We start from the raw sequence: 285,476 nt of genomic DNA, 5'->3' as shown, positions 1-285,476 counted from the left end.
AGTGCGGTGCCCAGAATTGGACACAATACTGTTGAGGCCGAAACAGTGATTTATACAGATTCATCATAACTTCCTTGCTTTTGTACTCCACGGGCGAGAAATTCGGGAGCGTCCCGTTTGCAGCGCTGCTGCGATCCGAGGCTCCTCCCCTCCCTTAAAGAGAAGGGCCATCGCTGCAGGCTCTGCACTGAGACCAGTGAGCTGGTCCAAGATGGCAACCACGATCCAGCCCGATCCGTCCCACGCACTCCCGCGATCCAGCCCCATCAGTCCCACACATTCCCGCGATCCAGCCCCATCAGCCCCACACATTCCCGCGATCCAGCCCCATCAGCCCCATATGCAACAGCAGACACCGGGCTGATCGATCGAGGCTGAAGAGGAATCTGAGAAAATAAGAAAGAGCGTCGTAGAAATCTTTTTATTTACCTCGGCTGTGGAAATGTATTTTTATCTAAGCTGATACCACACGGTATTTTTGTGCCCTTTGCAATATATAACAAAATGGAGTCCTGGTCCTTCCAGAAATTTCTGCATAAAGCAGTCAGCTTGCATAAACAGCTAAACCTGGCTTGAAATGGCTGATAGCCACCAGACAGCTCGGAGACAAGTCCTGCTGAGACAAGTACCTCCCCATGGTGCTCTCCTATTGTCTATATGACACCAGTTCCACTCCACCCCACCCTTTTCAAAGTACTCAAACCACCAGCCATTATCTCTTGTAGAGACCTCATCCATTTGATGCAAAAAGATAACTGACCAGGAAACTGGGCCATCCTGACACAATGCAAGGCAGGTAATAGCTCATTACCACACTCTCATCAAGTAATGGCCGGCTGGCCAACTAATAACCCTGACAAAAGGAAATATCTGGAAACCATGTCAGGACAAGGATGTAGTAATTAACTCTTTATCTGTATTCACTGACTGCGAGACAGAGCCAATACACAGGGAGAGGCCATAACTTGGGTTTTACTGTATAAATATCTCGTGAAATTGTACCATTGGGGAGGTGTTCACTTAGCCATTGACTGAGTGTGACCTTTCCCTTGCTAGCAAGTAAATTAAAGAAACTTCCGCCGGAGCTGAAGGCGTCTGAGTCGTTTATCGGAGGTCGCCTTTAACATTTGCCCCCGAAGCTCCTGGCCTCCCAATCAACGCCTCCTGCAGCTGTCGGTGTGGTTGCCCGGCCATGCTGCGGGGGGTGGGACTGAAGCTGGGGTCCGGGGCGTTATCGGGGCGATGTGCACAACCGTGGCATCACGATCTCTGGGCAAACCTCCCACCAAATCTAGCAGGAGCCGTTGATCTCACTGCGCCCGGTCGGTAAGTGGTTAGCGCCCTGTTCCCGCCCCCCATGAGGCGATAACGGGAGGCGCTAAGGAGACCAATTTCTAGTTTTGGAATTAAGTATTCCACTCTCAACCCCAATGTGAAAATCTAGCATATTATGATCACTCATAGAGGATCCTTTACTATGTGATTGCTAATTAGCCCTGTCTCATTACACAATGCAAGATCAAAAATAGCCTGTTCCCTGGTTGGTTCCATGAAATATTGTTCTGGGAAACTGTTTTGAATATATTCCATAAATTCATCTTCCAGACTACCCTTGCCACTTTGAATACCCCAATTTATATGCAGATTAAAGTCCCTGATGATTATCGTCACGTGCTCCTATTATTTTGTGATTAATACTCTGCCCAGTGGTATAGCTACTGTTCGGTGGCCTACGTACTCGTCCCACCAGGGCTTTCTGCCACTTGTTATTTCTTAACTCCACCCAGACTGAGCTTACATCCTGATCTTCCAAACCCGGATCCACTCTCACTACTGTCCTTATGTCCCTTTAGTATCAGTGCTACCTTCTCGCCCCCCACCCCCCCTTTCCGTGTTCCGTATCTTTTCGAAACATCAAGTGCCCCGGTATATTTAGTTCCCATCCTTGGTCTCAATAATGACTATTAGATGAAACCCATTTATCTCTATTTTTGCCACTAATTTGCCTGTCCTGTTATGAATGCTTCATAAGGGAAGCACTCTCAGGGTACAGGGTAAGGGGCACTGTCGGAGTATAGGGTAAGGGGGCACTATCGGGGTATAGGGTAAGGGGGCACTATCGGGGTACAGGGTAAGGGGGCACTATCGGGGTATAGGGTAAGGGGGCACTATCGGGGTACAGGGTAAGGGGGCACTATCAGGGTATAGGGTAAGGGGGAACTCAGGATACAGGGTGAGGGGGTACTCAGGGTACAGGGTGAGGGGCACACTCAGGGTACAGGGTAACAGGGCACTGTTGGGATACAGGGTGAGGGGGCACTCAGGGTACAGGGTGAGGGGGCACTCTCAGGGGGTACAGGGTAAGGGGTCACTCTCAGGGGGTACAGGGTAAGGGCACTGTCGGGGTACAGGGTAAGGGGCACTGTCAGAGTACAGGGTGAGGGGGCATTGTCGGGTACAGGGTAAGGGAGCACTCAGGGAGTACAGGGTAAGGTGGCACTGTCAGGATACAAGGTAAGGGGGCATGTCGGGGTACATGGTAAGGGGGCACTCTCAGGGTACAGGGTGAGGGAGCACTGTCGGGGTATAGGGTGAAGGGGCACTCTCAGGGTACAGGGTGAGGGGGCACTGTCGGCGTACAGGGTAAGGGGGCACTGTCAGGGTACAGGGTAAGGGGGTACTCTCAGGGTACAGGGTAAGGGGGCACTCTCAGGGTACAGGGTAAGGGGGCACTGTCATGATACAGGTTAAGGGGGCACTGTCGGGGTACAGGGTAAGGGGGCACTATCGGGGTGCAGGGTGAGGGGGCATTGTCGGGGTACAGGGTAAGGGGGCACTCTCAGGGTACAGGGTGAGGGGGCTCTCTTATGGTAAGGAAGCACTGTCGGTACGTTGGGATCACATTGGTGGCGTGTTTGAAATTTTCATATGCTGTAAATATTTGGGTCGTCGATTATCGATGCAAATGAATGTAAAGTTCAGGATGTTTGTGTCAGGCAGTGACCAGAGGGATTATCAAAAAGCCAAAGATTTAACTAAGAAATCAGCTGAAGAGGAAGCAGCTTTTCGTTGTCTTGGTAGACACGGGGTGCGAGCTGGGATGGCGTTGGTTGCCGTGGGAGACACAGAGTATGAGCTGGTCCACACCAGCACTTCCTCCTTTTCAGCAGCAGTCACTTTGCCATTGGTCAGGGGCTCGCTAAGTCTAGCAATCAGAACTAATTAAAGGGACAACCAGGGGCTACAACTCAAACCCACAGCCTAGCCCTTAGACTGGAGTACTCCCACCTCAGACACACATAGACTTTACCTCACAGTCTTTAGCAAGATTTGTGCTGTTCAAGCTGAGGGATATTAATGTTTCTCATTTTGGACATCATCTGTTTCCACATCAAACACTCCCAGGGCAGGTACAGCACAGGTTAAATACAAAGTAAAGCTTCCTCTACACTGTCCCATCAAACACTCCCAGGGCAGGTACAGCACGGGGTTAGATACAGAGTAAAGCTCCCTCGAACTGTCCCATCAAACACTCCCAGGGCAGGTACAGCACTGGTTAGATACAGTGTAAAGTTCCCTCTACACTGTCCCATCAAACACTCCCAGGGCGAGTACAGCACGGGTTAGATACAGAGTAAAGCTCCCTCTGAGGGCGTGCTGCACTGTCGAAGGTGAGTGTTCAGGTGTATGTAAAATTATCCCATGGCGGGGGTCGATGAAAGCGGGGAGCTCTGCCGGAGCCTGGGCCAACATTCCTCCATTAGCCAAATGAGATGAATGAGTTAATTATGTGACTGTGGGAGCTTCCTGTGCACTGAATCGCTGATTCCCTACACTTCAAAAGTAATTCCTAATTAAACCCTTTGGGATGTCCTGTGAAAAGTGCTGGCGGAATGCACGATCTTTCTTTCTCAGAAGTTAAAAAAATAAGACACTGTGCACCCCCGCTGTAGTACTGAGCCACTCAGTCCCAGGATTCACAGAGCCCGAGGTTAGAAATGCATCTCGGGCGGTGGAGCAAGCTGGGCGGTATCGGATCGGTTGCCCGTCATACGCAGTGCTTGAGTCAAATCTCCAGGCCCCCGAATTTTACAGCACAGGAGGCCATTCAGCCCTTCGTATCTTTTCAAAAGAGCTCCCATTCACAGTCCCATTCCGCACACTCGACTAAAACTCCCCAAGTCCCATAAAAGTAATAAAAGTGGAATTTCTCACACGCAAGCTCCAGTTCCTCCCCACATTATTTCAATAATAATCATCATCATCATAGGCAGTCCCTCGTATCGAGGATGACTTGCTTCCACGCCAAAAAGGGAGGAGTTCACAGGTGTTTCAATGTAGGACCGAATATTCCAGATCCCGAACTACATCCTGAAGGGTGGAAGATGCCTGTGCGTGGATATTTTTTAACGTGAGGTGGCCGTTGCACACCAGCCACCACACGGGCTTGACAGAGCTAGGTCTTGGTCCAGTGGCAAGGGTTAACCAGGACGACTGGAGACCAGCTCTGCTGCACGGGCCGAGTGCGCACGCAGTGTGGGCTGGCCCGTGCTGCCCCTGGGCCCTTGCCTCTTCTGGACCCGAACTCACGCCTCTCCTGGGGCCCAACTTTGCCCACCCTTTTTTTTGCCGCACTTACCTTAAGTGCGCTGACTTTGCGCTCTGGAAAGGGCGGCGGATAAAAGGGGCCCCATCCTGGCCGCTCTTTGGAGTCCCCGGAGTCCCGGCATGGCGTGCAGCCTGAAGGGGAGGGGCGGAGCAACAGGCCAGCGCAGAAAACACTGACGGCACCTGCGTGCATGCGCAGTGAAGGCTGCGCGCATGCTCCTGCCCTCCCAGCGCGTCCTAAGCAGGACCCGATGCTCGCAGCCCCTATCCCCAGCCGAGTGGCCTCCCTCACCAGCCGGCCGGCCCGCTGAGTTCCCGGGCAAGGCAAGACGTTGGTTTTATTTTTTATTTATTGGTTGTGCTTGAGAGTTTTTATTGGGGGGGGGTGGGTGGAGAAAGAGAGTGTATTGGGGGGAGGAGGAGAGTTTTGGGGGGGGATAGGGGAGAAAGAGTGTTTTGCATACCAGAATCTCTCTCTCTCTCTCTCTCTCTCTCTCTCCCTCTGGTTCCCTCCCCATCCCCCGCCCCACCCTCCGTGATATCGCGGCCAGCAGCTCGCATTTCTCCGGTAGGATTTACTTCATTTTTATTAGTATTTTAATTGTTTGAGCATTTCCTTGCAATGTTTGGTGCTTGGTTGTTGAGGTTCTCTCCAGTTCCCTTCCCTTCCCTATCCCTGCCCTAATGTCTGCCGAATGTGCGCTGCTTTATCTTCACTGCCCGCAAGGTTTTTCAGAGCTGGCCACATACGCTGACCTAAGTCGATTTGGAGTAAGTTTTAGCTGCCCAAAGTGGCATAAATGGCCAAAACTGGCGTAAGTATCTGGAATGCTCCCTTTTGAAAAAAAAGCTGAACTAAAAAAAGTTGTCCCTAACTGACTTACTCTGGAGCAAATATTTTGGGGAAAATGGCATTTTCTAACATACGCCAAAAAAAAACTTACTCCAAAAAAATTGATGCAAGTCATGGCCAATGTTGGGCCCCTAGGCCCCGATCACATCCCTCTACAATCTCTCGCCGCTCCTTCGCCCCAACCTCGCCGCTCCTGCTGTATCTGCCCACGCTCCAATCACCGACCTGGACCTTGATGACGTCACTCTTCACTGCTGTCGACCTCCTGCACCAGCTCATGCTGTATCTGAATGGTGCCAGATTAGGAAAAGGGGAGGTGCAACGAGAGGTGATGTACCATGGGTGTCATGGTACATCAGTCATTGAAGGTTGGCATGCAGGTACAGCAGGCGGTTAAGAAAGCAAATGGCATGTTGGCCTTCATAGCGAGGTGATTTCAGTACAGGGGCAGGAAGGTGTTACTACAGTTGTACAGGGCCTTGGTGAGGCCACACCTGGAGTATTGTGTACAGTTTTGGTCTCCTAACTTGAGGAAGGACATTCTTGCTATTGAGGGAGTGCAGCGAAGGTTCACCAGACTGATTCCCGGGATGGCGGGACTGACATATCAAGAAAGATTGGATCAACTGGGCTTGTATTCACTGAAGTTCAGAAGAATGAGAGGGGATCTCATAGAAACGTTTAAAATTCTGACGGGTTTAGACAGGTTAGATGCAGGAAGAATGTTCCCAATGTTGGGGAAGTCCAGAACCAGGGGTCACAGTCTAAGGATAAGGGGTAAGCCATTTAGGACTGAGATGAGGAGAAACTTCTTCACCCAGAGAGTGGTGAACCTGTGGAATTCTCTACCACAGAAAGTTGTTGAGGCCAATTCACTAAATATATTCAAAAAGGAGTTGGATGTAGTCTTTACTACTAGGGGGATCAAGGGGTATGGCGAGAAAGCAGGAATGGGGTACTGAAGTTGCATGTTCTGCCATGAACTCATTGAATGGCGGTGCAGGCTCGAAGGGCCGAATGGTCTACTCCTGCACCTATGTTTCTATGTTTCTATGTAGCTAGCAGTGGTACGCCGCCACTCTGCCTATGGCTGTCGCTCGCCGCTCCTTTTATGGCCCCAACATGCCGCTGATAATAATAAAACACTGATAGATATCTGAGTCAGTCACACCTCACTGGGTCCTGCCCTTGATGGTGGTAGATTGTTTGAAGGTGTGATCAATGATTAATCCTTAGACCTTTTATCTTATTGAATCTCACTCTGTGAAGCAAGCAGACCCAGATCAGAAACAAACTCCCCTAAATGTGCTATGGTTGCGGGTAACTGTCGTTTGAGTACAGGAAGCTCATTGTATGCAAACATAAACCACCTGTGACACAGCTTCCTTCTCTGGTGTACTGCTAGAGTGCCAAGGTCATTCAGTAACACATTCATTCAGCACACAGTTCGATCAAACATTTTCTGATTAGAGCACACTACACTCACTGATTGGCAGGAGTAAGAAAATGAAAAGGTGAGTTTGTAAAGTGGGACCATCCAGAGCATGCTGAGCTAAAGTAATTTGGGCCTAGTAGCCCAATAAGCCTACTCTTCAAAACCAACCCAGAGAGAGAGATGGAAGCCAGAACCTCAACAAAGCATCAATACACAGAATGCTGCAGTCGCACTCTGCAGTTTGAAAAAAATGCTGCTTTATCAGTGATTTTGTTACAACTGCACAATGATTTTGACTTTCTCACAGTGGTGTTGGGTCTACATAAGAACATAAGAAATAGGAGCAGGAGTAGGCTCCACTTTTCTGCCTGCTCTCCATAACCCCTTATTCCCTTATTGGTTATGTTGTGTATGCAATAAAGATTCAAACTGAGTACCGTTTAGCTAAGCAAGATACAACCTTGCTTCTGCTTTATTTGGGCCCAAAGTGTCTGACTCACAAAATGGCTGGCCTTTTATACCTGAGCAGCACCATGTGCGTGCTGCTCAGTGGCCTCCAACAATGACACCATCTGGTGGCTACATACATGACAATACCTTCCTCTGAGGTCTTATCACAGCCTTTCACAGGTTGAGATGGTCCGGAGCTTTACACACTCGGGTTGACTACCTCAGTTCGATTCCGGCCTTGGGTGAATGTGCAGAGTCTGTTGTGGCTGGTGGCTGGACAGCTGACTTGTTGGGGGTGGCGGTGGCCATGTCAGGAATTGCAAGTCCATTTTTATTGAACAAGTCCGTGATGGAAATTCCGGGTTCACTGATGACCCTTGAGTCCACTGACGGCTGCTGGTAGGTTGGTTGGTCGTCGACGGTTTCTTCGTCCGACTGCTCTGGCTCATCTGTGTGCCTCAGCTTTGTTGATCCATGTGTTTACTGCAAGTTTGCCCATTCTTGAGCTTAATAACAAATACTCTGTTGCCCTCCTTGGCCATGACCGTACCAGTAATCCATTTGGGACCTTGACCATAACTGAACACATATACAGGATCATTAACAGAGATCTCACGTGACACAGTTGCGCGATCGTGGTACCATTGTTGACTCTGTCTCCTGTATTCAACATGATTACTTAAATCCGGGTGAACAAGAGATAACTTGGTCTTAAGATCTCTTTTCATCATGAGTTCAGCAGGTGAGACCCCTGTGAGTGTGTAGGGTCTTGTCCTGTAACTCAGCAGTATGCAAGACAAGCCGGTCTGCAGTGACATAGAAACATAGAGACATAGAAAATAGATGCAGGAGTAGGCCATTCGGCCCTTCGAGCCTGCACCGCCATTCAATAAGATCATGGCTGATTATTCCCTCAGTACCCATTTCCTGCTTTCTCTCCATACCCTTTGATCCCCTTAGCCATAAGGGCCATATCTAACTCCCCCTTGAATATATCCAATGAACTGGCATCAACAACTCTTTGCGGCAGGGAATTCCATAGGTTAACAACTCTCTGAGTGAAGAAGTTTCTCCTCATCTCAGTCCTAAATGGCCTACCCCTTATCCAAAGACTATGTCCACTGGTTCTGGACTTCCCCAACATCGGGAACATTCTTCCCGCATCGAATCTGTCCAGTCCCATCAGAATCTTATACGTTTCTATGAGATCCCCTCTCATTCTTCTAAACTCCAGTGAATAAAGGCCCAGTTGATCCAGTCTCTCCTCATATGTCAGCCCTGCCATCCCGGGAATCAGTCTGGTGAACCTTCGCTGCACTCCCTCAATAGCAAGAACGTCCTTCCTTAGATTAGGAGACCAAAACTGAACACAATATTCCAGGTGAGGCCTCACTAAGGCCCTATACAACTGCAGTAAGACCTCCCTGCTCCTATATTCAACTCCCCTAGCTATGAAGGCCAACATACCATTTGCCTTCTTCACCACCTGCTGTACCTGCATGCCCATTTTCAGTGACTGATGAACCATGACACCCAGGTCTCATTGCACCTCCCCTTTTCCTAATCTGCCGCCATTCAGATAGTATTCTGCCTTCGTGTTTTTGGCCCAAAATGGATAAGCTCACATTTATCCACATTATACTGCATCTGCCATGCATTTGCCCACTCACCTAACCTGTCCAAGTCACCTTGCAGCCTCTTAGCATCCTCCTCACAGCTCACACTGCCACCCAGTTTAGTGTCATCCGCAAACTTGGAGATATTACACTGAATTTCTTCATCTAAATTGTTAATGACCCTTGGGTTACTCTCCTCATGCTTTGTTGATAATTTGTACTACACGTTCTGCTTGCCTGTTGGACGCAGGCTTGAATGGTCTGACCTTACATGGTTTATGCCGTTAAATTTTACAAACTCCTGAAACTCCTGACTGGTGAAGCATGACTCATTGTCGCTCACCACTATGTCAGTCAGACCATGTGTCTCGAACATGACATTGAGATTCTCTGTGGTTGCCGTGGACAAACTGGATGACATGATTATGCATTCTATCCACTTCAAATAAGCATCCACCACCACTAAAAATATCTTGCCCAGGAAGGGACCTGCAAAATCTACATGGATCCTGGACCAAGGTTTGGTGCACTGCCAATCACCTTTATCAGTTCTTTGGTGTACGTGTGCAGTTGGTGTTAACAGGGCTCAGCGTGGGCCTCACAGTCTTAGTATCCCACAGCTTATTAAATACCCTCTCGTTCATGATCGATTGACTCGCCCCTGTGTCCAGTTCCATCGATATCGCTATCCCATTAAACTTCACGTTAATCAAAATTGGTTTACTCTTGGTTATGAAAGAGTACAGTCAATACACTTCCTCCTCTGGCATCTGGGATTGTGTATCCAGATCCACAATAGTCTGATTCTCATCCTCCACGTGGTGTGTTGCAGCTTGCTTGCTCATCTGTGGACACTTGCGCTGGAGATGCCTCACTCTCAGACAGTCTTTGCAACAACGATATTGTTTAAAGCGGCACTGCTGGTGCCGATGATTTCTCCCACAACACCAACACGGAGAAATCGGATACATTCCCTCTGGCGGACTTTGGGCAGCCACAGGTTTCGCGAACGCAGCCGGATAAGCCCTGCCATGTGTTGCTCTGCCGAACGCCAAATCAATTGCATTTACAGTACTTGCCGAGGTTCGGTTCTTCACCGCTATTTGTTTTAAACTCCTGTCCGTCGTCATACATGATTGAGCGATCTGGATGGCCCTTTTTAAATCAAACTCCTCCACCGCCAGAAGTTTGCGCAGGATCACCCCGTGGTTGATACCGATAACAACGCAGTCCTGCAGCATGTCTGCCAACACCGTCCCAAACTTGCACAGTTGCACGAGACGTCTCAGGTCGGCAATGAATTCTGCCATGCTCTGGCCCTCCGATCGAACTTGTGTATAAACCTGTATCTCGAGATGATGATGCCGTCATCTGGCTTGAGGTGTTCCCGTACCAATGTACACAACTCCTCATACGTTTTCTCTGTTGGATCACTAGGCATGAGTAGATTCTTTATCAGACCGTAGATCTTTGAACCGCACACAGTGAGGAACACGGCCCGGCGCCGATCTGCATCATCGACCCCCTTCATTTTGTTGGCCACGAAGTACTGGTTCAAACAGCTCACAAAGTCTGCCCAATCTTCTCCCTCCATGAATCGCTATAAAAATCCAATCGTGCTCATTTTGTATTCTCGTCGCCAAATGTTATGTCTGCAATAAAGATTCAAACTGAGTACTGTTTAACTAAGCAAGGTACAACCTTGGCTCTGCTTTATTTGGGCCCAAAGTGTCTGACTCGCAAAATGGCTGGCCTTTTATACCAGAGTAGCACCATGTGCGTGCTGCTCAGTGGCTTCCAACAATATTGCCATCTGGTGGCTACAAACAGCATGTACATACATGACAGGTTAAGAAACTGTCTATTTCTGTCTTAAATTTATTCAATGTCCCAGCTTCCACAGCTCTCTGAGGCAGCGAATTCCACAGATTTACAACCCTCTGAGAGAAGAAATTTCTCCTCATCTCTGTTTTAAATGGGCGGCCCCTTATTCTAAGATCATGCCCTCTAGTTCTAATCTCCCCCATCAGTGGAAACATCCTCTCTGCATCCACCTTGTCAAGCCCCCTCATACTCTTATACGTTTCGATAAGATCACCTCTCATTCTTCTGATAAAGGGGAACAGCTAAAAGATTGGTTTGGAGGGCAGGCTTGGAATGTAACGACAAAAACCCACAATCCTGGACAGGCAGATGTGTCCATCCTTTTATTTCCACTATTGTCTTTATTTATTTATTTACTGATGGTGATAAGAAATCTAACAATTCAATCATCTAAATTTAAAAATAAAGCCCATGTGTGTGATGTGTGAGTAACATAAGAAATAGGAACAGGAGTAGGCCATTCGGCCCCTCGAGCCTGCTCCGCCATTCAATAAGATCATGGCTGATCTTCTACCTCAACTCCACTTTCCCGCCCTATCCCTTGATTCCCTTAGTGTTCAGAAATCTATCAATCTCTGTCTTGAGGGGGCTGCAGTGAGAGAATACATTATGGCCCTAATATTAACTGGGAGACACACTGGGGGTGGGGGTGGGGGGTCCGATACCATGTGGGAAACCCGGAAGTAACATCCGAAAATATGGTGTCAGTTCCCACGATTATGCTGATGACACCCAGCTCTACCTCACCACCACTTCTCTCGACCCCTCCACTGTCTCTAAATTGTCAGACTGCTTGTCCGACATCCAGTTCTGGATGAGCAGAAATTTTCTCCAATTGAATATTGGGAAGACCGAAGCCATTGTTTTCAGTCCCCGCCACAAACTCCATTCCTAGCCACCGACTCCATCTCTCTCCCCAACTTCTGTCTGAGGCTGACCCTGAAACGAGCTTTCGACCACATATCCGCAGCATAACTAAGACCGCCTTTTTCCACCTCTGTAACATCGACCATGTCCGCCCTTGCCTCAGTTGCTGAAGACCTCATCCATGCCTTTGTTACCTCCAGACTTGACTATTACAATGCACTCCTGGCTGGCATCCCACATTCTTCCCGACGTAAACTCGAGGCAATCCATAACTCAGCTGCCCATGTCCTAACTCGCACCAAGTCCCATTCACCCATCACCTCTGTGCTCGCTGACCAACATTGGCTCCCGGTTAAGCAACACCTCGATTTCAAAATTCTAATCCTTGTTTTCAAATCCCTCCATGGTCTTGCCCCTCCCTTTCTCTGTAATCTCCTCCAGCTCCACAACCACTCGAGATGTCTGCGCTCTTCTAATTCTGCCCTCTTGATCATCCCTGATTATAAATATGCATTGGAGGCAGTTCAGAGAAGGTTCACTAGGTTGATTCGGAGATGAAAGGGTTGACTTATGAAGATAGGTTGAGTAGGTTGGGCCTCTACTCATTGGAGTGCAAAAGAATGAGAGGTGATCTTATCGAAACATATAAGATAATGAGGGGGCTCGACAAGGTGGATGCAGAGAGGATATTTCACTCAGATGCCTTACATTTAATCAACAGTATTAATTATTATTATTTAAAGGAATGACTGGAAACACACAGACAGCAAACATTCGGCACTTCTCCCATGTTAGTTTAGAAGGAGAATTCTTGTGTGCTGTGAGCAAGACTTTAACTTGGGCACCGTCTCCTTTTGGGTTACATTGGTGGATGGGGCACGACTGAGCAATGAGGGATCTGGTCACCTTTACCCAGACTGTGTGAGTCTTTCCAGCTGCTGTCAGTCACACAGTGACCCAGCCTGGACTGGGGGAAAGCTGCCCTGGCTCACTGTCTGCCCGGGGACACTTTGGAACATTAGCTCCGGCCACACGGAGGTCTCCGAGCACAGCCCATGGACACGGTGCCCCCTCCCATTACGGTCCTGTCATTGCTGAGCTCACCGACGGTCCTGATTTCCTCCCCCCACCCCACCGGGGACCTCCATCGATTCCAATAAACCGCCTTCCTCCCCTCAGGTGCCGAATGGCACGGCCCGTGGATGGGGCCTTTCCTGGAGATTGTACACGAGATGTTTAGTTCATAAGCACGATCTTATTAAATATTTTCTCTTAACGTAGATGTTATAATCATGCATCCATTGTGCATACAAACCGTATTAGCATATAACGTTAAAGTTATAGATGAATAGAATGTGGGGTGACTAATTGTACATTACAATATCTGTTGTATTTCCGTAATAGTACCGTGTCAATTAGCTTATTAGCCGATCTGATGGGAGTGGCAATGTCCACATCAGGGATTGAAAGTCCAGATTCATTGATGACAGCGGAGTCCTCTGATGACTGAGGGTAGGTTGGTTGGTCACTGACTGTGTCTTCCTCAGACTGTTCCGGTTCATCCGTGTGCCACAGCTTTATCTGATCGACATGTTTCCTGCATGTTTGCCCATTCTTGAGCCTGACGATAAACACTCTGTTACCTTCCTTGGCTGTAACAGTACCGGCAATGCACTTGGGACCTTGACCATAATTTAGTACATACACAGGATCATTAACAGAAATGTCACGTGACACAGCAGCCCGATCCTGATACCACTGCTGATTTTGACATTTGTTTTCAACATGATCGTTCAAGTCAGGTTGGACAAGAGAGAGCTTTGTCTTGAGACCTCTCTTCATCAATAGTTCAGCAGGGGAGACCTCGGTAAGCGTGTGGGGTCTTGTCCTGTAACTAAGCAATATACGTGACAAGTGAGTCTGCAGTAAGCCTTGAGTTATACGTTTCATACTCTGCTTGATGGTTTGGACAGCACGCTCTGCTTGACAATTAGATGCGGGTTTGAATGGTGCTGACCTCACATGTTTGACACCATTGAGTTTCATGAACTCTTGAAATTCCAGACTTAGTGAAGCAAGATCCGTTGTTGCTTACAACAATGTCGGGCAGACCATGAGTGGCAAACATGACACGAAGGCTCTCAATGGTAGCTGTGGATGTACTGGATGACATAATTATACACTCTATCCACTTGGAATATGCATCCAACACAACTAAAAACATCTTTCCCAGGAAGGGACCTGCAAAGTCGATGTGGATCCTGGACCATGGTTTAGATGGCCACGATCACAGACTCAGCAGCGATTCCGCTGGTGCTTTACTTAGCTGCATGCAAGTGTTGCACTGATGCACACATGATTCCAGATCAGAGTCAATTCCAGGCCACCATACATCAGACCTGGCAATGGCTTTCATCATGACAATACGGGATGAGTGCTATGTAGATCATGTACAAATTTCTCTCTGCCTTTTTTAGGCATAACAACACGATTACCCCACAGTAAACAATCTGACTGAATGGATTGTTCATCTTTGCGACGGTTGTAAGGTTTGGTCTCATCACCCATTTGCTTGGGTATGGCAGACCAATCACCACTAAGGACACAACATTTCACAACCGATAATATCGGGTCCTGGCTGGTCCAGGTCTTAACTTGTTGAGCCGTGACAGGGGTTCCTTCATTTTCAAAAGCATCCATAACTAACAGTAGGTGTGCAGGTTGTGGCGTCTCCACCTCCGGTGTGGGCAACGGCTCAGTGCATCGGCACAATTCTCGGTGCCAGGTCTATGGCGAATGACATAATCATAGGCAGATAATATCAGTGCCCACCTCTGGATGTGGGACGATGCATTGGTATTGATACCTTTGTTTTCCGAAAACAATGAAATGAGTGGCTTGTGATCTGTTTCCAGTTAAAACCGAAGACCAAACAGGTACTGAAGCATCGTTTTACCCCATACACACAGGCTAATGCTTCTTTTTCTACCATGCTGTAGGCTCTTTCCGCCTTTGACAAACTTTTAGAAGCATACGCAGCAGATTGTAGTTTACCCGATTCATTAGCTTGTTGGAGCATGCAACCAACTCCATATGACGAAGCATCACAGGCCAATACTAGATGCTTGCACGGATCATAATGTACCAGCAGCTTGTTAGAGCAAAGCAGATTAGTAACTCTATCTTGAGACGCACCCCAAATCCAGATGTCGCCTTTTCTTAGCAGCATGTGCAGTAGCTCTAATAAAGTACTCAATCTAGGTTGGAAATTACTGAAGTAGTTGAGTAGAGCAAGGAATGAACGCAGCTCCGTCACATTCTGAGGCTTGGGTGCATTTTTGATGGCCTTGGTTTTCGAGTCTGTCAGCGTGATGCCACCAGCAGCAATTTTCCTCCCCAGGAATTCGACTTCCGGTGCCATGAAGATGCACTTCGAATGTTTCAGCCTGAGTCCCACTTTGTCCAGACGATGTAGAACCTCTTCAGATGTTCGGCGGAGTCACAACCTGTGACCAGGATGTCATTTTGGAACACGAAGGTTCTAGGGACGGACTTCAGTCGAGTCTCCATGTCCCTCTGAAATATGGCTGCAGCCGAGCGAATTCCGAAAGGACACCTGTTATAGATAAACAGTCCTTTGAGTGTTGATGCACGTGAGTTTCTTCAACGTCTTGACCAGCTCCTGTGTCATGTAGGCCGACGTCAGATCCAGTTTAGTGAACGACTCCCCCCCCGGCTAGCGTTACAAACAGGTCATCAGCCTTCGGTAATGGGTATTGATCCTGTTTCGAAACTCGGTTGATCGTAACCTTGCAGTCTCCACAAATCCTGACAGTGCCATCACTCTTCAACACAGGAACAATGGGGCTGGCCCATTCGTTAAATTCGACTGGTGATATGACCCCTTCATGCTGGAGTCTATCCAGTTCGATTTCGACCTTCTCCCTCATCATGTACGGAATCGCCCGAGCTTTATGATGGACGGATCTTGCATCTGAGTCCATGTGGATCTGCACCTTGGCTCCCGTGAAATTGCCGATGCCTGGTTCAAACAGCGAGGGGAACTTGCTCAGCACTTGAGCACACGGAGTATCATACTACGACGACAACGCTTTGATATCGTTCCACTTCCATTTGATTTTTTCTAGCCAATTCCTGCCGAATAGCATTGGACCATTGCCTGGAACAATCCATAACGGTAAATCATGAACCGCACCATCATACGACATTTGACTACTGCACTGCCAATCACCGTTATGAGTTCTTTAGTGTATGTACACAACTTGGCATTGACTGGACTCAGCTTAGGCCTCACAGCCTTAGTATCCCAGAGTTTGCCGAATGTCATCTGGTTCATTATTGATTGACTTGCACCCATGTCCAATTCCATCGGTTAATGATTAATGTGAAACTTATCGGTTGGCTCTTTGTTAGGAACGAATACAGTCCATACACTTCCTCTTCTGGTATCTCGGATTGCATATCAGGATCTGCGCTATACAGGTCATCATCCTCCATGTAGTGTGTCGCAGCACGCTTGTTCAGTTGCGGACATATGCGCTGGAGATGCCCCCGTCTCGAGCAGCCTTTACAAATGTACTGTTTAAACCGACACTGATGAGGCCGATGATTGCCCCCACAATGCCAACACGGTGAAATCGGATTCATTCCCGTTGGCGGACTTTGAGCAGCCACAGGTTTCGCATACGCAGTCGAGTAGGCCCTGCCATGTGCAGCTCTGCCAACGACGATACAATCTTTTTTACAGTACTTGCCGAGTTCCGATTTTTCGATGATATCTGCTTTAAAATGTTTGTCCGTCATCGTGCATGCCTGTGCAATCGTGATGGCCTTTCTCAAATCCGCCGGCAGTAGCTTATGCATGATCACCTCGTGGTTGATGCCGATTACAAAGAAGTCCTGCAGCATGTCTCCCAATGCGTTTTCAAACTTACACGGTGTAGCTAGATGTCTTAAGTTGGCAACGAATTCTGACACGTCCTGGCCCTCAGAACGAACGTGCGTGTAGAATCGATATCGTGAGATGATGATGCCTTCTTCTGGTTTGAGATGGTCACGTACCAGAGCACACAATTCCTCATAGTCCTTGTCCATTGGACTTGCAGGCAAGAGAAGATTCTTTATGAGTCCATAGATTTTCGGACCGCAAACCGTGAGGAAGACCGCCCTGCGCCTAGCTGAGTCAATGGGTTCCTCCATTTTGTTTGCCACGAAGTACTGGTCCAGGCAAACAACAAAATCTGTCCAGCCCTCTCCCTCCACAAATCTCTCCAGAATTCCAATTGTGCTCATTTTTGTATGCGAAGGTTCTTAAATTACCTCGTCGCCAAATGTTATGTATGTAATAACTCGATAGACTGAATATTGTACACTAACACAGGTACAAATCTGGCTCTGCTTTATTAGGGCCCAAAGTGATTACATTACACGATGGCTTGCCTTTTATACCTGGGTTGCACACATGTGCATACAGCCCAATGACCTCCGACAGTAGTGCCACCTGGTGGCGAGTAACCCCAAGCATACATACGTGACAGAATCGTGCAGAGCAGAGGCGGACTGGAGGAGGGCGCGCTGAGCTGCACCCTCTCATCGATCTGGAGGCAGGTGCCGCAGCATTAGTAGTCACCCACAATCGTTCTGCCACCCGTGGTGGTGCAGATCCTGTTGTTGCGCCACGTAAGTAATGTGGAAAGCAGTGATAAACCAGTGGTAATTTAAAGTCATTTAATGGCATTTCATTATAATATATGAATGATGTAATACTTACTATGCATGCAGCTTCTGTACTCTCATGTTAATCATATGCAACATTGTTGCTCCTCGTACATATGCCAGCGCAGCGCAAGCATTCTCATGTCTACCCTTCTCTACTAATAACCTCAATTATGTTTTGCAGCTACCCAGACTCCCGAGGCTCAACGGGAGGCCCTGCAGCAACCCCTTTATCGCTGCAGGTGGTCATCATCACGGGTGAGGAACAAGAATCTGAGGAGGAGGAAGATGACCCAGAGTTTTCATCTGTGGTAGCTGCGGCCACGTCATCGTCAACAGATGAAGTCGCGGGGCCAAGCGGCTTGTAGCAGATGATTTTAAAACAAAGTTTCGTAAACCTAGTCCCCGCAACATTAACCCCTGGTAAACGATATCAAGGGGCTGCTTTAAAAATGGCCACATGCACAGACAGAAGGCCAAGAAAACCTTTCCAAATAAAAGATTTTGCCAATGATTGGTCAAACAGAAACTTCAATATCATAGCACCCAGGAATTATAGGGTATGGCTCCTTTAAGAAGTTCAACACATTGTTAAATAGGTGCAAGACATCTTGGTCCCATTACTCGGGGAGTTAATGGAAACGGGGGGATTACTACAAGGTGGGGTCAAGGTGCAGGAGGGAAACATGGCCGCAGGTTGGGAGGGTGGGGTGGGGAGGGGGGGGGCTGTATATTAATGTTGTTAAAAAAACTGTTGCTGTATGTTGACTGTTGGGGATGGTGGGAGGATATTGTGTTACAAATATTGTTGACTGTTGGGGGTTTGGGGGAGTGGGGTGTTATGTATGTTTGTTAAAAAAAAATTTAAATTACGTCTTCAATTATTAAATATTTTTATTTAATTTTACAATTGTCCTGAAGTGCCTTCTAATAATGTAAGGTAAAGCATGAATACAAGGGTTGGAAACAATGGCCATGGCCAGGCCAGGCCAGGAAAGGATGAAACGTAACACAACTGTAACTGTCACCAATGTAAGTTCACACAAAGCGTTCATTTATGAGCTGCTGACGCAAGAGTTTTGCAGCTGCGTAACTACCACAGGGCTATTCCAGTCTAGCGGGGGCGGGGGAGGGTGGCGTGGGTTCATCGCCCGGCTGATTGTCCTCCCCGAGGTCCTCATCATCCCCCTCCTCCTCGTCTTCCTCTTCCGCCTCCCCTCTATCCTGAGGTGGACCAGCGATCCCATCTGGCAATTGTTGTCCTCTCCTTATAGCTAGATTATGCAACATGCAGCACACCACAATAAACTCAGCGACCTGCTCAGGGTGGTTGCCTCCTGAGTGGTCCAGGCATCTGAAGCGCTGCTTCAGCACTCCAATCGCCTTTTCCACGACATTGCATGTAGCTATATGGCTTTCATTGTAGCGCTTCTCAGCTTCCGTCTGGGGCTTACACAGGGAGGTCATGAGCCAGCTGGCAAGGCCATATCCTTTATCCCCCAGCATCCAACCGTGACCTTGTGGCTGACTCTTAAACGTGTCAGAGACAGTGCTCTCAAGCAAGATGTGCACATCATGGAAAATTTACATTTACTGCCATTATTATTTGCTTGTGGTCGACAACGAGCTGCACATTCAGGGAGTGGAATCCCTTTGTAAAGGTGCTCGCAGGGCGAAGTGCGTACAGTCTATTGCTCCCTGCAACTTGGGGAAAATTGATATTTGCGAGAAACCCAAAGCCCTCCCTGGTCATAGGGAAGCTTATAAAGTCCATCCTACAAGCGTTATGTCTTGAATAAAGAGTCAGACTAGATACAGCAAGCTCAAAGTAAGTGTGACTGTAGTCCTTTATTGCCGATCTCATAGTGCCTCTCCAGCCTGTGAGGCCTCCTTATATACAGGTGCTCCCAAGGGATTGTGAGATCCCTTAGGACTCCAGGGGATAAGCCCTCTGGTGGTTAGACATAGTATTTACAGGTTTACATACATAACAACACTCCCACGCCCTCCCCCCCCACCCCGCAAAGTCAATAGTGTAACTATTTACAATGTCAATCGATCTGGGGCCTTCCTTTCCCTGGTTAATCGTCTCGGTGCAAATGCTGGTGTTGGTGAGTCGTTTGTTGGGCCCTCGCTGGGCTGCTGCGCAGCTGGCCTTGCTGGACTGCTGGGAGTTGTGAGTCCTGCTGGGCCGCTGCAGCTGATGGGTTCTGCTTCGTGGTCAACCGCTGGGTCGGTTGCCACTTGTGTGTGTGTTGGAGGGTCGAAAAAGGTAGAATCTATTGTGGGTTGTTCTGGATAGTCCGTAAATCTGAGTTTTCTGCAGGTGAGTCCATTTGCGAGTTTGACCACAAACACCCTACTCCCCTCTTTGGCCACAACAGTGCCAGCAATCCACTTGGGACCTTGTCCATAGTTTAACACAAATACAGGAACATTTACTTCAATTTCAAATGACACATTTGCGCGATCATGATATGTATTCTGTTGAAGCCGCCTGCTCTCTACCTGTTCGTGTAGATCAGGGTGGACTAACGAGAGCCTTGTCTGAAGTACCCTTTTCATGAGCAGTTCAGCGGGAAGGACTCTAGTGAGCGAGTGGGGTCTTGTGCGGTAACTAAGTAGGACTCGGGATAAGCTAGTCTGCAGTGAGCCTTCAGTTACCCTTTTCAAGCTCTACTTGATTGCTTGAACTGCTCGTTCTGCCTGACCGTTGGACACTGGTTTAAACGGGAAGACGTGACATGTTTGACACCATTGCGGGTCATGAACTCCATGAATTTGGCACTGGTAAAGCACGGCCCATTGTCACTTACAAGGACATCAGGTGGCAAACACGGCCCGCAGGCTTTCAATGGTGGCAGCGGACATTATCACACATTCAATCCATTTGGAGTACGCATCTAAAACCACTAAAAACATTTTTCCCAAGAATGGGCCTGCATAGTCCACATGAACCCTAGACCACGGTTTGGAGGGCCAGGACCATAAACTTAGTGGCGCCTCCCTGGGTGCATTGCTTAACTGGGAACATATATTACATTTGTGCACACAGGATTCTATGTCTGCATCGATACCGGGCCACCACACATGGAATCTGGCTATCGCTTTCATCATTACAATGCCTAGGTGGGTACTGTGGAGATCACCAATGAAAGTGTCCCTGCCCTTTTTTGGCACAACTACCCAATTACCCCATAGGAGGCAGTCTGCCTGTATAGACATTTCATCTTTGCACTGCTGGTATGGCTTTATTTCTTCCTGCATCTCTAACGGGACACTAGACTAACTCCTGTGGAGCACAGTGTTTTTTACTAAGGACAGTAAGGGGTCCTGGCTTGTCCAGGTTCTAATCTGTCGGGCGGTAACAGGTGATTGCTCACTCTCGAATGCTAAGTTACCATAACTAAGTTTGCAGGCTGTGCCATCTCCACCCCAGTGGTGGGCAATGGCAGCTTGCTGAGAGCATTGGCACAGTTTTTTGTGCCTGGCCTGTGGCGGATGGCGTAGTTGTATGCAGACAACCTGAGTGCCCGTCGCCTTTTGGCTAAGATCATGCGTAACTGACCTGACAGGGGAGTAACCATGACCCCAACGTGGTTCTCCCTGGATCAGGAAGGTGGTTCTCCTATGCTTTTTGGAAATAGGAGGTGGGTGGGGTGGTTTGACCCATCCACCTCCACGGAGGTGTGTGGGGGGCCTGACCCATCCACCTCCAGGCACGAACCTGGTATTGCAGTACTTCCAGGAACGGTGCAGTGGCTCTAGGCCTTTTGGCTAAGAGCATTGGCGCAGAGTGATCCTTGATGTGTGCAAGGTGACCTCTGGCGTTTGTGATTTGACAAAGAATTGGAAAGATTGGCAACGGAAAAAAAAAAATCCTGAGTGCCCATCTCTGGATGCGGGCCATGCATCCGTATTTATCTCCTTATTTTCAGAAACGAGGGATATAAGCGGCTTATGGTCGGTTTCCAATTCAAATTTGAGCCCGAACAGATATTGATGAATAAACACACGCTAACGCTTCTTTTACGATCATACTGTAGGCCCTCTTGGCCTTAGACAGACTTCCGGATGCATAAGCAACCGGTTGCAATTTCCCAAATTCATTAGCTTGTTGCAATACATACCCGACCCCATACGACGACGCATCACATGCTAGTATCAAACGTTTACATGGATCGTACAATACAAGCAATTTGTTTGAACATAACAGCTTCCTAGCTTTCTCAAAGGATTTTCTTGGCTTTTACCCCATACCCATTCATCTCCTTTACGCAGTAAAGAGTGCAGGGGTTTTAACAATATGTGAAGACCTGGTAAGAAGTTACTAAAATAGTTCAGGAATCCTAGAAATGACCGCAGCTCTGTCACGTTCTGTGGTCTCGGTGCATTCTTGATTGTCTCCGTCTTCGCCTGATGCCGTCCGCCGCGTTTCTTCTCCCCAGGAACTCCTCTTCTGGCGCCAGGAAAACGCACTTCGAGCATTTTAGCCTGAGCCCCACACAATTAAGCCGACTAAGAACCTCCTCCAGGTTCTGCAGATGCTCGACGGTGTCCCGACCTATAACCAAGATGTCGTCCTGGAAGATCACGGTGTGCGGGACCGACTTCAGCAAGCTTCCCATGTTCCTCTGGAATATCGCCGCGGTCGATCGAATCCCAAACGGGCATCTGTTGTAAATGAAGGGACCTTTGTATGTGTTGATGCCGGTGAGGCCGGATGGATCTGATGGATCTGCACTTTTGCTCCTTGGAACTTCCCGATGCCTGGTTCGAACAATGAGGGGAACTTGCTTAGGACCTGGGCACATGAGGTGTCGTCGACGGACGAAAGTGCTCGGATGTTGCCCCAGTTCCAGCGTATCTTTCCCAGCCAGCTCTTGCCGAACAGCGTGGTGCCATCGCCTGGTAGCACCCAGAGTGGTAACTCGTGCACCACTCCATCGCAGGAGACCTTTACGGTAGCACTGCCAATTACGGGAATCAGTTCCTTTGTGTACGCTCTAAGTTTGGTACAAATGGGAGTCAGGACCAGCCTTGAAGCCTTGTTGCACCACAACTTATCGAAAGTCTTTTTGCTCATTATGGACTGGCTTGCGCCCGTGTCCAGCTCCATGGACACCGGGAGTCCATTTAATTCAACCTTTAGCATTATTGGGGAACACTTTGTGGTACATGTGTGTACACCATATACCTCTGCCTCCTCGGTCTGAGGCTCTGGTTCATCATGATCCACCGTGGATCTGTCCTCCTCTGCTACATGGTGGTTTGCAGGATTAGCAGGATTTGCAGCTCGCCTGCACATACATTGGAGGTGTCCCATTGTTCCACAGCCCTTGCAAATGTATCCTTTGAAGCGGCGTGAATAGAATCGATGATCACCCCCGCAGCGCCAACAAGGTGATAATGGCCTTGTATTCACCACCCTTGATGGCGGACTCTGAGTCATCTGCGGATGTGCAGCTACAGGCGTGTAAGTCCTGCCATGTACATTTCGATTTGAAAACAATGTTACTTTGTTCACAGTACTTGCAGCAGCATTAGTGTGCTGGGAAATTTGTTTGGTATTGTCACTGGTGGAGATAAACGCCTGGGCTATCGCTGTGGCTTTACTCAAGGTTGTGGTCTCTACAGTTAAATGTTTCCAAAGTATTATTTCATGGCCAATGCCAAGTACAAAGAAGTCCCTGAGCATATGCTCCAAGTGTCTTTCAAATTCGTAATGTCCTGCAAGGCGCCTTAGCTCGGCGACGTAGCTCGTCACTTCCTGGCCTTCAGACCTCTTGTACGTGTAGAATCGATACCTTGCCATTAGAACGCTTTCTTTCGGGTTTAGATGCTCCCGGACTGTGCACAACTTATCGTACGACTTGTCTGTGGGTTCCGCTGGAGCGAGCAGGTTTTTCATGAGGCCATATGTTGATGCCCCGCAAACGGTGAGGAGGATCACCCTTCGTTTGGTAGCATTTGCTTCTCCTTCCAGCTCGTTGGCCACGAAGTATTGGTCAAGTCGCTCCACTTTCCCAATCATCTCCCTCCAAAAATTTCTCCAGGATGCCCACAGTTCTCTGCATTGTTGCGTTGGGGTTTATCATCTGTATCTCATTGCCAGTTGTTGTGTCTTGAATAAAGAGTCAGACTAGATACTGCAAAGTAAGTGTGACCGTAGTCCTTTATTACAGATGTCAGAGTGCCTCTCCAGCCTGTGAGGCCTCCTTATGTACAGGTGCTCCCAAGGGATTGTAGGATCCCTTGGGACTCTAGGTCAATAAGACATGGTAATTACAGGTTTACATACATAACATGTCAACTGTCGAATGCAGCAATGTGTGGCGTGCTGAGAGATACCGCAAATGTCGTCAGCTGAGGCCTGAAAGGAGCCCGATGCGTAGAAGGAAAATGCTGCAATAACCTTAACCTCCACAAGCAGTGCAGTCCTGATGGTGCTGGTAGGCTGCAGATTTCTTTTAATTAGCTGCCATATCTCAGCGATGACCTCCTTTCGGAATAACGCATGAGTTATCGGACGTATCCAGATATGATCGCTTATCCCTGTAAATGCGTTGGGTGTAATGTCTCCTCCTCCTCAGCAGTCTGCCACCTCTTTGATTGGGCACATAATGCTCTTCAGTTAACCTTCTCCCATCTCTATTCTGCAGCATTTGATTAGTCATCAATACCGTTGAGGAATTACAGGCCCCATACTATAAATCGCAATAAATGCCCTTAATTTGTCCTCAACAAATACAAATGTGATTAGACGATGGCGAGTCAGAAAAGGCCCTTAAAATCACTCAAAAATTGCTTCTCCTGACAAGCACTTCAAGCAGCCTTTCATTAAAAATCCTCTGGGTTACAAAATGGAGTCGGTATTGCTGCTTTTCTTCAGTGTCTTTTTGGGCCAGCGATCATTTAGGAGAATTGTGGGCGAAATGCCGAAAGTAGCGCTCGGCGATAATCTGGGCCATAATTGGCAAATATAGGCGCTAGCCTGCATCTCAGCGCTTATATGAGCGCTAAATGGGTGCTAAATGGGTGAAGATGTGCTGAAAGTCTAGCCCTAAACCTCTCCACCTCTCTACCTCTCTTTGCTCCTTCAAGGCTGTCATGTATTCAACCAGCATTGTAACTCATGTATAATCTGACCTAAGTTGCACACTGTGAGAACACTGACCACTAGGTGGGAGACACTCCTAACCTGGGCCTTCAGGTACAAAAGGGGAAGCTCCACCCACCTTCATCACTTGGAGTGCTAAGGAATAAAGGACAGGTCACAGACTGACCTTCTCTCAAGCATGGGCCTCGTGTGCATTTATACTGTATAGTGAGGATCTATCAATGGCAACGAGAAACTGGGATTTAAACCACGCGAGCATGGCCACTAGCAGAACAGATGAGAGGTACTGTGTTAAGGAATGGTTGGGACAGAGATTCAACATTGTTAAAGCAGCACACAGTTCTCCAGGCAGACAGGGGCAATCGGGCATGCCCCAACATGTAGTCGAACCCAGAGGGGGAGTTCGACAGAGACAATGGCAAGCTGAATGGCGATTCACGCCATTGCAAGGGACAATGCGGCCAGTAATGGGGCCATCAACACCTGTTAATAGCGCACTCAAGGACAATAACAGGGGCAGTCAGGGACGATCGACTGGCAAGGGACCTTTTGTTTCCAACAACAGCTTATGTTGGAGGCGTGGAGGCACACACTCAGCCGGAGTTTGCAGTGATGAGCAAAATACCTGCAGAAATTGCAGAAATGAACGTTGGGGGAAATCGCTGGAAGCTAAGTTCAGCGAGTTCATGTGGAGCACGTATACAGTTCATACACCAGGACGCCACCGATAATGATGAAAGTGCTCCTCAATGGCATCCCAGTATCAATGGAGCTAGACATGGGGGCCAGCCAGTCTCTGATGGGTATCAAACAGTTCCAAAAGTTGTGGGCGTCCAAGGCCAGGAGGCCAAAATTATCGCCGATTGACGCACAGCTACGGACTTACACAAAGCAGATCATTCCAGTGCTAGGCAGCGCCACGGTAGGCATAACCCACAAAGATTCGGAGAACAGGTTGCCACTCTGGATTGTCCCAGGGGACGGTCCCGCACTACTGGGGAGGAGTTGGCTTGCTGTCATGAATTGGAAATGGGGCGATGTCAATGCAATTTCCTCTGTGGAGCGAGTATCGTGCTCACAGATCCTGTATAAATTTAACTCACTATTTCAACCCGGCATCGGCACTTTCATGGGGGCCAAGGTAGTGATTCACATAAACCCGGATGCCAGGCCAGTACACCACAAGGCCAGAGCGGTGCCGTATATGATACGGGAAAAGATAGAAGGCGAATTGGACCACCTGCTGAGGGAAGGCATCATCTCGCCAGTCGAATTCAGTGACTGGGCGAGCCCGATTGTGCTGGTGCTCAAGGCGGATGGGTCGGTCAGGATATGTGGTGATTACAAGGCCACCATCAATCGGGTGTCACTCCAAGACCAGTACCTGCTACCGAGAGTAGAGGACCTCTTTGTGACACTATCCGGTGGCAAACTTTATTCAAAATTGGACCTGACCTCAGCTTACATGTCCCAGGAGCTGGCGAGTGAGTCGAAGAAGCTGACCACCATCACGACACACAAGGGATTGTTTGAGTACAACAGATGTCCGTTCGGGATTCGCTCAGCCGCCGTGATCTTCCAACGAAATATGGAAAGCCTACTCAAGTCGATTCCAGGGACGGTGGTTTTTCAGGATGACATCCTCATCACGGGTTACGATACTGAAGAACACCTCCACAACCTGGCGGAGGTGCTACGCAGACTGGACCGGGTAGGTCTGCGACTGAAAAAGGCAAAGTGCGTCTTCCTAGCTCCAGAGGTAGAATTCCAGGGGATGAGGGTAGCAGCAGACGGGATCAGCCCTACTGCGTCCAAGACGGAAGCGATCCAGAGAGCACCCAGACTCCGTAGCACGACAGAGCTGCGTTCGTTCCTGGGGCTCCTGAACTATTTTGGTAACTTTCTTCCCAAATTGAGCATGCTGCTAGAGCCGCTACACGTGCTCCTACGCAAAGGTCGCGAATGGTCTGGGGGGACAGCCAGGAAAGGACTTTTAATAAAGCATGCAATTTGTTGTCTTCCAACACTCTGTTAACACTATATGACCCATGTAAGAAACTTGTGTTAACGTGCAATGCGTCATCCTATGGTATCGGGTGTGTGTTGCAGCATGTCAATGTCAAGGGTCAGTACAGCCGGTAGCTTATGCCTCCAGGAGTCTGTCCCAGGCAGAAAGGGGTTACGGGATGGTAGAAAAGGAGATGCTCACATATGTATATGCTGTAATGAAAATGCACCAGTACCTGTTTGGCAGGAAATTTGAGCTGGAGACAGATCACAAACCCCTAACGTCCCTTTTGGCTGACAACAAGGCCATAAATGCAAACACATCGGCCCACATACAGAGGTGGGCACTCACGTTAGCCGCCTATGACTATACAATTCGGCACAGACCGGGCACCGAAAACTGCGCCGATGCACTCAGCAGGCTCCCACTAGCCACCACTGAAGGGGCTACCGAGCATGGTGCTGAGATGGTCATGGCTGTTGAAGCTTTCAGAAATGAAGGCTCACCCGTGACAGCCCGTCAGATTAAAGTCTGGACAAATAGAGACCCGCTATTGTCTCTAGTCAAGAAATGTGTCCTGAATGGGGACTGGGCAGCCATGTACAGGGCATGCCCTGAGGAATTTAAACCATTTCGCAGGGATGAACTCTCGATTCAGGCCAATTGCCTACTGTGGGGAAACCGCGTAGTCATGCCCCAGATGGGTAGAGAGGTGTTCATCAGAGAACTCCACAATGAGCACCCGGGCATTGTCATGATGAAGGCAATTGGCAGGTCACACGTTTGGTGGCCAGGGATAGACGCAGATCTGGAACTTTGTGTTCGCAAGTGCAACACGTGTGCCCAGCTGGGCAATGTGCCCAGGGAAGCCCCCCTTAGCCCCTGGCCATGGCCCGCCAAGCCTTGGTCACACATCCATGTGGACTACGCAGGTCCTTTCATTGGAAAAATGTTTTTGGTTGTAGTAGACGCCTACTCCAAATGGATCGAGTGTGACATTTTAAATTCAAGCACATCCTCTGCCACGATAGAAAGTCTACGGGCAATGTTCGCTGCCCACGGTCTACCGGACGTCTTGGTCAGCGACAATGGCCCGTGCTTCACAAGCACTGAATTCCAGGACTTCATGTCAGGCAATGGAATTAACCATGTCAGAACGGCACCGTTCAAGCCGGCTTCAAACGGCCAGGCAGAACGAGCAGTGCAGATAATCAAACAGGGGATGCTCAGAATCCAAGGGGGTTCCCTACAAAGATGCTTATCATGCCTCCTGTTGGCCTATAGATCCCGACCACACTCGCTCACAGGGGTTCCACCCGCAGAGCTGCTAATGAAAAGGACGCTCAAAACCCGGTTATCCCTTATACACCCCACCATGAAAGAAATTGTCAAGAGCAGGCGCCAGCCACAATATGACTACCATGACAGGAATGCGAGGGCGCGATGTATTGATGTAAATGATCCTGTTTTTGTCCTCAACTACGCTGCAGGGCCCAAATGGCTCGCAGGCACTGTGGTTGCCAAAGAGGGAAATAGGATTCTGGTAGTTAAACTTACCAATGGACAAATCTGCCGCAAACACGTGGATCAAACAAAAAGGAGGTTCAGCAACCCCATAGAAGAAGCAGAGGAAGAACACGATGTAGAGTTCACTCCACCACAGGTGACCGAACACCGGGACCAAGTGGAGGAGAGCACAGTCACTGTGGGCAGTCCGGACAAGCCTGAGGCACCGCAAACAGCAGACACTCAGGCCAGCGCCCAACAACCGGAGCCCCTACTCAGGCGCTCTACAAGGGAGCGTAAACCACCAGAGAGACTCAACCTGTGATCCCAATAAGACTTTGGGGGAGGTGATGTCATGTATTCAACCAGCATTGTAACCCATGTATAATCTGACCTAAGTTGTACACTGTGAGAACAATGACCACTAGGTGGGAAACACTCCTAACCTGGGCCTTCAGGTACAAAAGGGGAAGCTCCACCCACCTTCATCACTTGGAGTGCTAAGGAATAAAGGACAGGTCACAGACTGACCTTCTCTCAAGCATGGACCTCGTGTGCATTTATACTGTAAAGTAAGGACCTATCAAAGGCGCTCCTTAAAACCTACCGCGTTGACCAAGCTTTTGGTCATATAGATAGAATCATAGAATCATAGAAATTTACATCACGGAATGAGGCCAATCGGCCCATCGTGTCCGTGCTGCCGACAAAGAGCTATCCAGCCTAATCCCATTTTTCAGCTCTTGGTCCGTAGCCCTGTAGTTTACGGCACTTCAGGTGCACATCCAAGTACTTTTTAAATGTGGTGAGGTTTTCTGCCTCTACCATCCTTTCAGGCAGTGAGTTCCAGACCTCTGGGTGACGTAATTTCCCCTTATATCTCCTCTAAACCTCCCCCCAATTACTTTAAATCTATGCACACTGATTGTTGACCCCCTCTGCCAAGGGAAATAGGTCCTTCCTATCTACTCTATCCAGACCCCTCATAATTTTATACACATCAATCAGGTCTCCTCTCAGCCTCCTCTGTTCCAAAGAAAACACACCCAGCATCTCCAATCTTTCCTCATAGCCAAAATTCTCCAGTCCAGGCAACGTTCTTGTAAATCTCCTCTGCACCCTTTCCAGTGCAATCACATCTTTCCTGTAATGTGGTGACCAGAACTGCACGCAGTACTCCAGCTGCAGCCTAACCAGTGTTTTATACAGTTCAAGCATAGCGTCCTTGCTCTTGTATTCCAAGCCTCGACCAATAAAGGCAAGTATTCAATATGCCTTCTTAGTCACCTTATCTACCTGGCCTGCTACCTTCAGGGATCTGTGGACCTGCACTCCAAGGTCCCTTTGTTCCTCTACACTTTCCAGTATAATGAGTATTCCCTTGCCTTGTTAGACCTCCCCAAATGCATGACTTCACACTTATCCGGATTAAATTCCATTTGCCACTGTTCTGCCCACCTGACCAGTACATTGATACCTTCCTGCAGTCGGCAGCCTTCTAGCACGAAATATAAAAACAGATAGCAAGATAGCTGTCATGTTTGTAACCTCACATAACTGTAACCTTTATGTAACAACACTGTACACTGTATACACCTGAGAAATGCACACCTTGACCACAGGGGGTGAACTTGTGGGAGACATAAAGGGAGGTCCCATGCAGGGTCATCACTTCTTGGTCCTGGGAATAAAGGTACAGGTCACAGAGTGACCTTGTCTCCAGTATGTGCCTTGTGTTGATTTGCTGAAGTGTGTAAGGACATAACAATAGCCATCCGTGTCTAACTAAAGAAATAAATGACGGTATCCAATTAAAAACAAGGGCATACAAAGTGGCCAAAACTAGTGGGAGGACAGAAGATTGGGAAGCTTTTAAAAGCCAACAAAGAATGACTAAACAAATGATTAAGAAAGGGAAGATAGACGATGAAAGTAAACTAGCACGAAATATAAAAAGAGATAGCAAGAGTTTCTATAGGTATATAAAAAGGAAAAGAATGGCTAAAGTAAAAGTTGGTTCCTTAGAGGACAAGACCGGGGAATTAGTAATGGGGAACATGGTGATGGCAGAAACTCCAAACAAATATTTTGTATCTGTCTTTACGGTAGAGGACATTAATAATATTCCAACAGTGGATAGTCAAGGGGCTATAGGGGGGGAGGAACTTAACATAATCACAACCACTAAGGAGGTGGTACTCAGTAAGATAATGGGACTAAAGGCGGATAAATCCCCTGGCCGTGAATAGCTTGCATCCTAGGGTCTTAAGAGAAGTAGCGGCAGGGATAGTGGATGCATTGGTTGTAATTTACCAAAATTCCCTGGATTCTGGTGAGGTCCCAGCAGATTGGAAAACTGCAAATGTAACGCCCCTATTTAAAAAAAGAGGCAGACAAAAAGCAGGAAACTATAGACCAGTTAGCCTAACATCTGTGGTTGGGAAGATGTTGGAGTTCATTATTACAGAAGCTGTAGCAGGACATTTGGAAAAGCAAAATTCAGTCAGGCAGAGTCAGCATGGATTTATGAAGGGGAAGTCATGTTTGACAAATTTGCTAGAATTCTTTGAGGATGTAACAAACAGGGTGGATAAAGGGGAACCAGTGGATGTGGTGTATTTGGACTTCAAGAAGGCACTCGACAAGGTGCCACATAAAAGGTTACTGCACAAGATAAAAGTGCACGGGGTTGGGGGTAATATAATTAGCATGGATAGAGGATTGCCTAACAAACAGAAAACAGAGAGTAGAGATAAATGGTTCAGTCTCGGGTTGGCAATCAGTAACCAGTGGGGTGCCACAGAGATCAGTGCTGGGACCCCAACTATCTATCATCTATATTAATGACTTGGAAGAAGGGACTGAGTGTAATGTAGCCAAGTTTGCTGATGATACAAAGATGGGAGGAAAAGCAATGTGTGAGGAGGACACAAAAAATCTGCAAAAGGACATAGACAGGCTATATGAGTGGGAAAAAATTTGGCAGATGGAGTAAAATGTTGGAAAGTGTGAGGTCATGCACTTTGGCAGGAAAAATCAAAGAACAAGTTATTATTTAAATGAAGAAAGATTGCAAAGTGCTGCAGTACAGCGGGACCTGGGGGTACTTGTGCATGAAACACAAAAGGTTAATATGCAGGTACAGCAAGTGATCAGGAAGGCCAATGGACTCTTGGCATTTATTGCAATGGGGATGGAGTATAAAAGCAGGGAAGTCTTGCTACAGTTGTACAGGTTATTGGTGAGGCCACACTTGGAATACTGCGTGCAGTTTTGGTTTCCATATTTACGAAAGGATATACTTGCTTTGGAGGGAGTTCAGAGAAGGTTCACAAGGTTGATTCCAGAGATGAGGGGGTTGACTTATGAGGAAAGGTTGAACTCATTGGAGTTCAGAAGAATGAGAGGTGATCTTATCGAAATGTGTAAGATTATGAGGGGGGCTTGACAAGGAGAATGCAGAGAGGATGTTTTCACTGATTGGGGATGTTATGTATGTAAATCTGTAAATACCATTTCTAACCACCAGAGGGCTTATCCCCTGGAGTCCCAAGGGATCCCACAATCCCTTGGGAGCACCTGTATATAAGAAGGCCTCAAAGGCTGGAGAGGCACTCTGAGATCTGTAACAAAGGACTACTGTCACACTTACTTTGCAGTATCTAGTCTGACTCTTTATTCAAGACATAACAACTGGCGACGAGATACAGATGACGAACCCCACCGCAACAATGCAGAGAACAGTGGGCATCCTGAAGAAATTTTCAGAGGCAGATGATTGAAAAACCTTCTTGGAGTGACTCAACCAATACTTCGTGGCCAACGAGCTAGAAGGAGAAGCGAACGCTGCCAAACGAAGGGCGATCCTCCTCACCGCTTGCGGGGCACCAACGTATGGCCTCATGAAAAACCTGCTTGCTCCAGCAAAACCCACAGACAAGTCATACGATGAGTTGTGCACACTGGTCCGGGAGCATCTAAACCCGAAGGAAAGTATTCTGATGGCGAGGTATCGGTTCTACACGTACAAGAGGTCTGAAGGCCAGGAAGTGGCGAGCTACGTCTCCGAGCTAAGGAGCCTTGCAGGACATTGCGAATTTGAAAGACACTTGGAGCATATGCTCAGGGACTTCTTTGTACTTGGCATTGGCCATGAAGTAATACTTCGCAAACTTTTGACTGTAGAGACCCCAATCTTGAGTAAAGCCATAGTGATAGCCCAGGCGTTTATCGCCACCAGTGACACTACCAATCAAATTTCTCAGCACACTAGTGCTGCTGCAAGTACTGTGAACAAAGTAACGTTGTTGTGATTCGAAATGTCCATGTCAGGACTTACACGCCTGCAGCTGCATGTCTGCAGGTGACTCAGAGTCCGCCATCAAGGGAGTGAATACAAGGCCATTAACACCTTGTTGGCGCTGCGGGGGTAATCATTGGTTCCATTCATGCTGCTTCAAAAGGATACGTTTGCAAGGGCTGTGTAACAATGGGACACCTCCAACGTATGTGCAGGCGAGCTGCAAACCCTGCTAATCCTGCAAACTACTATGTTGCAGAGGAGGACAGATCCATGGTGGATCACGACGAAGAGAGAGCCTCAGACTGAGGAGGCAAAGGTATATGGGGTGCACACATTTACCACAAAGTGTCCCCCGATAATGCTGAAGGTTGAATTAAATGGATTCCCGGTGTCCATGGAGCTGGACACGGGCACAAACCAGTCCAGAATGAGCAAAAAGACTTTCATAAATTGTGGTGCAGCAAGGCTTCAAGGCCGGTCCTGACTCCCATTCGTACTAAACTGAGAACGTACACAAAGGAACTGATTCCCGTAATTGGCAGTGCTACCATAAAGGTCTCCTACAATGGAGCGGTGCATGTGTTACCACTCTGGGTGGTACCGGGTGATGGCCTCATGCTGTTCGGCAGGAGCTGGCTGGGAAAGATACGCTGGAACTGGGGCAACGTCCGAGCGCTTTCATCCGTCGACGAAATCTCATGTGCCCAGGTCCTAAGCAAGTTCCCCTTACTGTTCGAACCAGGCATCGGGAAGTTCCAAGGAGCAAAAGTGCAGATCCATTTGATTCCGGGGGCGCGACCCATCCATCACAAGGTGAGAGCGGTACCTGACATGATGAGAGAGAGGGTGGAGATCGAGCTGGACAGGCTGCAATGAGAGGGCATCATTTCGCCGATCGAATTCAATGAGTGGGCCAGTCCGATTGTTCCAGTCCTCAAGGGAGACGGCACCATCAGAATCTGTGGTGATTACAAAGTAACTATCAATCGTTTCTCACTGCAGGATCAGTACCCGCTACCAAAGGCAGACGACGCTGGCGGGAGGGAAAACGTTCACGAGGCTGGACTTGACCTCGGCCTACGTGATGCAGGAGCTGGAGGAATCATCGAAAGGCCTCACCTGCATCAACACGCACAAAGGTCCCTTCATTTACAACAGATGCCCATTTGGGATTCGATCGGCCGCGGCGATATTCCAGAGGAACATGGAAAGCTTGCTAAAGTCGGTCCCGCGCACCGTGGACTTCCAGGACGACATCTTGATTATAGGTCGGGACACCGTCGAGCATCTGCAGAACATGGAGGAGGTTCATAGTCGGCTTAATCTTGTGTGGCTCAGGCTAAAATGCTAGAAGTGCATTTTCCTGGCACCTGAAGTGGAGTTCCTGGGGAGAAGAATCGTGGCGGACGGCATCAGGCAAAGATGGAGGCAATCAAAAACGCACCGAGACCACAGAACGTGACGGAGCTGCGGTCGTTTCTAGGACTCCTGAACTATTTTGGTAACTTCTTACCGGGTCTTAGCACATTGTTAGAACCCCTACACTCTTTACTGTGTAAAGGAGATGAATGGGTATGGGGTAAAAGCCAAGAAAATGCCTTTGAGAAAGCTAGGAAGCTGTTATGTTCAAACAAATTGCTTGTGTTGTACGATCCAGGTAAACGTTTGATAGTAGCATGTGATGCGTCGTCGTATGGGGTCGGTTGTGTATTGCAACAAACTAATGAATTTGGGAAATTGCAACCGGTTGCTTATGCATCTGGAAGTCTGTCTAAGGCCGAGAGGGTTGACAGTATGATCGAAAAAGAAATGTTAGCGTGTGTTTACGGGGTAAAGAAAATTCATCAATATCTATTCAGGCTCAAATTTGAATTGGAAACCGACCATAAGCCGCTTATATCCCTCTGTTCTGAAAGAAAGGGGATAAATACGAATGCATCGGCTCGCATCCAGAGATGGGCACTCACGTTGTCCGCATACAACTACGCCATCCGCCACAGACCAGGCACAGAAAACTGTGCCGATGCTCTCAGTAGGCTGCCATTGCCCACCACCGGGTTGGAGATAGCACAACCTGCAGATTTAGTTATGGTAATGGGAGTATTCGAGAGTGAGCAATCACCTGTTGCTGCCCAACAGATTAGAACCTGGATGAGCCAGGACCCCTTACTGTCCTTAGTAAAAAAACTGGGTGCTCCACGGGAGTTGGTCTAGTATCCCATTAGAGATGCAGGAAGAACTAAAGCCGTACCAGCGGCGCAAAGATGAAATGTCTATATAGGCAGACTACCTCCTGTGGGGTAATCGGGTACTGGTACCAAAAAAGGGCAAGGACACCTTCATTCGTGATCTCCACAGCATCCACCCAGGCATCGTGGTGGCCCGGTATGGATGCAGACATAGAGTACTGTGTACACAAATGTAATATATGTTCCCAGTTAAGCAATGCACCCAGGGAGGCACCACTAAGTTTATGGTCCTGGCCCTCCAAACCGTGGTCGAGGGTCCATGTGGACTATGCAGGCCCATTCTTGGGAAAAATGTTTTTAGTGGTTGTAGATGCGTACTCCAAATGGATTGAATGTGTGATAATGTCATCAAGCACGTCCGCTGCCAACACTGAAAGCCTGCGGGCCATGTTTGCCACGCACGGCCTGCCTGATGTCCTTGTAAGTGACAATGGGCCGGGTTTTACCAGTGCCGAATTCATGGAGCTCATGACCCACAATGGGATTAAACATGTCACGTCTGCCCCGTTTAAACCAGCGTCCAACGGTCAGGCAGAACAAGCAGTTCAAACAATCAAGCAGAGCTTGAAAAGGGTAACTGAAGGCTAACTGGAGACTTGCTTATCCCAAGTCCTACTTAGTTACCGCACAAGACCCCGCTCGCTCACTGGGGTTCCTCCCGCTGAACTGCTCATGAAAAGGGCACTTAAGACAAGGCTCTCGTTAGTCAACCCTGATCTACACGAACAGGTAGAGAGCAGACGGCTTCAACAGAATACATATCATGATCGCGCAAATGTGTCACGCAAAATTGAAATAAATGATCCTGTATTTGTGTTGAACTATGGACAAGGTCCCAACTGAATTGCTGGCACTGTTTGGCCAAAGAGGGGAGTAGGATGTTTGCGGTCAAACTCTCAAATGGACTCACCTGCAAGAAACACTTGGACCAAACCAAACTCAGATTTACAGATTATCCAGAGCAACCCTCAATAGACTCTACCTTTTTCGACTCTCCAACAGACACACAAGTGGCAACTGACCCAGCGGTTGACCACGAAGCAGAACCCATCACCCACAGCAGCCCAGCAAGGCTCACCACCCCCAGCAGCCCAGCAAGGCCAGCTTCACAGCAGCCCAGCGAAGGCCCAACAAACGACTCACCAACACCATCATTTGCACCGAGACGATTAACCAGAGAAAGGAAGGTCCCAGATCGACACATAGTAAATAGTTACACTATTGACTTTGGCGGTGGCTGGGGGAGAGGGAGGCGGGGAGTGTTGTTATGTATGTAAACCTGTAAATACCATGTCTAACCACCAGAGAGCTTATCCCCTGGAGTCCCAAGGGATCCCACAATCCCTTGAGAGCACCTGTATATAAGGAGGCCTCACAGGCTGGAGAGGCACTCTGAGATAATAAAGGACTACGGTCACATCTTACTTTGAGCTTGCAGTATCTAGTCTGACTCTTTATTCAAGACATAACAGGGGAGACTAGAACTGGGGCATAATCTTAGAATAAGGGGCCGCCCATTTAAAACTGAGATGAGGAAAAATTTCTTCTCTCAGAAGGTTGCGGATCTGTGGAATTCACTGCCTCAGAGAGCTGTGGAAGCTAGGACATTGAATAAATTTAAACAGAAATAGACAGTTTCTTAAACGACAAGGGAATAAGGGGTTATGGAGAGTGGGCAGGGAAGTGGACCTGAGTCCATGATCGGATCAGCCATGATCGTATTAAATGGCGGAGCAGGCTCGAGGGGCCGTATGGCCTTCTCCTGCTCATATTTCTTATGTTCTTATATTCTTCATTATCAACCACACAGTCTATTTTAGTGTCATCTGCAAACTTCTTAATCATACCCTGAACATTCAAGTCCAAGCCATTGATAAATACCACAAAAAGCAAGGGACCCAGCACTGAGCCCTGCGGAACCCCACTGGAAACAGCCATCCAGTCACAAAAACATTCATCAACCAATACCCTTTGCTTCCTGCCTCTGAACCAACTTTGGATCCAACTTGTCACTTTGCCCTGGATCCCATGAGCTTTACTTTCGTGATCAGTCTGCCATGTGGGATCTTATCAAAAATGTTGCTAAAATCCATATACACTACATCAAATGCACTACCCTCATCGACCCTCCTGGTTACCTCCTCGAAAAATTCAATCAAGTTAGACAGACACGACCTTCCCTTAACAAATCCATACTGACTGTCCTTGATTAATCTGTGTCTTTCTAAATGAAGATGTATCCTGTCCCTCAGGACCTGCCCTAATTTCTTCTTATGTGGCTCCGTGTCAAATTTTTATCGTATAATATTCCTGTAAAGTGCCTTGGGACGTTTCACTATGTTAAAGGCGCTATATAAACACATGCTGTTGTAAGTTCAGCATGTCTGTCTGTGGCTTTTTAACTCAGCCACCTCATTATAATTTTACTTCTGGGTTTGCTGTCCAATTTGTGGCAGATTTATAGCCTACTCAATCTTTCTTCATCAGACAATCCCCTCATCTCAGGAATCAACCTACTGAACCTTCTCTGAACAGCCTCCAATGCAAGTATATCCCTCCTGAAATACGGAGACCAAAACTGTACGCAGTACTCCAGGTGTGGCCTCACCAACACTCTGTACAGTTGTCATACAACACTCAGTCATGTTGACTTGATTAGGACAGTGAGCGAAATATGATCATCTTCATAATGATAACTTGAAACATTCTGACCTTGCCACAACTAATTCATGGGCCTGAATTTGATGAAGCCCCCACCCGCCCAAATGCTACCCAAAGGACCGCCGATGGCCGCCAAGGTCCCTGACGGTACTTTGAGCGGGGTTTTTATCAACAAGGTCCCTTGAAGGTCGGCGGGTGGCAAATGAGCGACGTACGCCACCAATCTGGGCATCAGCGGGCGTGAGGTCGCATTTTCGGTGGCAGAGGTGCTTGCCGCCCAAGTGACGTCAAGGATGGAGTCGGGCCCACGGAGGGTTGAAGAGCTGAAAAGGAAAATCATTAAAAAAAAAATCTGAAGGCCTTCCAGGTAAGTCTCTGTAAATTACAAAAAGTTCACTAACCTTTTTTTTCCATCTTCCGTTTTAAATGGGTGACCCCTTATTCTGAAACTATGCCCCTAGTTTCAGATTCCCTCACGAGGGGAAACATCATCTCTGCATCGACCCTGTCGAGCCCCCTCAGAATCTTATACATTTCAATCAGGTCAACTCTCATTCTTCTAAACTCCAATGATTGTAGGCCCAACCTGCTCAACCTTTCTTCTTATGTCGCAGGGCATTGCGATGTACTTCCACAGACAAAGTGGTCAACGCCGAGGAACATCAAATGCTCCCAACAAATGAGTCCATGCAGGCCATGTCCACGGCCATGCAGACTCTGGATGCCAACGTGTCTGCCACCTTAAATAGGATGACAGAGGCCTTGGCCTGACAGCGCCGCACTGATCTGCACCAAAGTGCTCCCAGCGCAGTGGTCGCAGTGAATTACGACCGAACCACGAGACGAATGGTGGCGAAAGAGGACATGGAAATGGGGACGCCACTCAAAGTGCCTCCACATCTCAACAGTTGCCCCCCCCTCCCCCGCTCTCAGTCAATTCCCGACTTCCCCCCCCGCCCTCAGTCACTATCCCCCCCACCCTCCGCCCTCAGTCACTATCCCCCCCCAACCCCGCCCTCAGTCACTACCACCCCGCCCTCAGTCACTATCCCCCCACCCCCCCGCCCTCAGTCACTATTCCCCCCACCCCCCCGCCCTCAGTCACTACCCCCCACCCCCCGTCCTCAGTCACTACCCCCCCGTCCTCAGTCACTACCCCCCCACCCCCCGCACTCAGTCACTATCCCCCACAACCCAGCCCTCAGTCACTATCCCCCCAAACCCCCGCCTTCAGTCACTATTCCCCCCGCCCTCAGTCACTATCCCCCCCACTCCCCGCACTCAGTCACTATCCCCCCCAACCCCGCCCTCAGTCATTATCCCCCCCCGCCCTCAGTCACTATCCCCCCCACCCCCCGCCCTCAGTCACTACCCCCCAACCCCCGCCCTCAGTCACTATCCCCCCCTCCCTCAGTCACTATCCCCCCCGCCCTCAGTCACTACTCCCCCAACCCCCGCCCTCAGTCACTATCCCCCTTACCCCCCTGCCCTCAGTCACTACCCCCCTACCCCCCCCCACTCAGTCACTACTCCCCTCACCCCCGCCCTCAATCACTATCCCCCCCGCCCTCAGTCACTACCCTCCCCACCCCCCGCCCTCAGTCACTACTGTCATGTATTCAACCAGCAATGTAACCCATGTATAAACTGACCTAAGTTGTACACCGTGAGAACACTGACCACTAGGTGGGAGACACTCCTAACCTGGACCTTCAGGTATAAAAGGGGAAGCTCCACCCACCTTCATCACTTGAGTGCTAAGGAATAAAGGACAGGTCACAGACTGACCTTCTCTCAAGCATGGGCCTCGTGTACATTTATACTGTGTAGTAAGGACGTATCAATGGCGACAAGAAACTGGGATTTAAATCACGTGAGCATGGCCACTAGCAGAACAGACGAGAGGTACTGTGTTAAGGAATGGTTGGGACAGAGATTCAACATTGTTAAAGCAGCACACAGTTTTCCAGGCAGACAAGGGCAGTCAGGCATGCCCCAACATGTAGTCGAACCCAGAGGGGGAGTCGACAGAGACAATGGCAAGCTGAACAGCGATTCACGCCATTGCAAGGGACAATGCGGCCAGTAATGGGGCCATCAACACCTGTTAATGGTGCACTCAAGGACAATAACAGGGTCAGTCAGGGACGATCGACTGGCAAGGGACCTTTTGTTTCAAACTGCAACTCATGCTGGAGGCGTGGAGGCATACATTCAGCCAGAGTTTGCAGAGATGAGCAAAATACCTGCAGAAATTGCAGAAATCGACACGGGGGGAAATCGCTGGAAGCTGAAGTTCAGCGAGTTCATGTGGAGCACGTATACAGTTCATACACCAGGACGCCACCGATAATGATGAAAGTGCTCCTCAATGGCATCCCAGTATCAATGGAGTAAGACTCGGGTGCCAGCCAGTCCCTGATGGGTATCAAACAGTTCAAAAGTTGTGGGCATCCAAGGCCAGGAGGCCAAAATTATCGCCGATTGACGCACAGCTACGGACTTACACAAAGCAGATCATTCCGGTGCTAGGCAGTGCCACGGTAGTCGTGACCCACAAAGATTCGGAGAACAGGTTGCCACTCTGGATTGTCCCAGGGGACGGTCCCGCACTACTGGGGAGGAGTTGGCTTGCTGTCATGAACTGGAAATGGGGCGATGTTAATGCAATTTCATCTGTGGAGCGAGTATCATGCTCACAGGTCCTGGACAAATTTGACTCATTATTTCAACCCGGCATTGGCACTTTCATGGGGGCCAAGGTAGTGATTCACATAAACCCGGACGCCAGACCAGTACACCACAAGGCCAGAGCGGTGCCGTACGTGATGCGGGAAAAGATAGAAGGCGAATTGGACCGCCTGTTAAGGGAAGGCATCATCTCGCCAGTCGAATTCAGTGACTGGGCGAGCCCGATTGTGCCGGTGCTCAAGGCAGATGGGTCGGTCAGGATATGTGGCGATTACAAGGCCACCATCAATCGGGTGTCACTCCAAGACCAGTACCCGCTACCGAGAGCGGAGGACCTCTTTGCGACGCTATCCGGTGGCAAACTTTTTTCAAAATTGGACCTGACCTCAGCTTACCTGACCCAGGAGCTGGTGAGTGAGTCGAAGAAGCTGACCACCATCATGACACACAAGGGGTTGTTCGATGTCCGTTCGGGATTCGCTCGGCCGCCGCGATCTTCCAACAAAATATGGAGAGCCTCCTCAAGTCGATTCCAGGGACGGTGGTTTTTCAGGACGACATCCTCATTACGGGTTACGATACTGAAGAACACCTCCACAACCTGGCGGAGGTGCTACGCAGACTGGACCGGGTAGGTCTGCGACTGAAAAAGGCGAAGTGCGTCTTCCTAGCTCCAGAGGTAGAATTCCTGGGGATAAGGGAAGCAGCAGACGGGATCAGCCCTACTGCATCCAAGACGGAAGCGATCCAGAGAGCACCCAGACCCCGTAACATGACGGAGCTGCGTTCGTTCCTGGGGCTCCTGAACTATTTTGGTAACTTTCTTCCCAAATTGAGCACGCTGCTAGAGCCGCTACACGTGCTCCTATGCAAAGGTCGCGAATGGGTCTGGGGGGACAGCCAGGAAAGGGCTTTTAATAGAGCACGCAATTTGTTATGTTCCAACAATCTGTTAACGCTATATGACCCATGTAAGAAACTTGTGTTAACATGCGATGCGTCGTCCTATGGTGTCGGGTGTGTGTTGCAGCATGTCAATGCCAAGGATCAGTTACAGCCGGTAGCTTATGCCTCCAGGAGTCTGTCCCAGGCAGAAAGGGGCTACGGGATGGTAGAAAAGGAGGCGCTCGCATGTGTATATGCGGTAAAGAAAATGCACCAGTACCTGTTTGGCAGGAAATTTGAGCTGGAGACAGATCACAAACCCCTAACGTCCCTTTTGGCCGACAACAAGGCCATAAATGCAAACGCATCGGCCCGCATACAGAGGTGGGCACTCACGTTAGCTGCCTATGACTACACAATTCGGCACAGACCGGGCACCGAAAACTGCGCCGATGCACTCAGCAGGCTCCCACTAGCCACCACTGAGGGGGCTACCGAGCATGGTGCTGAGATGGTCATGGCTGTTGAAGCTTTCAGAAGCGAAGGCTCACCCGTGACAGCCCGTCAGATTAAAGTCTGGACAAACAGAGACCCGCTATTGTCTCTAGTCAAGAAATGTGTCCTGAATGGGGACTGGGCAGCCACGTACAGGGCATGCCCTGAGAAATTTAAACCATTTCACAGGCGCAAGGATGAACTCTCGATTCAGGCCGATTGCCTACTGTGGGGAAACCGCGTAGTCATGCCCCAGATGGGCAGAGAGGTGTTCATCAGAGAACTCCACAATGGGCACCCGGGCATTGTCACGATGAAGGCAATTGGCAGGTCACACGTTTGGTGGCCAGGGATAGACGCAGATCTGGAACTTTGTGTTCGCAGGTGCAACACGTGTGCCCAGCTGGGCCATGCGCCCAGGGAAGCCCCCCCTTAGCCCCTGGCCATGGCCCGCCAAGCCTTGGTCACACATCCATGTGGACTACGCAGGTCCTTTCATGGGAAAAATGTTTTTGGTTGTAGTAGACGCCTACTCCAAATGGATCGAGTGTGACATTTTAAATTCAAGCACATCCTCTGCCACGGTAGAAAGTCTACGGGCAATGTTCGCCACCCACGGTCTACCGGACTTCTTGGTCAGCGACAATGGCCCGTGATGGCAGGCAATGGAATTAACCATTTTAGAACGGCACCGTTCAAGCAGGCCTCAAATGGTCAGGCAGAATGAGCAGTGCAGATAATCAAACAGGGGATGCTCAGATTCCAAGGGGATTCCCTACAAACCCGCTTATCACGCCTCCTGTTGGCCTATAGATCCCGACCACACTCGCTCACAGGGGTTCCACCCGCAGAGCTACTAATGAAAAGGACGCTCAAAACCCGATTATGCCTTATACACTCCACCATGAAAGAAATTGTCGAGAGCAGGCGCCAGTCACAATATCACTACGATGGCAGGAATGCGAGGGCGCGATGTATTGATGTAAATGTTCCTATTTTTGTCCTCAACTACGCTGCAGGGCCCAATTGGCTCGCAGGCACTGTGGTTGCCAAAGAGGGAAATAGGATTCTGGTAGTTAAACTTACCAATGGGCAAATCTGCCGCAAACATGTGGATCAAACAAAAAGGAGGTTCAGCAACCCCATAGAAGAAGCAGAGGAAGAACACAATATAGAGTTCACTCCACCACAGGTGACTGAACACCGGAACCAAAGGGAGGAGAGCCCAGTCACTGTGGGCAGTCCGGACAGGCCTGAGGCACTGCAAACAGCAGACACTCAGGCCAGCGCCCAACTCAGGCGCTCTACAAGGGAGCGTAAACCACCAGAGAGACTTAACCTGTGATCCCAATAAAACTTTGGCGGGGGAGGTGATGTCATGTATTCAACCAGCATTGTAACCCATGTATAAACTGACCTAAGTTGTACACCGTGAGAACACTGACCACTAGGTGGGAGACACTCCTTACCTGGACCTTCAGGTATAAAAGGGGAAGCTCCACCCACCTTCATCACTTGAGTGCTAAGGAATAAAGGACAAGTCACAGACTGACCTTCTTTCAAGCATGGGCCTCGTGTGCATTTATACTGTGTCGTAAGGACGTATCAACTACCCCCCCACCCCCAGTCACTACACCCCCCTGCCCTCAGTCACTTCCCCCCCTGCCCTCAGTCACTACCCCCCCACCCTCAGCACTACCCACCTGCCCCCCACCCCCTGCCCTCAGTCACTACCCCCCCTGCCCCCCACCCCCCCCTCAGTCACTTCCCACCCCGCCCTCAGTCACTTCCCCCCCGCCCTCAGTCACTACCCCCCATGCTGCCCCCCACCCTCAGTCACTAACTCCCATGCTGCCCCACCTGCCAATGGCTGAGTCTGCCCCTTCACAGGTGCAGGAGGAGCAGTCTGCAGGCCCCAAACCCCAGGGGACGTTGGCCAAGAGCATCTCTCCAGGCGGATCCGGGATCAGAGCAGCCGGCCTCTACCTCTGCCACAGGGGTTGCACCACATAGAAGGAAAAGGCAGAGCAAGGTCTTGTAGTTGTGCGGTACGGTAGCGAGTGGTTATGTTACTGGACGAGTAATCCAGAGGCTAATGGTCCAGAGACGCGAGTTCAAAATCCACCACGGCAGCTGGGGAATTTAAATTCAATTAATTTATTAAATCTGAAATAGAAGGCTAGCATCAATAATAACTGTGACCACGAAACCACTGGATTGTCATAAAAATATATCTGGTTCACTAATGCCTCTTTAGGGAAGGAACCTGCTGCCCTTACCTGGCCTGGTGTATATGTGACTCCAACGTGGCTGACTATTAATTGCCCCCTAGCAAGCCACTAAGTTATATCAAACGAATACAAAAAACAACAATAATAAAACCGGATGGACCACTCGGCATCGACCTAGGCATTAGCTTCGGACACGACTATGGCACACCCAGCCCAATCGACCCGGCAAAGTCCTCCTCACTTGTGCCAAAATTGAGAGAACTGGCCCATGGACTAGTCATTCTCAGATAATCCTACCTTTCAGCCAACGTTCCAGGCACCTCCATCACCATCCCTGGGTATGTCCTGTCCCACCAGTAGGGCACCATCCTCACAGACGCATCTGTCCATGTTGGTGGGAATAACTGCGCAGTCATTGTGGAGGCAAAGTCCTGTTTTCACGCTGAAGACACACTCCATCATGTTGTGTGGCACTACCACTGTGCTAAATGAGATAGATTCAGAACAGATCTAGCAGCTCAAAGCTGGGCATCCATGAGGCACTGTGGGCCATCAGCAGCAGAAGAATTGTATTCCACCACAATCTGTAACCTCATGGTCCGGCATATCCCGCACTCTACCATTACCACCAAGCCAAGGGGCTAACCCTGGTTCAATCAGGATTGTAGAAGAGCATGCCAGGAGCAGCACCAGGTGTACCTAAAATTGAGATGCCAACCTGAGGAAGCTGCAACACAGGACTACATGCATGCTAAACAGCGGAAGCCGCATGCTATAGACAGACACCTCCTAAGCGATCTCACAACCAACGAATCAGATCAAGGCTCTGCAGTCCTGCCACATCCAGTCGTGAACGATGGTGAATTAAACAACTAACGGGAGGAAGAAGCTCCATGAATATTTCCATCTCCTATGAAGGCAGAGCCAAGAACGCGAGCGCAAAAGACAAAGCTAAAGCGTAGACAACTATTGTCATCCAGAAATACCCAGTGCATGATCCATATCGGCCTCCTCCTGAGGTCTCCACCATTGCAGAAGTCCACTAGGGGGAAAGGTAGGGCAACTTAAAGTCAGAGCTCCCTGGATGGTGAAAGAGATAGAGAGTAAGATGAAGCAGAAAAAGAGCGCGTATGACCGATGTCAGGTCGAGAAAACATCTGAGAATCAGGCTGAATATAGAAAGTTGAGAGAAGTGAAAAAGAAAATAAGAGGGACAGAGAGAGGGTCTGAGAATAGTTTGGCAACTAACATAAAATACAAAAGTCTTCCACAGGCATATAAATTGTAAACGGGTAGTCAGAGGAGGGGTGGGACCGATTAGGGACCAAAAAGGAGACCTAGACATGGAGGCAGAGGACATGCCTGAGGTACCAAATGAGTACTTTGCATCTGTCTTCACCAAGGACATAGTAACGGAGGAGGTAGAGGAGATACTGGATGGGAGAAGAATTAATGAAGACGAGGTACTGGAAAGGCTGGCCATACTTAAAGTAGCTAAATCACCAGGACCGGATAGGATGCATCCTAGGACGCTGAGGGAAGTGAAGGAAGAAATCGCGGAGGTACTGCCCATAATCTTCCAATCCTGCTTAGAAACAGGTGGTGCCAGAGGACTGGAGAATTGCAAATGTTACATCCTTGTTCAAAAAAGGTGTAAGGATAAACCCAGCAACTACAGGCCAGTCAGTTTAACCTCGGTAGTGGGGAAGCTTTTAGAAATAATAATTGTCATTTCAACAAGTGTGGATTCATTATGGATTTATTAAAGGCAAATTGTTTTTCACCAACTTGATTGAGCATTTTAAGAGCTAACAGAGAGGGTTGATGAGGGCAATGTGGATGACATGGTTTACGTGGATTTCCAAAAGGTGTTGGACAAAGTGCCACATAATATGCTTGCCAGAAAAGTTGCCATGGATATGAAATTGGCTAAGTGACAGGAAAGAGAAAGAACTGGAGGGAGGTATAAAGTTGTATTCCCCCGGGGTCGGTACTAGGACCACTGCTTTTCTTGATATATATTAATGACTTGGACGTGGGTGTACAGGGCACTATTTCAAAATGTGGAAGTATAGTGAACAGTGAGGAGAGTGATAGACCTCAAGAGGATATAGACAGGCTGGTGGAATGGGCGGACACGTGGCAGATGAAATTTAATGCAGAAAAGTTCGAAGTGATACAGTTTGGTAGGAAGGCGAGGAGAGGCAATATAAACGAGAGGATACAACCCTAAAGGGGGTGCAGGAACAGAGACCTTCATGGGCTCTACAGGCTAAGTGGCCTACTTCTGGCTGTAACCATTGTATGATAAGCCAGTCTTCAGCCAATTTGATTCACTCCACATGATATCAAGAAACGGCTGAGCGCACTGGATACAACAAAGTCTACGGGCTCTGACAACCTCTTGGCTTCTGCTCCAGAACTAGCCGTGCCTCTAGCCAAGCTGTTCCAGTACAGCTACAACTACCCGTCAAAGTGGAAAACTGCCCAGGTATGTCCTGTCCATAAAAAGCATGACAAATCCAATCCGACCAGTTACTGCCCCATCAGTCTACTCTCAATCATCACAAAGTTATGGAAGGTGCTGTCGATTGGGTTATCAAGCGGCACTTATTCACCAATAACCTGCTCACTGATGCAGTTTGGGTTCCTCCAGGATAACTTGGCTCCAGACCTCATTCCAGTCTTGGCCCAAACATGGACAAAAGAGCTGAATTCCAGAGGTGAGGTGAGAGTGACTGCCCTTGACATCAAGGCAGCATTTGACCGAGTGTGGCATGAAGGAGCCCCAGTAAAACTGACGTCAATGGGAATCGGGGGAAAACTCTCCACTGGCTGGAGTTATACCTAGCACAAAGGAAGATGCTTGCGGTTGTTGGAGGCCCATATTCTCAGCCCAGGACATCACGACAGAGTTCCTCAGGGCAGTGTCCTTGGCCAAACCATCTTCAGCTGCTTCATCAATGACCTTTATCTCCATCATAAGGTCAGGTGTGAGGCTGTTCGCTAATGATTGCACAGTGTTCAGTTCAATTGGCAACTCCTCAGGAAATGAAGCAATCCATACCCACATACAGCAAGACCTGGACAACATTCAGGCTTGGGCTGATAAGTGGCAAGTAACATTCGCACCACACAAGTGCCAGGCAATGATCATCTCCAACAAGAGAAAGTCTAACCACTGCTCCTTGACATTCAACAGCATTACCGTCGCCAAATTCTCCACCATCAACATCCTGGGGGTCACCATTGACCACAAACTTAACTGGACCAGCCACATAAATATTGTGGCAACAAGAGCGGGTCAGAGGCTGGGTATTCTGCAGCGAGTGTCTCACCTCCTGACTCCCCAAAGTCTTTCCATCATCTACAGGGCACAAGTCAGGAATGTGATGGAATACCCCCCACTTGCCTGGATGAGTGCAGCTCCACCAACACTCAAGAAGCTCGACACCATCCAGGACAAAGCAGCCCACTTGATTGGCACCCCATCCACCACCTTAAACATTCACTCCCTCCACCACCGGTGCATCGTGGTTGCAGTGTGTACCATCTACACGATGCACTGAAGCAACTTGCCAAGGCTTCTTCGGCAGCACCTCCCAAACTCGGACCGCTACCATCTAGAAGGACAAGGGCAGCAGGCGCATGGGAACACCATCACCTGCAAGTTCCCCTCCATGTCACACACCACCTTGACTTGGAAATATATTGGCTGTTCCTTCATCATCGCTGGGTCAAAATCCTGGAACCCCAAATCTAACAGCACTGTGGGAGTACCTTCACCACACGGACTGCAGCGATTCAAGAAGGCGGCTCACTACCACCTTCTCAAGGGCAATAAATGTTGGCCATTCCTGGTGTCACATATTTCTGTCAACTTTTCCCATTATCATTTCCTATGCCCTCATTTATAATGGAAACTGTCTATGTAAACGTCACAGTGTAATTACAGCCTCCTACCTGTGGTGGCACTGTAGTGTTACATCTCCCACTGCTCAGCCTGTATGGGAAAGAAACTCCCTCGCTCCAACCAAATCTACCTCCCGGTTTCCCATATCACTGCCAATTTTGCTTTTTAATGATGAATGAAATAAAAATAAAGACGGAATGTATGACTTTAAAATAGTAATGGAGTTATACTCTGGTCTAATTATTCGCCACCCTCTAACTCTCCGTCAGCTGGAAACTACACTTGGTCTTCACTTGCCAAGTGCATTTCGCCGGACACTGATGAGTATTGTATTAAATATTAAAGTCCACATTTCATGTCAATATTTGTAATGGGAATTCACTCCCTCTCTCTGCCAACAATGGCCACTCTTATATATTTTGCCCACCCCCAGACACAATGGTTTCACCTGCCCTTTATTCACAGACCTTACGATGCGTCGGCAAGATCCTACAAATCCCCTGGGAGGACAGACGCACCAAAATTAGTGTCCTCATCCAGGCCAACATCCCCTGCATTGAAGCACTGACCACACTTGATCAGCTCTACTGGGCAGGCCACATTGTCCACACGGACCGCTAAACATCCGTAAGACAAAGGTCCTCCACCAGCCTGTCCTTCACGCACAGCACTGCCCCCCTGTCATCAAGATCCATGGCGCGGCCCTGGACTACGTGGACCATTTCCCATACCTCAGGAGACTTTTATCAACAAAAGCAGACATTGATGAGGAGATTCAACATCACCTCCAGTGCACCAGTGCAGCCTTCGGCCACCTGAGGAAAAAAGTGTTTGAAGACCAGGCCCTCAAATCTACCACAAAGCTCATGGTCTACAGTGCTGTAGTAATACCCACCCTCCTGTATGGCTCAGAGACATGGACCATGTACAGTAGACACCTCAAGTCGCTTGAAAAATACCACCAACGATGTCTCCGCAAGATCCTACAAATCCACTGGGAGGACAGATGTACCAACATCAGCGTCCTCGTCCAGGCCAACATCCCCAGCATTGAAGCACTGACCACACTTGATCAGCTCTGCTGGGCAGGCCACATTGTCCACATGCCAGACACGAGACTCCCAAAGCAAGCGCTCTACTCAAACTTCTTCATGGCAAATGAGCCAAAGGTGGACAGAGGAAACGTTTCAAGGACACCCTCAAAGCCTCCCTGATAAAGTGCAACATCCCCACTGACACCTGGGAGTCCCTGGCCAAAGATCGCCCTAAGTGGAGGAAGTGCATCCGTGAGGACGCTGAGCACCTTGAGTCTCATCGGCGAGAGCATGTGGAAATCAAGCGCAGGCAGCGGAAAAAATGTGCGGCAAACCTGTCCCACCCTCCCTTACCCTCAACAAATGTATGTCCCACCTGTGGCAGAGACTGTGTCTCTCGTATTGGACTGTTCATCCACCTAAGAACTCATTCTAAGAGTGGAAAAAAGTCTTCCTCGATTCCGAGGGACTGCCTATGATGATGATTCACGGACTCTCTGTGTTGTGTATGCAATAACTGTTAGACTGAGTACTGTTTAACTCCAAGAGGTATGATCTTGGCTCCGCTTTATTAAGACCCAAAGTGGCTAATATACAAAATGGCTGGCCTTTTATACTTGGGCTGTACACACATCCCTCGGATTCGAGGAAGATTTGCTTCCACTCTTAAAATGAGTTCTTAGATGGCTGTACAGTCCAATACGAGAGCCACAGTCTCTGTCACAGATAGTCGGCAGGTAGTCGTTGAGGGAAAGGGTGGGTGGGATTGGTTTGCTGCACGCTATTTGCCATGAAGGAGTTCCGAGTCGAGCGATTGCTTTAAGAATCTTGTGACTGGTCGAGTGTGGTCAGTGCTTCAATGCTGGGGATGTTGGCCTGGTCGAGGATGCTAATGTTTTGTTTCAACACACTCCCGGGACCTAAGCATCCAATGTGCATTTCACTTTGAAGCATTTTACACTCCATGTATAAGGGCTGGTGCTGTTCCCTGCATTTTTCCTGCAGTTGTCGCGCTGCAAAGATCATGTCCGTTGTACCCCGTAGGGGACGAAATCTGCACTGTGACTCTGGGAGGAGCTGCTCGGCCACAGGGAGAAGACGGCTGAGGAGGACTCTAGCGACTACTTTCCCAGTGGCTGATAGCAGGGAGATTCCTCTGTAGTTGCCGCAGTTGCTCTTGTCCCCTTTTTGAAAGATGGACACGATCACTGCATCTCTGAGATCTCCGGGCATGCTCTCCTCCTTCCAGATGAGGGATGAGGTCATGTATTCGCGCCAACATTGCCTCTCCGCTATACCTTAGTGCCTCAGCAGGGATACCATCCGCTCCCGTAGCCTTGTTGTTCTTAAGCTGTCTTATGGCTTTTTCTACCTCAACATAGCCCCAAAGCGGAGGGGGCAGGAGAAGCAGTGCCGCAAAAAAGTCAATGCCGGGGCACTTAAAGACCCAGCTAAGAGAGCCCTATACAGCCAGCGCCTCACAGCTAACCTGGCATGCCTTGATGACCCTGAGCCACAGAATGCCTACAGTGCCTGGTCTGCCCTCCAGACCTCCATAACCAGTGCCTGCAAAGAGATGCTCGGTCACTCAACCAGGAAACACCAGGACTGGTTTGATGAGAACGATCAGGAGATCCAAGAGCTAATAGATTGCAAGCGTAGGGCATTTCTGAGCCTTAAGCAACAACCCAACTTGGGAGCAGCAAAGCAGCATTACAGGTGGCTCAAGGCTGAGGTCCAACAAAAAACCCGGGACCTAAAGAATAGGTGGTGGATGGAGAAGGCACAAGAGATACAGCAATTGGCCGATAGCCATGATATGCGAGGATTCTTCATCGCAGTCAAGGCCAAGCTCCCAAGGCCCCACCCCACTGCTGGCCAAGAACGGGGAAACACTCATCAAGGACACCGAGGCAGTCAGGGCCCACTGGAAGGAGCACTTCAAAGATCTCCTCAATCGAGACTCTGCCTTTGACTTGAGTGTTCTCGACTCCATCCCGCAGCATGCTACCCGCCACCACCTCAGTGAGACCCCAACACTGCACGAGGTAGAAAAAGCCATAAGATAGTGTACACCACGCGGTCTGTGGCCGAGGCTGATGCGGTGATGTTCCAAACTGTGCTTTCCCCTCTGGGTCCTGGGTTCTTATCCAGCCTAGATCGTCAATGGAAGCCTTCTCTTTGTCAGCTCTCAGACTCTTGTTTGAAATCAGTCAAAGAAATGCTTGCATTTCTATCACAGCTTTCACAACCTTGGAAGTCAATGGTGGTTGACTCTTAACTGCCCTCTGAAATGGCCCATCAAGCCACTCAGTTGTATTTTGAGGTTGTGCCCCCTAGTTCTAGTCTCCCCGACCAGTGGAAACAACCTCTCTGCCTCTATCTTGTCTATCCCTTTCCTTATAGAAACATTTAAAATAATGAAAGGGATAGACAAGATAGAGGCAGAGAGGTTGTTTCCACTGGTCGGGGAGACTAGAACTAGGGGGCACAACCTCAAAATACGGGGGAGCCAATTTAAAACCGAGTTGAGAAGGAATTTCTTCTTCCAGAGGGTTGTGAATCTGTGGAATTATCTGCCCAAGAAAGCAGTTGAGGCTAGCTCATTGAATGTATTCAAGTCACAGATAGATAGATTTTTAACCAATAAGGGAATTAAGGGTTACGGGGAGCGGGTGGGTAAGTGGAGCTGAGTCCACGGCCAGATCAGCCATGATCTTGTTGAATGGCGGAGCAGGCTCGAGGGGCTAGATGGCCTACTCCTGTTCCTAATTCTTATGTTCTTATGTTCTTATAAGGCAGCTCACCACCACCACCATTTCAAGGGCAATTAGGATTGGGCAATAAATGTTGGCCTTGCCGGTGTAAAGTCCTTACTCTACAGCATGAAACCACACGAGGCACGTTCCAGGGACAAGGCCACTCAGTGACGTTAACTTTTTATTCAGCACTCCAGAAGTGATGACCCTGCGTTGGACCTCTCTTTATATACCTGAGTGATCAGGTAAGGAGTGTCTCCCACAAGTTCACTCCCTGTGGTCAAGGTGTGCATCTGTGTTGAGTGTATACAGTAATACAGTGGTGTTACATTGTAGTTACAAACATGACAACCTGTGATGCCCACATCCCGTGAACACGTAAAAAATGTTCCAAAGGACCCAATAAGGAAGTACTTCTGAAGTGTAAGCAGCCAATCAGTGCACAGCAAGCTCCCACAAACAGCAATGTGATAATGACCAGATAATCTGTTTTCGTGTTTATAATGTATTTGCTTCATGGGTTCTTTGCTTAAGAATTCATAGCAACACATTGCCATTAAGTACTAGTTGGTTTATTAGCAAAAGGTTTAACAATCACACTACACATTATCAGTTCATCCACCAGGCTCACAATCACCTGCCTAATCGTGGATCCCCCGAACCCAACTGGCTGGGGTTTTATTGAGTCTTGTAGACATCACGTGACTGGCTAAGCCACTCACAATGCAACAACGCTACAAAAGTGTGAGCATACCCACAGGTAGGTACATTACAGTGTTGTTGGTTGAGGGATAAATATTGGCCAGGACACGCCAGTCTGCAACAATGTCTAACCAGATCCTCGTTGGTGTGAACCAGTAGCAAAAAGAACTGTTGAAAGTTTGACCTAAATTGGCCTTCCCACAGAGGGTACAGAACTGGTGCGGGAAATGGAGCAATGAGACACATCTTCGCTCCTGTGAAGCTCTGGCGGAGATACACAGTGGGGCAGTTGTACTGTCTAATACCCCACTATCTGACCCACACATCGGTGTGCAATGTGACAGATCGTGTGCTGATAGGACACAGCAATCGGAAATAGTGCATCGTTTTCCAGCATTCACACTACACGCACCAGCAGAACTAGACGTAGCTTTTATTGAAGCATTAAAAGTTTTATGAGCTTGCAATATATTATATAAAATTACTATTGAAAATGCTGCACTATGATACAGCTGGGTGAGAAGCAACAATTTTCAAGTTTATGAAAAAAGCATCACTCCAAAAGCTGCATGGTTGAAGCTTACACTTCCCGGCGAGATGGTTCCTGGAGATTATCTGCCTTCTTGTTGCATCGGAAGATGTTGGGGCGATTTTTGTCTCACTAACTTCTCCCCTTGTGGGTCAATACCGTGGCAGTCAGACCGGAATGAAGCGGGAGATCACCGTGCCAACTTACCGCTGTATTACCCACCATCAGGTTATCGGATGAACTGCCATCCTCATCACTGAGGCTCCCGCTGTAAATGGACAGGTGTCTCTGCCATACATTCTCAAACCCTCCCTGATAAAGTGCAACATCCTCACCGGCACCTGGGAGTCCCTGGCCCAAGACCGCCTTAAGTGGAGGACGAGCATCCGCTGAGCACCTCGAGTCTCGTCGCCGAGAGCATGCAGAGACCAAGCGCAGGCAGCAGGAAGAGCGTGTGGCAAACCAGTCCCACCCACCCTTTCCTGCAACCACCTGCGACAGAGACTGTAATTCCCATATTGGACTGTACAGTCACCTGAGAACTCACTTTTAGAGTGGAAGCAAGTCTTCCTCAACTCCGAGGGACTGCCTATGATGATGATGAGCTGCTCTGGTCATGATCTTCCAAAGATCTCAATGCAGGAAATATCCCCTTAGATTGAAAAATTGCCAAAGTCACTCCACTATTCAAGAAGGGTAGGAGAAATAAACTAGGAAATTATAAGCCTATTAGTCCAACATCTTTTGTATGGAAATTACTGGAATCTGTTATTCGGGACAGAGAGACTAGGCACTTGGACAAAGATGAGCTGATCAGAGAGCCAGCGTGGCTATGTAATGGGCAAGTCATGACTAACGAACCTAGTTACATTTGTTGAGCAGGTAACTAACATGGTAGATAAGGGAGTGTCTATGGATGTTATTTATATGGATTTCCAGAAGACATTTGCCAAGGTTCCACATAAGAGACTGTTTGCAAAAATGAGAGTGCATGGAAATTGGAGGCAACCTATTGGCTGGGGTAGGGAATTGGCTAGGGGGTAGGAGGCGGAGAGTCGGGGTAACGGGTATTTACTCCAATTGGCAGGATGTGACTAGTGGTCCCCCAAGGATCTGTACTGGGGCCTCGGCTTTTGCGGCTGGGCAAAACTGTGGCAGATGGAGTTCAATTTGCGGAAGTGTGAGGTCATCCACTTGGAATTGAGAAAGATGGATCAGAGTATTTTCCAGACGGTGAGAAGCGAGGGACTGTGGAGGGGCTGAGAGATTTAGGGGCCCATGTACAGAAATCAGTAGAAGCTAGTGGGCAGGTCCAACAAACCATTAAAGAGGCTAACGGAATGTGGGCCTTTATCTCGGGGGCTGGAATACAAAGTGTGGAAGTTATGTTACAGCTGGACAGAGCTCGGGTCAGACCCCCGGACACTGCATCCAGTCCTGGGCCCCGCCCCTCAGGGAGGATATATCGGCCTCGGAGGGGGAGCAGTGCAGATTCGCCAGAATTATACCGGGGCTGAGAGGGTTAAATTATGGGGACAGGTTGCACAGACTGGGCCTGTATTCCCCGAGTACCGAGGGTTAAGGGGTGAACTGATTGAGGTCTTCAAGAAGATTAAAGAATTTGATAGGGGAGATCGAGAGAAACTATTCCCTCTGTTAGGGGAGTCCAGAACAAGGGGGCAGAACATTAACATTAGAGCCAGGCCGTTCAGGAGTGATGTCAGGAAGGACTTCTTCACACACAGGGTGACGGGAATCTGGAACTCTCTCCCCCAAATAGCTGTTGAGTCCAGGGGTCAATTGTAAATTTCAAAACTGAGCTCGATAGGTATTTGTTAGGTAAGGGCATTAAGGGTTACGGAACCAAAGCGGGTAGATAGAGTTAAGATACAGATCAGCTGCGGTCTACCTGAACACTAACAGCATGCGTGTCAGGAGGTGGGGGTTCCCAAAGCTGAGTAAGGGGATTGCCAGCTGCTCCAGAGGTTGACCCTTTGGGAAAGTCACGTGGATTCCGATGTAACGTACGTGCTGCTGTAAACTCTGCCGCTTGTCCAACTCTCCCGCTAATCCTTTCCATTCCTGACACTCCTGCCCCTTCATCGTCGCTGGGTCACAATCCTGGAACTCCCTCCCTAACAGCACTGTGGGAGCACCTTCACCACACGGTCTGCAGCGGTTCAGGAAGGCGGCTGACCGCAACCTTCTCCAGGGGCAATTAGGGGATGGGCAATAAATGCTGGCCTTGCTAGCGATGCCCACATCCCAAAACTAAAACAAATTTTAAAAAGTTATAAAACACCTGGCAAATTGGAACAAGGGGCCCAGATTTTCCTCATCAGTGCCCAGGCAAAAGTGCTCCATTAAAGAGGGTGAGCCACTCCCAGGAGCAGAGATGCTCGTGTCGGGAGTTGAGGAGCAACATCTAGACCCAATGGATCAAAGCCTGACAGCACTGAAGCTTCTCATGGTCACCTATGTTCACTATTGCTTTAAGCTGAAGGCAGTTCAAAGATCTCTAATCAATTATTTTGCACAGTTTGCCGATTGCAAAAATGTAAAGCAGGCAGCGGTAACCCTACACCAGGCCCACTGCTGGTTCTATTGTACCGGGCTGGGTCCCTCTCTCGGAGCTGCTCCCGGCTCTTACACTGCCACACTGTTGGGGATTCTGTCTGGAGACATGTAGTAATACGGGAGCTTCTTGTTCTTATTGCGCTCGGTGATATGCTGGGTAATCTCTTGAAGGTGGGTCCGGAATCTCTCCATCGCTTCCTTGACCGGTTTCTCGATGAAGTGTTCATCTGTGTACATTCCCAGAAATTGCTGCAGAGATATCATTCATCCATCAATATTTAAATACCATTTATATAAATCATCCATCAATATTTAAATAGGAGAAAACATTTCAGGGCCACGGGGAAAGATCGGGGGAGGGGGACTTTCTGGACTGCTCGACCGATGGGCTGGTGCAGACCGATGGGCCGAATGGCCTCCTTCTGCGCTGTACTCTTCTGATTCTATATAAATCATCAATCAATATTCAAATAACATTTATATAAATTAATCAATATTTACAAATCATTTATAAAAATTACTGATCAATATTTAGGAGAATGGAGGGAGAGAGCGGGACTGGGGGAGAGAGAGAGAGCGGGACTGGGGGAGAGAGAGAGGGATTGGTGAGAGAGAGAGAGAGAGAGAGAGGGATTGGGAGAAAGAGGCGGGGAAAGAAAAAAGGAAGGGAGCAGAGGGAAAGTTGAGTGAGGGGAGGGGGAAGAATGTGGGCTGGACTGAGAGAGAAGAGGGGTTATTGGTTTGATTTTTATTCCTGTATTTATCTATACCTGGATTGTACGCAGATAAATATATATGAATGTGGACCTGAATATAGTTCCTGGCTGCAGTCGCCCAGGTGAGGAAGCAGGATGCTTGTTGCGATTGCTATCCGGTGGGCAGAGGGGAGCACAGGGTGCCAGTTCGAATACGGCCAGAGCTTTGGGGAGGGTGGAAGGTGGAAGGCCGGCCGGGAGAGCATGGGAATATTCGAGAGTGGGGATAACAAAGGCCTTGACGAGGGTTTCTGCAGCGGATGGACTGAGGCCGGGGCCTCAGGAGACTGAACGTTAAATTTCAGGGGTTTGTAGCTGGTCACCCAATATGCAGCGAGAACCCCTCAGGCCGTGCAGGACCATGACCTCTTGCCTGGGGTGTGCTGGGCGTGTCTGGTCACATGTCGCTGGTTATCAGCTCTCTGTCCTACCTCATTGTCCTGGAACTGACTGAGTGCCCACACCGCACCCAGGTGCCAGCACGAACGCCCTCTATCGGGTAAACTCTCGATGATGTACTCAATGGTCACAGTCCCTTTCTCCGAAGGTGGGGGCTGGCGCATTGTGGGAGGAGAGTTTGGGATCCACGAGCTCCAGTCATACTTTAATCAAAGAAAAAATACATTTACAATAAAGAACTCACTCAAACTCAAAATCGATAAATTCCAATTGGTTTCTGCTCTCCAGATGTCTCCTCTTCTCTTTAGTGATGGGAATGTGAGTCAGCCACTCCGGGCTCAGTTCTTCATCATAGGAGGCCTTTATTTTAGAATTGCAACTCCCCACCCTCCCTCACACTGCGTGACAACAACAACTTGTATTTATATTGCGCCTTTAACATAGTGAAACGTCCCAAGATGCTTCACAGGGGTATTATGCGATAAGTATTTGACACTGAGCCGCATAAGTAGAAATTAGCACAGGTGCTTGGTCAAAGAGGGAGGTTTTAAGGAGCATCTTGAAGGAAGAAAGAGAGGTCGAGAGGCGGAGAGGTTTAGGCAGGGAGTTCCAGAGCCTGGGGCCCAGGCAACAGAAGGTACAGCCACCAATGGTTGTGCGATTATAATCAGGGATGCTCAAGAGGGCAGAATTAGAGGAGCGTAGATATCTCGGGGTGGGGGGTGGGGGGTTGTGAGGCTGGAGGAGATTACAGAGATAGGGAGGTGCGAGGGCGAGGGATTTGAAAATAAGGATGAGAATTTTGAAATCGAGGCATTGCTTAACCAGGAGCCAATGTAGGTCAGTGAATACAGGGGTGATGGGTGAGCGGGACTTGGTGCGAGTTAGGACACGGGAAGCCGAGTTTTGGATCACCTCTAGTTTACGTAGGGTAGAATGTGGGAGGCCAGCCAGGAGTGTGTTGGAATAGTCAAGTCTAGAGGTAACAAAGGCACGGATGAGGGCTTCAGCAGCGGATGTGCTGAGGCAGGGGACGGAGACGGGCGATGTTACGGAGGTGGAAATAGCCGATCTTAGTTATGCTGCGGATATGTGGTCAAAAGCTCATTTCAGGATCAAATATGTCACCAGGGTTGCGAACAGTCTGGTTCAGCCTCAGACAGAAGTTGGGGAGAGGGATGGAGTCAGTTTCTAGGGAATGGAATTTGTGGCTGGGATCGAAAACAATGGCTTCGGTCTTCCTAATATTCAATTGGAGAACATTTCTGCTCATCCAGAACTGGATATCGGACAAGAAGTCTGACAATTTAAAGACCGTGGAGGGGTCGAGAGAAATGGTAGTGAGGTAGAGCTGGGTGTACATGTGGAAACTGACGCTGTGTTTTCAGATGATGTCGCCAAGGGGCAACTTGTAGATGAAAAATAGGAGGGGCCCAAGGATAGACCCTTGGGGGACACCTGAGGTAACGATGCGGGGGTGGAAAGAGAAGCCATTGCAGGTGATTCACTGGCTACGATTAGATAGATACTGACCCGTCCCTCACTGACTTGATGTGTTTTTCATTCTTTTGTCCAGACACTTTTCCTGGACTCACTTTAACGGCTTAGCTGAAATTCTCAGTGCCCTTGATCTGGATTTCCTTGTCAGAGGGAAGCGCCATCTCCCACCTACTCTGCCAGTCCCTTCATTATATTAAACACCCCCCACCCTCATCTCCCGGGAGCAGCAGCCTCAGTAACCCAGTCTCTCATCGTAACTCCGTCCCTTTGTCCAGGGCAATCGATGCTGGATTTTGCCCAAAATCCATGTACCTTTCCGAAGGTCAGGACCCAAACTCAACACAAAGGGTGAATTTGGGCTTTGGGGCTAGAACAAATCGGGCGACAGTGAATCGGCAGCTCATTTCACAGGCTGCCCAGTTATCTTTTCCACTGAAAGCGATCAGGTGGGTGGAACTCGAGCTATCGCCAAAGACCACTTTCACCCCTGACATTTCGGGTGGTCCCTGCCCAGCACCTGCCTGTTTTATACTCTAAGCCTAGTTCTTCAGCCTCATCTTTGGGCCTGTCTCCAACTCTGCTCGGTGCCAGTTTCTGTTCTGCATCAGAGGCACTGTCTAACACACGGTGTGGTGCTTTACTGTGTGATTCTCAGCCTTACTCGGGGGGTGCATTTACCCTCTGGATCAGGGACCCCAAACAGACTGTACAAAACTAAACACAGCACAACCACGGAATCTGTCAATCATGATTAGCTCCATACCTGGCCAAAGTTGACTCCAGCATGTTGGGCAGAGGTGGTGAACATTATTAGCGTCAGATACTCGATCAGCTTCTCAATTGTCTTGATTGTTTTGGGAAATCCTGTATTTAGGAGAGATAATAATTGTTTTTTTAAGTGCCAGAACTTTAAAGATACTGAGATCATGGCCATGTGGTATTTGTGCTGGAACTGCATTTTATAAAATTCCTCGATCTGTCGTAACTGAGGATACTCTCACAGGAATATCACACACACCGATTTACAGTCTGTATGTGTATCACCATTCCTTTAATCCTTATAGATGGCAAGGGTTGAATAAAACAGTTGCACATACCAAGACTGGTTGTACAGGGAGTGAAGGGGGAGGGTGTTAATAAATGCAAAGATTATCAAGCCTCGAACTTATCACAAGACCCAACAAGATTCCACAGATGTTCTTCCAGTTTTTCATACTATCTTTCTGTAAATTTTGTGCTCAAGGTGAAGGATTTTAGTGCTAGGGGAAAAAAGGCTAACGTCTAACCCAATGCACCACGCCATCACAGAGTGTGTGACCCGTTGTCCTTGTTATGTACAGAATAAATCCACAGGACTGTATCGCAAGCTCAAACTGTTGTGACCTTGGCCTCTTTATTCAGACTCCGGAGTGGGGAAGCAGCATGGTGAATCACCTTTTATACCTGCTAGACCCAGGGTGCAAGGTGGCAAATCTTACATTTTGGTAAGGTTTACATACACACATAACATCACTCCCACCCCCCAAAGTCTTATGTGCAAGTTATTTGCAAGTTGAGGCGATGTGGTGCCTCGCCTCCCCGGGTCAGTCGCCTGGGTTGAAGTCCTGACGTGGTGGGTTCATCCTCGTGGTTGACGACGAAGTTGATCGTGTTAGTGGGTTGCTGGGAGCCAGGTCCTTTCACAGTGATTCCTGGTTATCTGTAGTGCGCAGTTTGGTCTTGTTCAAATGCTTTACTCGTTAGCCCAGTACATGGTTTCACAATCAAACGCTCCGTTTTCATCACATACACTCCATTTCCCCGCCTTGGCTAATGCAGTGCTGGCGGCCCAACTGGGGCCCTGAGCATGGTCTACATCACTTATTCTGATGTCGCGTGGAGGGGGCGTGCAATTATGGTGCATTCTCTGCTGATGGCATACGGAAGGCTCGGTTCTGAGTGATTCTGTCTGGTGACTGCGTAGCACCGAGGATGGCCAGGTCTGTAAGGAGTCTACCCAGACATGCGTGGTGCGAGATTTAGTGATTTGGGCTGCCTGCTCCGGGCTATTGTCGCTGACCCTGAGGTCTGGCAAGGCCCGGATGGCCGCAATGGCCTTGAGACTTTCGGTAGTGGTGGGAGGCCTAGTAGTCCCCGTGGACCTTGGGCCGTAATATGGGGGCCCTGGACCACTGACTTTGTGTAGCCGCCCTGCCTTGCCTTGCAACGTTGGGATGGGTTTATCGTCTCTTTGGCGGATAGGTTGCCACATCCTGTCTAGCAGTTCACCTTTGGCAGGTGGTAACATGGGATCCTGGCTGGTCCAGGTCCTAAGCTGGGCAGCCGTTACGGTTGACCCTCGCTTTCTAGCACTTCCACGACCGCGAGTAAGTCTGCAGGCTGCGCCGTTTCCACCCCGGGGGTGGGCATTGGTGGCCAATTGAGAGCATTAGAGCTGCTCTCAGTGCCTGGCCCGTGGCGGATCATGTTACAGTGCACAGACAGTGTTGGACATTCTCGAAACAAAGCATCGATAATGGTGCCTCTGCTCTCCCAAATTTGTGGGATGAGCAGCTTGTCTGACTCGAGCACATATTGGGACCCTCTTTGGTACGTCTCTATAGTCCCGTGAGTACAGGCTGCTGCTTTGTTTAACTTATTGGATACATGTTCAATCGTTTGGGGTTCGCCCGCTACTTTTACTTGCTGCACAACACTCCCGACCATGTGCGGTAACATCTCACTTGCTACGAATACTTTGTTAGATACATATACAGCTGTTTGGGGTTCGCCTGCACTTTGGCTTGCTGGACAACACATCAGACCCCGTGTGATAACACATCACTTGTTACAAGTACTTTGTCAGATACATATACGACCGGTTGGTGTTCGCCCGCTACTTTGGCTTGTTATAAGGTCCCTCCGACCCCATACAATGGTACATCATTGGCCGCGAAGGATCGCTCACATGGGTTACATAATGCAAACAACTTGTTGGAATGTGGTCAGTTCCTGGCCTTCTCAGTGGCCGCCCCTTTACCTTTGTCCCAAACCCAGTCGTCTTCCGTGCTGGGCGACACATTGCTCCGTTCCGTTGTGGCAACCTCCCGTGGTCTGGACGCTTTCACGTCCCGTGGTCTGGACGCATCTTCGTCCCGTGGTCTGGACGCACTCTCGTCCCGTGGTCTGGACGCACTCTCGTCCCGTGGTCTGGACGCACTCTCGTCCCGTGGTCTGGACACACTCTCGTCCGTGTCCGTGATGCCGACTGTCGCGATCTTCCTCTCCAGAGATTTTGCTACTGGCGTCAGGAAGACGCATTCAGATTGTTTCAGCCGGAGTCCCACTCCGCATGGTCGAACTGGAGCTTCTTCCATTGTCGCGAAAGGGGTCGTCGGCTTCGGGCGGTGGGTACCGCGCCTGTACCACTGCTCGGTTGATCTTCACCTCCTCGTGGTCGTGATGAGCGGCCTGTGCCTCGGGGATCTGCAAATGGATCTGCACTTTGATGCCTGGTTCGGCTGAAGGTGGGAGCTTGCTCAGCCTTTGAGAAGGGGAGACATTGTTCGCCGGAGAAGGTATGCAGGGGTCTTCCCAGTTCCACCGAATCTTCCCCATCCCACTTTCTACCAAGCAGCGTTGGCCGATCACCTGAAGCAATCCACAGTGCTAAATCGTGCACCGCTCCCTCATGGGATACTCTTATGTCCGCACTGCCAATAACTGGTATCAGTTCCTTGATGTAGGTGTGCAGCTTTGCCTGAATCGGGATCAGTTTGGGTCATTGTGCTTCGTTGCCCCACAGCCTCTCGAATGCCTTCTGGCTCAGAACTGATTGACTCGCCCCCGTGTATAGTACCGTGGAGACAGGAGTGCCGTTCGTTTCAACTTTTAACATTATCGGAGGGCTTTTGGTGGTGAAGGTGTGTATCCCATATACTTCCTCTTCATCCTCAAGTTCAGTTGCCTCACCTGCTCGTGATCCTCGCTGGATCGGTCGTCCTCCCCTGACTCTGCCACGTGGTGAGTCACAGGTCGTTTGCACATTCGCTGGAGGTGCCCCATTGTTCCACAGCCCTTGCACACATGGGGCTTGAATCGACATTGATGAGCTCGATGGCTGCCCCCACAGTGCCAACATGATGCTAATGGTTACGCATTCACACCTCACGGTGGACTCTGAGTCACTCTAGGCCTAGGTCTGGCCACTGCAGTTGTGTGGGCCCTGCCCTGTGCCGTTCTGCCTGCTAAAACCATTATTTTATGCACAGTGCTTGCCGGTGAGCTTCGATTCTGTGACGATATCTGTTTTGTTTTATCGCTCGTGGATATGAAGACTTGGGCTATCGTGATGGCATTGTTCAGATCTAGGGATTCGGCAGGCAGCAGCATCGTGGCCAATTCCAAACTCGAAAAAGTCCCGCAACATTTCCCCCAAGGATCCTGCAAATTCGCACTGTCTTAGGTCGGCCCCGGAGCGACGGTGCGTGTAAAAGTGATACTGACCATCAGGATGCTCTCCTTTGGCTTGAGATGTTCCCTAGCCAGCGTACACAGCTCTCCGAAAGATTTGTCCGTTGGTTTGACCGTGCCAGCAGATTGTTTAGGAGGCAATATACCGATGACCCACATACGGTGAGGAGAATCGCAGTTGGCCACAAAGTACTGGTCGAGGAGCTCAACAAAGGCTTCCCAATCATTACCCTCAACAAATCTCTCAAGAATACCAACGGCAGCCATTACCACATGAAAGTTCGTAATCCGTTATTAGTCGCCAATTTGTTATGTACATAATAAATCCACAGGACTGTATCGCAACCTCAAACTGTTGTGACATTGGTCTCTTTATTCAGACTGAAGAGTGGGGAAGCAGCATGGTGAATCACTTTTTATACCTGCTTGCACCAGGGTGCACAGGTGACGCTTAGGTCTCCCACAGGTGAGTCCTCTAGTGGCAAGTTTTACATTTTGGTAAGATTTACATACACACATAACAGTCCAAGAGTATGAAAGGTCAGTGTGTGAGCCCGTGTCCCAGAGTGTGAAAGGTCAGTGTGTGACCCAGTGACCCCGAGTGTGAAAGGTCAGTGTGTGACCCACTGTCCCAGAGTGTGAAAGGTCAGTGCGTGACCCACTGTCCCAGAGTGTGAAAGTTCAGTGTGTGACCCCGTGACCCAGAGTGTGAAAGGTCAGTGTGTGTCCCACTGTCCCAGAGTGTGAAAGGTCAGTGTGTGACCCAGTGTCCCAGAGTGTGAAAGATCAGTGTGTGACCCAGTGTCCCAGAGTGTGAAAGGTCAGTGTGTGACCCACTGCCCCGAGTGTGAAAGGTCAGTGTGTGACCCACTGTCCCAGAGTGTGAAAGGTCAGTGTGTGTCCCACTGTCCCAGAGTGTGAAAGGTCAGTGTGTGACCCAGTGTCCCAGAGTGTGAAAGATCAGTGTGTGACCCAGTGTCCCAGAGTGTGAAAGGTCAGTGTGTGACCCACTGCCCAGAGTGTGAAAGGTCAGTGGGTGACCCAGTGTCCCAGAGTGTCAAATGTCAGTGTGTGACCCACTGCCCAGAGAGTGAAAGGTCAGTGTGTGACCCACTGTCCCAGAGTGTGAAAGGTCAGTGTGTGACCCAGTGTCCCAGAGTGTGAAAGGTCAGAGTGTGACCCAGTGTCCAAGAGTGTGAAAGATCTGTGTGTGACCCAGTGTCCCAGAGTATGAAAGGTCAGTGTGTGACCCACTGCCCAGAGTGAGAAAGGTCAGTGTGTGACCCAGTGTCCCAGAGTGTGAAAGGTCAGTGTGTGACCCAGTGTCCAAGAGTGTGAAAGATCTGTGTGTGACCCAGTGTCCCAGAGTATGAAAGGTCAGTGTGTGACCCAGTGTGTGAAAGGACAGTGTGTGACCCCATGGCCCAGAGTGTGAAAGTTCAGTGTGTGACCCCATGTCCCAGAGTGTGAAAGTTCAGTGTGTGACCCAGTGTCCCAGAGTGTGAAAGTTCAGTGTGTGACCCACTGTCCCAGAGTGTGAAAGGTCAGTGTGTGACCCAGTGTCCCAGAGTGTGAAAGATCAGTGTGTGACCCAGTGTCCCAGAGTGTAAAAGGTTAGTGGGTGACCCAGTGTCCCAGAGTGTGAAAGGTCAGTGTGTGACCCACTGCCCAGAGTGTGAAAGGTCAGTGTGTGACCCAGTGTCCCAGAGTGTGAAAGGTCAATGTGTGACCCAGTGACCCCGTGTGAAAGGTCAGTATGTGACCCACTGTCCCAGAGTGTGAAAGGTCAGTGTGTGACCCAGTGTCCCAGAGTGTGAAAGGTCAGAATGTGACACCGTGTCCCAAAGAGTGAAAGGTCAGTATGTGACCCCATGTCCCAGAGTGTGAAAGGTCAGTATGTGACTCACTGTCCCAGAGTGTGAAAGGTCAGTGTGTGACCCACTGCCCAGAGTGAGAAAGGTCAGTGTGTGACCCAGTGTCCCAGAGTGTGAAAGGTCAGTGTGTGACCCAGTGTCCAAGAGTGTGAAAGATCTGTGTGTGACCCAGTGTCCAAGAGTGTGAAAGGTCAGTGTGTGACCCAGTGTCCCAGAGTGTGAAAGGTCAGTGTGTGACCCACTGTCCCAGAGTGTGAAAGGTCAATGTGTGACCCAGTGACCCAGAGTGTTAAAGGTCAGTGTGTGACCCCGTGTCCCACAGTCTGAAAGGTCAGTGTGTTACCCCATGCCATAGAGTGTGAAAGGTTAATGTGTGATCCACTGTCCCAGAGTGTAACAGGTCAGTGTGTGACCCAGTGTCCCTGAGTGTGAACGGTCAGTGTGTGACCCCGTGTCCCAGAGTGTGAAAGGTCAGTGTGTGACCCAGTGTCCCAGAGTGTGAAAGGTCAGTGTGTGACCCAGTGTCCCAAAGTGTGAAAGGTCAGTGTGTGACCCAGTGTCCCAGAGTGTGAAAGTTCAGTGTGTGACCCAGTGTCCCAAAGTGTGAAAGGTCAGTGTGTGACCCACTGCCCAGAGTGTGAAAGGTCAGTGTGTGACCCAGTGTCCCAGAGTGTGAAAGGTCAGTGTGTGACCCAGTGTCCCAGAGTGTGAAAGGTCAATGTGTGACCCCATGGCCCAGAGTGTGAAAGGTCAGTGTGTGACCCAGTGTCCCAGAGTGTAAAAGGTCAGTGTGTGACCCAGTGTCCCAGTGTGAAAGGTCAGTGTGTGACCCCCATGGCCCAGAGTGTGAAAGGTCAGTGTGTGACCCAGTGTCCCAGAGATTGAATTGTCAGTGTGTGACCCAGTGTCCCAGAGTGTGAAAGGTCAGTGTGTGACCCCATGGCCCAGAGTGTGAAAGGTCAGTGTGTGACCCAGTGTCCCAGAGTGTGAAAGATCTGTGTGTGACCCAGTGTCCCAGAGTGTGAAAGGTCAGTGTGTGACCCCGTGACCCAGAGTGTGAAAGGTCAGTGTGTGTCCCACTGTCCCAGAGTGTGAAAGGTCAGTGTGTGACCCAGTGTCCCAGAGTGTGAAAGATCAGTGTGTGACCCAGTGTCCCAGAGTGTGAAAGGTCAGTGTGTGACCCACTGCCCAGAGTGTGAAAGGTCAGTGGGTGACCCAGTGTCCCAGAGTGTCAAATGTCAGTGTGTGACCCACTGCCCAGAGAGTGAAAGGTCAGTGTGTGACCCAGTGTCCCAGAGTGTGAAAGGTCAGTGTGTGACCCAGTGACCCCGTGTGAGAAAGGTCAGTATGTGACCCACTGTCCCAGAGTGTGAAAGGTCAGTGTGTGACCCAGTGTCCCAGAGTGTGAAAGGTCAGAGTGTGACCCAGTGTCCAAGAGTGTGAAAGATCTGTGTGTGACCCAGTGTCCCAGAGTATGAAAGGTCAGTGTGTGACCCACTGCCCAGAGTGAGAAAGGTCAGTGTGTGACCCAGTGTCCCAGAGTGTGAAAGGTCAGTGTGTGACCCAGTGTCCAAGAGTGTGAAAGATCTGTGTGTGACCCAGTGTCCCAGAGTATGAAAGGTCAGTGTGTGACCCAGTGTGTGAAAGGACAGTGTGTGACCCCATGGCCCAGAGTGTGAAAGTTCAGTGTGTGACCCCATGTCCCAGAGTGTGAAAGTTCAGTGTGTGACCCAGTGTCCCAGAGTGTGAAAGTTTAGTGTGTGACCCACTGTCCCAGAGTGTGAAAGGTCAGTGTGTGACCCAGTGTCCCAGAGTGTGAAAGATCAGTGTGTGACCCAGTGTCCCAGAGTGCAAAAGGTTAGTGGGTGACCCAGTGTCCCAGAGTGTGAAAGGTCAGTGTGTGACCCACTGCCCAGAGTCTAAAAGGTCAGTGTGTGACCCAGTGTCCCAGAGTGTGAAAGGTCAATGTGTGACCCAGTGACCCCGTGTGAAAGGTCAGTATGTGACCCACTGTCCCAGAGTGTGAAAGGTCAGTGTGTGACCCAGTGTCCCAGAGTGTGAAAGGTCAGAATGTGACACCGTGTCCCAAAGAGTGAAAGGTCAGTATGTGACCCCATGTCCCAGAGTGTGAAAGGTCAGTATGTGACTCACTGTCCCAGAGTGTGAAAGGTCAGTGTGTGACCCACTGCCCAGAGTGAGAAAGGTCAGTGTGTGACCCAGTGTCCCAGAGTGTGAAAGGTCAGTGTGTGACCCAGTGTCCAAGAGTGTGAAAGATCTGTGTGTGACCCAGTGTCCAAGAGTGTGAAAGGTCAGTGTGTGACCCAGTGTCCCAGAGTGTGAAAGGTCAGTGTGTGACCCACTGTCCCAGAGTGTGAAAGGTCAATGTGTGACCCAGTGACCCAGAGTGTTAAAGGTCAGTGTGTGACCCCGTGTCCCACAGTCTGAAAGGTCAGTGTGTTACCCCATGCCATAGAGTGTGAAAGGTTAATGTGTGATCCACTGTCCCAGTGTGTAACAGGTCAGTGTGTGACCCAGTGTCCCTGAGTGTGAACGGTCAGTGTGTGACCCCGTGTCCCAGAGTGTGAAAGGTCAGTGTGTGACCCAGTGTCCCAGAGTGAGTGTGAAAGGTCAGTGTGTGACCCAGTGTCCCAAAGTGTGAAAGGTCAGTGTGTGACCCAGTGTCCCAGAGTGTGAAAGTTCAGTGTGTGACCCAGTGTCCCAAAGTGTGAAAGGTCAGTGTGCGACCCACTGCCCAGAGTGTGAAAGGTCAGTGTGTGACCCAGTGTCCCAGAGTGTGAAAGGTCAGTGTGTGACCCAGTGTCCCAGAGTGTGAAAGGTCAATGTGTGACCCCATGGCCCAGAGTGTGAAGGTCAGTGTGTGACCCAGTGTCCCAGAGTGTAAAAGGTCAGTGTGTGACCCAGTGTGAAAGGTCAGTGTGTGACCCCCATGGCCCAGAGTGTGAAAGGTCAGTGTGTGACCCAGTGTCCCAGAGATTGAATTGTCAGTGTGTGACCCAGTGTCCCAGAGTGTGAAAGGTCAGTGTGTGACCCCATGGCCCAGAGTGTGAAAGGTCAGTGTGTGACCCAGTGTCCCAGAGTGTGAAAGATCTGTGTGTGACCCAGTGTCCCAGAGTGTGAAAGGTCAGTGTGTGACCCAGTGTGTGAAAGGACAGTGTGTGACCCCATGGCCCAGAGTGTGAAAGTTCAGTGTGTGACCCCATGTCCCAGAGTGTGAAAGTTCAGTGTGTGACCCAGTGTCCCAGAGTGTGAAAGTTCAGTGCGTGACCCACTGTCCCAGAGTGTGAAAGGTCAGTGTGTGACCCAGTGTCCCAGAGTGTGAAAGATCAGTGTGTGACCCAGTGTCCAAGAGTGTGAACGGTCAGTGTGTGACCCAGTGTCCCAGAGTGTAAAAGGTTAGTGGGTGACCCAGTGTCCCAGAGTGTGAAAGGTCAGTGTGTGACCCACTGCCCAGAGTGTGAAAGGTCAGTGTGTGACCCAGTGTCCCAGAGTGTGAAAGGTCAATGTGTGACCCAGTGACCCCGTGTGAAAGGTCAGTATGTGACCCACTGTCCCAGAGTGTGAAAGGTCAGTGTGTGACCCAGTGTCCCAGAGTGTGAAAGGTCAGAATGTGACACCGTGTCCCAAAGAGTGAAAGGTCAGTATGTGACCCCATGTCCCAGAGTGTGAAAGGTCAGTGTGTGACCAATCGTCCCAGAGTGTGAAAAGTCAGTGTGTGACCCAGTGCCCCAGAGTGTGAAAGATCAGTGTGTGACTCAGTGTCCCAGAGTGTGAAAGGTCAGTGTGTGACCTCGTGTCCCAGAGTGTGAAAGGTCAGTGTGTTACCGAGTGTCCCAGAGTGTGAAAGGTCAGTATGTGATCCAGTGTCCCAGAGTGTGAAAGGTCAGTGTGTGACCCACTGCCCAGAGTGGGAAAGGTCAGTGTGTGACCCACTGCCCAGAGTGTGAAAGGTCAGTGTGTGACCCAGTGTCCCAGAGTGTGAAAGGTCAGTGTGTAATCCCGTGTCCCTGAGTGTGAAAGGTCAGTGTGTGACCCACTGTCCCAGAGTGTGAAAGGTCAATGTGTGACCCACTGTCCCAGAGTGTGAAAGGTCAGTGTCTGACCCACTGTCCCAGAGTGTGAAAGGTCACCGTGTGACCCAGTGACCCAGAGTGTGAAAGGTCAGTGTGTGACCCAGTGTCCCAGAGTGTGAAAGATCAGTGTGTGACTCAGTGTCCCAGAGTGTGAAAGGATAGTGTGTGACCTCGTGTCCCAGAGTGTAAAAGGTCAGTGTGTTACCGAGTGTCCCAGAGTGTGAAAGGTCAGTATGTGACCCAGTGTCCCAGAGTGTGAAAGGTCAGTGTGTGACCCACTGCCCAGAGTGGGAAAGGTCAGTGTGTGACCCACTGCCCAGAGTGTGAAAGGTCAGTGTGTGACCCAGTGTCCCAGAGTGTGAAAGGTCAGTGTGTAATCCCGTGTCCCTGAGTGTGAAAGGTCAGTGTGTGACCCACTGTCCCAGAGTGTGAAAGGTCAATGTGTGACCCACTGTCCCAGAGTGTGAAAGGTCAGTGTCTGACCCACTGTCCCAGAGTGTGAAAGGTCACCGTGTGACCCAGTGACCCAGAGTGTGAAAGGTCAGTGTGTGACCCACAGACCCAGAGTGTGAAATGTCAATGTGTGACCCACTGTCCCAGAGTGTGAAAGGTCAGTGTGTGACCCCATGGCCCAGAGTGTGAAAGGTCAGTGTGTGACGCAGTGACCCAGAGTTTGAATGGTCAGTGTGTGACCCAGTGTCCCAGAGTGTGAAAGGTCAGTGTGTGACCCCATGGCCCAGAGTGTGAAAGGTCAGTGTGTGACCCAGTGTCCCAGAGTGTGAAAGGTCAGTGTGTGACCCAGTGTCCCAGAGTATGAAAGGTCAGTGTGTGACCCAGTGACCCCGAGTGTGAAAGGTCAGTATGTGACCCAGTGTCCCAGAGTGTGAAAGGTCAGTGTGTGACCCCGTGTCCTAGAGAGTGAAAGGTCAGTGTGTGCCCCCATGTCCCAGAGTGTGAAAGGTCGGTATGTGACCCACTGTCCCAGAGTGTGAAAGGTCAGTGTGTGACCCAGTGACCCCGTGTGAAAGGTCAGTATGTGACCCACTGTCCCAGAGTGTGAAAGGTCAGTGTGTGACCCAGTGTCCCAGAGTGTGAAAGGTCAGAATGTGACACCGTGTCCCAAAGAGTGAAAGGTCAGTATGTGACCCCATGTCCCAGAGTGTGAAAGGTCAGTGTGTGACTCACTGTCCCAGAGTGTGAAAGGTCAGTGTGTGAACCAGTGTCCCAAAGTGTGAAAGGTCAGTGTGTGACCCAGTGTCCCAGAGTGTGAAAGGTCAGTGTGTGACCCAGTGTCCCAGAGTGTAAAAGGTCAGTGTGTGACCCAGTGTCCCAGAGTGTGAAAGGTCAGTGTGTGACCCCCATGGCGCAGAGTGTGAAAGGTCAGTGTGTGACCCAGTGTCCCAGAGATTGAATGGTCAGTGTGTGACCCAGTGTCCCAGAGTGTGAAAGGTCAGTGTGTGACCCCATGGCCCAGAGTGTGAAAGGTCAGTGTGTGACCCAGTGTCCCAGAGTGTGAAAGGTCAGTGTGTGACCCACTGCCCAGAGTGTGAAAGGTCAGTGTGTGACCAATCGTCCCAGAGAGTGAAAGGTCAGTGTGTGACCCACTGCCCAGAGTGGGAAAGGTCAGTGTGTGACCCACTGTCCCAGAGTGTGAAAGGTCAATGTGTGACCCACTGTCCCAGAGTGTGAAAGGTCAGTGTGTGACCCACTGTCCCAGAGTGTGAAAGGTCACCGTGTGACCCAGTGACCCAGAGTGTGAAAGGTCAGTGTGTGACCCAGTGTCCCAGAGTGTGAAAGATCAGTGTGTGACTCAGTGTCCCAGAGTGTGAAAGGTCAGTGTGTGACCTCGTGTCCCAGAGTGTAAAAGGTCAGTGTGTTACCGAGTGTCCCAGAGTGTGAAAGGTCAGTATGTGACCCAGTGTCCCAGAGTGTGAAAGGTCAGTGTGTGACCCACTGCCCAGAGTGGGAAAGGTCAGTGTGTGACCCACTGCCCAGAGTGTGAAAGGTCAGTGTGTGACCCAGTGTCCCAGAGTGTGAAAGGTCAATGTGTGACCCACTGTCCCAGAGTGTGAAAGGTCAGTGTCTGACCCACTGTCCCAGAGTGTGAAAGGTCACCGTGTGACCCAGTGACCCAGAGTGTGAAAGGTCAGTGTGTGACCCACAGACCCAGAGTGTGAAAAGTCAATGTGTGACCCACTGTCCCAGAGTGTGAAAGGTCAGTGTGTGACCCCATGGCCCAGAGTGTGAAAGGTCAGTGTGTGACGCAGTGACCCAGAGTTTGAATGGTCAGTGTGTGACCCAGTGTCCCAGAGTGTGAAAGGTCAGTGTGTGACCCCATGGCCCCGAGTGTGCAAGGTCAGTGTGTGACCCACTGTCCCAGAGTGTGAAAGGTCAGTGTGTGACCCACTGTCCCAGAGTGTGAAAGGTCACCGTGTGACCCAGTGACCCAGTGTGAAAGGTCAGTGTGTGACCCTGTGTCCCAGAGTGTGAAAGGTCAGTGTGTGACCCAGTGTCCCAGAATGTGAAAGGTCAGTGTGTGACCCTGTGTCCCAGAGTGTGAAAGGTCAGTGTGTGATCCACTGCCCAGAGTGTGAAAGGTCAGTGTGTGACCCACTGCCCAGAGTGTGAAAGGTCAGTATGTGACCCAGTGTCCCAGAGTGTGAAAGGTCAGTGTGTGACCCAGAGTGTGAAAGGTCAGTGTCTGACCCACTGTCCCAGAGTGTGAAAGGTCACCGTGTGACACAGTGACCCAGAGTGTCAAAGGTCAGTGTGTGACCCACAGACCCAGAGTGTGAAAATTCAATGTGTGACCTACTGTCCCAGAGTGTCAAAGATCAGTGTGTGACCCTGTGTCCCAGAGTGTGAAAGGTCAGTGTGTGACCCCATGGCCCAGAGTGTGAAAGGTCAGTGTGTGACGCAGTGACCCAGAGTTTGAATGGTCAGTGTGTGACCCAGTGTCCCAGAGTGTGAAAGATCAGTGTGTGACCCCATGGCCCAGAGTGTGAAAGGTCAGTGTGTGACCCAGTGTCCCAGAGTGTGAAAGGTCAGTGTGTGACCCACTGTCTCAGAGGGTGAGAGGTCAGTGTCTGACCCACTGTCCCAGAGTGTGAAAGGTCAGTGTGTGACCCCGTGTCCCAGAGTGTGAAAGGTCAATGTGTGACCCACTGTCCCTGAGTGCGAAAGGTCAGTATGTGACCCTGTGTCCCAGAGTGTGAAAGGTCAGTGTGTGACCCCTTGTCCCAGAGTGTGAAAGGTCAGTGTGTGACCCACTGTCCCAGAGTGTGAAAGGTCAGTGTGTGACCCAGTGACCCAGAGTGTGAAAGGTCAGTGTGTAATCCCGTGTCCCTGAGTGTGAAAGGTCAGTGTGTGACTCACTGTCCCAGAGTGTGAAAGGTCAATGTGTGACCCACTGTCCCAGAGTGTGAAAGGTCACCGTGTGACCCAGTGACCCAGAGTGTGAAAGGTCAGTGTGTGACCCACAGACCCAGAGTGTGAAAATTCAATGTGTGACCCACTGTCCCAGAGTGTGAAAGGTCAGTGTGTGACCCTGTGTCCCAGAGTGTGAAAGGTCAATGTGTGACCCAGTGACCCAGAGTGTTAAAGGTCAGTGTGTGACCCAGTGTCCCAGAGTGTGAAAGGTCAGTGTGTGACCCCATGGCCCAGAGTGTGAAAGGTCAGTGTGTGACGCAGTGACCCAGAGTTTGAATGGTCAGTGTGTGACCCAGTGTCCCAGAGTGTGAAAGGTCAGTGTGTGACCCCATGGTCCAGAGTGTGAAAGGTCAGTGTGTGACCCACTGCCCAGAATGTGAAAGGTCAGTGTGTGACCAATCGCCCCAGAGTGTGAAAAGTCAGTGCGTGACCCAGTGCCCCAGAGTGTGAAAGATCAGTGTGTGACTCAGTGTCCCAGAGTGTGAAAGGTCAGTGTGTGACCTTGTGTCCCAGAGTGTGAAAGGTCAGTGTGTGACCCAGTGTCCCAGAATGTGAAAGGTCAGTGTGTGACCCAGTGTCCCAGAATGTGAAAGGTCAGTGTGTGACCCTGTGTCCCAGAGTGTGAAAGGTCAGTGTGTTACCGAGTGTCCCAGAGTGTGAAAGGTCAGTGTGTGACCCAGTGTCCCAAAGTGTGAAAGGTCAGTGTGTGACCCACTGCCCAGAGTGTGAAAGGTCAGTGTGTGACCCAGTGTCCCAGAGTGTGAAAGATCAGTGTGTGCCCCAGTGTCCCAGAGTATGAAAGGTCAGTGTGTGACCCAGTGTCCCAGAGTGTGAAAGGTCAGTGTGTGACCGAGTGTCCCAGAGTGTGAAACGTCAGTGTGTGACCCCGTGTCCCAGAGAGTGAAAGGTCAGTGTGTGCCCCCATGTCCCAGAGTGTGAAAGGTCGGTATGTGACCCACTGTCCCAGAGTGTAAAAGGTCAGTGTGTGACCCACAGTCCCTGAGTGTGAAAGGTCAGTGTGTGACCCAGTGTCCCACAGTGAGAAAGGTCAGTGTGTGACCCAGTGTCCCAGAGTGTGAAAGGTCAGTGTGTGACCCACTGTCCCAGAGTGTGAAAGGTCAGTGTGTGACCCAGTGTCCCAGAGTGTGAAAGGTCAGTGTGTGACCCAGTGTCCCAGAGAGTGAAATGTCAGTGTGTGACCAAGTGACCCAGAGTGTGAAAGATCAGTGTGTGACCCCGTGTCCCAGAGTGTGAAAGGTCAACGTGTGACCCACTGTCCCAGAGTGTGAAAGATCTGTGTGTGACCCACTGTCCCAGAGTGTGAAAGGTCAGTGTGTGACCCTGTGTCCCAGAGTGTGAAAGGTTAGTGTGTGACGCAGTGACCCAGAGTTTGAATGGTCAGTGTGTGACCCAGTGTCCCAAAGTGTGAAAGGTCAGTGTGTGACCCCATGGCCCAGAGTGTGAAAGGTCAGTGTGTGACCCAGTGACCCAGAGTGTGAAAGGTCAGTGTGTGACCCAGTGACCCCGAGTGTGCAAGGTCAGTGTGTGACCCACTGTCCCAGAGTGTGAAAGGTCAGTGTGTGACCCACTGCCCAGAGTGTGAAAGGTCAGTGTGTGACCCAGTGTCCCAGAGTGTGAAAGATCAGTGTGTGCCCCAGTGTCCCAGAGTATGAAAGGTCAGTGTGTGACCCACTGTCCCAGAGTGTAAAAGGTCAGTGTGTGACCCACAGTCCCTGAGTGTGAAAGGTCAGTGTGTGACCCAGTGTCCCACAGTGAGAAAGGTCAGTGTGTGACTCCGTGTCCCAGAGAGTGAAAGGTCAGTATGTGACCCCATGTCTCAGAGTGTGAAAGGTCAGTATGTGACCCACTGTCCCAGAGTGTGAAAGGTCAGTGTGTGACGCACTGTCCCAGAGTGTGAAATGTCAGTGTGTGACCAAGTGACCCAGAGTGTGAAAGGTCAGTGTGTGACCCCGTGTCCCAGAGTGTGAAAGTTCAATGTGTGACCCACTGTCCCAGAGTGCGAAAGGTCAGTGTCTGACCCACTGTCCCAGAGTGTGAAAGGTCAGTGTGTAATCCCGTGTCCCAGAGTGTGAAAGGTCAGTGTGTGACCCCGTGTCCCAGAGTGTGAAAGGTAAGTGTGTGACCCACTGTCCCAGAGTGTGAAAAGTCAATGTGTGACCCACTGTTCCAGAGTGTGAAAGGTCAGTGTGTGACCCACAGACCCAGAGTGTGAAAGTTCAGTGTGTGACCCACTGCCCAGAGTGTGAAAGGTCAGTGTGTGATCAATCGCCCCAGAGTGTGAAAAGTCAGTGTGTGACCCAGTGCCCCAGAGTGTGAAAGATCAGTGTGTGACTCAGTGTCCCAGAATGTGAAAGGTCAGTGTGTGACCTCGTGTCCCAGAGTGTGAAAGGTCAGTGTGTGACCCAGTGTCCCAGAATGTGAAAGGTCAGTGTGTGACCCAGTGTTCCAGAATGTGAAAGGTCAGTGTGTGACCCTGTGACCCAGAGTGTGAAAGGTCAGTGTGTTACCGAGTGTCCCAGAGTGTGAAAGGTCAGTATGTGACCCAGTGTCCCAGAGTGTGAAAGGTCAGTGTGTGACCCACTGCCCAGAGTGTGAAAGGTCAGTGTGTGACCCAGTGTCCCAGAGTGTGAAAGGTCAGTGTGTGACCGAGTGACCAGAGTGTGAAAGGTCAGTGTGTGACCCACTGTCCCAGAGTGTGAAAGGTCACCGTGTGACCCAGTGACCCAGAGTGTGAAAGGTCAGTGTGTGACCCACAGACCCAGAGTGTGAAAAGTCAATGTGTGACCCGCTGTCCCAGAGTGTGAAAGGTCAGTGTGTGACCCTGTGTCCCAGAGTGTGAAAGGTCAGTGTGTGACCCTGTGTCCCAGAGTGTGAAAGGTCAGTGTGTGACCAATCGCCCCAGAGTGTGAAAAGTCAGTGTGTGACCCAGTGCCCCAGAGTGTGAAAGATCAGTGTGTGACTCAGTGTCCCAGAGTGTGAAAGGTCAGTGTGTGACCTCGTGTCCCAGAGTGTGAAAGGTCAGTGTGTGACCCAGTGTCCCAGAATGAGAAAGGTCAGTGTGTGACCCAGTGTCCCAGAATGTGAAAGGTCAGTGTGTGACCCTGTGTCCCAGAGTGTGAAAGGTCAGTGTGTTACCGAGTGTCCCAGAGTGTGAAAGGTCAGTATGTGACCCAGTGTCCAAGAGTGTGAAAGGTCAGTGTGTGACCCACTGCCCAGAGTGTGAAAGGTCAGTGTGTGACCCACTGCCCAGAGTGTGAAAGGTCAGTATGTGACCCAGTGTCCCAGAGTGTGAAAGGTCAGTGTGTGACCCAGTGACCCCGAGTGTGAAAGGTCAGTGTGTGACCCACTGTCCCAGAGTGTGAAAGGTCAGTGTCTGACCCACTGTCCCAGAGTGTGAAAGGTCACCGTGTGACCCAGTGTCCCAGAGTGTGAAAGGTCAGTGTGTGACCTCGTGTCCCAGAGTGTGAAAGGTCAGTGTGTGACCCAGTGTCCCAGAATGTGAAAGGTCAGTGTGTGACCCAGTGTCCCAGAATGTGAAAGGTCAGTGTGTGACCCTGTGTCCCAGAGTGTGAAAGGTCAGTGTGTTACCGAGTGTCCCAGAGTGTGAAAGGTCAGTGTGTGACCCAGTGTCCCAGAGTGTGAAAGGTCAGTGTGTGACCCACTGCCCAGAGTGTGACAGGTCAGTGTGTGATCCACTGCCCAGAGTGTGAAAGGTCAGTGTGTGACCCAGTGTCCCAGAGTGTGAAAGGTCAGTGTGTGACCCAGTGTCCCAAAGTGTGAAAGGTCAGTGTGTGACCCACTGCCCAGAGTGTGAAAGGTCAGTGTGTGACCCAGTGTCCCAGAGTGTGAAAGATCTGTATGTGACCCACTGTCCCAGATGTGAAAGGTCAGTGTGTGACCCCGTGTCCCAGAGTGTGAAAGGTAAGTGTGTGACCCACTGTCCCAGATGTGAAAGGTCAGTGTGTGACCCCGTGTCCCAGAGTGTGAAAGGTAAGTGTGTGACCCACTGTCCCAGAGTGTGAAAGGTCAATGTGTGACCCACTGTCCCAGAGTGTGAAAGGTCACCGTGTGACCCAGAGTGTGAAAGGTCAGTGTGTGACCCACAGACCCAGAGTGTGAAAAGTCAATGTGTGACCCACTGTCCCAGAGTGTGAAAGGTCAGTGTGTGACCCTGTGTCCCAGAGTGTGAAAGGTCAGTGTGTGACCCACTGCCCAGAGTGTGAAAGGTCAGTGTGTGACCAATCGCCCTAGAGTGTGAAAAGTCAGTGTGTGACCCAGTGCCCCAGAGTGTGAAAGATCAGTGTGTGACTCAGTGTCCCAGAGTGTGAAAGGTCAGTGTGTGACCCAGTGTCCCAGAGTGTGAAAGGTCAGTGTGTGACCCAGTGTCCCAGAGTGTGAAAGGTCAGTGTGTGACCCCATGGCACAGAGTGTGAAAGGTTAGTGTGTGACGCAGTGACCCAGAGTTTGAATGGTCAGTTTGTGACCCAGTGTCCCAGAGTGTGAAAGGTCAGTGTGTGACCCCATGGCCCAGAGTGTGAAAGGTCAGTGTGTGACCTAGTGTCCCAGAGTGTGAAAGATCTGTGTGTGACCCACTGTCCCAGAGTGTGAAAGGTCAGTGTGTGACCCCGTGTCCCAGAGTGTGAAAGGTAAGTGTGTGACCCACTGTCCCAGAGTGTGAAAGGTCAATGTGTGACCCACTGTTCCAGAGTGTGAAAGGTCAGTGTGTGACCCAGTGTCCCAGAGTGTGAAAGTTCAGTGTGTGACCCACTGCCCAGAGTGTGAAAGGTCAGTGTGTGACCAATCGCCCCAGAGTGTGAAAGGTCAGTGTGTGACCCAGTGTCCCAGAATGTGAAAGGTCAGTGTGTGACCCAGTGTCCCAGAATGTGAAAGGTCAGTGTGTGACCCAGTGTCCCAGAGTGTGAAAGGTCAGTGTCTGACCCACTGTCCCAGAGTGTGAAAGGTCACCGTGTGACCCAGTGACCCAGAGTGTGAAAGGTCAGTGTGTGACCCACAGACCCAGAGTGTGAAAAGTCAATGTGTGACCCACTGTCCCAGAGTGTGAAAGGTCAGTGTGTGACCCAGTGTCCCAGAGTGTGAAAGGTCAGTGTGTGACCCACTGCCCAGAGTGTGAAAGGTCAGTGTGTGACCAATCGCACCAGAGTGTGAAAGATCAGTGTGTGACTCAGTGTCCCAGAGTGTGAAAGGTCAGTGTGTGACCTCGTGTCCCAGAGTGTGAAAGGTCAGTGTGTGACCCAGTGTCCCAGAATGTGAAAGGTCAGTGTGTGACCCAGTGTCCCAGAATGTGAAAGGTCAGTGTGTGACCCTGTGTCCCAGAGTGTGAAAGGTCAGTGTGTTACCGAGTGTCCCAGAGTGTGAAAGGTCAGTATGTGACCCAGTGTCCCAGAGTGTGAAAGGTCAGTGTGTGACCCACTGCCCAGAGTGTGACAGGTCAGTGTGTGACCCATTGCCCAGAGTGTGAAAGGTCAGTGTGTGACCCAGTGTCCCAGAGTGTGAAAGGTCAGTGTGTGACCCACTGTCCCAGAGTGTGAAAGGTCAGTGTGTGACCCACAGTCCCTGAGTGTGAAAGGTCAGTGTGTGACCCAGTGTCCCAGAGTGAGAAAGGTCAGTGTGTGACCCAGTGTCCCAGAGTGTGAAAGGTCAGTGTGTGACCCAGTGTCCCAAAGTGTGAAAGGTCAGTGTGTGACCCACTGCCCAGAGTGTGAAAGGTCAGTGTGTGACCCAGTGTCCCAGAGTGTGAAAGATCTGTGTGTGACCCACTGTCCCAGATGTGAAAGGTCAGTGTGTGACCTCGTGTCCCAGAGTGTGAAAGGTAAGTGTGTGACCCACTGTCCCAGATGTGAAAGGTCAGTGTGTGACCCCGTGTCCCAGAGTGTGAAAGGTAAGTGTGTGACCCACTGTCCCAGAGTGTGAAAGGTCAATGTGTGACCCACTGTCCCAGAGTGTGAAAGGTCACCGTGTGACCCAGAGTGTGAAAGGTCAGTGTGTGACCCACAGACCCAGAGTGTGAAAGGTCAGTGTGTGACCAATCGCCCTAGAGTGTGAAAAGTCAGTGTGTGACCCAGTGCCCCAGAGTGTGAAAGATCAGTGTGTGACTCAGTGTCCCAGAGTGTGAAAGGTCAGTGTGTGACCCAGTGTCCCAGAGTGTGAAAGGTCAGTGTGTGACCCAGTGTCCCAGAGTGTGAAAGGTCAGTGTGTGACCCCATGGCCCAGAGTGTGAAAGGTCAGTGTGTGACCCTGTGTCCCAGAGTGTGAAAGGTCAGTGTGTTACCGAGTGTCCCAGAGTGTGAAAGGTCAGTATGTGACCCAGTGTCCCAGAGTGTGAAAGGTCAGTGTGTGACCCACTGCCCAGAGTGTGAAAGGTCAGTGTGTGACCCACTGCCCAGAGTGTGAAAGGTCAGTGTGTGACCCAGTGTCCCAGAGTGTGAAAGGTCAGTGTGTGACCGAGTGACCCCGAGTGTGAAAGGTCAGTGTGTTACCGAGTGTCCCAGAGTGTGAAAGGTCAGTATGTGACCCAGTGTCCCAGAGTGTGAAAGGTCAGTGTGTGACCCACTGCCCAGAGTGTGAAAGGTCAGTGTGTGACCCACTGCCCAGAGTGTGAAAGGTCAGTGTGTGACCCAGTGTCCCAGAGTGTGAAAGGTCAGTGTGTGACCGAGTGACCCCGAGTGTGAAAGGTCAGTGTGTGACCCACTGTCCCAGAGTGTGAAAGGTCAGTGTGTGACCCACTGTCCCAGAGTGTGAAAGGTCACCGTGTGACCCAGTGACCCAGAGTGTGAAAGGTCAGTGTGTGACCCACAGACCCAGAGTGTGAAAAGTCAATGTGTGACCCGCTGTCCCAGAGTGTGAAAGGTCAGTGTGTGACCCTGTGTCCCAGAGTGTGAAAGGTCAGTGTGTGACCCACTGCCCAGAGTGTGAAAGGTCAGTGTGTGACCAATCGCCCCAGAGTGTGAAAAGTCAGTGTGTGACCCAGTGCCCCAGAGTGTGAAAGATCAGTGTGTGACTCAGTGTCCCAGAGTGTGAAAGGTCAGTGTGTGACCTCGTGTCCCAGAGTGTGAAAGGTCAGTGTGTGACCCAGTGTCCCAGAATGTGAAAGGTCAGTGTGTGACCCAGTGTCCCAGAATGTGAAAGGTCAGTGTGTGACCCTGTGTCCCAGAGTGTGAAAGGTCAGTGTGTTACCGAGTGTCCCAGAGTGTGAAAGGTCAGTATGTGACCCAGTGTCCCAGAGTGTGAAAGGTCAGTGTGTGACCCACTGCCCAGAGTGTGAAAGGTCAGTGTGTGACCCACTGCCCAGAGTGTGAAAGGTCAGTATGTGACCCAGTGTCCCAGAGTGTGAAAAGTCAATGTGTGACCCACTGACCCAGAGTGTGAAAGGTCAGTGTGTGACCCAGTGTGTGAAAGGTCAGTGTGTGACCCCGTGTCCCAGAGTGTGAAAGGTAAGTGTGTGACCCACTGTCCCAGATGTGAAAGGTCAGTGTGTGACCCCGTGTCCCAGAGTGTGAAAGGTAAGTGTGTGACCCACTGTCCCAGAGTGTGAAAGGTCAATGTGTGACCCACTGTCCCAGAGTGTGAAAGGTCACCGTGTGACCCAGAGTGTGAAAGGTCAGTGTGTGACCCACAGACCCAGAGTGTGAAAAGTCAATGTGTGACCCACTGTCCCAGAGTGTGAAAGGTCAGTGTGTGACCCTGTGTCCCAGAGTGTGAAAGGTCAGTGTGTGACCCACTGCCCAGAGTGTGAAAGGTCAGTGTGTGACCAATCGCCCTAGAGTGTGAAAAGTCAGTGTGTGACCCAGTGCCCCAGAGTGTGAAAGATCAGTGTGTGACTCAGTGTCCCAGAGTGTGAAAGGTCAGTGTGTGACCCAGTGTCCCAGAGTGTGAAAGGTCAGTGTGTGACCCAGTGTCCCAGAGTGTGAAAGGTCAGTGTGTGACCCCATGGCACAGAGTGTGAAAGGTTAGTGTGTGACGCAGTGACCCAGAGTTTGAATGGTCAGTTTGTGACCCAGTGTCCCAGAGTGTGAAAGGTCAGTGTGTGACCCCATGGCCCAGAGTGTGAAAGGTCAGTGTGTGACCTAGTGTCCCAGAGTGTGAAAGATCTGTGTGTGACCCACTGTCCCAGAGTGTGAAAGGTCAGTGTGTGACCCCGTGTCCCAGAGTGTGAAAGGTAAGTGTGTGACCCACTGTCCCAGAGTGTGAAAGGTCAATGTGTGACCCACTGTTCCAGAGTGTGAAAGGTCAGTGTGTGACCCAGTGTCCCAGAGTGTGAAAGTTCAGTGTGTGACCCACTGCCCAGAGTGTGAAAGGTCAGTGTGTGACCAATCGCCCCAGAGTGTGAAAGGTCAGTGTGTGACCCTGTGTCCCAGAGTGTGAAAGGTCAGTGTGTTACCGAGTGTCCCAGAGTGTGAAAGGTCAGTGTGTGACCCAGTGTCCCAGAGTGTGAAAGGTCAGTGTGTGACCCACTGCCCAGAGTGTGACAGGTCAGTGTGTGATCCACTGCCCAGAGTGTGAAAGGTCAGTGTGTGACCCAGTGTCCCAGAGTGTGAAAGGTCAGTGTGTGACCCAGTGTCCCAAAGTGTGAAAGGTCAGTGTGTGACCCACTGCCCAGAGTGTGAAAGGTCAGTGTGTGACCCAGTGTCCCAGAGTGTGAAAGATCTGTATGTGACCCACTGTCCCAGATGTGAAAGGTCAGTGTGTGACCCCGTGTCCCAGAGTGTGAAAGGTAAGTGTGTGACCCACTGTCCCAGATGTGAAAGGTCAGTGTGTGACCCCGTGTCCCAGAGTGTGAAAGGTAACTGTGTGACCCACTGTCCCAGAGTGTGAAAGGTCAATGTGTGACCCACTGTCCCAGAGTGTGAAAGGTCACCGTGTGACCCAGAGTGTGAAAGGTCAGTGTGTGACCCACAGACCCAGAGTGTGAAAAGTCAATGTGTGACCCACTGTCCCAGAGTGTGAAAGGTCAGTGTGTGACCCTGTGTCCCAGAGTGTGAAAGGTCAGTGTGTGACCCACTGCCCAGAGTGTGAAAGGTCAGTGTGTGACCAATCGCCCTAGAGTGTGAAAAGTCAGTGTGTGACCCAGTGCCCCAGAGTGTGAAAGATCAGTGTGTGACTCAGTGTCCCAGAGTGTGAAAGGTCAGTGTGTGACCCAGTGTCCCAGAGTGTGAAAGGTCAGTGTGTGACCCAGTGTCCCAGAGTGTGAAAGGTCAGTGTGTGACCCCATGGCACAGAGTGTGAAAGGTTAGTGTGTGACGCAGTGACCCAGAGTTTGAATGGTCAGTTTGTGACCCAGTGTCCCAGAGTGTGAAAGGTCAGTGTGTGACCCCATGGCCCAGAGTGTGAAAGGTCAGTGTGTGACCTAGTGTCCCAGAGTGTGAAAGATCTGTGTGTGACCCACTGTCCCAGAGTGTGAAAGGTCAGTGTGTGACCCCGTGTCCCAGAGTGTGAAAGGTAAGTGTGTGACCCACTGTCCCAGAGTGTGAAAGGTCAATGTGTGACCCACTGTTCCAGAGTGTGAAAGGTCAGTGTGTGACCCAGTGTCCCAGAGTGTGAAAGTTCAGTGTGTGACCCACTGCCCAGAGTGTGAAAGGTCAGTGTGTGACCAATCGCCCCAGAGTGTGAAAGGTCAGTGTGTGACCCAGTGTCCCAGAATGTGAAAGGTCAGTGTGTGACCCAGTGTCCCAGAATGTGAAAGGTCAGTGTGTGACCCAGTGTCCCAGAGTGTGAAAGGTCAGTGTCTGACCCACTGTCCCAGAGTGTGAAAGGTCACCGTGTGACCCAGTGACCCAGAGTGTGAAAGGTCAGTGTGTGACCCACAGACCCAGAGTGTGAAAAGTCAATGTGTGACCCACTGTCCCAGAGTGTGAAAGGTCAGTGTGTGACCCAGTGTCCCAGAGTGTGAAAGGTCAGTGTGTGACCCACTGCCCAGAGTGTGAAAGGTCAGTGTGTGACCAATCGCACCAGAGTGTGAAAGATCAGTGTGTGACTCAGTGTCCCAGAGTGTGAAAGGTCAGTGTGTGACCTCGTGTCCCAGAGTGTGAAAGGTCAGTGTGTGACCCAGTGTCCCAGAATGTGAAAGGTCAGTGTGTGACCCAGTGTCCCAGAATGTGAAAGGTCAGTGTGTGACCCTGTGTCCCAGAGTGTGAAAGGTCAGTGTGTTACCGAGTGTCCCAGAGTGTGAAAGGTCAGTATGTGACCCAGTGTCCCAGAGTGTGAAAGGTCAGTGTGTGACCCACTGCCCAGAGTGTGACAGGTCAGTGTGTGACCCATTGCCCAGAGTGTGAAAGGTCAGTGTGTGACCCAGTGTCCCAGAGTGTGAAAGGTCAGTGTGTGACCCACTGTCCCAGAGTGTGAAAGGTCAGTGTGTGACCCACAGTCCCTGAGTGTGAAAGGTCAGTGTGTGACCCAGTGTCCCAGAGTGAGAAAGGTCAGTGTGTGACCCAGTGTCCCAGAGTGTGAAAGGTCAGTGTGTGACCCAGTGTCCCAAAGTGTGAAAGGTCAGTGTGTGACCCACTGCCCAGAGTGTGAAAGGTCAGTGTGTGACCCAGTGTCCCAGAGTGTGAAAGATCTGTGTGTGACCCACTGTCCCAGATGTGAAAGGTCAGTGTGTGACCTCGTGTCCCAGAGTGTGAAAGGTAAGTGTGTGACCCACTGTCCCAGATGTGAAAGGTCAGTGTGTGACCCCGTGTCCCAGAGTGTGAAAGGTAAGTGTGTGACCCACTGTCCCAGAGTGTGAAAGGTCAATGTGTGACCCACTGTCCCAGAGTGTGAAAGGTCACCGTGTGACCCAGAGTGTGAAAGGTCAGTGTGTGACCCACAGACCCAGAGTGTGAAAGGTCAGTGTGTGACCAATCGCCCTAGAGTGTGAAAAGTCAGTGTGTGACCCAGTGCCCCAGAGTGTGAAAGATCAGTGTGTGACTCAGTGTCCCAGAGTGTGAAAGGTCAGTGTGTGACCCAGTGTCCCAGAGTGTGAAAGGTCAGTGTGTGACCCAGTGTCCCAGAGTGTGAAAGGTCAGTGTGTGACCCCATGGCCCAGAGTGTGAAAGGTCAGTGTGTGACCCTGTGTCCCAGAGTGTGAAAGGTCAGTGTGTTACCGAGTGTCCCAGAGTGTGAAAGGTCAGTATGTGACCCAGTGTCCCAGAGTGTGAAAGGTCAGTGTGTGACCCACTGCCCAGAGTGTGAAAGGTCAGTGTGTGACCCACTGCCCAGAGTGTGAAAGGTCAGTGTGTGACCCAGTGTCCCAGAGTGTGAAAGGTCAGTGTGTGACCGAGTGACCCCGAGTGTGAAAGGTCAGTGTGTGACCCACTGTCCCAGAGTGTGAAAGGTCAGTGTGTGACCCACTGTCCCAGAGTGTGAAAGGTCACCGTGTGACCCAGTGACCCAGAGTGTGAAAGGTCAGTGTGTGACCCACAGACCCAGAGTGTGAAAAGTCAATGTGTGACCCGCTGTCCCAGAGTGTGAAAGGTCAGTGTGTGACCCTGTGTCCCAGAGTGTGAAAGGTCAGTGTGTGACCCACTGCCCAGAGTGTGAAAGGTCAGTGTGTGACCAATCGCCCCAGAGTGTGAAAAGTCAGTGTGTGACCCAGTGCCCCAGAGTGTGAAAGATCAGTGTGTGACTCAGTGTCCCAGAGTGTGAAAGGTCAGTGTGTGACCTCGTGTCCCAGAGTGTGAAAGGTCAGTGTGTGACCCAGTGTCCCAGAATGTGAAAGGTCAGTGTGTGACCCAGTGTCCCAGAATGTGAAAGGTCAGTGTGTGACCCTGTGTCCCAGAGTGTGAAAGGTCAGTGTGTTACCGAGTGTCCCAGAGTGTGAAAGGTCAGTATGTGACCCAGTGTCCCAGAGTGTGAAAGGTCAGTGTGTGACCCACTGCCCAGAGTGTGAAAGGTCAGTGTGTGACCCACTGCCCAGAGTGTGAAAGGTCAGTATGTGACCCAGTGTCCCAGAGTGTGAAAGGTCAGTGTGTGACCCAGTGACCCAGAGTGTGAAAGGTCAGTGTGTGACCCACAGACCCAGAGTGTGAAAAGTCAATGTGTGACCCACTGTCCCAGAGTGTGAAAGGTCAGTGTGTGACCCAGTGTGTGAAAGGTCAGTGTGTGACCCCGTGTCCCAGAGTGTGAAAGGTAAGTGTGTGACCCACTGTCCCAGATGTGAAAGGTCAGTGTGTGACCCCGTGTCCCAGAGTGTGAAAGGTAAGTGTGTGACCCACTGTCCCAGAGTGTGAAAGGTCAATGTGTGACCCACTGTCCCAGAGTGTGAAAGGTCACCGTGTGACCCAGAGTGTGAAAGGTCAGTGTGTGACCCACAGACCCAGAGTGTGAAAAGTCAATGTGTGACCCACTGTCCCAGAGTGTGAAAGGTCAGTGTGTGACCCTGTGTCCCAGAGTGTGAAAGGTCAGTGTGTGACCCACTGCCCAGAGTGTGAAAGGTCAGTGTGTGACCAATCGCCCTAGAGTGTGAAAAGTCAGTGTGTGACCCAGTGCCCCAGAGTGTGAAAGATCAGTGTGTGACTCAGTGTCCCAGAGTGTGAAAGGTCAGTGTGTGACCCAGTGTCCCAGAGTGTGAAAGGTCAGTGTGTGACCCAGTGTCCCAGAGTGTGAAAGGTCAGTGTGTGACCCCATGGCACAGAGTGTGAAAGGTTAGTGTGTGACGCAGTGACCCAGAGTTTGAATGGTCAGTTTGTGACCCAGTGTCCCAGAGTGTGAAAGGTCAGTGTGTGACCCCATGGCCCAGAGTGTGAAAGGTCAGTGTGTGACCTAGTGTCCCAGAGTGTGAAAGATCTGTGTGTGACCCACTGTCCCAGAGTGTGAAAGGTCAGTGTGTGACCCCGTGTCCCAGAGTGTGAAAGGTAAGTGTGTGACCCACTGTCCCAGAGTGTGAAAGGTCAATGTGTGACCCACTGTTCCAGAGTGTGAAAGGTCAGTGTGTGACCCAGTGTCCCAGAGTGTGAAAGTTCAGTGTGTGACCCACTGCCCAGAGTGTGAAAGGTCAGTGTGTGACCAATCGCCCCAGAGTGTGAAAGGTCAGTATGTGACCCAGTGTCCCAGAATGTGAAAGGTCAGTGTGTGACCCAGTGTCCCAGAATGTGAAAGGTCAGTGTGTGACCCAGTGTCCCAGAGTGTGAAAGGTCAGTGTCTGACCCACTGTCCCAGAGTGTGAAAGGTCACCGTGTGACCCAGTGACCCAGAGTGTGAAAGGTCAGTGTGTGACCCACAGACCCAGAGTGTGAAAAGTCAATGTGTGACCCACTGTCCCAGAGTGTGAAAGGTCAGTGTGTGACCCAGTGTCCCAGAGTGTGAAAGGTCAGTGTGTGACCCACTGCCCAGAGTGTGAAAGGTCAGTGTGTGACCAATCGCACCAGAGTGTGAAAGATCAGTGTGTGACTCAGTGTCCCAGAGTGTGAAAGGTCAGTGTGTGACCTCGTGTCCCAGAGTGTGAAAGGTCAGTGTGTGACCCAGTGTCCCAGAATGTGAAAGGTCAGTGTGTGACCCAGTGTCCCAGAATGTGAAAGGTCAGTGTGTGACCCTGTGTCCCAGAGTGTGAAAGGTCAGTGTGTTACCGAGTGTCCCAGAGTGTGAAAGGTCAGTATGTGACCCAGTGTCCCAGAGTGTGAAAGGTCAGTGTGTGACCCACTGCCCAGAGTGTGACAGGTCAGTGTGTGACCCATTGCCCAGAGTGTGAAAGGTCAGTGTGTGACCCAGTGTCCCAGAGTGTGAAAGGTCAGTGTGTGACCCACTGTCCCAGAGTGTGAAAGGTCAGTGTGTGACCCACAGTCCCTGAGTGTGAAAGGTCAGTGTGTGACCCAGTGTCCCAGAGTGAGAAAGGTCAGTGTGTGACCCAGTGTCCCAGAGTGTGAAAGGTCAGTGTGTGACCCAGTGTCCCAAAGTGTGAAAGGTCAGTGTGTGACCCACTGCCCAGAGTGTGAAAGGTCAGTGTGTGACCCAGTGTCCCAGAGTGTGAAAGATCTGTGTGTGACCCACTGTCCCAGATGTGAAAGGTCAGTGTGTGACCTCGTGTCCCAGAGTGTGAAAGGTAAGTGTGTGACCCACTGTCCCAGATGTGAAAGGTCAGTGTGTGACCCAGTGTCCCAGAGTGTGAAAGGTCAGTGTCTGACCCACTGTCCCAGAGTGTGAAAGGTCACCGTGTGACCCAGTGACCCAGAGTGTGAAAGGTCAGTGTGTGACCCACAGACCCAGAGTGTGAAAAGTCAATGTGTGACCCACTGTCCCAGAGTGTGAAAGGTCAGTGTGTGACCCAGTGTCCCAGAGTGTGAAAGGTCAGTGTGTGACCCACTGCCCAGAGTGTGAAAGGTCAGTGTGTGACCAATCGCACCAGAGTGTGAAAGATCAGTGTGTGACTCAGTGTCCCAGAGTGTGAAAGGTCAGTGTGTGACCTCGTGTCCCAGAGTGTGAAAGGTCAGTGTGTGACCCAGTGTCCCAGAATGTGAAAGGTCAGTGTGTGACCCAGTGTCCCAGAATGTGAAAGGTCAGTGTGTGACCCTGTGTCCCAGAGTGTGAAAGGTCAGTGTGTTACCGAGTGTCCCAGAGTGTGAAAGGTCAGTATGTGACCCAGTGTCCCAGAGTGTGAAAGGTCAGTGTGTGACCCACTGCCCAGAGTGTGACAGGTCAGTGTGTGACCCATTGCCCAGAGTGTGAAAGGTCAGTGTGTGACCCAGTGTCCCAGAGTGTGAAAGGTCAGTGTGTGACCCACTGTCCCAGAGTGTGAAAGGTCAGTGTGTGACCCACAGTCCCTGAGTGTGAAAGGTCAGTGTGTGACCCAGTGTCCCAGAGTGAGAAAGGTCAGTGTGTGACCCAGTGTCCCAGAGTGTGAAAGGTCAGTGTGTGACCCAGTGTCCCAAAGTGTGAAAGGTCAGTGTGTGACCCACTGCCCAGAGTGTGAAAGGTCAGTGTGTGACCCAGTGTCCCAGAGTGTGAAAGATCTGTGTGTGACCCACTGTCCCAGATGTGAAAGGTCAGTGTGTGACCTCGTGTCCCAGAGTGTGAAAGGTAAGTGTGTGACCCACTGTCCCAGATGTGAAAGGTCAGTGTGTGACCCCGTGTCCCAGAGTGTGAAAGGTAAGTGTGTGACCCACTGTCCCAGAGTGTGAAAGGTCAATGTGTGACCCACTGTCCCAGAGTGTGAAAGGTCACCGTGTGACCCAGAGTGTGAAAGGTCAGTGTGTGACCCACAGACCCAGAGTGTGAAAGGTCAGTGTGTGACCAATCGCCCTAGAGTGTGAAAAGTCAGTGTGTGACCCAGTGCCCCAGAGTGTGAAAGATCAGTGTGTGACTCAGTGTCCCAGAGTGTGAAAGGTCAGTGTGTGACCCAGTGTCCCAGAGTGTGAAAGGTCAGTGTGTGACCCAGTGTCCCAGAGTGTGAAAGGTCAGTGTGTGACCCCATGGCCCAGAGTGTGAAAGGTCAGTGTGTGACCCTGTGTCCCAGAGTGTGAAAGGTCAGTGTGTTACCGAGTGTCCCAGAGTGTGAAAGGTCAGTATGTGACCCAGTGTCCCAGAGTGTGAAAGGTCAGTGTGTGACCCACTGCCCAGAGTGTGAAAGGTCAGTGTGTGACCCACTGCCCAGAGTGTGAAAGGTCAGTGTGTGACCCAGTGTCCCAGAGTGTGAAAGGTCAGTGTGTGACCGAGTGACCCCGAGTGTGAAAGGTCAGTGTGTGACCCACTGTCCCAGAGTGTGAAAGGTCAGTGTGTGACCCACTGTCCCAGAGTGTGAAAGGTCACCGTGTGACCCAGTGACCCAGAGTGTGAAAGGTCAGTGTGTGACCCACAGACCCAGAGTGTGAAAAGTCAATGTGTGACCCGCTGTCCCAGAGTGTGAAAGGTCAGTGTGTGACCCTGTGTCCCAGAGTGTGAAAGGTCAGTGTGTGACCCACTGCCCAGAGTGTGAAAGGTCAGTGTGTGACCAATCGCCCCAGAGTGTGAAAAGTCAGTGTGTGACCCAGTGCCCCAGAGTGTGAAAGATCAGTGTGTGACTCAGTGTCCCAGAGTGTGAAAGGTCAGTGTGTGACCTCGTGTCCCAGAGTGTGAAAGGTCAGTGTGTGACCCAGTGTCCCAGAATGTGAAAGGTCAGTGTGTGACCCAGTGTCCCAGAATGTGAAAGGTCAGTGTGTGACCCTGTGTCCCAGAGTGTGAAAGGTCAGTGTGTTACCGAGTGTCCCAGAGTGTGAAAGGTCAGTATGTGACCCAGTGTCCCAGAGTGTGAAAGGTCAGTGTGTGACCCACTGCCCAGAGTGTGAAAGGTCAGTGTGTGACCCACTGCCCAGAGTGTGAAAGGTCAGTATGTGACCCAGTGTCCCAGAGTGTGAAAGGTCAGTGTGTGACCCAGTGACCCAGAGTGTGAAAGGTCAGTGTGTGACCCACAGACCCAGAGTGTGAAAAGTCAATGTGTGACCCACTGTCCCAGAGTGTGAAAGGTCAGTGTGTGACCCAGTGTGTGAAAGGTCAGTGTGTGACCCACTGCCCAGAGTGTGAAAGGTCAGTGTGTGACCAATCGCACCAGAGTGTGAAAGATCAGTGTGCGACTCAGTGTCCCAGAGTGTGAAAGGTCAGTGTGTGACCTCGTGTCCCAGAGTGTGAAAGGTCAGTGTGTGACCCACTGTCCCAGAATGTGAAAGTTCAGTGTGTGACCCAGTGTCCCAGAATGTGAAAGGTCAGTGTGTGACCCACTGCCCAGAGTGTGAAAGGTCAGTGTGTGACCCAGTGTCCCAGAGTGTGAAAGGTCAGTGTGTTACCCAGTGACCCCGAGTGTGAAAGGTCAGTGTGTGACCCACTGTCCCAGAGTGTGAAAGGTCAGTGTGTGACCGAGAGTCCCAGAGTGTGAAACGTCAGTGTGTGACCCCGTGTCCGAGAGAGTGAAAGGTCAGTGTGTGCCCCCATGTCCCAGAGTGTGAAAGGTCGGTATGTGACCCACTGTCCCAGAGTGTGAAAGGTCAGTGTGTGACCCACAGTCCCTGAGTGTGAAAGGTCAGTGTGTGACCCAGTGTCCCAGAGTGAGAAAGGTCAGTGTGTGACCCAGTGTCCCAGAGTGTGAAAGGTCAGTGTGTGACCCAGTGTCCCAAAGTGTGAAAGGTCAGTGTGTGACCCACTGCCCAGAGTGTGAAAGGTCAGTGTGTGACCCAGTGTCCCAGAGTGTGAAACATCTGTGTGTGACCCACTGTCCCAGATGTGAAAGGTCAGTGTGTGACCCCGTGTCCCAGAGTGTGAAAGGTAAGTGTGTGACCCACTGTCCCAGATGTGAAAGGTCAGTGTGTGACCCCGTGTCCCAGAGTGTGAAAGGTAAGTCTGTGACCCACTGTCCCAGAGTGTGAAAGGTCAGTGTGTGACCCACAGTCCCTGAGTGTGAAAGGTCAGTATGTGACCCAGTGTCCCAGAGTGAGAAAGGTCAGTGTGTGACCCAGTGTCCCAGAGTGTGAAAGGTCAGTGTGTGACCCAGTGTCCCAAAGTGTGAAAGGTCAGTGTGTGACCCACTGCCCAGAGTGTGAAAGGTCAGTGTGTGACCCAGTGTCCCAGAGTGTGAAAGATCTGTGTGTGACCCACTGTCCCAGATGTGAAAGGTCAGTGTGTGACCCCGTGTCCCAGAGTGTGAATGGTAAGTGTGTGACCCACTGTCCCAGATGTGAAAGGTCAGTGTGTGACCCCGTGTCCCAGAGTGTGAAAGGTAAGTGTGTGACCCACTGTCCCAGAGTGTGAAAGGTCAATGTGTGACCCACTGTCCCAGAGTGTGAAAGGTCACCGTGTGACCCAGAGTGTGAAAGGTCAGTGTGTGACCCACTGTCCCAGATGTGAAAGGTAAGTGTGTGACCCACTGTCCCAGAGTGTGAAAGGTCAATGTGTGACCCACTGTTCCAGAGTGTGAAAGGTAAGTGTGTGACCCACTGCCCAGAGTGTGAAAGGTCAGTGTGTGACCAATCGCCCTAGAGTGTGAAAAGTCAGTGTGTGACCCAGTGCCCCAGAGTGTGAAAGATCAGTGTGTGACCTCGTGTCCCAGAGTGTGAAAGGTCAGTGTGTCACACCATGGCCCAGAGTGTGAAAGGTCAGTGTGTGACGCAGTGACCCAGAGTTTGAATGGTCAGTGTGTGACCCAGTGTCCAAGAGTGTGAAAGGTCAGTGTGTGACCCCATGGCCCAGAGTGTGAAAGGTCAGTGTGTGACTCAGTGTCCCAGAGTGTGAAAGGTCAGTGTGTGACCCAGTGTCCCAGAATGTGAAAGGTCAGTGTGTGACCCAGTGTCCCAGAATGTGAAAGGTCAGTGTGTGACCCTGTGTCCCAGAGTGTGAAAGGTCAGTGTGTTACCGAGTGTCCCAGAGTGTGAAAGGTCAGTATGTGACCCAGTGTCCCAGAGTGTGAAAGGTCAGTGTGTGACCCACTGCCCAGAGTGTGAAAAGTCAGTGTGTGACCCAGTGTCCCAGAGTGTGAAAGGTCAGTGTGTGACCGAGTGACCCCGAGTGTGAAAGGTCAGTGTGTGACCCACTGACCCAGAGTGTGAAAGGTCAGTGTGTGACCCACTGTCCCAGAGTGTGAAAGGTCACCGTGTGACCCAGTGACCCAGAGTGTGAAAGGTCAGTGTGTGACCCACAGACCCAGAGTGTGAAAAGTCAATGTGTGACCCGCAGTCCCAGAGTGTGAAAGGTCAGTGTGTGACCCAATGCCCAGAGTGTGAAAGGTCGGTATGTGACCCACTGTCCCTGAGTGTGAAAAGTCAGTGTGTGACCCAGTGTCCCAGAGTGAGAAAGGTCAGTGTGTGACCCAGTGTCCCAGAGTGTGAAAGGTCAGTGTGTGACCCAGTGTCCCAAAGTGTGAAAGGTCAGTATGTGACCCACTGCCCAGAGTGTGAAAGGTCAGTGTGTGACCCAGTGTCCCAGAATGTGAAAGATCTGTGTGTGACCCACTGTCCCAAATGTGAAAGGTCAGTGTGTGACCGCGTGTCCCAGAGTGTGAAAGGTAAGTGTGTGACCCACTGTCCCAGATGTGAAAGGTCAGTGTGTGACCCAGTGTCCCAGAGTGTGAAAGGTCAGTGTGTGACCCCATGTCCCAGAGTGTGAAAGGTCAGTGTGTGACGCAGTGACCCAGAGTTTGAATGGTCAGTGTGTGACCCAGTGTCCCAGAGTGTGAAAGGTCAGTGTGTGACCCCATGGCCCAGAGTGTGAAAGGTCAGTGTGTGACCCAGTGTCCCAGAGTGTGAAAGATCTGTGTGTGACCCACTGTCCCAGAGTGTGAAAGGTCAGTGTGTGACCCCGTGTCCCAGAGTGTGAAAGGTAAGTGTGTGACCCACTGTCCCAGAGTGTGAAAGGTCAATGTGTGACCCACTGTTCCAGAGTGTGAAAGGTCAGTGTGTGACCCAGTGTCCCAGATTGTGAAAGTTCAGTGTGTGACCCACTGCCCAGAGTGTGAAAAGTCAGTGTGTGACCCAGTGCCCCAGAGTGTGAAAGATCAGTGTGTGACTCAGTGTCCCAGAGTGTGAAAGGTCAGTGTGTGACCTCGTGTCCCAGAGTGTGAAAGGTCAGTGTGTGACCCAGTGTCCCAGAATGTGAAAGGTCAGTGTGTGACCCAGTGTTCCAGAATGTGAAAGGTCAGTGTGTGACCCAGTGTCCCAGAGTGTGAAAGGTCAGTGTGTTACCGAGTGTCCCAGAGTGTGAAAGGTCAGTATGTGACCCAGTGTCCCAGAGTGTGAAAGGTCAGTGTGTGACCCACAGACCCAGAGTGTGAAAAGTCAATGTGTGACCCACTGTCCCAGAGTGTGAAAGGTCAGTGTGTGACCCAGTGTCCCAGAGTGTGAAAGGTCAGTGTGTGACCCACTGCCCAGAGTGTGAAAGGTCAGTGTGTGACCAATCGCACCAGAGTGTGAAAGATCAGTGTGTGACTCAGTGTCCCAGAGTGTGAAAGGTCAGTGTGTGACCTCGTGTCCCAGAGTGTGAAAGTTCAGTGTGTGACCCAGTGTCCCAGAATGTGAAAGGTCAGTGTGTGACCCAGTGTCCCAGAATGTGAAAGGTCAGTGTGTGACCAATCGCCCCAGAGTGTGAAAGGTCAGTGTGTTACCGAGTGTCCCAGAGTGTGAAAGGTCAGTATGTGACCCAGTGTCCCAGAGTGTGAAAGGTCAGTGTGTGACCCACTGTCCCACAGTGTGAAAGGTCACCGTGTGACCCAGAGTGTGAAAGGTCAGTGTGTGACCCACAGACCCAGAGTGTGAAAAGTCAATGTGTGACCCACTGTCCCAGAGTGTGAAAGGTCAGTGTGTGACCCTGTGTCCCAGAGTGTGAAAGGTCAGTGTGTGACCCACAGACCCACAGTGTGAAAAGTCAATGTGTGACCCGCAGTCCCAGAGTGTGAAAGGTCAGTGTGTGACCAATCGCCCCAGAGTGTGAAAAGTCAGTGTGTGACCCAGTGCCCCAGAGTGTGAAAGATCAGTGTGTGACTCAGTGTCCCAGAGTGTGAAAGGTCAGTGTGTGACCTCGTGTCCCAGAGTGTGAAAGGTCAGTGTGTGACCCAGTGTCCCAGAATGTGAAAGGTCAGTGTGTGACCCAGTGTCCCAGAATGTGAAAGGTCAGTGTGTGACCCTGTGTCCCAGAGTGTGAAAGGTCAGTGTGTTACCGAGTGTCCCAGAGTGTGAAAGGTCAGTATGTGACCCAGTGTCCCAGAGTGTGAAAGGTCAGTGTGTGACCCACTGCCCAGAGTGTGAAAGGTCAGTGTGTGACCAATCGCACCAGAGTGTGAAAGATCAGTGTGCGACTCAGTGTCCCAGAGTGTGAAAGGTCAGTGTGTGACCTCGTGTCCCAGAGTGTGAAAGGTCAGTGTGTGACCCACTGCCCAGAGTGTGAAAGGTCAGTGTGTGACCCAGTGTCCCAGAGTGTGAAAGGTCAGTGTGTGACCCAGTGACCCCGAGTGTGAAAGGTCAGTGTGTGACCCACTGTCCCAGAGTGTGAAAGGTCAGTGTGTGACCGAGAGTCCCAGAGTGTGAAACGTCAGTGTGTGACCCCGTGTCCTAGAGAGTGAAAGGTCAGTGTGTGCCCCCATGTCCCAGAGTGTGAAAGGTCGGTATGTGACCCACTGTCCCAGAGTGTGAAAGGTCAGTCTGTGACCCACAGTCCCTGAGTGTGAAAGGTCAGTGTGTGACCCAGTGTCCCAGAGTGAGAAAGGTCAGTGTGTGACCCAGTGTCCCAGAGTGTGAAAGGTCAGTGTGTGACCCAGTGTCCCAAAGTGTGAAAGGTCAGTGTGTGACCCACTGCCCAGAGTGTGAAAGGTCAGTGTGTGACCCAGTGTCCCAGAGTGTGAAAGATCTGTGTGTGACCCACTGTCCCAGATGTGAAAGGTCAGTGTGTGACCCCGTGTCCCAGAGTGTGAAAGGTAAGTGTGTGACCCACTGTCCCAGATGTGAAAGGTCAGTGTGTGACCCCGTGTCCCAGAGTGTGAAAGGTAAGTCTGTGACCCACTGTCCCAGAGTGTGAAAGGTCAGTGTATGACCCACAGTCCCTGAGTGTGAAAGGTCAGTATGTGACCCAGTGTCCCAGAGTGAGAAAGGTCAGTGTGTGACCCAGTGTCCCAGAGTGTGAAAGGTCAGTGTGTGACCCAGTGTCCCAAAGTGTGAAAGGTCAGTGTGTGACCCACTGCCCAGAGTGTGAAAGGTCAGTGTGTGACCCAGTGTCCCAGAGTGTGAAAGATCTGTGTGTGACCCACTGTCCCAGATGTGAAAGGTCAGTGTGTGACCCCGTGTCCCAGAGTGTGAAAGGTAAGTGTGTGACCCACTGTCCCAGATGTGAAAGGTCAGTGTGTGACCCCGTGTCCCAGAGTGTGAAAGGTCAATGTGTGACCCACTGTCCCAGAGTGTGAAAGGTCACCGTGTGACCCAGAGTGTGAAAGGTCAGTGTGTGACCCACTGTCCCAGATGTGAAAGATAAGTGTGTGACCCACTGTCCCAGAGTGTGAAAGGTCAATGTGTGACCCACTGTTCCAGAGTGTGAAAGGTAAGTGTGTGACCCACTGCCCAGAGTGTGAAAGGTCAGTGTGTGACCAATCGCCCTAGAGTGTGAAAAGTCAGTGTGTGACCCAGTGCCCCAGAGTGTGAAAGATCAGTGTGTGACCTCGTGTCCCAGAGTGTGAAAGGTCAGTGTGTCACACCATGGCCCAGAGTGTGAAAGGTCAGTGTGTGACGCAGTGACCCAGAGTTTGAATGGTCAGTGTGTGACCCAGTGTCCCAGAGTGTGAAAGGTCAGTGTGTGACCCCATGGCCCAGAGTGTGAAAGGTCAGTGTGTGACTCAGTGTCCCAGAGTGTGAAAGGTCAGTGTGTGACCCAGTGTCCCAGAATGTGAAAGGTCAGTGTGTGACCCAGTGTCCCAGAATGTGAAAGGTCAGTGTGTGACCCTGTGTCCCAGAGTGTGAAAGGTCAGTGTGTTACCGAGTGTCCCAGAGTGTGAAAGGTCAGTATGTGACCCAGTGTCCCAGAGTGTGAAAGGTCAGTGTGTGACCCACTGCCCAGAGTGTGAAAAGTCAGTGTGTGACCCAGTGTCCCAGAGTGTGAAAGGTCAGTGTGTGACCGAGTGACCCCGAGTGTGAAAGGTCAGTGTGTGACCCACTGACCCAGAGTGTGAAAGGTCAGTGTGTGACCCACTGTCCCAGAGTGTGAAAAGTCAATGTGTGACCCGCAGTCCCAGAGTGTGAAAGGTCAGTGTGTGACCCACTGCCCAGAGTGTGAAAGGTCAGTGTGTGACCAATCGCCCCAGAGTGTGAAAAGTCAGTGTGTGACCCAGTGCCCCAGAGTGTGAAAGATCAGTGTGTGACTCAGTGTCCCAGAGTGTGAAAGGTCAGTGTGTGCCCCCATGTCCCAGAGTGTGAAAGGTCGATATGTGACCCACTGTCCCTGAGTGTGAAAAGTCAGTGTGTGACCCAGTGTCCCAGAGTGTGAAAGATCACCGTGTGACCCAGAGTGTGAAAGGTCAGTGTGTGACCCACTGTCCCAGATGTGAAAGGTCACCGTGTGACCCAGAGTGTGAAAGGTCAGTGTGTGACCCACTGTCCCAGATGTGAAAGGTAAGTGTGTGACCCACTGTCCCAGAGTGTGAAAGGTCAATGTGTGACCCACTGTCCCAGAGTGTGAAAGGTCACCGTGTGACCCAGAGTGTGAAAGGTCAGTGTGTGACCCACTGTCCCAGATGTGAAAGGTAAGTGTGTGACCCACTGTCCCAGAGTGTGAAAGGTCAATGTGTGACCCACTGTTCCAGAGTGTGAAAGGTAAGTGTGTGACCCACTGCCCAGAGTGTGAAAGGTCAGTGTGTGACCAATCGCCCTAGAGTGTGAAAAGTCAGTGTGTGACCCAGTGCCCCAGAGTGTGAAAGATCAGTGTGTGACTCAGTGTCCCAGAGTGTGAAAGGTCAGTGTGTGACCTCGTGTCCCAGAGTGTGAAAGGTCAGTGTGTGACCCAGTGTCCCAGAGTGTGAAAGGTCAGTGTGTGACCCCATGGCCCAGAGTGTGAAAGGTCAGTGTGTGACCAATCGCCCCAGAGTGTGAAAAGTCAGTGTGTGACCCAGTGCCCCAGAGTGTGAAAAGTCAGTGTGTGACCCAGTGCCCCAGAGTGTGAAAGATCAGTGTGTGACTCAGTGTCCCAGAGTGTGAAAGGTCAGTGTGTGCCCCCATGTCCCAGAGTGTGAAAGGTCGATATGTGACCCACTGTGTCTGAGTGTGAAAAGTCAGTGTGTGACCCAGTGTCCCAGAGTGAGAAAGGTCAGTGTGTGACCCAGTGTCCCAGAGTGTGAAAGGTCAGTGTGTGACCCAGTGTCCCAAAGTGTGAAAGGTCAGTGTGTGACCCACTGCCCAGAGTGTGAAAGGTCAGTGTGTGACCCAGTGTCCCAGAATGTGAAAGATCTGTGTGTGACCCACTGTCCCAAATGTGAAAGGTCAGTGTGTGACCGCGTGTCCCAGAGTGTGAAAGGTAAGTGTGTGACCCACTGTCCCAGATGTGAAAGGTCAGTGTGTGACCCAGTGTCCCAGAGTGTGAAAGGTCAGTGTGTGACCCAGTGTCCCAGAATGTGAAAGGTCAGTGTGTGACCCAGTGTTCCAGAATGTGAAAGGTCAGTGTGTGACCCAGTGTCCCAGAGTGTGAAAGGTCAGTGTGTTACCGAGTGTCCCAGAGTGTGAAAGGTCAGTATGTGACCCAGTGTCCCAGAGTGTGAAAGGTCAGTGTGTGACCCACAGACCCAGAGTGTGAAAAGTCAATGTGTGACCCACTGTCCCAGAGTGTGAAAGGTCAGTGTGTGACCCAGTGTCCCAGAGTGTGAAAGGTCAGTGTGTGACCCACTGCCCAGAGTGTGAAAGGTCAGTGTGTGACCAATCGCACCAGAGTGTGAAAGATCAGTGTGTGACTCAGTGTCCCAGAGTGTGAAAGGTCAGTGTGTGACCTCGTGTCCCAGAGTGTGAAAGTTCAGTGTGTGACCCAGTGTCCCAGAATGTGAAAGGTCAGTGTGTGACCCAGTGTCCCAGAATGTGAAAGGTCAGTGTGTGACCAATCGCCCCAGAGTGTGAAAGGTCAGTGTGTTACCGAGTGTCCCAGAGTGTGAAAGGTCAGTATGTGACCCAGTGTCCCAGAGTGTGAAAGGTCAGTGTGTGACCCACTGTCCCACAGTGTGAAAGGTCACCGTGTGACCCAGAGTGTGAAAGGTCAGTGTGTGACCCACAGACCCAGAGTGTGAAAAGTCAATGTGTGACCCACTGTCCCAGAGTGTGAAAGGTCAGTGTGTGACCCTATGTCCCAGAGTGTGAAAGGTCAGTGTGTGACCCACAGACCCACAGTGTGAAAAGTCAATGTGTGACCCGCAGTCCCAGAGTGTGAAAGGTCAGTGTGTGACCCACTGCCCAGAGTGTGAAAGGTCAGTGTGTGACCAATCGCCCCAGAGTGTGAAAAGTCAGTGTGTGACCCAGTGCCCCAGAGTGTGAAAGATCAGTGTGTGACTCAGTGTCCCAGAGTGTGAAAGGTCAGTGTGTGACCTCGTGTCCCAGAGTGTGAAAGGTCAGTGTGTGACCCAGTGTCCCAGAATGTGAAAGGTCAGTGTGTGACCCAGTGTCCCAGAATGTGAAAGGTCAGTGTGTGACCCTGTGTCCCAGAGTGTGAAAGGTCAGTGTGTTACCGAGTGTCCCAGAGTGTGAAAGGTCAGTATGTGACCCAGTGTCCCAGAGTGTGAAAGGTCAGTGTGTGACCCACTGCCCAGAGTGTGAAAGGTCAGTGTGTGACCCACTGCCCAGAGTGTGAAAGGTCAGTATGTGACCCAGTGTCCCAGAGTGTGAAAGGTCAGTGTGTGACCCAGTGACCCAGAGTGTGAAAGGTCAGTGTGTGACCCACAGACCCAGAGTGTGAAAAGTCAATGTGTGACCCACTGTCCCAGAGTGTGAAAGGTCAGTGTGTGACCCAGTGTGTGAAAGGTCAGTGTGTGACCCACTGCCCAGAGTGTGAAAGGTCAGTGTGTGACCAATCGCACCAGAGTGTGAAAGATCAGTGTGCGACTCAGTGTCCCAGAGTGTGAAAGGTCAGTGTGTGACCTCGTGTCCCAGAGTGTGAAAGGTCAGTGTGTGACCCACTGCCCAGAGTGTGAAAGGTCAGTGTGTGACCCAGTGTCCCAGAGTGTGAAAGGTCAGTGTGTGACCCAGTGACCCCGAGTGTGAAAGGTCAGTGTGTGACCCACTGTCCCAGAGTGTGAAAGGTCAGTGTGTGACCGAGAGTCCCAGAGTGTGAAACGTCAGTGTGTGACCCCGTGTCCTAGAGAGTGAAAGGTCAGTGTGTGCCCCCATGTCCCAGAGTGTGAAAGGTCGGTATGTGACCCACTGTCCCAGAGTGTGAAAGGTCAGTCTGTGACCCACAGTCCCTGAGTGTGAAAGGTCAGTGTGTGACCCAGTGTCCCAGAGTGAGAAAGGTCAGTGTGTGACCCAGTGTCCCAGAGTGTGAAAGGTCAGTGTGTGACCCAGTGTCCCAAAGTGTGAAAGGTCAGTGTGTGACCCACTGCCCAGAGTGTGAAAGGTCAGTGTGTGACCCAGTGTCCCAGAGTGTGAAAGATCTGTGTGTGACCCACTGTCCCAGATGTGAAAGGTCAGTGTGTGACCCCGTGTCCCAGAGTGTGAAAGGTAAGTGTGTGACCCACTGTCCCAGATGTGAAAGGTCAGTGTGTGACCCCGTGTCCCAGAGTGTGAAAGGTAAGTCTGTGACCCACTGTCCCAGAGTGTGAAAGGTCAGTGTGTGACCCACAGTCCCTGAGTGTGAAAGGTCAGTATGTGACCCAGTGTCCCAGAGTGAGAAAGGTCAGTGTGTGACCCAGTGTCCCAGAGTGTGAAAGGTCAGTGTGTGACCCAGTGTCCCAAAGTGTGAAAGGTCAGTGTGTGACCCACTGCCCAGAGTGTGAAAGGTCAGTGTGTGACCCAGTGTCCCAGAGTGTGAAAGATCTGTGTGTGACCCACTGTCCCAGATGTGAAAGGTCAGTGTGTGACCCCGTGTCCCAGAGTGTGAAAGGTAAGTGTGTGACCCACTGTCCCAGATGTGAAAGGTCAGTGTGTGACCCCGTGTCCCAGAGTGTGAAAGGTCAATGTGTGACCCACTGTCCCAGAGTGTGAAAGGTCACCGTGTGACCCAGAGTGTGAAAGGTCAGTGTGTGACCCACTGTCCCAGATGTGAAAGATAAGTGTGTGACCCACTGTCCCAGAGTGTGAAAGGTCAATGTGTGACCCACTGTTCCAGAGTGTGAAAGGTAAGTGTGTGACCCACTGCCCAGAGTGTGAAAGGTCAGTGTGTGACCAATCGCCCTAGAGTGTGAAAAGTCAGTGTGTGACCCAGTGCCCCAGAGTGTGAAAGATCAGTGTGTGACCTCGTGTCCCAGAGTGTGAAAGGTCAGTGTGTCACACCATGGCCCAGAGTGTGAAAGGTCAGTGTGTGACGCAGTGACCCAGAGTTTGAATGGTCAGTGTGTGACCCAGTGTCCCAGAGTGTGAAAGGTCAGTGTGTGACCCCATGGCCCAGAGTGTGAAAGGTCAGTGTGTGACTCAGTGTCCCAGAGTGTGAAAGGTCAGTGTGTGACCCAGTGTCCCAGAATGTGAAAGGTCAGTGTGTGACCCAGTGTCCCAGAATGTGAAAGGTCAGTGTGTGACCCTGTGTCCCAGAGTGTGAAAGGTCAGTGTGTTACCGAGTGTCCCAGAGTGTGAAAGGTCAGTATGTGACCCAGTGTCCCAGAGTGTGAAAGGTCAGTGTGTGACCCACTGCCCAGAGTGTGAAAAGTCAGTGTGTGACCCAGTGTCCCAGAGTGTGAAAGGTCAGTGTGTGACCGAGTGACCCCGAGTGTGAAAGGTCAGTGTGTGACCCACTGACCCAGAGTGTGAAAGGTCAGTGTGTGACCCACTGTCCCAGAGTGTGAAAAGTCAATGTGTGACCCGCAGTCCCAGAGTGTGAAAGGTCAGTGTGTGACCCACTGCCCAGAGTGTGAAAGGTCAGTGTGTGACCAATCGCCCCAGAGTGTGAAAAGTCAGTGTGTGACCCAGTGCCCCAGAGTGTGAAAGATCAGTGTGTGACTCAGTGTCCCAGAGTGTGAAAGGTCAGTGTGTGCCCCCATGTCCCAGAGTGTGAAAGGTCGATATGTGACCCACTGTCCCTGAGTGTGAAAAGTCAGTGTGTGACCCAGTGTCCCAGAGTGTGAAAGATCACCGTGTGACCAGAGTGTGAAAGGTCAGTGTGTGACCCACTGTCCCAGATGTGAAAGGTCACCGTGTGACCCAGAGTGTGAAAGGTCAGTGTGTGACCCACTGTCCCAGATGTGAAAGGTAAGTGTGTGACCCACTGTCCCAGAGTGTGAAAGGTCAATGTGTGACCCACTGTCCCAGAGTGTGAAAGGTCACCGTGTGACCCAGAGTGTGAAAGGTCAGTGTGTGACCCACTGTCCCAGATGTGAAAGGTAAGTGTGTGACCCACTGTCCCAGAGTGTGAAAGGTCAATGTGTGACCCACTGTTCCAGAGTGTGAAAGGTAAGTGTGTGACCCACTGCCCAGAGTGTGAAAGGTCAGTGTGTGACCAATCGCCCTAGAGTGTGAAAAGTCAGTGTGTGACCCAGTGCCCCAGAGTGTGAAAGATCAGTGTGTGACTCAGTGTCCCAGAGTGTGAAAGGTCAGTGTGTGACCTCGTGTCCCAGAGTGTGAAAGGTCAGTGTGTGACCCAGTGTCCCAGAGTGTGAAAGGTCAGTGTGTGACCCCATGGCCCAGAGTGTGAAAGGTCAGTGTGTGACCAATCGCCCCAGAGTGTGAAAAGTCAGTGTGTGACCCAGTGCCCCAGAGTGTGAAAAGTCAGTGTGTGACCCAGTGCCCCAGAGTGTGAAAGATCAGTGTGTGACTCAGTGTCCCAGAGTGTGAAAGGTCAGTGTGTGCCCCCATGTCCCAGAGTGTGAAAGGTCGATATGTGACCGACTGTCCCTGAGTGTGAAAAGTCAGTGTGTGACCCAGTGTCCCAGAGTGAGAAAGGTCAGTGTGTGACCCAGTGTCCCAGAGTGTGAAAGGTCAGTGTGTGACCCAGTGTCCCAAAGTGTGAAAGGTCAGTGTGTGACCCACTGCCCAGAGTGTGAAAGGTCAGTGTGTGACCCAGTGTCCCAGAATGTGAAAGATCTGTGTGTGACCCACTGTCCCAAATGTGAAAGGTCAGTGTGTGACCGCGTGTCCCAGAGTGTGAAAGGTAAGTGTGTGACCCACTGTCCCAGATGTGAAAGGTCAGTGTGTGACCCCGTGTCCCAGAGTATGAAAGGTAAGTGTGTGACCCACTGTCCCAGAGTGTGAAAGGTCACCGTGTGACCCAGAGTGTGAAAGGTCAGTGTGTGACCCACAGACCCAGAGTGTGAAAAGTCAATGTGTGACCCACTGTCCCAGAGTGTGAAAGGTCAGTGTGTGACCCTGTGTCCCAGAGTGTGAAAGGTCAGTGTGTGACCCACTGCCCAGAGTGTGAAAGGTCAGTGTGTGACCAATCGCCCTAGAGTGTGAAAAGTCAGTGTGTGACCCAGTGCCCCAGAGTGTGAAAGATCAGTGTGTGACTCAGTGTTCCAGAGTGTGAAAGGTCAGTGTGTGACCTCGTGTCCCAGAGTGTGAAAGGTCAGTGTGTGACCCAGTGTCCCAGAGTGTGAAAGGTCAGTGTGTGACCCCATGTCCCAGAGTGTGAAAGGTCAGTGTGTGACGCAGTGACCCAGAGTTTGAATGGTCAGTGTGTGACCCAGTGTCCCAGAGTGTGAAAGGTCAGTGTGTGACCCCATGGCCCAGAGTGTGAAAGGTCAGTGTGTGACCCAGTGTCCCAGAGTGTGAAAGATCTGTGTGTGACCCACTGTCCCAGAGTGTGAAAGGTCAGTGTGTGACCCCGTGTCCCAGAGTGTGAAAGGTAAGTGTGTGACCCACTGTCCCAGAGTGTGAAAGGTCAATGTGTGACCCACTGTTCCAGAGTGTGAAAGGTCAGTGTGTGACCCAGTGTCCCAGAGTGTGAAAGGTCAGTGTGTGACCCAGTGTCCCAAAGTGTGAAAGGTCAGTGTGTGACCCACTGCCCAGAGTGTGAAAGGTCAGTGTGTGACCCAGTGTCCCAGAGTGTGAAAGATCTGTGTGTGACCCACTGTCCCAGATGTGAAAGGTCAGTGTGTGACCCCGTGTCCCAGAGTGTGAAAGGTAAGTGTGTGACCCAGTGTCCCAGATGTGAAAGGTCAGTGTGTGACCCCGTGTCCCAGAGTGTGAAAGGTAAGTGTGTGACCCACTGTCCCAGAGTGTGAAAGGTCAATGTGTGACCCACTGTCCCAGAGTGTGAAAGGTCACCGTGTGACCCAGAGTGTGAAAGGTCAGTGTGTGACCCACTGTCCCAGATGTGAAAGGTAAGTGTGTGACCCACTGTCCCAGAGTGTGAAAGGTCAATGTGTGACCCACTGTTCCAGAGTGTGAAAGGTAAGTGTGTGACCCACTGCCCAGAGTGTGAAAGGTCAGTGTGTGACCAATCGCCCTAGAGTGTGAAAAGTCAGTGTGTGACCCAGTGCCCCAGAGTGTGAAAGATCAGTGTGTGACCTCGTGTCCCAGAGTGTGAAAGGTCAGTGTGTCACACCATGGCCCAGAGTGTGAAAGGTCAGTGTGTGACGCAGTGACCCAGAGTTTGAATGGTCAGTGTGTGACCCAGTGTCCCAGAGTGTGAAAGGTCAGTGTGTGACCCCATGGCCCAGAGTCTGAAAGGTCAGTGTGTGACTCAGTGTCCCAGAGTGTGAAAGGTCAGTGTGTGACCCAGTGTCCCAGAATGTGAAAGGTCAGTGTGTGACCCTGTGTCCCAGAGTGTGAAAGGTCAGTGTGTTACCGAGTGTCCCAGAGTGTGAAAGGTCAGTATGTGACCCAGTGTCCCAGAGTGTGAAAGGTCAGTGTGTGACCCACTGCCCAGAGTGTGAAAAGTCAGTGTGTGACCCAGTGTCCCAGAGTGTGAAAGGTCAGTGTGTGACCGAGTGACCCCGAGTGTGAAAGGTCAGTGTGTGACCCACTGACCCAGAGTGTGAAAGGTCAGTGTGTGACCCACAGACCCAGAGTGTGAAAAGTCAATGTGTGACCCGCAGTCCCAGAGTGTGAAAAGTCAATGTGTGACCCGCAGTCCCAGAGTGTGAAAGGTCAGTGTGTGACCCACTGCCCAGAGTGTGAAAGGTCAGTGTGTGACCAATCGCCCCAGAGTGTGAAAAGTCAGTGTGTGACCCAGTGCCCCAGAGTGTGAAAGATCAGTGTGTGACTCAGTGTCCCAGAGTGTGAAAGGTCAGTGTGTGCCCCCATGTCCCAGAGTGTGAAAGGTCGATATGTGACCCACTGTCCCTGAGTGTGAAAAGTCAGTGTGTGACCCAGTGTCCCAGAGTGAGAAAGTTCAGTGTGTGACCCAGTGTCCCAGAGTGTGAAAGGTCAGTGTGTGACCCAGTGTCCCAAAGTGTGAAAGGTCAGTGTGTGACCCACTGCCCAGAGTGTGAAAGGTCAGTGTGTGACCCAGTGTCCCAGAATGTGAAAGATCTGTGTGTGACCCACTGTCCCAAATGTGAAAGGTCAGTGTGTGACCGCGTGTCCCAGAGTGTGAAAGGTAAGTGTGTGACCCACTGTCCCAGATGTGAAAGGTCAGTGTGTGACCCCGTGTCCCAGAGTGTGAAAGGTAAGTGTGTGACCCACTGTCCCAGAGTGTGAAAGGTCACCGTGTGACCCAGAGTGTGAAAGGTCAATGTGTGACCCACAGACCCAGAGTGTGAAAAGTCAATGTGTGACCCACTGTCCCAGAGTGTGAAAGGTCAGTGTGTGACCCTGTGTCCCAGAGTGTGAAAGGTCAGTGTGTGACCCACTGCCCAGAGTGTGAAAGGTCAGTGTGTGACCAATCGCCCTAGAGTGTGAAAAGTCAGTGTGTGACCCAGTGCCCCAGAGTGTGAAAGATCAGTGTGTGACTCAGTGTTCCAGAGTGTGAAAGGTCAGTGTGTGACCTCGTGTCCCAGAGTGTGAAAGGTCAGTGTGTGACCCAGTGTCCCAGAGTGTGAAAGGTCAGTGTGTGACCTCGTGTCCCAGAGTGTGAAAGGTCAGTGTGTGACCCAGTGTCCCAGAATGTGAAAGGTCAGTGTGTGACCCAGTGTTCCAGAATGTGAAAGGTCAGTGTGTGACCCAGTGTCCCAGAGTGTGAAAGGTCAGTGTGTTACCGAGTGTCCCAGAGTGTGAAAGGTCAGTATGTGACCCAGTGTCCCAGAGTGTGAAAGGTCAGTGTGTGACCCACAGACCCAGAGTGTGAAAAGTCAATGTGTGACCCACTGTCCCAGAGTGTGAAAGGTCAGTGTGTGACCCAGTGTCCCAGAGTGTGAAAGGTCAGTGTGTGACCCACTGCCCAGAGTGTGAAAGGTCAGTGTGTGACCAATCGCACCAGAGTGTGAAAGATCAGTGTGTGACTCAGTGTCCCAGAGTGTGAAAGGTCAGTGTGTGACCTCGTGTCCCAGAGTGTGAAAGTTCAGTGTGTGACCCAGTGTCCCAGAATGTGAAAGGGCAGTGTGTGACCCAGTGTCCCAGAATGTGAAAGGTCAGTGTGTGACCCTGTGTCCCAGAGTGTGAAAGGTCAGTGTGTTACCGAGTGTCCCAGAGTGTGAAAGGTCAGTATGTGACCCAGTGTCCCAGAGTGTGAAAGGTCAGTGTGTGACCCACTGTCCCACAGTGTGAAAGGTCACCGTGTGACCCAGAGTGTGAAAGGTCAGTGTGTGACCCACAGACCCAGAGTGTGAAAAGTCAATGTGTGACCCACTGTCCCAGAGTGTGAAAGGTCAATGTGTGACCCACTGTCCCAGAGTGTGAAAGGTCAGTGTGTGACCAATCGCCCTAGAGTGTGAAAAGTCAGTGTGTGACCCAGTGCCCCAGAGTGTGAAAGATCAGTGTGTGACTCAGTGTCCCAGAGTGTGAAAGGTCAGTGTGTGACCTCGTGTCCCAGAGTGTGAAAGGTCAGTGTGTGACCCAGTGTCCCAGAGTGTGAAAGGTCAGTGTGTGACCCCATGGCCCAGAGTGTGAAAGGTCAGTGTGTGACCAATCGCCCCAGAGTGTGAAAAGTCAGTGTGACCCAGTGCCCCAGAGTGTGAAAGATCAGTGTGTTACCGAGTGTCCCAGAGTGTGAAAGGTCAGTATGTGACCCAGTGTCCCAGAGTGTGAAAGGTCAGTGTGTGACCCACTGCCCAGAGTGTGAAAGGTCAGTGTGTGACCCACTGCCCAGAGTGTGAAAGGTCAGTGTGTGACCCAGTGTCCCAGAGTGTGAAAGGTCAGTGTGTGACCGAGTGACCCCTAGTGTGAAAGGTCAGTGTGTGACCCACTGTCCCAGAGTGTGAAAGGTCACCGTGTGACCCAGTGACCCAGAGTGTGAAAGGTCAGTGTGTGACCCACAGACCCAGAGTGTGAAAAGTCAATGTGTGACCCACTGCCCAGAGTGTGAAAGGTCAGTGTGTGACCAATCGCCCCAGAGTGTGAAAAGTCAGTGTGTGACCCACTGCCCAGAGTGTGAAAGGTCAGTATGTGACCCAGTGTCCCAGAGTGTGAAAGGTCAGTGTGTGACCCACTGCCCAGAGTGTGAAAGGTCAGTGTGTGACCCAGTGTCCCAGAGTGTGAAAGGTCAGTGTGTGACCCACTGCCCAGAGTGTGAAAGGTCAGTGTGTGACCAATCGCACCAGAGTGTGAAAGGTCAGTGTGTGACCCAGTGTCCCAGAATGTGAAAGGTCAGTGTGTGACCCAGTGTCCCAGAATGTGAAAGGTCAGTGTGTGACCCTGTGTCCCAGAGTGTGAAAGGTCAGTGTGTTACCGAGTGTCCCAGAGTGTGAAAGGTCAGTATGTGACCCAGTGTCCCAGAGTGTGAAAGGTCAGTGTGTGACCCACTGCCCAGAGTGTGACAGGTCAGTGTGTGACCCACTGCCCAGAGTGTGAAAGGTCAGTGTGTGACCCAGTGTCCCAGAGTGTGAAAGGTCAGTGTGTGACCCAGTGACCCCGAGTGTGAAAGGTCAGTGTGTGACCCACTGTCCCAGAGTGTGAAAGGTCAGTGTGTGACCGAGAGTCCCAGAATGTGAAACGTCAGTGTGTGACCCCGTGTCCTAGAGAGTGAAAGGTCAGTGTGTGCCCCCATGTCCCAGAGTGTGAAAGGTCGGTATGTGACCCACTGTCCCAGAGTGTGAAAGGTCAGTGTGTGACCCACAGTCCCTGAGTGTGAAAGGTCAGTGTGTGACCCAGTGTCCCAGAGTGAGAAAGGTCAGTGTGTGACCCAGTGTCCCAGAGTGTGAAAGGTCAGTGTGTGACCCAGTGTCCCAAAGTGTGAAAGGTCAGTGTGTGACCCACTGCCCCAGATGTGAATGGTCAGTGTGTAACCCCGTGTCCCAGAGTGTGAAAGGTAAGTGTGTGACCCACTGTCCCAGATGTGAAAGGTCAGTGTGTGACCCCGTGTCCCAGAGTGTGAAAGGTAAGTCTGTGACCCACTGTCCCAGAGTGTGAAAGGTCAGTGTGTGACCCACAGTCCCTGAGTGTGAAAGGTCAGTATGTGACCCAGTGTCCCAGAGTGAGAAAGGTCAGTGTGTGACCCAGTGTCCCAGAGTGTGAAAGGTCAGTGTGTGACCCAGTGTCCCAAAGTGTGAAAGGTCAGTGTGTGACCCACTGCCCAGAGTGTGAAAGGTCAGTGTGTGACCCAGTGTCCCAGAGTGTGAAAGATCTGTGTGTGACCCACTGTCCCAGATGTGAAAGGTCAGTGTGTGACCCCGTGTCCCAGAGTGTGAAAGGTAAGTGTGTGACCCACTGTCCCAGAGTGTGAAAGGTCAGTGTGTGACCCAGTGACCCCGAGTGTGAAAGGTCAGTGTGTGACCCACTGTCCCAGAGTGTGAAAGGTCAGTGTCTGACCCACTGTCCCAGAGTGTGAAAGGTCACCGTGTGACCCAGAGTGTGAAAGGTCAGTGTGTGACCCACAGACCCAGAGTGTGAAAAGTCAATGTGTGACCCACTGTCCCAGAGTGTGAAAGGTCAGTGTGTGACCCAGTGTCCCAGAGTGTGAAAGGTCAGTGTGTGACCCACTGCCCAGAGTGTGAAAGGTCAGTGTGTGACCAATCGCACCAGAGTGTGAAAGATCAGTGTGTGACTCAGTGTCCCAGAGTGTGAAAGGTCAGTGTGTGACCTCGTGTCCCAGAGTGTGAAAGGTCAGTGTGTGACCCAGTGTCCCAGAATGTGAAAGGTCAGTGTGTGACCCAGTGTCCCAGAATGTGAAAGGTCAGTGTGTGACCCTGTGTCCCAGAGTGTGAAAGGTCAGTGTGTTACCGAGTGTCCCAGAGTGTGAAAGGTCAGTATGTGACCCAGTGTCCCAGAGTGTGAAAGGTCAGTGTGTGACCCAGTGTCCCAGAATGTGAAAGGTCAGTGTGTGACCCTGTGTCCCAGAGTGTGAAAGGTCAGTGTGTGACCCAGTGTCCCAGAATGTGAAAGGTCAGTGTGTGACCCAGTGTCCCAGAATGTGAAAGGTCAGTGTGTGACCCTGTGTCCCAGAGTGTGAAAGGTCAGTGTGTTACCGAGTGTCCCAGAGTGTGAAAGGTCAGTGTGTGACCCAGTGTCCCAGAATGTGAAAGGTCAGTGTGTGACCCTGTGTCCCAGAGTGTGAAAGGTCAGTGTGTGACCCAGTGTCCCAGAATGTGAAAGGTCAGTGTGTGACCCAGTGTCCCAGAATGTGAAAGGTCAGTGTGTGACCCTGTGTCCCAGAGTGTGAAAGGTCAGTGTGTTACCGAGTGTCCCAGAGTGTGAAAGGTCAGTATGTGACCCAGTGTCCCAGAGTGTGAAAGGTCAGTGTGTGACCCAGTGACCCCGAGTGTGAAAGGTCAGTGTGTGACCCACTGTCCCAGAGTGTGAAAGGTCAGTGTGTGACCGAGAGTCCCAGAGTGTGAAAGGTCAGTGTGTGACCCAGTGTCCCAGAGTGTGAAAGGTCAGTGTGTGACCCAGTGTCCCAAAGTGTGAAAGGTCAGTGTGTGACCCACTGCCCAGAGTGCGAAAGGTCAGTGTGTGACCCAGTGTCCCAGAGTGTGAAAGATCTGTGTGTGACCCACTGTCCCAGATGTGAAAGGTCAGTGTGTGACCCCGTGTCCCAGAGTGTGAAAGGTAAGTGTGTGACCCACTGTCCCAGATGTGAAAGGTCAGTGTGTGACCCAGTGTCCCAGAGTGTGAAAGGTCAGTGTGTGACCGAGTGACCCCGAGTGTGAAAGGTCAGTGTGTGACCCACTGACCCAGAGTGTGAAAGGTCAGTGTGTGACCCACTGTCCCAGAGTGTGAAAGGTCACCGTGTGACCCAGTGACCCAGAGTGTGAAAGGTTAGTGTGTGACCCACAGACCCAGAGTGTGAAAAGTCAATGTGTGACCCAGTGCCCCAGAGTGTGAAAGATCAGTGTGTGACTCAGTGTCCCAGAGTGTGAAAGGTCAGTGTGTGACCTCGTGTCCCAGAGTGTGAAAGGTCAGTGTGTGACATAGTGTCCCAGAATGTGAAAGGTCAGTGTGTGACCCAGTGTCCCAGAATGTGAAAGGTCAGTGTGTGACCCAGTGTCCCAGAATGTGAAAGGTCAGTGTGTGACCCTGTGTCCCAGAGTGTGAAAGGTCAGTGTGTTACCGAGTGTCCCAGAGTGTGAAAGGTCAGTATGTGACCCAGTGTCCCAGAGTGTGAAAGGTCAGTGTGTGACCCACTGCCCAGAGTGTGACAGGTCAGTGTGTGACCCACTGCCCAGAGTGTGAAAGGTCAGTGTGTGACCCAGTGTCCCAGAGTGTGAAAGGTCAGTGTGTGACCCACTGCCCAGAGTGTGAAAGGTCAGTGTGTGACCCAGTGACCCCGAGTGTGTGACCCAGTGACCCCGAGTGTGAAAGGTCAGTGTGTGACCCACTGTCCCAGAGTGTGAAAGGTCAGTGTGTGACCGAGAGTCCCAGAATGTGAAACGTCAGTGTGTGACCCCGTGTCCTAGAGAGTGAAAGGTCAGTGTGTGCCCCCATGTCCCAGAGTGTGAAAGGTCGGTATGTGACCCACTGTCCCAGAGTGTGAAAGGTCAGTGTGTGACCCACAGTCCCTGAGTGTGAAAGGTCAGTGTGTGACCCAGTGTCCCAGAGTGAGAAAGGTCAGTGTGTGACCCAGTGTCCCAGAGTGTGAAAGGTCAGTGTGTGACCCACTGCCCCAGATGTGAATGGTCAGTGTGTAACCCCGTGTCCCAGAGTGTGAAAGGTAAGTGTGTGACCCACTGTCCCAGATGTGAAAGGTCAGTGTGTGACCCCGTGTCCCAGAGTGTGAAAGGTAAGTCTGTGACCCACTGTCCCAGAGTGTGAAAGGTCAGTGTGTGACCCACAGTCCCTGAGTGTGAAAGGTCAGTATGTGACCCAGTGTCCCAGAGTGAGAAAGGTCAGTGTGTGACCCAGTGTCCCAGAGTGTGAAAGGTCAGTGTGTGACCCAGTGTCCCAAAGTGTGAAAGGTCAGTGTGTGACCCACTGCCCAGAGTGTGAAAGGTCAGTGTGTGACCCAGTGTCCCAGAGTGTGAAAGATCTGTGTGTGACCCACTGTCCCAGATGTGAAAGGTCAGTGTGTGACCCCGTGTCCCAGAGTGTGAAAGGTAAGTGTGTGACCCACTGTCCCAGAGTGTGAAAGGTCAGTGTGTGACCCAGTGACCCCGAGTGTGAAAGGTCAGTGTGTGACCCACTGTCCCAGAGTGTGAAAGGTCAGTGTCTGACCCACTGTCCCAGAGTGTGAAAGGTCACCGTGTGACCCAGAGTGTGAAAGGTCAGTGTGTGACCCACAGACCCAGAGTGTGAAACGTCAATGTGTGACCCACTGTCCCAGAGTGTGAAAGGTCAGTGTGTGACCCAGTGTCCCAGAGTGTGAAAGGTCAGTGTGTGACCCACTGCCCAGAGTGTGAAAGGTCAGTGTGTGACCAATCGCACCAGAGTGTGAAAGATCAGTGTGTGACTCAGTGTCCCAGAGTGTGAAAGGTCAGTGTGTGACCTCGTGTCCCAGAGTGTGAAAGGTCAGTGTGTGACCCAGTGTCCCAAAGTGTGAAAGGTCAGTGTGTGACCCACTGCCCAGAGTGCGAAAGGTCAGTGTGTGACCCAGTGTCCCAGAATGTGAAAGGTCAGTGTGTGACCCTGTGTCCCAGAGTGTGAAAGGTCAGTGTGTGACCCTGTGTCCCAGAGTGTGAAAGGTCAGTGTGTTACCGAGTGTCCCAGAGTGTGAAAGGTCAGTATGTGACCCAGTGTCCCAGAGTGTGAAAGGTCAGTGTGTGACCCACTGCCCAGAGTGTGACAGGTCAGTGTGTGACCCACTGCCCAGAGTGTGAAAGGTCAGTGTGTGACCCAGTGTCCCAGAGTGTGAAAGGTCAGTGTGTGACCCAGTGACCCCGAGTGTGAAAGGTCAGTGTGTGACCCACTGTCCCAGAGTGTGAAAGGTCAGTGTGTGACCGAGAGTCCCAGAGTGTGAAAGGTCAGTGTGTGACCCAGTGTCCCAGAGTGTGAAAGGTCAGTGTGTGACCCAGTGTCCCAAAGTGTGAAAGGTCAGTGTGTGACCCACTGCCCAGAGTGCGAAAGGTCAGTGTGTGACCCAGTGTCCCAGAGTGTGAAAGATCTGTGTGTGACCCACTGTCCCAGATGTGAAAGGTCAGTGTGTGACCCCGTGTCCCAGAGTGTGAAAGGTAAGTGTGTGACCCACTGTCCCAGATGTGAAAGGTCAGTGTGTGACCCAGTGTCCCAGAGTGTGAAAGGTCAGTGTGTGACCGAGTGACCCCGAGTGTGAAAGGTCAGTGTGTGACCCACTGACCCAGAGTGTGAAAGGTCAGTGTGTGACCCACTGTCCCAGAGTGTGAAAGGTCACCGTGTGACCCAGTGACCCAGAGTGTGAAAGGTCAGTGTGTGACCCACAGACCCAGAGTGTGAAAAGTCAATGTGTGACCCGCAGTCCCAGAGTGTGAAAGGTCAGTGTGTGACCCACTGCCCAGAGTGTGAAAGGTCAGTGTGTGACCAATCGCCCCAGAGTGTGAAAAGTCAGTGTGTGACCCAGTGCCCCAGAGTGTGAAAGATCAGTGTGTGACTCAGTGTCCCAGAGTGTGAAAGGTCAGTGTGTGACCTCGTGTCCCAGAGTGTGAAAGGTCAGTGTGTGACATAGTGTCCCAGAATGTGAAAGGTCAGTGTGTGACCCAGTGTCCCAGAATGTGAAAGGTCAGTGTGTGACCCTGTGTCCCAGAGTGTGAAAGGTCAGTGTGTTACCGAGTGTCCCAGAGTGTGAAAGGTCAGTATGTGACCCAGTGTCCCAGAGTGTGAGAGGTCAGTGTGTGACCCCGTGTCCTAGAGAGTGAAAGGTCAGTGTGTGCCCCCATGTCCCAGAGTGTGAAAGGTCGGTATGTGACCCACTGTCCCAGAGTGTGAAAGGTCAGTGTGTGACCCACAGTCCCTGAGTGTGAAAGGTCAGTGTGTGACCCAGTGTCCCAGAGTGAGAAAGGTCAGTGTGTGACCCAGTGTCCCAGAGTGTGAAAGGTCAGTGTGTGACCCAGTGTCCCAAAGTGTGAAAGGTCAGTGTGTGACCCACTGCCCAGTGTGTGAAAGGTCAGTGTGTGACCCAGTGTCCCAGAGTGTGAAAGATGTGTGTGTGACCCACTGTCCCAGATGTGAAAGGTCAGTGTGTGACCCCGTGTCCCAGAGTGTGAAAGGTAAGTGTGTGACCCACTGTCCCAGATGTGAAAGGTCAGTGTTTGACCCCGTGTCCCAGAGTGTGAAAGGTAAGTGTGTGACCCACTGTCCCAGAGTGTGAAAGGTCACCGTGTGACCCAGAGTGTGAAAGGTCAGTGTGTGACCCACAGACCCAGAGTGTGAAAAGTCAATGTGTGACCCACTGTCCCAGAGTGTGAAAGGTCAGTGTGTGATCCTGTGTCCCAGTGTGTGAAAGGTCAGTGTGTGACCCAGTGTCCCAGAGTGTGAAAGATCTGTGTGTGACCCACTGTCCCAGAGTGTGAAAGGTCAGTGTGTGACCCCGTGTCCCAGAGTGTGAAAGGTAAGTGTGTGACCCACTGTCCCAGAGTGTGAAAGGTCAATGTGTGACCCACTGTTCCAGAGTGTGAAAGGTCAGTGTGTGACCCAGTGTCCCAGAGTGTGAAAGTTCAGTGTGTGAGCCACTGCCCAGAGTGTGAAAGGTCAGTGTGTGACCCAGTGTCCCAAAGTGTGAAAGGTCAGTGTGTGACCCACTGCCCAGAGTGCGAAAGGTCAGTGTGTGACCCACTGTCCCAGAGTGTGAAAGGTCACCGTGTGACCCAGTGATCCAGAGTGTGAAAGGTCAGTGTGTGACCCACAGACCCAGAGTGTGAAAAGTCAATGTGTGACCCGCTGTCCCAGAGTGTGAAAGGTCAGTGTGTGACCCTGTGTCCCAGAGTGTGAAAGGTCAGTGTGTGACCAATCGCCCCAGAGTGTGAAAAGTCAGTGTGTGACCCAGTGCCCCAGAGTGTGAAAGATCAGTGTGTGACTCAGTGTCCCAGAGTGTGAAAGGTCAGTGTGTGACCTCGTGTCCCAGAGTGTGAAAGGTCAGTGTGTGACCCAGTGTCCCAGAATGTGAAAGGTCAGTGTGTGACCCAGTGTCCCAGAATGTGAAAGGTCAGTGTGTGACCCTGTGTCCCAGAGTGTGAAAGGTCAGTGTGTTACCGAGTGTCCCAGAGTGTGAAAGGTCAGTATGTGACCCAGTGTCCCAGAGTGTGAAAGGTCAGTTTGTGACCCACTGCCCAGAGTGTGAAAGGTCAGTGTGTGACCTACTGCCCAGAGTGTGAAAGGTCAGTATGTGACCCAGTGTCCCAGAGTGTGAAAGGTCAGTGTGTGACCCAGTGACCCCGAGTGTGAAAGGTGAGTGTGTGACCCACTGTCCCAGAGTGTGAAAGGTCAGTGTCTGACCCACTGTCCCAGAGTGTGAAAGGTCACCGTGTGACCCAGTGACCCAGAGTGTGAAAGGTCAGTGTGTGACCCACAGACCCAGAGTGTGAAAAGTCAATGTGTGACCCACTGTCCCAGAGTGTGAAAGGTCAGTGTGTGACCCAGTGTCCCAGAGTGTGAAAGGTCAGTGTGTGACCCGCTGCCCAGAGTGTGAAAGGTCAGTGTGTGACCAATCGCACCAGAGTGTGAAAGATCAGTGTATGACTCAGTGTCCCAGAGTGTGAAAGGTCAGTGTGTGACCTCGTGTCCCAGAGTGTGAAAGTTCAGTGTGTGACCCAGTGTCCCAGAATGTGAAAGGTCAGTGTGTGACCCAGTGTCCCAGAATGTGAAAGGTCAGTGTGTGACCCTGTGTCCCAGAGTGTGAAAGGTCAGTGTGTTACCGAGTGTCCCAGAGTGTGAAAGGTCAGTATGTGACCCAGTGTCACAGAGTGTGAAAGGTCAGTGTGTGACCCACTGCCCAGAGTGTGAAAGGTCAATGTGTGACCCACTGTCCCAGAGTGTGAAAGGTCACCGTGTGACCAAGAGTGTGAAAGGTCAGTGTGTGACCCACAGACCCAGAGTGTGAAAAGTCAATGTGTGACCCACTGTCCCAGAGTGTGAAAGGTCAGTGTGTGACCCTGTGTCCCAGAGTGTGAAAGGTCAGTGTGTGACCCACTGCCCAGAGTGTGAAAGGTCAGTGTGTGACTCAGTGTCCCAGAGTGTGAAAGGTCAGTGTGTGACCTCGTGTCCCAGAGTGTGAAAGGTCAGTGTGTGACCCAGTGTCCCAGAGTGTGAAAGGTCAGTGTGTGACCCCATGGCCCAGAGTGTGAAAGGTCAGTGTGTGACCCAGTGTCCCAGAGTGTGAAAGTTCAGCGTGTGACCCTGTGTCCCAGAGTGTGAAAGGTCAGTGTGTGACCAATCGCCCCAGAGTGTGAAAAGTCAGTGTGTGACCCAGTGCCCCAGAGTGTGAAAGATCAGTGTGTGACCCAGTGTTCCAGATTGTGAAAGGTCAGTGTGTGACCCTGTGTCCCAGAGTGTGAAAGATCAGTGTGTTACCGAGTGTCCCAGAGTGTGAAAGGTCAGTATGTGACCCAGTGTCCCAGAGTGTGAAAGGTCAGTGTGTGACCCACTGCCCAGAGTGTGAAAGGTCAGTGTGTGACCCACTGCCCAGAGTGTGAAAGGTCAGTGTGTGACCCAGTGTCCCAGAGTGTGAAAGGTCAGTGTGTGACCCACAGACCCAGAGTGTGAAAAGTCAATGTGTGACCCTGAGTCCCAGAGTGTGAAAGGTCAGTGTGTGACCCACTGCCCAGAGTGTGAAAGGTCAGTGTGTGACCCAGTGCCCCAGAGTGTGAAAGATCAGTGTGTGACTCAGTGTCCCAGAGTGTGAAAGGTCAGTGTGTGACCTCGTGTCCCAGAGTGTGAAAGGTCAGTGTGTGACCCAGTGTCCCAGAATGTGAAAGGTCAGTGTGTGACCCAGTGTCCCAGAATGTGAAAGGTCAGTGTGTGACCCTGTGTCCCAGAGTGTGAAAGGTCAGTGTGTTACCGAGTGTCCCAGAGTGTGAAAGGTCAGTATGTGACCCAGTGTCCCAGAGTGTGAAAGGTCAGTGTGTGACCCACTGCCCAGAGTGTGAAAGGTCAGTGTGTGACCCACTGCCCAGAGTGTGAAAGGTCAGTATGTGACCCAGTGTCCCAGAGTGTGAAAGGTCAGTGTGTGACCCAGTGACCCCGAGTGTGAAAGGTCAGTGTGTGACCCACTGTCCCAGAGTGTGAAACGTCAGTGTCTGACCCACTGTCCCAGAGTGTGAAAGGTCACCGTGTGACCCAGTGACCCAGACTGTGAAAGGTCAGTGTGTGACCCACAGAGCCAGAGTGTGAAAAGTCAATGTGTGACCCACTGTCCCAGAGTGTGAAAGGTCAGTGTGTGACCCAGTGTCCCAGAGTGTGAAAGGTCAGTGTGTGACCCACTGCCCAGAGTGTGAAAGGTCAGTGTGTGACCAATCGCACCAGAGTGTGAAAGATCAGTGTGTGACTCAGTGTCCCAGAGTGTGAAAGGTCAGTGTGTGACCTCGTGTCCCAGAGTGTGAAAGGTCAGTGTGTGACCCAGTGTCCCAGAATGTGAAAGGTCAGTGTGTGACCCAGTGTCCCAGAATGTGAAAGGTCAGTGTGTGACCCTGTGTCCCAGAGTGTGAAAGGTCAGTGTGTTACCGAGTGTCCCAGAGTGTGAAAGGTCAGTATGTGACCCAGTGTCCCAGAGTGTGAAAGGTCAGTGTGTGACCCACTGCCCAGAGTGTGACAGGTCAGTGTGTGACCCACTGCCCAGAGTGTGAAAGGTCAGTGTGTGACCCAGTGTCCCAGAGTGTGAAAGGTCAGTGTGTGACCCAGTGACCCCGAGTGTGAAAGGTCAGTGTGTGACCCACTGTCCCAGAGTGTGAAAGGTCAGTGTGTGACCGAGAGTCCCAGAGTGTGAAACGTCAGTGTGTGACCCCGTGTCCTAGAGAGTGAAAGGTCAGTGTGTGCCCCCATGTCCCAGAGTGTGAAAGGTCGGTATGTGACCCACTGTCCCAGAGTGTGAAAGGTCAGTGTGTGACCCACAGTCCCTGAGTGTGAAAGGTCAGTGTGTGACCCAGTGTCCCAGAGTGAGAAAGGTTAGTGTGTGACCCAGTGTCCCAGAGTGTGAAAGGTCAGTGTGTGACCCAGTGTCCCAAAGTGTGAAAGGTCAGTGTGTGACCCACTGCCCCAGATGTGAAAGGTCAGTGTGTGACCCCGTGTCCCAGAGTGTGAAAGGTAAGTGTGTGACCCACTGTCCCAGATGTGAAAGGTCAGTGTGTGACCCCGTGTCCCAGAGTGTGAAAGGTAAGTCTGTGACCCACTGTCCCAGAGTGTGAAAGGTCAGTGTGTGACCCACAGTCCCTGAGTGTGAAAGGTCAGTATGTGACCCAGTGTCCCAGAGTGAGAAAGGTCAGTGTGTGACCCAGTGTCCCAGAGTGTGAAAGGTCAGTGTGTGACCCAGTGTCCCAAAGTGTGAAAGGTCAGTGTGTGACCCACTGCCCAGAGTGTGAAAGGTCAGTGTGTGACCCAGTGTCCCAGAGTGTGAAAGATCTGTGTGTGACCCACTGTCCCAGATGTGAAAGGTCAGTGTGTGACCCCGTGTCCCAGAGTGTGAAAGGTAAGTGTATGACCCACTGTCCCAGATGTGAAAGGTCAGTGTGTGACCCCGTGTCCCAGAGTGTGAAAGGTAAGTGTGTGACCCACTGTCCCAGAGTGTGAAAGGTCAATGTGTGACCCACTGTCCCAGAGTGTGAAAGGTCAGTGTGTGACCCTGTGTCCCAGAGTGTGAAAGGTCAGTGTGTGACCCACTGCCCAGAGTGTGAAAGGTCAGTGTGTGACCAATCGCCCTAGAGTGTGAAAAGTCAGTGTGTGACTCAGTGCCCCAGAGTGTGAAAGATCAGTGTGTGACTCAGTGTCCCAGAGTGTGAAAGGTCAGTGTGTGACCTCGTGTCCCAGAGTGTGAAAGGTCAGTGTGTGACCCAGTGTCCCAGAGTGTGAAAGGTCAGTGTGTGACCCCATGGCCCAGAGTGTGAAAGGTCAGTGTGTGACGCAGTGACCCAGAGTTTGAATGGTCAGTGTGTGACCCAGTGTCCCAGAGTGTGAAAGGTCAGTGTGTGACCCCATGGCCCAGAGTGTGAAAGGTCAGTGTGTGACTCAGTGTCCCAGAGTGTGAAAGGTCAGTGTGTGACCCAGTGTCCCAGAATGTGAAAGGTCAGTGTGTGACCCTGTGTCCCAGAGTGTGAAAGGTCAGTGTGTTACCGAGTGTGCCAGAGTGTGAAAGGTCAGTATGTGACCCAGTGTCCCAGAGTGTGAAAGGTCAGTGTGTGACCCACTGACCCAGAGTGTGAAAGGTCAGTGTGTGACCCACTGTCCCAGAGTGTGAAAGGTCACCGTGTGACCCAGTGACCCAGAGTGTGAAAGGTCAGTGTGTGACCCACAGACCCAGAGTGTGAAAAGTCAATGTGTGACCCTGTGTCCCAGAGTGTGAAAGGTCAGTGTGTGACCCACTGCCCAGAGTGTGAAAGGTCAGTGTGTGACCAATCGCCCCAGAGTGTGAAAAGTCAGTGTGTGACCCAGTGCCCCAGAGTGTGAAAGATCAGTGTGTGACCCAGTGTCCCAGAGTGTGAAAGGTCAGTGTGTGACCTCGTGTCCCAGAGTGTGAAAGGTCAGTGTGTGACATAGTGTCCCAGAATGTGAAAGGTCAGTGTGTGACCCAGTGTCCCAGAATGTGAAAGGTCAGTGTGTGACCCTGTGTCCCAGAGTGTGAAAGGTCAGTGTGTGACCCAGTGTCCCCGAGTGTGAAAGGTCAGTGTGTCATCCACTGTCCCAGAGTGTGAAAGATCAGTGTCTGACCCACTGTCCCAGAGTGTGAAAGGTCACCGTGTGACCCAGTGACCCAGAGTGTGAAAGGTCAGTGTGTGACCCACATACCCAGAGTGTGAAAAGTCAATAAGTGACCCACTGTCCCAGAGTGTGAAAGGTCAGTGTGTGACCCTGTGTCCCAGAGTGTGAAAGGTCAGTGTGTGACCCAGTGTCCCCGAGTGTGAAAGGTCAGTGTGTGACCCACTGTCCCAGAGTGTGAAAGGTCAGTGTGTGACCCACTGTCCCAGAGTGTGAAAGGTCAATGTGTGACCCAGTGTCCCATAGTGTGAAAGGTCAGTGTGTGACCCACTGCCCAGAGTGTGAAAGGTCAGTGTGTGATCAATCGCCCCAGAGTGTGAAAAGTCAGTGTGTGACCCAGAGTGTTAAAGGTCAGTGTGTGACCCAGTGTCCCAGAGTGTGAAAGGTCAGTGTGTGACCCACTGTCCAGAGTGTGAAAGGTCAGTGTGTGACCAATCGCCACAGAGTGTGAAAAGTCAATGTGTGACCCAGTGACCCAGAGTGTGAAAGGTCAGTGTGTGACCCCATGGCCCAGAGTGTGAAAGGTCAGTGTGTGACGCAGTGACCCAGAGTTTGAATGGTCAGTGCGTGACCCAGTGTCCCAGAGTGTGAAAGGTCAGTGTGTGACCCACTGCCCAGAGTGTGAAAGGTCAGTGTGTGACCAATCGCCCCAGAGTGTGAAAGATCAGTGTGTGACCCAGTGTCCCAGAGTGTGAAAGGTCAGTGTGTGACCCACTGCCCAGAGTGTGAAAGGTCAGTGTGTGACCAATCGCACCAGAGTGTGAAAGATCAGTGTGTGACTCAGTGTCCCAGAGTGTGAAAGGTCAGTGTGTGACCTCGTGTCCCAGAGTGTGAAAGGTCAGTGTGTGACCCAGTGTCCCAGAATGTGAAAGGTCAGTGTGTGACCCAGTGTCCCAGAATGTGAAAGGTCAGTGTGTGACCCTGTGTCCCAGAGTGTGAAAGGTCAGTGTGTTACCGAGTGTCCCAGAGTGTGAAAGGTCAGTATGTGACCCAGTGTCCCAGAGTGTGAAAGGTCAGTGTGTGACCCACTGCCCAGAGTGTGACAGGTCAGTGTGTGACCCACTGCCCAGAGTGTGAAAGGTCAGTGTGTGACCCAGTGTCCCAGAGTGTGAAAGGTCAGTGTGTGACCCAGTGACCCCGAGTGTGAAAGGTCAGTGTGTGACCCACTGTCCCAGAGTGTGAAAGGTCAGTGTGTGACCGAGAGTCCCAGAGTGTGAAACGTCAGTGTGTGACCCCGTGTCCTAGAGAGTGAAAGGTCAGTGTGTGCCCCCATGTCCCAGAGTGTGAAAGGTTGGTATGTGACCCACTGTCCCAGAGTGTGAATGGTCAGTGTGTGACGCAGTGACCCAGAGTTTGAATGGTCAGTGCGTGACCCAGTGTCCCAGAGTGTGAAAGGTCAGTGTGTGACCCACTGCCCAGAGTGTGAAAGGTCAGTGTGTGACCAATCGCCCCAGAGTGTGAAAGATCAGTGTGTGACCCAGTGTCCCAGAGTGTGAAAGGTCAGTGTGTGACCCACTGCCCAGAGTGTGAAAGGTCAGTGTGTGACCAATCGCACCAGAGTGTGAAAGATCAGTGTGTGACTCAGTGTCCCAGAGTGTGAAAGGTCAGTGTGTGACCTCGTGTCCCAGAGTGTGAAAGGTCAGTGTGTGACCCAGTGTCCCAGAATGTGAAAGGTCAGTGTGTGACCCAGTGTCCCAGAATGTGAAAGGTCAGTGTGTGACCCTGTGTCCCAGAGTGTGAAAGGTCAGTGTGTTACCGAGTGTCCCAGAGTGTGAAAGGTCAGTATGTGACCCAGTGTCCCAGAGTGTGAAAGGTCAGTGTGTGACCCACTGCCCAGAGTGTGACAGGTCAGTGTGTGACCCACTGCCCAGAGTGTGAAAGGTCAGTGTGTGACCCAGTGTCCCAGAGTGTGAAAGGTCAGTGTGTGACCCAGTGACCCCGAGTGTGAAAGGTCAGTGTGTGACCCACTGTCCCAGAGTGTGAAAGGTCAGTGTGTGACCGAGAGTCCCAGAGTGTGAAACGTCAGTGTGTGACCCCGTGTCCTAGAGAGTGAAAGGTCAGTGTGTGCCCCCATGTCCCAGAGTGTGAAAGGTTGGTATGTGACCCACTGTCCCAGAGTGTGAATGGTCAGTGTGTGACCCACAGTCCCTGAGTGTGAAAGGTCAGTGTGTGACCCAGTGTCCCAGAGTGAGAAAGGTTAGTGTGTGACCCAGTGTCCCAGAGTGTGAAAGGTCAGTGTGTGACCCAGTGTCCCAAAGTGTGAAAGGTCAGTGTGTGACCCACTGCCCCAGATGTGAAAGATCAGTGTGTGACCCCGTGTCCCAGAGTGTGAAAGGTAAGTGTGTGACCCACTGTCCCAGATGTGAAAGGTCAGTGTGTGACCCCGTGTCCCAGAGTGTGAAAGGTCAGTGTGTGACCCACTGTCCCAGAGTGTGAAAGGTCAGTGTGTGACCCACAGTCCCTGAGTGTGAAAGGTCAGTATGTGACCCAGTGTCCCAGAGTGAGAAAGGTCAGTGTGTGACCCAGTGTCCCAGAGTGTGAAAGGTCAGTGTGTGACCCAGTGTCCCAAAGTGTGAAAGGTCAGTGTGTGACCCACTGCCCAGAGTGTGAAAGGTCAGTGTGTGACCCAGTGTCCCAGAGTGTGAAAGATCTGTGTGTGACCCACTGTCCCAGATGTGAAAGGTCAGTGTGTGACCCCGTGTCCCAGAGTGTGAAAGGTAAGTGTGTGACCCACTGTCCCAGATGTGAAAGGTCAGTGTGTGACCCCGTGTCCCAGAGTGTGAAAGGTAAGTGTGTGACCCACTGTCCCAGAGTGTGAAAGGTCAATGTGTGACCCACTGTCCCAGAGTGTGAAAGGTCAGTGTGTGACCCTGTGTCCCAGAGTGTGAAAGGTCAGTGTGTGACCCACTGCCCAGAGTGTGAAAGGTCAGTGTGTGACCAATCGCCCTAGAGTGTGAAAAGTCAGTGTGTGACTCAGTGCCCCAGAGTGTGAAAGATCAGTGTGTGACTCAGTGTCCCAGAGTGTGAAAGGTCAGTGTGTGACCTCGTGTCCCAGAGTGTGAAAGGTCAGTGTGTGACCCAGTGTCCCAGAGTGTGAAAGGTCAGTGTGTGACCCCATGGCCCAGAGTGTGAAAGGTCAGTGTGTGACGCAGTGACCCAGAGTTTGAATGGTCAGTGTGTGACCCAGTGTCCCAGAGTGTGAAAGGTCAGTGTGTGACCCCATGGCCCAGAGTGTGAAAGGTCAGTGTGTGACTCAGTGTCCCAGAGTGTGAAAGGTCAGTGTGTGACCCAGTGTCCCAGAATGTGAAAGGTCAGTGTGTGACCCTGTGTCCCAGAGTGTGAAAGGTCAGTGTGTTACCGAGTGTGCCAGAGTGTGAAAGGTCAGTATGTGACCCAGTGTCCCAGAGTGTGAAAGGTCAGTGTGTGACCCACTGACCCAGAGTGTGAAAGGTCAGTGTGTGACCCACTGTCCCAGAGTGTGAAAGGTCACCGTGTGACCCAGTGACCCAGAGTGTGAAAGGTCAGTGTGTGACCCACAGACCCAGAGTGTGAAAAGTCAATGTGTGACCCTGTGTCCCAGAGTGTGAAAGGTCAGTGTGTGACCCACTGCCCAGAGTGTGAAAGGTCAGTGTGTGACCAATCGCCCTAGAGTGTGAAAAGTCAGTGTGTGACTCAGTGCCCCAGAGTGTGAAAGATCAGTGTGTGACTCAGTGTCCCAGAGTGTGAAAGGTCAGTGTGTGACCTCGTGTCCCAGAGTGTGAAAGGTCAGTGTGTGACCCAGTGTCCCAGAGTGTGAAAGGTCAGTGTGTGACCCCATGGCCCAGAGTGTGAAAGGTCAGTGTGTGACGCAGTGACCCAGAGTTTGAATGGTCAGTGTGTGACCCAGTGTCCCAGAGTGTGAAAGGTCAGTGTGTGACCCCATGGCCCAGAGTGTGAAAGGTCAGTGTGTGACTCAGTGTCCCAGAGTGTGAAAGGTCAGTGTGTGACCCAGTGTCCCAGAATGTGAAAGGTCAGTGTGTGACCCTGTGTCCCAGAGTGTGAAAGGTCAGTGTGTTACCGAGTGTGCCAGAGTGTGAAAGGTCAGTATGTGACCCAGTGTCCCAGAGTGTGAAAGGTCAGTGTGTGACCCACTGACCCAGAGTGTGAAAGGTCAGTGTGTGACCCACTGTCCCAGAGTGTGAAAGGTCACCGTGTGACCCAGTGACCCAGAGTGTGAAAGGTCAGTGTGTGACCCACAGACCCAGAGTGTGAAAAGTCAATGTGTGACCCTGTGTCCCAGAGTGTGAAAGGTCAGTGTGTGACCCACTGCCCAGAGTGTGAAAGGTCAGTGTGTGACCAATCGCCCCAGAGTGTGAAAAGTCAGTGTGTGACCCAGTGCCCCAGAGTGTGAAAGATCAGTGTGTGACTCAGTGTCCCAGAGTGTGAAAGGTCAGTGTGTGACCTCGTGTCCCAGAGTGTGAAAGGTCAGTGTGTGACATAGTGTCCCAGAATGTGAAAGGTCAGTGTGTGACCCAGTGTCCCAGAATGTGAAAGGTCAGTGTGTGACCCTGTGTCCCAGAGTGTGAAAGGTCAGTGTGTGACCCAGTGACCCCGAGTGTGAAAGGTCAGTGTGTCATCCACTGTCCCAGAGTGTGAAAGATCAGTGTCTGACCCACTGTCCCAGAGTGTGAAAGGTCACCGTGTGACCCAGTGACCCAGAGTGTGAAAGGTCAGTGTGTGACCCACAGACCCAGAGTGTGAAAAGTCAATAAGTGACCCACTGTCCCAGAGTGTGAAAGGTCAGTGTGTGACCCTGTGTCCCAGAGTGTGAAAGGTCAGTGTGTGACCCAGTGTCCCCGAGTGTGAAAGGTCAGTGTGTGACCCACTGTCCCAGAGTGTGAAAGGTCAGTGTGTGACCCACTGTCCCAGAGTGTGAAAGGTCAATGTGTGACCCAGTGTCCCATAGTGTGAAAGGTCAGTGTGTGACCCACTGCCCAGAGTGTGAAAGGTCAGTGTGTGATCAATCGCCCCAGAGTGTGAAAAGTCAGTGTGTGACCCAGAGTGTTAAAGGTCAGTGTGTGACCCAGTGTCCCAGAGTGTGAAAGGTCAGTGTGTGACCCACTGTCCAGAGTGTGAAAGGTCAGTGTGTGACCAATCGCCACAGAGTGTGAAAAGTCAATGTGTGACCCAGTGACCCAGAGTGTGAAAGGTCAGTGTGTGACCCCATGGCCCAGAGTGTGAAAGGTCAGTGTGTGACGCAGTGACCCAGAGTTTGAATGGTCAGTGCGTGACCCAGTGTCCCAGAGTGTGAAAGGTCAGTGTGTGACCCACTGCCCAGAGTGTGAAAGGTCAGTGTGTGACCAATCGCCCCAGAGTGTGAAAGATCAGTGTGTGACCCAGTGTCCCAGAGTGTGAAAGGTCAGTGTGTGACCCAGTGACCCCGAGTGTTAAAGGTCAGTGTGTGACCCACTGTCCCAGAGTGTGAAAGGTCAGTGTGTGACCGAGAGTCCCAGAGTGTGAAACGTCAGTGTGTAACCCCGTGTCCTAGAGAGTGAAAGGTCAGTGTGTGCCCCCATGTCCCAGAGTGTGAAAGGTCGGCATGTGACCCACTGTCCCAGAGTGTGAACGGTCAATGTGTGACCCACTGTCCCACAGTGTGAAAGGTCAGTGTCTGACCCACGGTCCCAGAGTGTGAAAGGTCACCGTGTGACCGAGTGACCAAGAGTGTAAAAGTTCAGTGTGTGACCCACTGCCCAGAGTGTGAAATGTCAGTGTGTGACCCAGTGTCCCAGAGTGTGAAAGTTCTGTGTGTGACCCACTGTCCCAGAGGTGAAAGGTCAGTGTGTGACCCCGTGTCCCAGAGTGTGAAAGGTAAGTGTGTGACCCACTGTCCCAGAGTGTGAAAGGTCAATGTGTGACCCACTGTCCAAGAGTGTGAAAGGTCAGTGTGTGACCCACTGTCCCAGAGTGTGAAAGGTCACCGTGTGACCCAGTGTGTGAAAGGTCAGTGTGTGACCCACAGACCCAGAGTGTGAAAAGTCAATGTGTGACCCACTGTCCCAGAGTGTGAAAGGTCAGTGTGTGACCCTGTGTCCCAGAGTGTGAAAGGTCAGTGTGTGACCCAGTGCCCCAGAGTGTGAAAGATCAGTGTGTGACCCACTGTCCCAGAGTGTGAAAGGTCAATGTGTGAACCAGTGACCCAGAGTGTTAAAGGTCAGTGTGTGACCCAGTCTCCCAGAGTGTGAAAGGTCAGTGTGTGACCCACTACACAGAGTGTGAAAGGTCAGTGTGTGACCAATCGCCCCAGAGTGTGAAAAGTCAATGTGTGACCCAGTGACCCAGAGTGTTAAAGGTCAGTGTGTGACCCACTGCCGAGAGTGTGAAAGGTCAGTGTGTGACCCCATGGCCCAGAGTGTGAAAGGTCAGTGTGTGACGCAGTGACCCAGAGTTTGAATGGTCAGTGTGTGACCCATTGTCCCAGAGTGTGAAAGGTCAGTGTGTGACCCACTGCCCAGAGTGTAAAAGGTCAGTGTGTGACCAATCGCCCCAGAGTGTGAAAGATCAGTGTGTGACCCAGTGTCCCAGAGTGTGAAAGGTCAGTGTGTGACCCAGTGACCCCGAGTGTGAAAGGTCAGTGTGTGACCCACTGTCCCAGAGTGTGAAAGGTCAGTGTGTGACCGAGAGTCCCAGAGTGTGAAACGTCAATGTGTGACCCCGTGTCCTAGTGAGTGAAAGGTCAGTGTGTGCCCCAATGTCCCAGAGTGTGAAAGGTCGGTATGTGACCCACTGTCCCAGAGTGTGAAAGGTCAGTGTGTGACCCAGTGTCCCAGAGTGAGAAAGGTCAGTGTGTGACCCAGTGTCCCAGAGTGTGAAAGGTCAGTGTGTGACTCCGTGTCCCAGAGTGTGAAAGGTAAGTGTGTGACCCACTGTCCCAGAGTGTGAAAGGTCAATGTGTGACCCACTGTCCCAGAGTGTGAAAGGTCAGTGTCTGACCCACGGTCCCAGAGTGTGAAAGGTCACCGTGTGACCGAGTGACCCAGAGTGTGAAAGGTCAGTGTGTGACCCACTGTCCCAGAGTGTGAAAGGTCACCGTGTGACCCAGAGTGTGAAAGGTCAGTGTGTGACCCCATGGCCCAGAGTGTGAAAGGTCAGTGTGTGACGCAGTGACCCAGAGTTTGAATGGTCAGTGTGTGACCCAGTGTCCCAGAGTGTGAAAGGTCAGTGTGTGACCCCATGGCCCAGAGTGTGAAAGGTCAGTGTGTGACCCAGTGTGTGAAAGGTCAGTGTGTGGCCCACTGCCCAGAGTGTGAAAGGTCAGTATGTGACCCAGTGTCCCAGAGTGTGAAAGGTCAGTGTGTGATCCAGTGACCCAGAGTGTGAAAAGTCAATGTGTGACCCACTGTCCCAGATGGTGAAAGGTCAGTGTCTGACCCACTGTCCCAGAGTGTGAAAGGTCAGTGTGTGACCCAGTGTGTGAAAGGTCAGTGTGTGACCCACTGTCCAGAGTGTGAAAGGTCAGTGTGTGACCCAGTGTCCCAGAGTGTGAAAGGTCAGTGTGTGACCCAGTGACCCCGAGTGTGAGACCCAGTGACCCCGAGTGTGAAAGGTCAGTGTGTGACCCACTGTCCCAGAGTGTGAAAGGTCAGTGTGTGACCGAGAGTCCCAGAGTGTGAAACGTCAGTGTGTGACCCCGTGTCCCAGAGTGTGAAAGGTCGGTATGTGACCCACTGTCCCAGAGTGTGAAAGGTCAGTGTGTGACCCACAGTCCCTGAGTGTGAAAGGTCAGTGTGTGACCCAGTGTCCCAGAGTGAGAAAGGTCAGTGTGTGACCCACTGTCCCAGAGTGTGAAAGGTCAATGTGTGACCCAGAGTGTTAAAGGTCAGTGTGTGACCCCGTGTCCCACAGTCTGAAAGGTCAGTGTGTTACCCCATGTCATAGAGTGTGACAGGTCAGTGTGTGACCCAGTGTCCCTGAGTGTGAACGGTCAGTGTGTGACCAGGTGTCCCAGAGTGTGAAAGGTCAGTGTGTGACCCAGTGTCCCAGAGTGTGAAAGGTCAGTGTGTGACCCAGTGTCCCAAAGTGTGAAAGGTCAGTGTGTGACCCACTGCCCAGAGTGTGAAAGGTCAGTGTGTGACCCAGTGTCCCAGAATGTGAAAGGTCAGTGTGTGACCCAGTGTCCCAGAATGTGAAAGGTCAGTGTGTGACCCTGTGTCCCAGAGTGTGAAAGGTCAGTGTGTTACCGAGTGTCCCAGAGTGTGAAAGGTCAGTATGTGACCCAGTGTCGCAGAGTGTGAAAGGTCAGTGTGTGACCCACTGCCCAGAGTGTGAAAGGTCAGTGTGTGACCCACTGCCCAGAGTGTGAAAGGTCAGTATGTGACCCAGTGTCCCAGAGTGTGAAAGGTCAGTGTGTGACCCAGTGACCCCGAGTGTGAAAGCTCAGTGTGTGACCCACTGTCCCAGAGTGTGAAAGGTCAGTGTCTGACCCACTGTCCCAGAGTGTGAAAGGTCACCGTGTGACCCAGTGACCCAGAGTGTGAAAGGTCAGTGTGTGACCCACAGACCCAGAGTGTGAAAAGTCAATGTGTGACCCACTGTCCCAGAGTGTGAAAGGTCAATGTGTGATCCTGTGTCCCAGAGTGTGAAAGGTCAGTGTGTGACCCAGTGTCCCAGAGTGTGAAAGGTCAGTGTGTGACCCACTGTCCCAGAGTGTGAAAGGTCAATGTGTGACGCCGTGACCCAGAGTTTGAATGGTCAGTGTGTGACCCAGTGTCCCAGAGTGTGAAAGGTCAGTGTGACACCCCATGGCCCAGAGTGTGAAAGGTCAGTGTGTGACCCATGTCCCAGAGTGTTAAAGGTCAGTGTGTGACCCAGTGTCCCAGAGTGTGAAAGGTCAGTGTGTGACCCCATGGCCCAGAGTGTGAAAGGTCAGTGTGTGATGCAGTGACCCAGAGTTTGAATGGTCAGTGTGTGACCCAGTGTCCCAGAGTGTGAAAGGTCAGTGTGACTCCCCATGGCACAGAGTGTGAAAGGTCAGTGTGTGACCCAGTGTCCCAGAGTGTGAAAGGTCAGTGTGTGACCCACTGCCCAGAGTGTGAAAGGTCAGTGTGTGACCAATCGCCCCAGAGTGTGAAAGATCAGTGTGTGACTCAGTGTCCCAGAGTGTGAAAGGTCAGTGTGTGACCTCGTGTCCCAGAGTGTGAAAGGTCAGTGTGTGACCCAGTGTCCCAGAATGTGAAAGGTCAGTGTGTGACCCAGTGTCCCAGAATGTGAAAGGTCAGTGTGTGACCCTGTGTCCCAGAGTGTGAAAGGTCAGTGTGTTACCGAGTGTCCCAAAGTGTGAAAGGTCAGTATGTGACCCAGTGTCCCAGAGTGTGAAAGGTCAGTGTGTGACCCACTGCCCAGAGTGTGAAAGGTCAGTGTGTGACCCACTGCCCAGAGTGTGAAAGGTCAGTGTGTGACCCAGTGTCCCAGAGTGTGAAAGGTCAGTGTGTGACCCAGTGACCCCGAGTGTGAAAGGTCAGTGTGTGACCCACAGTCCCTGAGTGTGAAAGGTCAGTGTGTGACCCAGTGTCCCAGAGTGAGAAAGGTCAGTGTGTGACCCAGTGTCCCAGAGTGTGAAAGGTCAGTGTGTGACCCAGTGTCCCAGAGTGTGAAAGGTCAGTGTGTGACCCAGTGTCCCAGAGTGTGAAAGATCAATGTGTGACCCAGTGTCCCAGAGTGTGAAAGGTCAGTGTGTGACCCACTGCCCAGAGTGTGAAAGGTCAGTGTGTGATCCAGTGTCCCAGAGTGTGAAAGGTCAGTTTGTGACCCACTGTCCCAGAGTGTGAAAGGTCAATGTGTGACCCAGTGACCCAGAGTGTTAAAGGTCAGTGTGTGACCCCGTGTCCCAGAGTGTGAAAGGTCAGTGTGTGACCCACTGTACCCAGAGTGTGAAAGGTCAGTGTGTGACCCAGTGTCCCGGAGAGTGAAAGGTCAGTGTGTGACCCCGTGTCCCAGAGAGTGAAAGGTCAGTGTGGGACCCCGTGTCCCAGAGAGTGAAAGGTCAGTGTGGGACCCAGTGTCCCAGAGTGTGAAAGGTCAGTGTGTGACCCAGTGTCCCAGAGTGTGAAAGGTCAGTGTGTGACCCAGTGTCCCAGAGTGTGAAAGGTCAGTGTGTGACCCACTGCCCAGAGTGTGAAAGGTCAGTGTGTGATCCAGTGTCCCAGAGTGTGAAAGGTCAGTTTGTGACCCACTGTCCCAGAGTGTGAAAGGTCAATGTGTGACCCAGTGACCCAGAGTGTTAAAGGTCAGTGTGTGACCCCGTGTCCCAGAGTGTGAAAGGTCAGTATGTGACCCACTGTCCAGAGTGTGAAAGGTCAGTGTGTGACCCAGTGACCCAGAGTGTGAAAAGTCAGTGTGTGACCCAGTGTCCCAGAGTGTGAAAGATCAGTGTGTGACTCAGTGTCCCAGAGTGTGAAAGGTCAGTGTGGGACCGTGTCCCAGTGTGTGAAAGGTCAGTGTATGACCCAGTGTCCCTGAGTGTGAAAGGTCAGTGTGTGACCCCGTGTCCCAGAGTGTGAAAGGTCAGTGTGTTACCGAGTGTCCCAGAGTGTGAAAGGTCAGTGTGTGACCCAGTGTCCCAAAGTGTGAAAGGTCAGTGTGTGACCCACTGAACAGAGTGTGAAAGGTCAGTGTTTGACACAGTGTCCCACAGTGTGAAAGGTCAGTGTGTGACCCAGTGTCCCAGAGTGTGAAAAGTCAGTGTGTGACCCCGTGTCCCAGAGTGTGAAAGGTCAGTGTGTTACCGAGTGTCCCAGAGTGTGAAAGGTCAGTGTGTGACCCAGTGTTCCAAAGTGTGAAACGTCATTGTGTGACCCACTGCACAGATTGTGAAAGGTCAGTGTGTGACCCAGTGTCCCAGAGTGTGAAAGGTCAGTGTGTGACCCAGTGTCCCAGAGTGTGAAAGATCAGTGTGTGACCCAGTGTCCCAGAGTGTGAAAGGTCAATGTGTGACCCAGTGTCCCAGAGTGTGAAAGGTCAGTGTGTGACCCAGTGTCCCAGATTGTGAAAGGTCAGTGTGTAACCCACTGCCCAGAGTGTGAAAGGTCAGTGTGTGACCCAGTGTCCCAGAGTGTGAAAGGTCAGTGTGTGACCCAGTTTCCCAGAGTGTGAAAGGTCAGTGTGTGACCCAGTATCCCAAAGTGTGAACGGTCAGTGTGTGATCCCGTGTCCCAGAGTGTGAATGGTCAGTGTGTGACCCCGTGTCCCAGAGTGTTAAAGGTCAGTGTGTGACCCACAGTCCCACAGTGTGAAAGGTCAGTGTGTGACCCACTGTCCCAGAGTGTGAAAGGTCAGTGTGTGACCCAGTGTCCAAGAGTGTGAAAGATCAGTGTGCGACCCAGTGTCCCAGAGTGTGAATGGTCAGTGTGTGACCCCATGGCCCAGAGTGTGAAAGATCAGTGTGTGACCCAGTGTCCCAGAGTGTGAAAGGTCAGTGTGTGACCCACTGTCCAAGAGTGTGAAAGATCTGTGTGTGACCCAGTGTCCCAGAGTGTGAAAGGTCAGTGTGTGACCCACTGTCCCAGAGTGTGAAAAGGTCAGTGTGTGACCCACAGTCCCAGAGTGTGAAAGGTCAGTGTGTGACCCTATGGCCCAGAGTGTGAAAGGTCAGTGTGTGACCCAGTGTCCCAGAGTGTGAAAGGTCAGTGTGTGACCCACTGCCCCAGAGTGTGAAAAGGTCAGTGTGTGACCCACAGTCCCAGATTGTGAAAGGTCAGTGTGTGACCCCATGTCCCAGAGTGTGAAAGGTCAGTGTGTGACCCCGTGTCCCAGAGTGTGAAAGGTCAGTGTGTGACCCCGTGTCCCAGAGTGTGAAAGGTCAATGTGTGACCCACTGTCCCAGAGTGTGAAAGGTCAGTGTGTAACCCACTGTCCCAGATTGTGAAAGGTCAGTGTGTGAACCCGTGTCCCAGAGTGTGAAAGGTCAGTGTGTGACCCACTGTCCCAGAGTGTGAAAGATCAATGTGTGACCCACTGTCCCACAGTGTGAAAGGTCAGTGTGTGACCCAGTGTCCCAGAGTCTGAAAGGTCAGTGTGTGACCCAGTGTCCCAGAGTGTGAAAGGTCAGTGTGTGACCCAGTGACCCCGAGTGTGAGACCCAGTGACCCCGAGTGTGAAAGGTCAGTGTGTGACCCACTGTCCCAGAGTGTGAAAGGTCAGTGTGTGACCGAGAGTCCCAGAGTGTGAAACGTCAGTGTGTGACCCCGTGTCCTAGAGAGTGAAAGGTCAGTGTGTGCCCCCATGTCCCAGAGTGTGAAAGGTCGGTATGTGACCCACTGTCCCAGAGTGTGAAAGGTCAGTGTGTGACCCACAGTCCCTGAGTGTGAAAGGTCAGTGTGTGACCCAGTGTCCCAGAGTGAGAAAGGTCAGTGTGTGACCCAGTGTCCCAGAGTGTGAAAGGTCAGTGTGTGACCCAGTGTGTGAAAGGTCAGTGTGTGACCCAGTGTCCCAGAGTGTGAAAGGTCAGTGTGTGACCCAGTGTCCCAGAGTGTGAAAGGTCAGTGTGTGACCCTGTGTCCCAGAGTGTGAAAGGTCAGTGTGTGACCCAGTGTCCCAGAGTGTGAAAGGTCAGTGTGTGACCCACTGTCCCAGAGTGTGAAAGGTCAATGTGTGACCCAGAGTGTTAAAGGTCAGTGTGTGACCCCGTGTCCCACAGTCTGAAAGGTCAGTGTGTTACCCCATGTCATAGAGTGTGACAGGTCAGTGTGTGACCCAGTGTCCCTGAGTGTGAACGGTCAGTGTGTGACCAGGTGTCCCAGAGTGTGAAAGGTCAGTGTGTGACCCAGTGTGTGAAAGGTCAGTGTGTGACCCAGTGTCCCAAAGTGTGAAAGGTCAGTGTGTGACCCACTGCCCAGAGTGTGAAAGGTCAGTGTCTGACCCAGTGTCCCAGAATGTGAAAGGTCAGTGTGTGACCCAGTGTCCCAGAATGTGAAAGGTCAGTGTGTGACCCTGTGTCCCAGAGTGTGAAAGGTCAGTGTGTTACCGAGTGTCCCAGAGTGTGAAAGGTCAGTATGTGACCCAGTGTCGCAGAGTGTGAAAGGTCAGTGTGTGACCCACTGCCCAGAGTGTGAAAGGTCAGTGTGTGACCCACTGCCCAGAGTGTGAAAGGTCAGTATGTGACCCAGTGTCCCAGAGTGTGAAAGGTCAGTGTGTGACCCAGTGACCCCGAGTGTGAAAGCTCAGTGTGTGACCCACTGTCCCAGAGTGTGAAAGGTCAGTGTCTGACCCACTGTCCCAGAGTGTGAAAGGTCACCGTGTGACCCAGTGACCCAGAGTGTGAAAGGTCAGTGTGTGACCCACAGACCCAGAGTGTGAAAAGTCAATGTGTGACCCACTGTCCCAGAGTGTGAAAGGTCAATGTGTGATCCTGTGTCCCAGAGTGTGACAGGTCAGTGTGTGACCCAGTGTCCCAGAGTGTGAAAGGTCAGTGTGTGACCCACTGTCCCAGAGTGTGAAAGGTCAATGTGTGACGCCGTGACCCAGAGTTTGAATGGTCAGTGTGTGACCCAGTGTCCCAGAGTGTGAAAGGTCAGTGTGACACCCCATGGCCCAGAGTGTGAAAGGTCAGTGTGTGACCCATGTCCCAGAGTGTTAAAGGTCAGTGTGTGACCCAGTGTCCCAGAGTGTGAAAGGTCAGTGTGTGACCCCATGGCCCAGAGTGTGAAAGGTCAGTGTGTGATGCAGTGACCCAGAGTTTGAATGGTCAGTGTGTGACCCAGTGTCCCAGAGTGTGAAAGGTCAGTGTGACTCCCCATGGCACAGAGTGTGAAAGGTCAGTGTGTGACCCAGTGTCCCAGAGTGTGAAAGGTCAGTGTGTGACCCACTGCCCAGAGTGTGAAAGGTCAGTGTGTGACCAATCGCCCCAGAGTGTGAAAGATCAGTGTGTGACTCAGTGTCCCAGAGTGTGAAAGGTCAGTGTGTGACCTCGTGTCCCAGAGTGTGAAAGGTCAGTGTGTGACCCAGTGTCCCAGAATGTGAAAGGTCAGTGTGTGACCCAGTGTCCCAGAATGTGAAAGGTCAGTGTGTGACCCTGTGTCCCAGAGTGTGAAAGGTCAGTGTGTTACCGAGTGTCCCAAAGTGTGAAAGGTCAGTATGTGACCCAGTGTCCCAGAGTGTGAAAGGTCAGTGTGTGACCCACTGCCCAGAGTGTGAAAGGTCAGTGTGTGACCCACTGCCCAGAGTGTGAAAGGTCAGTGTGTGACCCAGTGTCCCAGAGTGTGAAAGGTCAATGTGTGACCCAGTGACCCCGAGTGTGAAAGGTCAGTGTGTGACCCACTGTCCCAGAGTGTGAAAGGTCAGTGTGTGACCGAGAGTCCCAGAGTGTGAAACGTCAGTGTGTGACCCCGTGTCCTAGAGAGTGAAAGGTCAGTGTGTGCCCCCATGTCCCAGAGTGTGAAAGGTCGGTATGTGACCCACTGTCCCAGAGTGTGAAAGGTCAGTGTGTGACCCACAGTCCCTGAGTGTGAAAGGTCAGTGTGTGACCCAGTGTCCCAGAGTGAGAAAGGTCAGTGTGTGACCCAGTGTCCCAGAGTGTGAAAGGTCAGTGTGTGACCCAGTGTCCCAGAGTGTGAAAGGTCAGTGTGTGACCCAGTGTCCCAGAGTGTGAAAGGTCAGTGTGTGACCCAGTGTCCCAGAGTGTGAAAGGTCAGTGTGTGACCCACTGCCCAGAGTGTGAAAGGTCAGTGTGTGATCCAGTGTCCCAGAGTGTGAAAGGTCAGTGTGTGACCCACTGTCCAAGAGTGTGAAAGATCTGTGTGTGACCCAGTGTCCCAGAGTGTGAAAGGTCAGTGTGTGACCCACTGTCCCAGAGTGTGAAAGGTCAGTGTGTGACCCTATGGCCCAGAGTGTGAAAGGTCAGTGTGTGACCCAGTGTCCCAGAGTGTGAAAGGTCAGTGTGTGACCCACTGCCCCAGTGTGAAAAGGTCAGTGTGTGACCCACAGTCCCAGATTGTGAAAGGTCAGTGTGTGACCCCATGTCCCAGAGTGTGAAAGGTCAGTGTGTGACCCCGTGTCCCAGAGTGTGCAAGGTCAGTGTGTGACCCCGTGTCCCAGAGTGTGAAAGGTCAATGTGTGACCCACTGTCCCAGAGTGTGAAAGGTCAGTGTGTAACCCACTGTCCCAGATTGTGAAAGGTCAGTGTGTGAACCCGTGTCCCAGAGTGTGAAAGGTCAGTGTGCGACCCACTGTCCCAGAGTGTGAAAGATCAATGTGTGACCCACTGTCCCACAGTGTGAAAGGTCAGTGTGTGACCCAGTGTCCCAGAGTCTGAAAGGTCAGTGTGTGACCCAGTGTCCCAGAGTGTGAAAGGTCAGTGTGTGACCCAGTGACCCCGAGTGTGAGACCCAGTGACCCCGAGTGTGAAAGGTCAGTGTGTGACCCACTGTCCCAGAGTGTGAAAGGTCAGTGTGTGACCGAGAGTCCCAGAGTGTGAAACGTCAGTGTGTGACCCCGTGTCCTAGAGAGTGAAAGGTCAGTGTGTGCCCCCATGTCCCAGAGTGTGAAAGGTCGGTATGTGACCCACAGTCCCTGAGTGTGAAAGGTCAGTGTGTGACCCAGTGTCCCAGAGTGAGAAAGGTCAGTGTGTGACCCAGTGTCCCAGAGTGTGAAAGGTCAGTGTGTGACCCAGTGTCCCAGAGTGTGAAAGGTCAGTGTGTGACCCAGTGTTCCAGAGTGTGAAAGGTCAGTGTGTGACCCAGTGTCCCAGAGTGTGAAAGGTCAGTGTGTGACCCACTGCCCAGAGTGTGAAAGGTCAGTGTGTGATCCAGTGTCCCAGAGTGTGAAAGGTCAGTTTGTGACCCACTGTCCCAGAGTGTGAAAGGTCAATGTGTGACCCAGTGACCCAGAGTGTTAAAGGTCAGTGTGTGACCCCGTGTCCCAGAGTGTGAAAGGTCAGTGTGTGACCCACTGTACCCAGAGTGTGAAAGGTCAGTGTGTGACCCAGTGTCCCGGAGAGTGAAAGGTCAGTGTGTGACCCCGTGTCCCAGAGAGTGAAAGGTCAGTGTGGAACCCCATGTCACAGAGTGTGAAAGGTCAGTATGTGACCCACTGTCCAGAGTGTGAAAGGTCAGTGTGTGACCCAGTGACCCAGAGTGTGAAAAGTCAGTGTGTGACCCAGTGTCCCAGAGTGTGAAAGATCAGTGTGTGACTCAGTGTCCCAGTGTGTGAAAGGTCAGTGTGGGACCGTGTCCCAGTGTGTGAAAGGTCAGTGTATGACCCAGTGTCCCTGAGTGTGAAAGGTCAGTGTGTGACCCCGTGTCCCAGAGTGTGAAAGGTCAGTGTGTTACCGAGTGTCCCAGAGTGTGAAAGGTCAGTGTGTGACCCAGTGTCCCAAAGTGTGAAAGGTCAGTGTGTGACCCACTGAACAGAGTGTGAAAGGTCAGTGTTTGACAGTGTCCCACAGTGTGAAAGGTCAGTGTGTGACCCAGTGTCCCAGAGTGTGAAAAGTCAGTGTGTGACCCCGTGTCCCAGAGTGTGAAAGGTCAGTGTGTTAGAGTGTCCCAGAGTGTGAAAGGTCAGTGTGTGACCCAGTGTTCCAAAGTGTGAAACGTCATTGTGTGACCCACTGCACAGATTGTGAAAGGTCAGTGTGTGACCCAGTGTCCCAGAGTGTGAAAGGTCAGTGTGTGACCCAGTGTCCCAGAGTGTGAAAGATCAGTGTGTGACCCAGTGTCCCAGAGTGTGAAAGGTCAATGTGTGACCCAGTGTCCCAGAGTGTGAAAGGTCAGTGTGTGACCCAGTGACCCTGAATGTGAAAGGTCAGTGTGTGACCCACTGTCCCAGAGTGTGAAAGGTCAGTGTGTGACCCAGTGTCCCAGAGAGTGAAAGGTAAATGTGTGACCCCATGTCCCAGAGTGTGAAAGGTCAGTATGTGACCCACTGTCCCAGAGTGTGAAAGGTCAGTGTGTGACCCAGTGTCCCAGAGTGATAAAGGTCAGTGTGTGACCCACTGTCCCAGAGTGTGAAAGGTCAGTGTGTGACCCAGTTTCCCAGAGTGTGAAAGGTCAGTGTGTGACCCAGTATCCCAAAGTGTGAACGGTCAGTGTGTGATCCCGTGTCCCAGAGTGTGAATGGTCAGTGTGTGACCCCGTGTCCCAGAGTGTTAAAGGTCAGTGTGTGACCCACAGTCCCACAGTGTGAAAGGTCAGTGTGTGACCCACTGTCCCAGAGTGTGAAAGGTCAGTGTGTGACCCAGTGTCCCAGAGTGTGAATGGTCAGTGTGTGACCCCATGGCCCAGAGTGTGAAAGATCAGTGTGTGACCCAGTGTCCCAGAGTGTGAAAGGTCAGTGTGTGACACACTGTCCAAGAGTGTGAAAGATCTGTGTGTGACCCAGTGTCCCAGAGTGTGAAAGGTCAGTGTGTGACCCACTGTCCCAGAGTGTGAAAAGGTCAGTGTGTGACCCACAGTCCCAGAGTGTGAAAGGTCAGTGTGTGACCCTATGGCCCAGAGTGTGAAAGGTCAGTGTGTGACCCAGTGTCCCAGAGTGTGAAAGGTCAGTGTGTGACCCACTGCCCCAGAGTGTGAAAAGGTCAGTGTGTGACCCACAGTCCCAGATTGTGAAAGGTCAGTGTGTGACCCCATGTCCCAGAGTGTGAAAGGTCAGTGTGTGACCCCGTGTCCCAGAGTGTGAAAGGTCAGTGTGTGACCCCGTGTCCCAGAGTGTGAAAGGTCAATGTGTGACCCACTGTCCCAGAGTGTGAAAGGTCAGTGTGTAACCCACTGTCCCAGATTGTGAAAGGTCAGTGTGTGAACCCGTGTCCCAGAGTGTGAAAGGTCAGTGTGTGACCCACTGTCCCAGAGTGTGAAAGATCAATGTGTGACCCACTGTCCCACAGTTTGAAAGGTCAGTGTGTGACCCAGTGTCCCAGAGTCTGAAAGGTCAGTGTGTGACCCAGTGTCCCAGAGTGTGAAAGGTCAGTGTGTGACCCAGTGACCCCGAGTGTGAGACCCAGTGACCCCGAGTGTGAAAGGTCAGTGTGTGACCCACTGTCCCAGAGTGTGAAAGGTCAGTGTGTGACCGAGAGTCCCAGAGTGTGAAACGTCAGTGTGTGACCCCGTGTCCTAGAGAGTGAAAGATCAGTGTGTGCCCCCATGTCCCAGAGTGTGAAAGGTCGGTATGTGACCCACTGTCCCAGAGTGTGAAAGGTCAGTGTGTGACCCACAGTCCCTGAGTGTGAAAGGTCAGTGTGTGACCCAGTGTCCCAGAGTGAGAAAGGTCAGTGTGTGACCCAGTGTCCCAGAGTGTGAAAGGTCAGTGTGTGACCCAGTGTCCCAGAGTGTGAAAGGTCAGTGTGTGACCCAGTGTCCCAGAGTGTGAAAGGTCAGTGTGTGGCCCAGTGTCCCAGAGTGTGAAAGGTCAGTGTGTGACCCTGTGTCCCAGAGTGTGAAAGGTCAGTGTGTGACCCAGTGTCCCAGAGTGTGAAAGGTCAGTGTGTGACCCAGTGTCCCAGAGTGTGAAAGGTCAGTGTGTGACCCACTGTCCCAGAGTGTGAAAGGTCAATGTGTGACCCAGAGTGTTAAAGGTCAGTGTGTGACCCCGTGTCCCACAGTCTGAAAGGTCAGTGTGTTACCCCATGTCATAGAGTGTGACAGGTCAGTGTGTGACCCAGTGTCCCTGAGTGTGAACGGTCAGTGTGTGACCAGGTGTCCCAGAGTGTGAAAGGTCAGTGTGTGACCCAGTGTCCCAGAGTGTGAAAGGTCAGTGTGTGACCCAGTGTCCCAAAGTGTGAAAGGTCAGTGTGTGACCCACTGCCCAGAGTGTGAAAGGTCAGTGTGTGACCCAGTGTCCCAGAATGTGAAAGGTCAGTGTGTGACCCAGTGTCCCAGAATGTGAAAGGTCAGTGTGTGACCCTGTGTCCCAGAGTGTGAAAGGTCAGTGTGTTACCGAGTGTCCCAGAGTGTGAAAGGTCAGTATGTGACCCAGTGTCGCAGAGTGTGAAAGGTCAGTGTGTGACCCACTGTCCAGAGTGTGAAAGGTCAGTGTGTGACCCACTGCCCAGAGTGTGAAAGGTCAGTATGTGACCCAGTGTCCCAGAGTGTGAAAGGTCAGTGTGTGACCCAGTGACCCCGAGTGTGAAAGCTCAGTGTGTGACCCACTGTCCCAGAGTGTGAAAGGTCAGTGTCTGACCCACTGTCCCAGAGTGTGAAAGGTCACCGTGTGACCCAGTGACCCAGAGTGTGAAAGGTCAGTGTGTGACCCACAGACCCAGAGTGTGAAAAGTCAATGTGTGACCCACTGTCCCAGAGTGTGAAAGGTCAATGTGTGATCCTGTGTCCCAGAGTGTGACAGGTCAGTGTGTGACCCAGTGTCCCAGAGTGTGAAAGGTCAGTGTGTGACCCACTGTCCCAGAGTGTGAAAGGTCAATGTGTGACGCCGTGACCCAGAGTTTGAATGGTCAGTGTGTGACCCAGTGTCCCAGAGTGTGAAAGGTCAGTGTGACACCCCATGGCCCAGAGTGTGAAAGGTCAGTGTGTGACCCATATCCCAGAGTGTTAAAGGTCAGTGTGTGACCCAGTGTCCCAGAGTGTGAAAGGTCAGTGTGTGACCCCATGGCCCAGAGTGTGAAAGGTCAGTGTGTGATGCAGTGACCCAGAGTTTGAATGGTCAGTGTGTGACCCAGTGTCCCAGAGTGTGAAAGGTCAGTGTGACTCCCCATGGCACAGAGTGTGAAAGGTCAGTGTGTGACCAATCGCCCCAGAGTGTGAAAGATCAGTGTGTGACTCAGTGTCCCAGAGTGTGAAAGGTCAGTGTGTGACCTCGTGTCCCAGAGTGTGAAAGGTCAGTGTGTGACCCAGTGTCCCAGAATGTGAAAGGTCAGTGTGTGACCCAGTGTCCCAGAATGTGAAAGGTCAGTGTGTGACCCTGTGTCCCAGAGTGTGAAAGGTCAGTGTGTTACCGAGTGTCCCAAAGTGTGAAAGGTCAGTATGTGACCCAGTGACCCCGAGTGTGAAAGGTCAGTGTGTGACCCACTGTCCCAGAGTGTGAAAGGTCAGTGTGTGACCGAGAGTCCCAGAGTGTGAAACGTCAGTGTGTGACCCCGTGTCCTAGAGAGTGAAAGGTCAGTGTGTGCCCCCATGTCCCAGAGTGTGAAAGGTCGGTATGTGACCCACTGTCCCAGAGTGTGAAAGGTCAGTGTGTGACCCACAGTCCCTGAGTGTGAAAGGTCAGTGTGTGACCCAGTGTCCCAGAGTGAGAAAGGTCAGTGTGTGACCCAGTGTCCCAGAGTGTGAAAGGTCAGTGTGTGACCCAGTGTCCCAGAGTGTGAAAGGTCAGTGTGTGACCCAGTGTCCCAGAGTGTGAAAGGTCAGTGTGTGACCCAGTGTCCCAGAGTGTGAAAGGTCAGTGTGTGACCCAGTGTCCCAGAGTGTGAAAGGTCAGTGTGTGATCCAGTGTCCCAGAGTGTGAAAGGTCAGTTTGTGACCCACTGTCCCAGAGTGTGAAAGGTCAATGTGTGACCCAGTGACCCAGAGTGTTAAAGGTCAGCGTGTGACCCCGTGTCCCAGAGTGTGAAAGGTCAGTGTGTGACCCACTGTACCCAGAGTGTGAAAGGTCAGTGTGTGACCCAGTGTCCCGGAGAGTGAAAGGTCAGTGTGTGACCCCGTGTCCCAGAGAGTGAAAGGTCAGTGTGGGACCCCATGTCACAGAGTGTGAAAGGTCAGTATGTGACCCACTGTCCAGAGTGTGAAAGGTCAGTGTGTGACCCAGTGACCCAGAGTGTGAAAAGTCAGTGTGTGACCCAGTGTCCCAGAGTGTGAAAGATCAGTGTGTGACTCAGTGTCCCAGAGTGTGAAAGGTCAGTGTGGGACCGTGTCCCAGTGTGTGAAAGGTCAGTGTATGACCCAGTGTCCCCGAGTGTGAAAGGTCAGTGTGTGACCCCGTGTCCCAGAGTGTGAAAGGTCAGTGTGTTACCGAGTGTCCCAGAGTGTGAAAGGTCAGTGTGTGACCCAGTGTCCCAAAGTGTGAAGGGTCAGTGTGTGACCCACTGAACAGAGTGTGAAAGGTCAGTGTTTGACACAGTGTCCCACAGTGTGAAAGGTCAGTGTGTGACCCAGTGTCCCAGAGTGTGAAAAGTCAGTGTGTGACCCCGTGTCCCAGAGTGTGAAAGGTCAGTGTGTTACCGAGTGTCCCAGAGTGTGAAAGGTCAGTGTGTGACCCAGTGTTCCAAAGTGTGAAACGTCATTGTGTGACCCACTGCACAGATTGTGAAAGGTCAGTGTGTGACCCAGTGTCCCAGAGTGTGAAAGGTCAGTGTGTGACCCAGTGTCCCAGAGTGTGAAAGATCAGTGTGTGACCCAGTGTCCCAGAGTGTGAAAGGTCAATGTGTGACCCAGTGTCCCAGAGTGTGAAAGGTCAGTGTGTGACCCAGTGTCCCAGATTGTGAAAGGTCAGTGTGTAACCCACTGCCCAGAGTGTGAAAGGTCAGTGTGTGACCGTGTCCCAGAGTGTGAACGGTCAGTGTGTGACCCAGTGACCCTGAATGTGAAAGGTCAGTGTGTGACCCACTGTCCCAGAGTGTGAAAGGTCAGTGTGTGACCCAGTGTCCCAGAGAGTGAAAGGTCAATGTGTGACCCCATGTCCCAGAGTGTGAAAGGTCAGTATGTGACCCACTGTCCCAGAGTGTGAAAGGTCAGTGTGTGACCCAGTGTCCCAGAGTGATAAAGGTCAGTGTGTGACCCACTGTCCCAGAGTGTGAAAGGTCAGTGTGTGACCCAGTTTCCCAGAGTGTGAAAGGTCAGTGTGTGACCCAGTATCCCAAAGTGTGAAGGGTCAGTGTGTGATCCCGTGTCCCAGAGTGTGAATGGTCAGTGTGTGACCCCGTGTCCCAGAGTGTTAAAGGTCAGTGTGTGACCCACAGTGTGAAAGGTCAGTGTGTGACCCACTGTCCCAGAGTGTGAAAGGTCAGTGTGTGACCCAGTGTCCAAGAGTGTGAAAGATCAGTGTGCGACCCAGTGTCCCAGAGTGTGAATGGTCAGTGTGTGACCCCATGGCCCAGAGTGTGAAAGATCAGTGTGTGACCCAGTGTCCCAGAGTGTGAAAGGTCAGTGTGTGACCCACTGTCCAAGAGTGTGAAAGATCTGTGTGTGACCCAGTGTCCCAGAGTGTGAAAGGTCAGTGTGTGACCCACTGTCCCAGAGTGTGAAAAGGTCAGTGTGTGACCCACAGTCCCAGAGTGTGAAAGGTCAGTGTGTGACCCTATGGCCCAGAGTGTGAAAGGTCAGTGTGTGACCCAGTGTCCCAGAGTGTGAAAGGTCAGTGTGTGACCCCGTGTCCCAGAGTGTGAAAGGTCAGTGTGTGACCCCGTGTCCCAGAGTGTGAAAGGTCAATGTGTGACCCACTGTCCCAGAGTGTGAAAGGTCAGTGTGTAACCCACTGTCCCAGATTGTGAAAGGTCAGTGTGTGAACCCGTGTCCCAGAGTGTGAAAGGTCAGTGTGTGACCCACTGTCCCAGAGTGTGAACGGTCAGTGTGTGACCCAGTGACCCTGAATGTGAAAGGTCAGTGTGTGACCCACTGTCCCAGAGTGTGAAAGGTCAGTGTGTGACCCAGTGTCCCAGAGAGTGAAAGGTCAATGTGTGACCCCATGTCCCAGAGTGTGAAAGGTCAGTATGTGACCCACTGTCCCAGAGTGTGAAAGGTCAGTGTGTGACCCAGTGTCCCAGAGTGATAAAGGTCAGTGTGTGACCCACTGTCCCAGAGTGTGAAAGGTCAGTGTGTGACCCAGTTTCCCAGAGTGTGAAAGGTCAGTGTGTGACCCAGTATCCCAAAGTGTGAAGGGTCAGTGTGTGATCCCGTGTCCCAGAGTGTGAATGGTCAGTGTGTGACCCCGTGTCCCAGAGTGTTAAAGGTCAGTGTGTGACCCACAGTGTGAAAGGTCAGTGTGTGACCCACTGTCCCAGAGTGTGAAAGGTCAGTGTGTGACCCAGTGTCCAAGAGTGTGAAAGATCAGTGTGCGACCCAGTGTCCCAGAGTGTGAATGGTCAGTGTGTGACCCAATGGCCCAGAGTGTGAAAGATCAGTGTGTGACCCAGTGTCCCAGAGTGTGAAAGGTCAGTGTGTGACCCACTGTCCAAGAGTGTGAAAGATCTGTGTGTGACCCAGTGTCCCAGAGTGTGAAAGGTCAGTGTGTGACCCACTGTCCCAGAGTGTGAAAAGGTCAGTGTGTGACCCACAGTCCCAGAGTGTGAAAGGTCAGTGTGTGACCCTATGGCCCAGAGTGTGAAAGGTCAGTGTGTGACCCAGTGTCCCAGAGTGTGAAAGGTCAGTGTGTGACCCCGTGTCCCAGAGTGTGAAAGGTCAGTGTGTGACCCCGTGTCCCAGAGTGTGAAAGGTCAATGTGTGACCCACTGTCCCAGAGTGTGAAAGGTCAGTGTGTAACCCACTGTCCCAGATTGTGAAAGGTCAGTGTGTGAACCCGTGTCCCAGAGTGTGAAAGGTCAGTGTGTGACCCACTGTCCCAGAGTGTGAAAGATCAATGTGTGACCCACTGTCCCACAGTGTGAAAGGTCAGTGTGTGACCCAGTGTCCCAGAGTCTGAAAGGTCAGTGTGTGACCCAGTGTCCCAGAGTGTGAAAGGTCAGTGTGTGACCCAGTGACCCCGAGTGTGAGACCCAGTGACCCCGAGTGTGAAAGGTCAGTGTGTGACCCACTGTCCCAGAGTGTGAAAGGTCAGTGTGTGACCGAGAGTCCCAGAGTGTGAAACGTCAGTGTGTGACCCCGTGTCCTAGAGAGTGAAAGGTCAGTGTGTGCCCCCATGTTCCAGAGTGTGAAAGGTCGGTATGTGACCCACTGTCCCAGAGTGTGAAAGGTCAGTGTGTGACCCACAGTCCCTGAGTGTGAAAGGTCAGTGTGTGACCCAGTGTCCCAGAGTGAGAAAGGTCAGTGTGTGACCCAGTGTCCCAGAGTGTGAAAGGTCAGTGTGTGACCCAGTGTGTGAAAGGTCAGTGTGTGACCCAGTGTCCCAGAGTGTGAAAGGTCAGTGTGTGACCCAGTGTCCCAGAGTGTGAAAGGTCAGTGTGTGACCCTGTGTCCCAGAGTGTGAAAGGTCAGTGTGTGACCCAGTGTCCCAGAGTGTGAAAGGTCAGTGTGTGACCCACTGTCCCAGAGTGTGAAAGGTCAATGTGTGACCCAGAGTGTTAAAGGTCAGTGTGTGACCCCGTGTCCCACAGTCTGAAAGGTCAGTGTGTTACCCCATGTCATAGAGTGTGACAGGTCAGTGTGTGACCCAGTGTCCCTGAGTGTGAACGGTCAGTGTGTGACCAGGTGTCCCAGAGTGTGAAAGGTCAGTGTGTGACCCAGTGTCCCAGAGTGTGAATGGTCAGTGTGTGACCCAGTGTCCCAAAGTGTGAAAGGTCAGTGTGTGACCCACTGCCCAGAGTGTGAAAGGTCAGTGTCTGACCCAGTGTCCCAGAATGTGAAAGGTCAGTGTGTGACCCAGTGTCCCAGAATGTGAAAGGTCAGTGTGTGACCCTGTGTCCCAGAGTGTGAAAGGTCAGTGTGTTACCGAGTGTCCCAGAGTGTGAAAGGTCAGTATGTGACCCAGTGTCGCAGAGTGTGAAAGGTCAGTGTGTGACCCACTGCCCAGAGTGTGAAAGGTCAGTGTGTGACCCACTGCCCAGAGTGTGAAAGGTCAGTATGTGACCCAGTGTCCCAGAGTGTGAAAGGTCAGTGTGTGACCCAGTGACCCCGAGTGTGAAAGCTCAGTGTGTGACCCACTGTCCCAGAGTGTGAAAGGTCAGTGTCTGACCCACTGTCCCAGAGTGTGAAAGGTCACCGTGTGACCCAGTGACCCAGAGTGTGAAAGGTCAGTGTGTGACCCACAGACCCAGAGTGTGAAAAGTCAATGTGTGACCCACTGTCCCAGAGTGTGAAAGGTCAATGTGTGATCCTGTGTCCCAGAGTGTGACAGGTCAGTGTGTGACCCAGTGTCCCAGAGTGTGAAAGGTCAGTGTGTGACCCACTGTCCCAGAGTGTGAAAGGTCAATGTGTGACGCCGTGACCCAGAGTTTGAATGGTCAGTGTGTGACCCAGTGTCCCAGAGTGTGAAAGGTCAGTGTGACACCCCATGGCCCAGAGTGTGAAAGGTCAGTGTGTGACCCATGTCCCAGAGTGTTAAAGGTCAGTGTGTGACCCAGTGTCCCAGAGTGTGAAAGGTCAGTGTGTGACCCCATGGCCCAGAGTGTGAAAGGTCAGTGTGTGATGCAGTGACCCAGAGTTTGAATGGTCAGTGTGTGACCCAGTGTCCCAGAGTGTGAAAGGTCAGTGTGACTCCCCATGGCACAGAGTGTGAAAGGTCAGTGTGTGACCCAGTGTCCCAGAGTGTGAAAGGTCAGTGTGTGACCCACTGCCCAGAGTGTGAAAGGTCAGTGTGTGACCAATCGCCCCAGAGTGTGAAAGATCAGTGTGTGACCTCGTGTCCCAGAGTGTGAAAGGTCAGTGTGTGACCCAGTGTCCCAGAATGTGAAAGGTCAGTGTGTGACCCAGTGTCCCAGAATGTGAAAGGTCAGTGTGTGACCCTGTGTCCCAGAGTGTGAAAGGTCAGTGTGTTACCGAGTGTCCCAAAGTGTGAAAGGTCAGTATGTGACCCAGTGTCCCAGAGTGTGAAAGGTCAGTGTGTGACCCACTGCCCAGAGTGTGAAAGGTCAGTGTGTGACCCACTGCCCAGAGTGTGAAAGGTCAGTGTGTGACCCAGTGTCCCAGAGTGTGAAAGGTCAGTGTGTGACCCAGTGACCCCGAGTGTGAAAGGTCAGTGTGTGACCCACTGTCCCAGAGTGTGAAAGGTCAGTGTGTGACCGAGAGTCCCAGAGTGTGAAACGTCAGTGTGTGACCCCGTGTCCTAGATAGTGAAAGGTCAGTGTGTGCCCCCATGTCCCAGAGTGTGAAAGGTCGGTATGTGACCCACTGTCCCAGAGTGTGAAAGGTCAGTGTGTGACCCACAGTCCCTGAGTGTGAAAGGTCAGTGTGTGACCCAGTGTCCCAGAGTGAGAAAGGTCAGTGTGTGACCCAGTGTCCCAGAGTGTGAAAGGTCAGTGTGTGACCCAGTGTCCCAGAGTGTGAAAGGTCAGTGTGTGACCCAGTGTCCCAGAGTGTGAAAGGTCAGTGTGTGACCCAGTGTCCCAGAGTGTGAAAGGTCAGTGTGTGACCCACTGCCCAGAGTGTGAAAGGTCAGTGTGTGATCCAGTGTCCCAGAGTGTGAAAGGTCAGTGTGTGACCCACTGTCCAAGAGTGTGAAAGATCTGTGTGTGACCCAGTGTCCCAGAGTGTGAAAGGTCAGTGTGTGACCCACTGTCCCAGAGTGTGAAAGGTCAGTGTGTGACCCTATGGCCCAGAGTGTGAAAGGTCAGTGTGTGACCCAGTGTCCCAGAGTGTGAAAGGTCAGTGTGTGACCCACTGCCCCAGTGTGAAAAGGTCAGTGTGTGACCCACAGTACCAGATTGTGAAAGGTCAGTGTGTGACCCCATGTCCCAGAGTGTGAAAGGTCAGTGTGTGACCCCGTGTCCCAGAGTGTGAAAGGTCAGTGTGTGACCCCGTGTCCCAGAGTGTGAAAGGTCAATGTGTGACCCACTGTCCCAGAGTGTGAAAGGTCAGTGTGTAACCCACTGTCCCAGATTGTGAAAGGTCAGTGTGTGAACCCGTGTCCCAGAGTGTGAAAGGTCAGTTTGTGACCCACTGTCCCAGAGTGTGAAAGGTCAATGTGTGACCCAGTGACCCAGAGTGTTAAAGGTCAGTGTGTGACCCCGTGTCCCAGAGTGTGAAAGGTCAGTGTGTGACCCACTGTACCCAGAGCGTGAAAGGTCAGTGTGTGACCCAGTGTCCCGGAGAGTGAAAGGTCAGTGTGTGACCCCGTGTCCCAGAGAGTGAAAGGTCAGTGTGGGACCCCATGTCACAGAGTGTGAAAGGTCAGTATGTGACCCACTGTCCAGAGTGTGAAAGGTCAGTGTGTGACCCAGTGACCCAGAGTGTGAAAAGTCAGTGTGTGACCCAGTGTCCCAGAGTGTGAAAGATCAGTGTGTGACTCAGTGTCCCAGTGTGTGAAAGGTCAGTGTGGGACCGTGTCCCAGTGTGTGAAAGGTCAGTGTATGACCCAGTGTCCCTGAGTGTGAAAGGTCAGTGTGTGACCCCGTGTCCCAGAGTGTGAAAGGTCAGTGTGTTACCGAGTGTCCCAGAGTGTGAAAGGTCAGTGTGTGACCCAGTGTCCCAAAGTGTGAAAGGTCAGTGTGTGACCCACTGAACAGAGTGTGAAAGGTCAGTGTTTGACACAGTGTCCCACAGTGTGAAAGGTCAGTGTGTGACCCAGTGTCCCAGAGTGTGAAAAGTCAGTGTGTGACCCCGTGTCCCAGAGTGTGAAAGGTCAGTGTGTTACCGAGTGTCCCAGAGTGTGAAAGGTCAGTGTGTGACCCAGTGTTCCAAAGTGTGAAACGTCATTGTGTGACCCACTGCACAGATTGTGAAAGGTCAGTGTGTGACCCAGTGTCCCAGAGTGTGAAAGGTCAGTGTGTGACCCAGTGTCCCAGAGTGTGAAAGATCAGTGTGTGACCCAGTGTCCCAGAGTGTGAAAGGTCAATGTGTGACCCAGTGTCCCAGAGTGTGAAAGGTCAGTGTGTGACCCAGTGACCCTGAATGTGAAAGGTCAGTGTGTGACCCACTGTCCCAGAGTGTGAAAGGTCAGTGTGTGACCCAGTGTCCCAGAGAGTGAAAGGTAAATGTGTGACCCCATGTCCCAGAGTGTGAAAGGTCAGTATGTGACCCACTGTCCCAGAGTGTGAAAGGTCAGTGTGTGACCCAGTGTCCCAGAGTGATAAAGGTCAGTGTGTGACCCACTGTCCCAGAGTGTGAAAGGTCAGTGTGTGACCCAGTTTCCCAGAGTGTGAAAGGTCAGTGTGTGACCCAGTATCCCAAAGTGTGAACGGTCAGTGTGTGATCCCGTGTCCCAGAGTGTGAATGGTCAGTGTGTGACCCCGTGTCCCAGAGTGTTAAAGGTCAGTGTGTGACCCACAGTCCCACAGTGTGAAAGGTCAGTGTGTGACCCACTGTCCCAGAGTGTGAAAGGTCAGTGTGTGACCCAGTGTCCAAGAGTGTGAAAGATCAGTGTGCGACCCAGTGTCCCAGAGTGTGAATGGTCAGTGTGTGACCCCATGGCCCAGAGTGTGAAAGATCAGTGTGTGACCCAGTGTCCCAGAGTGTGAAAGGTCAGTGTGTGACCCACTGTCCAAGAGTGTGAAAGATCTGTGTGTGACCCAGTGTCCCAGAGTGTGAAAGGTCAGTGTGTGACCCTATGGCCCAGAGTGTGAAAGGTCAGTGTGTGACCCAGTGTCCCAGAGTGTGAAAGGTCAGTGTGTGACCCACTGCCCCAGAGTGTGAAAAGGTCAGTGTGTGACCCACAGTCCCAGATTGTGAAAGGTCAGTGTGTGACCCCATGTCCCAGAGTGTGAAAGGTCAGTGTGTGACCCCGTGTCCCAGAGTGTGAAAGGTCAGTGTGTGACCCCGTGTCCCAGAGTGTGAAAGGTCAATGTGTGACCCACTGTCCCAGAGTGTGAAAGGTCAGTGTGTAACCCACTGTCCCAGATTGTGAAAGGTCAGTGTGTGAACCCGTGTCCCAGAGTGTGAAAGGTCAGTGTGTGACCCACTGTCCCAGAGTGTGAAAGATCAATGTGTGACCCACTGTCCCACAGTTTGAAAGGTCAGTGTGTGACCCAGTGTCCCAGAGTCTGAAAGGTCAGTGTGTGACCCAGTGTCCCAGAGTGTGAAAGGTCAGTGTGTGACCCAGTGACCCCGAGTGTAAGACCCAGTGACCCCGAGTGTGAAAGGTCAGTGTGTGACCCACTGTCCCAGAGTGTGAAAGGTCAGTGTGTGACCGAGAGTCCCAGAGTGTGAAACGTCAGTGTGTGACCCCGTGTCCTAGAGAGTGAAAGATCAGTGTGTGCCCCCATGTCCCAGAGTGTGAAAGGTCGGTATGTGACCCACTGTCCCAGAGTGTGAAAGGTCAGTGTGTGACCCAGTGTCCCAGAGTGAGAAAGGTCAGTGTGTGACCCAGTGTCCCAGAGTGTGAAAGGTCAGTGTGTGACCCACAGTCCCTGAGTGTGAAAGGTCAGTGTGTGACCCAGTGTCCCAGAGTGAGAAAGGTCAGTGTGTGACCCAGTGTCCCAGAGTGTGAAAGGTCAGTGTGTGACCCAGTGTCCCAGAGTGTGAAAGGTCAGTGTGTGACCCAGTGTCCCAGAGTGTGAAAGGTCAGTGTGTGACCCAGTGTCCCAGAGTGTGAAAGATCAGTGTGTGACCCTTTGTCCCAGAGTGTGAAAGGTCAGTGTGTGACCCAGTGTCCCAGAGTGTGAAAGGTTAGTGTGTGACCCAGTGTCCCAGAGTGTGAAAGGTCAGTGTGTGACCCACTGTCCCAGAGTGTGAAAGGTCAATGTGTGACCCAGAGTGTTAAAGGTCAGTGTGTGACCCCGTGTCCCACAGTCTGAAAGGTCAGTGTGTTACCCCATGTCATAGAGTGTGACAGGTCAGTGTGTGACCCAGTGTCCCTGAGTGTGAACGGTCAGTGTGTGACCAGGTGTCCCAGAGTGTGAAAGGTCAGTGTGTGACCCAGTGTCCCAGAGTGTGAAAGGTCAGTGTGTGACCCAGTGTCCCAAAGTGTGAAAGGTCAGTGTGTGACCCACTGCCCAGAGTGTGAAAGGTCAGTGTGTGACCCAGTGTCCCAGAATGTGAAAGGTCAGTGTGTGACGCAGTGTCCCAGAATGTGAAAGGTCAGTGTGTGACCCTGTGTCCCAGAGTGTGAAAGGTCAGTGTGTTACCGAGTGTCCCAGAGTGTGAAAGGTCAGTATGTGACCCAGTGTCGCAGAGTGTGAAAGGTCAGTGTGTGACCCACTGCCCAGAGTGTGAAAGGTCAGTGTGTGACCCACTGCCCAGAGTGTGAAAGGTCAGTATGTGACCCAGTGTCCCAGAGTGTGAAAGGTCAGTGTGTGACCCAGTGACCCCGTGTGAAAGCTCAGTGTGTGACCCACTGTCCCAGAGTGTGAAAGGTCAGTGTCTGACCCACTGTCCCAGAGTGTGAAAGGTCACCGTGTGACCCAGTGACCCAGAGTGTGAAAGGTCAGTGTGTGACCCACAGACCCAGAGTGTGAAAAGTCAATGTGTGACCCACTGTCCCAGAGTGTGAAAGGTCAATGTGTGATCCTGTGTCCCAGAGTGTGACAGGTCAGTGTGTGACCCAGTGTCCCAGAGTGTGAAAGGTCAGTGTGTGACCCACTGTCCCAGAGTGTGAAAGGTCAATGTGTGACGCCGTGACCCAGAGTTTGAATGGTCAGTGTGTGACCCAGTGTCCCAGAGTGTGAAAGGTCAGTGTGACACCCCATGGCCCAGAGTGTGAAAGGTCAGTGTGTGACCCATATCCCAGAGTGTTAAAGGTCAGTGTGTGACCCAGTGTCCCAGAGTGTGAAAGGTCAGTGTGTGACCCCATGGCCCAGAGTGTGAAAGGTCAGTGTGTGATGCAGTGACCCAGAGTTTGAATGGTCAGTGTGTGACCCAGTGTCCCAGAGTGTGAAAGGTCAGTGTGACTCCCCATGGCACAGAGTGTGAAAGGTCAGTGTGTGACCAATCGCCCCAGAGTGTGAAAGATCAGTGTGTGACTCAGTGTCCCAGAGTGTGAAAGGTCAGTGTGTGACCTCGTGTCCCAGAGTGTGAAAGGTCAGTGTGTGACCCAGTGTCCCAGAATGTGAAAGGTCAGTGTGTGACCCAGTGTCCCAGAATGTGAAAGGTCAGTGTGTGACCCTGTGTCCCAGAGTGTGAAAGGTCAGTGTGTTACCGAGTGTCCCAAAGTGTGAAGGGTCAGTATGTGACCCAGTGTCCCAGAGTGTGAAAGGTCAGTGTGTGACCCACTGCCCAGAGTGTGAAAGGTCAGTGTGTGACCCACTGCCCAGAGTGTGAAAGGTCAGTGTGTGACCCAGTGACCCCGAGTGTGAAAGGTCAGTGTGTGACCCACTGTCCCAGAGTGTGAAAGGTCAGTGTGTGACCGAGAGTCCCAGAGTGTGAAACGTCAGTGTGTGACCCCGTGTCCTAGAGAGTGAAAGGTCAGTGTGTGCCCCCATGTCCCAGAGTGTGAAAGGTCGGTATGTGACCCACTGTCCCAGAGTGTGAAAGGTCAGTGTGTGACCCACAGTCCCTGAGTGTGAAAGGTCAGTGTGTGACCCAGTGTCCCAGAGTGAGAAAGGTCAGTGTGTGACCCAGTGTCCCAGAGTGTGAAAGGTCAGTGTGTGACCCAGTGTCCCAGAGTGTGAAAGGTCAGTGTGTGACCCAGTGTCCCAGAGTGTGAAAGGTCAGTGTGTGACCCAGTGTCCCAGAGTGTGAAAGGTCAGTGTGTGACCCTTTGTCCCAGAGTGTGAAAGGTCAGTGTGTGACCCAGTGTCCCAGAGTGTGAAAGGTCAGTGTGTGACCCAGTGTCCCAGAGTGTGAAAGGTCAGTGTGTGACCCACTGTCCCAGAGTGTGAAAGGTCAATGTGTGACCCAGAGTGTTAAAGGTCAGTGTGTGACCCCGTGTCCCACAGTCTGAAAGGTCAGTGTGTTACCCCATGTCATAGAGTGTGAAAGGTCAGTGTGTGACCCAGTGTCCCTGAGTGTGAACGGTCAGTGTGTGACCAGGTGTCCCAGAGTGTGAAAGGTCAGTGTGTGACCCAGTGTCCCAGAATGTGAAAGGTCAGTGTGTGACCCAGTGTCCCAGAATGTGAAAGGTCAGTGTGTGACCCTGTGTCCCAGAGTGTGAAAGGTCAGTGTGTTACCGAGTGTCCCAGAGTGTGAAAGGTCAGTATGTGACCCAGTGTCGCAGAGTGTGAAAGGTCAGTGTGTGACCCACTGCCCAGAGTGTGAAAGGTCAGTGTGTGACCCACTGCCCAGAGTGTGAAAGGTCAGTATGTGACCCAGTGTCCCAGAGTGTGAAAGGTCAGTGTGTGACCCAGTGACCCCGAGTGTGAAAGCTCAGTGTGTGACCCACTGTCCCAGAGTGTGAAAGGTCAGTGTCTGACCCACTGTCCCAGAGTGTGAAAGGTCACCGTGTGACCCAGTGACCCAGAGTGTGAAAGGTCAGTGTGTGACCCACAGACCCAGAGTGTGAAAAGTCAATGTGTGACCCACTGTCCCAGAGTGTTAAAGGTCAGTGTGTGACCCAGTGTCCCAGAGTGTGAAAGGTCAGTGTGTGACCCCATGGCCCAGAGTGTGAAAGGTCAGTGTGTGATGCAGTGACCCAGAGTTTGAATGGTCAGTGTGTGACCCAGTGTCCCAGAGTGTGAAAGGTCAGTGTGACTCCCCATGGCACAGAGTGTGAAAGGTCAGTGTGTGACCAATCGCCCCAGAGTGTGAAAGATCAGTGTGTGACTCAGTGTCCCAGAGTGTGAAAGGTCAGTGTGTGACCTCGTGTCCCAGAGTGTGAAAGGTCAGTGTGTGACCCAGTGTCCCAGAATGTGAAAGGTCAGTGTGTGACCCAGTGTCCCAGAATGTGAAAGGTCAGTGTGTGACCCTGTGTCCCAGAGTGTGAAAGGTCAGTGTGTTACCGAGTGTCCCAAAGTGTGAAAGGTCAGTATGTGACCCAGTGTCCCAGAGTGTGAAAGGTCAGTGTGTGACCCACTGCCCAGAGTGTGAAAGGTCAGTGTGTGACCCAGTGTCCCAGAGTGTGAAAGGTCAGTGTGTGACCCAGTGTCCCAGAGTGTGAAAGGTCAGTGTGTGACCCAGTGTCCCAGAGTGTGAAAGGTCAGTGTGTGATCCAGTGTCCCAGAGTGTGAAAGGTCAGTTTGTGACCCACTGTCCCAGAGTGTGAAAGGTCAATGTGTGACCCAGTGACCCAGAGTGTTAAAGGTCAGTGTGTGGCCCCGTGTCCCAGAGTGTGAAAGGTCAGTGTGTGACCCACTGTACCCAGAGTGTGAAAGGTCAGTGTGTGACCCAGTGTCCCGGAGAGTGAAAGGTCAGTGTGTGACCCCGTGTCCCAGAGAGTGAAAGGTCAGTGTGGGACCCCATGTCACAGAGTGTGAAAGGTCAGTATGTGACCCACTGTCCAGAGTGTGAAAGGTCAGTGTGTGACCCAGTGACCCAGAGTGTGAAAAGTCAGTGTGTGACCCAGTGTCCCAGAGTGTGAAAGATCAGTGTGTGACTCAGTGTCCCAGAGTGTGAAAGGTCAGTGTGGGACCGTGTCCCAGTGTGTGAAAGGTCAGTGTATGACCCAGTGTCCCTGAGTGTGAAAGGTCAGTGTGTGACCCCGTGTCCCAGAGTGTGAAAGGTCAGTGTGTTACCGAGTGTCCCAGAGTGTGAAAGGTCAGTGTGTGACCCAGTGTCCCAAAGTGTGAAGGGTCAGTGTGTGACCCACTGAACAGAGTGTGAAAGGTCAGTGTTTGACACAGTGTCCCACAGTGTGAAAGGTCAGTGTGTGACCCAGTGTCCCAGAGTGTGAAAAGTCAGTGTGTGACCCCGTGTCCCAGAGTGTGAAAGGTCAGTGTGTTACCGATTGTCCCAGAGTGTGAAAGGTCAGTGTGTGACCCAGTGTTCCAAAGTGTGAAACGTCATTGTGTGACCCACTGCACAGATTGTGAAAGGTCAGTGTGTGACCCAGTGTCCCAGAGTGTGAAAGGTCAGTGTGTGACCCAGTGTCCCAGAGTGTGAAAGATCAGTGTGTGACCCAGTGTCCCAGAGTGTGAAAGGTCAATGTGTGACCCAGTGTCCCAGAGTGTGAAAGGTCAGTGTGTGACCCAGTGTCCCAGATTGTGAAAGGTCAGTGTGTAACCCACTGCCCAGAGTGTGAAAGGTCAGTGTGTGACCCAGTGTCCCAGAGTGTGAACGGTCAGTGTGTGACCCAGTGACCCTGAATGTGAAAGGTCAGTGTGTGACCCACTGTCCCAGAGTGTGAAAGGTCAGTGTGTGACCCAGTGTCCCAGAGAGTGAAAGGTCAATGTGTGACCCCATGTCCCAGAGTGTGAAAGGTCAGTATGTGACCCACTGTCCCAGAGTGTGAAAGGTCAGTGTGTGACCCAGTGTCCCAGAGTGATAAAGGTCAGTGTGTGACCCACTGTCCCAGAGTGTGAAAGGTCAGTGTGTGACCCAGTTTCCCAGAGTGTGAAAGGTCAGTGTGTGACCCAGTATCCCAAAGTGTGAAGGGTCAGTGTGTGATCCCGTGTCCCAGAGTGTGAATGGTCAGTGTGTGACCCCGTGTCCCAGAGTGTTAAAGGTCAGTGTGTGACCCACAGTGTGAAAGGTCAGTGTGTGACCCACTGTCCCAGAGTGTGAAAGGTCAGTGTGTGACCCAGTGTCCAAGAGTGTGAAAGATCAGTGTGCGACCCAGTGTCCCAGAGTGTGAATGGTCAGTGTGTGACCCCATGGCCCAGAGTGTGAAAGATCAGTGTGTGACCCAGTGTCCCAGAGTGTGAAAGGTCAGTGTGTGACCCACTGTCCAAGAGTGTGAAAGATCTGTGCGTGACCCAGTGTCCCAGAGTGTGAAAGGTCAGTGTGTGACCCACTGTCCCAGAGTGTGAAAAGGTCAGTGTGTGACCCACAGTCCCAGAGTGTGAAAGGTCAGTGTGTGACCCTATGGCCCAGAGTGTGAAAGGTCAGTGTGTGACCCAGTGTCCCAGAGTGTGAAAGGTCAGTGTGTGACCCACTGCCCCAGAGTGTGAAAAGGTCAGTGTGTGACCCACAGTCCCAGATTGTGAAAGGTCAGTGTGTGACCCCATGTCCCAGAGTGTGAAAGGTCAGTGTGTGACCCCGTGTCCCAGAGTGTGAAAGGTCAGTGTGTGACCCCGTGTCCCAGAGTGTGAAAGGTCAATGTGTGACCCACTGTCCCAGAGTGTGAAAGGTCAGTGTGTAACCCACTGTCCCAGAGTGTGAAAGGTCAGTGTGTGAACCCGTGTCCCAGAGTGTGAAAGGTCAGTGTGTGACCCACTGTCCCAGAGTGTGAAAGATCAATGTGTGACCCACTGTCCCACAGTGTGAAAGGTCAGTGTGTGACCCAGTGTCCCAGAGTCTGAAAGGTCAGTGTCTTACCCCATGTCCCAGAGTGTGAAAGGTCAGTGTGTGACCCAGTGTCCCAGAGTGTGAAAGATCAGTGTGTGACGCAGTGACCCCGAGTGTGAAAGGTCAGTATGTGACCCAGTGTCCCAGAATGTGAAAGGTCAGTGTGTGACCCACAGTCCCAGAGTGTGAAATATCAGTGTGTGACCCAGTGTCCCAGAGTGTGAAAAGGCATTGTGTGACCCATTGTCCCAGAGTGTGAAAGGTCAATGTGTGACCCCATGGCCCAGAGTGTGAAAGGTCAGTGCGTGAACCAGTGTCCCAGTGTGTGAAAGGTCAGTGTATTACCGAGTGTCCCAGAGTGTGAAAGGTCAGTGTGTGACCCAGTGTCCCAGAGTGTGAAAGGTCAGTGTGTGACCCAGTGTCCCAGAGTGTGAAAGGTCAGTGTGTGACCCAGTGTCCCAGAGTGTGAAAGGTCAGTGTGTGACCCAGTGACCCCGAATGTGAAAGGTCAGTGTGTGACCCACTGTCCCAGAGTGTGAAAGGTCAGTGTGGGACCGTGTCCCAGAGTGTGAAAGTTCAGTGTGTGACCCCGTGTCCCAGAGTGTGAAAGGTCAGTGTGTTACCGAGTGTCCCAGAGTGTGAAAGGTCAGTGTGTGACCCAGTGTCCCAGAGTGTGAAAGGTCAGTGTGTGACCCACTGCACAGAGTGTGAAAGGTCAGTGTGTGACCCAGTGTCCCCGAGTGTGAAAGGTCAGTGTGTGACCCAGTGTCCCAGAGTGTGAAAGGTCAGTGTGTGACCCACTGTCCCAGAGTGTGAAAGGCCAGTGTGTGACCCAGTTTCCCAGAGTGTGAAAGGTCAGTGTGTGACCCAGTATCCCAGAGTGTGAAAGGTCAGTGTGTGACCCCGTGTCCCAGAGTGTGAAAGGTCAGTGTGTGACCCCGTGTCCCAGAGTGTGAAAGGTCAGTGTGTGACCCACAGTCCCACAGTGTGAAAGGTCAGTGTGTGACCCACTGTCCCAGAGTGTGAAAGGTCAGTGTGTGACCCAGTGTCCAAGAGTGTGAAAGATCAGTGTGCGACCCAGTGTCCCAGAGTGTGAATGGTCAGTGTGTGACCCCATGGCCCAGAGTGTGAAAGGTCAGTGTGTGACCCAGTGTCCCAGAGTGTGATAGGTCAGTGTGTGACCCACTGTCCCAGAGTGTGAAAGATCTGTGTGTGACCCAGTGTCCCAGAGTGTGAAAGGTCAGTGTGTGACCCCATGGCCCAGAGTGTGAAAGGTCAGTGTGTGATGCAGTGACCCAGAGTTTGAATGGTCAGTGTGTGACCCAGTGTCCCAGAGTGTGAAAGGTCAGTGTGACTCCCCATGGCACAGAGTGTGAAAGGTCAGTGTGTGACCCAGTGTCCCAGAGTGTGAAAGGTCAGTGTGTGACCCACTGCCCAGAGTGTGAAAGGTCAGTGTGTGACCAATCGCCCCAGAGTGTGAAAGATCAGTGTGTGACTCAGTGTCCCAGAGTGTGAAAGGTCAGTGTGTGACCTCGTGTCCCAGAGTGTGAAAGGTCAGTGTGTGACCCAGTGTCCCAGAATGTGAAAGGTCAGTGTGTGACCCAGTGTCCCAGAATGTGAAAGGTCAGTGTGTGACCCTGTGTCCCAGAGTGTGAAAGGTCAGTGTGTTACCGAGTGTCCCAAAGTGTGAAAGGTCAGTATGTGACCCAGTGTCCCAGAGTGTGAAAGGTCAGTGTGTGACCCACTGCCCAGAGTGTGAAAGGTCAGTGTGTGACCCACTGCCCAGAGTGTGAAAGGTCAGTGTGTGACCCAGTGTCCCAGAGTGTGAAAGGTCAGTGTGTGACCCAGTGACCCCGAGTGTGAAAGGTCAGTGTGTGACCCACTGTCCCAGAGTGTGAAAGGTCAGTGTGTGACCGAGAGTCCCAGAGTGTGAAACGTCAGTGTGTGACCCCGTGTCCTAGAGAGTGAAAGGTCAGTGTGTGACCCACTGTCCCAGAGTGTGAAAGGTCAGTGTGTGACCCAGTGTCCCAGAGTGATAAAGGTCAGTGTGTGACCCAGTGTCCCAGAGTGTGAAAGGTCAGTGTGTGACCCACTGCCCAGAGTGTGAAAGGTCAGTGTGTGACCAATCGCCCCAGAGTGTGAAAGATCAGTGTGTGACTCAGTGTCCCAGAGTGTGAAAGGTCAGTGTGTGACCTCGTGTCCCAGAGTGTGAAAGGTCAGTGTGTGACCCAGTGTCCCAGAATGTGAAAGGTCAGTGTGTGACCCAGTGTCCCAGAATGTGAAAGGTCAGTGTGTGACCCTGTGTCCCAGAGTGTGAAAGGTCAGTGTGTTACCGAGTGTCCCAAAGTGTGAAAGGTCAGTATGTGACCCAGTGTCCCAGAGTGTGAAAGGTCAGTGTGTGACCCACTGCCCAGAGTGTGAAAGGTCAGTGTGTGACCCACTGCCCAGAGTGTGAAAGGTCAGTGTGTGACCCAGTGTCCCAGAGTGTGAAAGGTCAGTGTGTGACCCAGTGACCCCGAGTGTGAAAGGTCAGTGTGTGACCCACTGTCCCAGAGTGTGAAAGGTCAGTGTGTGACCGAGAGTCCCAGAGTGTGAAACGTCAGTGTGTGACCCCGTGTCCTAGAGAGTGAAAGGTCAGTGTGTGACCCACTGTCCCAGAGTGTGAAAGGTCAGTGTGTGACCCAGTGTCCCAGAGTGATAAAGGTCAGTGTGTGACCCACTGTCCCAGAGTGTGAAAGGTCAGTGTGTGACCCACTGCCCAGAGTGTGAAAGGTCAGTGTGTGACCCAGTGTCCCAGAGTGTGAAAGGTCAGTGTGTGACCCAGTGACCCCGAGTGTGAAAGGTCAGTGTGTGACCCACTGTCCCAGAGTGTGAAAGGTCAGTGTGTGACCCACTGTCCCAGAGTGTGAAAGGTCAGTGTGTGACCCAGTGTCCCAGAGAGTGAAAGGTCAATGTGTGACCCCATGTCCCAGAGTGTGAAAGGTCAGTGTGTGACCCACTGTCCCAGAGTGTGAAAGGTCAGTGTGTGACCCAGTGTCCCAGAGTGATAAAGGTCAGTGTGTGACCCACTGTCCCAGAGTGTGAAAGGTCAGTGTGTGACCCAGTTTCCCAGAGTGTGAAAGGTCAGTGTGTGACCCAGTATCCCAAAGTGTGAACGGTCAGTGTGTGATCCCGTGTCCCAGAGTGTGAATGGTCAGTGTGTGACCCCGTGTCCCAGAGTGTCAAAGGTCAGTGTGTGACCCACAGTCCCACAGTGTGAAAGGTCAGTGTGTGACCCACTGTCCCAGAGTGTGAAAGGTCAGTGTGTGACCCAGTGTCCAAGAGTGTGAAAGATCAGTGTGCGACCCAGTGTCCCAGAGTGTGAATGGTCAGTGTGTGACCCCATGGCCCAGAGTGTGAAAGATCAGTGTGTGACCCAGTGTCCCAGAGTGTGAAAGGTCAGTGTGTGACCCACTGTCCAAGAGTGTGAAAGATCTGTGTGTGACCCAGTGTCCCAGAGTGTGAAAGGTCAGTGTGTGACCCACTGTCCCAGAGTGTGAAAAGGTCAGTGTGTGACCCACAGTCCCAGAGTGTGAAAGGTCAGTGTGTGACCCTATGGCCCAGAGTGTGAAAGGTCAGTGTGTGACCCAGTGTCCCAGAGTGTGAAAGGTCAGTGTGTGACCCACTGCCCCAGAGTGTGAAAAGGTCAGTGTGTGACCCACAGTCCCAGATTGTGAAAGGTCAGTGTGTGACCCCATGTCCCAGAGTGTGAAAGGTCAGTGTGTGACCCCGTGTCCCAGAGTGTGAAAGGTCAGTGTGTGACCCCGTGTCCCAGAGTGTGAAAGGTCAATGTGTGACCCACTGTCCCAGAGTGTGAAAGGTCAGTGTGTAACCCACTGTCCCAGATTGTGAAAGGTCAGTGTGTGAACCCGTGTCCCAGAGTGTAAAAGGTCAGTGTGTGACCCACTGTCCCAGAGTGTGAAAGATCAATGTGTGACCCACTGTCCCACAGTGTGAAAGGTCAGTGTGTGACCCAGTGTCCCAGAGTCTGAAAGGTCAGTGTCTTACCCCATGTCCCAGAGTGTGAAAGGTCAGTGTGTGACCCAGTGTCCCAGAGTGTGAAAGATCAGTGTGTGACGCAGTGACCCCGAGTGTGAAAGGTCAGTATGTGACCCAGTGTCCCAGAATGTGAAAGGTCAGTGTGTGACCCACTGTCCCAGAGTGTGAAATATCAGTGTGTGACCCAGTGTCCCAGAGTGTGAACGGTCAATGTGTGACCCCATGGCCCAGAGTGTGAAAGGTCAGTGCGTGACCCAGTGTCCCAGTGTGTGAAAGGTCAGTGTATTACCGAGTGTCCCAGAGTGTGAAAGGTCAGTGTGTGACCCAGTGTCCCAGAGTGTGAAAGGTCAGTGTGTGACCCAGTGTCCCAGAGTGTGAAAGGTCAGTGTGTGACCCAGTGTCCCAGAGTGTGAAAGGGCAGTGTGTGACCCAGTGACCCCGAATGTGAAAGGTCAGTGTGTGACCCACTGTCCCAGAGTGTGAAAGGTCAGTGTGGGACCGTGTCCCAGAGTGTGAAAGTTCAGTGTGTGACCCCGTGTCCCAGAGTGTGAAAGGTCAGTGTGTTACCGAGTGTCCCAGAGTGTGAAAGGTCAGTGTGTGACCCAGTGTCCCAGAGTGTGAAAGGTCAGTGTGTGACCCACTGCACAGAGTGTGAAAGGTCAGTGTGTGACCCAGTGTCCCCGAGTGCGAAAGGTCAGTGTGTGACCCAGTGTCCCAGAGTGTGAAAGGTCAGTGTGTGACCCACTGTCCCAGAGTGTGAAAGGCCAGTGTGTGACCCAGTTTCCCAGAGTGTGAAAGGTCAGTGTGTGACCCAGTATCCCAGAGTGTGAAAGGTCAGTGTGTGACCCCGTGTCCCAGAGTGTGAAAGGTCAGTGTGTGACCCCGTGTCCCAGAGTGTGAAAGGTCAGTGTGTGACCCAGTGTCCCACAGTGTGAAAGGTCAGTGTGTGACCCACTGTCCCAGAGTGTGAAAGGTCAGTGTGTGACCCAGTGTCCAAGAGTGTGAAAGATCAGTGTGCGACCCAGTGTCCCAGAGTGTGAATGGTCAGTGTGTGACCCCATGGCCCAGAGTGTGAAAGGTCAGTGTGTGATCCAGTGTCCCAGAGTGTGAAAGGTCAGTGTGTGACCCCATGGCCCAGAGTGTGAAAGGTCAGTGTGTGATGCAGTGACCCAGAGTTTGAATGGTCAGTGTGTGACCCAGTGTCCCAGAGTGTGAAAGGTCAGTGTGACTCCCCATGGCACAGAGTGTGAAAGGTCAGTGTGTGACCCAGTGTCCCAGAGTGTGAAAGGTCAGTGTGTGACCCACTGCCCAGAGTGTGAAAGGTCAGTGTGTGACCAATCGCCCCAGAGTGTGAAAGATCAGTGTGTGACTCAGTGTCCCAGAGTGTGAAAGGTCAGTGTGTGACCTCGTGTCCCAGAGTGTGAAAGGTCAGTGTGTGACCCAGTGTCCCAGAGTGTGAAAGGTCAGTGTGTGACCCACTGCCCAGAGTGTGAAAGGTCAGTGTGTGACCAATCGCCCCAGAGTGTGAAAGATCAGTGTGTGACTCAGTGTCCCAGAGTGTGAAAGGTCAGTGTGTGACCTCGTGTCCCAGAGTGTGAAAGGTCAGTGTGTTACCGAGTGTCCCAAAGTGTGAAAGGTCAGTATGTGACCCAGTGTCCCAGAGTGTGAAAGGTCAGTGTGTGACCCACTGCCCAGAGTGTGAAAGGTCAGTGTGTGACCCACTGCCCAGAGTGTGAAAGGCCAGTGTGTGACCCAGTGTCCCAGAGTGTGAAAGGTCAGTGTGTGACCCACAGTCCCTGAGTGTGAAAGGTCAGTGTGTGACCCAGTGTCCCAGAGTGAGAAAGGTCAGTGTGTGACCCAGTGTCCCAGAGTGTGAAAGGTCAGTGTGTGACCCAGTGTCCCAGAGTGTGAAAGGTCAGTGTGTGACCCAGTGTCCCAGAGTGTGAAAGGTCAGTGTGTGACCCAGTGTCCCAGAGTGTGAAAGGTCAGTGTGTGACCCAGTGTCCCAGAGTGTGAAAGGTCAGTTTGTGACCCACTGTCCCAGAGTGTGAAAGGTCAATGTGTGACCCAGTGACCCAGAGTGTTAAAGGTCAGTGTGTGACCCCGTGTCCCAGAGTGTGAAAGGTCAGTGTGTGACCCACTGTACCCAGAGTGTGAAAGGTCAGTGTGTGACCCAGTGTCCCGGAGAGTGAAAGGTCAGTGTGTGACCCCGTGTCCCAGAGAGTGAAAGGTCAGTGTGGGACCCCATGTCACAGAGTGTGAAAGGTCAGTATGTGACCCACTGTCCAGAGTGTGAAAGGTCAGTGTGTGACCCAGTGACCCAGAGTGTGAAAAGTCAGTGTGTGACCCCGTGTCCCAGAGTGTGAAAGGTCAGTGTGTTACCGAGTGTCCCAGAGTGTGAAAGGTCAGTGTGTGACCCAGTGTCCCAAAGTGTGAAAGGTCAGTGTGTGACCCACTGAACAGAGTGTGAAAGGTCAGTGTTTGACACAGTGTCCCACAGTGTGAAAGGTCAGTGTGTGACCCAGTGTCCCAGAGTGTGAAAAGTCAGTGTGTGACCCCGTGTCCCAGAGTGTGAAAGGTCAGTGTGTTACCGAGTGTCCCAGAGTGTGAAAGGTCAGTGTGTGACCCAGTGTTCCAAAGTGTGAAACGTCATTGTGTGACCCACTGCACAGATTGTGAAAGGTCAGTGTGTGACCCAGTGTCCCAGAGTGTGAAAGGTCAGTATGACCCAGTGACCCTGAGTGTGAAAGATCAGTGTGCGCCCCAGTGTGTGAAAGGTCAGTGTGTGACCCAGTGTCCTAGAGTGTGAAAGGTCAGTGTCTGACCCAGTGTCCCAGTGTGTGAAATGTCAGTGCGTGACCCCATGTCCCAGAGTGTGAAAGGTCAGTGTGTGACCCACTATCCAAGAGTGTGAAAGGTCAGTGTCTGACCCACTGTCCCAGAGTGTGAAAGGTCTGTGTGTGACCAAGTGACCCAGAGTGTGAAAGGTCAGTGTGTGACCCCGTGTCCCAGAGTGTGAAAGGTCAATGTGTGACCCACTGTCCCAGAGTGTGAAAGGTCAGTGTGTGACCCAGTGACCCAGAGTGTGAAAGGTCAGTGTGTGACCCACTGTCCCAGAGTGTGAAAGGTCAGTATGACCCAGTGACCCAGAGTGTGAAAGATCAGTGTGCGCCCCAGTGTGTGAAAGGTCAGTGTGTGACCCAGTGTCCTAGAGTGTGAAAGGTCAGTGTGTGACCCAGTGACCCAGAGTGTGAAAGGTCAGTGTGTGACCCACTGTACCAGAGTGTGACAGGTCAGTGTGTGACCCAGTGTCCCAGAGTGTGAAATGTCAGTGTGTGACCCAGTGACCCAGAGTGTGAAAGGTCAGTGTGTGACCCCGTTTCCTTGAGTGTGAAAGGTCAATGTGTGACCCACTGTCCCAGAGTGTGAAAGGTCAGTGTCTGACCCACTGTCCCAGAGTGTGAAAGGTCAGTGTGTGACCCAGTGTGTGAAAGGTCAGTGTGTCCCCCCGTGTCCCAGAGTGTGAAAGGTCAGTGTGTGACTCAGTGTCGCAGAGTGTGAAAGGTCAGTGTGTGACCCCGTGTCCCAGACTGTGAAAGGTCAGTGTGTGACCCCATGGTCCTGAGTATGAAAGGTCACTGTGTGACCTAGTGTCCCAGAGTGTGAAAGGTCAGTGTGTGACCCAGTGTCCCAGAGTGTGAAATGTCAGTGTGTGACCCAGTGACCCAGACCGTGAAAGGTCAGTGTGTGACCCAGTGTCCCAGAGTGTGAAAGGTCAATGCGTGACCCAGTGACCCAGAGTGTGAAAGGTCAGTGTGTGACCCAGTGACCCCGAGTGTGAAAGGTCAGTGTGTGACCCCGTGTCCCAGAGTCTGAAAGGTCAGTGTGTGACCCAGTGTCCTAGAGTGTGAAAGGTCAGTGTCTGACCCCGTGTCCCAGTGTGTGAAATGTCAGTGTGTGACCCCATGTCACAGAGTGTGAAAGGTCAGTGTGTGACCCAGTGTCCCAGAGGGTGAAAGGTCAGTGTGTGACCCCGTGTCCCAGAGTGTGAAAGGTCAGTGTGTGACCGACTGTCCCAGAGTGTGAAAGGTCAGTGTGTGACCCACTGTCCCAGAGTGTGAAAGGTCAGTGTCTGGCCCACTATCCCAGGGTCTTGAAGGAGGAAAGAAAGGTAGAGAGACAGAGAGGTTTAGGGAGGGAGTTCCAGAGCTTGGGGCCCAGGCAGCTGAAGGCATGGCCACCAATGGTTGAGCGATTATAATCAGGGATGTTCAAGAAGGCAGAATTTGAGGAGTGCAGACATCTTGTAGGATTGTGGGGCTGAAAAAGATTACAGAGAAAGGGAGGGGCGAGGCCATGGAGAGATTTGTCAACAAGGATGAGAATTTTGAAATCGAGACGTTGTTTAACCGGGAGCCAATGTAGGTCAGAAAGCACATGGGTGATGGGTGAGTGGGACTTGTTGTCAGTTAGTACATGGGCTTCTGAGTTTTGGATGACTTCAAGTTTATGTAGTGTGGAATGTGGAAGGCTCAAACTGTTGAAAATAAGGAGAAACTGTTTCCACTTGTAGGCCGGTCGGTAACCAGAGAACTTTCGCTTACAGTGAGTTACAGAAGAATGGCCATGGGCCGAGGTACATACATGGAGAATGGCCGTGGGTCAAGGTTCATAAATGTAGAATGCCATGGGCCAAGGTACATACATGTAGAATGGCCGTGGGTGAAGGTTCATACATGTAGAATGCCATGGGCCAAGGTTCATACATGTAGAATGCCATGGCCCAAGGTACATACAGGTAGAATGGCCGTGGGTCAAGGTTCATACATGTAGAATGCTATGAGCCAAGGTTCATACATGTAGAATGGCCATGGATCAAGGTTCATACATGTAGAATGGCCATGGGTCAAGGTTCATACATGTAGAATGGCCATGGGTCAAGGTTCATACATTGATGAGGTACAGGAAGGGTACCGGTGCCTGGGCCTGTATCTCAGTGCAAGACAAAGTGGGCAGAAGAGGATGATTAACTTTTAAATAGCAGGAAGAACACATGGGTACTGGGGCTGAGCCATCATAATGGAGGGATCCTGTTATTTAACATTAATGTCACCTTCGTAAACAGACATTTACCTGAACTTTTTTTGTCCTTCAGCCCATAGACGAACACGTCCTTCGCAAAGGCCTGTAGTTCAGTGTCCGTCTGAACAGCCTTGTCGTCATCGTAATATATGTTGACTACCTCTGTGACAAAGCTGTCAGAAAGAAATTAACGTTCAGCAATAATCAGAACAAGAGATGTGACCACTTCAGAACCATTTCCTAACCTGAGGTTTACAGCCGCCTGATCCAATCTGGAATCTCTAGTGAACACTTCGCTGTCCCTCTGTATCCGCGCTGCCCCTCTGTGTATCCGTGCTGCCCCTCTGGGGTCCTGTGCTGGCCCGTCAGTGCTGGGCGGTAGAGACCAGAAAAGCACTGTGCTGTGCCAGGTCGGTGCTGTGCCGGGTCGGAGATATAATGGGTCGGTGTTCTGCCGGGTCGCTGCTGCGCCGGGTCGGTGTTGAGTCGGGTCGTTGCTGTGTCGGGCCGGTGTTGTGTGGGTCAGTGCTATGCCGGGCCGGGTCGTTATTGAGTCGGGTCGGTGCTGCGGCAGGTCGGGTCGGTGTTGAGTTGGGTCGGAATTGAGTCGGGCTGGTGTTGTGTGGGTCGGTGCTGTGCCGGGCCGGGTCAGTGTTGAGTCGGGTCGGTGTTGAGTTGGGTCGGTGCTGCGCCGGGCCGGGTCAGTGTTGAGTCGGGTCGGTGTTGAGTTGGGTCGGTGCTGCGCCGGGCCGGGTCGGTGTTGAGTCGGGTCGGTGTTGAGTGGGTCGGTGCTGCGCCGGGTCGGGTCGGTGTTGAGTTGGGTCGGTGCTGCGCCGAGCCGGGTTGGTGTTGAGTTGGGTCGGTGCTGCGCCGGGCCGGGTCGGTGCTATGTGGGTCGGTGCTGTGCCGGGTCGGGTCAGTGTTGAGTTGGATCGGTGCTGCGCCGGGCCGGGTCGGGTCGGTGTTGAGTTGGGTCGGTGCTGCGCCGGGTCGTTGTTGAGTCGGGTCGTTGCTGTGTCGGGCCGGTGTTGTGTGGGTCGGTGCTATGCCGGGCCGGGTCGGTGCTGCGGCAGGTCGGGTCGGTGTTGAGTTGGATCGGAATTGAGTCGGGCTGGTGTTGTGTGGGTCGGTGCTATGCCGGGCCGGGTCAGTGTTGAGTCGGGTCGGTGTTGAGTTGGGTCGGTGCTGCGCCGGGCCGGGTCGGTGTTGAGTTGGGTCGGTGTTGAGTCGGGTCGGTGCTGCGCCGGGCCGGGTCGGTGTTGAGTTGGGTCGGTGTTGAGTCGGGTCGGTGCTATGCTGGGTCGGTGTTGAGTCGGGTCGGTGCTGTGTGGGTCGGTGCTGTGCCGGGTCGGGTCGGTGCTGTGCCGGGTCGGGTCGGTGCTGTGCCGGGTCGGTGTTGAGTTGGGTCGGTGCTGTGCCGGGTCGGGTCGGTGCTGTGCCGGGTCGGTGTTGAGTTGGGTCGGTGCTGCGCCGGGTCGGGTCGGTGTTGAGTCGGGTCGGTGCTGCGCCGGGTCGGTAACAGAGAGATAACTGCCATAAAAATCTGGAGCAGCGACGGCTCCTCCGTATTTCTTCAGGTGGCCTATTATCCCCTCCCACAGGATGCCTCCGAATGTTTTACCCCCTACAGATGCAAGGCTCGCTGTATGCTTATGTTCCTTTTTATAAATTCTCCAATCCTCAGGCGCTATTCCCTAAAGATGCGGTCAGGGTGTGCCTGATTTCACACCTCACTTCCTTATCCAACCTATTATAGGAAATCCCGTTGGGTTTGGGAATCAGCCGGTGGTTTCCGCTGTGACCATTGATAGTGAGAAGTTCTGTAGCGTATCTGCCACTCATCCTCACTACAGACACAAGCAGGACATGCTGGGAGACCTCAGCAGGTCAGGCAGCATCTGTGGTGGGGACAAGAGTCGATGTATTGAATCATTCTCAGAAGTGGAAGATATTAAAGGGGAGCAGCATTTAAATAGGGAACAGAATGAGGAGGGAGGTGAAACACATTGAGCATATCAAGAGGAAAAGAGTTAGAATGAACTGGAAAATGTAGGTGGTTCAATAGCAGAAGTGATATTTACACCAAACAAACAGATACATAATTAAAAATAAAAGACAAATAAAGGACATGTTTCTGTCCCTTTCCCGTTTCTATGTTTATGAAATGCTGATCATCAGTAATGTCGCCCTGTTCTGAGGAAGCGGCACTTCCCAAAACATCTGTTTTGTTCTCTCCGATGACGCCCCGCCCGGCCTCCGCGCAGACGTCCCGTTCCCGGCCTCTCCGCTGACGCTCTTCCAGTGCTATTTGCGTTATACAGCTGCAGATTTGACATTGTGTTGTTAAAGATTGGCTATATAATTAATATTGATATAGGAAATGCAACCTTTTGTCGCAGCTTAACTTCATCGGGGCGTTGAAAGCATTTCTGCTGGAAGCCTGTTTTACTGGCGAGACAGGTCCAGGTGGGCAGCCTGCAATCCAGCCACCAGAAAAGCTGGGTTAGCTTTGAAGCTTTAATATGTTTCTCAGCATAAGAAGCAAGCTTCATTTGGAACTTCCCTGTGCATATGGAGAGCGAGTGGTGTCCTTATTATTGTATGCATCAACGATGATAAAATGTAAGAATCATGGATTTGTACGCTGTTCATTTAGCGGTTTTATATCTGAATGCGCAAAGCATCGCATCAAAATAGATGAACTAATAGCAGAGATAGAAATAAATGGGTTTGATCTAATAGCCATTATGGGACACTTTGCTGCAGAATGACCAAGGTTGGGAACTAAATATTCCAAGATACTTGACTTTTAGAAGAGATAGACAGAATGGAAAATACATGGGAGAAAGACAGTAAAGGGAAAGGATCTTAGCTCGTAAAATCAAGATGTAGAATCAGTTTTGGTGTACCTAAAAAACAAGGGACAGAAAACACTGTGGGAGTTGCAACAGCATAGTGTCGGACACAGTAAATACCAGAAAATTAGAGCTGCATGTAATAAAGATATACAGTAATCATGGGAGACATTAATCTTCATATGGACTGGACAAACCACATTTGCAGTAATAGTACGGAGGACGAGTTCATGGAATGCATTCAAGATAGTTGTCTAGATCTGTATGTCGAGGAACCAATTAGGAAACAGACTATTGTAGATCTAGTATTGTGCAATGAGAAGGGATTAATTAATAACCTTGCAGTAAAGGAGTCTCTGGGGAAGATTGATCACAATATGATCAAATTTTACATTGAGTTCGAGAATGATTTAGTTAAGACGGAAATTAAATCTGAACAAAGCAATCTATGTAGGGATGAGGGACGAGTTGGCTAAAGTATATTGTGAAACTAGATTAAATGATATGACAGCAAATAAGCAATGGCAAACATTTAAAGAAACAATTAAAATACATTCCCTTATGGAATAAAAAACCCATGGGTAAATTGGTCGAACCCTGGCAAAGAAGAGAAGTTAAAGATATTATTAGATTAAAGGAAGAGACTTATAATGTTGCCAAAATGAGTAGTAAGTCTGAGGATTGGAACAATTGTAGAATTTAGCAAAGGATGACCAAGAAATTGAGAGAGAGAGAAAAGAGGATGAGAATAAACTAGCAAGAGATATAAAACCAGCTTGTAAAAGCTTGTATGGGTGTGTAGAAAGGAAGAGATTAATGAAAGTAAACATGGTCCCTTACAGGCAGAGACAGGATAAATTATAATGTGGAATAAGGAAATGGCAGAGACATTAAACAAATACTCTGGATTTGTCTTCATGGCAGACACAAAAACATTCCAGAAACTGGAGAACCAAGGGTCAAGAGAGAATGAGCAACTGAAAGAGATTAGTATTAGTAAAGCAATAGTACTCGAGAAAGAAATGGAACTAACAGCCATAAAATCCCCTGGACCTGATGGCCTACATCCTAGGGTTTTAAAAGAGGTAGTTACAGAGATAGTGCAAGCATTGGTTACGATCTTCCAGAATTCCCTAGATTCTAATATAGCCTCTGTGAATTGGAAGGTGTCAAATGTAACCCCGCTGTTCAAGAAAAGAGGGAGAGAGAAAACCGGGAACTATAGAACCATTAGTCTGCCATCAGTAGTAGGGAAAATGCTATAAACTATTATTAGGGACGTGGTAACACAAAACTTAGAAAATCATAATATGATATTGGAGAACCAGTGGATGTGGTGTATTTGGACTTTCAAAAGGCTTTTGACAAGCTCCTACACAAGAGATTGGTGTGCAAAATTAAGGCACATGGTATTGGGGGTAATGTATTGACGTGGATAGAGAACTGGTTGGCAGACAGGAAGCAAAGAGTGGGAATAAACGGGTCCTTTTCAGAATGGCAGGCAGTGACTAGTGGGGTACCGCAAGGTTCAGTGCTGGGACTCCAGCTATTTACAATATACATGAATGAATTAGACGAAGGAATTTAATGTAATATCTCCAAGTTTGCAGATGACACTAAGCTGGGTGGCAGTGTGAGCTGTGAGGAGGATGCTAAGAGGCTGCAGGGCGACTTGGACAGTTTGGTGAGAGGGCAAATGCATGCAGATGCAGTATAATGTGGATAAATGTGAGGTTATCCACTTTGGTGGCAAAAACAGGAAGGCAGATTATTATCTGAATGGTGACTGATTAGTAAAAGGGGAGGTGCAACGAGACCTGGGTGTCATGGTACATCAGTCACTGAAGGTAGGCATGCAGGTACAGCAGGCAGTAAAGAAAGCCAATGACATGCTGGCCTTCATAGCGAGAGGATTTGAGTATAGGAGCAGGGAGGTCTTACTGTAGTTGTACAGGGCCTTGGTGAGACCACACCTTGAGTATTGTATGCAGTTTTGGTCTCCTAATCTGAGGAAGAACATGCTTGCTAATGAGGGATTTCAGCGAAGGTTCACCAGACTAATTCCCGGGATGGCAACTGACATATGAAGAAAGACTGGATCGGCTAGGCATATACTCACTGGAATTTAGAATAATGAATGAGAGAGAATCTCATAGAAACATATAAAATTATGATGGGACTGGACAGGTTAGATGCAGGAAGAATGTTCCCGATGTTGGGGAAGTCCGGAACCAGGGGTCACAGTCTAAGGATAGGGGGTAAGCCATATAGGACCGAGATGAGGAGAAACTTTTTCACCCAGAGAGTGGTGAACCTGTGGAATTCTCTACCACAGAAAGTTGTTGAGTCCAGTTCGTTGGATATATTCAAAAGGGAGTTAAAAAGTGGCCCTTACGGCTAAAGGGATCAGGGGGTATGGAGAGAAAGCAGGAATGGGGTACTGAAGTTGCATGATCAGCCATGATCATATTGAATGGCGGTGCAAGCTCGAAGGGCCGAATGGGTGCTCCTGCACCTATTTTCTATGTTTCTATGATTAAGCAGAGTCAACACGGATTTCATAGAATCACAGAATGGTTACAGCATGGAGAGAGGCCATTCAGCCTGTCGAGCCCGTGCCGGTTCTCTGCAAGGGCACTTAAGCCAGTCCCAGTACCCCACCCTGTTGAACAGGAGGGGAGGAAAAAGAGTGGGAGAGTGATAGTGATAGGGGATTCAATTGTAAGGGGAATAGATAGGCGTTTTTGCGGCCGCAACCGAGACTCCAGGATGGTATGTTGCCTCCCTGGTGCAAGGGTCAAGGATGTCTCTGAGCGGGTGCAGGACATTCTAAAAAAGAAGGGAGAACAGCCAGTTGTCGTGGTGCACATTGGTACCAACGACATAGGTAAAAAAAAAAAAAAGGGATGAGGTCCTACGAAACGAATTTAAGGAGCTAGGAGCTAAATTAAAAAGTAGGACCTCAAAAGTAGTAATCTCGGGATTGCTACCCATGCCACGTGCTAGTCAGAGTAGGAATCGCAGGATAGCACAGATGAATACGTGGCTTGAGCAGTGGTGCAGCAGGGAGGGATTCAAATTCCTGGGGCATTGGAACCGGTTCTGAAGGAGATGGGACCAGTACAAAGCGGATGGTCTGCACCTGGGCAGGACCGGAACCAATGTCCTAGGGGGAGTGTTTGCTAGTGCTGTTGGGGAGGAGTTAAACTAATATGGCAGGGGGATGGGAATCAATGCAGGGAGACAGAGGGAAACAAAAAGGAGACAAAAGCAAAAGACAGAAAGGAGATGAGGAAAAGTGGAGGGCAGAGAAACCCAAGACAAAAAACAAAAAGGGCCACTGTACAACAAAATTCTAAAAGGAAAAAGGGTTTTAAAAAAACAAGCCTGAAGGCTTTGTGTCTTAATGCAAGGAGTATCCGTAATAAGGTGGATGAATTAACTGTGCAAATAGATGTTAACAAATATGATGTGATTGGGATTACAGAGATGTGGCTCCAGGATGATCAGGGCTGGGAACTCAACATCCAGGGGTATTCAACATTCAGGAAGGATAGAATAAAAGGAAAAGGAGGTGGGGTAGCATTGCTGGTTAAAGAGGAGATTAATGCAATAATTAGAATGGACATTAGCTTGGATGATGTGGAATCTATATGGGTAGAACTGCAGAACACCAAAGGGCAAAAAACATTAGTGGGAGTTGTGTACAGACCTCCAAACAGTAGTAGTAATGTTGGGGAGGGCATCAAACAGGAAATTAGGGGTGCATGCAATAAGGGTGCAGCAGTTATAATGGGTGACTTTAATATACACATAGATTGGGCTAATCAAACTGGAAGCAATGCGGTGGAGGAGGATTTCCTGGAGTGCATAAGGGATGGTCTTCTAGACCAATATGACGAGGAACCAACTAGAGGGGAGGCCATCTTAGACTGGGTGTTGTGTAATGAGAGAGGATTAATTAGCAATACCATTGTGCGAGGCCCCTTGGGGAAGAGTTACCATAATATGGTGAAATCCTGCATTAGGATGGAGAATGAAACAGTTAATTCAGAACCATGGTCCAGAACTTAAAGAAGGGTAACTTTGAAGGTATGAGGCGTGAATTAGCTAGGATTGATTGGCGAATGATACTTAAGGGGTTGACTGTGGATGGGCAATGGCAGACATTTAGAGACCGCATGGATGAACTACAATTGTACATTCCTGTCTGTCGTAAAAATAAAAAAGGGAAGGTAGATCAACTGTGGCTATCAAAGGAAATCAGGGATAGTATTAAAGCCAAGGAAGTGGCATACAACTTGGCCAGAAATAGCAATGAACCCGGAGACGGGGAGAAATTTAGAACTCAGCAGAGGAGGACAAAGGGTTTGATTAGGGCAGGGAAAATGGAGTACGAGAAGAAGCTTGCAGGGAACATTAAGACGGATTGCAAAAGTTTCTATAGATATGTAAAGAGAAAAAGGTTAGTAAAGACAAATGTAGGTCCCCTGCAGTCAGAATCAGGGGAAGTCATAATGGGGAACAAAGAAATGGCGGACCAATTGAACAAGTACTTTGGTTCGGTATTCACGAAGGAGGACACTAACAACCTTCCGGATATAAAAGGGGTTAGAGGGTCTAATAAGGAGGAGGAACTGAGGGAAATCCTTATTAGTCGGGAAATTGTGTTGGGGAAATTAATGGGATTGAAGGCCGATAAATCCCCAGGGCCTGATGGACTGCATCCCAGAGTACTTAAGGAGATGGCCTTGGAAACAGCGGATGCATTGACAGTCATTTTCCAACATTCCATTGACTCTGGATCAGTTCCTATGGAGTGGAGGGTAGCCAATGTAACCCCACTTTTTAAAAAAGGAGGGAGAGAAAACAGGGAATTATAGACCGGTAAACCTGACATCGGTAGTGGGTAAGATGATGGAATCAATAATTAAGGATGTCATAGCAGCGCATTTGGAAAGAGGTGACATGATAGGTCCAAGTCAACATGGATTTATGAAAGGGAAATCATGCTTGATAAATCTTCTAGAATTTTTTGAGGATGTTTCCAGTAGAGTGGACAAGGGAGAACCAGTTGATGTGGTATACTTTCAGAAGGCTTTCGACAAAAGATTAATGTGCAAAGTTAAAGCACATGGGATTGGGGGTAGTGTGCTGACATGGATTGAGAACTGGTTGTCAGACAGGAAGCAAAGAGTAGGAGTAAATGGGTACTTTTCAGAATGGCTGGCGGTGACTAGTGGGGTACCGCAAGGTTCTGTGCTGGGGCCCCAGCTGTTTACACTGTACATTAATGATTTAGACGAGGGGATCAAATGTAGTATCTCCAAATTTGCGGATGACATGAAGTTAAGTGGCAGTGTGAGCTGTGAGGAGGATGCTATGAGGCTGCAGAGCGACTTGGATAGGTTAGGTAAGTGGGCAAATGCATGGCAGATGAAGTATAATGTGGATAAATGTGAGGTTATCCACTTTGGTGGTAAAAAGAGAGAGACAGAGTATTATCTGAATGGTGACAGATTAGGAAAAGGGGAGGTGCAACGAGACCTGGGTGTCATGGTACATCAGTCATTGAAGGTTGGCATGCAGGTACAGCAGGCGGTTAAGAAAGCAAATGGCATGTTGGCCTTCATAGCGAGGGGATTTGAGTACAGGGGCAGAGAGGTGTTGCTACAGTTGTACAGGGCATTGGTGAGGCCACACCTGGAGTATTGTGTACAGTTTTGGTCTCCTAACCTGAGGAAGGACATTCTTGCTATTGAGGGAGTGCAGCGAAGGTTCACCAGACTGATTCCCGGGATGGCGGGACTGACCTATCAAGGAAGACTGGATCAACTGGGCTTGTATTCACTGGAGTTCAGAAGAATGAGGGGAGACCTCATAGAAATGTTTAAAATTGTGACGGGTTTAGAAAGGTTAGATGCAGGAAGAATGTTCCCAATGTTGGGGAAGTCCAGAACCAGGGGTCACAGTCTAAGGATAAGGGGTAAGCCATTTAGGACCGAGATGAGGAGGAACTTCTTCACCCAGAGTGCTGAACCTGTGGAATTCTCTACCACAGAAAGTTGTTGAGGCCAATTCACTAAATATATTCAAAAAAGAGTTAGATATAGTCCTTACTACTAGGGGGATCAAGGGGTATGGTGAGAAAGCAGGAATGGGGTACTGAAGTTGCATGTTCAGCCATGAACTCATTGAATGGTGGTGCAGGCTTGAAGGGCCGAATGGCCTACTCCTGCACCTATTTTCTATGTTTCTATATTTTTTTTCTTTAGGGAGCTGGGAGCTAAATTTAAAAGTAGGACCTCAAAAGTAGTAATTTCAGGATTGCTACCAGTGCCACGTGCTCGTCAGAGTAGGAATCGCAGGATAGCTCAGATGAATACGTGGCTTTTGAAGTGATCCAGAAGGGAGGGATTCAAATTCCTGGGACATTGAAACCGGTTCTGGGGGAGGTGGGACCAGTACAAACTGGACAGTCTGCATCTGGGTAGGACCGGAACCAATGTCCTAGGGGGAGTGTTTGTTAGTGCTATTGGGGAGGAGTTAAACTCATATGGCAGGGGAATGGGAACCTATGCAGGGAGACAGAGGGAAGTAGAATGAGAGCAGAAGCAAAAGATAGAAAGAAGAAAAGTAAAAGTGGAGGGCAGAGAAACCCAAAGCAAAAAGGGCCACATTACAGCAACATTCTAAAGGGGCAAAGTGTGTTAAAAAGACAAACCTGAAGGCTCTGTGCCTCAATGCGAGGAGTATTTGGATGAATTAACTGCATAGATAGCAGTTAATGGATATGATGTAATTGGCATCACGGAGACATGGCTCCAGGGTGACCAAGGTTGGGAGACACCCAGGGGTATTCAACATTCAGGAAGGAAAGACAGAAAGGAAAAGGAGGTGGGATGGCGTTGCTGGTTAAAGAGGAAATGAATGCAATAGTAAGGAAGGACATTAGCTTGGATGATGCGGAATCTGTATGGGTGGAGCTACGGAATACCAAAGGGCAGAAAACGCTAGTGGGAGTTGTGTACAGACCACAAGAAATTAGGGATGCGTGCAATAAAGGTACAGCAGTTATCATGGGCGACTTTAATCTACATATTGACTGGGCTAACCAAACTAGTAGCAATGCGGTGGAGGAGGATTTCCTGGAGTGTATTAAGAATGGTTTTCTGGACCAATATATCGAGGAACCAACTAGAGGGCTGGCTATCCTAGACTGGGTGATGTGTAATGAGAAAGGACTAATTAACAATCTTGTTGTGCGAGGCCCCTTGGGGAAGAGTGACCATAATGTGGTAGAATTCTTTATTAAGATGGAGAGTGTGACAGTTAATTCAGAGACTAAGGTCCTGAACTTGGGGAAAGGTAACTTCGATGGTATGAGACGTGAATTGGCTAGAATAGACTGGCGAGTGATACTTAAAAGGTTGACGGTGGATAGGCAGTGGCAAACATTTAAAGATCACATGGATGAACTTCAACAATTGTACATCTCTGTCTGGAGTAAAAATAAAACGGGGAAGGTGGCTAACAAGGGAAATTAAGGATAGTGTTAAATCCAAGGAAGAGACATATAAATTGGCCAGAAAAAGCAACAAACCTGAGGACTGGGAGAATTTTGTAATACAGCAGAGGAGGACAAAGGGTTTAATTAAGAGGGGGGAAATAGAGTATGAGAGGAAACTTGCTGGGAACATAAAAACTGACTGCAAAAGCTTCTATAGATATGTGAAGAGAAAAAGATTAGTGAAAACAAACGTAGGTCCCTTGCAGTCAGATTCAGGTGAGTTTATAATGGGGAACAAAGAAATGGCGGACCAGTTAAACAAATACTTTGGTTCTGTTTTGACGAAGGAAGACACAAATAACCTTCCGGAAATACTAGGGGACCGAGGATCAAGTGAGAAGAAGGAACTGAAGGATATCCTTATTAGGTGGGAAATTGTGTTGGGGAGATTGATGGGATTGAAGGCCGATAAATCTCCAGGGCCTGATAGTCTGCATCCCAGAGTACTTAAGGAGGTGGCCCTAGAAATAGTTAATGCATTGGTGATCATTTTCCAACAGTCTGTCGACTCTGGATCAGTTCCTATGGACTGGAGGGTAGCTAATATAACATCACTGTTTAAAAAAGGAGGGAGAGAGAAAATGGGTAATTATAGACCGGTTAGCCTGACATCAGTAGTGGGAAAAATGTTGGAATCAATTATTAAAGATGAAATAGCAGCGCATTTGGAAAGCAGTGACAGGATCGGTCCAAGTCAGCATGGATTTATGAAAGGGAAATCATGCTTTACAAATCTTCTGGAATTGTTTGAGGATGTAACTAATAGAGTGGACAAGGGAGAACCAGTGGATGAGGTGCATTTGGATTTTCAAAGACTTTTGACAAGGTCCCACACAAGAGATTGGTGTGCAAAATCAAAGCACATGGTATTGTGGGTAATGTACTGACTTGGACAGAGAACTGGTTGGCAGACAGGAAGCAGAGTCAGGATAAATGGGTCCTTTTCAGAATGGCAGGCAGTGACTAGTGGAGCACCGCAGAGCTCAGTGCTGGGACCCCAGCTCTTTATAATATACATTAATGATTTAGTTGAAGGAATTGAGTGTAATATCTCCAAGTTTGCAGACGACACTAAGCTGGATGGTGGTGTGAGCTGTGAGGAGGATGCTAAAAGGCTGCAGCATGACTTGGACAGGTTAGGTGAGTGGGCAAATGCATGGCAGATGCAGTATAATGTGGATAAATGTGAGGTTATCCACTTTGGGGGCAAAACACGAAGGCAGAATATTATCTGAATGGCGGCAGATTAGGAAAGGGGGAGGTGCAGTGAGACCTGGTTCATCAGTCATTGAAAGTTGGCATGCAGGTACAGCAGGCAGTAAAGAAGGCAAATGGTATGTTGGCCTTCATAGCTAGGGGATTTGAGTATAGGAGCAGGGAGGTCTTACTGCAGTTGTACAGGGCCTTGGTGAGGCCTCACCTGGAATATTGTGTTCTGTTTTGGTCTCCTAATTTGAGGAAGGACGTTCTTGCTATTGAGGGAGTGCAGCGAAGGTTCGCCAGACTGATTCCTGGGATGGCGGGACTGACATATGAGGAGAGACTGGATCAACTGGGCCTTTATACACTGGAGTTTAAAAGGATGAGAAGAAATCTCATAGAAACTTACAAGATTCTGACGGGACTGGACAGGTTAGATTCACTGAAAGGGTTGTGAATCTTTGGAATTCTGTACCCCAGAGGGCTGTGGATGATCAGTCAATGAGTATATTCAAGGCCGAGATCGATAGATTTTGGACACTGAGGGAATTAGGGGATATGGGGATCAGACGAGAAGATATTGAGGTAGAAGATCAGCCATAATCTTGTTGAATGAAGGAGTAGGCTAGAAGGGCTGAATAGCTTACTCTTGCTCCGATTTTTTATGTTCTTATGTTTATTTAAACAAGATCATCTGTTGGTTTCGAGCCCGAGTCTCAGTCTGATAGAGTAGAGATTCAGCCCGCTTTCTGAAGCGAAGAGAGTCACGTGATCCATTCCAGTAACCAGTGCATTGAGTAAGGGCTCCCTGGTACGCTCCCTGCTCCTGCTGTCATATAGCCAGATATTGAGCCAATGCAGATATGCTGCGCACTGCGCAAGGTGTGCAGACAAGATTGGCCCACAACACTGAACCACCACAAAAAAAATCCAGTGTAGCAGAGTGCACAAAAACAGAGAGGGTGGTTAACACTGAGGGGGACAATTAGTAAGTCCAGGGCAGAGGACTGGCTAGCAGATAGGCAGAGAGATGTCAGATGAAATCTGAGGTCAGACGTTATTTTCTTTCAGCTTCCTTGGAGGTTCTGAGGCTTGCTGTGGGGCCCTTCCACAGCTAATGGCATCACTCGATCCTCTCCCTGCCACAGCCAGTGGTATCACTGGATCCTCTCCCTGCCACAACCAATGGCATCACTCGATCCTCTTCCTCCAGTGAGCCGAGAATTACTGACTATTCACCAGGTTGGGACAGCACGGCCCAGCTCCCTGTGTGTCTGAGGTTCGCCCCGACCCGAACCCCGGGGTCCGCCCAAAACCCTGGACCACCATCCAAGCCCCAGGGTCTGCACCCCCCCTCCCCCGCCCCCAAGCTCCGGGGTCAGTCGTACCCCCCCCCCCATACCCTGGGGTCAGCTCACCCCCCCCCAAGCCCCGGGGCCAGTCCCCAACACCCCCCAACCCCCCGAACCCCCAGGCAATGGGAAAGCGAGCAAGGTTTTCACTTACCCCTGCACAGCATCCCAGACCTTGAGCCCATCGTCCCTGAAGTAGTAATAAGGCAGCCCCTCGGTGCTGTCCACTCCCCGCATCTTGATGCCTTCGGGAAAGCAGAGCGATTTGTAGCTGAGCTCGGCCATGGCACGCTGGACCAGCCGGACATGGCCCCCTCCCCCCGTGCCGTTTGCCTGCACACAATGAGATGGGCATCAGATGCATGTTCCTCTATACGGGCCAATGGAAGGCAGCTTTTGTACTTTTGCTTACCTTGTCAAAGAGGCCACATTCACAGATGAGCTGCTCCCTGGCTTTGGTGTTGATTGCAATTGTAAATCGGACATGAGGCACCAACAGCTGCAGAGATACATGGGGGAAAGGAGGAGGCTTTCAACTGGGGTACAAGCAGCTGATTACATTTTACAATCTCGTTGGAAACAAAACTTTTAAAATATCCTCAACTTAATCCCATTGCCCCACTGTTTCCCCATAGCCCTGTATCTATCCAATACTAATCCTACTGCCCTGCACTCTCCCCATATCCCCTTCACACTGCCCCAAACACACCCAGGGCAGGTACAGCATGGGATTAGATACAGAGTAAAGCTCCCTCTACACTGTCCCATCAAACACTCCCAGGACAGGTACAGCACGGGGTTAGATAGAGAGTCAAGCTCCCTCTACACTGTCCCATCAAACACTCCCAGGGCAGGTACAACATGGGATTAGATACAGAGTAAAGCTCCCTCTACACTGTCCCATCAAACAATCCCAAGGCAGGTACAGCACAGGGTTAGATACAGAGTAAAGGTCCCTCTACATTGTACCATCAAACACTCCCAGGGCAGGTACAGCACAGGGTTAGATGCAGAGTAAAGCTCCCTCTACACTGTTCCATCAAACACTCCCAGGGCAGGTACAGCACGGGGTTAGATACAGAGTAAAGCTCCCTCTACACTGTCTCATCAAACACTCCCAGGGCAGGTACAGCACAGGGTTAGATACAGAGTAAAGCTCCCTCTACACTGTCCCATCGACCACTCTCCACTGCCCGCTTAGAAGAGCACCCCTATTGTACCAGGGTTACATTTTTCCATTTCCCAAAACAGCCGCTCCACGGTGTGTGAATGAGATTGGCAATTTAACAGACATTTTGCTGAATCAGGTGCAGTTTTGCTCTGAGAGCCCAAGAAAGGGATGGAGGTGACTTTTACTCCCTCAGTCGGGCTGGTTGGGAACCCCAGTGCCAGAAGGGCAATGTTAGACCCCGCAGAAAGGACACATTTCCGTCACTTTGCACTGGATTGCAGCCCAGAACCCAGAGGTGAGGCTTCAGTTGGTTCATGTTGAGCCGGTGCAGAGTGAGGGAGGAGCTTGTCAATGACATCCTGTGACGATGGCTCAGGGGAGCTGAAGGACACCTACCTTAAACAGAGGGTGCACAGCTGCGAACTGTCGATACAGAGCTATACCAAACACCTCGGCGAGAAGGTGAGTCCTCAGGAGGTGGGTGACAGTCTGATGGATTTGGAAGTCCGATGACCTCACCCATATTTTTGCCAGCAACCAATCATTTGAATTGTCAGTGGGGACGAATATGGGATTTTCTGGCCCAGGGCTCTGTTTCAGCTGAGGAAAAAAGTTCTTGCATTATTAGTGGTCCGAGACTTAGGGGGCCAAAATAGCCCCCCTCCTTAAGGTCCATTACTGCCTCTAAGAGCTTTCCGACCAGGGGCAGGCGAATGGGGCGACCCATCGGGAATTGCCCTGTTTTCCCGCCCCGTCGGGCTTGCGCTAAACACTTAGCGCCCGCTGGCGAACCCTTTCCACCCCACGAGGGAAATTGCCCCAGGGGAGTGCAGCGGTCACCGTTCGGTGCCCCCGACAGCTTTCCCCGGCGGGACGCTGCCCGTAGTTGGGCGACACATCCGCCTTTAGAGAGGAGGACGCTCCGCCGCGGCCGCCATTGTATTTTAATTTTCAGCCTGACAATAGCGGCCACGGATTCGGCTGGGCTGGCAACCTCTTGGTCATCCCCTCTTGGGTACCGGACCGCTGACCCGGCCGAAGCCCTCCCTGGTGGCCCAGTGGGCGCCAATAAAGTGGCTGCAGAGCTTGCAGCGGCACGCCCCTTTAACTGAAGCATAACATCCGCATCGCGCTGATGACACTGCCCGCCTTCCGCCCCACTCCCGAGCCGCAGGCGCCTGAAACACCGCCCCGATGAAATTGCAGACGAATCCCACTATTCTCCGCTACAAGGATTCGGGTGGAGAATAATCCGGTAATTCAAATTAACCGCCCCGTTCAGGGCGGAGGTCAACTTCGCTCCCTCAATCTATAACTTTCACTGGGATTTAATCAGAATCCGAATATTATAAAAAGTAAATCACAAATAAACCTCGTGGAACGGAAGGCAGAACTTGCAGAAACTGTGGCAACCATGACAGGTGAAAGTAAAGGCGAGTTGCTGCATTGAAGGTTGGGATGTAAAGAGTAGTGGCCTCGGGCAGGAATGGACTGGCTATCTCAACATGGGACTTGAGAAATGTTGTTAAATGGAGGGCCTTGGATTCCAGGGATGGTGGGATCAGTCATGGGCAAGGGAAAGCTCTTCCGATGGGGTATGCTTTACCTGAATCATCATTGCATTCACTGTAATTAGGACAGTGGGGGAGGTATGAATAGAACAACATGGAAGGACCCGCTCTCCGCACACTGACCGTTTTCTTCACCCCAACCCCGCCCTCCGCGCCCCGATCCCGCGTCCCGCCCTCCGCACCGCGCCCCGACCCCGCTCTCCGCACACTGACCGGTAGCTGCACACTGACTAGTCCACAGTTTACTTGACTTTCAGATGAGGCCCCATCTGCCCTCTCAGGTTGATGTAAAAGATCCCATGGCACTATTCAAAGAAGAGCAGGGGAGTTCTCCCCAGTGTCTTGACCAACATCATTAAAACAGATTATTTGGTCATTATGTTGTTGCTGTTTGTGGGATTTTGCTGAGCGCAAATTGACTGTCACATTTTTCTACATTACAAAAGTGATTACACTTCAAAAAGTACATTATTGACAATAAGGATTCTGGGGAGGTCTCAACAGATTGGAAAACTGCAAATGTAACGCCCCTATTTAAAAAAGGAGGCAGACAAAAAGCAGGAAACTATAGACCAGTTAGCCTAACATCTGTGGTTGGAAAGATGTTGGAGTCCATTATTAAAGAAGCAGTAGCAGGACATTTGGAAAAGCAAAATTCGGTCAGGCAGAGTCAGCATGGATTTATGAAGGGGAAGTCATGTTTGACAAATTTGCTGGAGTTCTTTGAGGAAATAACGAACAGGGTGAATAAAGGGCAACCAATGGATGTGGTGTATTTGGACTTCCAGAAGATATTTGACAAGATGCCACATAAAGGTTACTGCACAAGATAAAAGTTCACAGGGTTGGGGGTAATATATTAGCATGGATAGAGGATTGGCTAACGAACAGGGAACAGAGAGTCAGGATAAATGGTTCATTCTCTGGTTGGCAACCAGTAACTAGTGGGGTGCCGCAGGGATCAGTGCTGGGACCCCAACTATTTACAATCTATATTAACGACTTGGAAGAAGGGACTGAGTTAACATAACCAAGTTTGCTGATGATACAAAGCTGGGAGGAAAAGCAATGTGTGAGGACACAAAAAATCTGCAAAAGGACAAAGACAGGCTAAGTGAGTGGGGAAAAATTTGGCAGATGGAGTATAATGTTGGAAAGTGTAAGGTCATGCTTTGGCAAAAAAAAAATCAAAGAGCAAGTTATTATTTAAATGGAGAAAGATTGCAAAGTGCCACAGTACAGCGGGACCTGGGGGTACTTGTGCATGAAACATAAAAGGATAGTATGCAGGTACAGCAAGTTATCAGGAAGGCCAATGGTATCTTGGCCTTTATTGCAAAGGGGATGGAATATAAAAGCAGGGAAGTCTTGCTACAGCTATATAAAGTATTGGTGAGGCCTCACCTGGAATACTGCGTGCAGTTTTGGTTTCCATATTTACGAAAGGATATACTTGCTTTGGAGGCAGTTCAGAGAAGATTCACTAGGTTGATTCCGGGGATGAGGGGGTTGACTTATGAGGAAAGGTTAAGTAGGTTGGGCCTCTACTCATTGGAATTCAGAAGAATGAGAGGTGATCTTATCAAAACATATAAGATTATGAGGGGGCTGACAAGGTGAATGCAGAGAGGATGTTTCCACTGATGGGGGAGACTAGAACTAGAGGGCACGATCTAAAACTGAGATGAGGAGAAATTTCTTCTCTGAGGGTTGTAAATCTATGGAATTCTCTGCCCCAGAGAGCTGTGGAGGCTGGGTCATTGAATATATTTAAGGTGGAGATATAGACAGATTTTTGAGCGATAAGGGAGTAAAGGGTAATGGGGAGCGGGCAGGGAAGTGGAGCTGAGTCCATGATCAGATCAGCCATGATCTTATTGAATGGCAGAGCAGGCTCGGGGGGCTGTATGGCCTACTCCTGCTCCTATTTCTTATAACGCCCTTTGAGCCATCCTGAGGTTGTGAATAGTGCTATATAAATGCAAGCCTATCTTTCTGTCTCCCTCTCTCTCGCTCTGTTGTAATCTTAATGTTTATCTAATCTATTGAAACAACTCTAAACTATCTCATCTTTTTTCTCCTAAGCTGTAATTAAACCATTCTACACAGTATGGTAAACCTTATTCAATCACAGGTAAGGCCGCAGTTCTGGGCACAACACTTTTAGGAAAGATGTAGAGGAGATTGACCAGAATGGTTCCAGGAATGTGGGATTTCAGTTATGTGGAGAGACTGGAGAAGCTGGGGTTGTTCTCTCCTTCGAGCAGAGAAAGTTAAGAGGAGATTTAATAAAGGTGTTCAAAATTATGAGGGGTTTTGATGAGTAGATAGTTTCCAGTCTCCAATGACCAGAGGACACAGATTTAAAATAATTGGCAAAAGAACCAACAGAGGGGAGATAATTGTTTTACACAGCAAGTTGTTATGATGTGGAAGCAGATTCAATAGTAACTTGAAAAGGAGAAATGTGCAGGGCTATGGGGAAAGAGCAGGGGTGTGGGACTCATTGGATTGCTTTTTCAAAGAGCACGATGAGCCGAATGGCCTCCTTCTGTGCTATACAATTCTCTAATTCTATAACAGCACTCCTACAGTGCTGAAGGTCACTATGGTCACTGACTCCAGTTCCCTCTTTCACAGGAGCCTGAACTTTAAACGTGTTGACCCCTCCGTCTACCCTTACTCCTGCAATCAACAGACTCCTAAAACTTGCTGCTAATTAATGACTGCCTGACTCTGTGACTCCTGTCCGACTTGGTGTTGTCATGCTCTCAGGGTGAGCTTTGTCCATTAAAGAGCCTACCTACCTGGATTGCAATGGGAACCAGCTTGTTTTTTGAGTTATTGTACAGCAAGCACAGAGGGGCCGCCAGGTACTGGGTTGTGCAGGGGTCGGTGCAGTTGGCAGGAACTCCCTCCATCATCTCATAGTCCGCCAGGTAAATGTTGCCTTTCTGTCCAAAAAAATAAATAGACGCAATAGAATTAGAATTGTTTCTTTGCAAATTTCCTCCCTCCTGACCCATATTGGGAGTGGGGGGCGGTGGGGGTCAAGGTTCGGGGGCACTGACCCGTGCTGGGGTCGAGATTCGGGGGCACTGACCCGTGCTGAGGTCAAGGTTCGGGGGCACTGACCCATGCTGAGGTCAAGGTTCAGGGGCACTGACCCATGCTGGGGTCGAGATTCGGGGGCACCGACCCGTGCTGGGGTGGGTTTGGGGGCACTGACCCATGCTGGGGTCGAGGTTCGGGGGCACTGACCCATGCTGGGGTCGAGATTCGGGGGCACTGACCCATGCTGGGGTCGAGATTCGGGGGCACTGACCCGTGCTGAGGTCGAGGTTCGGGGGCACTGACCCGTGCTGGGGTCGAGGTTCAGGAGCACTGACCCATGCTGGGGTTGAGGTTCGGGGACACTGACCCGTGCTGGGGTCAGTTCGGGGGCACTGACCCGTGCTGGGGTGGGTATGGGTGTACTGACCCGTGCTGGAGTGGGTTCGGGTACACTGACCCATGATGGGGTGGGTTTGGGGGCACTGACCCGTGCTGGGGTCGAGGTTCGGGGACACTGACCCATGCTGGGGTTGAGGTTCGGGGACACTGACCCGTGCTGGGGTCAGTTCGGGGGCACTGACCCGTGCTGGGGTTGAGGTTCGGGGACACTGACCCATGCTGGGGTTGAGGTTCGGGGACACTGACCCGTGCTGGGGTCGAGGTTCGGGGACACTGACCCATGCTGGGGTTGAGGTTCGGGGACACTGACCCGTGCTGGGGTCGAGGTTCGGGGACATTGACCCATGCTGGGGTCAGTTCGGGGGCACTGACCCGTGCTGGAGTTGAGGTTCGGGGACACTGACCCATGCTGGGGTTGAGGTTCGGGGACACTGACCCGTGCTGGGGTCGAGGTTCGGGGACACTGACCCATGCTGGGGTTGAGGTTCGGGGACACTGACCCGTGCTGGGGTCGAGGTTCTGGGACATTGACCCGTGCTGGGGTCAGTTCGGGGGCACTGACCCGTGCTGGGGTGAGTATGAGGGCACTAACCCGTGCTGGGGTGGGTTCGGGGACACTGACCCGTGCTGGGGTGGGTTCGGGGGCACTGACCCGTGCTGGGGTGGGTATGGGGCACTGACCCGTGCTGGGGTCGAGGTTCGGGGGCACTGACCCGTGCTGGAGTGTGTTCGGTGGGCACTGACCCGTGCTGGAGTGGGTTCAGGGGCACTGACCTGTGCTGGGGTCGAGGTTCGGGGGCACTGACCCATGCTGGGGTGGGTATGGGGGCACTGACCCGTGCTGGAGTGGGTTCAGGGGCACTGACCCGTGCTGGGGTCGAGGTTCGGGGGCACTGACCTATGCTGGGGTGGGTATGGGGGCACTGACCCGTGCTGGAGTGGGTTCGGGGGCACTGACCCGTTCTGGGGTCGAGGTTCAGGGGCACTGACCCGTGCTGGGTTGGGTTTTGGGGCACTGACCCGTGCTGGGGTGGGTATGGGGGCACTAACTCGTGCTGGGGTCGAGGTTCGGGGGCACTGACCCGTGCTGGGGTCGAGGTTCGGGGGCACTGACCCGTGCTGGGGTCGAGGTTCGGGGGCACTGACCCGTGCTGGGGTCGAGGTTCGGGGGCACTGACCTGTGCTGGGTTGGGTTTTGGGGCACTGACCCGTGCTGGGGTGGGTTTTGGGGCACTGACCCGTGCTGTGGTGGGTTCGGGGGCACTGACCCGTGCTGGGGTGGGTTCGGGGGCACCGACCCGTGCTGGGGTGGGTTTGGGGGCACTGACCCATGCTGGGGTCGAGGTTCGGGGGCACTGACCCGTGCTGGGGTCGAGATTCGGGGGCACTGACCCGTGCTGGGGTCGAGATTCGGGGGCACTGACCCGTGCTGGGGTGGGTTCGGGGACACTGACCCGTGCTGGGGTTGAGGTTCGGGGACACTGACCCGTGCTGGGGTGGGTTCGGGGGCACTGACCCGTGCTGGGGTGGGTTCGGGGGCACTGACCCGTGCTGGGGTGGGTATGGGATCACTGACCCGTGCTGGGGTCGAGGTTCGGGGGCACTGACCCGTGCTGGGGTTGAGGTTCGGGGGCACTGACCCGTGCTGGGGTCGACGTTCTGGGGCACTAACCCGTGCTGGGCTGGGTTTGGGCGAATTGACCCGTGCTGGAGTGGACTTTGGGGAGATGCTGACCCGTGCTGGGCTGAGTTTGGGGACACTGACGTGTGCTGGGCTGGGTTTTGGGGCACTGACCCGTGCTGGGGTCGAAGTTCGGGGGCACTGACCCATGCTGGGGTGGGTTTAGGGGCACTGACCCATGCTGGTGTGGGTTGTCTTGTGCAGGAATTTCGCCCATATGGTCATCTTCAGAATGACTGTGGTCCTCAATAAAGCATGTTCCTTACAAACTGATGTGACGGCAGATTTTATCGTACTCACTGACTCGAGCTGCTGATTGACGATTTTAATCTCTTTACTCCATTTCCCCAGGCCCCACCCACCGCTGGATTCACATTCTTCACTCACTGGTAATGACGACATCATTGGCGTCAATGCAGTGCCACAGTCTGTGTTACCTGTGCATCAGTTACCCTCTGTACCTGTGTTAGTTATATTCCGCAGTGCCCGATGGTTAGGGCGTTACCTCCATCTCTTCTTCCAGCGTGAGTTGCCGTTCCAGGCAGATTTCTATCATTTCATGTGTGACCGGAAACTTCTCTGGCAATTTGGTGCATTTCTTGAAGATGACGGGATTGCATCCATTGAGGAACTGGTAGCCGAATATGAAATCCTCCTTCCAGTGACCCATCACGTACTCTGATAGAGGCACAGCAGTAATGCACGATGTGACCGCTACTAGTTTGTTCATTCATTTATTCATCACTCTCCTCCTCACCCCGACTTTCTCCCCTTCTCCCCCGATTGCCTTGTGGAGGAGGCCACCCCCCCCCTCATTGGGCCTGGCCTGTTCCGCCATTCAATGAAATCATGGCTGGACTCCATTTACCCGGCTTTGCTACGTATCTCTGAATATCCTTACCCCACAACAATCTATCAAATAGCTCCAATTGACCTCCAGTATCTAGACCCTTTTGGGGCAAGAAAGGCTGTAGATACTGGGGGTCAATTGCAGCTATTTGATAGATTTCCACTACCCTTTATGTCACTCTTGAATGTCGCTTCTAATATTAAATTCATGCCCCCTGTTTCTGGAGTCCCCCACCAGAGGAAACAGTTTCTCTCTATCTACTCGATTGAATCCTTTTTAACATTTTACACACCTTAATTAGATCACTCCTCAATCCACTATACTCGAGGGAATACAAGCCTAGTCTACACAACCTGTCGAGATAATTCAACCCTTTCAGCCCCAGTACCATTCTGGTAAATCTGCGCTGTAACCCCTCCAAGGCCAATATATTTTTCCAGGGCTGCGGTGCACAAGACTGATATTAGCACACTCCCGGGGACACCCCACAAACAACACACTCCCGGGGACCCTCATGAATATTAACACACTCCCTGAGACCCCACAAATATTAACAAGCTCCCGGGAACCCCACAAGTATTAACTCATTCCTAGTGACCCATTTCCCCCACAAATATTAACACATTCCCAGTGACCCCCCCCCGCCCCCCTCCCCCACAAATATTAACACATTCCCAATGACCCCCCCCCCCCACAAATATTAACACATTCCCAGGGACCACTCCAAAAATATTAACACATTCCCAGTGACCCCCCCCCCCACAAATATTAAGACACTCCCACAAATATTTGTTAAAGTGCTAATATTGGAGGGGGTCCATGGAGTGTGTTAATGTTGGTGGGGGTCCCAGGAGCATGTTTGTCACTGTGACCTGCCCTATGTGATTGGATGCAGAGGGAAATTATACCTGGGGCAATCTGTCCCTTGGACGTTAATATGGACCTGGTGAATGAGGCATTTATAAAAATACAGACACAGTGACCTACCTGAAATCGTGTTGCTAATTCTGACAAAGATCTTCTCAAAGTCTGCAAAATCATTCCACGAAGACTGAAACATGTGGATGAACTGATTCAAGTACAGATTCTCCATCCTGCACAAAGAAATCGTCCTTCCATTAGAAGGCTTTAAAATATAAAATTCTCCGTTTATCTGAGGTGTGTGAAATGAGCTGGCCCGGAGAGCAGGAGGGGGGGGAATTATGGTTCGGAGGTTCGGAGTTTGCTTTGGTGACAGGACGCCTTGTGCCGCTGGTCCGTTATCAGAAACCGGTGGGACACCGCGCTCAATGGATGCAAATTGCGAGAGGGTATCTGATTTCCCAGGATGTGGTGGAGAAGGGAAGGTGACTGACTGCCGAGGCGGTCTCAGAGAATTACCGCTGACATATGTTACATAGAATCATAGAAATTTACAGCACGGAAACATAGAAAATAGGAGCAGGAGTAGGCCATTTGGCCCTTCGAGTCTGCACCGCTATTCAATATGATCCTCTATCTCAACACCATATTCCCGCCTTTTCCCCATACCCCTTGATGCCTTTTGTTTCTAGAAATCTATATATCTCTCTCTTAAATATATTCAGTGACTTGGCCTCCACAGCCTCCAGGTTCACCACCCTCTGAGTGAAAACATTTCTCCTCATCTCGGTTCTAAGTTTCCCACCCCGTATCCTGAGACTGTGACCCCTTGTTCTAGACTTCCCAGCCAGGGGAAACATCCTCCCCGCATCCAGTCTATCCAAGCCAGTCAGAATTTTATACATTTCAATGAGATCCCCTCTCATTCTTCTAAACGCAAGTGAATACAGGTCCAGTCGACCCAATCTCTCCTCATACAACAGTCCTGCCATCCCAGGAATCAGTCTGGTGAACCTTCGCTGCACTCCCTCTATGGCAAATAGAGGGAGGAAGCCATTTCGGCCCATCGTGTCCAAGCTATCCCGCGTAATCCCAGTGATCTTCAGTGAATAACAGAGTACTTCAATAAGACCAAGGGACAGATTACCCCAGGTATAACTTCTCCCTGCACCCAACCACATAGGGCAGGTCACAGTGCCGACTACACTCCCGGAGATCCCCACCAATATGAACACGCTCCTGGGACCCACACAAACAAAACACCTTTCACAGATTGTACGATAACCCTGTAACACAAGGGCCTATAGATTTGGCTGTGCAGCACCTGTTTTCTGGGCATGAGGCAGCTTACTAAGCCCCAATATGACGGGAAGGCAGTATGCACCCATTTCTTGCTGGAATTGCGCAGCCCGCCATATTGGGAAAGAAAAAAATAAAAGAGGCGTCCAGGCCCCAGGCCTGAAACAGGCGTTAGGCCTTTTGCATATGCAAAGAGCATGCAGAAATCAAGCGCAGGCAGTGGAAGGAGCGTGCGGCAAACCAGTCCCAACCTCCCTTACCCTCAACGACTGTCTGTCCCACCTGTGACAGGGACTGTGATTCTCGTATTGGACTGTTCAGCCACCTAAGGACTCATTTTAAGAGTGGAAGCAAGTCTTCCTCGATGCCGAGGGACTGCCTATGATAATGCAAATAAGAGGCCCAAGGCTGCCGCTGTAAGATTGGTTTGCCCTGAAGCAGCCGCACTCAGTAAGACCGGACCCTGGCTTCACCTGCGACCTACAAGGCATGTCTCACAACCTTCAGGTTGGACGTCTAACCTGACCCTGACCGTTCACAAACACCAACTTGTCCAACCCTCCAGCTCACCCATCACCCAGCCCTTGTCGACTACTCAACCTCATCTCCCAACCCTGTGACTGTGAAATCTTCATCTTGCCTGGCCTCACCCACCCGACCTCTGCAACATCTTTATGCCCTACACCCCGGCTTGCATCCTCTGTTCTTCCCTTGCTGCCCCACTGTGGCCCCGGCACCCCACGATATCCATCTTTCCCCAGCTTCAACAACAACTTGTATTTATATAGCGCCTTTAACGTAGTGAAACGTCCCAAGTCACTTCACAGGAATATTGTGCAATAAGAATTTGACACCGAGCCGCATAAGTAGAAATTAGGGCAGGTGGTCAAAAGCCTGGTAAAAGAGGGAGGTTTTAAGGAGAGTCTTGAAGGAGGAAAGAGAGGTAGAGAGACGGAAAGGTTTAGGGAGGGAGTTCCAGAGCTTGGGGCCCAGGCAACAGAAGGCACGGCCACCAATGGTTGAGCGATTATAATCAGCGATGCTCAGGAGGGCAGAATTAGAGGAGTGCAGACATCTCGGGGGGTTGTGGGGCTGGAGGAGATTACAGAGATAGGGAGGGGCGAGGCCATGGAAGGATTTGAAAATAAGTATGAAAATTTTGAAATCAAAATGCTGCTTAACCGGAAGCCGATGTAGGTCAGTGAGCACAGATGGTGATAGGTGAGCAGGATTTGGTGCAAGTTAGAACACGGGCAGCCGAGTTTTGGATCACCTCTAGTTTACGTAGGATAGAATGTGGGAGGCCAGCCAGGAGTGCGCTGGAATAGTCAAGTCTAGAGGTAACAAAGACATGGATGAGGGTTTCAGTCCACTCTCCGAATTCCAGCTCAGTCAGTAGAGAAACGTGACTTTTCCATGAATGCTATGTGTTGTTCGGAATATTATGGTATGTGTACATAGGTAGTCACTGGTGGCTGTGGGGTTGTCAAGACAAAGGGGGCATTGACACCGGTGCTATCACTGCAACCTGTTTGAGGATGCGTTCCCACTGTTAGCCTCGGACTGCGGAAGTTGTTCATGACTGTGCTGGGTTCTGCTTTCATACAAGCGAGCAGGCTCGCAGAACTGTCTCCCCACATTTACAGAACTGAAACTAGCTCCCTTATCCCGATAGCAGGCTCACAGACCCATGTTTCTGTGTAAGAGATGTGCAGTCGGCTGCACTCCGACAGTGTCGCAGCCTTTAATGTTCCATCGATTGCATCCCTGCAGCTCACGAGTGCTTTAGAAATGGTTAGATCAGCAATGAAATCCAGCATTCAAATAGTGTCTCACTCTCTTGTTGACCCAGCCAGCTTTAAAAAAAAATTCATTCATGGGATGTGGGCGTTGCCTGCAACGCTAGCGTTTATTGCCCGTCCCTAACTGCCCTTAACTGAATGCCTCGCTGGGCCATTTCTGTTGTATATGCAGACTGTGGATGTAGTCGCTGTGTAGTCACTGTGTGGTTGCATAAGATGGAGACTGGTTTACCTGATGTACATTCAATAAGGTTTACACTGTGTATATACATGCTGGCACCACTAGAGGGTACAACTGGTGGAGACTGGGGTTTCCTGCCCTGGTGGCAGGGCCCTGTATAAAATGCTGCCCACTATGCTTGTACCGCACTCTGGAGTTTGGAATAAAGGACCAAGGTCACTACAGTTTGAGTACAACACATTGCCTCGTGGAGTCATTCACAAGTACATTATAGACGTAACAATTTCAGAGGGCTGTTAAGAGTCAACCACATTGCTTTTGGTCTGGAGTCACATTGGCCAGACCGGGTAAGGACAGCAGATTTCCTTCCCTAAAGGACATTAGTGAACCAGTTGGGTTTTTACAACAATCCAGTAGTTACTTGACCACTATTACTAATGCAAGCTTTTTTATTCCAGATTTATTTATGAACTGATTTAAATTCCCCAGCTGCCATGGTGGGTAAGCCACTTAGGATTGAGATGAGGAGAAACTTCTTCACTCAGAGAGTTGTTAACCTGTGGAATTCCCTGCCGCAGAGAGTTGTTGATGCCAGTTCATTGGATATATTCAAGAGGGAGATAGATATGGCCCTTACGGCTAAGGGGATCAAGGGGTATGGAGAGAAAGCAGGAAAGGGGTATGGAGAGAATGATTAGCCATGATCTTATTGAATGGTTGTGCAGGCTCGAAGGGCCGAATGGCCTACTCCTACACCTATTTTCTATGTTACTATGTTTCTATTTTCCCCTTTCTAATTAAACCCTTTGTCCTCCTCTCTGTATTCTAAATTTCTCCCAGTCCTCAGGTTTGCTGCTTTTTCTGGCCAATTTATATGCCTCTTCCTTGGATTTAACACTATCCTTAATTTTCCTTGTTAGCCACGGTTGAGCCACCTTCCCCGTTTTATTTTTACTCCAGACAGGGATGTACAATTGTTGAAGTTCATCTATGTGATCTTTAAATGTTTGCCATTGCCTATCCACCATCAACCCTTTAAGTATCATTTGCCAGTCTATTCTAGCCAATTCACATCTCATACCATCGAAGTTACCTTTCCTTAAATTCAGGACCCTAGTGTCTGAATAAAGAATTCTACCATATTATGGTCAATCTTACACAAGATTGCTAATTAGTCGTTTCTCATTACACATCACCTGCATTGCTATCAGTTTGGTTAGCCCAATCTATATGTTGATTAAAGTCGCCCATGATAACTGCTGTACCTTTATTGCACGCATCTCTAATTTCTTGTTTGATGCTGTCCCCAACCTCACTACTACTGTTTGGTGGTCTGTACACAACTCCCACTAGTGTTTTCTGCCCTTTGGTATTCCGCAGCTCCACCCATACAGATTCCACATCATCCAAGCTAATGTCCTTCCTTACTATTGCATTAATTTCCTCTTTAACCAGCAACGCTACCCCACCTCCTTTCCGTTTCTGAAAATCCTTCCTGAATGTTGAATACCCCTGGATGTTGAGTTCCCAGCCTTGGTCACCCTGGAGCCATGTCTCTGTGATGCCAATTATATCATATTCATTAATTGCTGCCTGTGCAGTTAATTCGTCCACCTTATTACGAATACTCATTGCATTGAGGCACAGAGTCTTCAGGCTTGTCTTTTTAACACACTTTGCCCCTTTAGAATTTTGCTGTAAGGTGGCCCTTTTTGATTTTTGCCTTGGGTTTCTCTGCCCTCCATTTTTACTTTTCTTCTTTCTATCTTTTGCTTCTGCCCCCATTCTACTTCCCTCTGTCTCCCTGCAGAGGTTTCCATCCTCCTGCCATATTAGTTTAACCCCTCCCCAACAGCACTAGCAAACACTCTGCCGAGGACATTGGTTTCGGTCCTGCCCCGGCGGTGGGCTCAGCTCCCACACAGACCCATCTCTCGGAAACCTCAACCACCTCTGTGCCATCTGACTGTTCAGCGGGTCACCAAGGTGAGCAAAATCTTCGGTCAGCTCAACACCAGCAGGACCAAAGCCACCAACTCTCGACACCTTCCCTTCTGACCCTCTCCATCTCCCTACTGAGCACCAGGCCTCAGCCTTATTTCTGTGCAGAATCTTGAATTACGTTTAAACGCTCGAAATGTGCAGGTTGTTGCTAGTGGTTGGCGAGAGTTGGATTGGCAGAGAACTGGCAGCAGACTGCTACTCTGTCCTTTATACCAGGAAAGAGCCTGCTCTGGTAATACATCACTTTACAAAAAGCACTGGGGGTTGTAATGATAATGGGCATTCTCAGTGTCACTGCACAGCCAGATCAGTCAGAGCCAGAGTGCCAGCAGGTCAGAGCTTAGGCGTGGTGCTCGGTGGGACGGAGGCACTGCTTGTGGGCCAGGAGTGTTTCTCCCCATGCCAGCAAGCTTAACGTCACACGTTCGGACCCGCACAATGTCCAACCACTCCTCAGTGTCCGACTCCCCCGCTCTCCCCGTCCCCAATGCCCAACCACCCCTCGGTGTCCGACTATCCCCTGCCCCCAGCGCGCAATGTCCAACCACTCCTCAGTGTCCGACTATCCCCTTCCCCCAGCGCGCAATGCCCAACCACTCCTCAGTGTCCGACTATCCCCTGCCCCCAGCGCGCAATGTCCAACCACCCCTCAGTGTCCGACTATCCCCTGCCCCCAGCGCGCAATGTCCAACCACCCCTCAGTGTCCAACTATCCCCTGCCCCCAGCGCGCAATGCCCAACCACTCCTCAGTGTCCGACTATCCCCTGCCCCCAGCGCGCAATGTCCAACCACCCCTCAGTGTCCGACTACCCCGCTCTCCCCGCCCCCAATGCCCAACCACCCCTGGTGTCTGACTCCCCCGCTCTCACTGCCCCCAATACCCAACCACCCCTCACGTTGTCTGACTCCCCCCCCCGCCCCCACCCCCAATGTCCAACCACCCCTCGGTGTCCGACTATCCCCTGCCCCCAGCGCGCAATATCCAACCACCCCTCACGGTGTCCGACTCCCCCTCTGCCTGCAATGTCCAGTTAAAAAGCATTTCCAATAATTATTCGGTCCAGTTCACACAAGCACCCGTGCGTTAAGCAGAGCGCGCTGTAGTCCTCTTGTCACTGAGGTTAGAATCCATTGTACTTTCCACCAGTGAGCAATAAGCTTGCTAAGTGTCATATTCTACCTTCAACATAAAATGCTACGGGACTTTCCAGCACTGCCTTGGAAATTTCCCGAAAACTCTGGCTTTTGAGGTTGTTGTGCAAAACACTCAGTAACGTTTATTCCTTCTACACATCCGTAAATGGTCCTAAACCCATGGAGTCATTCTGACCTTGGACAATGTGTAAAGCGGGCGATAACGAGTTGGCCGTCCCTTTTACATCGCTCCCCATTTTTACTTCCATTGACTTCAAAGGGGAGAGGTGTCACAGGGACGTTTGGTCCATGACCCATTTTACACCATCGAACAGTCCAACTATTGCCCTTCAGCCTAGAAACATTCCATTTGTCAGTTTCCCTGAGTGTTGCGGGCTCTTCCTGTGCTATGCTGTGTGCAGGGGCGGGGGTCAGGTGCTCCCTCACCACCCCAAGTTGCCATTAATCATGTGTGAGCCTAAACTATCAACGCTGGCGCGGCATGCGACCATGGATGGCACCGTATCGCAGCTCGATCCTGCCATTGCCCGCCCTCCAGCAGAGCTCCATGGAGACAAGAACCTTGGCTGATCCCTTTCCCAACCCAGCTGCTGCTCTGGCTCAGTCAGCTAACTCAGCACCAACTAGGGCCGTCGGGCCTTATGAGGCAGGCGGGACCCTCACCCATGAGGGGTTTTATGGGCCAGGCAGGAGGGACCTCACCCAATGAGGGGTTATGGGCATGGTGGGACCCTCACCCAATGAGGGGTCTTATGGACCAGGTGGGACGCTCACCCAATGAGGGGGCTTATGGGGCAGGCGGCAACCTCACCCAATGAGCCATTGGGGGACGGGACTGGAGTCCGCCTGTCACTGGCACCGTCTTTACTCACGCTTTGGTGTAGTTCAGGACAAAGTCGACTCCTTTCTCGCTGTCAAACTGAATGTCCCGGGGCAACTCGCTGTGAAAGTTTGCATCGATGCTCAGTGGGAAACCCGGATGCCATTCCTTCCACCTGCGACACACAAAACATTCAGACTCAGGATGGTGAAGTGACTCATTTTGGTAGGAACATAAGAACAATAAGAAATAGGAGCAGGAGTAGGCCATTTGGCCCCCCGAGCCTGCTCCACCATTCAATAAGATCACGGCTGATCTGATCATGGACTCAGCTCCACTTCCCTGCCCGCTCCCCATAACCCTTCACTCCCTTATCGTTCAAAAATCTGTCTATCTCCACCTTAAATATATTCAATGACCCAGCCTCCAGAGCTCTCCGGGGCAGAGAATTCCAAAGATATACGACCCTCTGAGAGAAATTCCTCCTCATCTCAGTTCTAAATGGGGGACCCAGTATTCTGAAACTATGCCCCCTAGTTCTAGATTCCCCCATGAGTGGAAATATCCTCTCTGCATCTACCTTGTTCTCCAGGTATGGCCTCACCAATACCCCGTACAGTTGTAACAAGACTTCCCTGCTTTTATACTCTATCCCCCTTGTAATAAAGGCCAACATTCCATAGCCTTCCTGATTATTTGCTTTACCTGCATACTAATGTTTTGTGTTTCAGGTACAAGAACCCCCAGATTCCTCTGTACTACAGTGTTTTGTAATTGCTCCCCATTTAAATAATAATTTGCTTTTTTATTTTCCCTACCAAAGTAGATAACCTCACATTTTCCCACATTCCAACTGCCAAATTTTTGCCCACTCACTTAGCCTATTCTTTGTGTCCTCCTCACAATTTGCTTTCCCACCTATCTTTGTATCATCAGCAAATTTGGCTACATTACACTCGGTCCCTTCATCCAAGTCATTAATATAGATTGTAAATAGTTGAGGCCCCAGCACTGATCCCTGTTGCACCCCACTTGTCACTGTTTGTCAACTGGAAAATGACCCATTTATCCCGACTTTCTGTTTTCTGTTAGTTAGTTCCCACCACCGAGGTTAAGCTGACTGGCCTGTAATTACTCGGTCTATCCTTTTCTCCCTTTTTAAACAAAGGTACCATGTTAGCAATCCTCCAATTCTCTGGAACCACACCGGTATCCAGAGAGGATTGCAAAATGATGGTCAGAGCCTCTGCTATTTCCTCTTTTGCTTCTCTTAACAACCTGGGATACATTTCATCAGGGCCTGAGGATTTATCCACTTTCAAAGCTGCTAAACCCCTTAATAGTTATGCTCTTTTAGTTATCCTCTTGCTCTTAATGTATTTATAATATATATTTGGGTTTCCCTTGATTTTACTTGCCTACATTTTTTCATGCGTTCTCTTTGTTTTCCTAATTTCCTCTCCCACTATGTTTATTTCATCTAATATTTCACACTCCTCCCTGATTGCAATATTTGCATCACCCCTCTCTTTTGTGAAAACAGACGCAAAGTATTCATTAAGAACCATACCCACCTCCACACACAGATTACCTTTATGGTCTCTAATAGGCCCCACTTTTTTAGTCATCCTCTTGCTCTTAATGTATTTATAAAACATATTTGGGTTTCCCTTGATTTTACTTGCCTACATTTTTTCATGTTTTCTCTTTGTTTTCCTAATTTATTTTTTAATTGCACCCTGCACTTTCTATACTCTAGAGTCTCTGCAGTATTGAACCCTCGGTATCTGTCATAAGCCTCCCTTGTTTTCTTTATCCTACCCTGTATGTCCCTTGACATCCAGGGGGCTCGAGATTTGTTAGTCCCACACTTTTTCTTTAAAGGAACATACTTGCTCTGAACCCTCAGGATCTCCTCCTTGAATGCCTCCCACTGCTCTGACACTGATTTACCTCCCAGTAGCTGTTTCCAGTCCACCTCAGCTAAATCACATCTCAGCTTATCAAAATTGGCTTTTCCTCAGTTGAGAACTTTTATTCCTGGTCTATCATTGTCCTTTTCCATAACTATCCTAAATCTAACTGAATTATGATCACTAGCACCAAAATGCTCTCCCACTGATACCCCTTCCACCTGCCCAGCTTCATTCCCTAAAACTAAGGCCAGAACCGCACCCTCCCTTGTTGGGCTTGCTACATACTGGCTAAAAATGTTCTCCTGAATGCATTTTAGGAATTCTGCTCCCTCTATACTGTTATATCTTTAGATGCTCTGATAATGACTCCAGGAGGCACAGTATTGCACTTGAACTGTAGTGACCTTAGTCCATTTAATATACCACGCCACTACACCAGGGAACTGGCTATCGCTTTCATCATTACTATACCTGGGTGTGTTGTGGAGATCCGAGATGAACGTCTCCCTGCCCTTTTTTGGTAGCACTACGCGGTTACTCCACAACAGGCAGTCTGCCTGAATGGACAGCTCGTCCTTTCGCCGCTGGAACAGCTTGATTAGCTCTTGCATTTCAACGGGAATGCTGGCCCAGCTCCCATGCAGTACACAGTTTTACTAGGGACAGCAGAGGATCTTGGCTGGTCCAAGTTCTAATCTGGCGGGCCGTGACAGGTGATTTATCATTTTTCAAATGCTTCCATGACCATCAACAAGTCTGCGGGCTGCGCCACCATCAACAAGTTTGCAGGCTGCGCCATTTCCACCTCCGTGGTGGGCAATGGTAGCCGACTGAGAGCATCCGCACAGCTCTCGGTGCCTGGCCTGTGGCGGATAGTATAGTTATACGCTGATAGTGCGAGTGCCCACTGTATGTGGGCTGAGGCATTAGTATTTATCCCTTTGTTTTCAGCGAACAGGGATATGAGGGGCTTGTGATCGGTTTCCAGCTCAAATTTGAGGCCAAACAGGTACTGATGCATTTTCTTTACCCCGAACACACATGCTAATGCCTCTTTCTCAATCATGCTGTAGGTCCTCTCGGCCTTAGACAAGCTCCTGGAAGCATAGGCGACAGGTTGCAACTTCCCCGCAGCGTTAGCTTGTTGTAATAAACACCCGACTCCGTACGACAACACGTCACATGCTAGCACGAGTCTTTTACACGGGTTATACAATACAAGCAGCTTGTTGGAGCATTAAATGTTTCTGGTTTTCTCAAAAGCAATTACTTGGTTTTTTCCCCATACCCAGTTCTCATCTTTACGCAATACCACATGTAGGGGCTCTAAAAGGGTGCTTAACCCCGGTAGGAAGTTACCAAAATAGTTGAGGAGTCCCAGGAACGACCGCAGCTCCGTGACATTCTGTGGCCTGGACACATTCCTGATAGTCTCTGTCTTGGCGTCTGTGGGCAGAATGCCGTCCGCCGTGATCTTTCTCCCCAAAAACTCCACTTCTGTTGCCATGAAGACACATTTCGACCTCTTCAGCCACAGCCCTACGCGATCCAGTCGCTGGAGGACCTCCTCCAGGTTTTGTAGGTGTTCGAAGGTGTCCCGGCCTGTGACCAATATGTTGTCCTGAAAGACCACCATGCGTGGTACTGACTTGAGTAGGCTCTCCATGTTTCTCTGGAAGATCGCTGCAACCGACCGAATTCCAAACGGGCATCTGTTGTAGATGAACAGTCTCTTGTGCGTGTTGATGCAGGTGAGGCCCTTCGAAGACTCCTCCAGCTCCTGCGTCATGTAGGCCGAAGTCAGGTCGAGCTTGGTGAACGTCTTGCCTCCTGCCAACGTCGCAAATAGGTCATCTACCTTATATAGCGGGTATTGGTCCTGTAGCGAGAAACGATTAATAGTTACTTTATAATCGCCACAAATCCTGACCGTGCCATCACTTTTGAGTACTGGAACAGTTGGGCTGGCCCACTCGCTGAATTCCACTGGGGAGATGATGCCCTCGCGTTGCAGCCTGTCCAGCTCGATTTCCACTCTCTCCCTCATCATGTGAGGTACCGCTCACGCCTTGTGGTGAAAGGGTCGTGCCTCTGGGACCAAGTGGATCCGCACCTTCGTCCCGGAAAAGTTTCCAATGCCTGGCTCAAAAAGGGAACGAAATTTGTTAAGAACCTGGGTACATGAGGCCTCATCGACATGTGATAGCGCTCAGATGTCATCCCAGTTCCAGCGGATTTTGCCCAGCCAGCTCCTTCCAAGCAGTGTGGGGCCATCGCCCGGGACAATCCAGAGTAACAGTTCGTGCACCGTGCCCTCATAGGTGACCTTGACCATGGCGCTGCCCAGGACAGTGATAAGCTCTTTGGTGTATGTTCTCAGTTTCGTGTGGACGGGGCTCAGGGCTGGTCTGAATGCCTTGTTGCACCACAGTCTCTCAAACATCTTTTTACTCATGATGGATTGGCTAGCGCCAGTGTCCAGTTCCATGGCTACGGGTAAGCCATTCAATTTTACATTTAGCATTATAGGTGTTTGTAGTCAAACTAGACGATGGACATTTTGTCGAAAATGTGTGCACCCCGTGTACTTCAGCATCTGCCTGAGGCTCAAAATTGCTTTGATCCACCATGGACCGATCTTCCTCTGCCACGTGGTGGTTAGCAGGTTTTGCAGAGCTTGCAGCTTGTTTTTGAAGCAGCATGAATAGGCTGAATAGAAGCCTCCACAATGCCAACAAGGTGTGAATTGCCTTGCATTCATCCTTTCTTGCGGATTCTGAGTCATCTGGGTCACCTGAGGCCTGCTGGCAGTTGCAGACTCGTGGTTTCTGCCCTGTACATTTCTGCTCGCAAACACAATTCCAGTTAATTTATGAACATTGCTAGCACTTGTGTGCTGAGAGATTTGTTTGGTGTTATCACTGGTGGACATAAACGCCTGTGCTATCGCAATGGCCTTACTGAGGGTCGGTGTCTCTACAGTCAAAAGTTTTCATAGGATGGTCTCGTGGCCAGTGCCCAGTACAAAAAAGTCTCTCAGCATTTGCTCCAGGTAGCCATCAAACTCATATTGTCCTGCAAGTCACCTTAGCTCGGCGACGTAGCTCGCCACTTCCTGACCTTCAGATCGCTGGCACGTGTAGAACCGATACCTCGCCATCAGCATGCTCTCCCTTGGGTTAAGATGCTCCCGAAGCAGTGTACACAGCTCCTCATACGACTTATCTGTGGGTTTCACCGGAGCCAGAAGATTCTTCATGAGGCTTTAGGTCGGTGCCCCGCAGACCGTGAGGAGAACCGCTCTCCTTTTTGCAGCGCTTCCTTCTCCGTCCAGCTCGTTGGCTATAAAGTACTGGTTTAGCCGTTCGACATAGGCTTCCCAGTCCTCACCCTCCGAGAACTTCTCCAGGATGCCCACAGTTTGCTGCATCTTTGTGTTGGATTCGTTTACTCATCGCCAGTTGTTGTGTTTCTAACACAGATGAGACTGCACACAGAGAGGTTAAAGTAACAGTGACCTCAGTCTTTATTAAGACACTCCAGAGTGAGGAACAGGCCTCAGGAGCTGGCTTATATACAGTGCTCCCAAGGGATGCTGGGATCCCTTGCGACTTCGGGGGATGTGCTTCCAGGTGGCGGAACATGGGAGTTGCATGCTTTACAGATACACAACATCACTCACTAGCACTAGAAGTAGAGTTATGATAGAGTAAATAAGGAGAAACTGTGCCTGAAAGAGTGGTGGAAGCAGATTCAATAATAATTTTCAAAAAGAAATTGGATAAATACTTGAAAAGGAGAAATTTACAGGGCAATGGGGAAAGAGCGGGGAGGTGGGACTAACTGGATCGCTCTTTCAAAGAGCTGGCACAGGCACGATGGGCCGAATGGCCTCCTTCTGTGCTGTACAATTTTATGATTTTATGATCTTCGCAGCATATAGCAGATAAAGTGGAGTCAGATTACCAGAGAGAGCCTGGCGTTGTCTATTTTTGATGTCAGATTTTTGGATTGGTCAAATCAGAAGCTGGTGAACGATAACTATACCTTTACAGGGCAGAGCATCACTAAATGATGCTCTTCGGTCCCTAAATCTGTCAGTATCTGACGGGAACTGCTCTGGATCAGACAGGAGCCATTCCGGACCTGATCGGAACTGTACTCTATCCGACGATTTTGTTCTGGAACCCCATTCCCGTGCTCCCAGGAGGGTGCTATGCTGGAGGAGAGCGCTGGTCAGAGGCAGGACTGTGACAGCGTGGCCCCAATTCTACCACGCACACTCCCTTCGAGTGCAGATCAGCGCATTTACCCTCTAATATATTAGTAACGTTTGAGATATTCCTTGTGACAACACCTCAGGTAGCCTACAGAAATCTAGAGACAGTCCTTTCTCATCGGTCAACGCTGGATCAATATTGCAATTGGACAAGTGGTCAGATCCAGACTGGAGAAAGCAGTCAGACTGCAAAATGGAGTTTGGAAGTTTGCAGGAGGCGCTAAATAGTTAAAGCCAATTTAAACATTAATAAAACTCCTGCAGAAAGGTGGAAACTCATGCCTTTATACAGCAGATTATCACATCCCTGAGGGCCATGAAAAGGTTCACAACCAATAAATGACTGCTGACGTACAGCCACTGTTGTTACATAGGCAAAGACAGCAAACAATGTGTGCAGAGCAAGATCCCACAAACAGGGAGCGACCTGAGCGACCTGTTAGTGTGTCTTTCGGTGTTGTTGGTCGAGGGAGGGATGTTGGTCAGGAGGATTATACTTGCCCAGTACGGACAGGGAGGTTTGCGGGGAGCGAGGAGGGAATAGGAAAATGTCAGGAATGGGCTGACTGAGACTCTGAAAGAGGGAAAGGAACCCAGTCTAGGGCGACTGCACCCTGGGGTACTGCAGAACCGACCAGTGGAACCCGGTAGCGGTTAGGAAATGGGATCAGAGCCTGGGGACTGGAGAAGGCCAAATGGAGCAGCAATTTATAACCAAGGGCAGAAAAGTATATGGAGACAACAGACCAGGGAGTCTGCACCTGTCGGAGGTGAAACAGCCGCGAGCACCTGGAGGGAGGGAATGGTGTGGGGCCGTATGGAGGGTAGGGCTGCAGTGTTTGGACCTGTGGCAGGCAGAGAGCCACAGGCAGGATACATTCCGAGACCACCGACACTGGATTCAATGCCTCAGGCTGGTTGAAGCGAGAGTACCTCACCAACACTCGGGGCAGGGGTGCCCCAGAAACGTGTGAGACCCACAAAGGGGCTGGGGACCTGGAGAAATAGGTCCTCGTCTCTGCTTCCCCTGGGAAACGGCTGTGCCCTGGGGCAGAGAGCAAAGGGAACTGGCTCCGTATCTCAGGTGACCCATCAAAGCAGGAAGGCAGCCCACGAACTGAGAACAATTCAAATGATCTAACCACAAAGGTGAGGTGAACAAAAGGTGTGTGGGATTAATTTGACTTAACACAGGTGTGGTGAGGGCGGCAGGTAAATTATTAGAAAGGGTCATTGGGCTGGTTATATAACAGGAATTCACTTATGCCCATTTCCTGCCCCTGCCAAAGTTGAACTTATGCTCTTAATGTATTATTCTGCTGCTGAGGTACAACTGTGATTGGAGCGTGGGCAGGTACAGCAGGAGCGGCGAGGTTGGGGCGCAGGAGAGGCGTGAGTTCGGGGCCCAGGGGCAGCACGGGCCAGCCCACACTGCGATATGTGTGTGCACTAGATCCGTGCAGCAGAACTGGTCTCCAGTCGTCTTGGTTAACCCTTGCCACTGGACCAAGCCCTAGCTCTGTCAAGCCCGTGTGGTGGCTGGTGTGCAACGGCCACCACACATTAAAAAAATCCACGCACAGGCATCTTCCACCCTTCAGAATGTAGTTCGGGACCTGGAATATCAGGTCCTTCATTGAAACACCTGTGAACTCATCCCATTTTGGCGTGTAAGCAGCTCATCCTCGATACGAGGGACCGCCTAAGAAAAATAAATTATTAGAATGGCAGGTTTGTTTTCATTGAGAAAGCTCTTCTCACTGCAGTCAAAAGCTGACTGGAAATGCCCCAAAGCTCACAATGCACGTGGTTTTGCTGCAGCTGCCCCACAACATCCAATGGCCAGGTTTCTGCCATTGATTCAGTGTCCGAGCGATTGCTGGAGACATGCACTGCAACAGTAGTGCTCTGTGGCTAGGGATTCGGACACACTCAGGCAATGTGGGGAACAGGTCCTTGAAGCGAGGAGGGACACACTGGACTCCATGTTACCATTTGTTCGGCCTCCCATTCTGGGAGTGAAGGGCCCCTGTAATTTCTCACCAAATTCGGCAGAGGGAAATGAGCTGGAGCCAACGCCTGCCAGGCAAGTTGGGGGGGGGGGCGGGTTGCGATCACGGAGGTTGGGGGTCCAGGGGCAGCAGCGGCCCAGATTATTTTGGTGGGCTCCTGAGATGTTCTCCTCCTTCACAGCTAACTGACCCTGAGGCCACCTGGAACCTCCCGGTGCCTAACTCCTGCCTTAGCTCACCCAGTGAGAGCAGGGGACAAAACCGCTCCGTGTCGGTCACTTACACCCGTAACCACTGGAACAACATCCCATCATCTTTAGAAAAACAGCATCTTTCGAGTCCAGTTAAAGTGGACTGGGAAATTAGATTAAAGTGCAGGACGGTTGATGAACAGTGGTGTACATTTAAGGAGATATTTCACAACTCTCAAGAAAAATATATTCCAGTGAGGAGGAAAGGGTGTAAGAGAAAAGATAGCCATCCATGACTAACTAAAGAAATAAAGGACGGTATCCAATTAAAAACAAGGGCATATAATGTGACCAAAACTAGTGGGAGGACAGAAGACTGGGAAGCATTTAGAAGCCAACAAAGAATGACTAAACAAATGATTACGAAAGGGAAGATAGACTATGAAAGTAAACTAGCACGAAATATAAAAACAGATAGCAAGAGTTTCTATAGGTATATAAAAAGGAAAAGAGTGGCTAAAGTAAATGTTGGTCCATTAGAAGACGAGACCGGGGAATTAGTAATGGGGAACATGGAGACGGCAGAAATTCTGAACAAATATTTTGTATCAGTCTTTACGGTAGAGGACATTAATAATATTCCAACAGTGGATAGTCAAGGGGCTATAGGGGGGAGGAGGAACTTAACACAATCACAATCACTAAGGAGCTGGTACTCAGTAAGATAATGGGACTAAAGGCAGATAAATCCCCTGGACCTGATGGCTTGCATCCTAAGGTCTTAAGAGAAGTAGCAGCAGGGATAGTGGATGCATTGGTTGTAATTTACCAAAATTCCCTGGATTCTGGTGAGGTCCAAGCAGATTGGAAAACATGCAAATGTATCACCCCTATTTAAAAAAGGAGACAGACAAAAAGCAGGAAACTATAGACCAGTTAGCCTAACATCTGTGGTTGGCAAGATGTTGGAATCCATTATTAAAGAAGCAGTAGCAGGACATTTGGAAAAGCAAAATTCGGTCAGGCAGAGACAGCATGGATTTATGAAGGGGAAGTCATGTTTGACAAATTTGCTGGAGTTCTTTGAGGATGTAACGAACAGGGTGAATAAAGGGGAAACATAGAAACATAGAAACATAGAAAATAAGTGCACCATTTGGCCCTTCGAGCCTGCGCCACCATTCAATAAGATCATTGATGATCATTCCCTCAGTACCCCTTTCCTGCTTTCTCGCCATACCCCTTGATCCCTTTCGCCGCAAGGGCCATATCTAACTCCTCTTGAATATATCCAATGAACTGGCATCAACAACTCTCTGAGGTAGGGAATTCCACAGGTTAACAACTCTCTGAGTGAAGAAGTTTCTCCACATCTCAGTCCTAAATGGCTTACCCCTTATCCTAAGACTGTGTCCCCTGGTTCTGGACTTCCTCATCATTGGGAACATTGTTCCCGCATCTAATCTGTCCAGTCCCGTCAGAATCTTGTAAGTTTCTATGAGATCCCCTCTCACCCTTCTAAATTCCACTGTACAAAGGCCCAGTTGATCCAGTCTCTCCTCATATGTCAGTCCTGCCATCCCTGGAAGCAGTTTGGTGAACCTTCGCTGCACTCCCTCAATAGCAAGAACGTCCTTCCTCAGATTAGGAGACCAAAACTGAACACAATATTCCAGGTGAGGCCTCACCAAGGCCCTGTACAACTGCAGCAAGTCTTCCCTGCTCCTATACTCAAATCCCCTAACTATGAAGGCCAACATAACATTTGCCTTCTTCACCGCCTGCTGTACCTGCATGCCAACTTTCAATGACTGATGAACCATGACACCCAGGACTTGTTGCACCTCCCCCTTTCCTAATCTGCTGCCATTCAGATAATATTCTGCCTTGTGTTTTTGACCCCAAAGTGGATAACCTCACATTTATCCACATTATACTGCAACTGCCATGCATTTGCCCACTCACCTAACCTGTCCAAGTCATGCTGCAGCCTTTTAGCATCCTCCTCACAGCTCACACCACCATCCAGCTTAGTGTCGTCTGCAAACTTGGAGATATTACACTCAATTCCTTCAACTAAATCATTAATGTATATTGTAAAGAGCTGGGGTCCCAGCACTGAGCTCTGCGGTGCTCCACTAGTCACTGCCTGCCATTCTGAAAAGGACCCATTTATCCTGACTCTGCTTCCTGTCTGCCAACCAGTTCTCTGTCCAAGTCAGTACATTACCCACAATACCATGTGCTTTGATTTTGCACACCAATCTCTTGTGTGGGACCTTGTCAAAAGCCTTTGAAAATCCAAATGCACCTCATCCACTGGTTCTCCCTTGTCCACTCTACTAGTTACATCCTCAAACAATTCCAGAAGATTTGTCAAGCATGAATTCTCTTTCATAAATCCATGCTGACTTGGACTGATCCTGTCACTGCTTTCCAAATGCGCTGCTATTTCATCTTTAATAATTGATTCCAACATTTTCCCCACTACTGATGTCAGGTTAACCGGTCTATAATTACCCGTTTTCTCTCTCCCTCCTTTTTTAAACAGTGGTGTTACATTAGCTACCCACTAGTCCATAGGAACTGATCCAGAGTCGACAGACTGTTGGAAAATGATCACCAATCCATCCATTATTTGTAGGGCCACTTCCTTAAGTACTCTGGGATGCAGACTATTAGGTCCCAGGGATTTATCCGCCTTCAATCCCATCAATTTCCCTAACACAATTTCCCGCCCGATAAGGAGTTCCTTCAGTTCCTCCTTCTCACTAGACCCTCGGTCCCCTAGTATTTCCGGAAGGTTATTTGTGTCTTCATTCGTGAAAACAGAACCAAAGTATTTGTTTAACTGGTCCGCCATTTCATTGTTCCCCATTATAAATTCACCTGAATCTGACTGCAAGGGACCTACGTTTATTTTCACTAAGCTTTTTCTCTTCACATATCTATAGAAGCTTTTGCAGTCGGTTTTTATATTCCCAGCAAGCTTCCTCTCATAATTTATTTTCCCCCTCGTAATTAAACCCTTTGTCTTCCTCTGCTGTATTACAAAATTCTCCCAGTCCTCAGGTTTGCTGCTTTTTATGGCCAATTTATATGCCTCTTCCTTGGATTTAACACTATCTTTAATTTCCCTTGTTAGCCATGGTTTAGCCACCTTCCCCATTTTATTTTTACTCCAGACAGGGATGTACAATTGTTGAAGTTCATCCATGTGATCTTTAAATGTTTGCCATTGCCTATCCACCGTCAACCCTTTAAGTATCACTCACCAGTCTATTCTAGCCAAGTCACGTCTCATACCATTGAAGTTACCTTTTCCCAAGTTCAGGACCCCAGTCTCTGAATTAACTGTGTCACTCCCCATCTTAATAAAGAATTCGACCATATTATGGTCACTCTTCCCCAAGGAGCCTCGCACAACAAGATTGTTAATTAGTCCTTTCTCATTGCACATCACCCAGTCTTGGATGGCCAGCCCTCTCGTTGGTTCCTCGACATATTGGTCTAGAAAACCATCCCTAATACACTCCAGGAAATCCTCCTCCACCGCATTGCTACCAGTTTGGTTAGCCAAGTCAATATGTAGATTAAAGTCACCCATGATAACTGCTGTACCTTTATTGCACGCATCCCTAATTTCTTGTTTGATGCTGTCCCCATCCTCATTACTACTGTTTGGTGGTGTGTACACAACTCCCACTAACGTTTTCTGCCCTTTGGTATTCCGTAGCTCCACCCATACAGATTCCACACCATCCAAGCTCATGTCCTTCCTTATTATTGCATTAATTTCCTCTTTAACCAGCAATGCCACCCCACCTCCTTTGCCTTTCAGTCTATCCTTCCTAAATGTTGAATACCCCTGGATGTTGAGTTCCCAGCCTTGGTCATCTGGAGCCATGTCTCCGTGATGCCAATTACATCATTTTTGTTAACTGCTATCTGCGCAGTTAATTCGTCCATCTTATTCTGAATACTCCTCGCACAGAGCCTCCAGGCTTGTCTTTTTAAGACCCTTTGCCCCTTTAGGATTTTGCTGTAATGTGGCCCTTTTTGTTTTTTGCCTTGGGTTTCTCTGCCCTCCACTTTTTACTTTTCTTCTATCTTTTGCTTCTACCCCCATTCTACTTCCCTCTGTCTCCCTGCATCGGTTCCCATCCCCCTGCCATATTAGTTTAACCCCTCCCCAACAGCACTAGCAAACACTCCGCCTAGGACATTGGTTCCGGTTCTGCCCAGGTGTAGACCGTCCGGTTTGTACTGGTCCCACCTCCCCCAGAACCGGTTCCAATGTCCCAGGAATTTGAATCCCTCTCTTCTGCACCATTCCTCAAGCCACGTATTCATCTGAGCTATCCTGCAATTCCTACTCTGACTAGCACGTGGCACTGGTAGCTATCCTGAGATTACTACTTTTGAGGTCCTGCTTTTTAATTTAGTTCCTAGCTCCCTAAATTCATCTTATAGGACCTCATCCCGTGTTTTACCTATATCGTTGGTACCTAGATGCACCATGACAACTGGCTGTTTACCCTCCCCCTTCAAAATGTCCTGCACCCGCTCCGAGACATCCTTGACCCTTGCAACATACCATCCTGGAGTCTCGGTTGTGGCCGTAGAAATGTCTATCTATTCCCTTTACAATAGAATCCCCTATCACCAAAGCACACCCACTCTTTTTCCTGCCCTCCTGTGCAGCAGAGCCACCCACGGTGCCGTGGACTTGGCTGCCGCTGCCCTCCCCTGATGAGTCATTCCCCTCAACAGTACCCAAAGTGGTGTATCTGTTTTGCAGTGGGATGACCGCAGGGGACCCCTGCACTACCTTCCTTGCACTGCTCTTCCTGTTGGTCACCCATCCCCTATTTGGCTGTGTAATCTTTACCTGCGGTAAGACCAACTCACTAAACGTGCTATTCACGGCATTCTCAGCATTGTGGATGCTCCAGAGTGAATCCACCCGCACCGCCAGTGCCGCAATGCCAGTGGATGTGGACTTCCAGAAGGCATTTGACAAGGTGCCGCATAAAAGGTTACTGTACAAGATAAAAGTTCACAGGGTTGGGGGTAATATATTAGCATGGATAGAGGATTTGCTAATGAACAGAAAGCAGAGAGTAGGGATAAATGGTTCATTCTCGGGTTGGCAATCAGTAACTCGTGGGATGCAGCAGGGATCAGTGCTGGGACCCCAACTATTTACAATCCATATTAACGACTTGGAGGAAGGGACTGAGTGTAACGTAACCAAGATTGCCGACGATAGAAAGATGGGAGGAAAAGCAAAGTGTGAGGAGAATACAAAAAGTCTGCAAAAGGACATAGTCAGCCTATGTGAGTGGGCAAAAATTTGGCAGATGGAATATAATGTTGGAAAGTGTGAGGTCATGCACTTTGCAGGAAAAATCAAAGAGCAAGTTATTATTTAAATGGAGAAAGATTGCAAAGTGCTGCAGTACAGCAGGACCTGGAGATACTTGTGCATGAAACACAAAAGGTTAGTATGCAGGTACAACTAGTGATTAGGAAGGCCAATGGAATCTTGGCCTTTATTGCAAAGGGGATGGAGTATAAAAGTCAGGAAGCCTTGGTACAGTTGTACAGGGTATTGGTGAGGCCACACCTGGAATATTGCATGCAGTTTTGGTTTCCATATTTACGAAAGGATATACTTGCTTTGGAGGGAGTTCAGAGAAGGTTTACTAGGTTGATTCCAGAGATGAGAGGGTTGACTTATGAGGAAAGATTGAGTAGGTTAGGCCTCTACTCATTGGAGTTCAGAAGAATGAGAGGTGATCTTATCGAAACGTATAAGATTATGAGGGGGCTTGACAAGATGGATGCAGAGAGGATGTTTCCACTTATTGGGGAGACTAGAACTAGGGGGCATGATCTTAGAATAAGGGGCCGCCCATTTAAAACTGAGATGAGGAGGAATTTCTTCTCTCAGAGGGTTGTGGATCTGTGGAATTTGCTGCCTTAGAGAGCTGTGGAAGCTGGAACATTGAATAAATTTAAGACAGAAATAGACAGTTTCTTAAACGATAAGGGGATAAGGGGTTATGGGGAATGGGTGGGGAAGTGGACTGAAGGCCACGATCGGATCAGCCATGATCGTATTAAATGGTGGAGCAGGCTCGAGGGGCTGTCTGGCCTATTCCTGCTCCTATTTTTTATGTTCTTATGCAAGTCATTCCATGAACACAGGGGATTTACCTGTACGATTTCTGCCTCTCCTCCAGTTCTTTGTGTCGGTGTTGTCTGGTGATTTGAGTTTGGTCATCGCGCGGTAGTCTTGCTGCAAAAAGCAGTTTGAGAGGGAGTTACAGAGTGTGTTGGTGCCCGCGCAGTGTGGGACTGGGCCCTCCTTACACACAATCCATCAAACCCGGGACACACACAGGACACGTTAACCTTACCTGCAGCTGGAGCTCTTGTAAATTCTCTTGGTTAGTTCTGATAAAATATCAATACATGTAGATTTTTCCTTTCTTTTCATTTAACATTTAGTGGTTGATTTTTTAATCATCTACATCAAGGATGCCAGTACAGTTAATGGAAATCCTCTCATTTCAAACACCCAGGTTATCTCACACTCCCAGGGCAGATACAAGGGGTTAGATACACTGTCAAGCTCCCTCTACGCTGTCCCATGAAACACTCCCAGGGCAGGTACAGCACGGGTTAGATGCAGAGTAAAGCTCCCGCTACACTGTCCCATCAAACACTCCCAGGACAGGTACAACACGGGGTTAGATACACTGTCCCATCAAACACTCGCAGGACAGGTACAGCAGTGTCTCACCACAACCTCAGTAAAGTGTTCTCTCTTGCACCGTTGTGGTATTTTGGGCAAACCAGCCATCATGATCCCTCTGAGTAATTTTATGTCATTTGAAGAGAGGTTTTTAAGCTCACTAGGAACTAGGTTGAAGCTCCCCAAGCCCAGCCATGTCTAGCAGACAGAGGAAATGTTCCTCGGTGACCGATGTTTGACCCACGAAACCAAACAGTTCGACTTTACATTGTTGCTTAGTTACAGGAGACCAGAATGAGTATTTCTGGGAGGTTTTGGTTTCCGATGTGAAGTTATGCTGACACTCCCCAATCTGATACAGCTAATCTGTGTATGAAAATATGGAAACGTGGGCAGATTAAAAAAAGAGAGAGAAACGTGATCACTTTTTGAATGAATGGGGTTGATGCAGACTTTGTGCGATAGTGTAAAATGGGTGGTAGCGAGCCGACAGACCCTTTTCTATCTCTCCCCATTTATACTTCCATGGACTGGTTGTTGGCTCGGCTGCTGTTCCGGGTTCCTGCCCAGAGAAAGGAGGGAAGGAGGTGTCTCTGTTCCTCTGGGTAAGAGCCTCGCTGACCTCCCCAACATACTGCAAACTTGCAGATGCACCTGATGTCCCCAGTTGGAGCCTGAAAGGAAGCCTGTGGCATAAAGGTTAAGGGCCGTGTTGCCTTTGACAGCCACCCATTCATTCTACACCACTCCTCAAATCGGGCGGCTGATCCGATATTATCAATTTTACATTGTCGCCCAGGGTCACAATTACCCCCATGCAGTTGCTGAGTATCTTTACCAACTTTCCCCACAGGACTATTCATCACTGAGATTACCCCCCGCAGCCTATTTGGAGCTACGAGGGGTCTGTTATCATTGGTGGGAGGGGCCTGTTATCATTGGTCGGAGGGGTCTGTTATCATTGGTGGGAGGGGCCTGGTATCATTGATGGGAGGGGCCTATTATAATTGGTGGGAGGAGCCAGCACTGCAGTTGTCCATGTGGTCAGGATCAGCCCCCTCCAGCAGGACCACCGGCACGGTTCAGGATCTGGCCTGTTTCTCAAGTTGTGTTATTGACAAGTGGGGTTGGTCCCATCACTCAGTCATTCTTTATCTTCCCGCTGTTCAGTACATTTGGAGACGTTCCCACCCCCGCACCCCCCCCCACCCCCCCACTCCCCCAAAGGCACTGGTTCATGTTGGCTCATGGGTTCCCTCGTGTTCCTGCCTCGTGCATGTGGTTCACCAAACTGATGGCAGACGAGTTAGACATGGAGGGCAGCACCGCAGAGCCCGAGATCCACACTGTGAATCGGGGGGGGGTGACTACCTGCGGATCAGAAGCACCTTGCTGCCTTTGCCCCTCTCTGATGCAGGGACATGAAGGCCAGCTGTAGCCCACTGAATGCAGCCAAACGTGGGACCTCAGCGCCACACCTCCCACACCCGTCGGCTGAGTTTGTTTCTAGGCTTTGGTGCTAACCTTGTCCATCCCGTAGCTCGATTTCCTTATGGTCGATAATCCAGCGGTAACACGGAAACTCCACGTAGTCGCCGGTGGGAGTTTTTAACGTGATGTATTTACAGTACCAGTCATCCTGTATCCAATACTTGCGCTTCTCAATCTTCACCAGCAGGATCTCTCCGATATCATTCGACACAATCATATCATACGTGTCCACCTACACAAAGCAGAGAGGAGCATTAGTGATGTGCCAAGTGTAAAGAGGGCAGTGGGCAGGCACTAGGCACTGGGCCAGTATGTGATACTGTTGCATGCTGTGGCCACAATGTGTTTGTAAAGAGAAAATATTGAGGCTCAGCCCAGTAGGGCTGTCTCCCTTTGTCTGGTCCAAAACTGGATCGGGATTGGGCACTTTTAAAAGACTGAGGCATAAAGCGAGACTTTCTCACATGTGCACAGCAGGAATTGTACACCACAATTTTCCTCGTCACATTTCAATCTTCAAAATTAATTATGGCTGTGGCAAAGCTGGACAGTTGTTTCCCCCCTAAACATTACAATTTCCCTCCATTCTTTATCCCTGGTCTTAACTCCCAGTTTACGTTGCCCACAAACTTCCAGAGCTGGTGATAAAATATAGAGATCACTTCTTTCTCACACGGTTCTGAAACAGTGAGGCAGAAAGTGGAAGTCGGTGTCCTTTATTAAACGAGAAGGGGATATGGCGTTATGGGGAGCAGGCGGGGAAGTGGAGCTGAGTCCATGATCGGATCAGCCATGATCTTATCGAATGGCGGAGCAGGCTCGAGGGGCCGTATGGCCTACTCCTGCTTCTTATGTTCTTATGTTACGTTTACCGTCAATCAAAATTAAGGTTGGAAGCAAATAGTCTATTTGAAGGGGAATTTAGCGAGGTATGGATTTTGCTCAAGGTATTAACACCTTGAAGATGTACAATTCAACGAACAGCTCCTCCAGGTCCAGTTGGTGAGCATTCCGTGTAAAGCTCACACCATTGTGTCTTCAATCAAGCATGATTGACAGCTGTGACATTGAAGCTTTTAGACTCGGAATGTAGCAACACAAAGATTAAAAACTAAATCAAGGGGAGGAACTCAGTGGATCCAATATAAGTTTAAAAAATGGTAATGGAGAAACTAATGAGGCGAAAGATGGGACAAATCTCCAGGACCCAATGGTTTCCACCCCAGGGTATTAAAAGAAGTAGGTAAGGAACTTGTAGCTGCTCTAGTTATGATCTTCCAAAACTCTCTTAATGCAGGAAATGTCCTCTTGAATTGGAAAATTGCCGAATGTCACTCCACTATTTACGAAGGGTAGGAGAGATAAACAAGGAGCTTATAGGCCCACAAGTCTAACGTCTGTTGCAGGGAAGTTACTAGAATTGCTTGCCGTGGGCAGAGGAAACGTTTCAAGAACACCCTCAAAGCCTCCTTGATAAAATGCAACATCCCACTGACATCTGGTAATCCCTAGCCAAAGACCGCTCTAAGTGGAGGAAGAGCATCCAGGAGGGCACCTCGAGTCTCATCGCCGAGAGCATGCAGAAACAAAGCTCAGGCAGCAGAAGGAGCGTGCGGCAAACCAGTCCCACCCACCCTTCCCCTCAACCACTGTCTGTCCCACCTGTGACAGAGACTGTAATTCCCGTATCGGACTGTACAGTCATCTGAGAACTCACTTTTAGAGTGGAGCAAGTCTTCCTCGATTTCGAGGGACTGCCTATGATAATGACTAGAACTTGCTATTAGGGACAGAGAGACTGGGCACTTGGACAAATATGAGCTGATCAGAGAGCCAACACGGATTTGGAAAGGGCAAGCCTAATGAATCTAGTTAAACCTTTTGAGGAGGTAACTAATATGGTAGATAAGGGAGTGTCTATGGATGTTATTTATATGGATTTCCAGAAGACATTCGTCAAGGTTCCACATAAGAGACTGTTTGCAAAAATGAGAGTGCATGGAAATTGGAGGCAACCTATTGGCTGGGGTAGGGAATTGGTTAGGGGGTAGGGGACGGAGAGTCGGGATAACGGGTATTTACTCCAATTGGCAGGATGTGACTAGTGGTCCCCCAGGGATCTGTATTGGGGCCTCGGCTTTTCACAATATTTATTAATGACTTGGATGAAGGAAGAGAGTGCCATGTATCCAAGTTTGCTGACGACACTAAGTTGGGTGGCACAGTAAATAGTGTCGATGGGAGCAGAAAGTTGCAAAGGGACATTGAGAGATTCAGTGAGTGGGCAAAACTGTGGCAGATGGAGTTCAATGTGCGGAAGTGTGAGGTCATCCACTTGGAATTGAGAAAGATGGATCAGAGTATTTTCCAGACGGTGAGAAGCGAGGGACTGTTGAGGGGCCGAGAGATTTAGGGGCCCATGTACAGAAATCAGTGGAAGCTAGTGGGTAGGTACAACAAACCATTAAAGAGGCTAACGGAATGTGGGCCTTTATCTCGGGGGCTGGAATACAAAGTGTGGACGTTATGTTACAGCTGGACAGAGCTCGGGTCAGACCCCCGGACACTGCGTCCAGTCCTGGGCCCCGCCCCTCAGGGAGGATATATCGGCCTCGGAGGGGGAGCAGTGCAGAGTCACCAGAATTATACCGGGGCTGAGAGGGTTAAATTATGGGAACAGGTTGCACAGACTGGGCCTGTATTCCCCGAGTACCGAGGGTTAAGGGGTGAACTGATTGAGGTGTTTAAGATGATTAAAGGATTTGATAGGGGAGATCGAGAGAAACTATTCCCTCTGTTGGGGGAGTCCAGAACAAGGGGCAGAACCTTAAAATTAGAGCCAGGCCATTCAGGAGTGATGTCAAGAAGCACTTCTTCACACACAGGGTAGTGGGAATCTGGAACTCTCTCCCCCAAAAAGCGGTTGAGGCTGGGGGTCAATTGAAAATTTCAAAACTGAGATTGAAAGATTGTTATTAGGTAAGGGTATGAAGGGTTACGGAACCAAGGCAGGTGAATGGAGTTCAGATTCAGATCAGCCAGGATCTAACTGATTGGCGGAACAGGCTGAATGGCCTCCTCCTGTTCCAAAGTCCCAAATGCCCAGAAATGTGGGAATACAAAGGGCTGGAAAAAACTATCTCAGTCCATGTGGCAGGACTCGGGAGTATGAAATTGGAATACGCAACTCGCCACTGATATCCCAAAATTCCTGTTCTTCTTCGATTCAACCTCAATCACCTACCTGTGCAATCCATTTCAACCCAACATCCTACAATCTGATCTGTAATTAGCATTATCACTTTATAAACGCCTCAATATTTATCGTTATATCTCTAACAGATATGTTATCTCTGTCGATTTATTGCTGACAGTCGCATGTTTCCAATAGACTCTCCATGGGCTGGAATTTTGTGCATTTCCTGCCTGGGCATTAAGTATCACTGCGGGGGCGGGGGAGAGAACGGGGAGGGGATGATCACGGCGGGGGAAGAGGTAACAGATCGTGTTGGGTTGTAACAGGTGAATCCAGCGTATTCTGTTACCCACGTGCAACCCCCCAGTTCTGTGCCTCTCTGGAGGGACGCATGCTGCTACTTATCGCGTTCACATGCCTCAGTCGAGTAGCTGAATTCCGAACCGTGTAAAGCAGCAGCCTCACAAACCAGCACGCGGCCTTCTCCAGCTCCTAACAAGCTGGGCATCGACAGGAGCCAGTAACCAGTTTTCTCCATCATATCCCTCCAATATCCCAGCTTTTAGCCTACCAGAAACCCAGACCCCTATCAGGAAATACAAGAATTTGGATCATTTCACTAGTTCGATACCAAAGGTATAACCAGGAACTGCTCTGCAGTCTGCATGCCAAACAGTTCCTGCTCCATTTTTAACACATGCTCGAACTGACACTGCATTTTCATTGGAAATTTCAGAGCCACTAGTGGTTTTCACAGTACACAACACCCAGTCGAAGACTAATTCTACACCTCAGTTGGTGCTGGTGCCTGGAGGTAGAATGACTCAGCAAACCTAGGCCATGAATTAGCCCATCCTATACTGGCAACAAGTCTCGATCATCACCTTCAGTCACACCGCACTTCAACAGGTTTGTTTCTAACCGTTGGCTGAACCTCCCCAGCCCCAAATGTCCTGCCTGCTCTCCTGCAGGTTCTAACTTACTGGGATACAGTACCAGCAATCCTCAGTGTAAGCCTAGACATCAAGTACTTGTCGGTTATTGGTCTAGGGAGGGCATCACAATTGTCCATTACAACAGTGACTACAGGTTGTCCTGAGGTGGTAAAAGGTGCTATATAAATGCAACTCTGTCTTTATTTCTTTGATGTATGTTTATTCTGGATAGGGACAGGCGCAGAATCGCAGAATGGATCTTATCAAGATCGGGGCCGGGGGGATTGCATTTGTAGCCCCAGGGAATCGATAGAATGAAATGAATTATACTGCGAGCTGTAGTTCAAGTCTGACTTCAACCCACGAGAGGTGACAGGCGCAAACTGTGGCCTTTTCTGCTGGTTTCCCAGCAGCAGTGCTCGGGAGACCAATCCTCCATTGTGGGAGAGGTGGAAACGCTGGAGCAGTGCTGCAGGAAGGATTCATGGATGTCACAGTATCCCTGAGTGAATGTCACCATCACTGCACTCTGCAGAGAATCCCAGAGCAATGAGGGACTGAATGCAGTTTGCCACCCTTCCCAAACGCCGAGTGACTGGTGCTATTGGGATGGGCATTCCCACTTACAGGAGTTTGAAACTGCCGGGTTTGACAGATTGGGGAGATTATAAGGACAGGCTTCACCAAAACAGAGACACCCTAGAGGCTAGTCTGATGCAGTCTCTGTAGCCCTACTAGACTGCTCAGCACCAGGGACCGGTTAGGATAGAGGTGCAATGAGATAGCTTCCTCTCAGTCTCAACACAAATAAAGAAAAAAAAGAAAGACTTGCATTTCTATAGCGCTTTTCATGGCCACCGGACGTCTCAAAGCACTTTACAACCAATGTACTTTTGGAGTGTGGTCACTGTTGTAATGTGGGAAACACGGCAGCCAATTTGTGCACAGCAAGCTCCCACAAACAGCAATGTGATAATGACCCAGATAATCTGTTTTAGTGATGTTGATTGAGGGATAAATATTGGCCAGGACACCAGGGATAACTCCCCTGCTCTTCTTCGTAGTAGTGCCATGGGATCTTTTATGTCCACCTGAGAGAGCAGACAGGGCCCCGGTTTAACGTCGCATCCGAAAGGCGGCACCACCGACAGTGCAGCACTCCCTCAGCACTGCACTGGAATGTCAGCCTAGATTTTTGTGCTCAAGTCTCTGGAGTGGGCCTTGAATCCACACCCTTCACAACCGAGTGTGTTACCCACTGAGCCACAGCTGACACCTCAAACTCCAGCCGGATTGTCAAAGTGTGACGAGCAGGCATGGGCTGGCACCATCAGATGGGGCCCAGTGGCTACAGGGGCATCACACGGCTCTGGACATAGAGGGTCAAGGCCACAACCATCCTGTGGATTGTAGCAACAACAGCCAACTACCAGCACAGATTCTCCTCCTACTCAACAAGGGTGTGGGCACAGCTTTAGGCTGAGAAGCAGCACGGTACAGGTATAGATACAGTTACAGAAACAGGTATAGGTGCAGTTACAGATACATGAATATATTATAGACAGAGATACTGACACAAGTACAGGTGCAGATAGAGATAACAGTACAGTTACAGGTATTGATCCAGATAAAATATAGTTATAGGTACAGATATAGATATAGGTACAGATACAGGTACGGATACAGGTATGGGTAAAGTCACACACAGGAACTTATTCTATATTACACTCAGTAACTATACAGAGTGACCTACTCTGAGGTAAACTATCCCTTCTCATCCTTCTCAACCTGTCTGCAGTCTTTGACATGTTTGACCACACCATCCTCCTCCAACGTCTCTCCTCCGTTATCCAGCTGGGTAACACTGCCCTTGCCTATTTCCATTCTTACCTATCCAGTCGAAGCCAGAGAATCACCTGCAACGGTTTCTCTTACCGCTCCTGCAGCGTTACCTCTGGTGTCCCCCAAGGATCTATTCTTGACCCCTCCTATTTCTGCCCCTCGGCAACATCATCCGAAAACAGAGCCTCAGTTTCCACATGTACGCTGACAACACCCAGCTCTACCTCACCACCACTTCTCTCGACCCCTTCACTCTAAATTGTCAGACTGCTTGTCAATCATCCAGTTCTGGATGAGCAGAAATATCCTGCAACTAAATATTGGGAAGACTGAAGCCATTGTCCCAGTCCCCACCATAAACTTTGTTCCCTAGCCACCGGCTCCATCCCTCTCCATGGCAACTGTCTGAGACTGAACCACACCGTTCGCAACCTTGGTGTCGTACTTAACCCCAAGATGAGCTTCCAACTGCATATCCTCACCAATACCAAGACCGCCTACTTCCACTTCCATATTATTGTACAATCCCACCCCTGCCTCAGCTTATATGCTGCTAAAACCATCATCCACACCTTTGTTACCTCTACACTGGACAATTCCAATGCTCTCCTGGCCAGTCTCCACCTTCCACCCTCCATAAAGCTCAGCCAAAACTCTGCTGCCTGTATCCTATCCATCACTCCTGTGCTCACTGACCTACATTGGCTCCTGGTCTGGCAACTCCTCAATTTTAAAATTCTTATCCTTGTTTTCATATCCCTCCATGGCCTCACCCCTCCCTATCTCTGTAACCTCCTCTAGTCATACAATCCCTCTTGAGATATCTGCACTTCTCCAATTCTGGACTCAAGCGCATCACCGATTTTAATCTCTCCACCATTGGCAGCCGTGCCTTCAGCTGCCTGGGCCCCAAGCTCTGGAATTCCCTCTCTAAATCTCTCTACCTTCCTCTCCTCCTTAAAATCTACCTCTTTGATCAAGCTTTTGGTCATCTGTCCCAATATCTCCTTGTGTGGCTCAGTGTCAAATTTTGTTTGATAATGTTACTGTGAAACACCTTGGAATATTTTACTGTGTTAAAAGGTACTATATAAATGCAAGTTGTTGTTGAGTATTTTCATGTGATTTTTCTTTGTCCTTTTCCATAACTACTCTAAATCTAATGATATTGTGCTCACTGTTCCCCAAATGCTCTCCCACTGAAACCTGCCCCACTTAATTTCCCAGAACTAAATCCAGCACTGGGGGTTAATGGTGAGAAGTTCTCTAGTAAACATTTCAGAAACTCCTCCCCATCTTTGCCCTTTACACTGTTACTATCCCAGTCTATATTAGGATATTTTATGTTCCCCATTATGACTACTCATTAGTTCTTGCATCATTATATAATTTGCCTACAAATTTGCTCCTCTATTTCCTTCCCACTATTGGCGACCTATGTTACACACCAAGCAGTGTAATAGCTCCTGTGTTGTTCCTTAATTCTAACCACATAGATTCTGTCTTTGACCCCTCTCCAGTGCTATAATAGTTTCTTTGATCAATATTGTCACCGGGATGGAGGGCCCAATGGTGGAGAGATTAAAATCGGTGATTCTCTTTATTCTGATGCTGATTGTCTATCCCAGCCTGCTGTACACCCTGGCTCGCCTCTCTACTCTTTTAATTAGGATGATCCAGGTGTCATCAATCAGAAATCAATTTTAAAGGGGCACCAACAAAAAAAATCCAAATTATAAGTGAAACAAAAGTAACGTTATCAAATGGTCTCAGAATATTATTTTGCCTCTCCTTGCTAATGCTTCATCCTGGTGCAACTCCCCCTGCCAAATTCATTTAGCCCCTTCCCCACAGCACCAGTTAACCTCCCAGCCAGCACCGACACCTGGGCTGAATGGTCGTAAATTTTTATTTTCTATGATTCTGACATTGGTCCCAGCCCTGCTCACATGCACCCTATCCATCTTGTACAGGCCCCTCCTGCCCCAGAACTGGTCCCAAAGCCCCTGGAATCTGAAGCTCTCCCACCTACACCATTTCCAGCCACGTGTTAACCCGTCTTATCTTACTCACCAGCACAGGGCACTGGGGGTAATCCAGACATTACTGCCTCTTTAACTTCCTGCCTAGCACCTGAAAATCTTTTCCTTATTATGTCGTTGGTTCCCACATGGACCATGACTAATGGCCATTTCCCTTCCCCCCTCAAAATGTTCCGTACCCATTTAGTGATGACCTTTATCCTGGCACCAGAGAGGCAACACACCATGTGGGGCTCATGATTGCAGAAATACATGTTTATCCGCCTGACTATTGAATCCCCTGTGATCACTGCTGTGCCCCGTACATCAGAAGTGGCGAGGTCGGGGTGAAGGAGTGATAAGGTCAGGGCGGAGGAGTGGCGAGAAATTGTAGAGCGACGTGATCGGAGCCCAGGAGAGGCGTGAGTTCAAGGCCTAGAAGAGGCGTGGGCCCAGGGGCAGCACGGGCCAGCTCACACTGCAATATGTGTGCGCGCTAGGTCCGTGCAGCAGAGCTGGTCTCCAGTTGTCTTGGTTAATCCTTGCCACTGGACCAAGACCTCGCTCTGTCAAGCCCGTGTGGTGGCTGGTGTGCAACGGCCACCACACGTTAAAAAAATCCATGCACAGGCATCTTCCACCCTTCAGGATGTGGTTTGGGACCTGGAATATTAGGTCTTTAATTGAAACACCTGTGAACTCATCCCTTTTTGGCGTGGAAGCAAGTCATCCTCGATACATAAAAGCATGGAAACATAGATACGAGGGACCACCTATGATGATGATGCCCCGTGGGCAGTCATTTGCCTCACGGTGCTGTGGAAGTGCTCTAGACTGCATTCCCCTGAGCTGTAGTCATCCTCAGTACTGAGAGTGCCACACTCCCGGAGGATTCCTGCACTGCCTGGCTCTTTCTACCCTGCCAGATGGCCACCCACTCACTTATCCTCCTGAGCTACTTGTAGTTGTGGGGTGACCACCTCCTGGAACATGCGATCCAGGAAATTCTCAGCCTCCCGTCTGCCCTGCAGTGAATCTGGCCAGACCTCAAGCTCAGAGACCCTGTGTTTGAGCAACTGAAGCACATGAATTGACACAGAGTTCCCACGTGGCACAGGAATTGCAGGCAACAGGTCTCAGCTGTCCCATCATTTTGCTTAAAGATTTACATTATATATCTGGAATGTTATAGAAATGTTTTAGTACCCTCTTAACTCCTGCTGAAGTGGGGCTTTCGAGCTCTGCCATAATTAAAGGATTAAGAATGGGTCTTGGAACTGAAAAAGGCGTTTGTAGTGGTCAACTTTACAGGCTGTGTAACCTGAGGTCAATTACAAATAGCCAAACTATTAAACTACAGGAGGCCCAGAAGGGGGAGTTAAACAGGGCAAGGGGTCAAAAGCGACCTGTTGGAGAAACTCCATCTTGTGTGAGACATAGGCCAATGATTGTGTGACGCGAAAAGGAAATAGTCAATCAGTAATTGTGCACGCGGGCTTTGGGCCAATTAAATAGCATGGGGGGGGGGGGGGGCGGTGGCGCGTGCACGAGGCTGACATGCATCATTCAGTGTATAAAAGGTTGCTTGGAACTTTGTATCATTGGGGAAGCCTGGCTACAGACAAACCAGCAGGCGGCCTCCCCACCGGTGCAAAATAAAGACTACTTGAATCTTCGAACTCAGACCTGGTGTTGAGTGCTTATTTTAAATACACCATTACACCTGTGTATTCATTATTTATTTAATATATATGTGTAATTAAATTCTATTTACTTAGTGCTCTGCCCTCCCCTCTTACTCTTTTGCTGCCCCAGCTTCTCCAATCTCTCCAAGTGAGTGAAGTCCCTCACCCCTGGTGCCATTCTGGTAAATCTCCAATGCACCATCTCGAAGTTCTTGACATTCCAGGATTGGACACAATACTCCAACTGGGGCCCAACCCTGATTTATAAAGGTTTAGCACAACGTCTCTGCTTTTATGTCTAAATCCTCATGTGAACTATCGATATTAAGCCACTGCATATTACGCTCTTAGGGATGAGGGACTTAGTTATGAGACTAGAGAGATTAGGGAAATGAATAGAAATCTGGGACAAGATGGAGAGAAAAATATAGAAACCGAAGATGGGAGTAGGGTGTGAGAGAGGGGCCCGTGGAACATGTAGAGAAGGGATGGGATGTAAAGTGGCACAATTGGAAATACTGAAGGGGAACAGGTAGAAGGAGGTGGAGATTTGAGAGAGGTGGGGGGTGAGCGAGGGGCCGCTGCCAGAGCCTGGGGTGGGCGAGTTGGAGTTTGGTGAGTTGGTCAGGGGAAGCAGAGACCCGGGTCAGGGGAAGCAGGGACCCGGACCCGGGTCAGGGGAAGTAGAGACCCGGGTCAGGAGAAGCAGGGACTCGGGTCAGGGGAAGCAGAGACCCGTCAGCCCGGGAAGCAGAGACCCGGGTCAGGGGAAGCAGGGACCCGGGTCAGCCCGGGAAGCAGAGACCCGGGTCAAGGGAAGCAGAGACCCGGGTCAGCCCGGGAGAGGTTAGTGGAAGGCAATGGTTCTCACCGCTCCACGCTCGAAGTCGTTGTAAAGCGGTTTGTCCAGCAGGGTCTTCTCGCTGCAACCCTCGGTGCCCACCAGGGTCAGGTAAATGTAATCATCCGTGCCCGCGAACCACTGGCTTCCCGTCGCCACTGTCACCGTGTAGGAGAACATCGCCCCGAGACAGCGGAGTCACAGGGGCCGTGTGTGGTCTCGGGGTCTGTGGGTCAGTCCCGGGGTCTGTCTGTGGGGCAGTCCCGGGGTCTGTGGGTCTCTGGGTCCCGGGATCTGTGGGTAAGTCCCGGGATCTGTGGGTCAGTCCCGGGGTCGGTCTGTGGATCAGTCCCGGGTTCTGTGGGTCAGTACCGGGGTCTGTCTGTGGGTCAGTCCCAGGGTCGGTGGGTCAGTCCCGGGGTTGGTCTGTGGGTCAGTCCCGGGGTCGGTGGGTCAGTCCCGGGCTCTGTGGGCAATCCCGGGGTCTGTGGGTCTCTGGGTCCCGGGATCTGTGGGTAAGTCCCGGGGTCTGTGGGTCAGTCCCGGGTTCTGTGGGTCAGTACCGGGGTCTGTCTGTGGGTCAGTCCCAGGGTCGGTGGGTCAGTCCCGGGGTCGGTGGGTCAGTCCCGGGCTCTGTGGGCAATCCCGGGGTCTGTGGGTCTCTGGGTCCCGGGATCTGTGAGTCAGTCCCGGGGTCTGTGGGTCAGTCCCGGGGTCGGTCTGTGGATCAGTCCCGGGTTCTGTGGGTCAGTACCGGGGTCTGTCTGTGGGTCAGTCCCAGGGTCGGTGGGTCAGTCCCGGGATTGGTCTGTGGGTCAGTCCCGGGGTCAGTCTGTGGGTCAGTCCCGGGGTCTATCTCGGGGTCGGTGGGTCAGTCCCGAGGTCTGTGGGTCAGTCCCGGAGTCTGTCTGTGGGTCAGTCCCGGGGTCGGTGGGTCAGTCCCGGTGCCCCTGGGTCCGAGTTGCGTGTGCTGCAGCCTGTGTCTCGGAGCCCAGGCTGAGTGCTCAATGCTCACAGGGAGGGCTCTGGTTCCGTACCGCCCACTTGCTCACTCCGGCAACAGGCTGCGGAACCCAGCCCCGTTCCTGTCCCCGCCTCTAGCACCCCCGTCCCGCACCTTTCATCTTAAACCCCCATCCCCCTGGGTGTGAGGGGGGAGCATTGGGTGTGAGGGGGGCACTGGGAATGAGGGGGGCGCACCGGGTGTGAGGGGGGGGGCGCACCGGGTGTGAGGGGGGGTCACTGGGTGTGGGGATTGGGTGTGAGAGAGGGGGAGCACTGGGTGTGAGAGGTGTCGGGGGGGCGGGGGTCTCAATGTGACCGCTGGGCTCCTGAGTTAGACTGCCAACTCTGGATGTGCATCAAACGCTGTAATGCATCAAAGCATCAAAGGCGGCGAGAAATATCAGGAACTGGAACGAAATGATTTGCAGTTTGCTTAAAGCTCAGTGCAGATAAGATATACATATTTCCTATTGCTGTTTGCAATCTATAATTCTGGTCAACCACACATGTGCAGCAACTCGACTTGTGCCAAGTCCCAGTGTAAGGGTTTGAGATGGAAACGGGTAAGTTTGAGCAACGATTAACTAGATGGACTGCACACTTTGCTCCGGCTAATCTGATGCCACTGTTTGTAAAACAGCGACAGTCCATATTTTGGGAAAAGGGGAAAAGGCCATTGCTCAGAGCCGAGGGTGCCAGCAATCTCTGAGGCAAAGCAGCAAACCGAACACAGCAAGTCTGAAGACTTCAGGAGATCAGAGGCTGAAGATTGAGTATAGCCCGGTTTCGCTAACTTTAGCGCAGGGCGATGTTTACCACCTCCAACAGGGATATTGATTTTTAGCGCCCCAAGAGAGGGGTGGAGCGTGAAGGAAAACGTTCCACACTCCTCTTCGGGCGCTAACCGTGATTTTTGGGCCACAATCACGGGAGCGCAGATGAAGTTGTGGCGCTGGGAAGTTGGCATCCAGGAACATAAAAGGGAGGTCAGCTGGAGCGCCCGAAAACTGAATAAAATGAAACGGAGGAATGCTCACATTAGAAACAGTGTTCAACAGCTGAGGGTTACATGAATATAAATAAAGTACATTCCAAACACCCACCTGCTCACCTGTTGAAATATCGTCCCGATGGCCTGCTTTCCCTGTCGAGATTAACGGCAGGCGAAACCAATCAAGTTTGCAGTCGCGACGCTAAAGGGACGTCACCAAGTGGGTGGCACTAGAGTGCATAGCGCTAATTGTTAGCGCCGCCGCTAAACCCCACTGAAAGCGCTGACATGGCGGCGCTTGGGCGGTGGCGCTAAGCAACCCCATTTTTAGCTCCAGGAGACCACCATTCCACAGCCCCAGGGAACAACGGGTTAGCTGCAACTAGATAATCACTTTTGCCTCAATGTGTGAAATGTAGTGTCTCTGCACTATTATAAAGTCACACGAGGCATACACTGCAGACAAGGTCATTCATGACCTGCACCTTTATTCCCAGGACCAAGGAGTGCTGAGCCTGCGGTGATGGTCCCTTTAAGTACCTGGCTGACCAGGTGAGGAGTGTCTCCCACAAGTTCACCCCCTGTGGTCAAGGTGTGTATTTCACAGTTGTATACAGTGTACAGTGTTGTTACATATTGGTTACAGTTATGTGAAGGTTACAAACATGACAGTGTGAAAGGAGTTTGAGTGTCAGTCGGAGCTGCTGGAACATCTCACACGGATTGGGGTGCAGTATAACTCCAGTCCTACAGGAGTAAGACTGCAGTGTGTATTGATTTCAAATGAGTAGAGGTATGCGTGGAATGCAGTGTTCAGAGTTTAGGAGTGGCTCTGGCTGTAGTTGGCTGGATGGAATAGAAAGGCTGCAATGCAGTAGATTACATACTAAATAATGCTTTGCCTGCGGTGATGTTCACGAGGGAGAGGGGCTTAAGGGGCCTCACCTTAATGGGCTTTTATCAAAAGCTGGGCTGTTGAAAGGTAAGAAATGTTTATTGAAGCACAGAGAGGAATGTTTGACAGATCATATTGATAGAAGGTGAGGAGTTCAAGTTTAGACTTTTAGGGACACTAATCTGATATACAATGATCTCTTAAAGAGCTCCGAACTATATATCTCTGGTGAGGGACACAGTGAGTGCCAGGTGTTTTTCCGGATGCCTTTTATTGATCAGTCAGATGTCTGGTGCATGTCTCAGAGAATCCAAACCGAGTGACTGGGTTGTCCACCCACATCGAGCTCCAAACAGGCAGTGCACACTCTGTCCCTGTGACAACAGGCACACTGGCCTAAACCCAGAAACCGAGGGACACAGGTCGGCAACAACTGAAGCTTTGTCACTCATAAATACCGCTGGGGTTTAACCTGGTGATGGCTCTTAGCGCTCCACGTTGCTTGTCCAGCTAGACCCATCCTAGTGTAAGCAGGTCAGTAGTACTCTTGCCTCTGAGTCAGAAACACTAGGTCCATGCCTTCAGTATATGCTCTAGGCCGACACCGGGAATGCTGCACTGTCAGAGGTGCCATCTTTCGGGTGAGATGTTAAACCGGCCCGTTCAGGTCATAGAAACATAGAAACATAGAAAATAGGTGCAGGAGTAGGCCAGTCAGCCCTTCGAGCCTGCACCACCATTCAATAAGATCATGGCTGATCATTCCTTCAGTACCCCTTTCCTGCTTTCTCTCCATACCCCTTGATCCCTTTAGCCGTAAGGGCCATATCTAACTCCCTCTTGAATATATCCAATGAACTGGCCTCAACAACTCTGCAGCAGGGAATTCCACAGGTTCACAACTCTCTGAGTGAAGAAGTTTCTCCTCATCTCAGTCCTAAATGGCCTGCCCCTTATCCTAAGACTGTGTCCCCTGGTTCTGGACTTCCCCAACATCGGGAACATTCTTCCCGCATCTAACCTGTCCAGTCCCGTCAGAATCTTATATGTTTCTATGAGATCCCCTCTCATCCTTCTAAACTCCAATGTATAAAGGCCCAGTTGATCCAGTCTCTCCTCATATGTCAATCCTGCCATCCCTGGAATCAGTCTGATGAACCTTCGCTGCACTCCCTCAATGGCAAGATCTTCCTTCCTCAGATTAGGAGACCAAAACTGCACACAATATTCCAGGTGGGGCCTCACCAAGGCCCTGCACAACTGCAGTAAGACTTCCCTGCTCCTATACTCAAATCCCCTTGCTGTGAAGGCCAACATACCATTTGCCTTCTTCACTGCCTGCTGTACCTGCATGCCAACTTTCAAGGACTGATGAACCATGACACCCAGTTCCCGCTGCACCTCCCCTTTTCCTAATCTGCCGCCATTCAGATAATATTCTGCCTTCGTGTTTTTGCCCCCAAAGTGGATAACCTCACATTTATCCACATTAAACTGCATCTGCCATGTATTGCCCATTCGCCTAACCTGTCCAAGTCACCCTGCAGCCTCTTAGCGTCCTCCTCACAGCTCATACCGCCAGCCAGTTTAGTGTCATCTGCAAACTTGGAGATATTACACTCAATTCCATCATCTAAATCATTAATATATATTGTAAAGAGCTGGGGTCCCAGCACCGAGCCCTGCGGCACTCCACTAGTCACTGCCTGCCATTCTGAAAAGGACCCGTTTATCCCAACTCCCTGCTTCCTGTCTGCCAACCAGTTCTCTATCCACGTTAGTACATTACCCCCAATACCATGTGCTTTGATTTTGCACACCAATCTCTTGTGTGGGACCTTGTCAAAAGCCTTTTGAAAGTCCAAATACACCACATCCACTGGTTCTCCCTTGTCCACTCTACTAGTTACATCCTCAAAAAATTCCAGAAGATTTGTCAAGCATGATTTTCCTTTCATAAATCCATGCTGACTTGGACCAATCCTATCACTGCTTTCCAAATGCGCTGCTATTTCATCCTTAATGATTGATTCCAACATTTTCCCCACTACTGATGTCAGGCTAACCGGTCTATAATTCCCCGTTTTCTCTCTCCCTCCTTTTTTAAAAAGTGGTGTTACATTAGCTACCCTCCAGTCCATAGGAACTGATCCAGAGTCGATAGACTGCTGGAAAATTACCACCAATGCATCCACTATTTTTTGATCTAAAAGATCGCATGCATTCCTCAAAAAAAGAACAGGGCAGTTCCTAGGTCCTGCCCAACATTTCTCCCTCAGCCAACACAACCTAGAACACATTCGCAGGTCTTTCGTCTAATTTTCTGTGTGTGAAGTCTTGCTGTGCCCACACTGGCTGCTGCATTTGGCTACGTGGCAATAGCAGCTATACTTCAAAATAAAGTAATTAATTGGCTGTAAAGAGCTCCAGGATACCCTGAGGACCAAGGCTGGGTTATTAATGATAGGATGTGGGGAATGACACATCAATAGCCCTGGGATATTGGAGAGATGCCCAGGTACCGAGTCTGCCATAGGGTGTTGTCTTGGTTACCCCGACCAGCAGCAGGTCGGGGCCATAAAAGGAGTGGCGAGCGGCCCCGGGAGTAGCGTGGAGGTATACCACTCCAGGGAGCAGCGCGAGCTGGTGCAGGAGGGCGACGGCAGCGAAGAGTGACATCATCAAGGTCCAGATCGGTGATTGGAGCGTGGGCAGGTACAGCAGGAGCGGTGAGATCAGGGCGAAGGAGCGGTGAGAGACTGCGGAGGGATGTGATCGGGGCTCGGGAGAGGCGTGAGTTCAGAGCCAGCCCACACTGCGATACATAGTCACATGTGTTGACTCTTCCTGACACACAGTTCCACATGGTAACTGCTGCTAGGACACGGTTCCATGTGTTGGCTGTTGCTAGGATACAGTTCCGCATGGTAACTGTTGCTAGGATACGGTTCCATGTGCTGACTGTTGTTAGGATACAATGTGGGGCCCCGACCTGCGTAAGAACACCAGAGGCAGGTCAGAGCCATAAGAGGAATGGAAGTGAGCGGCACCAGGAGCAGCGTGGAGGCATGCCACTCCAGGGAGCAGCGCGAGCTGGTGCAAGAGGGCGACGGCAGCGAAGAGTGATGTCATCAAGGTCCAGGTCGGTGATTGGAGCGTGGGCAGGTAGAGCAAGAGCGGCAAGGTCAGGGCGAAGGAGCGGCGAGAGATTGTAGAGGAATGTGATCGGGGCTCAGGGGAGGCGTGAGTTCGGGGCCAGGGGCAGCACGGGCCAGCCCACACTGCGATATGTGTGCGCACTAGGTCCGTGCAGCACAGCAGGTCTCCAGTCGTCTTGGGTAATCCTTGCCACTGGACCAAGACATAGCTCTGTCAAGCCCGTATGGTGGCTGGTGTGCAACGGCCACCACACGTTAAAAAAATCCACGCACAGGCATCTTCCACCCTTCAGGATGTAGTTCGGGTCCTTCATTGAAACCCCTGTGAACTCATCCTTTTTTGGCGTGGAAGCGGGTCATCCTCGTTTCGAGGGGCCACCTATGATGATGACATAGTAACTGTTGCTAGGATGCAGTTCCATGTGCTGACAGTTGCTAGGATACAGTGCGATGTGTTGGCTGTTGCTAGGATATAGTTCCACGTGCTGACTGTTGCTCGGATACAGTTCCATGTGCTAGCTGCCCACCAATACCTTATGCAAATGACCATTTTTCATGTGTGAACGTAGACAATGATTGTTAGTCAGATATTTAACTGTGGAAGCAGCACAGCTAAGCATTGTCCTGTTTTTACCCTGGGTCGATGCGATATCGAGCCCGAGTCATTGGATCAGGAGTGGGAAGCTTGACTAATATTTCTCCTTCTTAGCTGGGTGGGGGGGGGGGGCGGTGAGGGGGGCAGTGAATCTACTCCTGCCACTACCCAGATCAGTTAACTCAGCACAGATTGGTGTGCGAAGCTCAGTACACCAGGCAGTGCACTAATCAACTGAGCCAATGGGGAGGGCACTAAGTTTTATTTCTACTTTTTCCTTTTCCAATTTCTTGCCATTTGACTTTATTTGCATTTTGGACACAGGAGTAAATGTTCAGTTTAAAAGTCAAAAACAGATCTACCATTTGCCATTCATGGAAATAGAAATGATTGACTTTCTCATCAGTGAAATGATCACAGTTCTTTGGAGGGAACATCACAATATTTGGAATTATAACTGGAGTAGAAAATATTCCCTCTAGACTGCAGGCTGTTGGGTGAGGAGGGGATTGGGGTCCAGCTATGTCGCACCGTGAAACTTCACCTGAATAATGGGTGTTCAGTAATGAGTGTGATTGTCATGATGAGGCATTAATCTGCTCTCTCAGCTGGATGTAAAAGATTCCATGGCATTATTTTGAAGAAGAACATGGGAGTTCTCCCTCGTGTCCTGGCCAATATTTATCCCTCAATCAACATCACTAAAAAACGGACATTATCGTGGGATAATCTGGTCGTTGCTCTTCATGGGAGCTTTTATCATCATCATCATCATAGGCGCTGTGAAGAGGGCGGCTGGATTGGACATCACCAAGGTCCAGGTTGATGATTGGAGCGTGGGCAGGTACAGCAGGAGCGGCGAAGTTGGGGAGCAGGAGCAGCGAGTGATCGTGGAGCGACGTGATCGGGGCCCAGGAGAGGCGTGAGTTCGGGGCCCAGGAGAGGCGAGGGCCCAGGGGTAGCACGGACCTGCCCACACTGTGCTATGTGCGAGCACTGGGTCCGTGCAGCAGAGCTGGTCTCCAGACATCCTGGTGTGCAAATTGGCAGCTGCATTTCCCACATTACAACAGTGACTGCACTTCAAAAGTATTTCATTGGCTATTAGACACTTTGGGATGTACTGAGGTTGTGAAAGGCAAGTTTTTCTTTCTTTCTCTCTTTCTTTCTCTCTCTGTTTATTTCTCTCTTTCTTTTTGACAGGGCAATTCGGCTCTGCAGTTAACGCACCGAGTCCCCACCGTATTACTATAAGGCTCAGCATTCTCTCACTAATTCACTCTTTATCTTGGTGGGGAGTTTCTCTGTGGGTTGGGTGCAGAGGAGGAAATAAGTGAAAAACATCAAGTAAATGCTGAAAGAAAGAGTTTGGTTGTGATGAACAACACAGATGAGAAAACAAGATTATACTTTGAAAACTCAGTTTTATTTCCTGTTGCTGCTGGTTGTTCACATGTTGTCTCACTTCTAAAGGAGTCGGAAATAGGAATGCAGTGCAGTAACCTCAGTATTACCATCAAAGACCCAATAAGATTGACCTTATTAACCCTAATTCTACAGCAGCAGTCTGCCTTCGCAGTATGAACGTACAGACAATAGAATATAATACAAATCCTAGAAATGTTTGTGTAGCATGTGCGACTGTGACACTTCAGTTGTCACATTTCAAAGTGACAAGAAAATGGAAGTCTGACCTTTCATGCTGGTTTATTCGGACCCGAAACTGAGACTTTACGACAAACTTCCTTCACCGGTTGCAATTACTCTCTAATTGGCCTCAGCATCTGCCCATCCACAGTTACTGAAAGGACAGGTCAGCTACACACCGCTCCTCTGCAGCAGCAGAATAATACATTGCACATCACATGTTAGAATGGTCCCGTACTCATAAAAGTAGGATCTCCAGCCTTAATGTGAGCAATGCCACGGGTGATCACCCCGTATACGTACCAGCACACAAATCTCCAGCCCTCCGACTGATGTAACCAGACCCACAACTGCAGACACGAGAAGGATGTCACTAAACAGACTGCTGGTACAGGCATTGCTAAACGGTTATCGGTACATGCCACCATATTATTAAGTTACTGACAGAACATGTGAACAAAGACTTAAGCGTGTACTTCACTTAGGTACTGTACCTATCTAATATATTGTCACTTGTGTACTGTATCTCATCATCATCATAGGCAGTCCCTTGAAATTGAGGAAGACACGCTTCCACACCAAAAGTGAGTTCTCAGGTGACTGAACAGTCCAATATGGGAATTACAGTCTCTGTCACAGATGGGACAGACGGTGGTTGAAGGAAAGGGTGGGTGGGGAGTCTGGTTTGCCGCACGCTCCTTCCACTGCCTGCGCTTGCTTTCTGCATGCTTTCGGTGACGAGACTCAAGGTGCTCAGCGCCCTCCCGGATGCTCTTCCTCCACTTAGGGGCGGTCTTTGGCCAGGGACTCCCAGATGCCGGTGGGGATGTTGCACTTTATTAAGGAGGCTTTGCGAGTGTCCTTGAAACGTTTCCTCTGCCCACCTGGGGCTCGCTTGCCATGTAGGAGTTCCAAGTAGAGCGCTTGCTTTGGGAGTCTTGTGTCAGGCATGCGAACAATATGGCCCACCCAACGGAACTGGTCGAGTGTGGTCAGTGCTTCGATGCTGGAGATGTTGACCTGATCGAGAACACTAACGTGGTGCATCTATCCTCCCAGGGGATTTGCAGGATCTTGCGGAGACATCGTTGGTGGTATTTCTCCAGCGATTTGAGGTGTCTACTGCATATGGTCCCCGTCTCTGAGCCATACAGGAGGGCGGGTATCACCATAGCCCTGTAATGATAAGCTTCGTGCCAGATTTGAGGGACTGATCTTTGAACACTCTCTTCCTCAGGTCTGCGCTGGCGCACTGGAGGCGGTGTTGAACCTCGTCGTCGATGTCTACCCTTGCTGATAATAGGCTCCCGAGGTATGGAAAGTGATCTACATTATCCAGGGCAGCACCGTGGATCTTAATGACTGGGGGGCAGTGCTGTGTGGCGGGAACAGGTTGGTGGAGGACTTTTGTCTTACGGATGTTTAGTGTAAGGCCCATGCTTTCGTATGCCTCGGTGAAGATATTGACGATGGCTTGGAGTTCAGCCTCGGAATGTACGCAGGCACAAGCGACGTCCGCATACTGTAGCTCGACGAGAGGATGGGACGGTCTTGGATCTGGCCTGGAGGCAACAAAGGTTGAACAGGTTCCCACTGGTTCCATAGTTTAGTTCCACTCCAGCGGGGAGCTTGTTGAGTGTGAGATGGAGCATTGCAGCGAGGACAATCAAGAAGAGGGTTGGTCTTCTCAGCCCTGCTTGATCCCAGCCCGGACGTGGATTGGGTCTGTGGTAGATCCGTTGGTCAGGATCACAGTCTGCATGTCATTGTGGAGCAGGCGGAGGATGGTGACAAACTTTTGGGGGCAGCCGAAACGGAGGAGGATGCTCCATAGTCCCTCGCGGTCAAAGGTCTTTGTAAGATCAAAGAAGGCCATGTGTAAGGGCTGCTACTGTTCCCTGCATTTCTCTTGCAGTTGTCACGCCGTAAAGATCATGTCCGTTGTACCCCGCAGCGAACGGAATCCACACTGTGACTCCTGGCATCTGCTCGACCACGTCATCGTTCGAGCCAGAGATCGTAAGGACGTGCGTCTCACCCGCGTCATGACAGGAGCTGACGACTGCTGGACGGACCACCGACTAATCTGTTCCATCATCAACATCAATATAGCCCCACAGCGGCGATGGCAGCAGAAGCAGTGCCGCAGAAAAATCAACGGCGGTGCACTCAAAGACCCAGCTAAGAGAGCCCTATACAGCCAGCGCCTCACTGCTAACCTGGTGACCCTTGGTGACCCTGAGATGCAGAATGCCCACAGCGCTTGATCTGCCCTCTAGGCCACCATAACCAGTGCCTGCGAAGAGACGCTCGGTCACTCAACCAGGAAACACCAGGACTGGTTTGATGAAAATGACCAGGAGATCCAAGAGCTAATAAATAGCAAGCGCAGGGCATTTCTGAACCTAAAACAACAACCCAACTCGGGAGCAGCAAAGCAGCTTTACAGACGGCTTAAGGCCGAGGTCCAGCAAAAATCCCGAGACCTAAAGAACAGATGGTGGGTGGAGAAAACACAGGAGATTCAGCAGCTGGCTGACAGCCATGATGTGCGAGGATTCTTCACCGCCGTCAAGTCCACATATGGCCCAAGCACCCAAGGCCTCACCCCACTGCTGGCCAAGAACAGGGAGACATTCATCAAGGACACCGAGGCAGTCAGGACCCGCTGGAAGGAGCACTTCGAAGGTGTCATGTATATATGCTTGGGTTTACTAGCCACCAGGTGGCGCCACTGTTGGAGGGTATTGGGCTGTGCGCACGTGTGTGGCAGCCCAGGTATAAAAGGCCAGCCATCTTGCAATGTAATCACTTTGGGTCCTAATAAGTAGAGCCAGGTTTCTACCTGTTAGGAGTTTACAGTAATCAGTCTATTGAGTTATTGCATACATAACATTTGGCAACGAGGTAACAAGAACCTTCGCATGTAAAAATGAGCACAATTAGAATTCTGGAGCGATTCGTGGAGGGAGAAGATTGGGCAGACTTTGTAGCCCGCTTGAACCAATACTGTGTGGCCAACAAAATGGAGAAAGAGGCAGACGCAGTTCAGCGCTGGGCAGTCCTCCTCACGGTTTGCGGTCCAAAAATGTATGGACTCAAAGAATCTCCTCTCGTCCTTAAGTCCAACGAACAAGGACTATGAAACATTGTGTGCTCTGGTATGTGACCGTCTCAAACCAGATGAAAGCATCATCATCTCAAGATATTGATTGTATATGCACGTTTGTTTTGAGGGCCAGTATGTATCGGAATTCGTTGCCAACCTAAGACGTCTAGCTGGACCATGTAAGTTCAAAATTGCATTGGCAGACATGCTGCGGGATTTCTTTGTAATTGGCATCAGCCACGAAGTGATCCTACGTAAGCTACTGGCGGCAGAGACGCTGGATTTGAGCAAGGCCATCACAATTGCCCAATCATACATGACGACGGACAAAAGCTTAAAGCAGATATCATTGAAAAATCAGAATTCAGCAAGTACTGTAAACAAGATAGTATCATTGTTTGGCAGAGCTGCATATGGCTGGGCCTACCCGACTGCGTACGAGAAACCTGTGGTTGCTCAAAGTCCGCCAACGGGAATGAATCCACTATCACCATGTTGCCGTTGTGGGGGAAATCATTGGCATCATCAGTGTCGGTTTAAACAGTATATTTGTAAAGGCTGTTCGAGAGTGGGGCATCTCCAGCGTATGTATCCGCAACTGAGCAAGCGTGCTGCGGCACACCACGTGGAGAATGATGACCAGTACAGTGTGGATCCGGATATGCAATCCGAGATACCAGAGGAGGAAGTGTATGGACTGTATTCGTTCCGAACAAAGAGCCAACCAATAATGATTAATGTAAAACTTATTAGTGTGCCAGTATCGATCGAATTGGACATGGGTGGGAGTCAATCAATAATGAGCAAGAGGACATTCGACAGGCTGTGGGATACTATGGCTGTGAGGCCTAAGCTGAGTCCAATCAATGCCAAGTTGCGTACGTACACTAAAGAACTCATAACGGTGATTGGCAGTGCAGTAATCAAAGTGTCGTATGATGGTGCGGTTCACGATTTACCGGTATGGATTGTTCCAGGCAATGGTCCAATGCTGTTCGGCAGGAACTGGTTAGAAAAAATCAAATGGAACTGGAACGCGATCAAAGCGTTGTCGTCGGAAGAGGATACTCTATGTGCTCAAGTGATGAGCAACTTCCCCTTCGCTTTTTGAACCAGGCATCGGCAATTTCACGGGAGCCAAGGTGCAGATCACGTGGACTCGGATGCAAGACCCATCCATCATAAAGCTCGGACAGTTCCGTACATGATGAGGGAGAAGGTCGAAATCGAACTGGACAGACTCCAGCATGAAGAGATCGTATCACCAGTCAAATTTAACGAATGGGCGAGCCCCATTGTTCCCGTGTTGAAAAGTGATGGCACTGTCATGATTTGTGGAGACTACATGTACGGTTACGATCAACCGAGTTTTGAAACAGGATCAATACCCGTTACCAAAGGCTGATGACCTGTTTGCAATGCTAGCCGGGGGAAGTCGTTCACAAAACTGGATCTGACGTTGGCCTACATGACACAGGAGCTGGTCGACATGTTGAAGAAACTTACGTGCATCAACACTCAAAGGACTCTTTCTCTACAACAGGTGCTCTGTTGGAACTCGCTCAGCTGCAGCCATATTTCAGAGGAACATGGAGAGTCTATTGAAGTCCGTTCCCAGAACCATCGTGTTCCAAGATGACATACTGGTCACAGGTCGTGACTCCTCTGGAAGAGGTTCTACATCATCTGGACAAAGTGGGACTCAGACTGAAACTCTCGAATTGCGTCTTCATGGCACCGGAAGTCGAATTCCTGGGAAGGAAAATTGCTGCTGACTGTATCAGGCCTACGGACTCAAAAACCAAGGCCATCAAAAATGCACCCAAGCCTCAGAATGTGACAGAGCTGCATTCGTTCCTTGGTCTACTCAACTACTTCGGTAATTTCTTGCCTAGATTGAGCACTTTATTAGAGCCACTGCACATGCTGCTAAGAAAAGGCAACAACTGAGTTTGGGGTACGTCTCAAGATAGACCTTCTGAGAAAGCTACTAATTTGCTTTGCTCGAACAAGCTGCTGATACATTATGATCCGTGTAAGCGTCTAGTATTGGCCTGTGATGCTTCGTCATATGGAGTTGGTTGCTTGCTGCAACAAGCTAATGAGTCAGGCAAATTACTACCTGTTGCATATGCTTCAAAAAGTTTGTCAAAGGCGGAAAGAGCCTACAGCATGGTAGAGAAAGAAGCACTAGCCTGTGTGTATGGGATTACAATGATGCATCAGTACCTGTTTGGTCTTCGGTTTGAACTGGAAACAGATCACAAGCCACGCATTTCATTGTTTTCGGAAAACAAAGGTATCAATACCAATGCATCGTCCCACATCCAGAGGTGGGCGCTGACGTTATCTGCCTATGATTATATCATTCACCATAGATTGAGAATTGTGCCGATGCATTGAGCCGTCTGCTGTAGCCCACACCTGAGGTGGAAACGCCACAACCGGCAGACCTACTGTTAGTCATGGATGCTTTTGGAAGTGAAGGAACCCCTGTCACGGCTCAACAAGTTAAGATCTGGACCAGCCAGGACCCAATATTATCGGTTGTGAAATGTTGTATCATTAGTGGTGATTGGTCTACCATACCCAAGCAAATGCGTGAGGAGACCAAACCTTACATCCGTCGCAAAACTGGCTCTACTTTATTAGGACGCAAAATGATTACATTACAAGATGGCTGGCCTTTTATACCTGGGCCGCACACATGTGCGCACAGCCCAATGACTTCCGATAGTGGCGCCACCTGGTGGCTAGTAAACCCAAGCATACATACATGACACATACAGAGGCTGAACTCCAGGACATAGTCGACGTACTTACTGAGGTGTACGAAAGCATGGGCCTTACGCTAAAAATCCGTAAGACAAAGGTCCTTCACCAGCCTGTCCTCGCCGCACAGCACTGTCCCCCAGCCACCAAAATCCATGGCATGGCCCTGGACAACGTGGACCATTTCCCATACCTCAGGACTCTCTTATCAACAAGAGCAGACATCGACGACGAGATTCAACACCGCCTCCAGTGCAGCCTTCGGCCAACTGAGGAAAAGAGTGTTCGAAGACCAGGCCCTCAAAACTGCCACTAAGCTCATGGTCTACAGGGCTGTAGTAATATCCACCCTCTTATATGGCTCAGAGACATGGACCATGTACAGCAGACACCTCAAGTCGCTGGAGAAATATCATCAACGATGTCTCCGCAAGATCCTACAAATCCTCTGGGAGGACAGACGCACCAACATTAGCGTCCTCGACCAGGCTAATATTCCCAGCACTGACCACACTTGATCAGCTCCGCTGGGCAGGCCACATTGTCCACATGCCTGACACGAGACTCCGAAAGCAAGCGCTCTACTCGGAACTCCTTCACGGCAAACGAGCCAAAGGTGGGCAGAGGAAACATTACAAGGACACCCTCAAAACCTCCCTGATAAAGTGCAACATCCCCACCGACACCTGGGAGTCCCTGGATAAAGACTGCCCCAAGTGGAGGAAGTGCATCCGGGAGGGCGCTGAGCACCTCGAGTCTCATCGCTGAGAGCATGCAGAAACTAAGCGCAGGCAGCGGAAAGAGCGTGCGGCAAACCAGTCCCACCCACCCTTTCCCTCAACGATTATCTGTTCCACCTGTGACAGGGACTGTGGTTCTCGTATTGGACTGTTCAGCCACCTAAGGAGTGGAAGCAAGTCTTCCTCGATTCCGAGGGACTGCCTATGATGATCGTGACTTGCGTCAGAATGTTATTCCACCGCAATGTGTTACCTCATGGCTCGGCATCTCCCTCACTCTACCATTACCCTCAAGCCAGGGGACGATCACTGGTGGAGGAGTGAGGAGTGCAGAAGAGCATGCCAGGAGCAGCACCAGGCGGACCTAAAAATGAGCTGCCACCCAGGGAAAGCTGCCACGCAGGACTACATGCATGGTAAACAGTGGAAGCAGCATGCTGTTGACCGAGCCAAGCAATCCACAATCAACGGATCACAGTGGTTATGTTACTGGACTAGTAATCGACAGGCCTACACTTAATGATCCAGGAGGCATGAGTTCAAATCCCACCATGGCAGCTGGGAAATTTAAATTCAATTAAAATAAAAATGGAATTTAAAAAAAAGCTTGTGTCAATAATGGTGACCATAAACTACCAACTTGTCATAAAAAAAACATCTGGTTCACTAATGTCCTTTGGGGAAGGAAATCTGCCGTCCTGACCCAGACTGGCCGATATTTGACTCCAGACCCACAGCAATGTGGTAACTCTTAACTTCCCTCTGAAATGGCCCAGCAAGCCACTCAGTTGTATAAGGGGCTCACCACCACCTTCTCATGGGCAATGAATGCTGGCCTTTCCAGTAATGTCCACATCCCAGGAACAAATATAAAAAAGATCAAACTCTGCAGTCCTGCCACTTCCAGTCATGAATGGTGGTGGACAATTAAACACCTAATGCATGGAGGAGGCTCCATGAACATCCCATCCTCAATGATGGAGGAGCCCAGCAAAAGACTGCAAAAGACAAGGCTGAAGCGTTTGCAACCATCTTCAGCCAGAAGTTCCGAGTGGATGATCCATATCGGCCTCCTCCTTGGGTCCCCACCATCACAGAAGCCAGTCTTCAGCCAATTCGATTCACTCCATGTGATATCAAGAAACAGCTGAGCGCACTGGATACAGCAAAGGCTATGGAACCCAACAACATCCCGGCTGTTGTGCTGATGGCTTGTGCTCCAGAACTAGCCGCGCCTCTAGCCAAGCTGTTCCAGTACAGCTACAACACTGGCATCTACCTCACAATGTGGAAAACTGCCCAGGTATGTCCTGAACACAAAAAGCAGGACAAATCCCATCTGGCCAATTACCACCCCATAAATCTACTCTCAATCATCAGCAAAGTGATGGAAGGTGCTGTTGATAGTGCTATCAAACGGCATTTATTCACCAATAACCTGCTCACCGATGCTGAGTTTGGGTTCCGCCAGGACCACTCGGCTCCAGACCTCATTACAGCCTTGGCCCAAACATGGACACAGAGCTGAATTCCAGAGGTGAGGTGAGAGTGACTGCCCTTGACATCAAGGCAGTATTTGACCGAGTATGGCATCAAGGAACCCTAGTAAAACTGAAGTCAATGGGAATCAGGAGGAAAACTCTCTACTGGCTGGAGTCATACCTAGCACAAAGGAAGATAGTTGTGGTTGTTGGATGCAAATCATCATAGCCCCAGGACATCGCTGCAGGAGGTCCTCAGGGCAGTGTCCTGGGCCAACCATCTTCAGCTGCTTCATCAATTTTTATGTATGTAAACTTGTAATTACCATGTCTAACCACCAGAGGGCTTATTGCCTGGAGTCCAAAGTGATCCCTTGGGAGCACCTGTATATAAGGAGGCCTCACAGGCTGAAGAGACACTCTGAGATCTGTAATAAAGGACTACAGCCACACTTACTTTGAGCTTGCAGTATCTAGTCTGACTTTTTATTCAAGACATAACAACTGGCGACGAGATACAGATAACGAACCCCAATGCAACAATACAGAAAACTGTGGGCATTCTGGAGAAATTTTCGATGGGAGATGATTGGGAAACCTTCATGGAACGACTTGACCAATACTTCGTGGCCAATGAACTGGAAGGAGAAGCGAACACTACCAAACAAAGGGCGATCCTCCTCACCGTTTGCAGGGCATCAACATATGGCCTCATGAAAAACCTGCTCGCTCCAGCAAAACCCACAGACAAATCATACGATGAGTTTTGCACACTGGTCCGGGAGCATCTAAACCCGAAGGAAAGCGTTCTGATGGCGAGGTATCGGTTCTACACGTATAAGAGGTCTGAAGGCCAGGAAGTGGCGAGTTACGTCGCCGAGCTAACGCACCTTGCAGGACATTGCAAATTTGAAGGACACTTGGAGCATATGCTCAGGGATTTCTTTGTACTTGGCATTGGCCATGAAGTAATACTTCGCAAACTTTTGACTGTAGAGACCCCAACCTTGAGTAAAGCCATAGCAATAGCCCAGGCGTTTATCTCCACGAGTGACAATACCAAACAAATTTCCCAGCACACTAGTGCTGCTGCAAGTACTGTGAACAAAGTAAAGTTGTTTTCGAATCGAAATGTACATGGCAGGACTTACACGCCTGTAACTGCACGTCCGCAGATGACTGAGAGTCCACCATCAAGGGTGGTGAATACAAGGCCATTAACGCCTTGCTGGCACTGTGGTGGTGATCATCAATTCCATTTATGCCGCTTCAAAGGATATGTTTGCAAGGGCTGTGGAACAATGGGACACCTCCAGGCGAGTTGCAAACTTTGGTAATCCCGCAAACAACCATGTAGCAGAGGAGGACAGATCCACAATGGATCATGACAAACCAGAGCTTCAGACCGAGGAGGCAGAGGTATATGGTGTACACACATTTACCACAAAGTGTCCCCTGATAATGCTGAAGGTTGAATGAAATGGACTCCGGGTGTCCATGGAGTTGGACATGGGCACAAGCCAGTCCATAATGAGTAAAAGGACTTTTGATAAGTTGTGGTGCAACAAGGCTTCAAGGCCAGTCCTGACTCCCATTCGTGCCAAACTCAGAACGTACACAAAGGAACTGATTCCCGTAATTGGCAGTGCTACCGTAAAGGTCTCCTACGATGGAGTGGTGCACGATTTACCACTCTGGGTGATACTGGACGATGGCCCCACGCTGTCCGGCGGAAGCTGGCTGGGAAAGATACGCTGGAACTGGGATGACGTCCGAGCGCTTTCGTCCGTCGACAACACCTCATGTGCCCAGTTCCTAAGCAAGTTCCCCTCGCTGTTCAGGAAGTTCCAAGGAGCAAAAGTGCAGATCCATTTGATTCCGGGGGCACGACCCATCCATCACAAGGCGAGAGCGGTACCTTACATGATGAGAGAGAGGGTGGAGATTGAGCTGGACAGGCTGCAACGAGAGAGCATCATTTCGCCGATCAAATTCAATGAGTGGGCCAGTCTGATTGTTCCAGTCCTCAAGGAAGACGGCACCATCAGAATCTGTAGTGATTACAAACTAACTATCAATTGTTTCTCACTGCAGGATCAATACCCGCTACCAAAGGCAGATGACCTATTTACGACGCTGGCGGGAGGGAAAACGTTTACAAAGCTGGACTTAACTTCGGCCTACATGACGCAGGAGCTGGAGGAATCTTCGAAAGGCCTCACCTGCGTCAACACGCACAAAGGTCTTGTCGTTTACAACAGATGCCCGTTTTTGATTCGATCGGCCGTGGTGATATTCCAGAGGAACACGGAAAGCTTGCTGAAGTTGGTCCCGCGCACCGTGGTCTTCCAGGACGACATCTTGGTTACAGGTTGGAATATCGTCGAGCACCTGCAGAATCTGGAGGAGGTTCTTAGTTGCTTAATCATGTGGGGCTCAGGCTAAAATGCTCGAAGTGCGTTTTCCTGGCACCTGAAGTGGAGTTCCTGTGGAGAAGAATCGCGGTGGACGGCATCAGGCCCACCGATTCGAAGACGGAGGCAATCAAGAACGCAACAAGACCACAGAATGTGATGAAGCTGCGGTCGTTTCTTGGACTCCTGAACTATTTTGGTAACTTCTTACCGGGTCTTAGCACATTGTTAGAAACCCTACACTCTTTACTGTGTAAAGGAGATGAATGGGTATGGGGTAAAAGCCAAGAAAATGCCTTTGAGAAAGCTAGGAAGCTGTTATGTTCAAACAAATTGCTTGTGTTCTACGATCATGTAAACGTTTGATACTAGCATGTGATGCGTCGTCGTACAGGGTCAGGTGTGTATTGCAACAAGCTAATGAATTTGAGGAATTGCAACCGGTTGCTTATGCATCCAGAAGTCTGTCTAAGGCCAAGAGGGCCTACAGTATGATCGAAAAAGAAGCGTTAGCATGTGTTTACGGGGTAAAGAAAATGCATCAATATCTGTTCGGGCTCAAATTTGAATTGGAAACTGACCATAAGCCGCTTATATCCCTCTTTTCTGAAAGTAAGGGGATAAATACGAATGCATTGGCCCGCATCCAGAGATGGGCGCTCACATTGTCCGCATACAACTAGGCCATCCGCCTCAGGCCAGGCACAGAAAACTGCGCCGATGCTCTCAGTAGGCTACCATTGCGCACCACTGGGGTGGAGATGGCACAGCTGCAGATTTAGTTATGGTAATGGAAGCATTCGAGAGTGAGCAATCACCTGTTACTGCCCAACAGATTAGAACCTGGACGAGCCAGGATCCCTTACTGTCCTTAGTAAAAAAAACTGTGTGCTCCACAGGAGTTGGTCTAGGGTCCCGTTAGAGATGCAGGAAGAAATAGAGCCATACCAGCAGCGCAAAGATGAAATGTCTATACAAGCAGATTGCCTCCTATGGGGCAATCGGGTAGGTATGCCAAAAAAGAACAGGAACACTTTCATTAGTGATCTCCACAGTACCCATCCAGGCATTGTAATGATGAAAGCGATAGCCAGATTTCACATGTGATGGCCCAGTATCGATGCAGACTTAGAGTCCTGTATGCACAAATGTAATACATGTTCCCAGTTAAGCAATGCACCCAGGGAGGCGCCACTAAGTTTATGGTCTTGGCCCTCCAAACCGTGGTATCGGGTTCAAGTCGACTATGCAGGCCCATTCTTGGGAAAAATGTCTTTAGTGGTTGTAGATGCGTCCTCCAAATGGATTGAATGTATGACAATGTCGGCAAGCATGTCAGCTGCCACCATTGAAAGCCTGCGGGCCATCTTTGCCACGCATGGCCTGCCTGATGTCCTTGTAAGTGACAATGGGCCGTGCTTTACCAGTGCCGAATTTAAGGAGTTCATGATCCGCAATGGGGTCAAACATGTCACATCTGCCCCATTTAAGCCAGCGTCCAACGGTCAGGCAGAACGAGCAGTTGAAACAATCAAGCACAGCTTGAAAAAGGTAACTGAAGGCTCACTGCAGACTCGCTTATCCAGAGTCCTGCTTAGTTACCACACAAGACCCCACTCGCTCACCGGGGTCCCTCCCGCTGAACTGCTCATGAAAAGGGCAGTTAAGACAAGGCTCTCATTTGTCCACCCTGATCTACACAAACAGGTAGAGAGCAGGCGGCTTCAACAGAATACATATCATGATCGCGCAAATGTGTCACGCGAAATTGAAGTAAATGATCCTGTATTTGTGTTGAACTATGGACAAGGTCCCAAGTGGATTGCTGGCACTGTTTTGGCCAAAGAGGGGAGTAGGGTGTTTGTGGTCAAACTTGCAAATGGACTCACCTGCAGGAAACACTTGGACCAAACCAAACTCAGATTTACGGACTATCCACAACAACCCACAATAGATTCTAACTTTTTAGACCCTCCAACACACACATAAGTGGCAACCGATCCAGCGGTTGACCAGGAAGCAGAACCCATCACCCGCAGCAGCCCAGCTAGGCTCACCACGCCCAGCAGTCCAGCAAGGCCAGCTGCACAGCAGCCCAGCAAGGGCCCAACAAATGACTCCCCAACACCAGCATTTGCACCGAGACGCTCAACCAGGGAAAGGAAGGCCCCAGATCGACTCACATTGTAAATAATCACAGTATTGACTTTTGGGGTGGGGGGGGGGATGGGGATTGTTGTTATGTATGTAAACCTGTAATAACCATGTCTAACCACCAGAGGGCTTATCCCCTGGAGTCCCAAGGGATCTCACAATCCCTTGGGAGCACTTGTATATAAGGAGGCCTCACAGGCTGGAGAGACACTCTGAGATCTGCAATAAAGGACTACGGTCACACTTACTTTGAGCTTGCAGTATCTAGTCTGACTCTTTATTCAAGACATGACATCAATGACCTTCTCTCCATCATAAGGTCAGAAGTGGGGATGTTCGCTGATGATTGCACAGTGTTCAGTTCCATTCCCAAATCCTCAGATAATGAAGCAGTCCGTGCCCGAATACAGCAAGACTTGGACAACATTCAGGCTTTAACTGATAAGTGGAAAATAACATTAACGCCATGCAAGTGACAGGCAATGACTATCTCTAACAAGCAAGAGTTTAACCGCCGCCCCTTGACATTCAACGTCATTACCATCGCCAAATCCCTCACCATCAACATCCTGGGGGTCACCATTGACCAGAAACTTAACTGGACCAGACACATAAATACTGTGGCAGCAAGAGCGGGTCAGAGGTTGGGTATTCTGTGGCGAGTGTCTCACCTCCTGACTCCCCAAAGCCTTTCCACCATCTACAAGGCACAAGTCAGGAGTGTGATGGAATACTCTCCACTTGCCTGGATGAGTGCAGCTCCAACAACACCCAAGAAACTCGACACCATCCAGGACAAAACAGCCCATTTAATCGGCCCCCATCCACCACCTTAAACATTCACTCCCTCCACCACCAGCACACCGTTGCTGCAGTGTGTACCATCTACAAGATGCACTGTAACAACTCACCAAGACTTCTTCAGCAGCACCTCTCAAACCCGTGACTTCTAGCACCTAGAAGGACAAGGGCAGCAGACGCAAGGGAACACCACCACCTCCACATTCCCCTCCAAGTCACGCACCATCCTGACTTGGAAATATATCGGCCGTTCCTTCATCGTCGCTGGGTCAAAATCCTGGAACTCACTCCCTAACAGTTCTGTGGGAGCACCTTCACCACACGGACTGTAGCAGTTCAAGGCGGCGGCTCACCACCATCTTCTCAAGGGCAATTAGGGATGGGCAATAAATGCTGGCCTTGCCTGCGACGCACACATCCCGAGAATGAATTAAAAACATTTGCTTCTGGTTAAGTTTGGCAAAACGGAAAAACTCCTTCACGACACAGTAAGTGATAAATTGGCCTGTGAGGATTGACTTTGAGGCTGAGCTGATACACTGACAACTCTTTGCCAAAGTTGTATTCTCGGAACATGCAGCTTGAGGCTGCCTCAGCTGTAACAACATCCCGCAAACACAATCCACAGCAACATAACCAGGTCTATTCTCCAAGACAGCATTGCTCAGCATCTCCATTTAATTTAAATTTTGCAAGCAATACGTTTCCTTTCAGTCTCTCATGGCCGTGATGAGTATCATGGGCGTTCAGTAGATTGTGAATTATTCCCTGTATGGTAATTCATATATACATATAGAAACATAGAAAATAGGTGCAGGAGTAGGCCATTCGGCCCTTCTAGCCTGCACCGCCATTCAATGAGTTCATGGCTGAACATTCAACTTCAGTACCCCATTCCTGCTTTCTCGCCATACCCCTTGATCCCCCTAGCAGTAAGGACCTCATCTAACTCCTTTTTGAATATATTTAGTGAATTGGCCTCAACAACTTTCTGTGGTAGAGAATTCCACAGGTTCACCACTCTCTGGGTGAAGAAGTTCCTCCGCATCTCGGTCCTAAATGGCTTACCCCTTATCCTTAGACTGTGACCCCTGGTTCTGGACTTCCCCAACATTGGGAACATTCTTCCTGCATCTAACCTGTCTAACCCCGTCAGAATTTTATATGTTTCTATGAGGTCCCCTCTCATTCTTCTGAACTCCAGTGAATACAAGCCCAGTTGATCCAGTCTTTCTTGATAGGTCAGTCCCGCCATCCCGGGAATCAGTCTGGTGAACCTTCGCTGCACTCCCTCAATAGCAAGAATGTCCTTCCTCAGGTTAGGAGACCAAAACTGTACACAATACTCCAGGTGTGGCCTCACCAATGCCCTGTACAACTGTAGCAACACCTCCCTGCCCCTGTACTCAAATCCCCTTGCTATGAAGGCCAACATGCCATTTGCTTTCTTAACCGCCTGCTGCACCTGCATGCCAACCTTCAATGACTGATGTACCATGACACCCAGGTCTCTTTGCACCTCCCCTTTTCCTAATCTGTCACCATTCAGATAATAGTCTGTCTCTCTGTTTTTACCACCAAAGTGGATAACCTCACATTTATCCACATTATACTTCATCTGCCATGCATTTGCCCACTCACCTAACCTATCCAAGTCGCTCTGCAGCCTCACAGCATCCTCCTCGCAGCTCACACTGCCACCCAACTTAGTGTCATCCGCAAATTTGGAGATACTACATTTAATCCCCTCATCTAAATCATTAATGTACAGTGTAAACAGCTGGGGCCCCAGCACAGAACCTTGCGGTACCCCACTAGTCACTGCCTGCCATTCTGAAAAGTACCCATTTACTCCTACTCTTTGCTTCCTGTCTGACAACCAGTTCTCAATCCATGTCAGTACACTACCCCCAATCCCATGTGCTCTAACTTTTCACATCAATCTCTTGTGTGGGACCTTGTCGAACGCCTTCTGAAAGTCCAAATATACCACATCAACTGGTTCTCCCTTATCCACTCTACTGGAAACATCCTCAAAAAATTCCAGAAGATTTGTCAAGCATGATTTCCCTTTCACAAATCCATGCTGACTTGGACCTATCATGTCACCTCTTTCCAAATGCACTGCTATGACATCCTTAATAATTGATTCCATCATTTTACCCACTACCGATGTCAGGCTGACCGGTCTATAATTCCCTGTTTTCTCTCTCCCTCCTTTTTTAAAAAGTGGGGTTACATTGGCTACCCTCCACTCCATAGGAACTGATCCAGAGTCAATGGAATGTTGGAAAATGACTGTCAACGCATCCACTATTTCCAAGGCCACCTCCTTAAGTACTCTGGGATGCAGTCCATCAGGCCCTGGGGATTTATCGGCCTTCAATCCCATCAATTTCCCCAACACAATTTCCCGGCTAATAAGGATTTCCCTCAGTTCCTCCTCCTTACTAGACCCCCCGACCCCTTTTATAACCGGAAGGTTGTTCGTGTCCTCCTTCGTGAATACCGAACCAAAGTACTTGTTCAATTGGTCCGCCATTTCTTTGTTCCCCGTTATGACTTCCCCTGATTCTGACTGCAGGGGACCTACATTTGTCTTTACTAACCTTTTTCTCTTTACATATCTATAGAAACTTTTGCAATCCGTCTTAATGTTCCCTGCAAGCTTCTTCTCATACTCCATTTTCCCTGCCCTAATCAAACCCTTTGTCCTCCTCTGCTGAGTTCTAAATTTCTCCCAGTCCCCAGGTTCGCTGCTATTTCTGGCCAATTTGTATGCCACTTCCTTGGCTTTAATACTATCCCTGATTTCCCTTGATAGCCACGGTTGAGCCACCTTCCCTTTTTTATTTCTATGCCAGACAGGAATGTACAATTGTTGTAGTTCATCCATGCGGTCTCTAAATGTCTGCCATTGCCCATCCACAGTCAACCCCTTAAGTATCATTCGCCAATCCATCTCAGCCAATTCACGCCTCATACCTTCAAAGTTAGCCTTCTTTAAGTTCTGGACCATGGTCTCTGAATTAACTGTTTCATTCTCCATCCTAATGCAGAATTCCACCATATTATGGTCACTCTTCCCCAAGGGGCCTCGCACAACGAGATTGCTAATTAATCCTTTCTCATTACATAACACCCAGTCTAAGATGGCCTCCCCCCTAGTTGGTTCCTCGACATATTGGTCTAAAAAACCATCCCTTATGCACTCCAGAAAATCCTCCTCCACCGTATTGCTTCCAGTTTGGTTAGCCCAATCTATGTGCATATTAAAGTCACCCATTATAACTGCTGCACCTTTATTGCACGCACCCCTAATTTCCTGTTTGATGCCCTCCCCAACATCACTACTACTGTTTGGAGGTCTGTACACAACTCCCACTAACATTTTTTGCCCTTTGGTGTTCTGCAGCTCTACCCATATAGATTCCACATCATCCAAGCTAATGTCCTTCCTAACTATTGCCTTAATCTCCTCCTTAACCAGCAATGCTACCCCACCTCCTTTTCCTTTTATTCTATCCTTCCTGAATGTTGAATACCCCTGGATGTTGAGTTCCCAGCCCTGCTCATCCTGGAGCCACGTCTCCGTAATCCCAATCACATCATATTTGTTAACATCTATTTGCACAGTTAATTCATCCACCTTATTGCGGATACTCCTTGCATTAAGACACAAAGCCTTTAGGCTTGTTTTTTTAACACCCTCTGTCCTTTTAGAATTTTGCTGTACAATGGCCCTTTTTGTTCTTTGCCTTGGGTTTCTCTGCCCTCCACTTTTCCTCATCTCCTTTCTGTCTTTTGTTTTTGCCTCCTTTTTGTTTCCCTCTATCTCCCTGCATTGGTTCCCATCCCCCTGCCATATTAGTTTAACTCCTCCCCAACAGCACTAGCAAACACTCCCCCGAGGACATTGGTTCCGATTCTGCCCAGGTGCAGACCGTCCGGATTGTACTGGTCCCACCTCCCCCAGAACCGGTTCCAATGCCCCAGGAATTTGAATCCCTCCCTGCTGCACCATTGCTCAAGCCACGTATTCATCTGAGCTATCCTGCGATTCCTACTCTGACTAGCACGTGGCACTGGTAGCAATCCCGAGATTACTACTTTTGAGGTCCTACTTTTTAATTTAGCTCCTAGCTCCTTAAATTAATTTCGTAGGAACTCATCCCTTTTTTTACCTATGTCATTGGTACCAACGTGCACCACGACAACTGGCTGTTCTCCCTCCCTTTTTAGAATGTCCTCCACCCGCTCCGAGACATCCTTGACCCTTGCACCAGGGAGGCAACATACCATCCTGGAGTCTCGGTTGCGGCCGCAGAAACGCCTATCTATTCCCCTTACAATTGAATCCCCTATCACTATCGCTCTTCCACTCTTTTTCCTGCCCTCCTGTGCAACAGAGCCAGCCACGGTGCCATGAACTTGGCTGCTGCTGCCCTCCCCTGATGAGTCATCCCCCTCAACAGTACTCAAAGCGGTGTATCTGTTTTGCAGGGGGATGACCACAGGGGACCCCTGCACTACCTTCCTTGCACTACTCTTCCTGCTGGTCTTCCATTCCCTCGCTGGCTGTGGACCCTTCTCCTGCGGTAAGACCAACTCGCTACACGTGATACTCACGTCATTCTCAGCATCGTGGATGCTCCAGAGTGAATCCACCTTCAGGGGGATGGGTAGGAGAGAGATGTGTTTACAACTGAACAGCAAGACAGGAAGGGAGCCATTGAATCATAGTGCAACCAGCTAACCATTGCAAGAATCCAGACCCTTTGTTACTCAAGGCATTCAACTGGAAATGAGAAAAGAAGAAGTCACCGTCTAAAAAACAGAAGGAAGATTGGTTTTTTTTAAGAATTCTTGATAAACAGACATTTCCGCTGCTCAAACCTGTTTCTGGAATTTCTGCTGTAACTGATCGAACACGACCAGAGCCCTGGGTGAAGTGATCAGTGACATGAAGGGAGTAGTGCCCTGTGTCATCCCAGAGTGACCCTCAGTCCGACTCTCAGTCTGCCTGCAGGGTCAGGAGTGTCTCAGCAAAGCATAACAGAAATGTTCAGACTTAAACTGTAACAGGCACCCAGAACATTCCGAGATTCTGTCCACCCAAACCTGGGATGTGTCTGGAGAAGCATTTTGAGTGATATGATTAGGCTGCGTACAGGTCTGGCACTGGTGGAGCTGTGTGACACTGGGGTGCAGGGCTGGCACTGGTGGTGGTGATGGAGCAATTTCAGTGGATGATTTAAGAGAAATGCACCACATTAGCTGAAGTCTGATTGTTACTATATTGTATTGGGACCCTGTGCTGACACAAGGGCTGCTCACATAAGAACATAAGAACATAAGAATTAGGAACAGGAGTAGGCCATCTAGCCTCTCGAGCCTGCTCCGCCATTCAACAAGATCATGGCTGATCTGGCCGTGGACTCAGCTCCACTTACCCGCCCTCTCCCCGTAACCCTTAATTCCCTTATTGGTTAAAAATCTATCTATCTGTGACTTGAATACATTCAATGAGTTAGCCTCAACTGCTTCCTTGGGCAGAGAATTCCACAGATTCACAACCCTCTGGGAGAAGAAATTCCTTCTCAACTCGGTTTTAAATTGGCTCCCCCGTATTTTGAGGCTGTGCCCCCTAGTTCTAGTCTCCCCCACCAGTGGAAACAACCTCTCTGCCTCTATTCTGTCTATCCCTTTCATGATTTTAAATGTTTCTATAAGATCACCCCTCATCCTTCTGAACTCCAACGAGTAAAGACCCAGTCTACTCAATCTATCATCATAAGGTAACCCCCTCATCTCCGGAATCAGCCGAGTGAATCGTCTCTGTACCCCCTCCAAAGCCAGTATAGCCTTCCTAAGTAAGGTGACCAAAACTGCACGCAGTACTCCAGGTGCGGCCTTACCAATACCCTATACAGTTGCAGCAGGACCTCCCTGCTTTTGTACTCCATCCCTCTCGCAATGAAGGCCAACATTCCATTCGCCTTCCTGATTACCTGCTGCACCTGCAAACTTTTTGGGATTCATGCACAAGGACCCCCAGGTCCCTCTGCATCTCAGCATGTTGTAATTTCTCCCCATTCAAATAATATTCCCTTTTACTGTTTTTTTTCCCAAGGTGGATGACCTCACACTTTCCGACATTGTATTCCATCTGCCAAACCTTAGCCCATTCACTTAACCTATCCAAATCTCTTTGCAGCCTCTCTGTGTCCTCTACACAACCCGCTTTCCCACTAATCTTAGTGTCATCTGCAAATTTTGTTACACTACACTCTGTCCCCTCTTCCAGGTCATCTATGTATATTGTAAACAGTTGTGGTCCCAGCGCCGATCCCTGTGGCACACCACTAACCACCGATTTCCAACCCAAAAAGGACCCATTTATCTCGACTCTCTGCTTTCTGTTCGCCAGTCAATTCTCTATCCATGCTAATACATTTCCTCTGACTCCGCGTACCTCTATCTTCTGCAGTAATCTTTTGTGTGGCACCTTATCGAATGCCTTTTGGAAATCTAAATACACCACATCCATCGGTACACCTCTATCCATCATGCTCGTTATATCCTCAAAGAATTCTAGTAAATTAGTTAAACATGATTTCCCCTTCATGAATCCATGCTGCGTCTGCTTGATTGGTGCTCCTCACCCTGTGCAATGCAATCATTCACTAAATGAACAATTTTCTGTTGCATGTCAGTCGAGTGCAGCAGGCGCTCACCTGTAGTTAATTGCTCAAAAGAATGCACCATTTAAATTTGCAATTCTAAGGCTCGTAGAATTGGTGCAATTGGTTTGGAACTGAGTCACGCAGGGCCAGGGGGCAGGAACACGATTACAATGTGCCAGGCATTTGCTCCCAGGGCAATCAGGCTGCAAATTGCCCAAGGCGTCGACTGCAGCTCAGGGTGGGGCGGTGAACGCCAAGGGGGTGGGACTCTGTGCACAGGATATGCTCTCGGCTCACTGGGCCTCTGAGTTCTCTCTCAAAGAGGCTGCCATCCCTAACGCAGCTAATCGCATCAGGCACTGAAGGGGAGGCCACATTCAACTTCGGAAAAATATTCTGGTTTCCCTTTCCCTCTACTCCCTGGCACCCTGTCCATCACACTCACCCCCTTTGCCCAGAGCCCCTAAACAACCCAGGCCTCTCTCCCTGCCTGCTCTGTGCCCCACTAACTTTTGGAGTGGATTACTGAGGGGCAGAGGATTACTGAAGTGGAGAGGATTACTGGAGTGGATCACTGCAGTGGATTGGATTACTGGAGTTGAGTGGGGATGATTACTGGAGTAAATAACTGGATTGGAGTGGGGTGGATGACTAGGGTGAATAACTGGAGTGGATTACTGGAGTTGTGTAGGGAGCATTACTAGGGTGGATTACTGGAGTTGAGTGGGGAGGATTCATAGAATCATAGAAATTTTCAGCACGTAAGGAGGCCATTTTGGCCCATCGTGTCCGTGCCGGCTGACAAAGAGCTATCCAGCCAATCCCACTTTCCAGCTCTCAATCCGTAGCCCTGCAGGTTATGGCACTTCAGGTGCACATCCAAGTATTTTTTAAATGTGGTGAGGGTTTCTGCTTCTACCACCCTTTCAGGCAGCGAGTTCCAGACCCCCACCACCCTCTGTGTGAAGAAATTTCCCCTCAAATCCCCTCTAAACCTCTCCCCAATTACTTTAAATCTATGGCCCCTGGTTGTTGACCCCTCTGCCAAGGGAAAGAGGTCCTTCCAGGCCCCTCATAATAAGAACATAAGAAATAGGAGCAGGAGTAGGCCATACGGCCTCTCGAGCCTGCTCCACCATTCAATAAGATTATGGCTGATCTGATCATGGACTCAGCTCCACTTCCCTGCCCGCTCCCCATAATCCCTTATCGTTCAAGAAACTGTCTATTTCTGTCTGAAATTTATTCAATGCCCCAGCTTCCACAGCTCTCTGAGGCAACGAATTCCACAGATTTACAACCCTCTGAGAGAAGATATTTCTCCTCATCTCAATTGTTTTCTAAGATCATGCCCCCTAGTTCTAGTCTCCCCCACCAGTGGAAACATCCTCTCTGCATCCACCTTGTCAAGTCCCCTCATTATCTTATACATTTCGATAAGATTACCTCTTATTCTTCTGAATTCCAATGATTAGAGGCCCAACCTACTCAACCTTTCCTCATAAGTCAACTCCCTCATCCACAGAATCAACCTAGTGAACCTTCTCTGAACTGCCTCCAAAGCAAGTATATCCTTTGATAAATATGGAACCAAAACTGCACGTAATATTCCAGGTGTGTCCTCACCAATACCTTATATAGCTGTATTCCCTGCTTTTATATTCCATCCCCTTTGCAATAAAGACCAAGATACCATTGGCCTTCCAGATCACTTGCTGCACCTGCATACTATCCTTTTGTGTTTCATGCACAAGTACCCCCAGGTCCCGCAGTACTGCGGCACTTTGCAATCTTTCTCCATTTAAATAATAACTTGCCTTTTGATTTTTTTTTTCTGCCAAAGTGCATTACCGCACACTTTCCAACATTATACTCTATCTGCCAAATTTTTGCCCACGCACTTAGCCTATGTCCTTTTGCAGATTTTTATCATCAGCAAACTTGGCTACGTTAACACTCAGTCCCTTCTTCCAAGTCGTTAATATAGATTGTAAATAGTTGGGGACCCAGCATTTATCCCTGTTATACACGTCAATCAGGTCTCCCCTCAGCCTTCTCCGTTCCAAAGAAAACAGACCCATCTTTCCTCCAATCTTTCCTCATAGCCAAAATTCTCCAGTCCAGGCAACATTCTTGGAAATCTACTCTGCACCCTTTCCAATGCAATCACATCTTTTCTGCAATGTAATTGTCATATATTTCACACTACTGTACAAAACTGTATCTTACCATGCTATACATGACTGTAACTAGATATGACCTGTAACCACAAGCTTACCTTACCACCAGGGGTGCACTTGCAGGAGACACTGGATACCTGTTCTACACAGGTATATAAAGACAGGTCTCAGGCAAGTGTGGTGTTCGAGAGCTGTGTAATAAAGGTGCAGGTCCTGAGTGACCTTGACTTCAGCATGTGCCTCGTGTGAGTCTGTACCGCAGGGACAGGACTTTACAATGGTGACGAGTTACGGGATTACAGAATCCACAGAATGGCGACCAACAGCTCAGATGAAAAATACAATGCTGGAGATAATTGGGAGGACTTTATAGAAAGGCTCCAGCAAAGCGTTGTAACCAAAGACTGGTTAGGTGACGATAAGGCAGACAAGAGAAGAGCCCATCTCTTGACCAGCTGTGGCTCGAAAACATACGCCTTAATGAAGGACCTGCTGGCACCCGAGAAACCAGCAAGCAAGCCGTTTGAAGAGTTGAACACACTGGTAAGAGACCACCTGAAGCCAGCGAGCAGCCTACACATGGCCAGACACAGGTTCTACAACTACAGATGCTGTGTGGGCCAGAGCATACCCGACTTCATGGCGGAACTTCGGAGGTTAGCTAGCTTATGTGAGTTCTCTGATGAACTAAGGGGAGAAGTACTGAGAGACTTTTTTATTGAAGGAATAGGCCACGCAGGCATATTCCGAAAACTCATAGAGACCAAGAACTTGACCCTAGAGGCAGCAGCACTGGTTGCATAGACATTCTTGGCAGGAGAAGAAGAAACGAGGTTGTTCTCCACTGCGGGTACGACAACTAACGAAACATCGGAACAAGGGGTTCACAGCGTGAAACAAGCCACTATCCCCACACACAGACAAAGGCGAGAGAGCAGGCCCTCAACAGCAGGCAGTGGCACCAGAAGCCATCAAGGGCCACATGAACGGCCGTTCAAACTTCATCAACCCACAATGCGAGCAATCAACTACAAACTGAGAGAAGCTCAAGAGAGATCAGCCGCAGCTCATCCTTTGGAAACAATGGAAGCGGTCTGTGCTGGAGATGTGGGGGAAGGCACTCATCAAGGGGGTGTTGATTTCAGCATGCCGTTTGCAGAAACTGCAACTATACAGGACATCTGGCCCGCATGTGCAGAAAAACGGCAGCTCGGCTGGTATACGAATCGGAAGGGTCGGAAAGCGGACCAGAAGACGGTGGGGACAGTACCCGGGACACCGAGGTCAACACAATCAATGGCCACTGCTCTTACAACAAGACGCCTCCAATAATGATGAGGGTCCTACTCAATGGGGTACCCGTCAACATGGAGCTGGATACGGGAGCGAGTCAATCTCTCATGAGCGCTTAACAATTTGAACAGCTGCGGCCGCACAAAAGCGACAGACCAAAGCTCACAAGTGTCAACACCAAACTAAGGACAATGATACAGCAGGAATAAAAGTTCTCAATTGGGGAAAAGCCAATTTTGATAAGCTGAGATGTGATTTAGCTATACTGGACTGGAAACAGCTACTGGGAGGTAAATCAGTGTCAGAGCAGTGGGAGGCATTCAAGGAGGAGACCCTGAGGGTACAGAGCAAGTATGTTAATTTAAAGAAAAAGGGTGGGACTAACAAATCTAGAGCCCCCTGGATGTCAAGGGACATACAGGGTAGGATAAAGAAAAAAAAGGGAGGCTTATGATAGATACCGAGGGCTTAATACTGCAGAAACACGAGAGGAGTACAGAAAGTGCAGGGGTACAATTAAAAAGGAAATTAGGAAAGCAAAGAGAGAGCATGAAAAAAATTAAGAAACCCAAAGATATTTTATAAATACATTAAGAGCAACAGGATAACTAAAGAAAAAATGGGGCCTATGAGAGACCACAACTGTGTGTGGAGGCGGAAGACGTGGGTATGGTTCTCAATGAATACTTTGTGCCTGTTTTCACAAAAGAGAGGGACGATGCAGACATTGCAATCATGGAGGCGGAGTGTGAAATATTAGATGAAATATACATAATGAGAGAGGAATTATTATGGGGTTTAGCTGCTTTGAAAGTGGATAAATCCCCAGGCCCTGATGAAATGTACCCCAGGCTGTTAAGAGAAGCAAAAGAGGAAATAGCAGAGGCTCTGACCATCATTTTGCAATCCTCTCTGGATACAGGTGTGGTTCTAGAGGATTGGAGGACTGCTAACATGGTACCTTTGTTTAAGAAGGGAGAAAGGGATAGACCGAGTAATTACAGGCCAGTCAGCCTAAACTCGGTGGTGGGAAAATTATTGGAAAAAATTCTGAGGTACAGGATAAATGTTTATTTAGAAAGTCACATCAGTCAAGGACAGTCAGCATGGAATAGTTAAGGGAAGGTCGTGCCTGACTAACTTGATTGAATTTTTTGAGGAGGTAACAAGGAAGGTCAATGAGCGTGGTGCATTTGATGTAGTGTATATGGATTTTAGCAAGGCTTTTGATAAGGTCCCACATGGCAGTCTTGTCACAAAATTAAAAGCCCATGGGATCGAGGGCAAAGTGGACAGTTGGATCCAAAATTGGCTCAGAGGCAGGAAGCAAAGAATAATGGTTGATGGTGTGTTTGTAACTGGAAGGCTGTTTCCAGTGGGGTTCCGCAGGGCTCAGTTGCCTTTTGTGGTATACATCAATGACTTGGACTTGAATGTTGGGGTATAATTATGAAGTTTGCAGATGACACAAAAATAAGCTATGTGGTTGATAATGAAGAAGAAAGTTGCAGACTGCAGGTAGATATCAATGTACTGGTCAGGTGGGCAGAACAGTGGCAAATGGCATTCAATGTGGAGAAGTGTGAGGTAATGCATCTGGGGAGGGCTAACAAGGAAAGGGAATATACATTAAATGGTAGGACACTGAAAAGTGTAAAGGAACAAAGGGACCTTGGAGTGCAGGTCCACAGATCCCTGAAGGTAGCAGGCCAGGTAGATAAGGTGGTTAAGAAGGCATACAGAATACTTGCCTTTATTAGTCGAGGCATAGAATACAAGAGCAGAGGGGTTATGCTTGAACTGTATAAAACACTAGTTAGGCCGCAGCTGGAGTACTGCGTGCAGTTCTGGTCACCATATTACAGGAAGGATGTGATTGCACTGGAGAGGGTGCAGAGGAGATTTATGAGGATATTACCAGGACTGGAGAATTTTAGCTATGAGGAAAGATTGGAGAGGCTGAGTCTGTTTTCTTTGGAACAGAGGAGGCTTAGGGAGACCTTATTGAGGTGTATAAAATTATGAAGGGCCTAGATAGAGTGGATAGGAAGGACCTATTTCCCTTAGTAGAGGGGTCAACAACTAGGGGGCATAGATTTAAAGTAATTGGTGGGAGGTTTAGAAGGGATTTGAGGGGAATTTCTTCACCCAGAGGGTGGTGGGGGTTTGGAACTCACTGCCTGAAAGGGTAGTAGAGGCAGAAACCCTCACCACATTTAAAAAGTACTTGGATGTACACTTGAAGTGCCGTAACCTGCAGAGTTATGGACCCAGAACTGGAAAGTGGGATTAGGCCAGATAGCTTTTTGCCAGCTGGCACGGACACGATGGGCCGAAATGGACTCCTTCCGTGCTGTAAATTTCTGTGATTTGAGAGCCCCCACAACTGTGAGCAAGTGTTGTGAGCAGAGGCCTTTAAATAATAATGAAAGGTTCTCCATTTGCAACTGTTACCTTGCAAAAAGTTGCACAGAGCCAGACAGAACCGTGACGGGTGCCTGTGAGTGCTGGTCACCACTGTCCCTCGGAGGCACGCGGCGGCATACACGGCCCGCAGCCCGCACGCACACTTCAAATTAAATGGTGCGCAGAGAGCGAACTGCCGGACAGCAGGGCGGGAGAGGGGCCCGGGACCAGCGGGAGGGGCCAGGGGTGGGACGAGACCAGGAGGAGGGGCCTGGGGCCCAAGATGGACGGGGCGGGGGAGGGGCCCGGGATGGGGCAGGGCCAAGGGCCCGGGATGGATAGGGCGGGGGAGGGGTCCAGGGTGGATGGGGCGGGGGAGGGGTCCAGGGCCCAGGCTGGATGGGGGAGGGGCCCAGGGTGGGGGAGGGGCCCGGGGCCCGGGATGGATGGGGGCGGGGGAGGGGCCCGGGATGTGGAGGGGCCAAGGGCCCGGGATGGATGGAGCGGGGGAGGGGTCTGGTACGGATGGGGTGGGGGAGGGGCCCAGGGCCCGTGATGGATGGGGGTGAGGGAGCATGTGATGGGGATGGGCCCAATGCACAGTGGCCCGGAATGCAGAGTATTGCGCTCTCAGAGCCGATCCCAGCTGAAAAGCCAGACAAGAGTTGGGGTCGCGGCCACCGGATAAGACAGTGGCTGAGGGAGGGTTGGCTGTGTTGCAGCAGAAGCTGTAGTGGAGCCTGCACTCAACCGGTTGCCATGGCCAGTTGCCATGATGAGTGCTGCGTGTCCTCCCTTCTCCTTTGCACCACGGTTCCGGGACCTGCATTATACAAACTCCGTGGTCCCCCGGGTCATTCCTGAGTGGGGCCATTCTGAGCTGGGTCATTCCTGAGTTGGATCATTCCTGAGCTGGGCCATTTAAAAAAATTAGTTCAGGGATGTGGGCGTCGCTGGCAAAGCCGACATTTATTGCCCATCCCTAACTGCCCGTGAGAAGGTGGTGGTGAGCCGCCTTGAACCGCTGCAGTCCGTGTGGTGAAGGTGCTCCCACAGTGCTGTTAGGGAGGGAGTTCCAGGATTTTGACCCAGCGACAATGGAGGAACGGCGATATATTTCCAAGTCAGGGTGGTGTGTGACTTGTCGGGGAATATGGAGGTGGTGACATTCCCGTGCGCCTGCTGCTCTTGTCCTTCTAGGGGGTAGAGGTCCCGGGTTTGGGAGGTGCTGCCGAAGAAGCCTTGGCGAGTTTCTGCAGTGCACCTTGTAGATGGTGCACACTGCACCCACGGTGCACCGGTGGTGGAGGGAGTGAATGTTGAAGGTGGTGGATAGGGTGCCAATCAACACTCATGAAGCTCGACACCATCCAGGACAAAGCAGCCTGCTTGATTGGCACCCCATCCACCACCTTAAACATTCACTTGCCTGGCACTTGTGTGGCGCGAATGTTACTTGCCACTTATCAGCCCAAGCCTGAATGTCGCCAGGTCTTGCTGGATGTGGGCATGGACTGCTCCATTATCTGAGGAGTTGCGAATGGCATTGAACACTGTGCAGTCATCAGCGAACAGTCTGACCGTATGACCTTATGATGGAGGGAATGTCTTTGATGAAGCAACTGAAGATGGTTGGGCCTAGGACACTGCCCTGAGGAACTCCTGCAGCGATGTCCTGTGGCTGAGATGATTGACCTCCAACAACTACAACTATCTTCCTTTGGGCTAGGTATGACTCCACCAAGTGGAGTGTTTTCCCACTGATTCCCATTGACTTCAGTTTTACTCGGGCTCCTTGATGCCACACTCGGTCAAATGCTGCCTTGATGTCAAGGGCAGTCACTCTCACCTCACCTCAAGAATTCAGCACTTTTGTCCATGTTTGGATCAAGGCTGTAATGAGGTCTGGAGCTGAGTTGTCCTGGTGGAACCCAAACTGGGCATCGGTGAGCAGGTTATTGGTGAGTAAGTGCCGCTTGATAGCACTGTCGACGACACCTTCCATCACTTTGCTGATGATTGAGAGTAGACTGATGGGGCGGTAATTGGCCGGATTGGATTTGTCCTGCTTTTTGTGGACAGGACATACCTGGGCAGTTTTTCACATTGTTGGATAGATTCCAGTCTTGTAGCTGTACTGGAACAGCTTGGCTAGAGGCACGCCAATTCTGGAGCACAAGTCTTCAGCACAACAGCCGGTATATTGTCCGGGGCCATTTCTTGATATCACGTGGAGTGAATAGAATTGGCTGAAGACTGATTTCTGCGATGGTGAAGGCCTCGGGAGGAGGCTGATATGGATCATCCACTCGATACTTCTGGCTGAAGATGGTTGCAAACACTTTAGCCTTGTCTTTTGTAGTCATGTGCTGGGCTCCGCCATCATTGAGGATGGGGATATTCATGGAGCCTCCCATTAGTTGTTTAATGGTCCACCAACATTCATGACTGGATGTGGCAGGACTGTAGAGCTTTGATATGATCCGTTGATTGTGGGATCGCTTCACCCTGTCTATGGCTTCCTGCTTCCACTGTTTAGCATGCATGTAGTCCTGTGTTGCAGCTTCCCCAGGTTGGCACCTCCCATGTTAGCTAACATTGTTAACGGTTCTCTCTCCTCAAGTACTGTTTCCCTCTCCTTCAAATCTGCTGTCATCACCGCTCTTCTCAAAAAAACAACCCTTGACCCGATTGTGCTTGCGAGCTATCGTCCCATCTCCAAACTCCCCTTTGTCTCCAAAATTCTTGAATGTGTTGTTGCCTTCCAAATCTGTGACTACCTTTCCCTGCATTCAATGTTTGAATCCCTTCAATCTGGTTTTCACCCCTGCCACAGTACCGAAACAGCTCTCATTAAGGTCACAAATAACATCTTTGTGACTGTGACAAAGGTGAACTATCCCTCCTCAGCCTCCTGGACTTATTTGCAGCCTTTTACACGGTTGACCAATCTATCTTTCCCTGGCGCCTCTCCACCATCGTCCAGCTGGGTGGGACTGCACTCGCCTGGTTCCATTCTTATCTATCTAATCGTAGCCAGAGAATCACTTGCAACAGCTTCTCTTCCCGCCCCCACATCGTTACCTCTGGTGTCCACCCCCAGGATCTATCCTTGGCCCTTCTGTTTCTCATCTACATGCTGCCCCTTGGAGATATCATCCGAAAACACAGCATCAGTTTCCACATGTACGCTAATGATACCCAGCTCTATCTCACCACCACTTCACCACTTCTCTTGAACCCCTCCTTGGTCTCTAAATTGTCAGACTCCTTGTCCGACATCCAGTACTGGATGAGCAGAAATTTTCTCCAATTAAATATTGGGAAGACCGAAGCCATTGTCTTTGGTCCCTGCCACAAACTCCATTCCCTAACCACTGACTCCATCCCTCTCCCTAGCGTCTATCTGAGGCTAAACCAGATTGTTTGCAACCTCGGTGTCATATTTGATCCTGAAATGATTTTCCGGCCACATATCCGTGGCATAACTAAAACCGCCTTTTTGCACCTCTGTAACATTGCCCGGCTCCGCCCCGGTCTCAGCTCTTCTGCTGCTGAAGCCCTCATCCATGCCTTTGTTACCTCTAGACTTGACTACTCGAACACACTCCTGGCTGGCCTCCCACATATGTAAACTAGAGGTGATCCAAAACTCGGCTGCCCGTGTCCTAACTCGCACCAAGTCCCGCTCACCCCTATGGTCGCTGACCTACATTGGTTCCCGGTTAAACAACGCCTCGATTTCAAAATTCTCATCCTTGTTTTCAAATCCCTCCATGGCCTCGCCCCTCCCTCTTTATAATCTCCTCCAGCCCCCTGAGATACCTACGCTCCTCTAATTCCTCTCTCTTGAGCATCCCTGATTATAATCGCTCCACCATTGGTGGCCGTGCCTTCTGTTGCCTGGACCCCAAGCTCTGGAACTCCCTGCCTAAACCTCTCCACCTCTCTACCTTGCTTTCCTCCTACAAGCCGCTCCTTAAAACCTACCTCTTTGACCAAGCTTTTGGTCACCTGCACTAATTTCTACTAATGCCGCTCGGTGTCAAATTTTTATCGCGTAATACTCCTGTGAAGCGCCTTGGGACGTTTTACTTCTTTAAAGGCGCTATATAAATACAAGTTGCTGTTGTTGTTACTGGAGATGGCTCCCCTGTTGGCTTATTGAGGCGCTGTCACTGGGTCCGTGGAGTGCTGGGGTGCACCAATATCTTGCTGCGGGACTTGCCTGAGAAAGACAGGTGTTTGTTGCAGATGTGGTGTTACAAGTGGAACAGGTTTTCTCAAAGCTTTGAGGACAATTGAAGGTAAAGATAAACTGTAGGCTGATCAGGTTCAAGCTGCACTTGTGAGCATCAGACTGTCTAGGTACATTGGTGGAAATTGTGAAATTTCAGACTGCACTTTCGGGAAGTTTGTTAAGCAGAATAGCTTGACGTATTATTGCCTCATTCCTGGGGGATGAGATGTCATACATCCTTATAGCACAGCGCTGAAGGAGGCCATTCGGACCATTGTATCTCTGTGTCATCTCTTTTAAAGAGCTATGCAATGAGTAGCACTGCTCCGCTCTTTCCCCATAGCCCTGCAGATTTCCTCCTCAAGTATTTATCCAGTTCCCTTTTGAAGGTTACTATTGAATCTGCTCCCACCGTCCTTTCAGGTAGCTTGCTCCAGATCACGACAACTTGCTGCATTAAAAAGCTTTTCCTCATCTTGCTTCTAGTTCTTTTGCCAATTTCCTTAAATCTGTGTCCTCTGGTTACCGACCCTTCTGCCACTGGAAACACTTTCTCGCTATTTACTATAACAAAACCCTCAAGATTTTGAACACCTATCTTAAATCTCCCCTTAATCTTCCCTGCTCAGAGGAGAACAGAAAAAGTGTAGTCAGCACGGATTTCAAAAAGGAAAGCCATGCTTGAACAACCTTATCGAATTCTTTGATGAAGTAACAGAAGGAGTAGACAGAGTATTGCAGTAAATGTAATGTAGTGGATTACTGGACTCAGTAACCTTTCAGTTCTGATATCATCCTTGTAAATCTTTTTTTGCACCTTCTCCAGTGCTTCTATATCCTTTTTATAATATGGAGACCAGAACTGTCACAGTGCTATGTGTGATCTAACCAAGGTTCTGTACAAGTTTAAAATAACTTCTCTGCTTTTCAATTCAATCCATCTGGAAATGAAACCAGTGCTTGGCTTACTTTCAAATGTTATGTTAAATTGCGTCACTACTTTTAATGATTTGTGTATTTTTTTTAATTCATTCATGGGATGTGGGCGTCACTGGCAAGGCCAACATTTATTGTCCATCCCTAATTGCCCTTGAGAAGGTGGTGGTGAGCCACCTTCTTGATCCACTGCAGTCCGTGTGGTGAAGGTGCTCCCACAGTGCTGTTAGGGAGGGAGTTCCAGGATTTTGACCCAGCGACGATGAAGGAACGGTCGCTATATTTCCAGGTCAGGATGGTGTGGGACTTGGAAGGGAACATGAAGGTGATGGTGTTCCCATGCGCCTACTGCCCTTGTCCTTCTATGTGGTAGAGGTCATGGGTTTGGGCGGTGCTTTCGAAGAAGCCTTGGCGAGTTGCTGCAATGCATCTTGTAGATTATACACACTGCAGCCACAGTGCACCGGTAGTGGAGGGAGTGAATGGCACCTCATCCACCACCTTAAACAATCAAGTGGGCTGCTTTGTCCTGGATGGTGTCAAGCTTCTTGGGTGTTATTGGAGCTGCACTCATCCAAGCAAGTGGAGAGCATTCCATTACACTCCTGACTTGTGTCTTGTAAGGCTTTGGGGAGTCAGGAGGTGAGACACTCGCCTCAGAATACCCAGCTTCTGACCTGCTCTTGTTGCCACAGTATTTATGTGTCTGGTCCAGTTAAGTTTCTGGTCAATGGTGACCCTCAGGATGTTGATGGTGGGGGATTCGGCGATGGTAATGCCATTGAATGTCAAGGGAGGTGGTTAGACTCTCGCTTGTTGGAGATGGTCATTGCCTGGCACTTGTTTGGTGCAAATGTTACTTGCCACTTACCAGCCCAAGCCTGAATGTTGTCCAGGTCTGGCTGCATATGGGCATGGACTGCTCAATTTTCTGAGGAGTTGCGAATGGCACTGAACACTGTGCAATCATCAGCGAACATCCTCACTTCTGACCTTTTGATTTCGGGGAAGTCATTGATGAAGCAGCTGAAGATGGTTGGGCCTAGGACACTGCCCTGAGGAACTCCTGCAGCGATGCCCTGGGGCTGTGATGATTGACCTCCAACCACCACAACCATCTTCCTTTGTGCTGGGTATGACTCCAGCCAGTAGAGAGTTTTCCCCCTGATTCCCATTGACTTCAGTTTTACTAGGGCACCTTGGTGCCACACTCGGTCAAATGTTGCCTTGATGTCAAGGGCAGTCACTCTCATCTCACCTCTGGAATTCAGCTCTGTGTCCATGTTTGGACCAAGGCTGTAATGAGGTCTGGAGCCGAGTGGTCCTGGCGGAACCCAAACAGCAGGTTATTGGTGAGTAAGTGCCGCTTGATAGCATTGTTGATGACACATTCCATCATCTTGTGATGATTGAGAGTAGACTGATTGGGGGTGGGAGTGGGGGGGGGTTAATTGGCCGGATTGGATTTGCCCTGCTTTTTGTGTTCAGGACATACCTGGGCAGTTTTCCACATTGTTGGGTAGATGCCAGGGTTGCAGCTGTACTGGAGCAGCTTGGCTAGAGGCGCGGCTAGTTCTGGAGCACAAGTCTTCAGCACGACAGCCGGGATGTTGTCAGGGCCCATAGCCTTTGCTGTATCCAGTGCGCTCAGCTGTTTCTTGATATCACATGGAGTGAATCGAATTGGCTGAAGACTGGCTTCTGTGACGGTGAGGACCTCAGGAGTGATCCTCAGGATCATCCACTCGGCACTTCTTGCTGAAGATGGTTGTAAACGCTTCAGACTTGTCTTTTGCACTTGGGTGTTGGGCTTCGCCATCATTGAGGATGGGGATATATATGGAGCCTCCTCCTCCCATTAGTTGTTTAATGGTCCACCACCATTCAGACTGGATATGGCAGGACTGCAGAGCTTTGATCTGATCTGTTGATTGTGGGAACGCTTAGCTTTGTCTATACCATGCTGCTTCCGGTGTTTAGCATGCATGTAGTCCTGTGTTGCAGCTTCCCCAGGTCGGTACCTCATTTTCAGGTACACCTGGTGCTGCTCCTGGCATGCTCTTCTACAATCTTCATTGAACCAGGGTTGGTGGTCTGGCTTGATGGTAATGGTAGCATGAGGGATATGCCGGGCCATGAGGTTACAGATTGTGGTGGAATACAATTCTGCTGATGGCCCACAGTGCCTCATGGACGCCCAATTTTGAGCTGCTAGATCTGTTCTGAATCGATCCCATTTAGCACAGCGGTAGTCCACACAACACGATGGAGGGTGTCTTCAGCGTGAGGACGGGGCTTCGTCTCCACAATGACTGTGTGGTGGTGGCTGCTACTAATGCTGTCATGGACAGATGCATCTGCGACAGGTGGATCGGTGAGAACGAGGTCAAGTAGGTTTTTCCCTCGTGTTGGTTCTCTCACTACCTGCTGTAGGCCCAGGTACAGATATCTGTACACCTAGATCACTTTGCTCCTCTATGGTACATCAGTCACTGAAAGTAGGCATGCAGCAGGCAGTAAAGAAAGCAAATGGCATGTTGGCCTTCATAGCGAGAGGATTTGAGTATAGGAGCAGGGAGATCTTACTACAGTTGTACAGGGCCTTGGTGAGACCACACCTTGAGTATTGTGTGCACTTTTGGTCTCCTAATCTGAGGACGGACATTCTTGCTATTGAGGGAGTGCAGTGAAGGTTCACCAGACTGATTCCCGGTATGGCAGGACTTGACATATGAAGAAAGACTAATCATTGTTTATTTAGAAGAATGAGAGGGGATCTCATAGAAACATATAAAATTCTGACGGCACTGGACAGGTTAGAGGCAGGAAGAATGTTCCCGATATTGGGGAAATCCAGAACCAGGGGTCACAGTCTAAGGATAAGGGGTAAGCCATCTAGGACCAAGATGAGGAGAAACTTTTTCACCCAGAGAATTATGAACCTGTGGAATTCTCTACCACAGAAAGTTGTTGAGTCCAGTTCATTGGATATATTCAAAAGGGAGTTAGATGTGGCCCTTACGGCTAAAGGGATCAGGGGGTATGGAGAGAAAGCATGAACTTGCTGAAGTTGCATGAGCAGCCATGATCATGTTGAATGGTGGTGCAGGCTCGAAGGGCTGAATGGCCTGCTCCCGCACCTATTTTCTGTGTTTACCCCACTTAGCCACTTATTTTCCAAGAAGTAGGTGGCCTCCTTATTCCACCGACCAAAATGCAGTGACAGATATGTTGATGGGGATGGATGAAGAGGGGTGGGAGGAGGATCAAGTGGAGCACAAAAACCAGCAAAGACCTCCCATTTATTTCCTGATCTGTTCTGATCAGATCAGCCACGATCTTATTGAATGGCAGTGCAGGCTCGAGGGGCAAAATAGCCTACCCCTGTTCCTATTTCTTATGTTGGGCTGAATGGCCTGTTGCTCTGCTATAGACCCTAGTATCTCTGTGATCCCCCGCGATATCTGCGACTGGTCCCGCCAGCTGGCGGGGTTAATGAGTCTCATCAGTTTTATCTCTTCACTCCACCTGGGGAGCCCCTCGTCCTTCTTCCAGCTCCTCTCCGCCAGCTCTTTGAAAGGCCCTCGCTGTTCTGTGTCGGAGGCTGAATGAATCGGGAGTCAAAGGATCGATACCTGACCTGACACTTATACATTACACCTGATGTGTTCAGGATCTCAGCAGTAAACAATGGGTTAATGGCCTAGAAATGGTGGGCCTGAGGTACCTGGGCCAATGGGGAGGGGGATCGGGGACGGTGGCATTATATTTGGGGATGGAATTTGGGGCGAGTCCTGTTCTCTGGTCTCTGAGTCTCCACCCCTGTTATGTTGTCGACAAGATACAGAGATATAACTTTATCGATCCGATCTTGCTGTTATTATTCAAGGCCATGAAAGTGAACATCTTTTCAGCTAATGCGGAGATCTGGCTTTTCTCAGGTAATTATAATTTGCTCATTTAGGCCCAGAAATTCGGGTCATTTGCGTCTCCTGTTAACGCCCGCAGGTGGTGATAGCGGGCCGCAAACAACTTTTTGCCTGAGCGCGGCGCCGCTAATGACTTCCGCTAAATTGAGCGGGAGTTTAGCGATGGTGGTAACCTGTAGTGCCCCGCTCCGCTGTGCCAGCGATGATGACGTCAACACTGTGCACAGAGTCCCATCAGTGCCCCGGACCCTAAATGGGATATTGCCCCTTGAAGCTGTGCCGGGCGATGACAGTGACGGCTTCTGGGGACGTGAACCAGGCGGCCGATAGTTAAAGGGGAGGTGCAGTGCTTTAAAAATAAAAATGTGTGGCATTTTTTGCTGCACCCCGTTGGCGCTTTCAAGGCAGGGTCCGTGCCGCAATCAGTCAGCCTGGCATGTCCGCCGGCACCCCGCTCCCCGGTGGTCCAGGTAAGACCCTTTTTTTCCTGCAGAGTTTGCAGCTTGGGCCCTTCCCTTTAATGACATGGCAGCGCTACACAGCCCAGTGCGTTGCTCTGCGCCCCGCTCCCGACCTGTCCACCCCGCTAGCGCCCCAGAAAGGAAGTGGAATGCGTTATTTTGTGCTCCGCTTGCATTCGGGGGCAGTAACCCCAATTTCTTGCGAGAGACGAGATTTCCGTGCCTGGCGCAACGTCTCGCGCCTCGCGAGTGTTACTGCCCCCAAACGGGACACGATGGAGTTTTACCCCCATAGTGTTTAACGTGGGCTGGTCTAAGAAGGCAGTCCTTGCAACAAGGTGCATCACTCAGGTTGGCCAAGGGTGTATGAAAGATTGGAGGAGGAGGTTTACTTTGAGAACCGAATATATCAAAGATGGTTGGGGGGGGGGGGGGATTGTAACCCTCCTAGCATGCTGAAAACCGGTGGGAAAGGAGTTATAATCCACAGGGCGCTCACCCATCAATGTCTCACCTGGAACCCACCATTGCCGACTTTCTCTGGCGCTTCCGGCCTGGCGACTAAGCTGCCCGCACTAAGTCAGCAGGTCCTTCGTTAAATGTGCACATCGCGGCCCAACTGCAATTGTAACATCCGGCCAGGTGTAAAAATAGTTGCTGGCCAGTGGGTGAGCAGGGCTGCCCAGTCGCAGTGTTGCTGCTTTCTGTTTCTCTGACATGACATTTTAAAAATTCATGCTGGGGATGTGGGCGTCGGTGGCAAGGCCGGCATTCATTGGCAGTCGGTGGTTGCCCCGACTGCATGGCTCGCTCGGTCACTTCGGAGGGCGGTGACGAGCCAACCACACGGTGTGGGACTGGAGTCACGTATAGGCCAGGTTTCCTTCCCTCGGGGGACGTTGGACAACCAGTTGGCTGTGCTTTGGTGGCTCAGTGGGAGAACTGGGTGACATGACTGATTTACGCGATAACTCATTCTGTGATCTTTCAATCATTGCGCAAAAAGCAATGAGATGATAAGGAGCAAGAACAGGAAATAATGTCAAACCACACCAGAAATGTTTTAAGAGCATAAACTGGTGCAGTACAACAGTAAGACACTCTTTCAGTATTGGAACAGCATGTCTAGGACCCCTTAAAGGCTGAAGGCAAAGTTGAAACTGAAAATGAATTGAATAGTTTACTAAATCTATCATTTCCTGGACATTTTCATTAATAACTGTGACCCATCATAGGAGGGTCTACAGCTGAACCTAATGACCTTCACATCATTTCCGTAGATGTCCTACACAGTCTTAAAGAGCTGAAAATCAACCCCTCCAGAGAGCAGGTTACAGAGAATGATATCGAGTGTACAGCACAGAAACAGGCCATTCAGCCCAACTGGCCCGTACTAGAGAATGATGAACAAAATTGGGAATTATAACTACAAGTGCTGACAGTCATCAAAAGGGAATCGAGAGAACTGCATCGGAAACAAGCATCAAAATGATAGAACTGGGTGACTGTAGACCAAATTGTCTTTGATTGGTCAGCGTAAAAATATTGGAACTGATCATTAGGGAAGGCTTAGTGGGGCCTTTATCAAATCAGCTGGTATGGGGCAGCCAAAACAGGATCGGACGGGACAGATCCTGCCGCACCAACAAACGCCCCGAAGGCCCCAGCGGATGTTGCTATCGTGCATCTAGCCTTCCAGAGAGCCTTTCATAAAGTTCCACATGAAAGGCTGTCACACAGGCTTAAGGCAACGGGTGCCCTCGGTAAAACATGGAGGTGTGTAAGGAATTGGCCGAAAGCATGCTATTGGTTTAGGGGAGTGATCACTACAGTTTCTGATCTATGAAAAGGACCTGAATTCAAAACCGCAATGGTCAAAGTTTCCACAATTGAACTGGGTGGGAGGGGCGTCAATGGAATCTGACACATCACCCAAATCAATACAAAGCAATCCACAAAATATTTGCAAGTGGACAAACAGCAACAACCTGGGTTTTTATCTGTTTTTTTTTGCCTCTCCCAGGAGATCGCATGGCTCCAGTTAGGGTGGAGTGTAGAGTGTTGCGGTGTAAGGGGTGTCGCAGTTGTGTGGGGCGGACTGGTTGGGCTGGGTGCTCTTTACCTTTTCGCCATTGTTCATTGTTCATAGGTTTATATGTAAACTTCAGGGCTCTTTGTCGGCCGGCACGGACACGATGGGCCGAAATGGCCTCCTTCTGTGCTGTAAATTTCTATGTTTCTAACTGAAATTTAATGCAGGGAAATACCAGGTGTAACAAAGTGGAAGAATATATGGAGGCGAGGCGTTTATACTCAATGAACCAGGTAAGGAGATGGCTGAAGGAATCTGGGGGCAATCGTTACATTGCCCAATCAATAACGTTTAAATCTGTGGCCGCATGTTAAGGCTGTACCCGCTCTGGTTAGGCCACACCTTCACTACTGTGTTCAGTTCAGCTCACTGAGGCACAAGGAGAGGCATCCAAGGCCTGGAGATGGTGCAGAGAAAGACATTGGGTGAACCCCAGTCAGAGACTTGAGTTTTAAAAAAAGGTTAGAAAAACTTGGGCTTGAAGGAGGTGAATGAGAGGAAATAGCTATAGAACAACAACTTGTATTTATATAGCACCTTTAATGTTTGACAGCGTCCCAAGGCATGTCACAGACGCATAATCTGACAACCATTAACACTGAGCCAAAGAAGGAGGGATTAGAAGAATTGACTAAAAGCTTGGTCAAAGAGGTGGATTTTAAGGAAAATCTTAAAGGAGGAGAGAGCAGTGGAGAGACGGAGAGCTTAATGCCGAGACTGCTGAAGGCACGGCCACCAATGGCTGGTCAGAGGGATTTCTAGATGTACAAGGGTTCAGAGTTGGAGGAACGCAGAGTTTTTGGTGGGATGTAGGGCTGGAGAAAGTTACAGAGATATGGAGAAGTGAGTCAATGGAGAGATTTGAACTGGAAGATTAGAATTTGGAACTTGAGGCATTGCTGGACAGGGAGCCAAAGTAGCACAGGGGTGATGGGTGAGCGGGACATGGTGCGATTTAGGACACGGGCAGCCGAATTTTGGATGAGCTGAAGTTTATGAAGAGTGGTGGATAGGAGATCGGCCAGGGGAACAGTGGAATAGGTCGAGTCTGGAGGTGACAAAGTCATGCATGAGGGTTTCTGCGGCAGATAGGATGAGGCAGGGCAGAGACGGGCGATGTTACAGAGGGGGTCTTTGTGATGGAGAGGATATGGGGTCAGAAGCTCAGCTTTGGTTCAAATTGCGATGCTGAGGCTGCAAACAGTCTGCTTGTACCGGAGACAGTGGCCAGGGAGTGGGATGGAATCAATGGCGAGGGATCAGAGTTTGTGGTGAAGGAAGAAACTGGCATGGGGGTTGGGTGGGCTGTAGAGATTGGGAATTTTAACGGAGGGGTGAGAAGTTGGGAACAAGGTGAGATGCTCAAAGCAGGAGAAGGTGCCAGGGGAGTAGGGGGACGGACCAAGGTGGGGTTTGGTGATGAGGACCACACCGCCAATGTAGCGGTATGGGTGGGGCAAGTAAAGTGCCGAGTGGAAAGATGAATTGATGTACCCCGACATGGTGCCAAGCTTCATTGGAACAGCACAGGAGCTTCCGAGCACAGTCCAAGTGGGAGTGGAGTGGGGAATTAAAGCTGAAATAGGCTTGGCTCGGGAAATAACTCTGGACTCATTGAAGAGGCAGTGATGGATATAGCTTTCTGTAAAGGATAGTTAGATGGGTTGAGTGGCCGATACTTAAACTTGTGAAACTATGTGCATCTTTTTTCTCTCTTAAAGAGGTCACTGTCTTAACTGAAAACGTGTTTAACCAGAGAATATCTTGCTCACCATATGCTGCGGTGAAATGACGCATTTACATCACATCATGTCACAGGCACAGAACTGTGCAGTGAGTCAGGACAAATGGCAGTATTCAGGTCAACGTGGATAGTGTAACTGGACACAGACAGGGGCAAGTGGAAGAGGAAGGGAGGGGAGGAGGAGGGCGAGGAGAGATTGGAGGGGGGGGAGAAATTACCATGTGGGGAGGTGAGGGGTGAGGAGAATGGTGGATTAGGAGAGGGGGGGGAAGGAGGAAGAACAGCAGTGGAGGGGAGGGGATGGAGGAGAGTGGACAGCGTGGGACAGGGAAGGGCTGAGTTGCCCTGGTATGTTTCCTTCCCCGGGGGTGGGGGCGGGAGGGGAACATTTTCACCTGAATGGGCCTGGAGGATGGGTTTTGTCTGGATGGGGGTGGCAGAGGGCACATTTTCTGCTTGCTGGGGATTGTGTGTCTGTGTGGGGGTGGGGGGGGGCGGAGTGTGTGGGGGGGGGGGAGATTGTGTGTGTGGGGGGGGAGTGTGTGGGGGGGAGTGTATGTGAGGGGTGGGAAATGTGTGTGTGTGGGGGGAGTGTGTGTGGGGGGGGGGGTGTGGGGGGGGAGTGTGTGTGGGGGGGGAATGTGTGTGGGGGGGAAATGTGTGTGTGGGGGGGAATGTGTGTGGGGGGGAGTGTGTGTGTGTGGGGGGGAGAGAGTGTGTGTGAGTGTGTGTGGGGGGGGGGAGAGTGTGTGTCTGTGTGTGGGGGGGGAGTGTGTGTGTGGGGGGGAGTGTGTGTGTGTGGGGGGGAGAGAGTGTGTGTGAGTGTGTGTGTGGGGGGGGAGAGTGTGTGTCTGTGTGTGGGGGGGAGTGTGTGTGTGGGGGGGAGTGTGTGTGTGTGGGGAGGAGAGTGTGTGTGTGAGTGTGTGTGTGGGGGGGGAGAGTGTGTGTCTGTGTGTGCGGGGGGGGAATGTGTGTGTGGGGGGGGAGAGAGAGTGTGTGTGTGTGGGGGGCGGGATTGTGTGTGGGGGGGAGTGTGTGTGCAGGGGGAGTGTGTTTGTGGGGGGAGTAATGTGTGTGGGGGGGGAGTGTGTGTGGGGGGGGTAATATGTGTGGGGGGGGAGTGTGTGTGTGGGGGGGAGTGTGTGTGTGGGGGGAGTGCATGGGGGGGGAGTGTGTGTGGGGGGGGAGTGTGTATGTGGGGGGAGTGCATGGGGAGGGAGTGTGTGTGGGGGGTGTGTGTGTGGGAGGGTAATGTGTGTGGGGGTAGTGTGTGTGTGGGGGGGGAGTGTGTGTGAGTGTGTGTGGGGGGGAGAGAGTGTGTGTGTGGGGGGGGTAATGTGTGTGTGGGGGGAGTGTGCGTGTGGGGGGGGTAATGTGTGTGGGGGGGGAGTGTGTGTGTGGGGGGAGTGTGTGTGTGGGGAAAGTGTTTGGGGGGGAGTGTGTGTGGGGGGGAGTGTGTCTGTGGGGGGGTAATGTGTGTGGGGGGGGAGTGTGTGTGTGGGGGGGGTAATGTATGTGGTGGGGTAATGTGTGTGTGGGGGTGGAGTGTGTGTGTGTGGGGGGGAGAGAGTGTGTGTGTGTGTGGGGGGGTGGAGAGTGTGCGTCTGTGTGTGGGGGGGGGGAGTGTTTGTGTGGGGGGGAGAGAGAGTGTGTGTGTGGGGGGGGGGGGATTGTGTGTGTTATGTATTTAACCCCTTTTAACCTGCATCACACCTGACCACCAGAGGGCCTACCTATTGGAGTCCCAAGGGATCCCAGCATCCCTTGGGAGCACAGTATATAAGCAGGCCACCTGCGAGATACCTGCACTCTGGAGTCTTAATAAAGGAGCTAAGGTCACACTTGCTCATTACACTTGTACTCAGTCTGACCATTTATTATGAGTGTAACAATTGGCGACGAGGTAACAAACAACTGCGCGAAAATGCAAAAGAACAGTTGGCATCCGGGAGCAGTTCTCAGAAGGGGACAATTGGGAGGTCTTTGTGGAGAGACTCGACCAATATTTCGTGGAAGGGGACGAGAACGCTACCAAACGAAGGGCGATCCTCCTAACTGTGGGGCAACAACCTATGGCCTCATGAAGAATCTCCTGGCCCCGGCAAAACCAATGAAGAAATCCTACGAAGAATTGTGTACGCTGGTCCGGGAGCACCTAAATCCTAAGGAAAGCGTTTTGATGGCGAGATATCGGTTCTACATGTGTCAATGATCGGAGGGCCAGGAAGTGGCGAGCTACGTCGCCGAACTAAGGCACCTTGCAGGACATTGTGAGTTTGAGGGATTCCTAGAACAAATGTTCAGACATTTTTGTACTGCGCATCGAACATGAGACAATCCTTCGCAAACTGTTGACTGTAGAAACTCAGAATCTGAGTAAAGCCATAACGATAGCCCAGGCATTTATGTCCACCAGCAAAAACACCAAGCAGATTTCACAGAACAAAGAAGTTTCGGCCAGTACTGTGCATAAAGTAATGTCGGTTTTGAGCAGAAATGTACATGGCAGAACATACACGCCGGCTGCTGTGGCCCGACCTCAATTGACCCAGAGTCTGCCATCATCTGTTAATGCGAGGCAGTTAACCCTGTTGGTGCTGCGGGGGTGATCATTGGCCCCATCAATGCAGCTTTAAGCACTATGCATGCAATGGCTGCAGAATAATGGGATACCTCCAATGAATGTGCAGGCGAGCTGCAAACCCTGCAAACCACCATGTTGCAGAGGAAGATCGATCCACAGTGGATCAGACGGAATTGGAAACTCGTACTGAGGAGGCAGAGATGTGCGGGGTACACACGTTCACGACGAAATGCGCAACAATAATGTTGAAAGTTGAACTGAATGGCATTCCAGTGTCTATGGAGCTGGACACGGGGGCAAGTCAGTCCATAATGAGTAAAAAGGCCTTCGACAGTCTGTGGGGAAAGAAGGCACACAGGTCCAAGCTCAGCCCCATTCACACCAAACTAAGGACTTACACCAAGGAAGTAATCCCTGTAATTGGCAGTGCTGAAGTCAAAGTCTCCTATGATGGAGCAGTACACGAACTCCCGCTGTGAATTGTATCAGGGGATAGCCCCACGTTGTTCGGCAGAAGCTGGCTGGGGAAAATCCGCTGGAACTGAGACAACATCTTGAGTGCTTTTGTCCATCGACGACACCGCATGTACCCAGGTTCTAAGCAAGTTCCCTTCGTTATTCGAGCCAGGCATTGGAATCTTTTCGGGGGCGAAAGTGCAGATCCATTTGGTCACCGGTACGCGACCCATCCACCACTAGGCTAGGGCGGTACCGTACATGATGTGTGAAAAAGTGGAAATCGAGCTGGACAGGCTGCAACGTGAAGGCATCATCGCGCTGGTGGAATTCAATGACTGGGCCAGTCCGATTTGTTCCTACTCAAGGAGGACTTTGCGGTTACAATTTGCGGGGACTATAAAGTAACGATTAACCGTTTGTTGCTGCAAGACCAGTATTCGCTACCCAAGGCAGACGACCTATTCGCGACCCTGGCTGGAGGGAAGACGTTCACCAAGCTGGACCTGAGCTCGGCTAACATGATGCAGGAGCTGGAGGAGTCTTCGAAAGGCCTCACCTGCATCAACACGCACAAAGGTCTGTTTATCTACAACCAGTGCCCCTTTGGGATTCGGTCGGCCGCAACGATTTTCCAGTGGAACATGGAGAGCCTGCTAAATTTGGTTCCTTGCACAGTGGTCTTCCAGGACGACGTATTGATTACAGGTCAGGACACCATGGAGCACCTGAAGAATCTAGAGAAGGTTCTTAGTCGGTTAGATCGTGTGGGGCTCAGGTTGAAACGCTCGAAGTGTGTTTTCCTGGCACAGGACGTCGAATTCTTGGGAAGGAGAATCACAGCAGATGGCATCAGACCCACCGACGCCAAGACGGAGGCCATCAAGAACACGCCGCGACCACAGAATGTGACGGAGCTGCGGTCGTTCCTGGGACTCCTTAACTATTTTGGTAATTTCCTACCTGGGTTAAGCACCCTGCTAGAACCCCTACATACGCTACTGCGCAAGGGAGATGACTGGGTATGGTGGAATTCACAAGAGGCTGCCTTTCAGAAAGCCAGAAATTTATTGTGTTCTAACAAACTGCTTGTCCTGTATAACCCATGTAAACGATTAGTGTTAGCTTGCGATGCATTGTCATAAGGGGTCGGGTGTGTGTTACAACAGGCTAATGAATCGGGGATTTTGCAACCGGTTGCATATGCATCCAGGAGTTTGTCCAAGGCCGAAAGGGCCTACAGCATGGTTGAAAAAGAGGCTCTGGCATGCATTTACGGGGTTAAAAAAATACACCAGTACTTATTTGGCCTCAAGTTTGAGCTCAAAACTGACCATAAGCCGCTCATATCGCTATTCTAGGAGAGCAAAGGTATTAATACCAATGCCTCTGCCCGCATCCAAAGATGGGCGCTCACGCTGTCGGCATACAACTATGTAATCCGCCACAGACCGGGCACAGAGAGCTGCGCAGATGCTCTCAGTCGGCTACCATTGCCCACCACCAGGGTGGAAATGGCACAGCTAGCGGACTTACTCATGCTCATGGAGGCATTTGAGAACAAAAAGTCCCCCATTACAGTCCGCCAGATCAGGACCTGGACCAGCCAGGATCCTTTACTATCCTTGGTAAAAAAAAACTGTGTCCTCCATGGGAGCTGGTCCAGTGTCCCAGTGGAGATGCAGGAAGTGATTAAGCCGTTCCACAGACGCAAAGACGAGTTGTCCCTGCAGGCGGACTGTCTTTTGTGGGGCAATTGCGTAGTCTTGCCCAAGAAAGGCAGAGAGACATTTATTTGCGAACTGCACAACACCCACCCAGGCATCGTAATGATGAAAGCCATAGCCAGATCCTACGTGTGGTGGCCTGGCATCGACTCAGATTTAGAGCCAGTGTAACACTTGCTCTCAGTAGAGCAATGCACCCAGAGAGGCACCGCTAAGTTTGTGGTCATGGCCATCCAAACCGTGGTCGAGGATCCATGTAGATTATGCGGGCCCATTCCTAGGCAAAATGTTTTTGGTTGTCGTGGACGCTTACTTAAAATGGATTGAATGTGCAATAATGTCTGTAAGCACATCCACGGCCACCATTGAAAGCCTACGAGCCATGTTTGCCATGCACAGCTTGCCTGATGTCCTAGTCAGCGACAATGGGCCGTGCTTCACCAGCGCTGAATTCAAGCAATTCATGACCCGCAACGGGATCAAACATGTCACATCTGCTCTGTTCAAGCCTGCATCCAACGGCCAGGCAGAACGGGCAGTTCAGATCGTCAAGCAAAGCTTGAAACGCGTGTCGGAAGGCTTCCTGCCGACCTGGTTGTCCCGAGTACTGTTCGGCTATCGCACCAGACCCCACTCACTCACCGGCATTCCACCAGCTGAGCTGCTCATGAAAACATAGAAACATAGAAAATAGGTGCAGGAGTAGGCCATAAGGCCCTTCGAGCCTGCACCGCCATTCAATAAGATCATGGCTGAACATGCAACTTCAGTACCCCATTCCTGCTTACCCCTTGATCCCCCTAGTAGTAAGGACTACATCTAACTCCTTTTTGAATATATTTAGTGAATTGGCCTCAACAACTTTCTGTGGTAGAGAATTCCACAGGTTCACCACTCTCTGAGTGAAGAAGTTTCTCCTCATCTCGGTCCTAAATGGCTTACCTCTTATCCTTAGACTGTGACCCCTGGTTCTGGACTTCCCCAACATTGGGAACATTCTTCCTGCATCTAACCTATCTAAACCCGTCAGAATTTTAAACGTTTCTGTGAGATCCCCTCTCATTCTTCTGAACTCCAGTGAATACAAGCCCAGTTGATCCAGTTTTTCTTGATATGTCAGTCCCGCCATCCCGGGAATCAGTCTGGTGAACCTTCGCTGCACTCCCTCAATAGCAAGAATGTCCTTCCTCAAGTTAGGAGACCAAAACTGTACACAATACTCCAGGTGTGGCCTCACCAAGGCCCTGTTAAACTGTAGTAACATCTCCCTGCCCCTGTACTCAAATCCCCTCGCTATGAAGGCCAACATGCCATTTGCTTTCTTAACCGCCTGCTGTACCTGCATGCCTTCAATGACTGATGTACCATGACACCCAGGTCTCGTTGCACCTCCCCTTTTCCTAATCTGTCACCATTCAGATAATAGTCTGTCTCTCTGTTTTTACCACCAAAGTGGATAACCTCACATTTATCCACATTATACTTCATCTGCCATGCATTTGCCCACTCACCTAATCTATCCAAGTCAATCTGCAGCCTCATAGCATCCTCCTCACAGCTCACACTGCCACCCAACTTAGTGTCATCCGCAAATTTGGAGATACTACATTTAATCCCCTCGTCTAAATCATTAATGTACAATGTAAACAGCTGGGACCCCAGCACAGAACCTTGCCGTACCCCACTAGTCCCACTTAAAACAAGGCTCTCTCTTGTCCACCCTGATCTACAGGATCACGTGGAGAACAAGCGGCATCAACAAAGTGTGTACCATGACCGCGCAAACTTGGCACGCGATATTGAGATCAATGATCCTGTGTTTGTGCGCAATTATAGGCATGCTCCCAAATGGCTCGCTGGCACGGTCACAGCCAAAGAGGGGAGTAGGGTGTTTCAGGTCAAACTGACCAATAGACAAATGCACAGAAAACACTTGGACCAAATTAAATTGCGGTTCACCAACAGCTACGAACAACCTGAAGAGGACACCACCAACTTTGACCTTCCAACACACACAAGTGGAAACTGACATCACAGTTGACCACGAAACCAAACTCATTATCCCCAGCAGCCCGGCAAGGCCAGCTGCCCAACAGCCCAATGAAGAACTGACCAACCCACCCACACCAGCATTTGTACCGAGACGATCGACAAGGGAGCGCAAAGCCCCAGATCGTCTCACCTTGTAAATAAGTGTACTGTTGACGTCACGGGGGAGTGATGTTATGTATTTAACCCCTTTTAACCTGCATCACACCTGACCACCAGAGGGCCTACCTGTTGGAGTCCCAAAGGATCCCAGCATCCCTTGGGAGCACAGTGTATAAGCAGGCCACCCACAAGGTACCTGCACCCTGGAATCTTAATAAAGGAGCTAAGGTCACACTTGCTCATTACACACGGTACTCGGTGTGACCATTTATTATGAGTGTAACGTGTGCATGTGGGGGGAGGGGATTGTGTGCATGGGGTTTACTTCTCAACAGTGGTGGGAGCGGGGCAGGGGTGATGAGAGGTCAGGAGGGGCTCGAGTTCTCTCTCGGAGGGCGAGGGTTAGAAGGGGCCCTCGTTGCTTTGTGTTGAGGAGGGACGTTGCTTCCCTTTCTCTCCGGGCTCCTCTCCTACTGATGCTGACTGACCTGCCATATAGCTCAGGTATATGCACCGTCTCTCTCTCTCTCTCTCCCTGTCCTGGCTGATTATATTGTGACATAGGAACTGACTGGCACACACCACAAGGTCCGTGATCTCTCACTTCTGTGCAGATGGAAACCACAGGCCACAGGAAGCAGCAGTTTGGTTAAAAAAAAAGGTTTCCTGTTGGATGAAATGAGTGGCAGCTTAATTAGAGCAGCATTTCTATCTGGGACTCCCCCTCACCAATTACCCACCATGTAGTCACACACCGTCCCGTCAGCCGTCCGTCTCGGCTCACACTTTCGGAGCTGTGCAAAATCCACGGGCAAACCCACCCAAAGCTGACTCAGCCCTTGGAAAGGTGACAGCGCAGAAAGGGCCTAAATCTGGGCCTGTGAGATGTGAGGGCCCCTCGTCCTGTCTCAGTGAGATCTCGGGACTGCTCACAGCACACCTGAGCCTCATTGAGTGTCTCAAAGGCTGCCTCGCCCGACATAGTGAGGTCAGTTGGGTTTACCACCCTGCCCTGGGGCTGGGAGCTTGATTGTAGACTTGGACATCCTGCTCCACACCAGCCATTTCCCCCTTCAGTGAGCCCAGAGTTTCTGTCCGCTCCCCAACAGGGAGGTAGGCCAGAGGAGCACAGCCCCACTGTACAGTCCCTACTTCAGGGACTGTAATCCTCCACCCCACTTCCACTCTGACCTCTCTGTCCTCGGCCTCCGACCCTGCTGCAGTGAAGCTAATAAAAGCTCCAGGAACAACATCTCCGCTCTCTACTTGGCCTCAACGCTGAGCTCAACAATTTTATATCAGTTGGCTGCAGTTAGAAGCTTGTGTCCCTGTGGGGCTGTTGGGAATTGGATTGTGGAACAGTGAATACCTCACATTCAAACTTTTCCTTTTCAAGCTCCTCAACTTGGAGTGTTTCTGCAGGGAGGTTGGTCAGAGGAGCCCAGCCCCACTATACAGTCCCGCTGCACATTATCATGTTTATTTACACCTAAAATTCCAAGTCTCGCTATCTGCTACTGTAAGCGCGATAGTGAGACTCTCGCTCACCCAATGGACCCCACCCTGACCCCCACCCTGACCCCCACCCTGACACTCACCCTGACACTGACTCTGATCCACCACCCTGACTCTGACCCCCACCCTGACCCTAACTCTGACCCCCACCCTGACTCTAACCCCCAGCCTGACCCTAACCCCTACCCTGATCCCTAACCCTGATACTGACCCTGACCCTAACCCCCACCCTGACCCTAGCCCTGCTACTGACCCTGACCCTAACCTCCACCCTGCCCCTAACCCCTACACTGATCCCCACCCTGACACGGTCTCTCACCCCCACCCTGACCCTGACCTCCACCCTGACTCTGACCCACCCCCTCACCCTCCCCCCTGATGCTGTCCCTCACCCTCACTCTGACCCTGACGCTGATCCTGTCCTAAATTCCGGGGTCAGCCAATGTGAATCTTGCTGGTGTTACAAAAGCCCCGCAGCCACTGTCCAGTTGCACCGAGAGGCAGCTGGAGGGGGAGGGCGGCACTTAAAGCTGGATTGGACCTCACACAGTCGCAGATTGCTGCAATTTCAAACCATGGATCAAAAAGGAACCTGATGGAGAGGGCATCCCAGAGAGCAATGGAAGCTGGGTCTGTCTAACGTTAGGCGTGGTGCAGGGCATGGAATGGTGAGAGTGAGTGACAAGACCCACCCAGACTGCAGCCAGGGACAGGGGGAAGCAGGTCGGACAGGACGCGATGACAGCTCCCACCCACAGGCCCCTCTCCAATACAGGATCGGCTTTATTGGCTTCCCAATGTTGCCAAGGTCAGTGTGACGGCTCAAGCTGTCTTTACTCTATATCTTGTACATTTCAGACACTAGACCGATATTTCCCCCAAAAATACATTCACAAATCTCAGGATATCGCCCTGTGCACTGAATGATCTGTAAGCGACAGCTGCACATGGAAGATGCCATTAAATGGTGCTCCATTCTGTAACGGTGTGCTGCTGAGCAATATTGATTCCTTTACAGAGAAGCTAGATAAACACATGAGGGTGAAAGGAATACATGGATGTGCTGATTTTATAATGGGGAACAAAGAAATGGCAGACCAATTGAACAAATACTTCGGTTCTGTCTTCACGAAGGAAGACACGAATAACCTTCCGAATGTACTCGGGGACAGTGGGTCTAGTGAGAAGGAGGAACTGAAGGATACCCTTATTCGGCGGGAAATTGTGTTAGGAAAATTGATGGGATTGAAGGCCGATAAATCCCCGGGGTCTGATTGTCTGCATCCCAGAGTACTTAAGGAAGTTGCCCTAGAAATAGCGGATGCATTGGTGATCATTTTCCAACAGTCTATCGACTCTGGATCAGTTCCTATGGACTGGAGGGTAGCTAATGTAACACCACTTTTTAAAAAAGGAGAGAGCGAGAAAACAGGTAATTATAGACTGGTTAGTCTAACATCAGTAGTGGGGAAAATGTTAAGGATGAAATAGCAGTGCATTTGGAAAGCAGTGACAGGATCGGTCCAAGTCAGCATGGATTTATGAAAGGGAAATCATGCTTGATGAATCTTCTGGAATTTTTTGAGGATATAACTAGCACAGTGGACAAGGGAGAAGCAGTAGATGTGGTGTATTTGGACTTTCAAAAGGCTTTTGACAAGGTCCCGCAGAAGAGATTGGTGTGCAAAGTCAAAGCGCATGGTATTGGGGGTAATGTACTGACGTGGATAGAGAACTGGTTGGCAGACAGGAAGCAGAGAGTCGGGATAAATGGGTCCTTTTCAGAATGGCAAGCAGTGACTAGTGGAGTGCCGCAGGGCTCAGTGCTGGGACCCCAACTCTTTACAATATACATTAACGATTTGGATGAAGGAATTGAATGTAATATCTCCAAGTTTGCAGATGACACTAAACTGGGTGGCGGTGTGAGCTGTGAGGGGGACGCTAAGAGGCTGCAGGGTGACTTGGACAGGTTAGGTGAGTGGGCATATGCATGTGAGTGGATAAATGTGAGGTTATCCATTTTGGGGGAAAAAACACGAAGGCAGAATATTATCTGAATGGTGGCAGATTAGGAAAAGGGGAGGTGCAACAAGACCTGGGTGTCATGGTTCATCAGTCATTGAAGGTTGGCATGCAGGTACAACAGGCGGTGAAGAAGGCAAATGTTATGTTGGCCTTCATAGCTAGGGGATTTGAGTATAGGAGCAGGGAGGTCTTATTGCAGTTGTACAGGGCCTTGGTGAGGCCTCACCTGGAATATTGTGTTCAGTTTTGGTCTCCTAATCTGAGGAAGGCCGTTCTTGCTATTGAGGGAGTGCAGTGAAGGTTCACCAGACTGATTCCAGGGATGGCTGGACTGTCATATGAGGAGAGACTGGATCAACTGGGCCTTTATTCACTGGAGTTTAGAAGGATGAGAGGGGATCTCATAGAAACGTATAAGATTCTGAGGGGACTGGACAGGTTCGATGCGGGAAGAATGTTCCCGATGTTGGAGAAGTCCAGAACCAGGGGGCATAGTCTTAGAATAAGGGGTACACCATTTAGGACTGAGATGAGGAGAAACTTCTTCACTCAGAGAGTTGTTAACCTGTGGAATTCCCTGCCGCAGAGAGTTGTCGATGCCAGTTCATTGGATATATTCAAGAGGGAGTTAGATATGGCCCATAAGGCTAAGGGGATCAAGGTATATGGAGAAAAAGCAGGAAAGGGGTACTGAGGGAATGATCAGCCATGATCTTATTGAATGGCGGTGCAGGTTCGAAGGGCCGAATGTCCTACTCCTGCACCTATTTTCTATGTTTCTGATAGGGTGAGCTGAAGAGGGTGGGAGGAGGCTCGTGTGGATCAGAAACACCGGCATGGACCCATTGGTCCGAATGGCCCGTTGACGTGCTGTAAAGTTTGATGTAATTCTATGTAAATAGTCGTAAACTCAACAGTCCTGGACCCACAATTCACGAGCATCCTTACATCACACAGGAAAACATTGCACACAATTCCTGGGAAGGACAGATTATAGAGGATAATCCTGAGAACTCACTCAGATAACGTAGGACAGGGGTCTTCACTCACAGACAGGGGTCTTCACTCACAGACAGGGGTCTTCACTCACAGACAGGGGTCTTCGCTCACAGACAGGGGTCTTTGCCCACAGACAGGGGTCTTCACTCACAGACAGGAGTCTTCGCCCACGGACAGGGGTCTTCGCCCACAGGGGTCTTCACTCACAGACAGGGGTCTTCGCCCACAGACAGGAGTCTTCGCCCACAGGGGTCTTCACTCACAGACAGGGGTCTTCACTCACAGACAGGAGTCTTCGCCCACGGACAGGGGTCTTCGCCCACAGGGGTCTTCATTCACAGACAGGGGTCTTCGCCCACAGACAGGGGTCTTCACTCACAGACAGGGGTCTTCACTCACAGACAGGGGTCTTCGCCCACAGACAGGGGCCTTCGCCCACGGACAGGGGTCTTCGCCCACAGACAGGGGTCTTCACTCACAGACAGGGGCCTTCGCCCACGGACAGGGGTCTTCGCCCACAGACAGGGGTCTTCACTCACAGACAGGGGTCTTCGCCCACAGACAGGGGTCTTCACTCACAGACAGGGGTCTTCACTCACAGACAGGGGTCTTCGCCCACAGACAGGATCTTCACTCACGGACAGGAATCTGAAACCACAGTCACAGGTCTGAACCCAAGTTTTGTGCTGACCAATTGCGAATGCTGAAAGATCAGGAACAGTTTCTCTTTGGGAGGCTCACGCTCCGCGGAGAGCCTTGCATGAGCCTCAGGTCGGACACACAGGGTGAGATCTCCTTTCTCAGGTTCAGCACTGCTAACATACCTTCCTAAGTTGAGGAGTACGTCGATCCCTCTGAAACTCGGGTTGGGATGGTGCTCCCGACAGCGCTGTCCTGCCCTCCCCAGGAGTCACTGCTGGGTTGGGTTTGATACGGTTTACAAGGCGAGGTCCTCACAGGACACCTGCCTCAGGAGGCAGCCAGCCGTTCGCCCGACACGAATTCCGGACAGTACTGCAGACAGACAGGGATTACAGCCCCACCAGCCGCGGCTAGGTCGCTAACGGTCAGAAAAGTGCCCCAAAGATGAGCGGAGACCAAGACCTACTGAAAAAGTAGGGCCCGGAATGGAGGGACAGGAGGCCGCTGTAAGGCCCTCGCCCTCCATCCGAGGACCCCGGGGTTGTTCCTGAGTCCTTCTGCCACCTCATCCATGGCAGTACCAGGGAGTGCTGAGAACTGGGGACAGTAGGGAAATCTGGACATCACCCACCCCCGACCGGTCGCATGCAGCGGGGGTGGGAGGGAGGGGGGGAGTGGTCAGCGCTGGTCCAGGGGGGAGGGGTCAGCGCTGGTCCAGGAGGGGTCAGTGCTGGTCTGGGGGGAGGGGTCAGTGCTGGTCTGGGGGGAGGGGTCAGTGCTGGTCTGGGAATGAGGGGTCAGTGCTGGTCTGGGGGGGAGGGATCAGTGCTGGTCTCGGGGGAGGGGTCAGTGCTGGTCTGGGGGGAGGGGTCAGTGTTGGTCGGGGCGGAGGGGTCAGTGCTGGTCTGTGGTGGGGAGGGGTCAGTGCTGGTCTGGGGAGGAGGGGTCAGTGCTGGTCTGAGGGGCCGGGGTCAGTGCTGGTCTGGGGAGGAGGGGTCAGTGCTGGTCTGGGGAGGAGGGGTCAGTGCTGGTCTGGGGGGGTCAGTGCGGTCTGGGGGGCGGGGTCAGTGCTGGTCTAGGGGAGGGATCAGTGCTGGTCTGGGGGAGGGGTCAGCGCTGGTCTGGGGGAGCGGTCAGTGCTGGTCTGGGGGAGGGGCCAGCGCTGGTCTGGCGGGGAGGGGTCAGCGCTGGTCTGGGGGAGGGGTCAGCGATGGTCTGGGGGAGCGGTCAGTGCTGGTCCGGGGGAGTGGTCAGTGCTGGTCTGGGGGGAGGGGTCAGCGCTGGTCTGGGGGGAGGGGTCAGCGCTGGTCTGGGGGAGGGATCAGTGCTGTTCTGGGGGAGGGGTCAGCGCTGGTCTGGGGGAGGGGTCAGTGATGGTCTGGGGGAGGGGTCAGCGCTGGTCTGGCGGGGAGGGGTCAGCGCTGGTCTGGGGGAGGGGTCAGCGCTGGTTTGGGGGAGGGGTCAGTGCTGGTCTGGGGGAGGGGTCAGTGCTGGTCTGGGGAGGGGTCAGCATTGGTCTGGGGAGGGGTCAGTGCTGGTCTGGGGGGAGGGGTCAGCGCTGGTCTGGGGGGGAATGGTCAGCGCTGGTTCAGAAGGGAGGGATAGTCAGTGCAGATAGGCCTCACTCCCCACATTCCCCGTTATTCCCCGTTATTCCCCACCGCAGCCTGGGGCTCAGCCCCATGGCTTTCCCTGGACACGGATCGGGAATGCTTCCCTGAGCCGCGGTGTCCAGAACCAAGCGCAGTACTCGAGGTGTGACGTGAACAGAGCATGGCACAGCTTCAGCTCGCAGCACCAACCTTGAGCTGCACTGATGGGGAGGGCAGCTATGTTGCTGGTGCACTACAGTGAAGACATGGGCAGTGTCAAATCGACAATCACTCCCCGATCTCAGAGTCCAAACCCTCAGCTCAGCGCCATTCACTAAGTAAGGCGGCCATTTTACTTTCAGTGTGTAAGATCCAGTCAATTGATTCGTTTTTCCTTCACAAATTCTGTGATTCTGTGAAAGATAGACACAAATGAATAATGCTTCAAACCAGGCTGATAAGGATTCTCACCTACAGAGCGAGATGGAGTTTAGTCTGTAATTTATTTAAATGAGATGTGTTGTGTCTGTAAGCACTCTAGTAATGACTATTGCTGCCTTTCAGTGATAGTGGGAGCCTGGTCATTCCAGGTCCCATTGGGAAAGCTGGAAGGTGCTAGCCTCTTGCTCCCGGTGCTGGCCCTGGTGGCCAGAGAGGTAGAGCCAATCAGGGACAGGGTACTGGTAGTGGTGCCTTTGCCGTCCGCTGATCGCTGGCCCTGAAGCTGGTATGCTCCCTCTGTGTGTGGCCACACTCCCTGGGGCATCACGTTGGTCCCGGAGACACAGACTACATGGTTGGGTAGACCGCTGGACCTGGGTGCTTCCAACGGGAAGTTGCCCTTGGTTTTGGTGGCATGCATGTAGAACCCGGCATCGCACATCATCACTTTGTTTACTCTCACAATACATTGGTTCCGAACGCAATCGCCCGACTTTTCATAGTTAGTTACGTTTACATACTTGAAAGTGTCAATTACATCTCTTACATATGTATCACTGGCATCGCTGTATAAAGAGTGGAACTGTCCCTTTAATTGTGATGGGTTGCCGGTCTCCTTTAAGAGGCCTTGCAATCTTTACCCCAATCCGGTTCGCTGCTCGGCATCACATGTTGCTCCATCAATGCTGCCCCTCGTGGTCTGGCCACCGCCATCTTTACTTCAGGCGCTTCACCTCGTGGAGAGTTTGACTGGAGCGGTACACCTGTCCACTGTAACGCAGGTGTCCTAAGGCGAGCTCAGGGAGGACAGAAACCTCCCGTGGAGCAGAAGGTGGGCTGTGGTGATCCTTTTCTCCCCAGGTTCTGCCACGGAAGCAGGGAAGTTGCCTTCTGCACCAATTTTCTTCCTCCGGAGTCCTGCCACTGGAGCCCGGAAGTTGAGGTCGGGTTGTTTGGGCTGGATCATCTCGCAGTTGGGTTGAGCGGTCTGGATCGTCTCCACACAGTCGAGTTGGGCGGTTGGTTTTTCAGGTGTTGTGCTGGATCCAACTTCGGGGCCACGGAGGACGTCGATCACCAGAGGCTGGAGGTTTTCCCAGCTCCAACGGATCTTTTTCATCCATCTTCTTCCTCGCAGCGTTGGACCATCCCCAGCAACGATCTACAAAGGTAACTTGTGCATCGCACCGCCATGGGACACCTGGACATCCACGCTACCAACGACTGGGATGGTGTTGTTTGTGTAGGTGAGCAGCTTCACTTGGATCGGGATCATTTTAGGTCGTTCGATTGGATTGTCCCAGAGTTTCTCAAAGGCCGCCTGATTCATCAGTGACTGGCTCGCCCCTGTGTCCACCTCCATTGTGACTGGAACACCATTAATTTCAACTTCCATTTTCAACGGGAAACTCTCGGTGGAGCAGGTAAACACTCCGTACACCTCATCGTAGGGCCGAGCTGCCTCAAGGACTCTCTCTTCATCGTCACTGGAGTCCGGATGATCGGCTAACTCTTCATCGACTCAGTGAGTACAATTTCTTTTGCACATTCGCTGGAGGTGGCCCTTCGTGTTACAGCCTTTACAAGTATAGTCTTTGTAGCGGCACTGGTGGGCCCTGTGATTTCCTTCATAGCACCAGCATGGGTTTGGCCGGTTGGCCCCATGTGGCAGACTCAGGGTTGAGAGACTCGGGGTTTTGTTCTCTCTACCCTGAGAGAGACTGCGTTCAGCAGCCTTGCCTCTAAAAGGCGCCAGTCGGTTCACAGTACTTGCCGGGTTAGAGTCCTGGGGGTGAGTCATCCACTTGGAATCGCAGGCCGAGATCATGAACGCCTGGCTCACGTTAATTGTCTTCTGCAGGGTGACCGTGGTATCTGCAGAAAGCAGCCTGTGGAGAAGGCCCTTGTGGCCGATTCCGATAACGAAGATGTCCCGCAGCGTTTCGGTGAGATGGTCACCAAAATCACACGGTGCAGCCAATCGTCTGAGGTCTGCAGCATATTTTGCGATTTCTTGGCCTTCGGGCCGCTGGTGGGTGTAGGACCGGTGTCTGGTTGTGAGGATGCTCTCTTTAGGTTTGAATTGTTCCTGTATCATTATTACGAGCTCCACATATGTTTTGGTTGTTGTCTTCATTGGGGCTAGCAACACCCTGACGAGACCATAGACGGTGGGCCCACAACTGCTGAGCAGAATAGCTCTGTGCTTATCAGCCAGCGAGGTCGGGGTGTCTCCCGCCAGGTCGTTCACAATAAAGAAGTGGTCGAGCCTTTTCACAAAGGCCTCCCAATCTTCCCCATCAGCAAATTGTTGAAAGGTGCCAAGGTTAGCCATTTTCGCGTGGAAATTCGTAATCTCGTCACCAGTTATTGTGTCTGTAAGCACTCTAGTAATGACTCCACGAGGTAAGGTATTGTACTTGAACTGTGGTGACCTAGTCCATTTACTGCAGCTCCTGAGTGAGGGTACAGCATGGTGAACTCCCTTTTATACCTGGTTACCTGTCCTGTACAGGTGACCCCTAGGTCTCCACCAGTTGCACCCTCTGGTGGTACAAGCATAGTGTGCACAGTGTGAAGGTACATCCAGTAGTCTTAGGTAACTGTACATTGAGTGTACAGGGAGTACACTTATGTTGTACATACACAACAAGATGCACAAAGGGAAAGAATGCTGGGCGTTGCTGGGCACCAGTGACGCGCGTTGTGATGTAATGTTTGTCAGATGTTTCCTGGAATCAACGGGAAGCAATTAGTCATCATGATAAAATCGCCCTAATGTTGTACTGAGGAGTCGGCTGTGGTTCAGTGGGCAGCACTCTCGCCTCATAGGTCAAAGTCCCACTCCAGGGACTTGAGCACAAAATCCAAGCTGACACTCCCAGTGTAGTACTGAGGGAGTGCTGCACTGTCAGAGGTGCCGTCTTTCAGATGAGGTGTTGAACCGAGGCCCGTCTGGTCTCTCGTGTGGATGTAAAAGATTGTCCAACAGTATTTTGAAGAAGACCAGGACGGGGAATTCTCCCCGGTGTCCTGGCCAAAAGCTATCCCTCAATCAACATGGAAAGCAGATGATCTGGTCATTATCGTATTGCTGTTTGTGGGAGCTTGCTGGAATAGTCAAGCCTGGAGAGAGAAAAAATACAGCAGAGCAAAATATGGGCTGAAGTTAAGGTCTGAAATTGTTGAACTCGATGTTGAGTCCAGAAGGTTGTAAAATGCCTAAACTAAAGATGAGGTGCTGTTCCTCGAGCTTGCGTGGAGTTTCATTGGAACAGTCCGAGGACAGAGATATCAGAGTGGAAGTGGAGTGGAGTGGAGAATTAAAGTAACAGGCGACCTGTAAAGTCTTTACTCTGCAGCATGAAACCACACGAGGCACATTCCAGGGACAAGGCCACTCTGTGACCTTAACTCTTTATTACAGGACTCCAGAAGTGATGGCCCTGCATAGGACCTCCCTTTATATACCTGTGTGGTCAGGTAAGGAGTGTCTCCCACAAGTTCACCCTCTGTGGTCAAGGTGTGCATCCAAGTTGAGTGTATACAGTAATACAGTGGTGTTACATTGTAGTTACAAACATGTCATCACCTTCACCCCCACAATGTCTTATTGGGATCATAGGTTTAGTCTTTCATGTGGTCTACACTCCCTCGTGGAGCGCCGCAGTTGGGGCTCTGGTTGTTGGACAGTGATGTGAGTGTCTGTCACCTGTGGCCTGTCCGGGCTGACCGCAGGGACTGTGCAGGGAATATTATTTGAATGGGGAGAAATTACAACATGCTGAGGTGCAGAGGGACCTGGGGGTCCTTGTGCATGAATCCCAAAAAGTTAGTTTGCAGGTGCAGCAGGTAATCAGGAAGGCGAATGGAATATTGGCCTTCATTGCGAGAGGGATGGAGTACAAAAGCAGGGAGGTCCTGCTGCAACTGTATAGGGTATTGATAAGGCTGCACCTGGAGTACTGCGTGCAGTTTTGATCACCTTACTTAAGGAAGGATATACTGGCTTTGGATGGGGTACAGAGACGATTCACTAGGCTGATTCCAGAGATGAGGGGGTTACCTTATGATGATAGATTGAGTAGACTGGGTCTTTACTCGTTGGAGTTCAGAAGGATGAGGGGTGATCTTATAGAAACATTTAAAATAATGAAAGGGATGGACAAGATAGAGGCAGGGAGGTTGTTTCCACTGGTCGGGGAGACTAGAACTAGGGGGCACAGCCTCAAAATACGGGGGAGCCAATTTAAAACCGAGTTGAGAAGGAATTTCTTCTCCCAGAGGGTTGTGAATCTGTGGAATTCTCTGCCCAAGGAAACAGTTGAGGCTAGCTCATTGAATGTATTCAAGTCACAGATAGATAGATTTTTAACCAATAAGGGAATTAAGGGTTATGGGGAGCGGGCGGGTAAGTGGAGCTGAGTCCACGGCCAGATCAGCCATGATCTTATTGAATGGCGGAGCAGGCTCGAGGGGCTAGATGGCCTACTCCTGTTCCCAATTCTTATGTTCTTATGTTCTTAGTCTTCTAATTGCTCTTGTTGCTCGTTCACTGGCGGTGTTGTGAGCTCCATCTCATGGTCTTCTTCAGGTTCCTCCTTGTCCATGCTGAACCTTTTTTTTACTTGGTCCAGATGCTTACGGCATATCTGGCCATTGTTGAGTTTTACCACGATGATCCTATTCCCCTCTTTGCCAATTACGGTACCCTCGAGCCATTTGGGCCCCATGGCGTGATTGAGGACGAACACAGGGTCATTTATTTCTGTACATCTCCCCCTTGAATTACGGTCATGGTACTCATTTTGTGACTTGCGCTTCCCTCAACTGTGTCGGTCAGGATTGGGTGGATGAGGGACAACCGAGTTTTGAGTGTCTGTTTCATGAGTAGCTCTGCGGGCGGGACCCCCGTGAGCGAGTGCAGGCGGGATCTATAGGCCAGCAGGAGGCGCGATAGGCGGTATTGTCGGGAGGGTCCTTGAATCCTAAGCATACCTTGCTTAATGATTTGGACTGCCCGTTCCGCCTGGCCATTGGAGGCCGGCTTGAACGGCGCAGTCCTGACGTGGTTGATGCCATTGCCCGACATAAACTCCCGGAATTCATAGCTCGTGAAACACGGGCCATTGTCACTAACCAGGATGTCCGGCAAGCCATGGGTTGCAAAGATCGCACGTAGGCTTTCCACGGTGGTGGATGATGTGCATGAATTCAGAATGATGCACTCGATCCATTTTGGGTACGCATCTACTACAATGAGGAACATCTTCCCCATGACCGGGCCTGCGTAGTCAACATGAATGCATGACCATGGCCTGGTGGGCCAGTGCCACGGGCTGAGCGGGGCCTCCCTGGGGGCATTGCCCAGCTGGGCACAGGTTGTGCACCCGCGAACACAGTGTTCCAGGTCTGAATCAATTCCAGGCCACCAAACATGTGACCGGGCAATGGCCTTCATCATCACAATGCCTGGGTGCTCGCTGTGGAGTTCCCTGATGAATGCCTCCCTGCCCTTCTGGGGCATGACTACCCGGCTGCCCCATAGTAGGCAGTTGGCTTGGATGGAGAGCTCATCTATCCGTCTGTGAAACGATCTGACCTCCTCAGGGCATGCTCCGTGTGCGGGCGCCCAACCTCCAGTCAGGACACATTTCTTAATCAGGGATAGGAGGGGATCTCTGTTTGTCCAGATTTTGATCTGACGGGCTGTGATGGGAAAGCCTGCACTGTCAAAGGCATCGACAGCCATGACCGTCTCGGCGCTTTGCTCTGCTATCCCCTCGGTGGTGGCCAGTGGGAGCCTGCTGAGTGCGTCAGTGCAGTTTTCAGTGCCGGGCCGGTGCCGGATGGAGTAGTCATAAGCAGCCAGCGTAAGAGCCCATGCTGTATGCGAGCTGATGCGTTGGCATTGACAGCTTTGCTTTCTGACAACAGGGATGTGAGTGGCTTGTGGTCCGTCTCTAATTCAAACTTCTGACCGAAGAGTTA

General features: G+C 50.6%; 1 protein-coding gene across 2 annotated transcripts; it reads right to left on the bottom strand.

Moving 5' to 3' along the window:
- Positions 1–51,860: 51,860 nt before the first annotated feature.
- LOC139234947 (polyunsaturated fatty acid 5-lipoxygenase-like) lies at positions 51,861–244,093 on the bottom strand. 2 transcript variants are annotated; one of them, XM_070865923.1, is made up of 15 exons: positions 244,013–244,093; positions 238,831–239,020; positions 207,135–207,333; positions 205,070–205,151; positions 190,502–190,624; positions 183,314–183,420; positions 181,982–182,154; positions 179,150–179,296; positions 175,168–175,371; positions 174,013–174,099; positions 173,755–173,933; positions 160,675–160,796; positions 58,530–58,630; positions 56,299–56,469; positions 51,861–55,361 (listed from the first exon to the last, which is right to left on the bottom strand). In XM_070865923.1, exons 3-15 carry the CDS (start codon positions 207,316–207,318, stop codon positions 55,182–55,184), a joined length of 1,860 nt encoding a protein of 619 aa, XP_070722024.1. In that variant the 5' UTR covers positions 207,319–207,333; positions 238,831–239,020; positions 244,013–244,093; the 3' UTR covers positions 51,861–55,181. The 2 variants fall into 2 exon arrangements, with proteins under 2 accessions (XP_070722024.1, XP_070722022.1); XM_070865921.1 differs by lacking the exons at positions 238,831–239,020; positions 244,013–244,093 and adding an exon at positions 217,652–218,662.
- Positions 244,094–285,476: the final 41,383 nt, after the last annotated feature.

This window comes from Pristiophorus japonicus, chromosome 22 (assembly GCF_044704955.1).
Source record: "Pristiophorus japonicus isolate sPriJap1 chromosome 22, sPriJap1.hap1, whole genome shotgun sequence".
Lineage (NCBI taxonomy): Eukaryota > Metazoa > Chordata > Chondrichthyes > Pristiophoridae > Pristiophorus > Pristiophorus japonicus.
Note: the sequence above shows the minus strand (reverse complement) of the source record. Positions and strands in the feature narration are given on the sequence as shown.

Excerpts from the sequence above, each read along its gene's own strand:
- LOC139234947 (XM_070865921.1), bottom strand. The coding sequence starts at position 217,801 with ATGTTCTCCTACACGGTGACAGTGGCGACGGGAAGCCAGTGGTTCGCG. Across the intron at positions 190,625-205,069 it reads GAGAGGCAGAAATCGTACAG|GTGGAAGGAATGGCATCCGG; the intron begins GTAAATCCCCTG and ends TGTGTGTCGCAG. Across the intron at positions 58,631-160,674 it reads GAAGGACAAAAAAAGTTCAG|GATTTCCCAAAACAATCAAG; the intron begins GTAAATGTCTGT and ends TCCTAAATACAG.